Below are 288,358 nucleotides of genomic sequence, written 5' to 3'. Positions count from 1 at the left end.
TTCTCCCATTTCAAGACCTCAGCCTTAGCTTTATCAGCCTTTTCATCCTTCACGGACATGGCATCATATCCTTGCCTTCTTAACGCCTCCTCTTCCTTCTCATCAAGGTTGGAGGCACTAGGGACATCAGGATCTTCACCAGACTCGTTGCCTTCTGGCAAACCTTCCAGAGGTTCACTCAGGATATTGTTCCCCAATCGTTTAGGCTCTAGGAGAGCCATCTCACAGTAGTAGACACCATCTGCATGCTGGTCGTCTGTCTTCTGGTATTTCTTCTCCAGCAGACCGCTGGCTTTCTGTAAGGCACTGACAGCAGAGGGAACATCTTTTATGACCAGGTCCTAACTCCTGGATTGCTCCACTCAGTGCTCACATTTATCTGCACTTCTGCATCCTTCATATGTTTTCCACCCGGGGGCGCTATTCCCCTGACCACATCCTGCAACTGAAAATGCATGTCATCATCACATATTTTATCTGTCATCACCTTTTCATTATGTCTTTCCGCAAACTTGGCACAATCGCTTTGCACCTTATCAGCACCATTGTTTTTAATAGGCAATATTCTTTCCTCATGGCGGTCAATGTGCAGCTCCCTTAGACCTTAATTTAAACGGGCAAGTACAGGTTCTGCATGAGTTTCGTCACTATCTGCAGAAGTGTCTACCTTACCCCACAACAACGAAACAATATCACAGCCCAACATCACATCATATATGAACATATTTGTAACAACAGGTCCACAAGACCCAGTTCTCACTGGAGACTCCCCCATCAGTGAGAACCACCTGCACTTGCTCAGGCTCTCTTTCAGGTGCCTGGTTCATATTATAGGTCACACCACTTTTATCTATCTTGCACACAAGCTCACTAACCATAGAACCCTGTGGAGACTGCTTATCTGTACCTAGTATATGTGGTAATCCTTCTAGCAGTGTCTTATTTTCCTGTACGTTTATCACAGGGGGTTCCTTCAGCTATGTGCTCTCACCATCAATCAACATCCCTACCACATATACAATTAAGCCAGCAGGGGTAGCTTTTTTCCTGATCACAGCCTGCAAAGGAAAAGGGGGGTCATCCTTATCACCTAGGTTACATAACTTCACATTTTCATTAGGCAACGCAGATAACTTGTCACCATTGGTTCTAGTTGTCACCATAGCCTCACGTCCGGTGGGAACTATCTGACAGTCCTTTTTAATCACATGTCTGTCCAGCATATTTACCATTATACCGGACTTAGTTTTGAGCATTGTGCTATCCCTTACCCGGACTAGCATAGGGTCTCTAACTTTAACGACTCCAAGCCTAGCTTTGGTCACAGGCATTTTGGGCCACACAATAGCTTTCTCCTCTGCGGATTCCTGCGAGGGAGCAACCGCAACAGGCTTACCCGCCTGTTCAGACACTGCGGTTTCCACAGAGACACATCCTCTTGCGACAGTTCCTTGCCTCTGGGACTTACCACCTGCCGGCCCAGCAGGTAGCAACTGTCGTCGGTGTACTGTCCCGGGGTCTGCTAGCCCAATAAATATAGGAATGTTCTTACCGCATGATGTCGCGGATTCGGCACTCTCTGGAGATGAAGATATTCCAAGATCATCTCTCCTGAGATCTCTAGCCTTCTCTGGTTTCCACGACCACCGTCAGACTCCTTACTGCAACGTTGCTACCGGAAAACCACATGGCCTGGAGTCAGGACCTCTCCCGGACGGTCACTCCTGGTGCACCCTTTAGGACCTTGTACACCATCACAGGCAACACAGGCACTTCTGAGAGCCCCACCACTCTCCACCTCTTTATCTTGACGACGGTTGCCCTTGGCAACGGCATATATCCACTTTTCCTCCGGCACTCCACTCTCAGTCCAGTTCAGAGCAGCCTCTCCAAGTACCACACTCGGCTTCCTCAACAAGGAATTAGTTTCCTGCACCATCTGCGTTATTACTTCCTTTGTGGCCTTGGTTGTCCGCCAAACCGGGCCACCTTTCACCCCGGTTGCCATTTTGACCAAGAAAAATTCCACAGGTCAGTCTCTTTTACTCGGCTACTGGCCCTTTAAATCCTGCACCATTTGCACCACAGGAAAAAAGAAAAAAAAAAGTCCAGATTATCACCAGCAGGCTCCTGTGTGCAGTCGTTGCTCTTAGCAACCACTTTGCCTCTTTTCAGCTAGGACTCTTGCCCGCATCTGACACAAATTGTGGGGGTTCGCTCTTCTCCGGGGGTCATTCACACAAGTATCTTCACCAGACACCAAGTTTAAGGTCCAAACATCGCTTTTATTTGGCACCTCAGCAAAACAAACACAAATCATACAAAATAAACGCCTGTCCGGCTGGGCTCTAGCTAAGCAAGGTATCTTCCTACCTTACTTAAAGCACCGTTCGCACACGGTAATTACAAGCGGCTTTCCCAGCCCAGTGTCTCACAGACGCCTGGCTGTACAGAGCCCTGTTCACACACGGTCTCACATTATGGGGGGAGTGTGGCCCAGTAGTCCCTCTGACTCCGGCCTTGTGACCCTTGCGCTCAGGCGTCACGGCGTCTCCCAATGCTCCGGCTAGCACCTAGCCCCGTGGTCCCTCAGCCAGCCCGGCTGAGACCACTAATACAGAGCCTCCAGCAGGACCCTGTTGCACAATGAATCTCCTTCCCCTAGACTGACACCCTGAGAGGTGCATTATGCCAGCCCCAGCACCTCCAGCTGGTCTCACCTGTGGTGGAATAGGGGTGTGGACCGCAATATCCACCCCTTCCTTTCCTCTCACCTCTGTGAGATCTGTCACTATCTTACAATATATATATATATACACACACTTACAGCACAGTTTGTGACTACACTAACAGTCGCTTACAGAATTTATGGCTGTCTGCCCCATCTGTGCTGGCTGAGGGTGGGCTCCGGGAGTAGGACCTGTGCTTCTGATGGCTTCTTTCTGTGCTGTCTCCAGTTCAGTTTCCATGCTACAGATCAGGTCAGGAGGAGGTCAGAGCAGCGGAGCTCTGCTGGATGTGACCTGGGCCTTCTATTTCTCTCTTCACAGGGCTATGCTGCTTATTCTCTGTAATGATGACAGATACGGCAGGCAGGTAAAGCATTAGAGCCCAGAGCAAGATCAGGAGGCGGTGTTTAAAAATCATCTGACTAATAAGCAGCACAGGGAGCGAACCATCTTCCTGCTTATTGGCCAGCTGTGTATCCCACACACACACCATGGAGGAACCAATACAATTATAGATTAGACAGTTGGCGGGCAGCAGCAGAGGCAAGGTGGCAGGTACTCAAGTCAGAAAAGAGGCGGAGCTATTCCACCTCACCCGGCCCAACAGACTCTTGGGCCCCATAGCTCTGCCTCTATGGGCGGTGCAAGGCACAGAGGCAGGTCATCCAGCATTCTCAATCCCCAGGGACCCACTTTCTCAAAGTTACTCAGGGGACCCCCATAATCAGTATAGACCATATCCGTTTTGCAGTCAGCAAATGGCGGATCTACAAAATCCAGATGTGGTCCCATTTTTAATTTTTTTGGGCTGACCCATGGTCTTCAATGTGTCGCTGGTCCGCATTAGTAGTGAAACATCTATATTTTCGTCAAACTCAATTTGACAGGTGCCACACCTCTTTGACCCCACCACCACCACGCCCCCTCCCCTCTTACCCCTGTGTGACCTTAGCCGATGGAATAATTGATAGGGTTATTCAATCATTCCCCCACCAGTCCTAAGGTTTAAGGGGGCCCCCCATGTACCCCAGTGTTTTGGAGGGGTCACCATATGTAGCACAGTCTTTTTACAACATTTAATAAGTATGGTTTTGTGTGTGTGTGTTTGTGGAGAGAGGTCTGTTCCTGTGTGTTGCTGAAAGCAGAATGAGTTTTAGGCCGAATGCACACGCCGTGTTCCGCGGCCGAGAGCGGTCCGTGGTATGCCGGGCTGGATTCCTGTTCAGAGCAGGAGCGCACGGCGTCATTAGTTGCTATGATGCCGTGCGCTTCATGCCGCAGCTGCACTACAGTAATACACTCGTATAGTTCTGAACAGGAATCCAGCCCGACATACCACGGACCGCTCTCAGCCGCGGAACACGGCCGTGTGCATTCGGCCTTAGTCTAAGGACTGAAGCTGCCTACTCAAAAGTATCACGCCCATAGGCGTGACTTACTTCTGGCAGTAATTCAATTAAGTTTTAATATCTTTAAAATAAAATGATATTAAGGTTGTCTGAACCTCTTGTATGAGTTTATTAAAATATTATGAACTTCTTGTATGAATTTCTTGTATGAATATATATTAAAATCTTATGAACCTCTTAGAATAAAATCATTAACCCCTTCAGGACCCTGCCATTTTTCACCTTACAGACCAGGCTATTTTTTGCAAATCTGACATGTGTCAGTTTATGGAATTCATTTTTATTTGTAGAAACAAAAATACCAAATTTACCCAAAATTTGAAACAATTAGCAATTTTCAAAATTTCTATTTCTCTGCTTTCAAAACAGTGATACCTCATATTTACATTTCCCATATGTCTACTTCATGTTTGGATCATTTTGTAAATTACATTTTCTTTTTTGGGGATGTTAGAAGGCTTAGAAGTTTAGAAGAAAATCTAGAAATTTTTCAACAATTTCCAAAACCCACTTTTTAAGGACCAGTTCAGGTCTGGAGTCACTTTGTGAGGCTTAAATAATAGAAACCACCCATTAATGGCCCAATTTTAGAAACTACACCCCTCAAGGTATTCAAAACTGATTTTACAAACTTTCTTAACTCTTTAGGTGTTCCACAAGAATTAAAGGAAAATGTAGATGACATTTCAGAATTTCACTTTTTTGGCAGATTTTCCATTTTAATCAATTTTTTCCAGTAACATAGTTACATATTTCTTTTTATTTTTTGGGCGATTGTCTTGGGTAAGAGCTCATTTTTTGCGGGATGAGGTGACGGTTAGATTGGTACTATTTTGGGGGGGGGGGGCATACACCTTTTTTTTTTAGCAGTTTTTATTTTAGTTTTTTGACAGTGTTCACCTTACGCGTTAGGTCATGTGATATTTTTATAGAGCCGATCGTTACTGATGCGGGGTATTTTTTTTTTTTACTTGAAACTTTATTTATTTTTTTATTATTGAAAACACAGGTTTTTTTTACTTTTCTTTTTACGTTTTATTTTTGTCCCACTCTTGGACTTCAACTTCTCGGGTCTGATCCCCTCTGCAATGCATTACAATACATTGTGTATTGTAATGCATTGCATTTCAGCTTGTATGCTGACAGCCTGCCTGTGAGACCCAGCCTAAGGGCTGGATCTCACTGGCTTCCGAAGAAGGCAAGCCCCGATGCCTATGGAAGGCATCGGGCTGCCTTCTCTACCATCGGATCCCAGCTACTGCAGCGAGAGGACTCGATGGGGAAGCGGAGGGCACGTGTACCCTCCGCAAACCCCGTGCATGCTGCGGTTCGCTTTGACCGCGGCATACAAGGGGTTAATATGCCGGCATCAGTGACTGCCAGACCCCTGCCTCTGATCTGGCGGGCGCAGCAGATGTACAGTACAGGTACGGCACGGGTCCTTAAGGGGTTAAAGAGATTGTAGTGTGTGATATATACTTAATATAAACTGCTGATGATTAATAAAGCTTTTTAAACTTTTTAATTTTGTCATAGTCTGTTTTTTTAAATTATTTTATTATTAAAGATTCAAGAGGTTTATAAGATTTTAATAGATTCATACAAGAGATTAATTTAATACAAGAGGTTCATAATATTTTAATAACTTCATACAAGAGGTTCATACAACCTTAATATTTTATTTTAAAGATATTAAAACTTAAAGTGTAACTGGCATATTTTTTTATTTGCTAGTTTATTAGAGCTAGGCATTTATACCGGAGTGAGTCTGTCAATGATTGTCAAAAGATCTGTAATTACCTTATAACAACAGCTTTCATTAATGTCCCCTGTCCCTTTCCACTGCTCCCTTAAAAGACAGTTGCTATGGCTTGTCTGTCTCCGGCTAAGAAGACAGGAAGACGGAGGGGCGGTCGTTCACACTATATGCGGCTTTAGAGTGAGGAAGCGTCTCTCAGTAATCTGATTAGCTGGCAGGGATTTGCTGGCTACAGCAAGTGTGTATGGGAAGTGAGGGAAAGCAATTTTGGCCTCAGAGAACTGGCAGAGGAGCCATATTGAGGAGGTCCTCATATTGTAAATGTTTACACAGCTGTAACTAAAGGAAAACCTCAAGGAAAACAGTGGTAAGTGAAGAAACTAAAGATTACTTTAGGCATAATGCTGCTGCAGCAGTAACATATGCTAAAACTGATTTTTTTTTATGAAAAGATGACACTTTACACTTTAATTGAATTACTGTCAGAAGTAAGTCGCGCCTATGTGCAATGTCCCACTACGTGTGAAAATGGGACACTTCAGACTTTTATATACGTCATGCTGTTTAATGCCATTTTCCTATTTACACTGTAAAAGCTGCTGATTTCTCACAACAGGCTGGTAACCGCACTTCCACACTTTTAACACTAGGTGTAGCTGTTACATTATATATATATATAGCAGAAGTAAGGTAGAGACAGGGAGTTGGGAGGAGGTTAGAAGAGGAGAACATGTAACCTGTATGGTGTGCCCCTGGGTACTCCCCAGATAGGGCCTAAAGCAGATAGGACACCAAGTCTAAAGTACTACTGGATCTATTCTTGAGGTGCCACTAATCTGGAATCAGAGGCAAAGTGGACCTACTATTATGAAAGCAGCCTATTTAAATAATGGAGCAGAAGATTAATGCCTGCCGCTAGGTAGACCGCCGTATTGGTTGCCAAGTTCTAGTATTCATAAGATCCAAAAAACTCAAAGGCTGAGTTGTCAGAGTAAGCTGAGAAAGCTAAGCTAAAGTAAAGTATTCCTCTCTCAGATTGAGTTGAAACCTGCACTTCACTTTCCAATGGTGCCTGTTGTCTGGAAATGCAGCTCACTTCCATCTTTATGTACCAAGGCATTGTTAATATGGATGTTATCTACCTTCAAAGCAAATATCCTCAAGTAAAGTTCTTGTTGGTTCAACTATTGACTCTCTCCTTATTCTACACCACCTCTCAACGCACCAATTGCTGCTGGCGTCACGAACACCATGGACCCTGCCTCAAAGGCACCCTAAATATCCATACCACCAAGGGCACCTCAACTTCTATCTGGCTGGTGATCCCTGGACAAATAGAGTGTGCCCCGAAGGAACTAGTGCCGTCGTTCACTTCACTGCATGCCGGCCCAGGGAGCTACAGAACAGTGAGTAATACTACTACCCCTATCGGCCCACCATTACACTCACACATATTTGCCCCTGCGGTCTGGTCGCTTCATATGGGCGTGATCGGGGCCGGTGCAAGGAATTTTGTCAACACAAGCGAATCTACATTTTTGGCGCCCCCCCACCACCAATCATTTCACATTTCTGCCCCTCATGATTCATGTCCATTTCTTGCCCCCCCCCATCATTTCACATTTCTGCCCCTCATGATTCATGTCCTTTTCTTGCCCCCCCCATCATTTCACATTTCTGCCCCTCATAATTCATGTCCATTTCTGACCCCCCCATCATTTCACATTTCTGCCCCTCATGATTTATGTCTATTTCTTGCCCCCCCCCCATCATTTCACATTTCTGCCCCTCATGATTCATGTCCATTTCTTGCCCCCCCATCATCTCATATTTCTGCCCCTCATCATGATTCATGTCCATTTCTTGCCTCCCCCCATGTGCTAATATCATAGTGCCATCCTCTCTCTCCCCCCCCCCCCTCCATGTGCCAGTATCAGGGCGCCAATAGCCCCCCCCCCCCCTCCTCCCCAGTAAAGTAACAGTCCGGTATTTAAAGAAAAACAAATAAATACTTTTATACTTGCCTCCATGTCAGCGATGCGATGCAGGCCTCTTCCAGCCTCTAGTGTTGAAGATTTGGTGCTCGTGTTCTTATTTAGCCTGTCTTTCAGAAAAGTTTATGCTGGGATTCGAACCCATGACCTTCTGTATCAAAGGGGTGTGGGGTCTCTGTCAATCAAAGGGGTGTGGGGTCTCCGTCAATCAAAGGGGTGTGGGGTCTCCGTCAATCAAAGGGGTGTGGGGTCTCCGTCAATCAAAGGGGTGTGGCACCTGTCAAATTGAGTTTGATTAAAACATAGATGTTTCACTACTCGCAATATTCAGACATAGGGGGGAATTTATCAGTACCTTAAGTTACGTGAAAAAGTAACTTTCTTTAGCACAATTAAAAGTAATAATAAGTTGCAATTTTTTATCAGCTAAATTATGGGACGGGCAGCTTTTTATTAAAACATGCAACTTTTTACTGTAGAACCTCATTAGCCATGAAATGCGACTTTTTAAATCTAACTCCCAAAAGTTTGACTAAGGCCACTTTCACACTGGCGTTTTGGTTTCCGTTTGTGAGATCCGTTCAGGGATCTCACAAGCGGTGCAAAACGGATCCGTTTTGCCCTTAATGCAGTCTGAATGGATATGGATCAGCACAGAATGCATTAGCTCAGTTTGGCTCCGTTCCACCTCCATTCCGCTTTGGAGGAGGACACCAAAACGCTGCTTGCGGATGCATGCGGTTGTATTATCTTAACGGATGCGTTTGTGCAGATCCATGATGGATCCGCACCAAACACGAGTGTGACAGTAGCCTTACAAGAACCACATTCATCACAACATGATTAGAGCAATAATAAATCTGACTTTGCCCAGACATAAAAGTGAAGTAAGCTGGAAATGTAATGATAAATTCACCCCCATAGTCATCTTTTTGCGGTGCAGATAGAAAAACAACTATTCATGTGCCCTCCGCATCCGTATGTCCTTCTGCAATAAGATAAAACATGTCCTATGCGTAGCCGCAAAATGCAAACCACGGACACATTGAAGTTAATGGGTCTGCAAAAAAATGCGGACACAACATGGACGGTATCCGCAATTTTCAGCATGAGCATGAGTGAGGCCTAATCTTGCTGCTGTGTGAGCATGTGTTCCTGGCTCACATAGCTACGAGGGCCCTAGTCCATGGCAAGAGACAGTCAACAGGAGGCTGACGGGGGTTACAGGAAAGAACAGTCTGAAGCATGGCGGTGGGCTTCTAGTCAAAATAATGTGCTTGCTGCAGTTTTAGGAAATTGTGAAAGGGGACAGTTAATATTTGCATAAGACTGTACAGTGGACCCCCCTCCCTCCCTCCCCAGTTTTAAATTCATTGGTGGCCAGTGCAGCCCCCCTCCCTCCCCTGTATTCAATTCAATGGTGGCCAGTAAAGCCCCCCCCTCCCTCCCCTGTAATAAATTCATTGGTGGCCAGTGCGGCCCCCCTTTCCCCCCCCCTAATTAAAATCACCCCCCCATCATTGGTGGCAGCGGAGAGTTCCGATCGGAGTCCCAGTTTAAACGCTGGGGCTCCGATCGGTAACCATGGCAACCAGGATGCTACTGCAGTCCTGGCTGCCATGGTTACTTAGCAATTTTAGAAGCATTATACTTACCTGTGCTGTCTGTGACCGGCCGGGCGCTCCTCCTCAGGGCCGGCCTTAGGTGTTCAGGCGCCCTGTACGAGCTAACCTTGTGGCGCCCCCCCCCCCAAAAAAAAAAAAAAAACACTGCTTGTTGCTGGCATCATGGCATAGGCTGGCTGACTATCCAACCAAGTAGTTACCAGCCCGCACACCCCAAAGGCCGGTGTAATACCGGACATGACGTGAGGAGGTGTGCAGCGCCACGCAGGCGCACAACGACAGGTTAGGGAAATTTCACAGCAGAGTGCGCATGCGCCATGAGCCTCGCCGGCGGTTAGGGCAGGGAAAAACTATGGGCCAGTGCGCAGGCGCAGTGATCGGATGGATGTTCTCAGCTGGACACCGGCCGACACTGCGCATGCACCGGGAGCCTCACCAGCGGTTAGGGAAGGGAAAAATTACGTACGGGCCAGTGCTTTTTCCCTACCCTAACCGCTGGTGAGGCTCCCAGCGCATGCGCAGTGTCGGCTGGTGTCCAGCTGAGAACATCCATCCGATCACCGCACCTGTGCACTGGCCCATAATTTTTCCCTACCCTAACCGCCGGCGAGGCTCCCAGCGCATGCGCACTCTGCTGTGAAATTTCCCTAACCCGTCGTTGTGCGCAGTGCGCCCCTCCCCAATATAATAAACATTGGTGGCGCAGTGCGCCCCTCCCAACACCCCAGTATGATAAACATTGGTGGCGCAGTGCGCCCCCCCCAACACCCCAGTATAATAAACATTAGTGGCGCAGTGCGCCCCCCCAATATAATAAACATTGGCGCAGTGCGCCCCCCCAATATAACAAACATGAGCGCAGTGCGCCCCCCCAATATAACAAACATGAGCGCAGTGCGCCCCCCCAATATAACAAACATGAGCGCAGTGCGCCCCCCCAATATAATAAACATTGGTGGTTCAGTGTGCCCCCTTAACACCCCAGTATAATAAACATTGGTGGCACAGTGGGCAGTGCCAATGAGGGTTTAAAAATAAAAAAATAATTAACTCACCTTCCTCCAATTGATCGTCTCCTGTTCTTTCTTCAGAACCTGTCAAAGGACCTGTGGTGACATCACTGTGCTCATCACATGATCCATCACCATGGTAATGGGCCATGTGATGAGCTCAGTGACGTCACCACAGGTCCTGAAGAAACAGGAGACCGGCAGCTACGCGATCAACTGGAGGAGGTGAGTTAATTTTTTTATTATTTTTTAACCCTCATTGGCACTTCCCACTGAGCCACCAATGTTTCTTATACTGGGGTGTTGAGGGGGGGGGGGTGCACTGTGCCACCAACGTTTCTTATACAAATACAGGAGGCGGGTGCCGGAATCAAATAGCTGGCACCCGACCTCTGTGACAGGGAGCTGCGATCAGCGGCAGTTAACCCCTCAGGTACCGCACCTGAAGGGTTAACTCAACTGCAGCTGATCGCAGCTCCCTGTCACAGAGGTCGGGTGCCGGCTATTTGATTCCGGCACCCGCCTCCTGTATTTGTATTACAGGTCAGTTATCTTCATTGGTGGCGCAGTGGCCACAGCCCCTCCCATCTCTCTTCTTATTGGCAGCTGCGGGGGCAGCAGGCAGGTCAGACACAGGGGAGGAGGAACGAATCAGGTCAGACAGGGGAGGGCGAGATGGAGGGGGCGCCCCGAGGGGGAACACAAGTGCAGCCTCGCCTGCCGCATATTACATTGCGAGCTGTCGGCCGCCCAGCGCCCCTGTTGCTATGGCGCCCTGTGCGACCGCACACCCCAAAGGCCGGCCCTGCTCCTCCTACTGGTAAGTGAAAGGTTTGTGCTATAGGCAATGCGCAACAAGTCCAGTATGTGCGGAGTGTCAGTCATTATTAAACTGTCTATATTGGTCCAGAGCTGAATTCATAATTCTGCTAGTAGTTACTGTAAACAGTTAACAAGCAGAGGTATAACCTGTACCATAGGGTCGCATTGTAAAAAAAAATAAAACACATGTACCTTGCAGCATACCTTTTTTGTGGTCACTGAAGCTGAACCAGGCAAGGCAGACACAGAGTAACTACAAAAGACAAGACTCAGAAACAATGACTAGACTAGAATACACACAAGAACCAACTATGCACACAAAAAGGACTAGATACTGAATATACTGAATACCAGCAACCCCCTGAAGAATCCAAAAAATATTCAAAGAGAGGCTAACCAATCACAAACTCCTCTCCTTTTTTTTTTTGCTGGGCTCTGCAGGATGGAAAAGAATAGTATACTATGCTTGGGTCCTTTTTTTTTTTATCCCAATGTATATGTGAACAGCCCTTAAAGACATGAGAAGATGCAACAGCAGGAAAATTCCTAATGATTGTAACAGGCAGACTCTTCAAGTGAAGGGAGATGACACACTCCTCAGCATCAGTATCTGTTAGCACAAGGGAGAACAGAGATTCCTCACGGGCTATAGAAGCAGAAATCAGGACAGTAATGAAGCTGTTCTTGCATGTGAGCTAATGAAGGCAGCAGCATCCTGGACACACAGCATCCTGGACACTCACTTCCAGCATTTATAACTAGAAGGGACACATCCTAATGAGTAAAGCTACTTTCCTATAAGTACTTGAGTGTAACGACACATTGGCTCCCCTCTGGCAGAGCCTTTCTGCAGTTCGCTGCTGGGTCCCACACATGTGCCGGTTCCTGGACTCTTAGATAGCCAGTGCATGCTAAAATGTGCCCTAAACTTCTTAAGGGACCTTCTCACAGCACTGAGTCAGGTCAATAAGGTCTGTTTGGTTCCATTTCAGTGTGTGCTTGTTCCTCCTTACTTCAAGATATGCCATAAATGTCTGATAGGAGTGAGTCCCACCTCTGAGATCCCTTCCTATCTCAAGAAAGGAGCCCCATCTTGCGATAATGGGAATTCAGAAGTTACTTCTATGGGATCTCTGAAAATACCTAGGTGTGGTTACTTGGCTATTTTCGGAAGTCCCATAGAAGTGGATGAAGTGAGCCGCACATGCGCAGGCACCACCCCCTCCAATTCCAGTAGTGTGATATGGGGCCCCATTCACAAGATCAGATTTCAGAGGTGGAACTCGCTCCTAACATACATTTATGGTTCATCCTGTGGGTTTTTCATAAATGTCCAGATGGGACAACCCCTGAAGAATGCAAAATCCCTTAGATTCCACTTCATATTTTACCCCTAAGCCAAATCCATTAGTAACCCAGGGGGTCGATTTTTCCAAAAGTTGAGTGCTACACTGAGACTGGACTTGGCAAAAGGTGCGCTGTCACTGTCATGGAAGCTGTCTGGTGTAGAAATGAAGAGCCTGGCAGCAAACTCCACAGTGGGGCACTATAGTTGGGAGACGCTGGACAAAAGATGGGAAAAGTTAATGACTCCAATTAAAGAACACAAGAACACATCCCCTGGGAGTCATAATTGTCTGGCTGATCGGTCCTGTAGTTACCTGTCTGATATATGGTGGTAATATATGTTACAGCATGATGGCAGTATTACTTTTTTGATTTATATTTAGATGTATACTACGGTATATGTGCTTAAGATGAAGCAGTTTATTTTGGGATAGGCCTTGTCGGGTTATAAAAAGACCAAATGCTTTATATAAAATAAAAAATAATGGATCAAAAGAAAAATTATTCAAATGATATTGATCCGTGAGATGGACATAAACATCTCCAGTAAAAAACAGAGTACAATCGTCTATGCAAAATATAAATGATTTATTATAAAATAATTTAGAATACAATCAAAATTAATCAACATAAATTTTAATAATATACAATGATATGCAGTACCCAGAGTTTGTCACTATATAGTGCCAACAAAACACTACTCAACCAACACAAGAATATTATGCAATACAGCTTTAAAATTGTGAGAGATATAAAATCAATTGATCATGTACAGAAACTCAATCAAGAAAATGACAGATTCGAGCCCTTGCTTTGGCAAATCTTATGCCCAATCTTGGATAATGGTAGTATTGAAACAAAACTTATAAATTATTGGCTTGATATCAAACTAGGGAATATAAGGATTCCCAACAGAGAAGCTCTCTTGTTATCAATATCAGATCTTGTATTCAGTGATATGCATTTTCACTGAATGCCGTTGATACTGATATAGTACTAACACTATCTGTCCGCAATAAGTGGGGTTTGACTAAGTATCAAGACAATTAATTTATATCAATACTACATATAAATAAAAGTATACATTACCCAAGGATGTAGGTGATAGGTAGAGTCTAGGGGAAGTCAGCTCTCCAAAGGTTTTTCTCCTAATACTAAAATCTTTCTCCAGAGATCTCCCTCTCTTTCTTTGTTTTTTTCCTCTTTTTGTTTTCCCTCTTTTTTGGTATGTGGTTTCTTAACCAAAACTTATCAGATGACCACACCTTCCTAGTTTGGAACTTTCCAATAATTGTTGGATAGGCGTGTACATTGATAAGGGATGTGACGTCATAACACTACCCAGAATGCACTTTTGCTACTGGTGTAGTGTTACCTACTCATACGTAGGTGGCACTGTTGTGTAAGCTGTAAGCATCATACCACTGAGGGTTAACTCATACATACCTGACATCTTCAATACTACACACCTCTGACATCTGGAGGCCTTGTCTCAGAGCAGAAAGACAAACTTTGATACATGAATATATACTAAAAGGAACATCTAGACAATTTTCACACTGTGGAATTCATGCTCAGATAAGAAATACAATGAAGCATTTACTTCTGCAGGTGTTCTGTATCTTCTAACTGTCTAAATGTATACTAGATTGTTACAATAACATTAGTTCTTTGAACGACGCATTATTCTTCCAATGGACTTACTTCGGCCTACATTAAAATCCATACAAAATAGTAAATATAAACCAGCATTGCTCTTAAAGGGGTTGTCAGATCTGAACCCGGACATACCCTTATTTTCACCCCGGCAGCCCCCCTGAGCCTAGCATCGGAGCATCTCATGCGCCGATGCGCTCCCGTGCCCTGTGCTAAACCGCGCAGGGCAGGGCTCTTTTGTTTTCAATAAAACACTGCCGGGCGGTAACTTCCGCCCGGCAGTGTGTTCGGTGACGTCACCGGCTCTGAGGGGCGGGCTTTAGCTCTGCCCTAGCCGTTTTACTGGCTAGGGCAGAGCTAAATCCCGCCCATCAGTGCCGGTGACATCACCGGGGTTCCTGTCAGCCCCATGGAGAGCCCCAGGACGTTAACGGAACTCCTAAAAGTGCCTTTGCCCTGTGCAATTTAGCGCAAGGCAAAGGAGAGCATCGGAGCATGAACTGCTCTGATGCTCCTGTCAGGGGGGCTGCTGGGGTGAAAATGGAGGGATGTCCGGGTTAAGCTCTGAACCCGGACAACCCCTTTAAAGGCAATGAATATCCATTATAACTAGAATACTCATATATGAATGTTTACACTCATGAAAAGGCACAACAGCCTAATATGAAACAAATGTTTAGGGTGCGTTCACATGGCGGTTTATGTTGCCGGTGTTCCGGAATTTTCTGCTACCTGGAATTTTTTGCTACCCACGTCACTTCTGGTAGTGATGTGGGAGGTGTGTCTCTCACCTCGGCTCCTCATTGGCTCTGCCGGGGGTTTGTTGGTGCAGGCGCGGAGGATTCACCTGTAGCGTGAACGCGCCGAAGGTAGCAGAAAATTCCGTCCCACTGCGCATGCGCGAAGACGGCCGAAGGTAGCAGAAAATTCCGGCCCACTGCGCATGCGCGAACAAGACAACCGAAGGTAGCAGAAAATTCCGGCTTCGCGCATGCGCCAGAATTTTCTGCTACCTTCGGCTCCTACTGCTCCTGCGCCGAGCCGTCTTGTTTAGCGAGCAGAAGGTAGCAGAAGATTCCGGCCCACTGCGCATGCACGAAAAAGACGACTTGGTGCAGGCGCAGTAGCGCAGAGTCTGTTAACAATAAAGGTTAACAAAATGCAAATATCTAGACCTCTTCAGCACCTTTGTGACGTTTACTTGACAGTATTATGTCTATATTCTGGAAGATAGTTTTACATTAGGTCTAGCTTGAAGTGCTGACTAATATAACATTTTAAATCTTTATTTAATTTCCTTAAAACTATTATACAACAATATAGACATAATACTGTCAATTAAATGTCACAGAGGTGCTGAAGAGGTCTAGATATTTGCATTTTGTTAACCTTTATTGTAAACTCACTCGGCGCTACCGCGCCTGGTCGTCTTTTTTGCGCATGTGCAGTGGGCCGGAATCTTCTGCTACCTTCTGCTTGCTAAACAAGACGGCTCGGCGCAGGCGCAGTAGGAGCCAAAGGTAGCAGAAAATTCCGGCCCACTGCGCATGCGCGAAGCCGGAATTTTCTGCTACCTTCGGCGCGTTCACGCTACGGGTGAATCCTCCGCCTCTGCGCCGACAAACCCCCGGCAGAGCCAATGAGGAGCCGAGGTGAGAGACACACCTCCCACGTCACTACCGGAAGTGACGTGGGTAGCAAAAAATTCCGGGTAGCAGAAAATTCCAGAACACCGGAACTTTGGCACGGATTCTGATCCGAAATAAGGGTGGTGGCCCCGAGGTGTCTGTCTCCCATTGTTTTCCATCAGAGGCAACAATGCAGTTTATGCAGCCAATGGTTTTATGCCACAATTGGACCGAGAAGGAACATGTCTCTTCTTGGCATGGTGTCTGGATGGATGCTGTGGGTGTTCATTCGTGGTTTAACTCTGTCTGGTGAGAAAAAATATGGCAGAAACCTTGCGGCTGCAAAACTGCAACGTGAACCTAGTCTTTTAGAGTTACCAGACTGGCACTGGGGCATTTGAAGCATCTGAAGAACATAAGGAGGCATTAGATGGTGGCAAACACTATTTAAGGAGCCTCGGTTTTGTTTTTTTCTTACACTGGGGGTGCGGGTGTTGTACCTTTTACTCAATTTAACATTAAGAATGGATTACTATAAAAAAAGTTGGAATTGGAATTGTGTAGAACGAGAAAAATGCCTGGCAGAAGCCGGTGCCGGGATCAGAAATGTGTGATACAAGGCCAGGAATCTGCTTTCCATTCCCAACAGTGACAGAAAGCCAGATGGAGGACAGTAGGAAGTAAGACGACCAGATGGAGGCCTGGAAGCAATTTATCCTTTCACTTATCCTTCTCCTCACTTTGAGATCCGCTCCTGCAAATCTCAAGTGAAGCATGGGGTGAGTAGAAGAAGGGCAGTTTTTGTGAATTATAGCAAGATATTGCTGTAATGGTTCTGTCAGTGACATGGGGGTTGCCATCACACGCTGCCCGAGGATGCCATACTTGATAGTCAGAAGGCGGTGGTGGGGGTTTGCATGATCACCATAATGCCCCCCAGTAGTAATAATTCTCCCTCTAATGTGACAGTACAGAAATGCCCCATAATGTGTACCAGTACAAAAATGCTGCCTTAAAATGAGCGCCAGTACAAAAAAATGCCGCCTAATAATGTGAACTAGTACAAAAATGCCCCCTAATGTGTCCCAGTACAAAAAATACCCCCTCTTAGTGCCCCCAGTTGAGCTAATGTCCCCAGTGTGTGCCAGTAAAAAACAAATATCCCTATATAGTGTCCCCAATAAATGCCCCTATAGTGCCTCCCATAATGTGTGCCAGTACAAAATGCCCCTATATAGTACCCCAGTAGATGCCCTCATAGTGTCCCCCATAATGTGCCTGTCATGGCTGTGTCACGGTTTTGTTGCTGTACGCCGTAACACGTTTGCCGTGCATGCTGTTGCCTGGGGCAACGTGTTGTTTGTGCACTGCCCCTTATATCTTAGTTCTCTCCCTTTCTGGTGCTGGAGGGATTAACTTCCTGGCTTGGTGAGGCCACTTAGGTTTATTTAGCCTGGGGCCTTTTGGCTGGAGTCAGTTGTCCTCCAGCCTTAGTTGGTGCTGGAGCTTTGCTAATGTCCGGCTTATTCCATCTGCCCAGTGCTTGAGGGCCACCTTGTGGATCATCAAGGTCCTTAGTGATGTGTCTCCCATGTCATCCCAGTGTCTCCTTCCCTTCACTACCCTACTTTATGTGTGGTGTCGTTTTTATGGGTAGGTGCTATGTCTGGTTGTTGGTACATGTCTGGGGGTGTTTGTTGTCCAGCATGTTTGCTTGACATTCTGCTATCTGTGTGTCCTCCAGAAAGGGGTGTCAGGGTTCCCTGGAGGGGGAACTACAATTCTGTATGCAGCTCTGCCTGGGGCTGCCATGTGTCCTGTTTCCATGGGGGTTCAGGGAGTAACTGGTGTGCTGGATACCGCAGTAGCGTCCTGGTTGCCATGGTTACTGATCAGAGCCCCAGCGATTAAACTGGGACTCCGATTGGAACTCCGCTGCCACCAATGATCGGGAGGGGGAGAGAAGAGAGGGGAGGCCGCACACTGGCCACCAATGTTATAAATACAATAGAGGGAGGGAGGGGGGGGGGGCGGACACTGGCCACCAATGATATTCAAACTGGGGAGGGTGGGGGGTCTGCCCCCTGCTGCCTGGCAGCCCCGATCTCTTACAGAGGGATATGATACGCTCAATTAACTCCTTCAGGTGGGGCACCTGAGGGGTTAATTGTGCTGATCACAGCCCCCTGTAAGAGATCGGGTGCTGCCAGGCAGCAGAGGGCAGTCATGTACACAGTTCGTAGTATATTCTAACTAGAAGCGTCCCCATCACCATGGGAACGCCTCTGTGTTAGAATATTCTGTCGGATATGAGTTTTCACGATGTAACTCAAATCCGATGGTATATTCTAACATAGAGGCGTTCCCATGGTGATGGGGACGCTTCAAGTTAAAATATACCATCGGATTGGAGAAAACTCTGATCCGATGGTATAAAAGGGACTCCATTGAAAGTCAAGGGGGACGGATCCGTTTGCAATTGCACCATATTGTGTCAACGTCAAACGGATCCGTCCCCATTGACTTGCATTGTAATTCAGGACGGATCCGTTTGGCTCCGTGGATCCTCCAAAAATCAAGGAAGACCCACGGACGAAAAAACGGTCACAGATCAGGGACCAACGGAACCCCGTTTTGCGGACCGTGAAAAAATACTGTCGTGTGCATGAGGCCTTAGGATGAGAAGCAGCCCTACACAGGAATGGTCTCAGGATACTTTACTGTTGGCAAGACACAGGACTCATGGTAACGCTCACTTTTTCTTTTCTGGTCACCAGAGAAAATAACTTTACCCCAGTCCTCTGCAGTCCAATCCTTGTACTTCCTGCAGAACGACAGTCTGTCCTTGATGTTTTTCTTGGAGACAAGTGGCTTCTTTGCTGCCCTTCTTGACACTAGAAAAGTTGTTTTCAGGTATGTAATGTACTTTCTTTAACCGTTTGAAATTAAAAACTCAAAACTATTCAAACAGAAAAATTGTTTTCAAGACCACGTCAAGAACGCACAGGTCTATTCTCGGCACGGTTACGACTCGGACCGCTTGCAAAACTGCAGTGGGAGCCGGCTTGTGGCTTAAATGGAGGTAAACCTAGAGTGGGTCCACATGAAAAGTCACGGGAGAAACAACAGCACAGAGCAGCGGTTTACGCAGCGGATTATATTGCAGACAAATTCCTCCATCTGAACCTACGCAGAAGCCACCGGCATGGGGCTTATGTGGAAACCAGTGGCACGAACTTATAAGGGTGACATTGTCACTTTCGAGGCACTATTGTCTAGGGGACACATCAATGACTGGCATTTATGGCGGTATCTGTAGCTCACTGCTATGGGACATCTGTGACTGGCACTTATAGCAGTATCTGTAGCTCACCGCTATGGGACATCTGAGGCTGGCTCTTTTGGAGGTATCTGTAGCTGACCACTATGAGACATATGTGACTGGCAATTATGAGGGTATCTATGGCGGACCGCTATGGGAAATCTAGGACTGGCACTTATGGAGGTATCTATAGCTGACATTTAAGGGACATCTGTGACTGGTACTTCTGGAGGTATCTGTAGATGACCACTATTAGACATCTGTGACTGGCACTTATGGGGGTATCTATCCGCACGGTGGCTCAGTGGTTAGCACTGGTGCCTTGCAACGCTGGGGTCCTAGGTTTGAATCCGACCAAGGACAACATCTGCATAGGGTTTGTATGTTCTCCCCGTGTTTGCGTGGGTTTCCTCCGGGTTCTCCAGTTTCCTCCCACACTCCAAAGACAGACTAATAGGGACCTTAGATTGTGAGCCCCATTGGGGACAGCGTGATGCTAATGTCTGTAAAGTGCTGCGGAATATAGTAGAGCTATATAAGTGCATAAAATAAATATGGGGTATCTATGGCTGACCGCTATGAGACATCTGTGACTCGTGCTTATGGGGGTATCTGGCACTGACCGCTATGGGAAATCTATGACTGGCGCTTATGGAGGTATCTATATCTGACATTTAAGAACATCTGTGACTGGCACTTCTGGAGGTATCTATAGTTGAACACTGGGGCATTTGTGACTGGCACTTATGGCGGTATCTGTAGCTGACATTTAAGGAATATCTGAGACTGGAGTGTACGGATGTATCTGATCACTATGGGCCATCTGTGACTGGCACTTTTGGGGCAAGTGTGGTTGTCAGTCATGGGACATTAACATGTGAGATTTCTGACAGCCAGTATCATGGGGCATACATGGCTGGCACTGACGAGGGCACCTCTAGCTGAAAGTTATGGGATATCTGTAGTTGGCACTGAGACATTAATGGCTGGGGTTCAGGTAGTCGGAAGGCTGATCCTGACAATAGGTCATTAATTTAAACGTACTGGAAAATCCCTGTGTTTTTAAAGAATTTTTGCAGTTGGGGTATCTTTGGTTACCATATTGCAGGGCGCTGTACAGAGGGGTTTACATACATAATACAAAAACATGCACCTATGTAAGAACATAAGTATAACAGTCACTGATACAGATGGGGAGAGAACCGCCAGAGCTTACAATCTATAAGGGAACAGAGGGGATTATTGGGGCACCCGTGACAGTAAGGAAGTTACCCTGGGATCACCATTCACCTGATGTATGTGATGTCACCACTTCCACCAGGTTCATTCACATATAAGGGATCAAAACCGGTGTAAAGTAGAGCTGGTTTAGTTGCCCCTAGCAACCAATTAGATTCCACCTTTTACTTTTCAGAATTCCTTTAGAAAATGAAAGGAGCAACATGATTGGTCGATAGGGGCAACTAAGCCAGTTTTCCTTGACACCAGTTACCCCCCCCCCCCCCCCATAGGCTTTCTCCCATTACTTTGATGCCTCTCATGTCACCTACAGTACAGTCACGTGAACGCCATGAAGCACACGTTGCCGAGTGACACCCTGTGACATCCACGTGCTTTACCCCCTCTCACGACTACAGTTCCCAGCAGGCCTGGCGCAGAGCGGAAGTGACGCAGAGCCGTGACGTCACCACTCGCCGCTGTGCTGTTGTTGACGGGGGACATGCGGTGAGCAGGAAGGTGAGCGGTGTTTCTGCGCTCTGTGTGCACAGGGCTTGCGTTATCTATAGCGAGCGGTGTCTAAGCGCCGTGTACGTGTAATGTAACCGGACATCCCTGTTAACTCTTCATAGCCTGGAAATACTAGCATTACATGGACATTGGGGCGATTGCATCAGGGCATGGCCTGTCATAAGTCAGTGAAGTAGTAGTGGTGGCATGGTGGGAGTAGTAGTGTTTTGGCAGTCAGAGTACAGCGCCAGATCAGTGGCTGCAGAGTGTATGGAGTATCACGCATTACCAGTCCTCAGTATGAGATAGTGCGGTAATATTCCTAGGATCTGTGGGGGCCCAAGAGTGAAGGGGCCACAGCGTTGTGTCCATGCCAAAATAGTGGAGGGCCACAGTAATCAGCTGAGGACGAACCCCTCCGATCATAAAGAGAGACATGTCATCAGAAAGTGACCTGTTATTTAAAGGGGTTGTCCACTCCTTTTATATTGATGGACTGTCCTTCGGATTTGATTGGCGGGGGTCTGACAACCCTGTTCTGTAGTAGCTGAGATGCTGGAAATAGACAACTCCACCCATTATGTAGTGGACGGAGTTCTGCTCCTGCTGAAGTACTGCAGCAATCAGCTCCGTCCACTACACAATGGGTGGAGCTGTCTGGTTCGGGTGCTGCGGTCAAACAGCTGATTGGCGGGGGGCAGGTAGTCGGATGGCCTATCCTGACAACAGGTCATTCATTTAAACCTACTGGAAAATCCCTTTTAAATCATGTTTTTTTCAAAATAATTATTTTTAGTTGTTTTTAATATTCCATATCTCTATCAGTATTTTTTTTTTTTTAAGTCCTAAAATCCTGAAGTTTTCTCACTGGCTACTAAGCTTACACATCACATTTCAGCAGTCATCTCCTAATCACAGACATGATTACACCGACAGATAACACCTCTGTATCAATAACTCAGGATCACAAAAGATGAAGCCACAGCTTATCTACTCCCCTCCCTGTGCAAGGAACTCTGCACAGGTCACAGAGCATGCCCACTACACTCCCCCCATCTCCTGTCCATTGTGCCCTACGGTCCACGTGACCACTGTGAAGCCCGTCTTTGGATGTTGGTGGGAATCCCCTTTAACATAATACTGGTATTTGGGATAATTTTAGACAAAATTCTGCCGCGATATACAGAATAAGGCTACTTTCACACTAGCGTTCAGAGCGGATCCGTCTGCATTATATTGTCCAAAAATGTCTAAGTGTGAAATTAGCCTGAGCGGATCCGTCCAGACTTTACATTGAAAGTCAATGGGGGACGGATCCGTTTGAAGATTGAGCCATAGTGTGTCATCTTCAAACGGATCCGTCCCCATTGACTTACATTGTAAGTCTGGACGGATCCGCTTGCCTCCGCACGGCCAGACGGACACCCGAACGCTGCAAGCAGCGTTCAGCTGTCCGCCTGTCCGTGCGGAGGCGAGCGGAGCGGAGGCTGAACGCCGCCAGACTGATGCATTCTGAGCGGATCTGCGTCCACTCAGAATGCATTAGGGCTGGACGGAAGCGTTCGGGTCCGCTCGTGAGCCCCTTCAAACGGAGCTCACGAGCGGACACCCGAACGCTAGTGTGAAAGTAGCCTAATGCAAGGGAATTGGGGTTTAAAGGCTTTGCCCAGGATTTGATTTCTTCCTAAAACAGCCTGGTGTGGTATGGCAGCTCTGTCCCTTTCAATAGAACTGAGCTGCAATACCAGACACAACCTCCACCAGGTGTGGCGCTGTTTCTGGGGGAAAAAGCAGCCATGTTTCTCTACAGCTGGACATCCCCTTTAACGAGCACCATTCACACCTAGTGTGAAATATCTGCCATGGTATGTGTTGCAGTAGTTCAGGGATGCTCAACCTGCGGCCCTCCAGCTGCTGCAAAACTACAACTCCCAGCATGCCTGGACAGATTACAGCTATCAGCCTTCAGAAGGGCATGGTGGGAGTTGTAGGTTCTGCAGATCCATATCGAGTCCACGTACCACCACATACACCGTGTACATGAGGCCTGTTAAAGGGTCAGTCTCATTGCAGCCATAGACGGCGTATGACTGGCAGTCCCTCAGTCTTATGACTTTGGAGGGCACGCTCCTTTTATATGGTGGTAGAACTTTTTCCTGGCAATTTATTTTCTATTTGTGACCAATTTCTTCCTTTTTATTGCACTTCACAGGATGTCTGACGGGAAGAATGATCCCACCCCTGGCGTGCCCAGGACCCCGGTCGGAGGAGCAAGAAATCTGGTTGGGCGTAGACCTTCAGCACCTCTCACACCTGGTCGCCTTCCATCCATCCGCTCCCGGGACCTTACCCTTGGGGGCGTCAGAAAAGTGAGTTGTAGAGTAGGTTACATTTAGGCCGGTATGATCCGATTTCTGCAGTAAAAAATACCTCCCGTTCCCGTAAATGTTCAGAATGACTTCAGAAGTGGACAGGACTGTAACGATGGAGGATCCTCGGGGCCAGGAGGACTGTCCTGCGCACAGCTTCTCTGTGGGCGTCCATGTGACTGAAATTGCCTGCCCTCTCCAGGCAGTCGCATCAGGAGGGTCATGCTGGCTTTATTCGACATTGGTAAAGCGGCTGTGACGGTCATAGCAACCAATGACGCCGTGCGCATCCTGCTGCCGCCGCAATACAGTAATACACTGGTATAGATCATATGCGGCGGCAGCAGGGAGCGCACGGTGTCATAGCAACCAATGATGCCGTGCGCTCCTGCTCTCAGCAGGAATCCAGGGTGCGGTTCCCCGGACCGCTCACGGCTGTGAAAAACGGCCGTGTGCATTCGGCTTAACCCTCATTTCTAAACTATGTACTTTCACACTAGCGTTTTACCCTAATGCATTCTGAATGGAGAGTAATCCTTTCAGGATGCATCAGTTCAGTCCCTCTTACGTTTTTTGGATGGAGAAAATAGCGCCTGCCTGCCGGAATCCTCTGCTGAGAGTGTGAAAGTACCTAGCCACATTCTTATCAGGCCTCTTGCACACGACCGTATGGCGCTTTCAGTATTTTGCGGTCTGCAAAAAACGGATCCACAAAAAATGACGTCCGTGTGCATTCCGTTTTTTTTTAATGAACGTAACAGCTGGCCCCTGATAGAACAGTACAATCCTTGTCCATTATGCAGACAATAATAGGACATGTTCTATCTTTGAACGGAAAAACAGAAATGCGGAAGGCATACGGAGTACCTTCCGTTTTTATTTATTTTTTGTGAATCCATTGAAATGAATGGTTCCGTAAACGGAATTAAAAAAATGTAACGGAAACGGGAAAAAAACACGTTTGTGTGCAAGAGGCCTCAGTAAGATAAGAACTGAGCTATAATGAGTGTTTTGGAGGTCAGAGAGCAGAGATAAGGAGTCCGTCAGCTCCTGGTTTGCCGGAAAAGACAGAAAATCCACAGGGTACTTCGAGAGTATGTCAGCTCTGTACTGGAAAAAAAGGACGCCATGTTTTAAATAAAGACCAATTAAAAAATTATTTTAGCTCAAAATGAGTACAATGCAATCATAAAAAAAAATTTCCCCAAAGGTGTACATAGCCTTTAAAGGGAGTCTGTCACCAGCATTTCACTTTTTTAACCCTTCCCACAGCTCCCTAGCATGCTTACAGTTAATAAAAACGTTACCTCTGGCATCAATCCTGGGTTTATAGAACCATCAAATACGGTCTTTATAAGATATGCAAATGAGGGCTTGCAAGTGCCCAGGGGCAGCGTTACTCTCTTAGGTGCCTTGCTTGCTCCGCCTTTTCATTGCGTCCCCCTGCCCCTTCCTACCCTCCGCCCGCCCATCCTTTTCCTCTGACCGCCTTTCTACTAACTTGTTATTCTGCCGATATCCTGCGCACTCATTCCTTGGCCGGCGCATGCGCACTGCGATGCCCATTCCTTATACGGCATCACAGTAACTATTGCGCATGCGCCAATGGACCGCCTCCTTTGTTGAGTTTTCGCATCGTTAGCCGGCGCATGCGCAATAGTTACTGTGATGCCGTACAAGGAATGGGCATCGCAGTGCGCATGCGCCGGCCAATGGAATGAGTGCGCAGGCACGGGATATCGGCAGAATAACAAGTTAGTAGAAAGGCGGTCAGATGGAAAGGATGGGCGGGCGGAGGGTAGGAAGGGGCGGGGGGGCGCAATGAAAAGGCAGAGCAAGCAGGGCACCTAAGAGAGTAACGCCGCCCCTGGGCACTTGCAAGCCCTCATTTGCATATCTTGAAAAAGACCGTTTTTGAAGGTTCTATAAGTCCAAGATTAATGCCAGAGGTAACGTTTTTATTAACTGTAAGCATGCTAGGGAGCTGTGGGAAGGGTTAAAAAAGTGAAATGCTGGTGACAGACTCCCTTTAACTACTGTAGTGTCGGGAGACGGCTCTGTTGTCCCACCCACGTCAGCCCTGGAATAGTTATCATGGGAGCTGCACGGGGCCCAAGTATAGCTCCCAAGGCCATCCAGAAGTGATTCCTGTCAGGTTTGAGGGATACTCGCCTAGATTTAGTAAAGATCGTAGTCGGCTTAAGGTCTGAGCTAAACACAAACCGTTGAAGGGGTATTCCGGTTGTGATATGCTATCCCCCTATCCACAGGACAAGGGATAACTATTGACTCTGTGGGAGACCTATTGTCATATTGCTTCAAAACATGTGACGCGTTTTGGCTCTAGCACAAGCCTTTTTCAAACGTATAAAAAATGTGCCCATAGACAAGAAATGAAGCAACCAAAAAAAATAATAATAAGATACAGACATTTTGATTATTATTTTTTTTTTTTGTGTTTTACAGTGTTCAGGGGATAAATACTTTTATATTTTAACGGCTCTTGTATTATCGGACACGACAATACCTATGATGTTATTGTTTTCTTTATTTTTTGCTGTAAAATAGGAAAGGGGCAGATTTAAAGTTGAATTTCTTTCACTTTTAGAAACTTTTTTATTTAACTTTACTTAAGTCCCTTTAGGGGACATGAACATGCGATCATCACTTCCCTTTTACCATAGACTGTAATACTGATGTATTGAATCTGTGGCAAAAGCAGTGTCCCTACGAAGCTCTGCCTCTTCTGATTGGCTCCTGTGTATAAACACAAGCCCATCACAGGCTCCTCAGGATGTCAGTGCATAGAGAGGGCGGAATGATCGTAAAGTACAGATCGCTGAGCGACAGATGATTGTCTGTACAGAGTAAGGCCTCATGCACACAAGTGTGTACCGTCAGTGGCTGCACTAAGGACCGCAAATCGAGGTCTGCAATGCACAGGCACCGACTGCGTGCCCACCATCTGCGGACGCAAACCTGTTAACTTTAATGGGGTCCATGATCCCTATCCAACAGTCCCATGCACTACTCTTTTACGGTGCAGAAGCATGGACAGAAAACCCACGGGAGCACTCTGTAGTGCTTCTGTGGGCTTCCGATCTGTGCCTCCGTTCCGCATTGGATCTTTGATTGCGGACCCATTCAGTGATTGGGGCCGCATCCATAATATGGTACGGGCACTGACCTGCTACAGTCTTGTGCATGAGCCCTAAGGGGGAGCCAGCGGGTGGCTTTTATCATACCCCCAAGCAGTATGCATACATGTCACTATTATGTCATATTTTCTTGCCCATATTCATTGGGGGACACAGGAACCGTGGGTATAGCTATGTCCTCTAGGAGGCGTTGACACTAGTAAAAGCTGTTAGCTCCTCCCCTAGTAGCTATACCCCCTCCAGCCTGGAGAGAGAGCTTCAGTTTTTTTCTAGTGTAAATAGGAGGCAAGATTTATTTTATTATTTTTTTCCTTTCTTTTTCAGGTGGTGAACAGTGGTCGCCTTGCCTCCCTGTTCTCCCGGGGGAGCATGCCAGCGTTGGCCTGCCACGCTACCTCCTCCCCTACAAGAAGACAAGGTGAACCAGGGCAGCCTCGCTGCCCTGTATCCCGCCAGCGGAAGGGTCACCTATCGAAGTCCCTTATCCAGTGTCCTGCCACTACGGTGCTAGTAACTGAAGAGGTGACCCTGCTGGAGAAGAGGAAGGGTGAAGATGGCGGCAGGACAGAAAAGTGATGCCTGCTCCCGACCTTCTCCCCCTCCCCCCTAGAAGCGGCACTATTCGGTCTCCTGTGTGACTCGGCCGGCGGGGGGTGTTCTTTATTAGAGATCTCGGAGCCTTCCACCGCTCGGTGAACAGGCGGAGTGCATTCGGGTTGGGAGGGTGCGGGACCTGTCTCAGAGGCACTCCGGTCTCCTGCTTACAGGACGAGCGGCTCTCCAGGGCCAGCCAGCTAGCAGAGCGCCGTAGCATTCTATGAGACGGCGCTGCGGGGGTTACTGTATGGGCGGCACTGCGGGGGGGTTACTAAACCGCGCGCTGAGGCGGCAGAGGTGGAGCGGGATATCGCGGGACCTTCTCTTCCCGCCACAGCGCTCGGGAAGCTCTTCTGAGGGGACATCCTCCTACGGCGCTCGCTCCTGGCTCTGGTAAGATCTGTTGTCTGCTCTCTTCAGGTCACTGTACCCTCTCCAGCCTCGAGGTGTGTTTTTTCCTGGCCATCATGAGCCCATGGGTGCTCATACTAAGCTGCCCATAGCTGTCCATTGTGCCTGTTCCATGTGTCAGGCAAAATTCCCTTGCGGGCAACCATATTCGTTCGGTACTGCTTGTCAGGCACCCAGGCAGGGGCCTCCCCTTCAGCCCGTACTTCTGCCCTCCCCTCTGGCATCTGAGTTGCCGGATTGGGCCAGAACCCTTTCTCAGGCGGTAGAAAACCTCTCTAAAGTCTCCCAATCCACCCTATCTATCGTGGGTCGCTTGGTTGAGAATCCGCCACCAGCGCAGGCTGCACCTCCCTCGGATGCACCCTCCAGGGCTTCTTGCTCGGGTGACACCCCCCCCCCCAGGTCACTTCCCTCTGGTGAATCAGTCAGTGCACAGCAAACACAAAAGCGTCCCAGAGTAGAACACGTTTCCTCCTCAGACGCATCTCCCTCTTCACCCCGTGTAAGATCTCACTTGGGTTTTTCTTCTCCTGGGGACGCTCTTCAGCGCTTGCAGTCACCTTACACCGCAAGCTCTGGCTAAAGGTGTGGGCAGCGGACGCGACTTCCAAGCGTTCTCTAACCGGACTTCCCTTCGCCGAGGCCCGTCTCTTTGGTACCCGGCTGGACGAAATGATTTCCGAGGCCACGGGAGGTAAGAGCACCCATCTCCCACAACCTAGATTGAAGCGTGCCTCTCACGCTAGGTCAGGTTCCTCACGTGGTAGGCCCTTTCATCGATTCACTAGTTCCCGCCCCGTGGCAAGCTCTCCTGCAGGGGGGGACGGGTTTACTTCCCAGGAGCGGTGCAAAAAGCCGTCCTTTCGGGCGCAGCCATCCTGGCGTCCCAGGACTCTGGCCCCTCTTCTCGCCCTGCTCCGTTCCAGAGGCATCTTCCTTATGCCTTATCTGGGCGACATCCTATCTGGGCGACATCCTCATCAACGCTCCCTCTTTCGCTCAGGTGTCGAACAGCATAAAGATCACCCTGGAAGCTCTTGCACGTTTCGGGTGGCTGGTCAATCTTCAGAAATCATCTCTGACTCCCTCCAGACAACTGGTGTTTCTGGGGTATGCTTCTGGACACGGAAGCGGCACAAGTTTGCCTTCCTCCGGACAAGGCCTTACACCGCTTGGCTGAGAGTTCTTTTCGACTGCAGGCTCCCGTCCATTCACCTCTGCATGAAGATGTTAGGGAAGATGGTTGCCTGTTTCGAGTAGATTCCCTTTGCCCAGTTCCACTTTCGCATGTTCCAGAGAGTGATCCTGTCCTCCTGGGACAAATCGTCAGAGAGTCTGGACTATCCCATCTGCCTCTCTCCTCAGGTGAGGTCGTCCCTCTGTTGGTGGCTTTCGGTTCCAGTTCTGGGAAGGTCCTTCCTTCCAATATTCTGGACAGTTGTTACCATCGACACCAGTCTGCAAGGTTGGGGAGGAGTTTTACCTCCCAGGACAGTCCAGGGCACATGGTGTCGGTCAGAGTCCAAGCTTCCGATCAATATCCTTGAGCTCAGGGCGATTCTTCTATCCCTCCGGCACTGGACCTATATCCTGAGTGTTCGCCCGGTCAGAGTCCAGTCGGACAACGCCACGGCGGTGGCATACATCAACCACCAGGGGGGAACACGCAGCTTCACGGTGATGCAGGAATCTGCCAAGATCTTGCGGTGGGCGGAGGACCACGTACCGGCAATTTCAGCAATCTACATCCCGGGTGTAAAGAACTGGACTGTGGACTTCCTCAGCAAGAGGACAATAGATCCGGGCGAGTGGTCACTGCACCCGGAGGTGTTCGAGGCGATCTGTCTACGTTAGGGTCGCCCGGACGTCGACTTGATGGCCTCAAGACTCAATCGAAAGCTTCCCACCTCCCTCTCTCGAGCAAGAGATCCGGAAGCTTGCGATGTGGACGCCCTAATCTCCCCTTGGCAGGGATTCTCCCTCCTTTACGTGTTTCCCCCCTTCCCCCTCTTACCCAGGGTTCTATAGAAGATCAGGATGGAGGGCATTCCGACAATCCTCGTTGCCCCGGATTGTCCCAGTCGCGCGTGGTACACCGACCTTGTTCTCCTTCTAGGAGACGTCCCTTGGTCACTGCCACTCAGAGATGACCTTCTTTCACAGGGTCTGGTCTTCTATCAGCATTTAAGGTTTCTTCGTTTGACGGCGTGGCTATTGAAACCGCCATTTTGACCCGAAGAGGGTTTTCGGCGGATGTCATCTGCACTATGATTCAGGCCAGGAAGCCTGCATCGTCCAGGATCTATTACAGGACCTGGAGGTCCTTCCTGGGTTTCTGTGAAAGCCGGAACATTCCCACACTTTGTTTTTCTCTCCCCACGGTTCTGTCCTTTTTCAGGGTTGAACCTTGGTCTAGCCCTTAGTTCTTTGAAGGGTCAGGTATCGGCGCTTTCTATCCTTTTCCAGTGCCTTCTGGCCCCCCTGGGGCCTGTAAAAACCTTCCTTCAGGGAGTGGCACATACGGTTCCTCCGTACCATCCTCCTTTACTGCCTTGGGATCTGAATTTAGTCCCCTCAGCGCTCCAGGCTTCCCCCCTTTGAGCCTTTGCGGGAGATTTCACTCCGACTCCTGTCCTGGAAGGTGGTCTTTCTTGTAGCTATCACATCCATCAGACGGGTGTCCGAGTTGGCGGCGCTCTGTTGCAGAGAACCCTTCCTGGTTCTTCATAAGGATAAAGCGGTACTCCGACCCATTCCTTCTTCTCCCAAAGTGGTCACTAGACTTCCATATCAATGAGGAAATTGTCCTTCCCTCACTGTGTCCCTCTCCTGCACACCCTAAGGAAAAGGAGTTACACCATTTGGATGTTGTCAGAGCTCTGAAGATCTTTTTAGCAGCCTCCGGTCCCTTCCGGCATACGGATCCCCTTTTTGTCATTCCGGAGGGTCCTCACAAGGGATTGGCGTCCTCAAAGGTGGCAATCGCACGTTGGATACGGTCTGCAATTGCGGAGGCATACTGCGCCCGGGGCAGGGTTCCACCCTTAGGTGTCACAGCTCATTCCACCAGAGCGGTGGGCGCATCTTGGGCTCAGAGGAATCATGCTTTGGCCGTACAGTTGTGTAAGGCGGCTACTTGGTCCTCCTTACACACATTCACAAAATTTTACCAGGTGCATAGTTATGCATCGGCGGACGCTGCTTGGGCCGCATGGTCTTGCAGGCGGCAGTTTCTTAGATGCCTGCAGGGACACTTGCTTCCATGGGTCTGTGGTTTTTTCCCTCCCTGTGGACTGCTTTCGAACGTCCCTCGGTTCCTATGCCCCCCAATGAAGATGGGCGAGAAAATTAGATTTTTTATTAAAACTTACCAGTAAAATCTCTTTCTTGCTCCTCATTGGGGGACACAGCACCCACCCAGTATTGTAGTTCAACCACAGTTGTGGCAGTTGCTGGTTTGAACACCATTTGGTTTTTGGCGTGGTGGTGTTCAATGTTTTTTCTTTGGTTGGCTTGCTTCTCCTACTGCTTGTACACAAACTGAAGCTCTCTCTCCAGGCTGGAGGGAGTATAGCTGCCAGGGGAGGTGCTAACAGCTTTTACTAGTGTCAGCGCCTCCTAGAGGACATAGCTATACCCTACGGTTCCTGTGTCCCCCAATGAAGATCGTAGTAGGACAAGGGTTTGGTTTGCAGTAGATGTTACATTAAGATATATGGTTTCTAGGTCACTTCATTGACATATATAATATTCTTTCCTTTTTTTTTCTACAGAAAACCTTTGCTCCAAATATAATTGGGAGGAAGATAAAAGAAGAGTAAGGATCTGCATGTACCCTATATCCCCCTCATCCCCCCTTCTACTCATTTACTGGTCCTTTGCTTGCAGGGAATTTGTCAGCGGGGATTTCACTAATAAACTTTGTTTGAAATGCAAATGAGTCTCCAAAGTGCCCAGCGGGCCGAGTCTGCTTTCATGCAGAGCCCACAACTGCCTGTTCTGGACGCCCCCTCTGCCGCGACAGCACATTCCGGCCCTAACTTTGTCCGCCTGTTTGCTACCGCATCGCAGCATGCTGGCACAGACTGAACACGTCACTGGGCACTGTGCATGCCCAGTTGAGAAATAGAGTCTGATGCCCGCAGCGAAGGCAGTCTTTGGCACTGCACATGCCCGAGATTTGGATGCGATGCAGCAGCAAACAGGCGGGCCGAGTTAGGGATGGAATGTGACATCACGGCGTACATAATGGAGCAGGGGGCGTCTTTCATAGGTCTAGAAGACTTGGGCTCTGCATAAAGGCGGGCACTAGCAAGAAACAGGCCTGGGCTCCGTCAGCCGAGATTCACACCCCGCTGGGCACCTTGCAGGCTCATTTGCATTTCAAAGTTCTTTTTCCGAAGAACAAAGGTACAATGTGCTACAATGAAATTTCCTTAGGGCTCATGCACACGAGCATGTGCACCCTGTGCCCGTATTGCGGAGCGCAAACCCATTGACTTGACTTTCTAAACACTTACTATAGCTCAGTTCTTATCAAACTGATAAGAATATGGCTTAAATGCTGATCGGGTATGTGAGCGGATGTGCGGCGCAGAGCTCCTGGCTGAGTCTCCTGCAAATCTCCTGATTACCCGCTGCTGTGGCGGGCAACTTAATATATAATCAAGTGGAAGTGTCCCCCTGCAAATCGCCATCTTTTTGCGGCAATATGACGCGCCAGAGGACCACTAAGAAGGAGGGGAAAGAGTGTGGTCTTGCCACACCGGTGAAGCAAAATGGCGCCGTGCACGCTGCAAAACTCCCTGATGTAGCGGCACGCCTGGAGAAATATGCCTGCTCATCAGTGACCGCTCTGGATTCAGAGGTTGTCAAAGCGGTGGAACCTCTGGATGCTGCTGGAAGTGACGGCCCTGGTCTAGTGCCAGAAGCAGCACAAGAATATGGCTTAAATAAGTGTTTATGAGGTCAGGAGATCAGAAATAAGAGCTACACATGAGCCGTCAGATGATGGGATTCAAAAGAAAAGTGACAGCTTGAAAACAGACTGATTTTTAACCTCTGTATCTCAGAAACTGCTGAACATTTTTAAAAATAAAAATGTAAATAATTATTTTTGGCCCAAAATGAGTAAAATCTAATTATAAAAAAAGACAATGCCCCCGAAGTTGTACATAGCCTTTAATGATACCAATTGGGATATTACTCAGCTTTCCAGGGAACCTAAGAGGCAACCCCCACTAGGGTTGGGCGATATACCGGTATCACGATATACCGCGGTATTAAAAAAACGGCGATATGGCGATATCGCCGTTTCCTAAATACCGCGGTATTTTCTGACATCATCAAAGCGGTCAGCGCACATTGTGCGCTGACCTCTTCTAAACGTGCGTCCGCCCGCCCCTGCACCTTGCATAGCGCTGGGTAATTACTTCCTCTCGCTCCTGGCCTGCCTCCTTCTTGCTCCGCCTCCCTTAGTCAAGTCTCCACCCACCATCTGACGTCGTCATCCACCAGTGCCGGCTCTGTGTGTGGCGAACTGGCGATCCCCTGTGTGAGTACTGGTGTCTCTGGAGAGACTTTTTCTGCGGCTGTCTCACTAGTGTGTGCTCTGTCTGATGACGAAATTATAAACCTACTACTTCCTGCAGCGGCCGCCCTGACTCTCCCTCCTCCTCGCTCCCATAAGACCTTATTATAACGCTCCTTGTGGCCCCCCATACAGTGTAACGCCTCCTTGTGGCCCCCCATACAGTGTAACGCCTCCTTGTGGCCCCCCATACAGTGTAACGCCTCCTTGTGGCCCCCCATACAGTGTAACGCCTCCTTGTGGCCCCCCATACAGTGTAACGCCTCCTTGTGGCCCCCCATACAGTGTAACGCCTCCTTGTGGCCCCCCATACAGTGTAACGCCTCCTTGTGGCCCCCCATACAGTGTAACGCCTCCTTGTGGCCCCCCATACAGTGTAACGCCTCCTTGTGGCCCCCCATACAGTGTAACGCCTCCTTGTGGCCCCCCATACAGTGTAACGCCTCCTTGTGGCCCCCCATACAGTGTAACGCCTCCTTGTGGCCCCCCATACAGTGTAACGCCTCCTTGTGGCCCCCCATACAGTGTAACGCCTCCTTGTGGCCCCCCATACAGTGTAACGCCTCCTTGTGGCCCCCCATACAGTGTAACGCCTCCTTGTGGCCCCCCATACAGTGTAACGCCTCCTTGTGGCCCCCCATACAGTGTAACGCCTCCTTGTGGCCCCCCATACAGTGTAACGCCTCCTTGTGGCCCCCCATACAGTGTAACGCCTCCTTGTGGCCCCCCATACAGTGTAACGCCTCCTTGTGGCCCCCCATACAGTGTAACGCCTCCTTGTGGCCCCCCATACAGTGTAACGCCTCCTTGTGGCCCCCCATACAGTGTAACGCCTCCTTGTGGCCCCCCATACAGTGTAACGACATCTCCCTGTGGCTGCCCCCATACAGTGTAACGACGTCTCCCTGTGGCTGCCCCCATACAGTGTAACGACGTCTCCCTGTGGCTGCCCCCATACAGTGTAACAACGTCTCCCTGTGGCTGCCCCCATACAGTGTAACGTCTCCCTGTGGCTGCCCCCATACAGTATAACGTCTCCCTGTGGCTGCCCCATACAGTGTAACGTCTCCCTGTGGCTGCCCCCATACAGTGTAACGTCTCCCTGTGGCTGCCCCCATACAGTGTAACGTCTCCTTGTGGCTGCCCCCATACAGTGTAACGTCTCCTTGTGGCTGCCCCCATACAGTGTAACGTCTCCTTGTGGCTGCCCCCATACAGTGTAACGTCTCCCTGTGGCTGTCCCCATACAGTATAACGCCTTGTGTTTTTTTTTCTTTTAAATGGGCATTTATCGCGATATATATCGTTATCGCGATAACTTTTTTAATATCGTTATCGTCTGAATATTTTTGATATCGTCCAACCCTAACCCCCACTTTAGTAACACATGTGGTCAGATACGACATTCAGGACACTGGGACTTCTGTAGTATCCTGTAGTCATTTTTATGGTCACCCAGCACCAATCCGGAACACAAATACCACTGTAACTATTGGTTTATTTTCCTCTAAGACCGAAAGAGGAGGTATCTGTGAAAGTCGAGCGCGCAGAACGCAACAGAGACCGACGTGATGGATCGGGCAGAGGACGCGGGAGACCACAAGTCATCCAGAGTCACTCCATCTTTGAGCAGGGACCCGCAGAGCAACTCAAGAAGAAAAGTAATATGTCTTGAGACGTAGTTGCTTGCCTCAGTGGCCGTACTATGTGTGTGGCTTGAGCGCTCTTTGTCCTGTCAGTTTTCTGATGTTGCCCTTGCTTTGCCGGTAGCTGCATGGGACGGACCCTCAGATTCAGGGCGACCTTGGACCCTCTCACATCATTAACATAAAACGAGAGAAAAGGGAAACGGAAGAGGAGACCAAACAGATCATTAGAATGTTGGAGAATGACAAGGTATTAGGAGGGTCCTTCTGTTCATCAGTGGTGGCTTAGTGTTTCCTGGCGCATCTATCATCCATTCTCTGTAGTTTTTAGATGACCCCGGACTGAGGAATGATGCCCAGAATCGGCCCTGTACAGCTTCCTCTTGCACATTCAGGTTGGCTCTTTCGCGACGAAGAGGAGGAAGAGGACACAAAGCCCATAAAGGGTTTAACTAAAGAAGAAAAGATGGAAGTGGATCCTTTGTCTGTCAAAGGTATGTAAATTAGATGAAAATTGTCTATTGACATTTTGTTTTATTCAATTGTCCCTTGCCGCCATTGCTTCGGACCTAATTGCTTATGATAATGTCTGTATCTCTGGTGGTCTTGGTAAGTGAAATGGTTTATATAATATATATATATATATTTATATATATATATTTTTATACCTAATGGTTTAGGACAGTGAAGGGGTTAGTGTCTCTATTCTGTATGTTCGGGTCAGCATCAATGGTGATGTTGGACCGTGAAAGGATCAAGGTCAATGTTCCTGGTGGTCCAGGACGGGAAGTGGATGATTTCAGTATCACTGGTTGTCTAGGGCAGTAGAGAGGTTAATGTAAGAATTCCTGGTTGTTCAGGACAGGGAAGTCAGGTGCTTAATTGTAAGATACCTGGTGGAGGTTCAGTTTGATGGTGAATGCTGCTTACCTGGGATCCAGTGGTTACTCGCCTCTCCAGGCTGAAGTGTTGTCCTGGCTTTAAAGGGGTTCTCCTGGAAAAGATAATGAGGATCTATCTGATGCTAATAACCTACCTTGACCTCCCTGTATTCATCAAGTGAGCGCAGAGAGGTAGGTGGTCTATGCTCTATGATCATGCAGAGCGATTCAGGGTTCTTCCCAATCGTTATGGGGATAATTTAGGAAGTCTGTCCTGGAACAGAATTTTCTCAAGCAATGGTAGTTTCTGAGGGAACAGTGATCATAGGATGTGTTTTGCACTTTATAGTGAAGGAAGAACCTATGGAGGATGATGAGGGTATAACATTGAAGATGGGTGTTCCACCAAGCAAAGCTCCATTAGTGAGGAAGCCTCCAGAGAAACGGGACGTGTCTCTTCCAGAGTTACTGGAATCTCTGCATGTCTCTGGAGAAGATGCACTGTTTTTATGCAGCTCCCGGACACTCTTCCCGGACAGCCGCCCACCCAGGACTCTCGGCCTGTCAGGAGTGAAGTGCAGAGCGAGGACGGCCACGTGTTGCTAGTGAAGGACAAAACCCAGGTGCGTGGAGGGGCTCTTTACACATAGGACCAGTTTCACCTCCCGTAACTGTGCCCACGCAGAATAGACAATAAGGCACATTTCAGTAGGGGGGGGGTGGACAAAGATTGGATAAAACCCAACACATCTGACCCTTGAGACATTTGGAGGGGGGATAGTTGGGCTCATACCCATACACAATGGCTTGATGGATGGATGTCTGTGTATATACACCTACATTGTGTCCCCTTCATTCGCATGATCCTAAATCCATAAATTGATGGTTTATCCTACCATCACGTATAAGATAGGAACACCCCTTTAAGGTCTACAGCTCCTCCAGAGACTCACAACCCCTGTGAGTCGTTTCCATCACGTATGAAATATTGGATCCCTGTTGCTTTCTACTTGGCTTTCCTTTAATAACAGGAGGCAAGTGCGGCCGAGGAGAGCTGCTCCCTGAAGGACCTGTCTGAGGGTCAGATCGGGAAACTTGTCGTGCGGAAATCCGGCAAGGTGCAGCTCGTCCTGGGGAAGGTCAAGCTCGACGTCACCATGGGAACATCTTGCTCCTTCTTACAGGTAATGGCAGAGCGTTTTCTAGGCTTATGTGTATTATTAGAAAAAATTAAATAAAATCCTTCAAAGTCTCCAAAAGCTACAGAAATGACCGTGACCGGCGATTCACGTGTCGGCAGAGCCATCTCTGTGTGCACCACTGCGTCATGGTTTTTACATAAATAAAGGGTTCATCAGGGTAGAATGAAAAGTCCTACAAGTCTCTAATAGACTTTATCACTCGGTTCTTCAACTTTTTCTAGAAACGTGCTTGTTGTCAGTGAATGAGAACACTTTTGGTTACATTCAGAGGCAGTGCATCGCTAGTCCTGCTCTCAGCTGAGAAGGGGGATACCATTGTATCAGCGTGGACCACGCTCACACATCAGCAGTGGCTGCCCACATCTATCTGGTGGTTTGCTCCAATGTATCAGTCTGGAGTCCAGGCGGTTCAGCTCCCAGACCATTGTCTACATTGGACAAAGCAGGACTAGCTCTGTACAGATTTAGGATGCATTCACATGACCGTATGTATTTTGCAGATCCGCAAAAAATACAGATGTTATCCGTATAATGTCCTCGTTGCATCCGTTTTTTTCTTCTTCTATCCATTGTAACAATGCCTTTTCTTGTCTGCAAAACGGAATGGCCACACGGATGCGGACAGTACACGGGAGGTTGTCTGCATTTTGTGCAGGAGCCATCGGATTCGGATTAAAGATAAAAAATGCGGTCGTGTGAATGGGGCCTTACTACTTCTGACTGTAACCCAAAGGGAGCTTATTCACTGACAGCAAGCATATACAGTAAATAGAAAATAGCGACGAAAAGAAAAACTGCATATATTAGAAAGTTGTGGAACTTATTATACAGTAATTAAAGGGAACAGCCGATTTTACGTTACTAAGCCGCCTCCACCGGTGATATGTAATGATAGTAGCAGGGCTGATAAAACAGGAGTTTTAATCCCTCTATGTGCTATATGTAAACTGCCTTTCAGAAGTTAGAGGATAGTCAACAATTTATAAGTGATGGCCTAAAAAAAAAAAAAATAAAGATCATAGGTACCGCCGCGTCCCAAAATGCCCAAACTATTCAAATATAAACACATTTATCCTATACAGAGAATGCTGTAATGGAAAAAAATCTAATTCTATTTGCAGATTTTTTGTCGCTTTGTCGACCCCAATAAATGTAATGAAAAGTGATCAAAAAGTGACACACACTCCAAAATAGCAGTGCAAAACCCCCCCAGTTTTCTTGGAAGGGGTTATCTTACTTTAGCTAGTAGCATATAATATGTAGAGGAAGTTAATGCAAGCCACCTACTAATGTATTGTTGATTTATTTTTCCATCAAATTATACATGACTCGTTCCCATGGTTACGACCACCCGGCAATCCATCAGTGGTGGTCGTGATTGCACATTATAGGAAACAGCACCAGTCTATGTCCGCTCCCACGGTCCCTGCCACCAGAGAGGCCGGCGCTTTTTCCTATAGTGTGATGGATTGCAGGGTGGTCGTAAGTTACCATGGAAACAAGCTGTGTATAATGTGACGGAAAAATGAATCAACCCAGCAAAGGAAGCAATATGGGCAATCACAATACATTAGTAATTGCCTTGTCTTAACTTCCTCTACATGATAAATGCCACTTGCTGAAGTGAGACGACCCCTTTAAAACCCGAGGAAATCTATATAAATGTGGTATTGCGGTATTCGTACTGACCCAGAGATTGAAGGTCAGCTTTACCACATAGGGAACGTTGTAAAAACGAAACCCCTTAAAACTATGGGAGAATTTTATTTTTTCACCCTATTTGGAATTTTATTCCATCTTCCCCCAAAACATCGTATGCAATATAACATGATGCCTTTAGAAAGTACAACTTCTCCTGCCAAAGAGAAGCCCTCGTATGACTATGTGAATGGAAAAATAAAAAAGTTATGGCTCCAGAAAGGCGGGGAGTGAAAACGAAAATAAACCAAGAGTTGCTTGAGGCCGGGGATTTTCTCTGCTTGTCGATGTGACCGCAGCCTCCTGTGTTGACTCTCTTGCAGGAGCTGGTCGCAGTGAGTGTCGGGGAGGCTCGGAGAGGAGAGTTAATGGTGCTGGGACACGTGCAGCATAAGGTTGTCTGCTCACCAGACTTTGATTCCCTTCTGGAGGGACGACACCGCTGAGATTCCGGCCGTTTTCAGGACACACCACAAACTGTGCCGTGCCAAGACCCGCGAGACACCTTGGATTCAGGATCACTAGAGTTTGGTGGCACTAGTTTAGTCTTTGTCTTCTTCGTCTATCTCTGAGCACTAGAGGGGTCTGTAAATATCATGAAGAAGGGTGCAGAGCTCCCCATACAGTGGGAGAACCTCCTGGATGACTAATTTATTAAACTGGACACATTATAGTGAGACCTTTTCTTTTTGTATATTCTTCTTGGTACAAGAGGATAGCGCCAGTCCTCGCCGGGTTATGGCACCATGTGGTTGAGGTCTGCAGGGCTTCTTGGATATACAGGCTGCACAGAGAAGGGATAAGTCAGGGGAAATATAGTGTGACATGGGGGCCACAGGAGGGCTCGCGTCGGCCAGAATGTACAAAGCGGTTCCATGTTCCTGCTCACGGAGAGACCACCAGGTTTTCGGCATTGGACAACCCTTTTAACAAAACTCCAGTCACGTTACTACTGAGTGATCCTAGGGAGGCTGGTCACCATCGCGACCTGCCACTGGCTGACCTGTTACATGTGCGCTCATGTTGGTCCCATGTTCATAGGTGCCCGCATTGCTGAGAGAAATTATGTTTGATGATATGCAAATGAGCCTCTAGGAGCAACGGGGGCGTTACCATTACACCTAGAGGCTCTGCTCTCTCTGCAACTGCAGTGATTGACAGGACCAGGTGTAATAATGCTTTTACTGCTTGGCCCTGTCAATAAAACTGGAGAGGGCATGACAGTTGCAGAGAGAGCTGAGCCTCTAGGTGTAATGGTAACGCCCCCGTTGCTCTTAGAGGCTCATTTGCATATGGTAAAACATCATATTTCTCAGCAATGCGGGCACATATGGACATGGGGCCAACACAGATGTCTTCAGCTGCCAAGTGCACATGTAACAGGTCAGCCAGTGTCAGCCCTGCAAACCCTTCATTCTTAGGATAAGTGGGGGTCCCAGAGGTCAGACTCCCACCAATTAGAAACCAATGGCATTCCCTAGTAAGGGAGAAGGGAAGGCTGCTGTCTGCCTGTGAGAAAACTACTACTCCCAGCATGCCAACATCCAAAGGTCGGTGCACACTAGGACTTGTAGTTTCTCCAGACCACTAATGATCCCGCCGGCCATTGTACGTGTTGATCTAGCATCAAGCCAGCGGGAAGGCTCCAGAGCGGGTGAGTGCGCGCAGTGCTCCCAGCGCTTTCCCTGTCTCCTGCTTCTCAATTCCGCCCACTAGATCTTGGCATCGCTTCCGTGACATTTTCAGAATCGCTCCTAAGGTTAATCACGTCTCTTTTTACCACATTTTTGCGAAAGTTTCTATATTTATCAAGCCTATTTCTAGCGGTGGAGGACGTCTCCTGAAGTCACAAAGACGGAAGAGGGCTTCGAGTCTGAAGAAGGGGCTCTAGTCTTGCTTCTGCTTAAAGGGTTAATTCCTATTACTAGGATATGCCATCATTTTATCCTCAAGTGCCAATTCAGTGCTGTGACCTCGCTCGCTGTTCTTTTCTGTACCGGCCGATGTCTCTGCAGGGAATTGCCCCCGGCTGTCACGCCCTTCGCTTTGTGCTGGGGAACTGAGGGCACTTAAGCGAATGGGGTGAAACAGTGGAGCAGGGTCTCAGCCCTGAATCAGCGAGGTCACGCCTTAAAGGGTTGGCTCAGCCAGGACATTGATGGCATATCGCTAGGGGAATAGAGCCCTCAAAACGAGCAGAGAGCGCACTGCGCATGTGTGCCCACCCTCCATGGGCATTCCAGAAATAGCTGAGCGCTGGCTTGGCAACTCCTGGCAGTCCCATAGAGGTGAATAGAGAGGCGGCTACGCTTGCGCAGTGCTCTGGCTATTCACTACTATGGGCCATCCAAGAACGTATGCTCAGCAATTTTCCGAACTCCCATGGCCAAGAATTGAAGGCCTTATGAGGTAGCAGGCCATGGACAGGCGACCTGGTTCTTTACGCTGTCAGATTCTCTCCATATTGGGGCTCATTTACAATGTGTGGGGCACTTAACCGACCTCACCTTTTCACCAGTGGTGTAGTCTGTTCCAGATTATCATCCTATGCCGTCCATGCCCTGACTTCCTGCTGAGCTTGTGCTTTTACGCAGAAGCCAATCTGGACAGACAGAGCTGCAGTTTAAAGCATGGAGAAGACAACAGCGGCCTGAGCTAGCTATGATCTAACAGAACAGATTTTAAAAAAGCAGCCGGCGATGCAAAGTGCTCATAAAAGTTGTGCCGCATCGCGAGATGTCCTGCATGAAGGGAGAAAGAAGCCGGACATGTGATATGTCATAGCCTGAGTGCGGGTGCAACCGTCCTGAACTCACAGGGAGCAATATGATGGATAAGGCTGGTTTCACACGAGTGAGTGTCACGCTCCGGACTCGCAACGCAGCTCCCGTCCTGACCTCCCAGCACTGCCGGGATCGCATAGCGTTATATTGATTTTATGATGCTATGCAGCCCTTACAGTTCTGGAATGTATTGGATAACACTAAGCATTATGTCAGTGTAAGGCCTCATGCACACGACCGTTGTTTGGGTCCGCATCCAAGCCGCCGTTTTGACAGCTCGGATGCGGACCCATTCAATTCAATGGGGCCGCAAAAGATGCGGACAGCACTCCGTGTGCTGTCCGCATTCGTTGCTCCGTTCCGCGGCCCCCCTGAAAATTATAACATGTCCTATTCTTGTCCGCGATTTGCGGACAAGAATAGGCATTTATATTGACGGCCGCCCGTTCCGTTCCGCAACTTGCATAAGGCACACGGGCCGCTTCAGTTTTTTTGCGGACCGCAAAAAACGGCGCGGGTGTGTGCATGTAGCCTTATCCAATACATTCCAGACCTCTAAGGGTTAGGGTCTATTCATACGTCTGTAGTGTATTGCAGATCCGCAATAAACCCGGCCCGCACCCCAATAGAACTGCCTATTGTAGTCTGCAATTGAGGACAAGAATAGAACATGTTCTATTTTTTTCGGGAGCTGCAGACCGGAAGATCGGGGCTGCGCTCTGGAAATGCGGTCCCATAGAGAATGAACGGGTCCGGATTTGTTCTGCAATGTTGCGGAACGGTTCTGGACCCATTCTACGGATGTGTGAATGGACCCTTACATAGCATCATAAATCAATATAACGCTATGCAACCTGGTCAGGACGGGAGCTGCGTTGCGAGGCTGGAGCATGACGCTCACCCGTGTGAAACCAGCCTGAGAAGTGCAGAATATGCTCGTGTGAATAGCCCCTTAGGCTGGAGATTTTGTCTGGGGGAAAGCTCGTGTAAGTAAATGAGCACCAGGTGGCGCCCTACCATGTAAGTAAATGAGCACCAGGTGGCGCCCTACCATGTAAGTAAATGAGCACCAGGTGGAGCCCTACCATGTAAGTAAATGAGCACCAGGTGGCGCCCTACCATGTAAGTAAATGAGCACCAGGTGGCGCCCTACCATGTAAGTAAATGAGCACCAGGTGGCGCCCTACCATGTAAGTAAATGAGCACCAGGTGGAGCCCTACCATGTAAGTAAATGAGCACCAGGTGGCGCCCTACCATGTAAGTAAATGAGCACCAGGTGGCGCCCTACCATGTAAGTAAATGAGCACCAGGTGGCGCCCTACCATGTAAGTAAATGAGCACCAGGTGGAGCCCTACCATGTAAGTAAATGAGCACCAGGTGGCGCCCTACCATGTAAGTAAATGAGCACCAGGTGGAGCCCTACCATGTAAGTAAATGAGCACCAGGTGGAGCCCTACCATGTGAGTAAATGAACACAAGGTGGAGCCCTACCATGTAAGTAAATGAACACCAGGTGGAGCCTTGCCATGTAAGTAAATGAACACCAGGTGGCGCCATGCCATGTAAGTAAATAAGCGCCAGGTATTACCATACCATGTAGGTAAATAAGAACCAGGTGGCGCCCTACCATGTAAGTAAATGAGCACCAGGTGGAGCCCTACCATGTAAGTAAATGAACACCAGGTGGCGCCATGCCATGTAAGTAAATAAGCGCCAGGTAGCACCATACCATGTAGGTAAATGAGCACCAGGTGCCGCTATACTACGTGAGAAAATTAGTACCAGGTTGCACCATACCATGTAGGTAAATATACACCAGGTGGCACCATACCATGTAGGTAAATATACACCAGGTGGCACCATACCATGTAGGTAAATATACACCAGGTGGCACCATACCATGTAACAAAATTAACACTAGGTGGCACCATACTATAAGTATGGTGGTGCCATATTGTGTAAGTAAATGAGCACCAGGTGGCGCTGTACTACATAACAAAATAAGCATCAGGTGGCGCCATACTATGTAAGTAAATAAGTGTCAGGTAGCATCATACCATGTAAGTAAATGAGCACCAGGGGGCGCCATACCATGTAAGTAATTGAGCTCCAGGTGGTTCACACTAGCGTTATGGCATTCTGTTATAGGTTCTGTTTATAATGGAATTTGTCGACGGAATGCAGAACAGAAGCCTTTAAGAGGCTAATTCTAGACATACACCACCTACCAAGTGTGAGTTAATGAACCTTATGAATGCCCTACTTAGATTTGAGAGAGGCGTCTATATGAAGAGGGGATGCCCAGCCAAATTCTTATCCATATGGCAAGGATGGTTAACAGCACCAGGAGTATCGATGCAGGCGCTGCTAAGGGTGGGTTCACACTAGCGTTATGGCATTCTGTTATAGGTTCCCTTTATAACGGAAGCCTTTCATTTTGCTCCGTCCTAATAGAAGTCTATGGGCAAGCATAACAGATCCGTCTGTCAACAGGACTTTGTTTCCGTCCTGCATAAAGGAAACCAGACGGATCCGTTATGCTTGCCCATTGACTTCTATTAGGACGGAATGCCTCTCGAAGGCTTCCGTTCTGCCTTCCATCTGGGCATTCCGTGATAAACGGAACGCCATAATGCTAGTGTGAACCCACCCTAAGTAAATAGGCAGCAGGTGGCGCCATACCATGTAAGAAAATGAACACCAGGGGCGCCACACCCTGTAAGTAAATTAACACCAGTAAGGGTCCATTCACACGTCCGTTGTTTCTTTCCGGATCTGTTCCGTTTTCTGCGGAACAGATCTGGACCAGATCTGGACCCATTCATTTTCAATGGGTCCTGAAAAAAAACGGACAGCACAATGTCTGATTTTTTTTCAGGACCCATTGAAAATGAATGGGTCCAGATCTGTTCCGCAAAAAACGGAACAGATCAGGAAAGAAACAACGGACGTGTGAATGGACCCTAAAGGTCATATTCTTCACTGGATTAGTCTCTATACAGCGAATTGTGGGACAATGCCTCTAAATAATCACATGAAAAAATGCGCTAAGCGGCCATGTAATCAGTGCGAATAAAACGGAACAGCAGTTATACAAATTTCAAATTTTTATTACAAGTTCACATCTGGTCATCGGGCAACAAAAACTGAAACATCGCCTGTCTGAGGTCCCACGGCGGCTGTGTGCAGTGCGATCAGATGGCCTGGAAAACAATTACTGTAGACTAGCGTGTCCCCCACATACTACAACTCCAAGTATGTGGCCATCAGAGCATGCTGGAAGTTGTGGTTTCCCCACAGCTGGAGTGTCATTGGTTGAGAAAAAAAACCTGCTGTAGGTCGAGGTCACTGGAATAGGAGTTCATATATCCTTCAATATCTGCTCATCTTCACCAGCACCTGACAGCATAACGTCACCCTGCGCTGACGGCCCCGCCCCCGACAACACAGCTGCCGGAGCCCTTCACTGAACCACGTGTGATCATTCAGGTTTCCGGCAGTCACCACCAGGGGGAGCTCAGAGACACCCAATTAGTGGCCTTTATTATAATGGCAGCGGCCGTTGTGTACTTCGCAGACCCCTGCAGGTCTCACAGAACCGTAGCCGGCCTTCCTTAACTTTTTTCCGCCACTTCGACGCGATTTCAACGCCCCCGCGGAAAAATGAGGTGAACCTCCTCGCTGAGTGACAGCCTAGCTGGCCAATCGGGTGGACGGGGATGCGCATCACGTGACCGACGTCAACGTGCGCCGCTTAGATGTGACGCTGACGTCTCCGGCGGGGTTCTGTGAGGTAAGAGGTGCGGTGGTGTGAGGAGTATGGCGTCATTGACGGTGGTGTTACCGGCACCGGATGCTACAGGGGCTTAGTGTGTCCTGGTGGGAGCTGTATAGGCTGTCACTATAGGGCCACCCTCCGTGCTCCACCAGTCACCGACCTGAGGCCTTTCCTCAGGTTCAAAAATGGCGGCGTGTGACGTCATTTGTCACCCTGCTTGGTGACATTGCTTTCTATGGTCGCCCCTCCTTATGCAGAACACTGGGTGGGGAGGGGTGAGGCTGATCACACAGCCAGGGTGGTGTCCCCCCTTTTATCATGGCCTCTGCAGCAGGATGTATATTGAGGCAGGGTCACATTAACCCTTTTTTGGGACAAGGCCTGTTTTTTTTTGCTTTTTTTCCCCCGCCCTATGTTTTTTCCTTTCCATTTGTGGGATAAGTTATATTTTTTTAAAGGCATCCTTAAAGGGGTTCTGCACTTTGTTTAAAGTGATGATCTATCCTCTGGATTGATCGTCAGGGGTCCAGCAGTGCCGCGGCCTTCTCACTGTTTACCGCTGGCCCAATGACGTCGCGGCTAGTATCACTGGCCTGGGCGCGGCTAAGCTCTGTTCACTTGAATGGAGCTTAGCCCCGCCCAGGCCAGTGATACCAGTCGTGACGTCACTGGGCCAGCAGTAAACAGTGAGAAGGCCGCGGGGCTGAAAACATCCAGTTTGACACCACCTGCAGCCAATCACTGGTCACCACGGCGACTGGATCCCCTTATGTCATGACAAAAGGTCACATGACACAAGATGATCCTACATTGTGACGACAAGAAGACTGGGTCATCAGAACCTCTCCAAAATGGCGGTGCTTGTGGGGTGTTCCCAGTATGTGCTGGTTAATAACTTCCGTGATGAGTGTGGGGCCACTTGCTGACTACCATAGAAAGGTCACGCAGGACACGGCAACTAGTCGTGGAGCCGCAGAGCGGTCAGGGTGTCTGGACTGACTCATCTCTGAACGCGCCTCCCACTGCAATAGCTGAGAACATGGCGCTCTCCTTCTGCTCAAACAGCTGATCAGGGTGTCGGACACCCCTCCGCCGATCTGATATGGATGCCCTATCCTGAACATGGGTCTTCAAAAGTAAATAGTCCAGAGAGTCCCTTTAAAATCTGGCATAAAATTATCTGTCTCCATGTTACATGGATCTCCTACCCCCATGAGCTCACCGCACACACAGCAGAACAGCTAACACCCACCATCAGTGACCGGGAACAGAGATGACTTCAGTCCTGGTTATTTAACCCCTCCGGTGCAGCTGTAAGTAGCACCTACTGCCTCTGTGGGGTTAGAAGGAGGCTGCTCCCTCTGTCCTCCAATCGTTGGCTCCATGGGGTTCTGGTTGGTTGCTATGACAGCCTGATGCCTTGTGAAGGCTCCCAGCACAGTCATAGCTAGCTGCCTGAGAGGCAGCCTGTAAAATCCCATAGACTGCAGTAGTATACTCTTGTGGTCTATGGGATAAACTGTCAGAAGATCAGATGTACAATTCTCTTTAAGGAGACAGAAAAAATGTATTTCTCCCCTTTCCCGATTTTTACATATAAAAAATAAAAATCATTGGTTTTGCCACGTCTGAAAATGTCCAAACTATTAAAATATAACAATATTTATCATAACGGCGGTTGCTGTGTGCCGCTGTTCCCCCGTTTACCACCGTGGATTTGGGTGCCATGCTCAGCCCTGGGCTCTGTCGCTGTGGATTCCGCTCCACAGATTCCACTCAGCCCTGCTGCAGGTGTCTGGTTACACTGCCCTAGGGGCGGTGCGCATCACTTTCTGGGCTGCTTGGGTTGGGTCATGTGACTTTGCTGACCAACCCTGCAGTTACTAGAGTAGCTCAGCCCCCTTCCCAGATGCCTTAGTGTCAAGGTCCTTGAGTGTGCTGGTTCCTGATACTCTTGTGTGCTCCTGATATATACTTCCTCCCTGGACTCTGCTTATCGTCGGATGCCTGCCTGCCTGCTTGCTTTGTCTCTCATGTTGCTGACCCAGATTGCCTGACCTGTACCGCCTGCCCTGACCTTCTGCCTGTCTGACTACGCCTCTGCCTCATTCTTCGGTACTCACTGTTGCTCCTGGTAACGACCCCGCCTGCCTGACTACGCTTGTACTTCGGTACCTACTCAGGTATCTCCTGGTCCGCTTGGACCAGCTGCTACTGACTCGGGGATTGCTCTGGAGTAGCCCCTGGCAACTACCCTAATGGCTCAAGTCTATCCTCACCACCAGAGGCTCTAGTGAAGACACGCTCCTCCAGAGTATAGCCAGTCAGTGGCACAGTGGGTTCACCCCCGCTGATCCGTGACATTTTTCATGCACAGTGAAGGCTGTAATGGGGGGGGGGGGGAATTGCTGATTTGCTGTGTTTTTTTTTGTTTTGTTTTTTGTGCATCTTGTACAGTATGTACCAACAAAACTATAGCTCATTCAGCAAAAAATTAGCCCCACACAGATGTCGAGAGAAAAATAAAGAATTTATGGCTGCCCTAATATAGCAATGCAAAGAAAAATATTTTTTAAAAGTTTTTATTTTTTATATTATGTAGTAAAACATAATAGAAACCAGGGGGAGATTTATCAAAACTGGCATGAAGGAAAACTGGCTTAGTTGCCCCTAGCAACCAACTAAATCTCACCTTTCACTTTCCAAAGGAGCTCTGAAAAATGAAAGGATAAATCTGATTGGTTGCTAGGAGCAACTAAGCCAGTTTTCTTTCCCACCAGTTTGATGTCCGTGCTGCGGTATACAATGCGCAGGAATCGGCCGTGTGCACTCGTTGTTGTGGACCAATTGACTTGAATGGGTCCGCGACCCACAAGATACGGAAAAAGGCAGAATGTGTCCTATCTTTTGCAGTGCAAAGGCATGGACCCGGAAGCCCATGGAAACACTCCGAAGTGCTTCTGTGGGCTTTCAGGTCCATGTCTTTGCACCTCAAAAGATAGGACATGTTCTTTCTTTTTCTGTATCTTGTGGATCGCGAACCCATTCAAGTCAATGGGTCCACAGCATCGAATGCACACAGCCAGGACCCCAATTTGCGGTCCACAATGCACGGGCATCATCCATGCGACTGCCGCATATGGATGCAGATATGACCTACAACAACCCAAATTGCAATACCTAACTCCTCAACCTACTACAAACTATACAAAAAAAGAGCGAGGATGTATCGCGATAAAAAATCTCATTTTATTCAAATCAATTGACATAATCAGTACAGGTAAGAGCAAAAAGGGGGACAGGACATGAAGACTGAGCCTATATGGGGCTCTGTAATGTGGAGAATCACATTTGGGGATAAGCGTAACCATAAACAGCAGATCACACAACAAATTAGCAGGAGCTACAGACACAGGATAGTTGCGGGTGCAAATGCTGTTCCCTAATTCATAACAACTAACATCCTCAGTCTAAGCATCACACATATGGACGTTGTAGGGCATTCAAAGGATGGTGGGGTACTAGCATAAAGATGACCATATACAAAATAACTATAGCCACCCGTCCAACCCAGAACGGGGTACCATGTTACCTACCCATATTGCTGCTGTAAACTGGTGACACAGATGTACCTCCTGACAAAGCCTACGTGGCGAAACACCTGTCGAGGTTGATGCGTTTGGGGATCTGTGTCACCAGTTTACAGCAGCAATATGGGTAGGTAACATGGTACCCCGTTCTGGGTTGGACGGGTGGCTATAGTTATTTTGTTTATTGTCATCTTTATGCTAGTACCCCACCATCCTTTGAATGCCCTACAACGTCCATATGTGTGATGCTTAGACTGAGGATGTTAGTTGTTATGAATTAGGGAACAGCATTTGCACCCGCAACTATCCTGTTTCTGTAGCTCCTGCTAATTTGTTGTGTGATCTGCTGTTTATGGTTACGCTTATCCCCAAATGTGATTCTCCACATTACAGAGCCCCATATAGGCTCAGTCTTCATGTCCTGTCCCCCTTTTTGCTCTTACCTGTACTGATTATGTCAATTGATTTGAATAAAATGAGATTTTTTATCGTGATACATCCTCGCTCTTTTTTTGTATAGCATATGGATGCAGACCCATTTAACTTGAATGGGTCCGTGATCCATCTGTACCGCAAAAGTAAATGGGTCCGCATCCGGTGTGCACACGGCCGATGCCAATATATTGCGGATTCGCTGTTTGCTAAATAGGTGACCCTGGCTGCTGCATTCAGGATAGACTGGAGAGGGAGAGATTAGTAATGAGTTACAGTAATAGAGGCCAGAAAGGATCAGGGCGACAATGAGAAAAGGGACGATTCTAGAGATGTTTTCTCGCTCGTATCATTGGGGGACACAGAACCATGGGTTTAGCTGCTGCTGCCACTAGGAGGCGACACTAGGCTGAAAAGTTATAGCTTCTCTCCTGCCAGCCCGTAGAGAGTTTGTCAGTTTTTAGCTTAGTGTCCTCCCGACCTCCCCAAGAAGTAAAGGTGGACCAGGGCAGCCTAGCTCCCCTGCCTCGTGACAGCCAAAGGGTCACCTGGATCCGGCAAGACCCTTCTGCCATACCAGACTCCTGCCACTTTGGGTGCCAGCTACTTAAGAGGTGACCCTGCTGGTCCACTGAGGGAGGGTGAAGAGAAGATGGGGTGAGTATTCGGAATAGGTGAGTATTTTATGCCGCCCCCAGCTTCTCACTTCGGGTCCCGACCACCCTACTCAGGCCACAGGGAAGCCCTTATAGAGGCTCCCGCTTTTCCCCTTGCGCATCCGACCAGCCACCTCGCTTCCTTAGACCCCAGCTTTGTTTTGGGCCTCATCCTGGTTCGGGTTGCGGCCGTTCCCTTACAGGCCTAACTTTTTCCGGCTCGCGATTATTCGGGGCCTGGTTAGCTGAGATTATTTCTGAGGCTACGGGCGGTAAAAGTACTCACCTCCCATAAGGCAGATCCAAGCGCACATTTCGCGCTAAGCCTTCAAATGCCCGGGCTCATTCCTTTCGCCGCTTCTCGGGTACACGACTGACAGTAGGAGCCCCTCCCAAGTCCTCCACGTAAGACCAGCAGAAGAAGCCATTTTTTTTTGGCCTCAACCAGCCTGGCGCTCGCGAGCACAGTCTGCTCGTTCCGCGGCCAACAAGCAGTCTCCTTCTTTTTCAGGAAATTTGGCGGGGCACATCTCAGACGGGTGAACACTTGAAGTTGTAACCTCAGGTTACAAGATCGAGTTTGCTTCTTCTCCGGAACGTTTCTTTCTGTCCTAGCCACCCAGAGATTCAGATCGGGCAGTCTCCTTTTTCCAGGCAATTCGGTCCCTCCTCGCTCGAGGTGTTATCTCCCCTGTTCCCCTGAAGGAACAATTCACATGGTTTTATTCAAACCTATGTGTCGTTTCCAAGAAAAAAGGATCCATTCCCCGGTTCTGGACGTCAAGGTGCTGAACCGGTTCCTCCGGATTCAACACTTCAGAATGGAGTCCCTTCGCTCAGTTGTTGCTTCACTGCAGCAGGGCGAATTCCTCTCTTCAATAAACATTCAGGACACGTACTTGCATGTCCCCATTGCTCCAGCGCTTTCTCCACTTTGCAGTAGGGCCCTATCACTACTAGTTCGTCGCCCTTCCCTTTGGTTTGGCAACGGCACCGCGAGTATTTACGAAAGTGCTCTCTTCTCTCCTTGCCCTTCTTCGTACCAGGGGCATCACCCTGATTCCCTATCTGGGCATCCTGGTCAAAGCAGCGACCTTCGGTCAGAACGAGGACAGTCTACGTATCACTCTGGATACCCTGGCACACTTTGGCTGGCTGGTGAACTTCCAGAAGTCTTCCCTACGTCCCACCAGGTGGATCACTTTCCTGGGAATGATCCTCAACACGGCCGCGGCGTTAGTTCGCCTCCCTCCGGACAAGTGGCTAGCCTTCTGCGGTCGATTTGTCTTCTCCTCCAGCGCAGGTACCCGTCAATCCGATTTTGCATGCAGGTCTTGGGTGCAATGGTCGCTTCCTTTGAGGCGGTTCTGTTTGCACAATTTCAACGGGCAATTTTATCGTCTTGTGACAAGATGCCGGAGTCCTTGTACTGTCACATCGCCCTGTTCCCAAGGATGCGTTCGGCACTCAGGTGGTGGCTCTCGGCCCTAACTGTGCAATCGGGGAAATCCTTTCTCCCGGTCTCATGGACGTTCATTACCACGGATGCCAGTCTTCAGGGTTGGGGCAGAGTCTTCCCGCCCCGGACAGTCCAAGGTGTATGGTCTCAGTTGGAATCCAAACTGCCCATCAACATCCTAGAACTCCGGGCCATTCATATATCCCTTCTCCATTGGGCCTCTCTCCTGAGGGGCTGGCCGATTTGGGTCCAGTCAGACAACGCCACGGCGGTGGCTTACATCAACCGCCAAGGGGGAACCCGCAGCCAAGCGGTGATGGAGGAGTCGGACAAAATCCTGCAGTGGGCAGAGACACATGTACCAGCTCTATTGGCAGTCTACGTTCCGGGAGTGAAGAATTGGACGGCAGATTTCCTCAGCCGGATGACCGTGCACCCGGAGGTGTTCGACTCTGTCTCCATTGGGGCCGACCGGAGGTGGACTTCATGGCATCCAGACTCAACCACAAACTTCCCACCTTCTTCTCTCGAAAAAGAGATCCCCGGGCGTGCGCCGTAGACGCACTGGCAGCACCATCGGACGGGTTCTCTCTACTGTACGTATTACCTCCTCTTCCCCTCCTGCCCTGAGTTCTGCGCAGAATCAGGATGGATGGCATCCAGACGATTCTCATCGCTCCGGATTGGCCCCATAACGCGTGGTACACCGATATCATCCTCCTTCTAGAAGACATGCCATGGCCTCTTCTGCTCAGAGTCGATCTTCTCTCTCAGGGACCTGTCTTCCACCAGCACTTAGAGTTGTGGCTGTTGAAACCGCCATTCTGAAGCAGCGCGTTTTCCCTGACAAGGTCATTCACACCATGATTAAGGCCAGGGAACCAGTGCTGTTTTTTCTGCGCTTCTGTGAGGAATGTTGCCTCCCTCCACTAATACGAGCGAGAAAACAAGATTTTTGTGGACTCGCCTGTAAAATCTCTTTCTCGCTTAGTTCTTTGGGGGACACAGCTCCCACCCATTGATTTGTTATTGCCGCAGGTGATGACGGTTGGTTTGCCTGTATGGTTCTCAGTTCTGGTTCGGTCCTACTGGCATTAGTTGGGTGATGGTTTGTTTCCTGTATGGTTTTTCTCCTACTCCTACTGCTTGGGTACAAACTGATATACTCTCTCCCGGTTGGAGGGGGTATAGCCGGCAGGGGAGGAGTTATCACTTTTCAGCCTAGTGTCGCCTCCTAGTGGCAGCAGCAGCAGCTATATCCATGGTCCTGTGTCCCCCAATAGACTTAGCGAGAAAGAGATTTTACAGGTGAGTCCACAAAAATCTCGCTTTGGGGGTCCAGGCGAAATAAGTGAATTGCATATATATATATATATATATATATATATATATATATATATATATATATATATATATATATATATATATATATATATAATATATATAATATTTTATTTTTTTAAATTTCACCCCAGAGTTTTTTACCCATTTTTCCAATACACACTATGCACGTTAAAGGGGTTAAGCTTTTTTACTTGGCTACCTACTCGCAGGATAGGGGATATCTAACAGATCACACAAGAAGAAGGTCCTGTTCTCTTGTCCTGATGGGCTGGCAGGTCGGTCAATCACTGTGGGAGCGCTGTACTCGGCTTTCTCCTGCGTTCACATAGAGAATAAATGGCGCAGCATCAGAACAGGAGATCAGGACCTGTGGATAGAGGATAACTTAAAACTTGGCACACCCCTTTAACCGCCTCCGGACCGCCTAACGCAGATGTGCGGTCCGGAGGCGGCAGCCCTGCGCAGAGTCACGCATATATGCGTCATCTCGCAAAGGCCGAGATTTCCTGTGAACGCGCGCGCGCTCACAGGAACGGAAGGTAAGCGAGTGGATCTCCAGCCTGCCAGCCTGATTTTTTTTAACCCCTAACAGGTATATTAGACGCTGTTTTGATAACAGCGTCTAATATACCTGCTACCTGGTCCTCTGGTGGTCCCTTTTGTTTGGATCGACCACCAGAGGACACAGGTAGCTGTGTAAAGTACCACAAAACACTACACTACACTACACCCCCCCCCCCCGTCACTTATTAACCCTTTATGAACCCCTGATCACCCCATATAGACTCCCTGATCACCCCCCTGTCATTGATCACCCCCCTGTCAGGCTCCATTCAGACGTCCGTATGATTTTTACGGATCCACGGATATATGGATCGGATCCGCAAAACACATAGGGACGACTGAATGGAGCCTTACAGGGGGGTGATCAATGACAGGCGGTTGATCACCCATATAGATTGCCTGATCACCCCCTGTCATTGATCACCCCCCTGTAAGGCTCCATTCAGATGTCCGTATGATTTTTACGGATCCACTGATACATGGATCGGATCTGCAAAACACATACGGACGTCTGAATGGAGCCTTACAGGGGGGTGATCAATGACAGGCGGGTGATCACCCATATAGATTCCCTGATCACCCCATGTATCCGTGGATCCTTAAAAATCATACGGACATCTGAATGGAGCCTTACAGGGGGGTGATCAATGACAGGGGGTGATCAGGGAATCTATATGGGTGATCACCCCCCTGTCATTGATCACCCCCCTGTAAGGCTCCATTCAGACGTCCGTATGCGTTTTGCGGATCCGATCCATGTATCCGTGGATCCGTAAAAATCATACAGACGTTGGAATGGAGCCTTACAGGGGGGTGATCAATGACAGGGGGGTGATCACCCCATATAGACTCCCTGATCACCCCCCTGTCATTGATCACCCCCCCGTAAGGCTCCATTCAGACATTTTTTTTGGCCCAAGTTAGCAGAATTTTTTTTTTGTTAGTTTTTTCTTACAAAGTCTCATATTCCACTAACTTGTGTCAAAAAATAAAATCTCACATGAACTCACCATACCCCTCACGGAATCCAAATGCGTAAATTTTTTTAAACATTTATATTCCAGACTTCTTCTCACGCTTTAGGGCCCCTAAAATGCCAGGGCAGTATAAATACCCCACATGTGACCCCATTTCGGAAAGAAGACACCCCAAGGTATTCCGTGAGGGGCATATTGAGTCCATGAAAGATTGAAATTTTTGTCCCAAGTTAGCGGAAAGGGAGACTTTGTGAGAAAATACCAAAAAAAAAAAAAATTTCCGCTAACTTGTGCCCAAAAAAAAAAATTCTATGAACTCGCCATGCCCCTCATTGCATACCTTGGGGTGTCTTCTTTCCAAAATGGGGTCACATGTGGGGTATTTATACTGCTCTGGCTTTTTAGGGGCCCGAAAGCGTGAGAAGAAGTCTGGGATCCAAATGTCTAAAAATGCCCTCCTAAAAGGAATTTGGGCCGCTTTGCGCATCTAGGCTGCAAACAAGTGTCACACATCTGGTATCGCCGTACTCAGGAGAAGTTGGGCAATGTGTTTTGGGGTGTCATTTTACATATACCCATGCTCGGTGAGATAAATATCTTGGTCAAATGCCAACTTTGTATAAAAAAATGGGAAAAGTTGTCTTTTGCCAAGATATTTCTCTCACCCAGCATGGGTATATGTAAAATGACACCCCAAAACACATTCCCCAACTTCTCCTGAGTACGGTGATACCAGATGTGTGACACTGTTTTTCAGCCAAGGTGGGCAAAGGGACCCACATTCTAAAGTGCACCTTTCGGATTTCACCGGTCATTTTTTACACATTTTGATTGCAAAGTTCTTCTCACACATTTGGGCCCCTAAATTGCCAGGGAAGTATAACTACGCCACAAGTGACCCCATTTTGGAAAGAAGACACCCCAAGGTATTCCGTGAGGGGCATGGCGAGTTCCTAGAATTTTTTATTTTTTGTTGCAAGTTAGTGGAATATGAGACTTTGTAAGAAAAAAATAATAATAATAAAAAATCATCATTTTCCGCTAACTTGTGACAAAAAATAAAAAGTTCTATGAACTCACTATGCCCATCAGCGAATACCTTAGGGTGTCTACTTTCCGAAATGGGGTCATTTGTGGGGGTTTTCTACTGTCTGGGCATTGTAGAACCTCAGGAAACATGACAGGTGCTCAGAAAGTCAGAGCTGCTTTCAAAAAGCGGAAATTCACATTTTTGTACCATAGTTTGTAAACGCTATAACTTTTACCCAAACCATTTTTTTTTTTTTTTGCCCAAACATTTTTTTTTTATTAAAGACATGTAGAAGAATAAGTTTATCTAAAAATGTATATATGGATGTCGTTTTTTTTTGCAAAATTTTACAGCTGAAAGTGAAAAATGTAATTTTCTTTGCAAAAAAAATGTTACATTTCGATTTAATAACAAAAAAAGGAAAAATGTCAGCAGCAATGAAATACGACCAAATGAAAGCTCTATTAGTGAGAAGAAAAGGAGGTAAGTTGCATGACCGAGCAATAAACAGTGAAAGTAGTGTAGTGCAGAAGTGTAAAAAGTGGCCTGGTCATTAAGGGGGTTTCAGCTAGCGGGATTGAAGTGGTTAAATAAGCCCTATGTAAATGGAAAATTAAAACGGGCATGGCTCAATGTTCAGTGAGTGACATGTACGTCTGAAGTCACCACTTTAAAGATGGCGCTGGCTCGCAGGTGTATATACCAATACAAGCCAGCAGGTGGCAGCACTGTTTTGACATTTTAAATATGGAATGTTCTCTGATCGCTATATAGTGATCACAGAGCACAATGGGCAATCTAATGATTGCTAGTTATAGTCACTTTGGGTGACTTAAAAAAAAGTAAAAAGCTTTTTAAAATAAAAAAAAAATAGAAAAGTTCAAATTCCCCACCTTTCCCCAGAATCAAAATACAAAACCAATAATAAAAAAAACACATCATGGGCATCGCCGAGTGCGAATGGTATAATGGAAAAAAAAAATTAAAAAAAATGGCCAATTCACCATTTTGTCACTTTCCACCCCCCACAAAAAAGTAATAAAAAGTGTAATCAAACAGTCACACAAAAAATTAGCCCTAACACAGCTCCGTATACATAACTGCAAAAATGTTAAAGGGGTCAGAATATGGCGATGAGAAGAAAACTGTGGAAGAATAAAAAATTTTTGTTTTTCCAGTTCTACCCCATTAGATTTTTTTTTTTTTCCAGCTCCCCACTAAATCATATCCAATATTAAATAGTGCCATTAGAGAGTACAACTTGTCTAGCGAAAAAAAAAAAACCTCAATAAGGCTATGTGAACGGAAAAATAAAAAAGTTATGGCTCTGGGAAGGTGGGGAGTGAAAAATGAAATTGCAAAAATGGAAAATATCAAGATCCTCTAAAAGTTAAAGGGTTTCTGTAATCAGATATGTCACAATAAAACCGCCTCACTGGTGACGTGCACCGAACAGTTGATCCATCCCTGTACAGCGCATGCGCCCAGTGAGTTCCTGCAAGACTTCAGGACCAGAGTATGTCTTCACTGCCCCGCCCTGTCAGTCAGTGGTGGGAGTGCAGCATGAAGGGCATTGAGCGGAGCCCCTGGAAACTACAAAATGCGATGGCACCTCCCTCGATGCTCCAAGAGCTTCATTGGCATCAATTATCTCAAGAATGTGGACACCTAGGAAGATGGGACCAAGACTAGAGTGAAATAGAGCCTGCTACTAGAGAATCTCAGGACCGCACAGAGACAGGGCTTAAATTTTTTTAATAAAGGCCAATTGAAAAAATTTATTTTTAGCTCAACATGCGTACCGTTCAATATTAAAAAAAGTGTACAAAGTCTTTCAGTTGGGTCTTCTATAGTTCTGGAAAACCTCTTTGATATTGTGTTCAGTGGAAAATGTTACTACAGCATAATTTGTTTTGCAGAATGGATCCTACCAGACACCCATTTGGGGGCCCTCGCTTTCCATCGCCCTTTGGAGCTAGGTTACCATCGCCTGAATCCAAAGAGGGAGCAACTGTGAGAGCACCTTCTCTCTCAAGAGGTCATAGATTCGAGGGATCTGCCAGTTTGGAGCCAACAGTTAAGGTAAAATGAAACCGCAAAGTCAGGTTGTTTTTAAAGTAAATAAACTTTATTAATAGTAAACAGGCAAACGGGGGAAGAAAGGATATCTATTGTAATCACCTGTATTGTCATGTAGAAGGTATCTGAGGGCACTGGGAATGTCTGAAGTATCTTTTGAGTTCCTGCAAGAAGTGAACACCTGAATAGTGAGATGCCATGTGCCTGTATTACCTCTTACTACTGGACACCTTTTAACGCTATGTTGTTTTTTGGTCCATTATACTGCTTGGGTAATGGTTCGGCCTTTTAAGACGCACCCAGGTTTTAGACAACAAAAAATTGGAGAAAATATTTTGTACGCGTTCAACACAACTAACCTTTATATTTATTCTGTGAGTTAGTATGATTATGGTAATATTAAAGCGGTTGTCTCATCTGAGACAATGGGGGCATATCTAGGATATGACGGTGGGACCTGCACCTATTTTGAAAACTGAGTGGGCCAAAGTGGTGGCTGGAGGAATCTGGTCTGGCCACCACAAATCGCTCTCCCATAAAAATGCATGGGAGTGCACAGCGTATGACTGACCATCGCTCCCATTCACTTCTATGGGCCAGACGGAGATAGCCAAGCCAGCGCTCGGCTATTTTCAGCGGCCCCATAGAAATGAATGGAGGATGGCTGCACATGCGCAGTGCGCCCTTCACCACTTTCGTGGCTCCGTTTAGGAAATGGGTGCGGGTCCCAGCATCTGCGACCCGGACCTATCAGACAATGGAGGCATATCCTAGCGATATGCCCCCATTGTCTGTGATGGGAAAACCCCTTTAGGCCTAGTTCACACGACCGTTTGTTTTTTTGTGTTCTGTATACAGAACCATTCATTTCAATGGTTCCGCAAAAAAAACTGAATGTACTCCGTATGCATTCCGTTTTTCCGTTCCGTTGAAAGATAGAACATGTCCTATATTTGGCCGCAAATCACATTCCGTGGCTCCATTCAAGTCAATGGGTCCGCAAAAAAAACGGAACGGAAATGCATCCGTATGTCTTCCGTATCCGTTCCGTTTTTTCTGAACCATCTATTGAAAATGTTATGCCCAGCCCAATTTTTTTCTTCTATGTAATTACTGTATACTGTACATGGCATACGGAAAAATGGAAACGGAAACACAACGGAACTCAAAAAACGGAACAACGGATCTGTGAAAAACGGACCGCAAAAAACTATAAAAGCCATGCGTTCGTGTGAACTAGGCCTTAAGCATCTATAGGGTTTTTATTTTCTACCACTTTTGTGCAATAAAAATACTTAAAAAAAAAACAACTGTTTTTGCATCTCCTCGTTCGAGTCTTAAGTTTTTTATTTTTTCATAGACAGAACTGTATGAGGTCTTGTTTTTTTATGGGATGAGTTAACATTTTTCATTGGTACCATTTTTGGTAAATATAACTCACTTATCACTTTTTATTCCATTTTATGAACATCGAGCTAAATCAAAAAAGCAACACGGACATTTATATATATATATATATATATATATATATATATATATTTTTTTTTTTAAACAACATTCACTGTTGAGGTTAAAGGATAACTGTCACACTTAGACCCTAATTTCAATTTTCATATATGTAGTTACTAATAACATGATATTCCAGAATCAGTTACGATTAGACTGACTTACCCCATATTTAAAGAGGACCTTTCACTTGTATAAACTATGTGAACTGAGTATGCTGCCATATAGAGCGGCGCCCGGGGATCTCACTGCACTTACTATTATCCCCGGGCGCCGCTCCGTTCTCCCGTTATAGGCTCCGGTACCTTTGCTTCTTAAGTTATAGTAGGCGGGTCTTCCCTTGTCTTGTGGGCGTCTCCTTCTCCTAGGCTGCAGCGCTGGCCAATCGCAGCGCACAGCTCACAGCCTGGGAGAAAAAAAACTCCGCGCGGGTGTGATACGTGAGGTGAACGCATTGCACCCGCACTGAATCTGGACCCATTCATTTCTATGGGGCTGTGCACATGAGCTGTGATTTTCACGCATCACTTGTGCGTTGCGTGAAAATCGCAGCATGCTCCTCTTTGTGCGTTTTCCACGCGACGCAGGCCCCATAGAAGTGAATGGGGCTGCGTGAAAATTGCAAGCATCCGCAAGCAAGTGCGGCTGCGGTGCGATTTTTCAATTACTGTTGCTAGGAGACGATCGGGATGGGGACGTCATCAAAGGCCCTATTCCTCAAAGAAGAAGACAGAAGAGAAGCCGGGCTGCGCAAACAAGTGGATTAAGGTGAGTTAATTTTTTATTTTTTTTTACCCCTCCAGCCCTATTGTACTATGCATTCTGTATTAAGAATGCTATTATTTTCCTTTATAACCATGTTATAAGGGAAAATAATACAATCTACACAACACCTAACCCAAACACGAACTTCTGTGAACATTTTTCTCACGCGCATGCAAAACGCATTACAATGTTTTGCACTCGCGCAGAAAAATCACGCATTTTCCCGCGACGCACCCGCATCTTATCCGGGCCAAAAACATGACGCCCGTGTGAAAGAGGCCTTAGGGTCAGGTTATGTTTACACAGGAAGAGGAGAATCTGTCTCTCCTTTCCCTGCAGCCTCTTTGTCCATCGCCCGCTGCCTCCCCCACTCTGGCTGACCTGACTGCTGGCTGAAAGGGGTGGGAGGCTACTTCACCCTGCTCTGTCTCAGGCTCTATGGCCGCTAGAAATGTGAGCTACGGGGCTAAGCTTTAAAACAAGACTTGGAGATCTAATTTCTGATTAGGTTTCTAAGGCTACTTTCACACTAGCGTTGTTTTAATCCGGCGTTCAATTCCGACACTGGAACTGCCCGCCGGATCCGGAAAAACGTGTGAAAACGGATTACATTTGAATCCTGATCAGGCTTTCGATCACAATGGAAAAATGCATTGGAAAAAACGGATCCGCCATTTATGGACTTTAACTTTTTTTTCAAATTTTTCGGGTTTAACATGCAAAAGCCGGATCCGTTTTGACTGAACACACGGGGCCGGATCCGGCGTTAATGCAAGTCAATGGAAAAAAAGCCTGATCAGGCGTTCAGTCAAAGTGTTCAGGCTTTTTGGCCGGAGGTAAAAATACTGCATGCTACGTTTTTCTGAAAAGCCTGATCAGTCAAAAAGACTGAACAGAAGACATCCTGATGCATCCTGAAGGACTGACTCTCCATTCAGAATGCATTAGGATAAAACTGATCAGTTCTTTTCCGGATTTGAGCCCCTAGGACGGAACTCAGCGCCGGAAAAGAAAAACGCTAGTGTGAAAGTACCCTAAAGGCTCCTTCTCCCACTACCACAATGACTCAGTAACCTCACAGTAGCTATAAATGAGGAATGGAGAAACACAGTTATCAGAAAAGATACCCCACAATCATTATAGGGATAACATTATTTAGTGAAACAGACATGTCAGGAGTGGTGACGGGCCCCCTTGAAAGTGTAGATTCTTAGCTTTAAAGCAAGACCCATTTTGGCTCACATCTTTAGCTGCAATAGAGCAATTAGTAGCAAAGAGAAGTATCAAACCACTTTGACTATGAAAGGGAACTCTGGAATATAAAAACACAGGGGCTTTTTAGCAAGATATATATTATATAGACAATATCAACAACATATTGTCACGGACATTCCTGCAACAGGTGGCAGTAGATTAGTGAGACTGGCAACACAGGGTTTGATCTGATATGTGACATCAAATGACGTCTGTGTTGTTTCTGGTGCTTGACACACCTTCTTTCCCCAGGTGTCATTTGTATTCGGGCCTGAGGGAGACTCCCGTTCGTCCTTTCCTTTCGGAGGAACAGGTTGTCTCAGTCCTGACATTAGTACCAGGGTCCTATAGGGCGAGTTAGGACACTAGGTATTCCGGTGTATGAACTCGCCTACCTCTGGGGTCTGTTCATACCGGTAGTTAGTCAGGGCTTTGATTAGGGTTTTACTAGGAGGTGTCCATCTCCTTTCCTTAGTTTTAAGGTCTTATCCGCTCACCCCTTCCCTCTGATGTTCGGTGTGGTGTTTCCCTCCCACACCCGAACGTGACACATATGCTGCTGTATAGGGAGGAGCATTTACTGCCGTAAATGGCAAAAATATACCAAAAACATTCTGTGAAGATAGTGTAAGAGATCAATATAAAACAACCCTCAATTTATTTTAATTGCTTATATAGTGCTGACATATTCAGCAGCGCTTTACATACATTATCATCACTCTCTGTCCCCAATGGGGCTCACAATCGAAGTTCTCTATCGTAATGTCTTTGGTGTGTGGGTGGAAACCCACAAAAACCTCCATGCAGATGTTGTCCTTGGTTGGATTCGAACCCCAGGACCCCATCAATACAGGGCACCAGTGCTAACCACTGAGCCACCGTGGTGGGATTGGGTCCAACCGTTGGTGCCCTCGCTGATCACAAAACAGGGGCCTTGTGTTGCTGTTTGAATGGAGCAGTGGATATGCATGGATGCTGCCACCCCATTCAAATGGGTGAACATATGAGGGTCCCCAACTCTTGTGATTGGTGTTGGCCCTCCGGGCACTTAGCCACTATGCATAGGATATGGAATAAGTGTTAAAGGGTAACTGTCATATTTTCTATTTTTTTTATTTGCTAGTTTATTAGAGCTAGGCATGTATACCTGAGGTAGTCTGTCAATGATTTCCAAAAGATCTGTCATTACCTTATAACAACAGCTTTCATTAATGTCCTCTGTCCCTTTCCTCTGCTCCCTTACAGGGCTCCAGATGGCGACCAAAATGGTCGCCAGTGCGACTTAGAATTGCTAAATGGCGACAAGACTTTGTAGTCTTTTCGCCATTTGCGCCTAGACCCTCCGCTGCTCTGCTGCTTTCACATCAAACTGATATGGCACGCGCTGCTGTCAGCGCGTGCCATGTTCTTCTCAACAGCACAGGGGAGAAGGAGGCAGTCCCTCCCCCTGTGCCTCTGCCACCAATGGGCTGATAGCAGGGAGAATGAGGGGAGGGGCTGTCGCCACTGCACCACCAATAAATATAGTTTTATGTAGAGCTGCACAATAAATCGAAAAAATAATCGAGTCGCGATAATCGGCAAATGCGATACGGCGATTTGGCCTACCCGAAAATGCTGCGATTACCGTATATACTCGAGTATAAGCCGACCCGAATATAAGCCGAGGCCCCTAATTTTACCCCCAAAAAATGGGAAAAATTATTGACTCGAGTATAAGACTAGGGTGGGAAATGCAGCATATGTGGGGGATCTGTGGAGGACGCTGTTATGTGGGGGATCTGTGGAGGACAGTGTTATGGGGGATCTGTGGAGGACAGTGTTATGGGGGATCTGTGGAGGACAGTGTTATGGGGGATCTGTGGAGGACACTTATGGGGACCTGTGGATGGCACTGTTATGGGGTGGATCTGTGGAGGACGCTGTTATGGGGGATCTGTGGAGGACGCTGTTATGGGGGATCTGTGGAGGACGCTGTTATGGGGGATCTGTGGAGGACGCTGTTATGGGGGATCTGTGGAGGACGCTGTTATGGGGGATCTGTGGAGGACGCTGTTATGGGGGATCTGTGGAGGACGCTGTTATGGGGGATCTGTGGAGGACGCTGTTATGGGGGATCTGTGGAGGACGCTGTTATGGGGGATCTGTGGAGGACGCTGTTATGGGGGATCTGTGGAGGACGCTGTTATGGGGGATCTGTGGAGGACGCTGTTATGGGGGATCTGTGGAGGACGCTGTTATGGGGGATCTGTGGAGGACGCTGTTATGGGGGATCTGTGGAGGACGCTGTTATGGGGGATCTGTGGAAGACACTTATGGGGACCTGTGGATGGCACTGTTATGGGGTGGATCTGTGGATGGCACTGTTATGGGGTGGATCTGTGGAGGACGCTGTTATGGGGTGGATCTGTGCTATGACACATAGGGCCATGAGGGGGGGGGGGCAGCATAAGACATATAGCATCTTATGCTGGTCCCCCTCATGGCCCTATGTGTCCCCTCGTGTCCTAAACTGCGCACATAACTGCCTTTGCGTGTAAAGTGTTACTCCTGTGTAAAACAATCTCTCTCCTTTTTGATAACAGGTCCGGCCTCTGTACTCACTGTCACGATGAATGCACGCGGGAGCTGGCTGGCCGGCGCGTGACTGACATCACTTAGTAACGCTCCTCCCACTTCAGGAAGCAGGAGCGTTACTATGTGACGTCAGTCACGCGCCGGCCGGGCCGCTCGCTGCAGTGGCATTTTCAGGTCGGCCAAATCGAGACTCGAGTATAAGACGAGGGGGCTTTTTGAGCACAAAAATATGTGCCAAAAAACTCGTCTTATACTCGAGTATATACGGTATATATAAAGGGGCCCCGCCCACATAACTGCCTTTGCGTGTAAAGTATTTTACTACTGTGTGAAACAATCTCTCTCCTATTGATAACAGGTCCGGCCTCTGTACTCACTGTCACTATGAATGCAATGCACTGCAGCGAACGGCAGCGAGCTGGCCGGCCGGCGCGTGACTGACGTCACTTAGTAACGCTCCTGGTTCCTGAAGTGGGAGGAGCGTTACTAAGTGACGTCAGTCACGCGCCGGCCGGCCAGCTCGCTGCAGTGCATTGTAGTGACAGTGAGTACAGAGGCTGGACCTGTTATCAATAGGAGAGAGATTGTTTCACACAGGAGTAACATACTTTACACACAGACAGTTACCGTATGTGCGCAGTTTAGGACACATGAGGGGACACATAGGGCCATGAGGGGGACCAGCATAAGATGCTATATGTCTTATGCTGGCCCCCCTCATGGCCCTATGTGTCATAGCACACATCCCCTATAACAGCGTACTCCACAGATCCACCCCATAACGGTGCCATCCACAGGTCCCCCATAAGTGTCCTCCACAGATCTCCCATAACAGCGTCCTCCACAGATCTCCCATAACAGCGTCCTCCACAGATCTCCCATAACAGCGTCCTCCACAGATCTCCCATAACAGCACCCTCCACAGAAACCCCCCATAACAGCGCCCTCCACAGATCCCCCATAACAGCGCCCTCCACAGATCCCCCATAACAGCGCCCTCCACAGATCCCCCATAACAGCGCCCTCCACAGATCCCCCATTTAACAGCGTCCTCCACAGATCCCCCATTTAACAGCGTCCTCCACAGATCCCCCAAATAACGGCGTCCTCCACAGATCCCCCAAATAACGGCGTCCTCCACAGATCCCCCATATAACTGCGCCCTGCACAGATCCCCCACAACATGGCGCCCTCCACAGATCCCCCACAACACGGCGCCCTCCACAGATCCCCCACAACACGGCGCCCTCCACAGATCCCCCACAACACGGCGCCCTCCACAGATCCCCTATAACTATGTTATACCCAGCCGCGTCAGCGGCTCATATGGGAGAATCCAAACAAATAGACCTCTAGCACAATTCCCTTAAAATATCGCATCGCATATCGTTATCGCAATTTTTAGGGCCCTAATCACAATCGCACAAAATTCCCATATCGTGCAGCCCTAGTTTTATGCCTGAATACAAACGCAGGCTGCGCTGCGGGTGCCGGCCATATCCAATACCTGGCACCCAGCCTCTATGACTGCGTGCTGCGATCCGCCGCCATGCACCCCTCAGGTGCAGCACCTGATGGGTTAATAGCGGCGCATCGCAGCGCGCAGTAATAGAGGCTGGGTGCCGGGTATGGGATATGGCTGGCACCCGCAGCCTGCGTTTGTATTAAGCATAAACTATATTCATTGTTGGCACAGTGCACCGAAACCTCCCCCCCAAGTGTTATAATCATTGGCGGACGTGGCAGTTCCGATCGGAGCCCCAGCAGTGTAAGCCTTGGGCTCCGATCGGTTACCATTGCAGCCAGGACGCTACTGAAGACCTGGCCGTCATGGTCTGCTCCCTGCTGCTGTGTGCACAGAGCACAGGGCAGGAGGGAGAATGTGAGGTCCTATTCACCCTGATGGAGCTCTAAAAGGGATGAAAAGATTCCAGGTTCTAGCCCCTAAGGGGGTCAATAGTTATTAAATAAAAAGTAAAAAAAACACCAAAATATTAAGTTTAAATCACCCCCTTGCCCAATTTTACATATAAAATATATAAACAATACAAAAAATTACATATCGCCACGCCCAAAAAAGTGCGAACTATTAAAATATTTTTTAATATCTCCTATGCGGTGAATGCCGTAACGGTCACCTTGTCCCGACAAAAATTAGGTTCGGACTGTTCTATTATGGTCCAGACGTTCCATAAAATCTGGAATGCACGCAGCTTTTTTGGTGTTTTATTTTTTTAACGTGGTATCGAGTATCGCAATACTTTTTTATGGTATCGAAATCGAGTCAAAATTTGGGTATCGTGACCAGCCTAGGTAAGACGTGTGTGTGTGTGTGTTTTTTTTTTTTTCTATATTCTACCGTAATTATATGTATTTTAAATTTGGCGACAAAATTTTTTAATTTGGCTCCTAAATTTTTCAGGTTAGGAGCCAATGGCTCCTTGATATATTTTTTTACTCTGGAGCCTTAAAAGACCGTTGCTATGGCTCATCTGTCTCCGGCTAGGAAGACAGAAGGGCGGTCCTTCACACTGCATGCCTGCATTAAAGGGGTTCTGCACTTTGTTTAAACTGATGATCTATCCTCTGGATAGATCGTCAGCTTCTGATCGGCGGGGATCCAACATCCGGGACCCCCGCCGATCAGCTGTTTGAGAAGGCAGCCGGCGCTCCAGCGGCCTTCTCACTGTTTACCGCAGTCCCAGGGAAGTCACGACTTGTATCAACTAGCCTGGGCGGGGCTAAGCTCCATTCAAGTGAACAGAGCTTAGCCCCGCCCAGGCCAGTGATACTAGTCGTGACGTGACTGGGCCAGCGGTAAACAGTGAGAAGGGCGCGGCGCTGCTGGAGCGCCGCTGCCTTCTCAAACAGCTGATCGGTGGGTGTCCCGGGGGTCGGACCTCTGCCGATCAGAAGCTGATGATCTGTCCAGAGGATAGATTATCAGTTTAAACAACTGATAGTGAGGAGGCGTGTCTCAGTAATCCAATCTGATTGGCTGGCAGGGAGCTGCTGGCTACAGCAAGTGTGTATGAGAAGTGAGGGAAAGCAGTTTTGGCCTCAGAGAACTGGCAGAGGAGCCATCTTGAGAAGGTCCTCATATTGTAAATGTTTAAACAGCCGTAACTAAGGGGAAAACTCAAGGAAAACAGAGGTAAGTGAAGAAACTAAAGATTGCTATATGCATAATGCTGCTGCAGCAGTAACATATGCTAAACTTGATTTTTTATTTATTTAAACACGACATGGTAGAAACCTTTTACAGGAGTCTGTCAGCTCCTTTCTGCCTCTTAAACTAATTCCACTTACACAGTTTGTAGAAGCATACCTTTGTCGCAAAACAGAGGTCCAGTTGGCTAGAAAATAAAGTTTGATCCCATATGCAAATTAGCTTGCAAGTGTCCAGTGGGCGGTCCTAAGCCCAGTAAGTGCTCAGTCTCTCATCCGTAAACCCTGCCACCTTCTTGGGCTTTATTTCAGGAGAGTATGAGACACTGCTGTGGGGGTTATTTGGTGCTGCTTGGTTTCATCATAATGTGATTAACTTTGTGTATTTTATAAAAGCTGCAGGATCCAGGAAATGTGCTGCCTTCCCTGTTCCGTGGCTTGGGCTTCGAAACACAGTCGTCTACAGCCTCTGGTCGTGGGGGATCCGTGTTTGGTAAGTCCTTCATTAGAAGTGATGGGACTGGCTACAATACACAACAATGTATAGATCGAAGGGTGAAGTTAAGCAGTTACAATTCTTTGGGGTCCTAGACACTACTACACGGTCCTTCTCAGGCGCAGTGGCAGAGATCCAAAGAATAAATGTTTCTTTTTTCCTCCCTTGTTGGCACTGATTAGTATGTGCAATTGTGCCCACTGGTATAACTCTTTTAAGACCTCTTGGCATACGGAGTGGCTGCTTGGAGATGTTACTCCAGTCCATAGACTGTTATGTTTTCTATTTGATTTGACTTTGACTGTTTCTTTGTCTGTAGGCAGGGGGATTCTGGGGGCTGTTGGCCAGGGTGAAGGCCCTTCCCATCAACCTGGTTCATCTATCCGTGCAGCCTTTAAACCTCCTATGCATCCAGGTAGCGGGGATTCAGCTGTACCCCTCGGAAGAGCTAGGTGAGTGAGGAATATACCTTTTATGATTTAGAAAAACCCTCTTCAGTATTCCTGCTTTACACTTTTAGGGTCCATTCAAACGTCCGCAAAATGGGTCCGCATCCGTTCAGCAATTTTGTGGAACAGGTGCGGACCCATTTATTTTTAATGTGGCCGGAATGTGCTGTCCGCATCCACATTTGCGGATCCGCACTTCCGGATCTGCATTTCCGTTCCGCAAAAAAATAGAACATGTCCTATTCTTGTCCGCAATTGCAGATCCGCAAAACACATACGGACGTGTGAATGGACCCTTAGTACGCATTATTGCAGCGTAAAGCTGGCCATAAATGTTGGCCAAAAATGCAGATTTTGGCGGGACCAGCCAACCTTTTAATGTTTATGGGGTCCTATGTTCTCACGGTCCTAGCCACCAGTCAGCGCTTTTTCCTATAGTGTGCAAACACGACAACCATTGCAGGGTGGTCGTATCCATGGAAATGAGCAGTGTATAATGTGATGGAAAAATGAATCCAGCCAGCAAAGAAGGCAATATGGACAATCACAATACATTAGTAAGAGCCTTCTATTCACTTTCTCTACATGATAAATGCCATTTGTTGACGTGAGACATCCCCTTTAAGTGTACTTGGTGACAGGTAAGGTATTTAATAACACACCCTGCATCTGAAAGCAAAATCTCGTTACTGGTCTTTCTGCTGATATGTAATGGGAGGATACGACCTCCTTTGTGTTGCCGTATATATGATGAATTATCCAGCATTTATGCATTCAAGAATGTATTACTTTGTAGAAATGAAAGCAATATTAATTGTTACACAGTTGAAGCGGCTGCTCTTACACCATCTAAGTATTAATGCTGTTTATATCTGTCCTTTCCAAGATTTCCAATGAGCCCTGCAGTTGGAGAGCAGCCCATGTCCATCTTTCCAAGTAGGGGTCTAGGAAGGCAGATGGCTACAGTCCCAACCCCCACAGCTCCTAAAGTAGGAGGCTTTTATACTGATCCTTCAGTAAAACCTGAGGAACGGAGGTTAGAAATCAAGAGATCTAGTTCTGTTTTAACCTGCACATATTGTATTACCGTTTTGATGCTGTTTAGTCTGTCTGCGTCTTAGAGCAGATTTGATTCAGTATAACCTATCACATACTGATTGAAATCCCTGCTTAGCAGGTAAGTGGCCAAGGTGACCAAATAATTGACAGTTTGCTCTGTAAGAGCATGCATACAGAGATAGCTGTCATTCACTGACTAGCCTATGGACTCCATAGAGCAGAGGTTCCTGTTACTAAAACGGGCCTCATGCTCCGTTGTGCGCTTGTTAACATAGTGTGATGGTTTTCCTCCCATCCTTATATGTGCCCCCAATTAAAAAAAATTATGCTTTTTATTTTATGCTAATTAGTGCAAAGACTGTAGTGCTGTTGCATCCAAGGCTTCGCTCACTTGCCTTTGTGTCGGTGCCCTACCACAGACTGTATATCAGTCTGCTTAATTCACCCTCTGTAACATCATGCTGGCAGACGAGAGAGCATGGCAGATTCCTTTTAAGTAGGATAGGCCTTCAACATGTAATATGTCGGAACCCAACTCAGTCTGTATAGAGATCTTCCCACTCAACTGCCCGGCAATATGTGGCAATGAGAGGAGAGAGGCGATCATAGGGTTAATATGTAAAATCAAAAGAGCCCTCTTAGAGGGAAATATAGTCTGCTCACCTATTCGTGTTGCACCAAACTGGGCACAACACCAGTGAAGGTAAAGGAGAAAATATTGCTGGTTGGTGCAGCCGGACTTTTCTGAGATCCTTAGGTGGGAGCCAAACCGCCGGTTGGATAGACTGTAGCACTAGAAGGCAGCAGGACCATGGTAGTCGAACTTGTGGTGGATGACACAAGGCGCAGAACACAACCAGCCGTCAAATATAGTTATACTTTATTGTGAGACCTGAGAGTCTCAGAATAAAGTAAAACTATATTGATGCCTGGTTGTGTTCTGCGCCTTGTGTTATCCACCACGGTCCGGCTGCCTTCTAGTGCTACACTCAACTGCCCAGGGAGAGAAGTATCTGGCGCATTGATTTTTAAGATTCTTTTGATCTCTGGGAGATAAGAGATGTCTGGCAATGGATTTCTTCGTACTGCCCATTGGGCACTGAAAGAGATGCAGTTGGCTGAACGAGCGCTGTATAAGCCAATTTTAGTGATTGCCAAACAGAAAGGTGTGCGGTCTCTCTCCTGCCTCATTGTAGTACCTGAAACGGCTGCACTGATGTCCATGTGGACTCAGTGGTTTTGTCGTCATCCAGAACCTTTTATTGTACTCTTAGGCCTCATGCACACGACAGTGTTTTTTCACTGTCATTTGATTTGGACTTCAGTGGTCCGTGTCCGATTTTGCTTCAGTTGTGTTTACTTGTGTCTTCCTGTTTTTTTTTGTCTGACAGGAAAAAAAAGGAAGGTTAATGAAAAGTGTAATTTTATTGCACCAATGTCTTGTAGAAAAAAACGGATGCGGACACGGATGACATACCAGTTGTGCATCTGTTTTTTTTTATGGACCCATTGACTTGAATGGGTCCGTCCTCCGTTTTCCACTGACAATAATAGGACAGGTTATATTTTTTTGATGGACTGGAATCACGGATGCGGAGAAAAAACTGAGGACTATCAGTTTTTTTTTTCACAGCTCCATAGAAATGAATGGGATCTCCGCTAAACTGTGAAAAATGACGGAACGGACGTGGATGCACACGACGGTCATGTGCATGAGGCCTTAGGCTACTTTCACACTTGCAGCAGAGGAATCCGGCAGGCAGTTCTCTCACCGGAACTGCCTGCCGGATCCGGCAAAATGTATGCCGACTGATTTCATTTTAAGACTGATCAGGATATCGATCCGTCTTACAAATGCATACGGACAAACGGTTCAGTTTAGATTTTTTTTTACATATTTTTTTCGTTCTGTGCATGCGCAGACTGGAAGGACGGATCCGGTATTCCGGTATTTTGAATGCCGGATCCGGCACTAATACATTCCTATGTAAAAGAAATGCCGAATCCAGCATTCCGGCAAGTATTCAGTTTTTTGGGCTGGAGATAAAAACCGTAGCATGCTGCGGTTTTATCTCCGTCCTGATCAGTCAAAAAGACTGAACTGAAGACATCCTGATACATCCTGAACGGATTGCTCTCCATTCAGAATGCATTAGGATAAAACTGATCAGTTCTTTTCCTGTATAGAGCCCCTGGGACAGAACTCACTGACCGAAAAGAAAAACGCTAGTGTGAAAGTACCCTGAGACAAGTTCAGTTATATAGTTAGAGAAAGGGTTCACTACAGGCAATGCAGGGAGGCAGGAGGAAACTTACCGCTATTTCCTTGCTTCCTGCTTAGGCTACTTTCACACTTGCGGCAGTGTGATCCGGCGGCAGTTCCGTCGTCGGAACTGGCCGCCGGATCCGCCGATCTGCCGCTGACTGAAAACATTTGTGAGACGGATCCGGATGCGGATCCGTCTCACAAATGCATTGCAAGGACGGATCCGTCTCTCCGCTTGTCATGCGGACAGACGGATCCGTCTTGTACATTTTTTCATATTTTTGCCGATCTGCGCATGCCGGAACGACTGATCCGGCATTCCGGTATTCTGAATGCCGGATCCGGCGCTAATACATTCCTATGGGAAAAAATGCCGGATCCGGCGTTCAGGCATGTATTCAGTTTTTTTGGCCGGAGAGAAAACCGTAGCATGCTACGGTTTTCTCTTTTGCCTGATCAGTCAAAACGACTGAACTGAAGACATCCTGATGCAAACTGAACGGATTACTCTCCATTCAGAATGCATGGGGATAAAACTGATCAGTTTTTTTCCGGTATAGAGCCCCTGTGACGGAACTCTATGCCGGAAAAGAAAAACGCAAGTGTGAAAGTTCCCTTACTGACCAGCATGGCCAGCACTGTCAATGAGCTTTCCCCCTGTACTGTGTGACTAACCAGCCGCCAGGAGCGATGCCTGTGTAAGCGGTAAGTTTCCTCCTGCCTCCCTGCATTGCCTGTAGTGAGCGATTACCGCTCACAGAGGTATGGCTCCCGGCAGCTGGTTAATCGCATGGGAGGTTAAACTTTAAAAGAGATTTTTAAAACCTGTAAAAAAAAAAGAGCTTAGTTTGGGTCCATTGGCGCGTTTGTATAAATGGGTCCACATCTGTTTCGCAAATTTGCGGAAAGGGTGTGAACCCATTCTTTTCAATGGAGCCGCAAAAGATGTGGACAGCACACTGTGCTCCCCCCATCTGTAGTTCTGCGGCCCTGCAAAAAATATACAGCATGTCATATTCTTGTCCGCAGCTACAGACAATAATAGGCATTTCTATCACAAAATGCAGAACACACATGGCTGGTGTCCGTGTTTTGCGGAGACAACAATACACTTGCGGACGGGTGAAAGAATTATGGTGGGAGATCTTGAGCCCCTTCACATATCCCCTCTTTCTCCCCAGCACTCTTTGTGGGTGTCTTGTTACTCACACTGGTGAGGTTTACGCCTCTCACTGGTGTTTCCCCCTTGAAATCCTCTCGGGATTCCAGGGAGTGTTTCTTCCTCTTGCAGGGGAGCGTTATCTGCCTGCCTGCACCATGTCTACACTACACCCTACCTAAGCACCGGCCATCTGCATGGATACTGTTGCAATTTCACTCTGCCTGGCCATTCAGCTTGCAGGGCATACTTGTGGCTTGCCAGGTTGACTTTTATTTTTTTATGGCCATCCAACTGCCTGTACATCTGGCAGGCCTCCGATTACATCCCCTGGTCTCCTTCCTGGCCAGGCCCAACCTCCGGAGGCCTGCTTGCTCTGGTGTCTTCTGTCTCTACAGGGTGCTTCTGTCTGACTTTTCCCCTCTTGCATTGTCTTTCCTTTGTTCTTTTCCTCTCCTCATGCTTGGGAGTAGGCTCTTCACAAGCTAGACTTGACATAGGCGATCCTCATCAACCTCTCAGACTCTTTCATTCTAGACAGCCCAGTGAAAAGGACTGGCTGTGTGCAAGGTCGCCATCTCTCGTAGGATTTGTTTGGCCGTCACTGAGGCTAACTGAAGGCAAGGAACCTCCCTTCTGGGTCACTGCTACTCAGGCAGTCGGGGGCTTCTTGAGCAGTACGTCACTGGGCTTCGGCTCTGCAAGTTTATAGGGCAACTACCTGACCCTTTCTGTACATCTTCTCCAGGTTTTACAGGTGATGTGTCTCTTGGGCGCAGGGTACAGTAGGCATCGGTTCGCTGACTGCACCTTCTCTATTTCTCGTACTTTTTTCCATTGGGGGACACAGACCATGGGTATAGCTTAGCGGTATTAGTAGGAGGGACACTATGCAAATATAAAAGAGAGCTCCTCCTCCTGCTATACCCCCAGGCTCCACCAGGAGGAACTCAGTCTTTGCTTAGTGTCTGGTGAAGGAAGATGACACTTATTGATTAGTCTCCTTTTTGTTATTTTCTTCTAGATGGGGACACAGGTCGGCATAGCGCTTTCCTGGTCCCCCGTGGAGTGCCCGCCGCCGTCTTTTGGACGCTGCCTGGCTGCCTCCATTTTTCCCCAAGAAGACAAGTGGATCCGGGCTCGACCTGTTAGCTCCGGCATCTCACCAGCTTCTGGGTCACCTGATGCTGCCCTCCATCCAGAGCACTGTACTCGGGGAGTCAGATGTCTGAAGAGGTGAGCCCTGCTGGTACGGAACAGAGGGAGAAGACTTCAGGAGCAGATAAGTATACTACAATCCTCTCTAGCTGCAGCTGGTAGTTCCTTTTTTGTGTTGCCATCATACCTAAGTCTGCTAAGACCTCTTCTCAGACCCCAATGGGGTCCTGTATGGAGTGTCTGCTACCACTTTCTGTCACTGGTACCTGTGCCTCCTGCTCTGCCCCTGGACAGGATCACCTTTCTCCCCCTTCTCTTGCCCCGCCCCCCCCCCCCCCCCCCCCGTCCCTGCAGAGTCTGCGGTCCCCGTTTGGGCATCCGCCATGTCTAGTGCGGCCGCTGATTTGGCCTTAGTCGCCAAGGCAGCCATGTCCCTTATGGAACGTGTGGCAGTTTTCAATCCTGGGGCGCCAACCACTCCGTCTCCTCGCAGTGGTTCCCGCAGAGGACGCCTGACTACTAAGAGGCAGCGTGAGCGGCAGCATCCCTCCTCGGATGACTCCGCTTCCCCCCCCCTCGTCTAGAGGCGTGTTCGGACGACTCCCTCCCCCAGGGAGCGCAAGTCTGAAGGGGAATTGTCCGGCTCGACGAGGTCATGGAGCGGGACCCTCCGCCTAAGCTCTCCACAATGGTGGCTGACTTAGTAGCGGCTGTCTGTGTTTCCTGTCCATGAATTTTCCGCGGTCATATCTAGGGCCTGGGACCGTCCTAATCAAAAGTTTCATATCTAGGGCCTGGGACCGTCCTAATCAAAAGTTTTCTGCCACCAAACGCATGGATACGCTTTATCCTTTTCCGGCTGACAGTGTGGAGAAGTGTCTTCTCCCCCTAAGGTGGATCCCCCGGTGGCCAGGTTAGCCAAAAACACGGTCCTCCCTTTCCTAGACGGCTCTTCTCTGCAGGACGCTGTGGACAGGCGCCTAGATTATATTTCCAAATCCATTTTCTCACTGGCGGGGACGTCCCTGCGACCTGCCTTTGCCTCGGCATGGGTGGCCAGAGCCCTCTCGGTGTGGTTGCAGCGCCACCACTAAGACCTGGCGGAACAAGGTACGTCTGCTGACGCATTGGATTTGGTTCTCCAGATGTCTCAGGCCTCCAAGTTCCTCTGCGAGGCTTCCATGGACATTGGTTCCCTCTTTGCCCGCATTTCAGCCCTCTCGGTCATTCAGCGCAGAGAGGTCTGGTTGAAGGTGTGGGACGCCGACGCTTTTTCCAAGCGTTCCCTTGCTAACCTCCCCTTTGAGGGTTCCAGACTTTTTGGGGCTCAACTAGACAAGTTCATCTCTGCCGCTACTGGGGGCAAGAGCACTCATCTTCCGCAACCTAGGTCAAAACGCCCTTTCTCGCCCAGTTTCCTTGGGGGACACAGAAGACCTTGGGTATAGCTCATCTCCATAGGAGGCGTGACACTAAGTGAAAACTGTTAAGCCCCTCCTCCACAGCTATACCCTCAGCCTGGAGAGAGAGGCTGCCAGTTTTTGCTTAGTGTCCAAGGAGGCAAGACACTCCCTGCTACTGCAGGGCTGTTTTCTCCTTTGTTGTTTTTTAAAAATTTTTGATTTTTACTTTTTTATTTTCTTTTGTTCCAGAATACGGGACAACAGAGACGCACTAGACCTCTCTGTTTCTCCCGGGGTTGAGCTGCGCCAGTGCCGGTATCCGCACTGCTGCCTCCCCCACAGAAGGCAAGGTGGACCAGGGCAGCCCAGCTCCCCTGCATCCCGCCAGCGTAAGGGTCGCCCGCACGCCAAGTCCCTCTTCCAGCGTCCTGCCACTACGGTGCCAGTAGCTGAAGGGGCGACCCTGCTGGAACGGACCGAGGGTGAAGACGGCTGTGGTGAGAGAGTGGCTTCTCCAGCCCTACGACCCCCTCCCCCCCACCCCGGTCTCCTGCTTGACTGACCCCCATACTGGTCTGGCCACCCTAGTTTGTTTTATTAGTTCCCTCTCCTCCCCTCCACTATAGGTGCATCCACTGAGGGGTTATGCTGGCGTCCCTATCATGCCGCCCAGGGAGCTGCCTCTCTCCTTGCAGGGTCCCCCATCCCCCCCCTATCGCCTTACCGGTGCGCAGGCATCCCTCCTTGAGACGGCTCAGGGCCTGGGCCCTCTCCTGACTGCTGCGGCGTAGGGCCCTTGTTTCCGGTCCGCGGGGTGGGCTCCCGCGGCCGGCATGACTGCGGTGTTCAGCGGACCCCGGCCGACCGCAGGTGCTCGGAGAGGCTGTCTTCCGGTCGGTCGGGCGCCGCAGAAAGGTTCTATCCCGGGCTCCTTCTTCCGGGCCCCCTGATTCTCCGGCCCGCGGGGTGGGCTCCCGCGGCCGGTATTGTGCATGCGCCGCTTCGCTCCCTCCAGATCCCGGCCGGTACCTCCGGGCACCGCAAACTTTAGGCCCTGGCTTCGCGGCCTACTAGGCCGCAATATTCCGGCCTCGATTGGAGGGGGCGGGCATTCGCAGGCGCGAATTCTTCCCGCCGGAGGTCCCCCCGCCCCCAGGGGATCGCTGCACCGCCCTCAGGTCCGATCTGTATTAACCTCTTGGACGCTGACGGCTGCCATCTGGAGGAGACCCTGGGATGGCTAGCCTCTCAGTGAGGCTGTGCTCTTATATGGTGGCCCCTTCCTGCCTAAAAGAGGCTGTGTTTTACAATAATAAATAGAAAAAAAAAAAAAAAAAAAAAAAAAAAATTAAAATAAAATAAAAAATATAATAATATTAATAATGAAGTGTGAATATATATCATATATATGAAATATCTGTATTTTATGTTGGCTGCGCAGGATACTGCAGCCTGACCTTAGAGCGCTGGCCGTATGCCTGCCCCTATTCTATAGGTGGCATGTTGCGCTCCGTGGCACTGGCCAGGTATACATGTTTCCCTTTCTAGGCGGACCCTTGCCCTCTCCTGGGGTACGGCGCTGGCCAGGTGCAGGCCGCCTTTTTCTATAGGCAGAATTAGTCGCCCTCTCCAGTCGCGGTGCTGGCCATGTGCATGACCCCCCATTATAGGCGGTATACTGCACTCTCTGGCTGCGGGCTGGCCTTGTGCATGACCCCCTTTCTGTAGGTGGAATACTGCCCTTTTACCGCATACGATGCTGACCATGTGCACGACCCCCTTCCATAGGCGGAACGCTGCACTCTCGCTGGATTTGCTACGGCCATATGCGTGACCCCCTTCCATAGGCGGAACGCTGCACTCTCGCTGGATTCGCTACGGCCATATGCATGACCTCCTTCCATAGGCGGAACGCTGCACTCTCGCTGGATTCGCTACGGCCATATGCATGACCTCCTTCCATAGGCGGAACGCTGCACTCTCGCTGGGTTCGCTACGGCCATATGCATGACCTCCTTCCATAGGCGGAACGCTGCACTCTCGCTGGGTTCGCTACGGCCTTATGCATGACCTCCTTCCATAGGCGGAATGCTGCACTCTCGCTGGGTTCGCTACGGCCTTATGCATGACCTCCTTCCATAGGTGGAATGTTGCACTCTCTCTGGCTTCGCTGCTGGTCATACGCATGACCTCCGTCTAAAGGAGGACTGCTGCGCTCTCTCTCTCTGGATTCGCTGCCGGCCATATGCATGACCTCCGTCCATAGGCAGAACGCTGCACTCTCGCTGGATTCGCTGCCGGCCATATGCATGAACCGGCCATGGGCATGACCTCCTTCCATAGGCGGAATGCTGCACTTTCCGGATTCGTTGCCGGCCATACGCATGACCTCCGTCCATAGGCGGAATGCTGCACTCTCTCTGGATTTGCTGCCGGCCATGTGCATGAACTCCTTCCATAGGTGGATTGCTGCACTATCATTGGATTCGCTGCCGGCCATGTGCACGACCCCTTCCTTGGGTGGTGTGCTGCACTCACTGGAATCGCTGCCAGCAATGAGCATGTATCCTTTCCTCAGGCGGCATACGCACAACACCGCTGACTGTGGTTGTTTTCTCGCCAGTGCGTTGCTGGCCATGTGCATGTCCCGCATCCTTGGCGGGGTGCTTGCATTTTTGCTGGATGCGGTGACGGCCGTGTGCATTACCCCGCCCCTTTCTGGGTGGAATACTGCTCTTTCGCCGGATGTGTTGCGGGCCATACACGGCCCTCCTCATCCATGGGCGAAAAATTTGCACCCTCACGTGACCCATGGCTGTCCGTGATATGCTGTGCGGGATTCTTGCATGTTCTCCTTCATTGTGGAGTAGTTGCACTCTCACAGTATTCGGTGTTAGGTGGGTTATTGCGCACTCGCTTAATGGTTGGATAACCCCGTGCATGTCCCCCTTTCACTGGGCGGACCTCCCTCCTGCGTTCCCGCTGGGTACTGTGCGGCCATGTGATTGGTCACCTTCTGGGCAGACTATGGTATGTTCTACTTCTCTGAAGTTGTTACTGGCCTTGGGCATCCCCCCTTTGGGACGGGCCTTTGCATTCTTACCAGCTGCAGTGTTGCCAGATACGTTTCCCCCTTTTCTGGGGGGCCTGCCTGCATTTCCATCGCATGCCATACTGATGTCTTGTGCATAACTCCCTTTCAGGTTGCACTTTGCACTTCCGTTGATACTGTTGGACTCTGTGGCTGATCCCCTTCACTGGGTGTCTATTTTTTTGCGGTGAGCGGTATTTCTGGTGCACTCTGTCCGTTGTTTGGGCCGTGTATGCCTTCTCCTCCCATAGGTGGGTTGGCCTTCTCACTGCTTGCGGGGCTGCTCGTACGTATGCCTCACTTCCTCCTGCGACATTCCCTCTTTTTCTCTTGGGATGTGGTGCTTGTCACGGGCCTTGCGCTCTTCTCTAAAGAGATCATTCTGTCCACCTGTGTAACCCTTGGGTGCTGTCATACAAGCATTAAAAGAATGCCATTGTATTCAAAGGTGTATTCCTTAGATATAGTAGATGGGCTCTACTGCTCTCTACTTCGCCGAGCTGGGTGGTGCTCGTTTCTCTGGTTTGGCCTGTATATTGTGGTCCCGTTGGTCGGCATCCACCATGTCCGTTGGCCTTTCCACCTGGGGAGTGTTCGTGGTTCTTTGATAGGTGCCCTTTCGTTCTCCCGTGCACTCGCTTCCCGGCGCAAGTGGTCACTGGGTCGAGAGTGCCGTTTGCAGTGCCACTCGTTTTCGGCGTTGGCTCTGGCGGGGCTGCTGTTCCCTCGCCTGCTACTGTTTCCTCCTCTTCGGGTGTCGTGCAGTATGAGTCTTTTCTTTTGGCGCCCCCTCCGCGCTTCAGGCTGGTCCGCTACCGGGTTCGGGCCGCTTTTCTCGGGATGGTCACCCAGCTTCTCTTGGGTGCTCGCTTACCCAGGTCCGTAGGACCTCCACCTTGGGTTCTTCAGGGTACTCGCCTTCTGCGTGGCAGTGAACCGGGCGTCTCAGTGAGCGGGGTTCTGCCTTTGAGCTGTCCTATGGCTTCCCTGTTGCCCACTCCTCCTTTCGGTTGGAGGGTGTTATGCCGGCCTCTGTCTCGACTGCCTTTTCTCGCCGGCTCTGCTTGGCTCCCGCTCGGTTCGGTTCGGCTCCCTCCGGTGTGGCTTTTGCCCCGGCCGCGCTTCAGTGGAGGTTCCTTCACTGCCCTCCCATCTGGGGAGAGCTTGGTTGTTCATGTGGATGGTTCTGATGTTCCTCTTGGCCTCGTACTGTCTCCCTTGTTCACTCTGGCTGTAACTTGGGAGGAACCCCCATTCGGTCGAGATTGTCATTAGATCTCCCACACCGGGACTGTAGGACGTCTTCCTGTGGTGGCTACATCGACATGGACTTTAGCCTGTCTTGTCCTGGCGGTTACTGGGCGGACCCTTCGGTTCCTTTCCGTCTGTCCTTCTGCTCCCCCACTCCGGGTGGTTACAGGACAACGTTGCTCGGGGGCCGACGGGACCAGTTTTTGCCGACCGTACTGCCCGTGTTTCGGGTCTGCGCCTGTTCGCATTGGGTTTTCACCCGCTTGCCCAGGCGACTCTTGCGTGCTCGCTAGTGTTCGCTCCTAATGGTTCTGTCTTTCTCCAGTCCGACCTAGATCTGGGACTGGGACTCTGTTGCTTGAAGTGTCAAGTGTCGGCGCTGTCCTTCCCCTTTCAGCGTTCCCCGGCCCTCTGGGCCTGTCAGGACCCTCTTCCATGGAGCGGCTTTGGGGTTCCCTTGTACTGCCCCTGGGTACCGCCCTGGGCATTGCATACTGGGCTCTTGGCACTCCAGTCTTTCCCTTGGAGCCGTTACAGAAGCTCTCTCTACTCCTTCTGTCCTGTACGGTTATGTTTCCGTAGCCGTCGTGTCTCTGGCGGGTGCCTGGGTGGCGGCCCTTCTTGTTCCGGGCCTTCTCTTTCCTCAGGACAGGGCTGTTCTCCATCCCGTCTCTTCCTTCCTTCTGAAGGTGGTGTTTGTCTTTCATTTTGACGAGGCTTTCGTCCTCCCCTTTCCACCCCCGGGAACGGACTCTTCTTCAGATTTGGGAGTTGTTTGGGCCTTGCGGTTTTTACTTGGAGATCTCCGGCTCTTGTCGACGTTGGGTCACTTGGTTTTCTAGGAGGTCCGCGCAACGGGTTGGTGGCCTCCGGGGTGGCTTTCCTCCGCTTTCTCACTGTGGTTATTGCTGTGGTTACCGCACCAAGGGCAGGGTTCTGCTTTTGGTGTCTCCGTTCATTTCACCAGAGTTGTCGGTGCCTCCTGGGCCGGAGGCATTTGGCTTCGGCCATGCGTCTGTGCGAGGCGGTCACTGGTCTGCCTTACAGCGTTCTACAGGGTGCCTACTCTGGCTTCGGCAGGTGCTGCCTTGGGCCGCCTGGTCTGCGGGCGGCGGTTTCTTGATGCCTTCGGGTGCTTCGCCTTGGTGCTGTGGTCCCTCCCCCTTTTGGACTGCTTTTGAACGTCCCAAGGTCTTCTGTGTCCCCCAAGGAAACTGGGCGAGAAAACGAGATTTTTGTATAACTTACCAGTAAAATCTCTTTCTCGCTCTTTCCTTGGGGGACACAGCACCCACCCATTCTTTGTTTTTCTCTACACGGTTTCCGAGTTGTTTTACCCGTTGGGTAGTTGGCTTGTTGGTTCCACTTTTGGACTTTGCCTTTTTTCACTACTTGGACACGCAACTGGCAGCCTCTCTCTCCAGGCTGAGGGTATAGCTGTGGAGGAGGGGCTTAACAGTTTTCACTTAGTGTCACGCCTCCTATGGAGATGAGCTATACCCAAGGTCTTCTGTGTCCCCCAAGGAAAGAGCGAGAAAGAGATTTTACTGGTAAGTTATACAAAAATCTCGTTTTTCGGACCAGGTCTTCCGGTTCCCGGTACCAGTCCTTTCGCCGCTTCTCTTCTAGCAGGACGTCGTCTGCTTCCTCCGCAGGGGGGTCACAGGACTCCCGTAAGAAGCCCTCCTTCAAGCCCCAGCCTTCCTGGTGCCCGAGGGCACAGTCGGCCCGCCCTGCTGCTCCCAAGCAGTCTTCCGCATGAAGGGACGCCCCCACCTCTCGTGGTGGGGGCCGCCTGCTCTCTTATCAGCAGGTTTGGAGGGCTCATGTTCAGGATGCCTGGGCTCTAGAAGTTGTAACGTCGGGTTACAAGATAGAATTTGCGTCCAGACCGCCGGAACGTTTTTTCCCTTCTCGCGTTGCGGGGGATCCGGCCCGAGCCTCGGATCTCTTGATGGCAGTTTCTTCCCTTCTGGACCGGGGGGTTATTACCCCAGTTCCCCCAGAGGAACAGGGCAATGGTTTCTATTAGGGGTGCACCGAAATGAAAATTCTGGTCTGAAACTGAAACTGAAATTCAGGATGCCCTTGACCGAAAACCGAAACCAAAACTGCCTTTTTGCCCAAATACTTTTAAAATACTTTTTTTTAATGATATTTATAACAGTGCCATCCACAGACCCCCCCACCTCATAACAGTGCCATCCACAGACCCCCACCCACCCCATAACAGTGCCATCCACAGACCCACCACCCCATAACAGTGCCATCCACAGACCCACCACCCCATAACAGTGCCATCCACAGACCCCCCCACCTCATAACAGTGCCATCCACAGACCCCCACCCACCCCATAACAGTGCCATCCACAGACCCCCCACCCCATAACAGTGCCATCCACAGACCCCCCCACCCACCCCATAACAGTGCCATCCACAGACCCCCCCCCCCCATTGCCGCTCCAGTACAGACTAGTTATAAAATGTGTACAATTAATAAGGATTCTATTCATGAGGCCCCCTCTGCAGTAGAACATTCAATATAGCCACATCCTACTCACAGGGCTGTTATCTTAATGCTGGCCGGCCGGGCAGACGAGCGGCAGCGTCACGACTGACGTCATATGCCTGCGCCGCCTCCTTCATTCAGAAAGTAGGCCGGGCACATGACATCAGTCGTGACGCTGCCGCTCGTCTGCCCTTATCAGCATTAAGATAACAGCCCTGTGAGTAGGATGTGGCTATATTGAATGTTCTACTGCAGAGGGGGCCTCATGAATAGAATCCTTATTAATTGTACACATTTTATAACTACTGGAGCTAGGGGCCGGAGCACAGTGAACGCACCGGCCCCCAGCTCCTCCTCCCAGTCCCTCCCCGCTATTTTCTGCCGATATGTACCAATATCGGCCGAAATGGATTAGGCCCATTTCCGGAGGATATTTTCGGCCGCCGGAATTTCGGTGCAGCCCTAGTTTCTATTCAAACCTGTTCGTGGTTCCAAAGAAGGAGGGGTCGGTGCATCCGATCCTGGATCTGAAGCTGCTCAACAAGTTTCTGCGGGTGCGGAGGTTTAGAATGGAATCCCTCCGCTCCGTTATTGTTTCTCTTCTTCCAGGGGAGTTCCTCGCGTCTGTAGACATCCAGGACGCCTATCTGCATGTCCCTATCGCAGAATCTCACCAACGATTCCTGCGCTTCGCCATTGGTGGCCGGCACTATCAGTTTGTCGCCCTTCCTTTCGGGTTAGCGACCGCCCCTCGGGTCTTTACCAAGATCCTAGCGCCGCTCATGGTGCTTCTTCGCACTAGGGGCATTCCTTTGCTGCCCTACCTGGGCGACATCCTGATAAAGGCCCCCTCGCTTCCGCAGGCCGAAGACAGCGTCCGGATCACTGTTCAGACTGGAACAGTTCGGCTGGTTGATCAACTTCCCAAAATCCTCTCTCCTCCCGTCCCAGAAGCTCTCCTTCCTCGGGTTGGTTTTGGATACCTCGGTCGCCAAAGTGTTTCTTCCAGTCTCCAAGTTCTCCCAGATCCAGGGGACAGTGTCACGCCTGCTGCGCTCCCCGTGTGTCCGTTAAAGATGTGTGAATTTTAGTCTATATTTTGTATCTCTAGGACTGTAATGAGTTAACTTTTTCTTCTCCAAGTGCCCACCCACCCCCTCTTTGTTTCAAGATTGGAGCAGAGAGAGGGGTCAAAGGGCTGTGCTGTGAGAGGTGTCTGTTTTCTCATCCTTGTACAGGCGTCCCAACAAGGGAGCTATATAGAGAGTCATATAGACTGTGAAGGAGTGCATAAGCCAATTATATGGCTCGATGATATGTATATATTATTCACTGCCTATAGAGAAGCACCTCTTTGAAGTGTCACATATGACGTAGGCAGTATTCTTGTTAGGATAAACTCCATTACAAAATGGCGACGGTAACCAGATGTTTACATTAGTTCACATTCCAAAGTAGGACCCAGTGCGCAGATGCAGGTGTATTATCTCCTCTCTCTCATCTCTTCTTCCTTTTTGACCAATGAAACAATGTTTAAGCCTCAGTGAAAGACTGCCCTCTTCTGAAGTATATACGCTTACCCCATGTAATAAAAGTTAGAGATTGCTTTGGCCAACTTCTGTGTCAGCGTCTAGTCTCTCAGCCACGCGTGGATATTAACCCCTGGGGGGGGGGGGTACATTGATTTGGAACACCAGAGTGTATCTTAAATGCCCTAATTTATCATGTCTCCATCCGGGAGTGCATGCGGGTCGTAGGCCGTACCATATGCCCAGTTTCACACTCGTTCGCTACAACAGGAGATCCTTTCCCTCTGGGACAAGACCTCTCGGGGTCTGGACGCTCGCATCCGCCTGTCTCTGCGGGTTCGGGCAACTCTTCCTTGGTGGATGTCCCTTATGAACCTGACGTCGGGAAGATCTTTCCTCCCGTTCTCCTGGAGGAGGAGGAGCGCTGGTATCCCGCAGTGAAGCCCCTCCTCCCCTTCGTTTGAACATCCGCCCACATCGGCGTAACACTAAAGGGGAGGAATACTTCCTCCCTGACATCACCTCCCTGGATCAAATGGTGCGCGCATCATTGAGCCTCACGCATCATCGGGAGGCGCGGCGGTCATGTGATCCTTTGGGGGAGGTGGCGGTGCATCGCCGGGTTAGTCACATGACCCGGTCATGAGGCAGTCAGCTGACCGCTGTGGAGACGGGCCGGCGTTCTTTAAAAAGGTGCCATTTTGCATGTGGCACTGTTGCTGCTACAAGCCACAATACAGCCGTATCCGTGTGGACCGATACATGGGGGGGGGGGGGGGGCAAAGATAAGTAATATGCTAACTAATGCACTACTGTAAGGGGGTTTTATTTTCCCCATAGCATGTGATTGCTGCACTGTAAACCAGTGGGAAGAGGTGGGTTTGAATCTGGGGTTAGAAATATAGCCCAGTAAAAGTGACCACCACCTCCGAAACTGGGATCATAACCAATAGGTCCCCTGATGAGTTGGACCTATGTCCAACTTAACGTGTTGGGACGCTTAATAGGACTTAAGAGAGCTACTGTATCAATATCAACACACTGGTGACAGGGCCCTCCACCACAGGGTGATGAAGCTGGTCAGTCTCCATTGCTGCGCAGGGACAGGAAGGGTCTTATAGGGGTCCACTGGTAATTTGGGATTTGTGGATAGTACTTTGCCACCTCAAGGTACATCCAGTGTAGGGTGAGATTAGTCATTAGAGACCCAGTACTAGTCTCCCCTATCTCTAGTTCCGGGTCACCAATTGCACATCGTTTGGTGTATACCATGCATATTTAGGGATTTAATTGATCATAATAAATGTTACGTTTTAATGGTATTTCATTAAGAATATATAAATACAATTGTGGAACACGATACCAATCTTTTATCGGGCAGCGACCAATGCGCAATTTGGTTGTGTAACTAGTTAATCATGTAATCCGTAATGGGAGAAGGAGGAAAAGAGCAGTAATGTGGTAAAAATGATCTCCTCCAATGAGAATTCTTAACGGTACAGATGGCACACTCTATAAAGCCTCATCCCCAAACCCCCCCCCCCCTCCCTTCCCACACACACACATGCATGTAATAGTGTTACCACAGACAAGGAGCAAGCGATAATAAAGCATAAAATACTGACCAAACTGGGCTACTGACGTACGTTTCGCAGACGCGCTTCTTCGGGAGGCGTTTTATGATTATTATAAACTTTCAGAATAAATCTTGTTTGTTTGTGTGTTTATTTCAGCTATGAATACATTGCTATTCGGCTCAGGTAAATGCAAATAATATAATGTTTATATGACTGCTTTCACAGCTCTCTTGCTGCAGAACAGTCAGTGCCAAGCTTTCTTGCCAGGGGGATAGGAAGACCAGAAACGGCTCAAGTCCCAGTCACCGCACCTCCTGGCCGAGGGAGTCCCCCTGCTGAAACTGCTGTCAAAGAGGAAAAGAGGTAAAAATAAGAACCGGAATGACTATTGTATTTCGTTGCTAAAAGGGATTGCCCAGTTTTAGCAGCTTTAGTGCTGAATTACCTGAGCAAAGGTTTTGACTGTGATTTCAGCAGTAAAAAGCCTTGAGAAAGGCTTCATGTTGGAGCTGAAACGTCGCGTCACCACTGGGTGAATAAACAGCATTTTTTTTTAACCATACTGGAGTGCTGCTCTGTTTTGTGTGTTTTTTTTATAAATCAGATAATTTTTATTTGAATTTTTTTCGAAAATCACAAAAATACAAAGAAAGAAAATAGCCTGCACATTAAACATGCATCAGTTGATAACAATAGTATCATAGTATTACATGATCGGCCAAAGAATAACATCCATGAGTATGTAATATGTCAACAGGCATATCATAAGATGCACCTAAGATCAAGTAATCTAGTTACACAGTATACCATGTAAAAACCACCCTCCTATCCATTATAATTAATGAACATAGGACCAACCCTCCCTGCCCAACTATAACCCAATACTTACCCGAGCGATGGAACGGATCCGAACCTCAACATCATTTATATTATTAATATATCTTAAGCATAGCCATTGGTGTACTGCTCCTGTCTGTTGAACACTCTTCTTCACACCCATCCTGCGTAGTACTAAACACCTTCATACATCATACGTCTACAGCTGCTGCTCTGTTTTTTACTGATATTATCCTGGGACACTATTCCCACTGGAGCTTGCACCCTATTTCCCATATTGTAAGGTTGGTGCTGCCATTTATTATAATACAACAGTAGGTAGGAAAAAGGCAGCACTCCAAAAATAAAAAAAATACTTTATTCACCTCAGTGGCAATGGCGACGTTTGGGCTCTGTATCCGAGCTTTTCTCAAGCAAAGTAACAGGACACAGTGAACAATATATATACACCCACAACTGATTGCGTCATATCACGTGACAAATACATAATTAGTGCATTAACTCCTTAACATCTAAATACAAGGATTAAAAACATATCTTGATCTAAAAAATTACATGATAGTGTCAATAAACATATTCCAACTATTACAGACATGATCCGTAAAGTTACATATAACATAGGCCTCATGCATTTTCACGGTCCGCAAAACGGGGTTCCGTTGGTCCGTGATCCGTGACCGTTTTTCGTCCATGGGTCTTCCTTGATTTTTTTGAGGATCCACGGACATGAAAAAAAAAAGACGTTTTGGTGTCCGCCTGGTCGTGCGGAGCCAAACGGATCCGTCCTGAATTACAATGCAAGTCAATGGGGACGGATCCGTTTGACGTTGACACAATATGATGCAATTGCAAACGGATCCGTCCCCCATTGACTTTCAATGTAAAGTCTGGAGTCCCTTTTATACCATCAGATCTGAGTTTTCTTCAATCCGATGGTATATTTTAACTTGAAGCGTCCCCATTACCATGTGAACGCCTCTATGTTAGAATGCACCATCGGATTTGAGTTACATTGTGAAAACTCATATCCGACAGTATATTCTAACACAGAGGCGTTCCCATGGTGATGGGGACGCTTCTAGTTAGAATATACTACGAACTGTGTACATGACTGCCCTCTGCTGCCTGGCAGCACCCGATCTCTTACAGGGGGCTGTGATCCGTACAATTAACCCCCTGATCCGGGGCTGCCAGGCAGCAGGGGGCAGACCCCCCTCCCTCCCCAGTTTCAATTTCATTGGTGGCCAGTGCGGCCTCCCCCTCCCCCCCTGCCTCCCTTTATTGTATTATCATTGGTGGCCAGTGTGCACCCCCCCTCCCTCCCTCTATTGTATTTATATCATTGGTGGCACAGTGTGCGGCCTCCCCTACTGCAGTAGCGTCCTGGTTGCGATGGTTACCGATCTGAGCCCCAGCGATTAAACTGGGACTCTGATCGGAACTCTCCGCTGCCACCAATGATGGGGGGGGGGGGGAAGAGGGGAGGCCACACACTGTGCCACCAATGATATAGATACAATAGAAGGAGGGAGGGGGGGGCCGCACACTGTGCCACCAATGATATAAATACAATAGAGGGAGGGAGGGGGGGCCGCACACTGGCCACCAATGATATAAATACAATAGAGGGAGGGAGGGGGGGCCGCACTGGCCACCAATAAAATTAAAACTGGGGAGGGAGGGGGGTCTGCCCCCTGCTGCCTGGCAGCCCCGGATCTCTTACAGGGGGCTATGATACGCACAATTAACCCCTTCAGGTGCGACACCTGAGGGGTTAATTGTACGGATCACAGCCCCCTGTAAGAGACCGGGGGCTGCCAGGCAGCAGGGGGCAGTCATGTTCACAGTTCGTAGTATATTCTAACTAGAAGCGTCCCCATCACTATGGGAACGCCTCTGTGTTAGAATATACTGTCGGATCTGAGTTTTCACGAAGTGAAAACTCAGCTCTGAAAAAGCTTTTATGCAGACGGATCTTCGGATCCGTCTGTATGAAAGTAACCTACAGCCACGGATCACGGACACTGATGCCAATCTTGTGTGCATCCGTTTTTTTTCACGGACCCATTGACTTGAATAGGTCCGTGAACCATTGTCCGTCAAAAAAATAGGACAGGTCATATTTTTTTGACGGACAGGATACATGGATCACGGAGGCGGATGACAAACTGTGCATTTCCCGAGTTTTCAACGGACCCATTGAAAGTCAATGGATCCGCAGAAAATCACGGAAAACGGAACAACGGCCACGGGTGCACACAACGGTCGTGTGCATGAGGCCATACGTGTACATGTGTAAAATACATTCATTTAAATAGCTTCCAGAGCTTCTTAATCTTGCATAGATAAAGTGCTGAAATAGTAAAAAAGTGACGTGTGCATTAAATTAAATGATGTCGATGAAGAATAACATAAGCAGGGAAACACTGACCTGATGTACCGCGATCCCACACCTGTGACATGCGGTACATCGGGTCAGTATACATATTTTTTTCAGTTGGTCTTTATTAAAAACTTCCACTAGTTTTTGTTCTACAGACTTCCCTTTTAGGCTACATGCACACATTCACGATTCATGTGCTGAGAATCTGCACTGAAATCCGCAGGTGTTCGCAGGCAAATCTGTGCGGTCAATCCGCATTAATTGATGCGGATTTGCATGCGGGTTTGCGTGCGGATTTGGTGCGGATTCGGTGCGGATTTTCCGCATGCGGATTTCACTAAGTGAATGAAGAAAATCCGGTCAGAAAATATTTTTTTTTATTGACATGCTGCGGATTTTAAAATCCGCGCGGAAAAAATCTGCATCGTGTGCATTGAGAATGTCAAATTCTCATAGACTACAATGTACATGACCTACGGTGCGGATTTTCCGCACGCAAATCCGCACACAATCCTGATTGTGTGCAGGGGGCCTTAGTGTATCTGCAGATTGTTGCTTTCTTTTCTACAGTGACGGTCAGGGCGCTGCTCTGGCCACTCGATGTGTAGCCCCTATCTCTGAACTCCTGACAGCTCATAAACACTCATTATAGCTACAGTGCCTTGCAAAAGTATTCACCCCCTTGACTTTTTTTCGTGTTTTGGTGCCTCACAGCCTGGAATTAACATGTATTGTTTGAGGATTTGCATCATTTAATTTACAGAACATGTCCACAACTTTGAAGATGGTTGTTTTTTTTTTTTATTTATTGTGAAGCAAACAACAAATAGGACAAAATAACAGAAAAAGTCAATGTGCAGAACTATTCACCCCCTAAAGTCAGTACTTTGTAGAGCCACCTTTTGTGGCAATCACAGCTCCAAGTCGCTTTGGATAAGTCTCTATGAGCTTGCCACATCTTACCACTGGGGTTTTTGCCCATTCCTCTTTGCAAAACTGCTCCAGCTCCTTCAAGTTGTATGGGTTGAGCTTGTGAATAGTGTTGAGCGAACTTGTGTTTTAAGTTCGGCGTCTAAAGTTCGAGTTCAGGTTATTGAATTATCCCGTTATGGATTCTAAATTCCGTTATGGTCCGTGGTAGCGGAATCCATAACGGGATACTTCGATAACCCGAACCCGAACTTTAGACGCCGAACTTAAAACACAAGTTCGCTCAACACTACTTGTGAACAGCAATCTTTAAGTCTGACCACAGATTTTCTATTGGATTGGGATCTGGGCTTTGACTCGGCCATTCCAACACATGTACATGTTTCTCCTTAAACCAGTCAAGTGTTGCTTTAGGCTACTTTCACACCTGCGTTTAGGTGCGGATCTGTCTGGTATCTGCACAGACGGATCCGCTCCTATAATGCAAACGCTTAGATCCGTTCAGAACGGATCCGTTTGCAGAACGGATCCGTTTGTTCATGATAGTGCAAACGGATCCATTTTGACTTTTACATTGAAAGTCAATGGGGGACGGATCCGTTTGAAAATTGAGCCATACTGTGTCAACTTCAAACGGATCCGTCCCCATTGACTTACATTGTAAGTCTGGACGGATCCGTTTGCCTCCGCACGGCCAGGAGGACAAATGGTGCCAGACTGATGCATTCTGAGCGGATCCGCATCCATTCAGAATGCATTAGGGCCGGACGGATCCGTTCGGGGCCGCTTGTGAGAGCCTTCAAACTGAACTCACAAGCGGAGCCCCGAACGCAAGTGTGAAAGTAGCCTTAGCCGTGTGTTTGGGGTCATTGTCCTGCTGGAAGGTGAACCTCCGTCCTAGCCTCAGATCACGCACAGAGTGGGACAGGTTTTGGTCAAGAATATCCCTGTATTTGGCACCATGCATCTTTCTCCCCCAGTTTCCTTGGGGGACACAGAAGACCTTGGGTATAGCTCATCTCCCTAGGAGGAGTGACACTAAGTGAAAACTGTTAAGCCCCTCCTCCACAGCTATACCCTCAGCCTTGAGAGCCCCTCTGCAGGGCTGTTTTCTCCTTGTTTAAATTTTGATTTTTACTTTTTTCTTTTCTTTTTGTTCCAGACCATGAGGGACAACAGAGACACACTAGACCTCTCTGCTTCTCCCGGGGTTGAGCTGCGCCAGTTCCGGTCACCCGCACTGCTGCCTCCCCCACAGAAGGCAAGGTGGACCAGGGCAGCCCAGCTCCCCTGCATCCCGCCAGCGCAAGGGTCGCCCGCATGCAAAGTCCCTCTTCCAGCGTCCTGCCACTACGGTGCCAGTATCTGAAGGGGCGACCCTGCTGGAACGGACCGAGGGTGAAGACGGCTGTTGGTGAGAGAGTGGATTCTTCAGCCCTACGGTCGCAGGGCCCCTCCCCCCCCCCCATCACCTTACCGGGCGCTGCTCAGGGCCAGGGGCCGCTCCTGACGGCTGAGGCGCAGGGCCCTTGTTTCCGGTCCGCGGGGTGGACTCCCGCGGCCTGCATGGACTGGTGCGGTGTTCCAACAGACCCTAGCCGACCGTAGGTGCTTTCCGGTCGGCCGGGTGCCGCACAAAATCTGTCCCAGGCTTCGCGGCCTACTGGGCTGCCATTCCGGCGCGGTTTCCCGGGCCCCCTGACGCTTCCGGCCCGCGGGGTGGGCTCCCGCGGCCGGTATTATGCACGCTCCGCTCCCTCCAGGTCCCGGCCGGTACCTCCCGGGCACCGTGAAAATTTAGGCCCCAGGATTCCGGCCTCGATTGGAGGGGGCGGGAACTCTCCAGGCGCGAATTCTTCCCGCCAGAGGTCCCCCGCCCCACGGGGATCGCTGCACCGCCCTCAGGTCGGATCCCTATTAACCTCTTGGGTACCGAACCGGCTCCCATCTGGAGGAGACCCTAGGATGGCTAGCCTCTCAGTGAGGCTGTGCCCTTGTATGGTGACCCCCTTCCTGCCTCTAAGAAGTTGTGTTTAAAAAAAAAAAAAAAAAAAAAAGATATAAAATAAATATATATGTATATAAGAGAAATATCTGAATTTTTATTGGCTGCGCAGGATGCTGCAGCCTGACCTTTAGTAGCGCTGGCCGTATGTCTGCCCCCATTCCATAGGCGGCATGTTGCGCTCCCCGCCTACGACACTGGCCAGGTACATGTTCCCCTTCTAGGTGGACCCTTGCCCTCTCCTGGGATACGGCGCTGGCCAGGTGCAGGCCGCCTTTTCTATAGGCAGAATTAGTCGCCCTCTCCAGTCAGCGGACGCTCTTGTGCGTTGTTTGGGCCGTGTATGCCTTATCCTCCTGTAGGTGGGTTGGCCTTCTCACTGCTTACGGGGCTACTTGTATGTATGCCTTCCTTCCTCCTGTGACATGTTTTTTCTCTTGGGATACGGTGCTTGCAGCATGCCTTGCGCTATTCTCTAAAGAGATCATTCTGTCCACCTGTGTAAGCCTAAGGTGTTGTCCAACAAACAACAAATGAATGCCCAATGTATTCAGAGATATATACTATATATACTATATATATATATATATATATATATATATATATATATATATATATATATATATATATATATATATATATATATATATATATATATATGACGGGCTCTACTTGCTCGCTACTGCACCGAGCTGGGTGGTACTCATTCATTTTGTTGGTCCTTCCGCCCGGGGGGTGTTCGTAGTTCCTAGATACTTACCCGTTCGTCCTCCCGCGGCATTGTTTCCATTCGCTAGTGGTCACATAGTCGAGAGTGCTGTCTGCAGCGCCCCTCGAATTCTACGTTGGCTCTGGCGGGACTGCGGTCCCCTCGCCTACTACCATTTCCTCCTCTTCGGATGCAGTGTGATATGAGGCCTTCCGGTTGGCGCCATCTGCGCGTCAGTCTGATCTGCTACCAGGTTCGGGCCGCTCCTCTCGGGAAGGTCACCCAACTTCTCTTGGGTGCTCGCTTATCCAGGTCCGGGGGACCTCCACCTTGGGTTCTTCAGGGTATTCGCCTTCTGCGAGGCGGTGAGCCGGGCGTCTCACAGAGTAGCAGGTGTTCTGCTTTTGAGCTGTCCTACTATGACTACCCTGTTACCCACTCCTCCTGTCGGTTGGAGGGTGTTAGGCCGGCCTCTGTCTCGATCTGCTTTTTCTCGCCGTCACTGTTTTGGCTCCTGCTTGCGGCATATCACTCCGATGTGGCTTCTGCCCTGGCCAGGCTTCAGAGGCTGTTCCTTCACTGCCCTCCCCTCTGGGGAGAGCATGGTTGTTCACTTGGATGGTTCCGGTGTTCCTTGTGGCCTCCTACCGTCTCCCTCGTTCACACTGGCTGTACTAGCTGTGCACCCATTTACCGGGTCTACCGCGTTCTGTCTCCCGCTTGGGTGCAGATTGCGTTTTCCATTCTAGGCAATGGTCCTGCTGTAGACTTACCTTCGCGGTAACTTGGGAGGACCACCCTTCGGTCAGGATTGTCCTTAGATCTCCCACACCGGGAAGGTAGAACCCCTTCCTCTGGTGGCAACATCGACATGGACTTTAGCCTGTCTTGTCCTGGCATCTGTCGGATGTTGGGCAGACCCTTTCAGGTCCTTCCGTCTGCCCTTCTGCTCCCCCACTCCGGGTGGATACGAGACGACGTTGCTCGGGGGCCGACGGGACCAGTTTTGCCAGACTTTTCTGCCCGTGTTACTAGTCCACGCCTGATCACATTGGGTTTTTTCCCGCTTGCCCAGGCGATTCCAGCGGGCACGCTAGTGTTCGCTCCCAGCCGTGCTTCGTCTAGGATCTATTATCGGACTTGGAGTTCTTACCTGGGGTTCTGTGGGAAGCTGGGCGTTCCCCCACTCTGCCTTTCTCTCCCCATGGTTCTGTCCTTCTTCAGTCCGGCCTGGGCCTGGGACTCTGTTCCTTGAAGGGTCAAGTATCGGCGCTGTCCATTATCTTCCAGCGTTCCCTGGCCCCTCTTGGGCCTGTCAAGACCTTCTTCCACGGAGTGGCTCTTTGGTTCCTCTGTACCGTCCCCCGGTACCGCTCTGGGAACTACATGCTGAGCTCTCAGCGCACCAAGCTTTTCCTCAGAAGCTGTTACAGAAGTTCTCTCTACTCCTTCTGTCCTGTACGGTTGTGTTTCTGTAGCCATCGTGTCTCTCAAACGCGTGTCTGAATGGCGGCCCTTCTTGTTACGAGCCTTCTGTCCTTCCCCAGGACAGGACTCTTCTACGTCCCGTTCTTCCTTCTGTAGGTGGTATATGCCTTTCACTCAAGGAGGCCATCGTCCTCCCCTTCCCACCCCTGGGAACTGAGACCTCACCGATTGGGTGTTGTTCGGGCCTTGCAGTTTTACTTGGAGGTCACCGGCTCTTGTCGACGCTCGGTCTCTTGTGGTTCCAGGAGGTCTGCGCAAAGGTTTGACGGCCTCCAGGGTGGCTTTCCCCCGCTTCATCAGAATGGCTATAGCTGCGGTTACCGCACCAAGGGCAGGGTTTCGCTTTCGGGGTCACCATTCATTCCATCAGTGCAGTCGGTGCCTCCTGGGCTGGATACATTTTGCTTCGGCCGCGCAATTGTGCAAGGCGGCCACCGGTCTTCCTTGCACGCCTTATCAAGTTCTACAGGGTGCATACTCGGGCTTCGGCGGATGCTGCCTTAGGCCGCCTGGTTTTGCAGACGGTGGTTCCTTGATGCCTTCGGGTGCTTCGCCTTGGAGCTGTGGTCCCCCCCCTTTTGCACTGCTCTCGAACGTCCCAAGGTCTTCTGTGTCCCCCAAGTAAATTGTCAAGAAGACAAGATTTTTGTATAACTTGCCAGTAAAATTTCTTTCTCGCTCTTCCATGGGGGACACAGCACCCACCCATTCATTGTTTTTTTTCTACACTGTTTCCGGACTTGGTTTACCCCGTTGGGTAGTTGGCTTGTTGGTTCCACTTGTTGGACATTGCCTTTTCTAACTACTTGGACACGCAACTGGCAGTCTCTCTCTCCAGGCTGAGGGTATAGCTGTGGAGGAGGGGCTTAAGTTTTCACTTAGTGTCACTCCTCCTAGGGAGCTGAGCTATACCCAAGGTCTTCTGTGTCCCCCAAGGAAGAGCGAGAAAGAGATTTTACTGGTAAGTTTTACAAAAATCTAGTTTTTAGTCTCATCAGACCAGAGCACCTTCCTCCATACATTTTGGTAGTCTTCCACAGGCCTTTTCGCAAACTCACAACGTGCCTTTTTGTTTTTAGCTCAATGTAATGGCTTTCTTCTGACCACTCTGCCATAAAGCCCAACTCTATGGCGCGTACGGCTTATTGTCGTCCTATGTACAGATACTCCAGTCTCTGCTGTGGAACTCTGCAGCTCCTCCAGGGTTACCTTAGGTCTCTGTGCTGCCTCTCTGATTAATGCCCTCCTTGCCTGGTCCGTGAGTTTTGGTGGGCGGCCGTCTCTTGGCAGGTTTGCTGTTGTGCCATGTTCTTTTCCTTTGGTTATCATAGATTTGATGGTGATCCTGGGGATCTTCAAAGATTTGGATATTTTTTTTTTATAACCTAACCCTGACTTGTACTTCTCAACAACATTGTCCCTTACTTGTTTGGAGAGTTCCTTGGTCTTCATGGCAGTGTTTGGTTAGTAATGCCTCTTGCTTTGGTGTTGCAGCCTCTGAGGCCTTTAAAAAAAGGTGTGTATATGTAATGACAGATTATGTGACACTTAGATTGCACACAGGTGGACATCATTTCACTAATTATGTGACTTCTGAAGGTAATTGGTTGCACCTGAGCTTTTTATGGTCTTCCTAACAAAGGGGGTGAATACATACACACATGCCAATTTTCTGTTTTCTATTTCTAACCAATAGTTTTATTTATATATTTTTCTCATTTCACTTCACCAAATTAGACTATTGTCTTCTGAACCATCACATAAAATTCAGATTAACTAAACACTGAGCCTAAAGGGGTTATCCGAGTTAATAAAAAATAAATAAAAAAAACCTCTTAAAATCCATCAGGATATACATATAAGGGCTCTTTCACACTTACGTTCTTGTCTTCCGGCATAGGTTCCGTCGTCGGGGCTCTATGCCGGAAGAATCCTGATCAGTTTTATCCTAATGCATTCTGAATGGAGAGAAATCCGTTCAGGATGCATCAGGATGTCTTCAGTTCAGGACCGGAATGTTTTTTGGCCGGAGAAAATACCGCAGCATGCTGCGCTTTTTGCTCCGGCCAAAAATCCTGAACACGTGCCGCAAGCCCGGATCCGGAATGAATGCCCATTGAAAGGCATTAATCCGGATCCTGCCTTTAAGCTAAGCGTCGTTTCGGTGCATTGCCGGATCCGACGTTTAGCTTTTTCTGAATGGTTACCATGGCTGCCGGGACGCTAAAGTTCTGGCAGCCATGGTAAAGTGTGGTGGGGAGCAGTATACTTACCGTCCGTGCGGCTCCTGGGGAGCTTCAGAGTGACGTCAGGGCGCCCCACGCGCATGGATAACGTAATCGCATGGCACGTTATCCATGCGCATGGGGCGCTCTGACGTCATTCTGGAGCGCCCCGGGAGCCGCACGGACGGTAAGTATACTGCTCCCCACTACTACTATGGCAACCAGGACTTTAATAGCGTCTTGGCTGCCATAGTAACACTGAAAGCATTTTGAAGACGGATCTGTCTTCAAATGCTTTCAGTTCACTTGTGTTTTTCCTGATCCGGCGTTTAATTCCGGCAAATGGAGTACACGTCGGATCCGGACAACGCAAGCGTGAAAGAGCCCTAATTTGGTTAAGCTAGATTTCATCAAGTTAAAACCCAGATTTACACCTTTTCATGGTTCTGTTATTGCTGTGTTTACATGCTGAAGTACATGCTGAGGGGGCGTATCACAACAAAGCCTAAGCTCTGCCTCATGAATATTTCTGGGCGTGAACAACTTGACCTTTCCCTCACCCTGCTCTGCACTTTGCAAAAAAAAAAATGCATTGCAAGAATGGATCAGTCTATCTGCTTGTCATGCGGATGAACGGATTCCTCTGGCAGTCTTTTTCAGAGTTTTCCCGGTTTCTGCATGTGCAGACCAGAAGGACGGATCCGTCCTTCAGTTGTTTTGCAATGCCGGATCCGGCAGGTAGTTCCGTCGTCGGAGCTGCCTGCCGGATCCGCTGATCAGTGTGACAACTAACAGCATTTGTAGATGGATCCAGGTGCGGATCCATCTAGAAATGCATTGCAAGAACGGATCAGTTTATCCGCTTGTCATGCGGATGGACAGATCCCTCTCGCAGTCTTTTTCAGTTTTCCCGGTGTGTGCATGCACAGACCGGAAGGACGGATCCATCCTTCAGTTTTGCAATGCCAGATCCGCCAGGCAGTTCCGTTGTCGGAACTGCTCGCCGGATCCGCCGATCAGTGTGACAAGTGACAGCATTTGTAGACGGATCCAGGTGCGGATCCGTCTTGAAATGCATTGCGAGAACGGATCCGTCTATCTGCTTGTCATGCGGATGAATGGATCCGTGTGGCAGTCTTTTTCACAGTTTTCCCGGTCTGTGCATGCGCAGACTGGAAGGACGAATCCATCCTTCAGTTGTTTTGCAATGCCGGATCCGGCAGGCAGTTCCGTTGTCTGAACTGCTCGCCGGATCACTATGCTGCAAGTGTGAAAGTAGACTTAGTCCTGCGACCTCTCGCCGTGCTGCGCCGGAGCTCCGCCCCATCCCCATTATAGTCAATGGGGACGGAGTGGCAGTACAGCGGCACGGCCAAATAGCGGCAGGGCGGATCCGACAGGGTGAACAGCCGGTCGGATACGTCCTGCCGCTAGTGTGAAAATACACTTACGCAAGTGTGAAAGTACCATTAGCATTATCTGTATCTAAGCAATATCTATATTATTCAAATATATATTCAATATGGATATTGCTTAGATAAATACATATATTGGTGGCAGATATGGATTTTATATAGCTGAATCAAATAAAAAGATGGCCAATTATTTATTTATTTTTCCCAGGGGGTGGTAACTATATAATGTGTACTAGTGGGGGGGGGGGGGGGGCAGGGCTGTAATAACGATCCCCAGATGCAGAGGGGAACGTTTACAGACTGGCACCTCTAGCCCCAGTGTGTGCAGGAGGGAAAAACATACCCTGCTGCCGGAGAAGATATCGCCTCGGCTCTGGTATGTACTGAGCATGAGCGATCGCATACCAGAGCCGAGGCAGTGAGGAGAGCTGGAGAGGGGCGGGCACCAGAGGCTCTGACGTTTCGTTTACAGAGCCTGGCCACTTCCTCAAGCAGGGAGAAGCCTGTAAACGAGACGTCGGTGCCAGAGCCGGCTTGCTGACGTCGGGGCTGGCCAAACAGAGAAAGATAGGTTATGAAAGTGATTTGAAGAAACTTTCACTGGACTACAATAAGCACAATTAGAATACATTTATTTAAGTCGGATAACCCCTTTAAGGCTGTAAGGTAACAAAACCTGAAAAAAGTCAAGGGGGGTGGGGTGGGTTGAATACTTTTGCAAGACACTGTAAATTCTGAGCCTTTTTAATAAGATTACAGAGACATAAGGGCTACACATTGAGCCATGAAGCAGCTCCCTGATGAATCCCCCCCTGTACATCTATTTATTTCCCCCCTAACTACTGTGTGTGTTTTTTTTTTTTTATACAGAGAACCTCTGATTAAACAGGGCTGCAAGGGGAACACCATTCCACTTGCCGTTAACCTAATAAAGATTCGCTGCAAATACGAAGCTGTGTATCAGTACCACGTCACCTTTACGTAAGCATTTATAATCCACATTTCTTAAATAAAGTGCAAAATCTCTGGATGGTATAGGTAAATGCATGCACTCACATTTTAATTGGTACATAGACTTTATTAGAGGAATTAAAGAGTTTCTTACATTTTAACCTCTTTTAATGGCTTAAAGGGGATGGCCACGATTTTCTGTGCCGTTTGCTTTATTTTATAAGTTATGTTGGTCAAATATTCTGTGCTGTCCACACACGAGACATAAAATGGCCGCTGATGGAGGGTCATGTGACCAGGCAAAAATAACTCCAGACACATCACTCAGCCTTCTCCACACAAATACATTACATCTGCCATCTGCACTTGCAGTGTTGACAGTTTAGTGCAGGTGTAACGTATCAGCCATTTTATGGACAGGGCCTCTCTGGGGACAGCACAAAAGACTTGGCCAAAAAGGAGGAATACTTTATGAAATATAGGAAATGGTGCAAAATATCATCTAAGGCTATATTAGTAAGTGCCATAAAGTCCTCTTATAAACACATTGGTCAACAGTAGCCATAAAGTGGCCAACCCCTTTAAGTGTATATTAGTGGGCCTGTTTATGATTTAAGGTGAGAGAATCTCACCCGAAATTCGATGTGGAAGGAATCAGAAGTGCCCCGATTGCTCTGAAAGTTCATGTATGACACTAAGGTCTCCTAGAACTGTATCCAACACCTTTCTAGCTATTTAATGACCAAACCGCATTAGTTATGTCACTGTGACAGTGACTTATATAGCTATGGATGGTAGCCAGTGGTAACAAACAGCCCGTTTAGTAGTGCACTGCATTGTCAGATTTTTTAAATGCTTTTTTACAGGACTTCTGTCTTCAGGAACATCCTTATTACACTGTTTGACTTCATACATGTTCTAATGTCAGCTGAAGCTAACAGTCTTTATCCCTTCTCTTCTATGTGCCTCCGTTTTTGTGAAAAATTTGCTTTTATTTTATGCAAATGACATCATGTTGATTGAGAGGGCCAGGCAGTGTTCACGTCATCCTACCTGGCCCTGTCAATCCAGCGTCTGACTTACTGCCCTGCCACCAAGACCCCGCTGAGGAAGGTCGTACCAGACCGAAACGTCCGGGAATTATGTCTCATTTGCCTACATACTAATGATTTACCAATAATTTACTCTGGATGTATACAAATGATGAGCTGCAAAAAGAATAAAATGCCCTTTAAAGTAAAAATCAGTAGTCCAAAAATTATGCCTTTTTGGGGACAGATGTCTGCCAGTGTTAACAAACACGGTATCGGAAGAAGCGTGAGCATTTGTTCTAATAAAAGTATCAGCAGGATAACGTAGTTGATGCTGCTGTTGTGCGTGCTCATAAATCTGGTAGAACTAAGGAGTGCTCCCTGCTGTGGTGGACTTGAACATAATGTAATCATTGACCACTTTACTCTGCTCATACAGATGCTGGTAGGTGGAATTCCAGCAAGTTGGAATTTTGTAGATCAAGCGGTGCAAAGGCAGACCATTCCTGCCATTGTCACTAACTACATTGCCAATTTGTAGGACAACATGACAACACTTCAGTTTGCACATATGAAAGGAGGGAAGGGAGAGTGGAAGCAATGCTTTGCCTTGCCTCTGTTTGGGATGTCCATTGAGGAGGAAATGGATAAGCTCCTGGTGATGGACCCAGACCTGGGGGTGTCAGCAACTGGCCTTGTTGCGGCGGTGCTCAGTCACCACTGCAGTGCAAAACATCCACCCAATGGGCCATGAAAGATGTGACTGTCCCTGGCCGTAATTGCTCCTCCGGGTGTCGATGGTGGCGTGCACTTTGCCACACAGAGACAATTCCAAGGAGAGGTTGACTTTCTCTGCCATGTGAGAGTACAAAGCAGCGACAGCTTACTTGTAATGGCAACTAGCTGTCCTTCATCGAGGCTGAGCACACGTCATGAGCTCCCTAAAGGCAGTGGAGTCCACTAAGTGGTATGGCAGCGACTGCACTGCCGTCAACTTGGCCAGGAGGATGTTGACTGACAATGGAAAAGAGGAGAAATAGAGCAGGAGAGGCAGCTGCTGATGATGACCAACAATGACTCTGTACTACTTGTGGGCATGACCTGCCTACTAAAATGATGAAGAGGAAGAGAATGGTCATGCACATGTTGCTGGACTTGCATCTATTTAGCATATGAATAGTTATGCAGATTATTGTAATGCAACTGTATTGTCACTGTTTTTGCTCCCAAAATTCAAAATTTTTATGTTAGTATTTAGTAAATCCACCTTTGGCTTTCAACACTGTTGAATACTTCTGGGAATTCTCTCGATCAGATTTAAGCATGTCTCGACTGAAATCTGTTCCCAGGTCTCTTCTACGCGTTTCCAATGTTGGTGCATACTGATCGACTCACTTGGGTATGAATACAGATTTTTCTTCAACTCTACCCACAAACACTTTTTCAGTGTTTTGCAGTCCGTTTTTCACGGATCCGTTGTTCAGTTTTCTCTTGAATGCATTGGGGGACACAGCACCATGGGTATATGCCCAGCTACCACTAGGAGGCACTAGATATAAAAAAAAAAGGTTGGCTCCGCCCAGGTGGGCTATACCCTCTCCACAGCACTAGGCTATCCAGTTTTTTGTCTAGTGCAGTAGGAGGCAGACCTGACCTGCTTTTTTCCTGCAGGTCTTGCTGCTATTTTATTTTTCTCATTTTTTTCTCTCTTCTGCAGGTTTTCACCTGCTGCAGGCTGGTACTCCATCGTGGGCTGCCTCTTTAGCTGCACCCCCTGCGGGCGTGTACCCAGTTACCTCGCCGGTCACCCAGTCCCCATTGACTGCATCCGCAGTGGCATACCGGCATTCCCACAGTCCCCGTGTTGAGTCTGCCGATGGGGTGAGTATTCCACCTGCGTCCCTGTCCTAGAGTTAGGAGGTCCTGGGTGAGGTCCCCTGTTGTGGCCAGGGGGTGGGATCCATCCTTTCTCTCCCAGGCGGGGAGGAATTCTCTCTCTGGGAGAGGGAGGGGGTCCTTCCTCTCTTCCTTTTCCCCCTGGCCTCCTTTTCCCTCCCCCCGTGCCCCTGGTGCCCTCTCCTTGGCCATTCTTCCCTTGCGGCCTCCCCCGGGTCAACTCCCCGGCCTCCCATCTACTTTAGTCCCCGGCTTCTGCCGGGACTAGGCCGTGTTTTCTCTGGGCCGCCCCCCGGGCCCCTGGGGCTCCTTTTGCCCCAGTTTTTCACCTCCCTGAGCATCACTCCACCTCAGGAGCCCCCCTCACTGGTTTTCTTCATTATGGAGGGCTCCCACGATTCCGTCCCGCCAACGGCGCACCTTTTCCAGCCACCTCATTAATCGAGGCCCCGGCTTCCTCAACGCCTAGGCCGCATCCTCTCCCGCCCACTTCCCTTGTTTCCCGGGCTTTTGCTGGTTGTCGCAACCATGTCCCGCTCCTACTCTGCATCCTCGGGTCACTCCCAGGACAAGCCTGAGGCTGGTGACAACCCTTCCCTGCCATTCCATCTGCTGCCTCGGGGAACACCTCTGCTCCGATTTTCTCTCGGTAACAGAGCATCAGGCGGTCTTCTATCAGACAGATTCCCTCTGAGTGGTTAAAGACAAATGTCCGCTGAGGAACCTCTCATCTCCAGGGTTGGTATCCCCTCTAGTGGACTTTCGGATGGAGCTGCACAAGGTAAGCAACCCGCCACGTGGTTAGCATGCCGTCACACCTACGTGGTGTCCCGGCAGCTACGTTACTCCCTTCATAGGTAGAGTACCAGTACCATCTTCTGATGCTGTAGTCATTACACCTGTCTGGTTCTATGGTGCTCCATCTCCAGAGGCTGTACCATTATCTTATGCTGGTTAGTGTGCAGCAAGCTGCCACATTGCTCCCTTTAGAGGTAGAGTACCTGTACCATCTCCAGGTTTGCTGTAGCAGTTACTCCTCTATGGTTCTATTGAGCACCGTGCATCCTGGAGATTCCTTAGTACTAGGAAGTGCCTCCTAGTGGTAGCTGGTCACCCATGGCCGATGTCGGGCGAGGTATAGTGGCCATCCTCTTGCACTTCTCTGGTTGTCACGCAGGCATAGCTACCCTCTGACGTGGACTTCCTGTGCCTTCTCCAGATGCTGTGCCCTTTACACCTGTCTGGTTTTAGGTCTGCACTTCACAGCCGTATTTCTCCCTTATTAGGTAGAGTGTGCGGCCTCCATTTACTGTAGCATCTAATGTCGTAGCTATGTTCCATTCTCATTATGATGAGCACCATGCAACCACATTACTCCTAGGAGCTATGCCCTATTGGTACAATCTGCGGCCTATGCGGCGCCTACATTACTGGGCGTATTTCTCCCCTCCCTGGCTCTGATCTGTGATAGGCAATCATGTGGCCCCCCATTCACGTGGAGTGGTGTTTCCATCTCCTAATGCTGTATTCATCACTCTGTTCTGCTTCTAGCATACATGGCATAACTGGTATCCATATGTCTCCCCTCTTCCTGGGCGGAGTAGAGTTACTTTGTTAGTTTCAGTATATGGCAGGCCTGTTCAGATTTGACACCTGGTGCAGTTCCTCCTGAACCAGGCCCTCTAGTCTTCTATTGCCTCTGTACTAGGAATAATTTTTACTTTATTGCCTGACACACTATTTAACAAGACTTCCCTGTCCTGTTGTGCACCAGAAGTTTGCTCTCCCTCTGTGGGCAGGTTGTTGGCTGGCATGCTAGGATTGTTTTTGGTCAACCCTGTAAAATACTACGGCATGCTGCACCGCCGCGTTACCCCATTTCATGATGGAGTACTCGCATTGTTATTACAGGGATCTTCACTGGATGTTCTTTCCTGCAAGGGTACGCAGCGTTGTGAGCACGAGCCGCCACTGCAGTTTTGGGTCATCGCTGGATGTCCTCCACCATACAGAATCCTTCTGGGTGGTCATTGACATGTGTCTTCGCTGTTCGTCCTCTGTTATGGCTGTGACAGAACCAATGAGTGCCACATTCCTGCGGGTGGACTTCTCCACGGCTTGCTCTGGTATAGGACGTGGTCCCGGTGTTCTTGGTACTCCGTTATGTTTTCTGATTAGTTGTGCTACATGACAGAAGGGCCGTTCCCTGGACCTGGCCATTGTCTGCACCTGTCAGTTATTTCCCCCTTCTCTGGGGGGAATCACTGATTCAGGCCCTGACATGAATCCGAAGCAATCTCCTAAGATTGCATCTACGGTGGCCAGTAGCACTTGTCGTAGGCATTACCCCCTTCTTTGGCGGAGTAATTGCACTACTTTGGGATACAGTACTGACCTTATACATTGTCCCCTGTCATAGGTGGACTAAGTGCAATAACACTGATTTCAGTGCTGGACGTATACATTCCCCCTTCTGTAGGTGGCGGAATAGCATCTCCATTGGGTTCAGTACCTGCCGTATTTCATTAGCTCCTTCCACAGGGGGCAGGATGACATTCTCACTCGTTACAAGGTGAGCTGTATGCATTAACCCCTTATTTAGGTGCTAATTGCACTCCCACAGGGTACAGGACTTGCCATATGCACTAGTTCTTGCCGTGGGCATTAAACCCCTCTTCTTAGGTGGGGTATTTTCTAGGGATCGACCGATTATCGGATTTACCGATATTATCGGCCGATATTCAGGATTTTGAACGCTATCGGTATCAGCATTTATTTTGCCGATATTCCGATAGCGTATGGGGAACACAGATCGCGCTGCTGACAGCGCTCTCCGTGTTCCCTCAGCAGCAGCACAGGGGAGAAGGAGCAGTGTCTCCTCCCCCTGTGCTGCTGCTGCCGCCAATGAAAGGACAGGGGACAAGAGGAGGGGAGGAGCTATGGCCACTGCGCCACCAATGAAGCTTAATCTCTCATTTATTCATATACAGGAGGCGGGAGCTGGCTGCGCAGTATCACATAGCCGGCTCCCGGCCTCTATGAGCTGTAGCTGCGATCTGCGGTAGTTAACTCCTCAGGTGCCGCGGATCGCAGATACTTGTCATAGAGGTCGGAAGCCGGCTATGTGATCCTGCAGCCAGCTCTCGCCTCCTAATTTAGAGATTAAGCTACATTGGTGGCGCAGTGCGCCCCCCTCCCCCCCAGTATTAAGCATTGGTGGCGCAGTGCGCCTCCCCCCCAAGCCCCCCCAGTATTAAGCATTGGTGGCGCAGTGCGCCCCCCCCCCCCCCAGTATTAAGCAGTGGTGGCGCATAGGGCCCCCCCACCCCAGTCGCAGTGCGCCCCCCCACAGGATTGTAATGCTGGGGCTCCGATCGGTTACCATGGCAGCCAGGACGCTATTGAAGCCCTGGCTGCCATGGTAAGCTCCATGCTGCTGTGTGCACAAAGCACACAGCAGCAGGGACAGCGTGAGCTCCTATTCACCCTGATAGATTTCTATCAGGGTGAATAGGACAAGGGTTCTAGTCCCTAAGGGGGCTAAAAGTTAGTTAAAAAAAAAAAAGTTATAAAAATAAAAACACCAAAATATTAAATATAAATGAAAAAGAAAGATTTAAAAAAAAAAATACACATTAACAATAAACATAAATTTTCAGCAGATTTGTGGGAATTTTTTTTTTTTTTTCAAAAATGAAAATTCCCAGAATATCGGTATAAATTATCGGCTATTGGCCTGAAAGTTCACAAATTATCGGTATCGGCCCTAAAAAAATCAATATCGGTCGATCCCTAGTATTTTCCCTACCACTGGCTTCAGTACCCTGTACGCATTCCACCTTCCATAGGTAGAGTAATTGCACCACCATTGGATACGGTCCGACTGTCGCACTATCCTCCCATAGGCGGAGTGTTACACATCACTGTGCTTCCTGTCTGCCTTACCCCTTTTCGCAAGTGATCTATTAGCGGAGAATAACTGAATATCTTCAGATACAGCAATTCAACAGTCGGTACTCGTCGGTGCCCAGTACTCTTACTCTAGTGCTATATGAGTGCCGCCAGTGGATACGGTGGCTATTCTCATTGTGTTCTTTTGGTGCTGGTTTTGGCCATGATTATAATGCCTCTGTCTTCTCAGGGGGTTTACTAGCATCACTTCTAGCCTAGAGACTCCCATCTCCATGGGTCTTCATTGTTCCAGTCTGTCATGGTATTGTCCGCATCAGTAGTAGTGCGTACACCATTGCAACATATGGTGTGTACGTTCCAGCAGGTCAAGTGCTTCACTGACTGTATTCTCTATCCACCACTCCTCCTTCTCGCTCTACTTAAACTGGGGCAGTATGGTACTTGGCTTCTACGGATAGTCTCAGGCCTCCCTCTCTGTTTTTTTGCGCTGACGGGGCGAGAGCGCTCGCTACTACTGTGGCAGTGGTATTGCGTACCACTACATACTTGGGTTCTGTCTGTTCAGTTTTTCGTCAGTTGATGGAAAAAGTTGATCTGCACGGGGTATTCTTTTGGTGGCCTTCCATTCCAGACACGATCCAGTCCCGACTGGTGGACTGTTGTGCCCTCCACATCCCTCCTTCTATGGGGATTCCTTTCATTGGTCTGGGTGTAGAGTCCCGGAAACATAAGACATGGATGCCCTGACAGCTCCTTAGTGGGAGTTCTCCCTCCTTACGCGTTTTTTCTCTCCTACCCAGGGTTCTACGGAGGATCAGATGGAGGGCATTCCGACAAATCCTAGTCGCTCTGGGTGGCCCCGTCTCGCGTGGTACGCCGATCTTGTTCTCCTTCTAGGAGATGTCCCTTGTCGCTGCCACTCAGAACCGACCTTCTTTCAGGGTCCGGTCTTTCATCGGCATTTAGGGTCTTGGTTGACGGCGTGGCTATTAACCACCTCCGGACCGCCTAACGCACATGTGCGTTCCGGAGGTGGCAGCGCTGCGCACAGTCACGCATATACGCGTCATCTCGCGAGACGCGAGATGACGCGAATATGCGCGCGCGCAGGCATTTCGCACAGCAGTATTTCGTCAGCAACCTGCCAGCCAATGATCGTGGCTGGCAGGTTGCTGATTTTTAAAAAATCCAATCAAAGTGCCAGATAGCAGATCATATTTGTAAATATGATCTGTTATATGGCTGCCTGCTCCTCTGCTGGTTCTTTTCGTCGGTTGGATCCAGCAGAGGAGCAGGCTTCACAGTGAGTACACCAACACTACACTATAGCCCCTGATCACCCCCCTGAACCCCAATTAACCCTTTGATCACCCCTTTGATCACCCCTGTCAATCACAAGTGAAAAGAAAAAAGTGATCAGTGCAAACTGTCACTTTTTTTTTTCACTGTTATTGACCGTTAGGTTTTAGGTATAGTTTAGGTCCCTTGGTTAGGTAGTTAGCGATCAGTTAGCGCCCAGCCCACCGCACCGCAGTCCGTTATTCGCTGATTAGCGTATCGCTAATCAGCATTTGTACTTTTATAGTATCTGGAAGTGATCAAAACTGATCACGGTCAGATCTATAATTGTATTAGTGTCACTTTAGTTCGCCCTCCACCCAAAACGCAGTGTTTGCCCGATCAGGCCTGATCGGTCGCCCACACGTGCGTTCACCCACACCCGCCCCACCGCAGTGACAAAAAAAAATTTTTTTTTGATCACTGCACATTCACTTTACACGCACTGCGGCGATAAAAAAATCAGTTTTGATATTTTTTATCAACCGCAGCGGCCTCCGGTACTTCGCTAGCCTCCCCTTTGTAAGACACGCTTGATTTTTTTTTCTTTAGTAGTCTCAGGGAATACCCCTAAATTTAGTTGCCCACATGTCTAACAGGGGGTATTCCTCTGAAGAGGCCTACAGGCTTCTGACCCAGTCGGATGAGGAGTGGGAACCCTCATCTGATGAATCCAGCGGGTCAGAATACGAACCTGTAGAAAGCAGTGGCTCTCTGACCCAAAGTTCGGACGAGGAGGCTGAGGTCCCTGATACCACCAGGCGTACCCGGCCCTGTGTCGCTAGACCGCAGGTTGCGCAGGATCCACTTCAAGAGCAGCAGAGTGGGGCTGGTGCTGTCGTGCCCGAAGACGTGCCCGTAGAGCCCCTAGAATCCCAGAGGTGCTGACAAACCCTGATTGGTAGTCCCCAACTTCAGCCGCACCTGTAGTTTTCCCTTTCACTGCCCAGTCTGGAGTTCGGGTTGAGACGGCTCAGATCGGTTCGGCCCTGGGATTTTTTGAGCTGTTCTTGACTGCGGAGCTTTTAGACATAGTTGTGGCCGAAACAAACAGGTATGCCACACAATTTATCACCGCTAACCCGGGAAGCTTTTATGCCCAGCCTTTCCGGTGGAAACCAGTCCAAGTTTCCGAACTTAAAACTTTTCTGGGCCTCCTCCTCAACATGGGCCTGACAAAAAAGCATGAATTGCGGTCATATTGGTCCACGAACCCGATTCATCACATGCCCATGTTCTCTGCTGCCATGTCCAGGGCACGTTTTGAGGCCATCCTGCGGTTCCTGCACTTTAGTGACAACACCGCCTCCCGTCCCAGGGGCCACCCTGCTTTTAACCGGCTCCACAAAATTCGGCCCCTCATAGACCATTTCAACCAGAAATTTGCAGATATTTATACCCCAGAGCAAAACATCTGCATAGACGAGTCCCTGATACATTTTACCGGGCGCCTTGGCTTCAAACAATACATCCCAAGCAAGCGCGCCCGGTATGGGGTCAAATTGTATAAGCTCTGTGAAAGGGCCACAGGCTATACCCACAAATTTCGGGTCTATGAGGGAAAAGATGAGACCCTGGAGCCGGTCGGTTGCCCTGACTACCTGGGGAGCAGTGGGAAGACAGTTTGGGACTTGGTGTCACCCTTATTCGGCAAGGGGTACCATCTTTATGTGGACAATTTTTACACAAGTGTGGCCCTCTTTAGGCATTTGTTTCTAGAACGGATTGGCGCCTGTGGTACCGCGCGAACTAGTCGCGCGGGCTTCCCCCAACGGCTCGTTACCACCCGTCTTGCAAGGGGGCAGAGGGCCGCACTGTGTAACGAAGAACTGCTCGCGGTGAAATGGAGAGACAAGCGTGACGTTTACATGCTCTCCTCCATTCACGCAGACACGACAATACAAATTTAGCGAGCAACCCGTGTCATTGAAAAGCCCCTCTCAGTCCACGACTATAACCTCCACATGGGAGGGGTCGACTTCAATGACCAGATGTTGTCTCCGTATTTAGTTTCCCGACGCACCAGACGCTGGTATAAGAAGGTGTCTGTATATTTAATTCAATTGGCTCTGTACAATAGTTTTGTTCTCTACAGTAAGGCTGGGAGAACTGGATCCTTCCTCAAATTTCAGGAAGAGATCATCGAGAACCTCCTGTATCCAGGAGGTTCCGTGGCCCCAACTACCAGTGTAGTTAGCCGTCTACACGAGCGACATTTCCCCAATGTCGTTCCTGGTACCTCAACCCAACAGTCACCCCGAAAAAGATGTCGTGTCTGTAGCAGGAGTGGAATAAGGCGTGACACCCGCTATTTCTGTCCTGACTGTCCGGACCACCCTGCCCTATGCTTTGGAGAGTGTTTCCGGAAGTACCACTCACAGGTACACTATTAGCATAGGGATCATCTCACCAGGACAGGCACACAGGGCTATTAGGGCCCATTCACTCACTGCTGCTGCAAACGTCTCCTTTCACATGGGACAAAGTGCATAACGCACTTCGCCACATCTTTGGGCGATTTGCGCTTTGCACATTGACCCATGGGGAAGGAGAGGTTTGTTCTATAAAGGTAAAAAAAAAAAAAAAAAGGGGGGGGCAAACAGGTTAATGTTTAGTTCCAAAAGTTAAAGTTACATGTTCTGTTCCAAAGTTAATAAAATTATTGCGTTGTGGCCTGGTTTTTTCTTTTTTTACCTTCCAGGTGGACCAACCGATCGACTAGCTGCAGCACCGATGTGTATTCTGACAGAAGCATTGCGCTGCTGTCAGATTACACGCAAGTCGGTGTATGCGGCGCTGCAAGACGGGATTTTCTCCTCTGCAGTGACAGATACGTTTGCCGAGGCATACGAGCTGAGGAGGAGGCGGCGTTCCTATGCTTTGGCAAACACTTTGTGTGTGTATATATATATATATATATATATATATATAAAAAAAAAACCCGGCAATGATTTATTCATCCACATCGATTGATGCGAATGGAGAAATCTGGTTTGCCAGGGCATAAGTGGGTATGGATGTAGGGCGGAGCTCCTATGTCCTGGCAGACGCCTTTCCCCTCCATTTTTTTTTTTTGGCAGAGATTTTTTCATCCACATTGATCGATGCAAATGAAGAAATCTGTGCCGTTCATTTTTTTCTTTCAGCCCAGAGGCTGAACGGAAAAAAAAATCTCATTACCTGTATGCTCAATATAAGGAGAATAGCAGAAACTCCTAATGCTGGCCATACATGTAATGATTGCGGAGACCCTCAAATGCCAGGGCAGTACAAACACCCCACAACTGACCCCATTTTGGAAAGAAGACACCCCAAGGTATTTGCTGAGGGGCATATTGAGTCCATGAAAGATTTAAATTTTTGTCCTAAGTTAGCGGAAAGTGAGACTTTGTGAGAAAAAACAAAAAAAAAATCAATTTCCGCTAACTTATGCGAAAAAAAAAAAAATTTCTATGAACTTGCCAGGCCCCTCATTGGATACCTTGGGGTGTCTTCTTTCCAAAGTGGGGTCACATGTGGGGTATTTATACTGCCCTGGCTTTTTAGGGGCCCTAAAGCGTGAGAAGAAGTCTGGGATCCAAATGTCTAAAAATGCCCTCCTAAAAGGAATTTGGGCCCCTTTGCGCATCTAGGCTGCAAAAAAGTGTGACACATCTGGTATCGCCGTACTCAGAAGAAGTTGGGGAATGTGTTTTGGGGTGTCATTTTACATATACCCATGCTGGGTGAGATAAATATCTTGGTCAAATGCCAACTTTGTATAAAAAAATGGGAAAAGTTGTCTTTTGCCAACATATTTCTCTCACCCAGCATGGGTATATGTAAAATGGCACCCCAAAACACATTCCCCAACTTCTCCTGAGTACGGCGATACCAGATGTGTGACACTTTTTTGATGCCAAGGTGGGCAAAGGGGCACATATTCCAAAGAGCACCTTTCGGATTTTGCAGGCCATTTTTTACACATTTTGATTGCAAAGTACTTCTCACACATATGGGCCCCTAAATTGCCAGGGCAGTATAACTACCCCACAAGTGACCCCATTTTGGAAAGAAGACACCCCAAGGTATTCTGTGAGGGGCATGGTGAGTTCCTAGAATTTTCTATTTTTTGTCGCAAGTTAGTGGAATATGAGACTTTGTAAGAAAAAAAAAAAAAAAAAAAACATTATCATTTTCCGCTAACTTGTGACAAAAAAAAAAAAAATTCTAGGAACTCGTAGTGCCCCTCACGGAATACCTTAGGGTGTCTTCTTTCCAAAATGGGGTCACTTGTGGCGTAGTTATACTGCCCTGGCAATTTAGGGGCCCATATGTGTGCGAAGAACTTTGCAATCAAAATGTGTAAAAAATGGCCTGCAAAATCCGAAAGGTGCACTTTGGAATATGTGCCCCTTTGCCCACCTTGGCAGCAAAAAAGTGTGACACATCTGGTATCGCCGTACTCAGGAGAAGTTGGGGAATGTGTTTTGGGGTGTCATTTTACATATACCCATGCTGGGTGAGAAAAATATCTTGGTCAAATGCCAACTTTGTATAAAAAAATGGAAAAAGTTGTCGTTTGCCAAGATATTTCTCTCACCCAGCATGGGTATATGTAAAATGACACCCCAAAACACATTCCCCAACTTCTCCTGAGTACGGCGATACCAGATGTGTGACACTTTTTTGATGCCAAGGTGGGCAAAGGGGCGCATATTCCAAAGTGCACCTTTTGGATTTCACCGGTCATTTTTTTACAGATTTTGATTGCAAAGTGCTTCTCACACATATGGGCCCCTAAATTGCCAGGGCAGTATAACTACGCCACAAGTGACCCCATTTTGGAAAGAAGACACCCCAAGGTATTCCGTGAGGGGCATGGCGAGTTCCTAGAATTTTTTATTTTTTGTCGCAAGTTAGTGGAATATGAGACTTTGTAAGGAAAAAAGAGAAAAAAAAAAAATCATCATTTTCCGCTAACTTGTGACAAAAAATAAAAAATTCTAGGAACTCGCCATGCCCCTCACGGAATACCTTGGGGTGTCTTCTTTCCAAAATGGGGTCACTTGTGGCGTAGTTATACTGCCCTGGCAATTTAGGGGCCCAAATGTGTGAGAAGTACCTTGCAATCAAAATGTGTAAAAAATGACCGGCGAAACCCGAAAGGTGCACTTTGGAATATGTGCCCCTTTGCCCACCTAGGCTGCAATAAAGTGTCACACATGTGGTATCGCCGTACTCAGGAGAAGTTGGGGAATGTGTTTTGGGGTGTCATTTTACATATACCCATGCTAAGTGAGAAAAATATCTTGGTCAAATGCCAACTTTGTATAAAAAAATGGGAAAAGTTGTCTTTTGCCAAGATATTTCTCTCACCCAGCATGGGTATATGTAAAATGACACCCCAAAACACATTCCCCAACTTCTCCTGAGTACGGCGATACCACATGTGTGACACTTTTTTGCTGCCAAGGTGGGCAAAGGGGCACATATTCCAAAGTGCACCTTTCGGATTTCACCGGTCATTTCTTACACATTTTGATTGCAAAGTTCTTCTCACACATTTGGGCCCCTAAATTGCCAGGGCAGTATAACTACCCCACAAGTGACCCCATTTTGGAAAGAAGACACCCCAAGGTATTCCGTGAGGGGCATGGTGAGTTCCTAGAATTTTTTATTTTTTGTCGCAAGTTAGTGCAATATGAGACTTTGTAAGAAAAAAAATAAAAATAAAATCATCATTATCCGCTAACTTGTGACAAAAAAATAAAAGGTTCTATGAACTCACTATGCCCATCAGCGAATACCTTAGGGTGTCTACTTTCCGAAATGGGGTCATTTGTGGGGGTTTTCTACTGTCTGGGCATTGTAGAACCTCAGGAAACATGACAGGTGCTCAGAAAATCAGAGCCGTTTCAAAAAGCGGAAATTCACATTTTTGTACCATAGTTTCTAAATGCTATAACTTTTACCCAAACCATTTTTTTTTTTGCCCAAACATTTTTTTTTTTATCAAAGACATGTAGAACTATAAATTTAGCGAAAAATTTATATATGGATGTCGTTTTTTTTGCAAAATTTCACAGCTGAAAGTGAAAAATGTCATTTTTTTGCAAAAAAATCGTTACATTTTGATTAATAACAAAAAAAGTAAAAATGTCAGCAGCAATAAAATACCACCAAATGAAAGCTCTATTAGTGAGAAGAAAAGGAGGTAAAATTCATTTGGGTGGTAAGTTGCATGACCGAGCGATAAACGGTGAAAGGAGTGTAGTGCCGAAGTGTAAAAAGTGGCCTGGTCATGAAGGGGGTTTCACCTAGCGGGGCTGAAGTGGTTAAAACAGTCATCCTGAGGTGGAGGACGTTTTTTTTTTTTTTTTTTTTTTTTTTTTTGTGGACGTCATCATCCGCACTATGATTCGGGTCGGGAAGCCTGCACTGCCCAGGATCTATTATAGGACCTGGCGGTCCTCCTGGGCTTTCCCTCACTCCGTTTTTTCTCTCTCCACGGTCCTATCCTTTCTACAATCAGGGTTGGATCTTTGTTTAGCCCTTAGTTTTCTTGATGGGTCAGGTGTTGGCGCTTCTATCCTGGGGCAGCTTCTAACGTCCTCTGGATCCCCTGGTGCCCATGGAAACTTTCCTTCAGGGAGTGGCACATGCGGATCCTCCGTACCGTCCTTTACCGCCTTGGGATCTGTATATAGTTCTCTCAGCATTCCAGTCTTTTCCTTTGAGCCTTTGGGGAGATATCTCTCCGGCTCCTGTCCTAGAAGGTAGTGTTTTCTTGTGGCTCTCACGTCCATCAGACGGTTGTTTGAGTTGGGGGTTCTCTCTTGCAGAGAACCCTTCCTGGGTCTTCACAAGGATAAGGCGATTCTCCGGCCCATTCCTTTTTTCTCCCGAAAGTGGTTTCTGTCTTCCACATCCATGTAGAAATTGCCCTTCCTTTATTGTCCCTCTCCTTCTTTCCCTAGGGAAGGGAGTTTCGTCATTTACGTCAGGGCTCTGATCATTATCGGCAGCCTCCAGTCCCTTTTTTGTCATCGGAGGTTCCACGAAAAGGATTGGCGGCCTCCAAGGTGGCAATAGCATGATGGATTGCGGGGTTCCACCCTTAGGTGTCACGGGTCGCTCCACTGAGCGGTGGACGCTTTTTGGGCTCTTGCGCATCGTGCTTCGGCCTCGCGGCTATCGGTCCTCCTTACACACATTCACAAAATTTTACCAGGTGCATTCTTATGCATCAGCGGCCGCTGCTTAGCCCGCTTGGTCTTGCAGGCGGCAGTTTCTTAGATACCAGCAGGAACGCTTGCTCCCATGGGTCTGTGGTTTTTCCCTCCCCTCTTCATTGGGGGACACACCACCCACCCAGTATTGTTGTTCGGCCACAGTTGTGGCGGTTGCTGGTTAGAACCCTATTGGGTCTTTTGGCATGGTTGGCTTCCATGTTTTTTCTTGGTTGGCTTGCTTCTCCTACTGCGTGTTCACAAACTGAAGCTCTCTCTCCAGGCTGGAGGGGGTATAGCTGCCAGGGGAGGAGCTAACAGCTTTTACTAGAGGACATAGCTATACCCGCGGTTACTGTGTCCCCCAATGAAGAGCGAGAAAGAGATTTTACTGGTAAGTTATACAAAAATCTCCTTTTCTCCTGACCATTACATAAGACCCCCCCTCCTCTGGGGGTTGGCTGTTTTCTCTGGCAGGAAGAGATTTCCGCCTTCTCTTGGGTCTTTCTTTTGCCCCCTTCCTTGCTGTGGAAGGAGGCTCGTTCCCTTCCCTTGTGAGTTTCTGTTATGATTTCTCTCAAGCGTTTAGCCTCCAGTGCTTCTTTGTTGCCTCTCTGCCCTGGCTCTTACATGTGCTTGGCCACGGACAGGCTGTGTTTTGGCCTGAGACAACTTAAAGTTTTAGTCTTTGGTTGAGGACTGCTTCTGTCTTTTTTTCCAGGCATTTTATCTCCTGCCAGGCACCTTCATAGTCTATTTTGGCTTGTTGGGTATGTCCTCTTAGGGCTTCTCCTCCTGGAGATTCCTTATATATGCAGTGCGCTATGTTGTTTCCAACTTACATCCTTCCATATGCAGAGCGCTAGGTCGTTACCAACGGACGTTGCTCTGATACTCTCCTGTTTCCTCAGGGGGAGCCCTGGTTCTTCTAGATCCTTCCTCTGGCTCTCTAGTGCACTCTTGTCAACTCTTGATCCTCGCGCGGGACATCTGTCCCTGTCCCTTATCATCTAGCGCTTTATTTTTTTCCTTCCTTGAGTGGAGCTGGGTGTTCCCTTGGTCCTTCTTGCAGGCCTTGTTTCCCAGGCATCTATCCTTGGGATCTTACGGTCTCCTTTTTTCTTGGAACCTTTTCATGCTAGGCTCTCTCCTGGTCCCGTTGGGTCACATGGTTCTTCCGCACCTGTGCATCCTTCTTTTTGCATGAGGTTTCAATCCCACCCTCAAGGTCTGCTTTAGGACGTCCCATGGTGCTGTGTCCCCCAATGCATTCAAAAGAAAACTGGATTTTTGTATTCACTGTAAAATCCTTTTCTCGTAGGATGCATTGGGGGACACAGATCCCACCCTCAGTTTTTACTTACTCTCCCTGTCACCGGGCTGCTGTTTCCCGGTCCAGGATATGTTGGTTCTTCGCTTTTGTTTCTCTCTCCTACTGCTTTTGGTACAAACTGGATAGCCTAGGGCTGTGGAGAGGGTATAGCCCACCTGGGCAGAGCAAACCTTCTTTTCTTTTTTTTTTATATCTAGTGCCCCCCTAGTGGTAGCTGGGCATATACCCATGGTACTGTGTCCCCCAATGCATCCTACGAGAAAAGGATTTTACGGTGAGTACAAAAATAAATTTTTTTGTTTCCGATTCCATTCCGTTTTTCCGTACGATTTTACGGTGTACAGTAATTACATCGAAAAAATTGGGTTGGGCATAACGTTGTCGCATTTCCGTATGTGTTCTGTTTTTTTTTGCAGACCCATTGACTTGAATGGAGCCACTAAATGTGATTTGCGGGCAATAATAGGACATGTTCTATCTTTCAACGGAAACTGAATGCATACGGAGTACACTTTGTTTTTTTCCCCCCGGAACGATTGAAATGAATGGTTCCGTATGCAAAAAAAGGCCCGTACACGAAAAAAAAAAAAAAAAAAAGCTCATGTGAAAGAGGCCTAAGTGTCAAGGCGCTCACATGATGCAGTTTGTCAGTTTTCTTAGCCAAGATACCACTGTCGAAGAGCTGGATGATGCTGTTGCTCTTTTCTTGGGAAATCTTCTTCATGGCTGCTCTTGGATTCGAACCAGTGACCTTTCACTTGGGAATCAACCTAATAACACCTTGAGCTATTAGGGAATGTGAGAACAGGTTGTAATTTGTAGTCTACAAGAAGACCACCAGGAGCAAAACTGTAGCAATGCAAGAATCTGCAGAACTAATCATCTGCTAAACAGCTGCAAGTCCAATTTATGTATGAGATAGCCAAGTGTTCGAAGATATAGTTGGATGGTGAGATGAAAGTCAAAAGTTCAAAACATAGTGACGAGCAAAAGGGTAACAGTGTATCATACTAGAAGCCCACTGACAGCTGTAAAGGGAAAAAGCGGGTGACCCTATAGTGCATATGTTTGGCTTCTTCCATTACAGTCTATTAGTTTTACCAGAACAGCAAAAATCCCATAGCCTTTAATGAAGTAACGGAGAATACTGTGCACCCCCATTGGCTTATTTTCCTCCCACAACTTTTACGGTACAAAAAAAGAAATCGTGGAACCCGCCACTTTGTATCATCATATATATAGGATCACTGAGTTTTGGTAAAGCCGTTGATATGTCATAGAGACACCCTAACCAAGAGCGAAGCATGCATATCGCCCTCTCTTTCCTCTCTGCAGAGGGGCGCATCTCAATTCCGTCTCTTTCAGTGAGGGGAGAGAGCGCGATATTTGTGCACCATTGTTCCCTCGTTCTAGTAATCGTTCAGGGTCTCAATGCTCAAACCCCCACCAATGAAAGCCTATGAAAGTTTTTTCTTTCCGTGTCCATTCGTTTATTTTTTTTGTTTGTTTTTTTGTGACGGTATGCAGAACCGTTAATTTCAATGGGTCCGCAAAAAAACTGGTTACTCCGCGTGCATTCAGTTTCCATATGTCAGTTCCGCAAAAAAAATAGAACATGTCCTATTACTGTCCACATTACGGACAAGGATAGGACTGTTCTATTAGGTGCCAGCTGTTCCGTTCTGCAAAATACTGAATGCACACGTATTTTTTGCGGACTGCAAAATACATATGGTTGTGTGCATGAGCCCTAAGGAGGTGTATGCGGACAAGCAAGCACCCAATCAGCTCATGATTGCATCATGCGCCCTTGGGAATCATGGGGCGCCATCAGTAAACTGAGCTAGGGGAACAAGAATTTGATACACTATTTAACCTGATTTCTCTCTCTCTCTCTCTACTTTTGCATAGGCCCAATGTGGAATGTCGCAGTATGCGCTTTGGCATGCTAAAAGACCATCGTACTGTGACCGGGCAAGTTACAGCGTTTGATGGTGCCATCCTCTACCTTCCTGTCAAGCTTGCACAGGTACCAGCCACACATGATCATATTCATATTTACCCCGTGTGATATACTGTGTGCAGAACAAGCAATAAACAGTTATTACTAGAACTCCTCGTACCATGGTAAATGGAAACTCAAAGTAGATTCTTGTGTTTTGCAGTCAGTCGATCTAGAGAGTGAGCGCCGAACAGATGGGCAGAAGATAAAAATCACTATACAAATGACCAAGATTCTGGAGCCCAGTTCAGACCTTTGCATTCCATTTTATAATGTCTTGATGAGAAGGTAGGGGACTTGTTGGGTTTTATTTGTTGGAGCCTAGACTTTTCTTACTATCTTTTATGTAACAGCTGACAAACCACTAGCTAGCCAATATATCTAGATACGTATCTGCTGGCTACAGTCTGTTTGGATTGCTGTAAGACACACAAATATATATATATATATATATATATGGACTTGTCTTGCATTTTTAAGGGAATCTGAAAGCAGATTTGTACTATGACACTGGCTGACCTATTACATGTACGTGTGGCAGCTGAAGGGATCTGTGTTGGTCCCATGTTCATATGTGCCCGCATTGCTGAGCAAAATTATGTTTTCATATATGCAAATGAGCCTGTAAGAGCAACGGGGGCGTTTCAGTTACACCTAGAGTCTCCGCTCTCTCTGCAACTGCCAGGCCCTCTGCACTTTTTGCTGATTGACAGGACCAGTTGTGATGGTGTTTTCATTGCCTGGACTGCAACTGCCACGATAATTGTAATGAGGTTTAGGACTGTAAGGGTCCATTCACACATCCGTAGAATGGCTCCGGATCCATTTCGCATTGTTGTCCAACGAATCCGGACCCATTAATTCTCTATGGGGCCCGAAGAGATGCAGACAGTACTGCATCCACATTTCCGGAGCGTGGCCCCGATCTTCCGGTCCGCGTCTCCCGAAAAAAAAAAATAGAACGTGTCCTATTCTTGTCCGCAATTGCGGACAAGATCAGGTAGTTCTATGGGGGTGCCGGCCGCTGGGTGTATTGCGGATGCGCAATACACTACGGACGTGTGAATTGACCCTAACTGTTGTTGGCAACTTTTAAGAGTACCATGATGGGTGTTATTTGTGGTGGTCACCTGCATCTGTCACCCATATAGAAGCCATGATTGCTTAGAAATGGCCAAATGTGACATTTAAACTGTACTTGGCTTTTCCAAGATGCCGGCAGAATAAATTATGTGGCACATGTCCCTTTTATAAAGAGGAGAGGAGCTGTCACCTCTCCTGACATACAGTCAGGTCCATAAATATTTGGACATCAACACAGTTCTAACATTTTTGGCTCTATACACCACCACAATGGATTTGAAATGAAACTAACAAGATGTGCTTTAGACCTCATGCACACGGCCGTGTTCCGCGGCCGAGAGCGGTCCATGGTAACACGCCCTGGATTCCTGTTGAGAGCAGGAGCGCACGGCGTCATTGGTTGCTATGACGCCGTGCGCTTCATGCCGCCGCTGCACTACAGTAATACACTCGTATAGTGTATTACTGTAGTCCAGCTGCGGCATGAAGCGCACGGCGTCATAGCAACCAATGACGCCGTGCTCTCCACAGGAATCCAGGGCGTGTTACCACGGACCGCTCTCGGCCGCGGAACACAGCCGTGTGCATGAGGCCTTAACTGCAGACTGTCAGCTTTCATTTGAGGGTATTTACATCAGGTGAACGGTGTAGGAATTACAACAGTTTGCATATGTGCCTCCCACTTGTTAAGGAACCAAAGGTAATGGGACAATTGGCTTCTCAGCTGTTCCAGGGCCAGGTGTTTGTTATTCCCTCATTATCCCAATTACAATGAGCAGATAAAAGGTTCAGAGTTCATTTCAAGTGTGCTATTTGCATTTGGAATCTGTTGCTGTCAACTCTCAAGATGAGATCCAAAGAGCTGTCACTATCAGTGAAGCAAGCCATCCTTAGGCCTGAAAAAACACAACAAACCCATCAGAGAGATCGCAAAAACATTAGGCGTGGCCAGAACAACTGTTTGGAACATTCTTAAAAAGAAGGAACGCACTGGTGAGCTCAGCAACACCAAAAGACCCGGAAGACCAAGGAAAACAACTGTAGTGGATGACCAAATAATTCTTTCCCTGGTGAAGAAAACACCCTTCACAACAGTTGGCCACATCAAGAACACTCTCCAGGAGGTAGGTGTATGAGTGTCAAAGTCAACAATCAAGAGAAGACTTGACCAGAGTGAGTACAGAGGGTTCACCACAAGATGTAAACCATTGGTGAGCCTCAAAAACAGGAAGGCCAGATTAGAGTTTGCCAAACAACATCTAAAAAAGCCTTCACAGTTCTGGAACAACATCCTATGGACAGATGAGACCAAGATCAACTTGTACCAGAGTGATGGGAAGAGAAGAGTATGGAGAAGGAAAGGAACTGCTCATGATCCTAAGCATACCACCTCATCAGTAAAGCATGGTGGTGGTAGTGTCATGGCGTGGGCATGTATGGCTGCCAATGGAACTGGTTCTCTTGTATTTATTGATGATGTGACTGCTGACAAAAGCAGCAGGATGAATTCTGAAGTGTTTCAGGCAATATTATCTGCTCCTATTTAGCCAAATGCTTCAGAACTCATTGGACAGCACTTCACAGTGCAGATGGACAATGACCCAAAGCATACTGCAAAATAAACCAAAGAGTTTTTTAAGGGAAAGAAGTGGAATGTTATGCAATGGCCAAGTCAATCACCTGACCTGAATCCGATTGAGCATGCATTTCACTTGATGAAGACAAAACTGAAGGGAAAATGCCCCAAGAACAAGCAGGAACTGAAGACAGTTGCAGTAGAGCCCTGGCAGGGCATCACCAGGGATGAAACCCAGCGTCTGGTGATGTCTATGCGTTCCAGACCTCAGGCTGTAAAGATCTTGTCGCCGCTCATGTCGCTTCTTCGCACCAGGGGCATATCTCTGTTGCCCTACCTGGACGACATACTAATAAAGGCTCCCTCTCGGCCCCAGGCCAAAGACAGCGTCAGGATCACTGTTCAGACTCTGCAACAGTTCGGCTGGCTGATCAACTTCCCGAAGTCCTCTCTCCAACCTTCCCAGAGGGTGACCTTCCTGGGGATGATTCTGGACACCACTGCAGCCCGGGTATTTCTTCCGAATTGCAAGTTCTCACGGATACGGGAGTCGGTGTCTCGCCTTCTGCATTCCCCGTGTATCTCCATCAGGGAGTGCATGCAGGTTCTGGGCCTTATGGTGGCCTCCTTCGAGGCTGTTACCTTTGCCCAGTTTCACACTCGGCCTCTGCAACAGGCGATCCTGTCCTTCTGGGACAGGACATCGAGGGGTCTGTACTCTCAGATCCGCCTACCTCCTCGGGTTCGCATGGAACTCCCGTGGTGGCTGTCCCCTCAAAATCTGGCTTCAGGGAGATCCTTCCTCCCAATCTCCTGGACAGTCGTCACCACCGATGCCAGTCTCCTGGGTTGGGGTGGCGTTCTCCGGGCTCGGACGGTTCAGGGGGTGTGGTCAGAGGTGGAAGCCCGCCTTCCGAACAACATACTGGAGCTAAGAGCAATTTTCCTGTGTCTCATTGGACCCCCCTCCTAGCGGGTCTCCCGGTAAGGGTCCAGTCGGACAATGCCACAGCTGTGGCCTACATCAATCATCAGGGCGGAACCCGCAGCCGGACGGTGATGCAAGAGGTGAAAAGGATCCTCCAGTGGGCGGAAACGCATGTTCCAATATTGTCTGCAGTGTTCATCCCAGGGGTCGCAAACTGGACAGCAGACTTTCTCAGCCGCAACAGGGTGGATCCAGGAGAGTGGTCTCTGCATCTGGACGTATTCGAGGACGTCTGTCTCTGTCGCCGTTGGGGCAGCCCGGACGTGGACCTCATGGCGTCCAGGCCCAACAACAAGGTTCCCACGTTCCTGGCCCGAGCTCGGGATCCGGAGGCGTATGGGGTGGACGCTCTGGTGTCTCCGTGGCAAGACTTCGCGCTCCTCTATGTCTTCCCACCACTGCCTCTACTCCCAAAGGTTCTTCGCAGGGTCGCGGCGGAAGGGATCCTAACCATACTCATCGCCCCCGGTTGGCCTCGCGCTCCTGGTTCTCAGAGGTCACTCGGATGCTGGCAGACGTTCCGTGGCCTCTTCCTCTCAGGGAGGACCTGCTGTCTCAAGGACCGCTCTTCCACCAGAATTTACAGCCGCTTTGTTTAACGGCGTGGCTGTTGAGACCTCCATCTTGAAGAAGAGGGGCTTCTCAGACTCTGTCGTGAGGACTATGATAAGAGCCAGGAAACCAGCTTCCTCCCGGATATACTATCATACCTGGAAGGCCTTTCTTGACTTTTGCAAGAAGTTAGGTGTTTTTTCCTCTTCGCTTCTCCGTTCCGGTGCTCCTCTTCTTTCTCCAGTCGGGTCTCGAGATGGGAATGTCCCTGAGCTCTCTGAAGGGTCAGGTTTCTGCTCTGGCCATTTTCTTTCAGCGGTCTCTAGCTCTGCTCGGTCCGGCGAGGACCTTCTTACAGGGGGTGGCGCATTCGGTCCTCCGTATGTCCTTCCCTTGCCCCCCTGGGATCTGGACCTGGTTCTGTCTTCTCTCCAGACGGCTCCTTTTGAGCCCCTGAGGGACATTTCCCTGAGTCTTCTCACCTGGAAGGTGGTCTTTTTGGTGGCCATCACCTTTATCAGGAGGGTATCGGAGCTGGCCACCCTTTCCTCCAAGAAACCCTTTTTGGTCTTCCACAAGGATAAGGTGGTACTGCGCCCAGTCCCTTCTTTTTTCTCGCCTTCCACCTTAATGAGGACATAATTCTGCCCTCTTTTTGCCCCGCTCCGGCAAACCCCAAGGAACGCGCTCTCCTTTCTCTGGATTTTGTCTGTGCTTTGCGGGTGTAGCAGTCGGTTACTGCCCCATTTCGCCTCTCGGACTCCATTTTTGTGATTCCCGAGTGGCCTCGTAAGGGTCTGGTGGCCTCCATAGTCACTATGGCTCGGTGGATTCGGTCGACTATTGCCATGGCCTATCGGTCCTGGGGTAGGGTTCCCCCAGCGGGGGTTACCGCACACTCCACCAGAGCGGTGAGGGCCTCCTGGGCTAAGCGCAATCGAGCCTCTACATCACAACTTTGTAAGGCGGCCACCTGGTTGTCCTTGCATACCTTTACCAAGTTCTACCAGCTGCACTCTCTGGCGTCGGCTGATGCTGCCCTAGGGCGCAAGGTATTGCAGACTGTGGTTCCTGTTTAACCATTGAACGTTTTCTTCTGGAGGTGTTGGTCTCCCACCTTATGGACTGCTCTAGGACGTCCCATGTTCTGTGTCCCCCCAATGGAATGGGCGAGAAAAGGAGATTTTTTTGTGAAACTCACCTGTAAAATCTTTTTCTCATCTTTTCCATTGGGGGACACAGCTCCCACCCATTCTTGTCTGTTACAGGAGGGGTTTGTTCTATCTATTGGGACCTTTATGGTTAACAGCTTGATGGCGGTGTTCCTCGGTTCTGTTTTATTTATTACTATTTGTTTTTTGTCTCCTTCTCCTACTGCTTTTGCACGCACTGAGGTCATCCTGTTGGAGCATGGGGGTATAGCCAGTGGAGGAGGAGCTGTTTTTTCTTCTTTGCATAGTGTCTCCTCCTAATGGTAGCCAAAGCTATACCCATGGTCTGTGTTCACCAATGGAAAAGACGAGAAAAATATTTTCTCGCCCATATTCATTGGGGGACACAGAGACCGTGGGTATAGCTATGTCCTCTAGGAGGCGTTGACACTAGTAAAAGCTGTTAGCTTCTCCCCCGGCAGCTATACCCCCTCCAGCCTGGAGAGAGAGCTTCAGTTTTTTCTAGTGTCAATAGGAGGCAAGACCTCCCTGCTCTGCAGGGATCTCCAGAGTGCGGTACTTGCCGTAAGCTTTTCCTCCTTTCATTGGTGGGATAATTGCAACATTGCCCCTTCCACGAATGTTCCACTACCGTGGGTAATAAGTACACATCTTGGATGTTGCACTTCATCTACGCCACGACTATAGATGCTTAGTTTCTTCTGCAAGTGGAGCGTAGCGAGTATCAATACTCGCTGGTGCCCTGTCTTCTTATTCTAATGGTATTTCAGTGCCGCCAGTGGATACTGTGGCTGTTCCACGTTGTGTCCTTTTCCTTCAGTGCCGGTTTGGAACATGGAGATGACATCCTCTCTCCTCAGGGGGTTGACCAGCGTCAGTCATGTGTCCTAGCGTCCCCTATCTCCATGGCCCTCCACTGTTCAATGTGTCTCAACAAGTGCGTACTCCATGGCACGTAATATTGTGCTTACGTTCCAGCATGTCAAGTGTTTCGCTGACTCTACGTTCCAGCATGTCCAGTGTTTCACTGACTCTAGATTTTATGCTGGTACTAGCTCTCGCAGACGCTGCAGCGGGGCGATCCCTCAGTTAGTGGGCTCGGCGGTGTCGCGGGCTTGGCGGTGGTTCCTGTTCAACGCCCTTCCCAGGTGGAGTGTTTAAGGTTAGCTCTCCTTCCCTGGGACAGTATGAGACCATGGATTCTACAGACTCTAGTCTGCCTCTCTGTTTGTGCTGGCGGGACACGCTGCGACTCCTACGGTACGGGGGTCCTGGAGTAGCCATTACGTACTCTGGTTCCCCCCACACGGCTCCTTCATCATGTGACTATTCTTCTAACGCCAAATTCGGTGGCGGACGCTGCATGGCCTCCTCCTTAGGCGGAGTATGGCACTGCCACTATTATCCGGTGGCTTATTCTGTGTAGTGCCTGTCTCAGATGGGGAATGGACTTCGCCCTGCCACTTTTTTCCTTCTGTTTTTTCCTTCTCTGGCTCAGGGTTCACGGCCACTCCGCAAACCTTGGTAGCTCCTACGTTACTACTTCCCTTTTTCTTCCAGTCTTGCTCCGGAACTGTTGGGCTGTGATGTTTTCCATATTCCCCTTCTACAGGTGATTCCTACCAGTTGGTTCTGGGTGTACTACCCGTATCCACAACTACCTCTTTGAGGACTTGACTAGTGACTGCCATGTCAGTCCGATGTAGTCATGCATTTTCCGTGGCTAGACTAAGAGACTCGCCACGCCAGACTGAGCGGGGGTGCTGTCACGACTGTTGATGGATCTCCTTGAGGTAGGAGTTTTGCTCTCATCTTGGTCTGATCGACTGTCAGTACACGGTCGCTGACGGAACTCCTTATCGTCTCTACTTCTCCTATCCAACGTATTGCTTCCTTGGCTTGCGGTTGGTCATGCCTCATTCAGGCGTCTTTTTCTCACTTATTTATCAGCCGGCTTCTCGGTCTCCCCACAAGCCTCTTGGCTCGGGGGACGTTGGTGGACCACTTACCGTTTACGTGGAGAGCTTCCCTTTAGCAGGGGTGGATCCTTCGGTTCCGGATTTTTGGTCTAGCCTTCGGTTCCTTAATGGGCCAGGTTCGGCGCTGGTATCCTTTCCAGCGTCCTCTGACCCTCCCGGGGCCCATAATACCTCCCTTCTGGGAATGGCACATATGGTTACTCCATACCGTCCTCCTTTACCGCCTTGGGATCTGTACTTGGTCTTTTCAGCGCTCCGGAATTCTCCCTTTGAACTCTTGCGGACGATGTCATTCCAACTCCTGTCCTGGATGGTAGTTTTTTCTGGTGACTATCACACCCATCAGACGGGTGTCCGGTTTGGGGCGCTCTCTTGCGGAAAGCCTCCTGGTTCTAACAGGGATAAGCGGTTACCCAGCCTGTTAATTCCTTTCTCCGACGGTGGTTTCTGATTTCCATTTCAATGAAGAAACTGTCCTCCATCACTGTGTCCCTTCCCTTCAACCCCTAGGGAACGGGAGTTAGATCATTTGAACGTTGTCAGGGCTCTGACGATTTATTGCCAGCCTCCAGTTCCTTCCGGTGTATGGACTCTCCTTTTTGTCATCACGGAGGATCCTCGCAAGGCATTGGCGGCCTCCAGGGTGTCAATTGCACATCTGCTTTTGCTTCAGCGTACTGCACCCGGAGCAGGGTTCCGCTCTTCGGTGTCACGGCTCACTCCATCTGAGCGGTGGCGCTCTTGGGCTCGGATGATTCAAAGTTTAGTCACGCAGTTGTGCAGGGCGGCTACTGTCCTCCTTGCGTGCATTCACAAACTTTTGCCAGATGCATTCTTATGCTTCGGCGGGCGCCGTCTTTGGACCACTTGGTCTTGCAGGCGGCAGTTCTTATTTATATACAGGGGCGCTTGTTCCATGGGTCTGTGTTTTTTTCCCCTCCCTGTGGACTGCTCTAGGACGTCCCACGGTCTCTGTGTCCCCCAATGAATATGGGCGAGAAAACGAGATTTTTGTAAAACTTACCTGTAAAATCTCTTTCTCGCTCTTCATTGGGGGACACAGCACCCACCCAGTATTGTTGTTCGGCCACAGTTGTGGTTGTTGCTGGTTTGAACCTGGTTTGGTTCTTGGCATTGTTGCTGTTCCACGTTTTTTCGTTGGTTTACTTGCTTCTCCTACTGCTTCTCACAAACTGAAGCTCTCTCTCCAGGCTGGAGGGGGTATAGCTGCCGGGGGAGGAGCTAACAACAGCTTTTACTAGTGTCAACGCCTCCTAGAGGACATAGCTATACCCACGGTCTCTGTGTCCCCCAATGATGAGCGAGAAAGAGATTTTACAGGTAAGTTCTACAAAAATCTCGTTTTACAGGTGAGTTTCACAAAAAATCTCCTTTATTATGCCTGCTAGAAGTTCAGAATCAATTTCTAGTAGTTTGCAATCAAGGTTTACCAGTTTGGTGGGGGGCTTATTCCTGCACAGTCTGACACCATCCAAACAGTTCCGCCAGTGTCAAACTATGCAGGGGCACCCTCTCAACTGGTAACACCCAGCTGGACCTTCATTGCAGACTGCTGGCAATTCATAACTTTTAGTAGGAAAGATCAGAGGAACGGGTCAATATAGAGTCATAAGAATATATGCTCCTTATTTATTATTACATAGGGAATGCAGGTAGTTACTGAAACAGGCATGTCAGGAGAGGAGGGTACGCTCCTCTTTAACATGGCTGCTGCACTTTATTTCTTTAGGGCGAAGGATTTTTATTGTTCCTGTACACACACACACACGTTATAAAGCCCCACTTTTGGCTTGTGTGTTGATGCCGTCGTGGAAGGCTTCATCCCTGTGCGGCTGCTGTTGAGGTCCTTTTTTAGCATTCAGAATACCACACTATTTGGGGCTGTACTCAGGGGGCGTAGCTAAAGGCTCATGCAAGAGTTCAGCTTGGGCCCTCCTTCCATCAGTGCTTTGGGGCAGGGAGCACATAGCTTTCCTGCTGCCTGAGGCAAAAATTGAAACGCGCCAATCCAAATTCTTGACCTAACCCCTTCCCTCTTGAAGATTCTGGCCCCAGTGCAAAAAGTAGAACAGAGCCCTCCCAGCATGCACTTTCTTTTCAATAATACCGGTGTCTTCCTTTGTGGCTCAAGGGTCTTGGCCCCCTCAAGCTCCTGGGCCCGGTTGCGACTGCTACCTTTGCACCCCCTATAGCAACACCCCTGGCTGTAGTGTATTAGGGTTTATAAATAAGACATACATGGGGAGAATATTGTTCTATTCTCTTTGTTTTACTGTTTTTATTTGGATAATAAGTATGCATTATTTTCTAGAGTAATGAAAATTCTGGATATGAAGCTGGTTGCTAGAGATTTCTATGACCCCACAAGTGCCACAGTACTGCCGCAGTACAGGTAAGCTGTTGCTCTAGATTAAAAGGGGTTGTCCTATCTTGGACATTTGGGGCATATCGCTAGGATATTCCCCAAATGTCTGATAGGTGCGGGTCCCACCTCTTGAACCTGTGGCTATGCTTAGAACGGAGCCCGCAAATTGACGGAGGGCGCACCACGCTCAGCTACTTTTGGAATTCTAATAGAAATGAATAGGAAGCGCAGCGAGCAAGTGTGGCCACCACTTTTTCTTCTGTGGGGCTTATGGAAATAACTGAGCAAGCGCCAGCTATTTTTAGCATTCCTGTCACTTTGTGGGCTCTGTTCTATCCTAGTGATATGCCTCCAATATGAAAGATTATTATTTATTATTAAAGCACCATTCATTCCATAGCGCTGTATATGAAAAGGGGTATACATACATAATACAGACAAGATGGGACAAACCCTTTATCGGCTATTCGTTGACAGAGTTTCTCCCCAACACATAATGCGATCCATTGGCAGTTTATTCTGTTCTCGTCCTTGACCTGTGGTGTATCCTGCCAGGGTTGCATTTACAAGTTGAAAAACTATTTCCTAGAGCTCAAGTTGATCCCAGCAGTAAAGCCGAGCATTTGCCATGCAGAGTAATGGAAGCTGCAGTAATTTTTCATAGTGGCTTAGTAGTGAGAGACTGGTAAAGGATATCACATGTATGCCATCCATAGTGCCTAACCATGCCCTAAGGCTGAACTGCTGTAACGTGCTGTGTGTCTTAGATTGCAGGTGTGGCCAGGATATGCCGTCAGTATACGCAGAACAGACGGAGGCCTGTTTCTTCTAGCTGATGTCACCCACAAGGTTATTAGGAATGATTCTGTGCTGGACATCATGTAAGTTCTCTTCATACAGTTATGTATCACTTATTATAGGACTAAATGTCCTGGTATGTATTTATAGGCTGATAAGGCCTCCGCTCCTAAAGTCTCTGAAGCAATACTGTATTTTAATTATCTGCAAGTCACCCGTACATACTAAATGGTAAAACACTGGGTAACACTGACATGGAAAAGAACTTAGGTATTTAAGTTGACAGTAAATTTAACTGTAAAAACCAGTGTCAGGGAGCTGCTGCCGAGGACAATGACAATAAAATTATGGGTTGCATCAATAGATACCCGTGATGAGAACATAGTCCTGCCACTTCACAAATCACTAGTCAGACCACACATGGAGTACTGTGTACAGTTCTGGGCTCCTGTGAACAAGGCCGTCATACCAGAGCTGGAGAGGGTTCAGAGGAGGGCAACTAAAGTAATAATTGGAATGGGTGGACTACAGTACCCTGAAAGATTATTAAAATTAGGGTTATTCACTTTAGAAACACAATCACAGTGTCATATATTATAGTGGTAGGCTATCATCAATAATATCACAGAAAAATATAGCTACCTGTTTTAAAATTTAACTTTTACTAACTTATATTTTAAAAGAGCATCATTCCAAATATTCCATGATATTATATTTGTAGGCCAGACTAAAGATGAAGCGAAACCCACCTTTAGCATCAGGGTAACAGAAAACGAGATTTTTGTATAACTTACCAGTAAAATCTCTTTCTCGCTCTTTCCTTGGGGGACACAGAAGACCTTGGGTATAGCTCATCTCCATAGGAGGCGTGACACTAAGTGAAAACTGTTAAGCCCCTCCTCCACAGCTATACCCTCAGCCTGGAGAGAGAGACTGCCAGTTGCGTGTCCAAGCAGTGAGAAAAGGCAAAGTCCAACAAGGAACCAACAAGCCAACTACCCAACGGGTAACAAAAACTCGGAAAACATACAGAGAAAAAACAATGAATGGGTGGGTGCTGTGTCCCCCAAGGAAAGAGCGAGAAAGAGATTTTACTGGTAAGTTATACAAAAATCTCGTTTTCTCGCCCAGTTTCCTTGGGGGACACAGAAGACCTTGGGACGTTCAAAAGCAGTCCAAAAGGGGGAGGGACCACAGCACCAAGGTGAAGCACCCGAAAGGCATCAATGAACCGCCGCCTGCAAACCCAGGCGGGGCAAGGCAGCCGCTGCCAAAGTCAGAGTATGCACCCTGTAGAACTCAGCAAGGCGTGCAAGGCAGACCTGTGGCCGCCGTGCCCAAATGCACGGCCGAAGCCCAATGCCTCCGGCCCAGGAGGCACCGACCGCTCTGGTGAAAGGAACGGTGACACCAAAGACAGAATCCTGCCCTTGGTGCGGTAACCTCAGCAATAGCCAATCTGATCAAGCGGAGGAAAACCACCCTGGAGTCTATCAACCCCATGCACAGACCTCCTGGAAACCCAAGAGGCCGAACGTCTGCAAGAGTCGGAGATCTCCAAGCAAAAAAACGGCAAGGCCCAAACAATGTCCAAATAGGTAAGGCGGTGAAACGAAAGGCAAACACCACCTTAAGGAAGAAACAGGATGCAGAACAGCCCTGTCCTGGAAAAGACAGAAAGCTCGTAACAAAAAAAGGGGCCATACCGGCACCGTCAGAGACACGACTGATACGGAACACAACCGTACAGGACAGAAGGGGTAGAGAGAACTCCTGTAACGGCTCCAAGGACAAGATTGGAGCGCCGAGAGCTCAGGATATAGTCCCCAGGGCGGTACCGAAGGACAGTACAGAGGAACCAAAGAGCCACTCCGAGGAAGAAGGCCTTGGCAGGCCCAGAGGCCGGGAACGCTGGAAGAGGAAGAACAGCGCCGACACTTGACACCTCAAGTAAAAGACAGAACCATGGGGAAAGAACTTCAGAGTGGGGAATGCACAGCTTCCCACAGAACCCCAGACAAAAAAACCCTAAGTCTTACGACAGATCCTGGACGAGACACAGCCAGGAGTGGACAGCAGCGAACCCGCTGGAGTCGCCTGGCAAGCAGGCGAAAACCCAATGTGAACAGGCGCAGACCAGTAACACGGGCAGAAGGGTCGACAAAACTAGCCCCGTCGGCCCTCGAACAACGTTGTCCCGTATCCACCCGAATGGGGGAGCAGAAGGACAGATGGAAAGAACCCAAAGGATCCGCCAGATGCCAGGAGAAGGCAGGCTAAAGTCCATGCTGATGTAACCACGTTGTACAGCCCCGGTGTGGGATCAAAGGACAATCTGGACCGAAAAGGTAGTCCCCCCAAGTTATCGAGAAGGTAAGTCTACATCAGGACCATCGTCTTAGAATGGGCCACGCAATCTGCACTCAGCGGGAGGACAGAACGCGGTAGACTCGGTAAATAGGCACACAGCTAATACAGCCAGCGTGAACAAGGGAGACAGTACGAGGCCAAAAGGAACACCGGAACCATCCACATGAACAACCATGCTCACCCCAGAGGGGAGGACAGTGAAAATACAGCCTCCGAAGTCTGGCGGGAAGCCACATCGGAGTGAGCTGTATAGAGCGGGAGCCAAACAAAGCCGGCGAAATAAGGCAGTCGAGACAGAGGCCGACATAACACCCTCCAACCGAAAGGAGGAGGAGTGGGCAACAGGGAAGCCACAGGACAGCTCAAAAGCAGAACCCGCTACACTGTGAGACGCCCGGTCCACCGCCTCGCAGAAGGCGAATACCTTGAAGAACCCAAGGCGGAGGTCCTCCGGACCTGGGTAATCCAGCACCCAAGAGAAGTTGGGTGACCGTCCCGAGAAGAGCAGCCCGAACCCGGTAGCAGATCAGACAGAAGCGTAGAGGCGCCAAGAGGAAGGACTCATACCACACTGCATCCGAAGAGGAGGAAATTACGGCAGGCAAGGGAACCCCAGTCCTGCCAGAGCCAATGAAGAATTCGAAAGGCGCTGCAGACAACAGCACTCTCGACCATGTGACCACTAGCGCAGGGAAGCAATGCCGCAGAAGGACGCAAAGGGCATGCATCTAGGACCCACGAACACTCCCTGGAATGAAAGGCCAACTAAATGAATGAGCACCACCCAGCTCGGTGCAGCAGAGAGAAATAGAGCCTGTCCGGTCAGGAGGACAGAATGAACTCCCTAGGGACGAGTGCAAGGCTGGCGGCAAGCATAGTCTCCCAAGAAACAAAGGTATGCCGCAGGAAGCAGGTGAGGCATACGTACGAGCAGCTCCGTAAGCAGCGAGAAGGCCAACCCACCTAGAAAAAAGGGGGGCTCGTCCCAGAGCGCCACAGCATGTACGGAATTGCAAAGTGCAACCTGAAAGGGAGTTATGCACAAACCTAGTATAGCATGCGATGGAACCCAATCAGTCCACCCCGAAAGGGGGGAAATTGTACCTGGCCAACTGCAGTCGGCAAGAGTGCAAAGACCCGTCCCAAAAGGGAGTGATGCCTAAGGCCGTACCTACTTCAGAGAAGCAGGACATACCCTATAAACCAGCAGGAACGCAGGAGGTCCACCTAGTGAAAGGGGAACATGCACAGGGGTATCCTAGCATTAAATGAGTGTGCAATAATACACCCAACACTGAACTCAGCGAGAGAGTAACTACTCTGCCAATGAAGGGGGACATGTACAAGTCCAGCAAAGCCATATAAGGACAGCCGTGAATCCCATGAGCGTGCCAAATTCTGCCCTTGAAGTGAGAGGTGGTCACGCACAAGGCCAGCACCGTATCCAATGGAAGTGCAAGCGTTCCACCCATGTTAGAGGGCCATTCTCATGGCCAGCAATGTATCCGGTGAGAGTGTAGCACACCGCCCAGAAAAAAGGGGGTAAAGCACATGGCCAGCATCTCCTCCAGGGAGAGTGCGAGCACACCGCCATGCATGGGAGTCATACACATGGCCAGCAACGAACTGGCGAGAGACAAACACAGGCACTAAGAATGCGTGCATGTCGCCTGAGGAAGGAAGGCATGCCCCTGGCTGGCAGCGAATCCAGCAAGAGTGCGTACACCGCCTACGGAAGAGGGGTCATGCATATGGCCGACAGCGGATCCAGCGAGAGTGCAAGCACCCTTCCATGTATGGGGTACATGCACGTGGCCAGCAACGTACCTGCGAGGAAACACCCAAAGACAGAGGGATGTATGTATGCTGCCTGAGGGAAGGAGGCATACCTAAGGCCGGCAGGGAATCCAATGAGAGTGCAGCATACCGCCTAAGAAATGGCCGGCAGCGAAACCAGTGAGTGCAGCATAATAACATAGTACATAAGTACATCATAGCACATCAGCGAGAGTGCAGCATTCCGCCTATGGAAAGAGGTCGTGCACATAGCCAGTACCGTATCCGGTGAAAGTGCAGTATTCCGCCTAAAAAAGGGGGTCATGCACATGATCGGCAACAGATCCAGTGAGAGTGCTGCGTTCCGCCCAGGAAGGGGGTCACGCACATGGCCGGCAGCGAATCCAGTGAGTGCAGCGTTCCGCCCACGGAAGGGGGTCACGCACATGGCCGGCAGCAAATCCAGAGAGTGCAGCGTTCCGCTTATGGAAGGGGGTCGTGCACAAGGCCAGCACCGTATCCGGTGAAGGTGCAGCATTCCGCCTAAGAAGGGGGTCATGCACATGGCCAGCCAGGGAGAGTGCAGTAGCCCGCCTAGGAGGGGGGGGGATGCACATGGCAGGCACCAAAACTGGAGAGATGATGAATGCTGCCTACAGAAGGGCCGAATGCACTTGGCCAGCGCCGTATCCTGGAAGAGGCAAGAAAACCGCCTAAAAGGGGAAATGCCCTAGCAGCGACGCAGGCTGGGAGCGCAACACCATGCCGCCTGTGGAAAGAGGTCATGCAGACATGCAGCATTACTGATGAGGCTGCAGCGTCCTGCGCAGCCCAATAGAAATCATAATTATTATAATTTTTTCTTTTATTTTTTTTCTTTTTCTTTTTTTCTTTTTTTTTTTCATTATTTAAACTCAGCCTCTGAGGCTAAAGGGGAGCCACCATATAGGGGCCCTGAGAGACAGGAGAAAAAAAGGGGGGCCAACTAAACAGACCCATTTTTGGGAGCCGGCCTGCACCCAAAGGGTTAACAGGGATCCGGCCAGGAGGGCGGCGTGCGATCCCCTGGGGGCGGAGGAACCTCCAGGCGGGAAAAATTCGCGCCTGGAGAAGTTCCCGCCCCCTCCACCAGAGGCCAGAATATTGCGGCCTAGTAGGCCGCGAAACCGGGGGCTAAATTGCGGCGCCCGGCCCGTCATACCGCCGGGACCTGAGGCGGAACGGCGCTTCAAACCGGCCGCGGGAGCCCACCCCGCGGGCCGGTCGGGATTGCGGCCCAGCAGGCCGAAGCCTGGGACCAAATTAGCGGAGCCCCGCCGACCGGCACCTGCTGGGGCATAGCCCAATGCCAGCCGCGGGAGCCCACCCCGCCGGCCAGAAGAGACAGGGGCCCGGAATGGCGGTTTGCCGGCCGCGGGAGCCCACCCGGCCGGCCGGAAGAGACAGGGACCCGGAATGGAGACAGGGGCCGGAATGCGGGTTTGCCGGCCGCGGGAGCCCACCCCGCCGCCAGAAGAGACAGGAGGGCCGGAATGGCGGCTCGCTGGCCGCGGGAGCCCACCCCGCCGGCCGGAAGAGTAAGGGGGCCTGGAATGGCGGCCCGCCGCGGGAGCCGTGGAGCCTAAAATCTTTTGCGGCGCACCGGAATATTAGTGCTGACCGGACCGGTGCCCGTGATGGGTCAGGGGCAGCAAGGCGCGGGCCCTCTGGCCCTGAAGCAGTGGCCGGTAAGAGGGAGGGGGACCCTGAGACCGGGTCTGTGAGGGTGGAAGCCTGCATAACCCCTCCGTCAGGGGCAGCTAGGTGCGAACCTCTGCAGCTCCCCAGGCATTCTTCTTGCAGGGAGAAGGGTGCCAATGTCCCATGGGAGGAGAGGGAGCAGAATGTCACCCTGTGGCAGCCAGGGGCCAGCCTAGGGCTAGCAGGGACAAAAGGGTCCAGAGGCCCTGTCAGTATGGGGGTCAGGCACGCAGGAGACCGGGGTGGGGGGGGGGGGGGGAACGTAGGGCTGGAGAAGCCAATCTCTCACCATAGCCGTCTTCACCCTCGGTCCGTTCCAGCAGGGTCGCCCCTTCAGCTACTGGCACCGTAGTGGCAGGACGCTGGAAGAGGGACTTGGCGTGCGGGCGACCCTTGCGCTGGCGGGATGTAGGGGAGCTGGGCTGCCCTGATCCACCTTGCCTTCTGTGGGGGAGGCAGCAGTGCGGAAGACCGGCACTGGCGCAGCTCGACCCCGGGAGAAACAGAGAGGTCTAGTGCGTCTCTGTTGTCCCTGATGTTCTGGAACAAAAAGAAAAGAAAAAAGTAAAAATCAAAAATTAAAACAAGGAGAAAACAGCCCTGCAGAGCAGGGAGTGTCTTGCCTCCTTGGACACTAAGCTAAAAACTGGCAGTCTCTCTCTCCAGGCTGAGGGTATAGCTGTGGAGGAGGGGCTTAACAGTTTTCACTTAGTGTCACGCCTCCTATGGAGATGAGCTATACCCAAGGTCTTCTGTGTCCCCCAAGGAAACTGGGCGAGAAATACTTGTTGGTAAGAAGGTAGAGAAGTAAATGGCACTTACGATTTGAAGATGTTCTTGTAAGATAAAACAAATTCCCCCAAAAAATTTCAAAAAGAAAGTAGTTTTCTGATGACAAATTCGGAATGGCGCTGGTATTGGGTACCACGAGTGCTCAGATAATGTCTTGTTGCAGTAATCCCCCAGGAATGGGGAATGCTGGTATATAATGCCTCTACATCAATAGAGGCCAGATAGATGGTATCTGCAACTTCAATATTCTCAATTTTGAGTAGTAAGTCTGTGGTATCTCTAATATGGGACGGCAGAGAGAGCACAAAGGGTCTCAGAATTCTGTCAATATAGGAGCTAACACCATACGTAATGGAGTCTATACCAGAGACGATTGGTCGTCCCTATAGTGGTGGGTAGCTCTTGGGGAGCGCATAAAAAGTTTGAATTTGGGGATGGATGGATAACATATAGCCCATTTCTTCCGTTTATATTAATTTATCATCAAGTGCCTGAATCAGTATGGTCTCTAATTCCATGTTAAATTTAGCCGTAGGGTTGCCGGTAAGATGGCATAACATGTGATTTAATTTAATAGACACAGGCACATATCCCGATATGTATTATGATCCATTACAACCACATTTCCACCTTTGTCAGATGGTTTAAGTATAATATTAGGGTCTTTTTCCATCTTTATAAGGGCCTGCATCTCATCCTTACTAAAATTACTGATTCTAGTACTCTGTGATCTCTCTAATTTAGTCAGTTGGTCTGTCACCAGTTTACAAAATAAATCTATAACTAGAGTATCCTGGGGTGGTGGTGTTTTTTTTTACTCTTTCGTTTTAAGTCGGTAAAAGGACCTAGGCCGCGAGTTTGTTCATTGTCATCTAATAGGGAGTTCAGGATCGGCAACGGCATCTGTTTGCGTTCCACAGACAGGAAGTAGCGATCACATGATGTCCAAAACTTCTGATCACATGACCGGATGTGACTTAGGGTATCGGAGTAATAGAAAACAGCGGGGCCGGCTAACAGGTACGTCACCTTCGTGGTACCTAGTTCTAACACCAATGAGAACACCGGCATAGTAACACACCCACTGAAGCATCACTCATCCATGAGTCAGAGGGGGCATTACTAAACATGTGGCGCCAAAAGCTCGCTATTTAAACTCTGCCCCAATATACAAGAGGTTGCATATCATCAGCCTCTGTTACCGCCAGAACTTTTAGCCACTATCCTTCGGCTCTGAAAATCTAGTATAAAGTCCCCTGACGAACCAAGTCTTTACTTGGGGAAACGAGTCGGGACATTTTCACTATCATTTATAGGACAATCTACCTTGTCCTCAAAACAAGCAGCCCACTGTGAGAAAGCATCTTAGGGTCATGTAGGAGTAAGTAAAGGGTTTAGTTACCAGGTACCTATAAGGATATCTAACCTTCAGATCGCACCTGTATTACATCTATCTTACAAGAACATCTTCAAATCGTAAGTGCCATTTCCTTCTCTACCTTCTTACCAACAAGTATTTCTGTTACCCTGATGCTAAAGGTGGGTTTCGCTTCATCTTTAGTCTGGCCTACAAATATAATATCATGGAATATTTGGAATGATGCTCTTTTAAAATATCATTTAGTAAAAGTTAAATTTTAAAACAGGTAGCTATATTTTTCTGTGATATTATTCACTTTAGAAAAAAAAAGACTGAGGGAGATATAATAACCATGTATGGTATATATATCAGGGAAGGGGCGTTGCTAGGGTCTCAAAAGATCCGGGGCTCAAGCCCCAATGCATATGGCCCCTGTCAATGACCTACCTGCCCACACTAGCACTAAAGACATTTCTCGTACTTTTTTCCATTGGGGGACATAGACCATGGGTATAGCTTAGAAGTATTAGTAGGAGGGACACTATGCAAATATAAAAGAGCTCCTCCTCCTCGGGCTATACCCCCAGACTCCACCAGGAGAAACTCAGTCTTTGCTTAGTGTCTTTGAAGGAGGATGTCACTTATTTCTACTCCCTTTTGTTATTTTCTTCTAGATGGGGACACAGGTCGGCATGGCGCCTTCCTGGTCCCCCGTGGAGTGACCGCCGCCGTCTTTCGGACGTTGCCTGGCTGCCTCCTTTTTTTCCCGGAAGTCAAGTGGATCCAGGCTCGACCTGTTAGCTCCGGCATCCCACCAGCCCCTGGGTCACCTGCTTCTGCCCTCCATCCAGAGCACTGAACTCGGGTGAGTCAGATGTCTGAAGAGGTGAGCCCTGCTGGTACAGGACAGAGGGAGAAGACTGCAGGAGCAGATAAGTATGGCTGCAATCCTCTATGCCCCCCTCCCTCCCTGCCTCTGCATTAAGACCTATGGGCCGCCTGGGTTAATGGGGAGTGGGGTGTATTCCTTCTTCCTGGGGCGCTGGGGTTTATGGAGGCACTTTATCAGGGCAGGCGCACCACAAGATCGAGGCGCAACAATACTGTCTCTCTTTTTTTCCGGCCGCATGTCTGTTACCAGAGCGGCGCCGGTGCCGCTACTTACAATCGCAGCGCACTCACCAGCGGCGGATCTCCACCTTATCTAGGGGTCTTATCCCCCTAAGGTGGATCCCCCGGTAGCTAGGTAAGCCAAAAACACGGCGCTCCCTGTCCTGGACGGCTCCTCTCTGCAGGACACTGTGGACAGGCGCCTAGATTCTCTGTCCAAATCCATTTTCTCACTGGCGGGCTTGTCTCTGCGACCTGCCTTTGCCTCGGCATGGGTGGCCAGAGCTCTCTGTGTGGTTGCAGCACCATCACCAAGACCTGGCGGAACAAGATGCATCTGCTGACACACTATTTGGTTCTCCAGATGTCTCAGGCTTCCAAGTTCCTCTGCGAGGCTTCCATGGACATTGGTTCCCTCTTTGCCCGCATTTCAGCCCTCTCGGTCACTCAGCGCAGGGAGGTCTGGTTGAAGGTATGGGACGCTGACGCTTCCTCCAAGCGTTCCCTTGTTAACCTCCCCTTTGAGGGTTCCAGACTTTTCAGGGCTCAACTGGATGAGTTAATCTCGGCCGCTACAGGGGGCAAGAGCACTCCTCTTCCCCAGCCTAGGTCTAAGCGCCCCTTTCGGACTAGGTCTTCCGGTTCTCGGTACCAGTCCTTTTGCCACTTCTCTTCTAACAGGACTGCTTCCTCCGCAGGGGGGTCACAGGACTCCCGAAAGAAGCCCTCCTTCAAGCCCCAGCCTTCCTGGCGTCCGAGGGCACAGTCGGCCCTCCCTGCGGCTCCCAGCAGTCTTCCGCATGAAGGGGCACCCCCACCCCTCGTGGTGGGGGGCCGCCTGCTCTCTTATCAGCAGGTTTGGAGGGCTCATGTTCAGGACGCATGGGCTCTAGAGATTGTAACTTCTGGTTACAAGATAGAGATCGCGTCCAGACCGCCGGAACGTTTTTTTCCCTTCTCGCGTTCCGGGGTATCCGGCCCGTGCCTCGGATTTCGGCCACTGGTACCTGTGCCTCCTGCCCTTCCCCTGGACAGAATCACCTTTCTCCCCCTTCTCTTGTCCTCTGTCTCCCCTGCTGGGGGCGACATGCTGTTTATTAACCCCCCTACACTAGGTGGGCGGCCGGGCCTACCGGATGTGGACTTGATGGCGTCCAGGCTCAACAACAAGCTCCCGGTGTTCCTGGCTCGCGCCCGGGATCCGAAGGCGTACGGGGTGGACGCGCTAGGTGTCTCCATGGCAGGACTTCAGCCTCCTCTATATCTTCCCTCCGCTTCCTCTACTGCAGAAGGTTCTACGCAAGATCGAGGCGGAAGGGATTCCGACCGTTCTCATCACCCCAGAGTGGCCTCGACGCGCGTGGTTCTCAGACGTGGCTCGGATGCTGGCGGACGCCCCATGGCCTCTTCCCGACAGAAAGGACCTCCTGTCTCAGGGCCCGCTCTTCGACCGGAATTTACGGTCTCTTCGTTTAACGGCGTGGCTGTTGAAACCGCCATCCTGAAGAAGAGGGTGTTCTTGGATTCAGTGATTAGTACCATGATCAGTGCGAGGAAGCCGGCTTCCTCCCGGATTTACTATGGTACCTGGAAGGCCTTCCTGACTTTTTGTGAGAACTCGGGGTTCCCTCCCCTTCGCTTTTCCATCCCGATGGTGCTGTCGTTTCTTCAGTCCGGGTTTGAGATGGGACTGTCGCGGAGTTCCCTGAAAGGTCAGGTTTTGGCGCTGGCCATCTTTTTTCAGAAGTCCCTTGCTCTTATGGGTTTTGTGAAGACTTTTCTTCAGGGGGTGGCACATTCGGTTCCCCCGTATGTTCCCCCTATGCCTCCTTGGGATCTTATTTTGGTCCTGCACGCTCTGCAGACGGCCCCCTTCGAGCCTCTGAGAGAGGTCTCCGACTGTTCTCACCTGGAAAGTAGTCTTTCTTGTGGCCATTACTTCCATCAGACGGGTGTCGGAGCTGGCCGCTCTTTCCTGCCAGGAGCCTTTTCTGGTTTTTCACCAGGATAAGGTTGTGCTCCACCCGGTTCCCTCCTTTTTGCCCAAGCTGGTCTCTCCCTTCCACCTTAACGAGGATCTTGTCCTGCCCTCCTTTTGACCTTCTCCGGCAAACCCCAAGGAACGCGCTCTCCATTCCCTGGATGTCGTCCGGGCCTTGAAACTGTATCTCACGGCTACCGCTTCCGTCCGCCGTTCAGATTCCCTCTTTGTGATTCCCGAGGGACCTCGTAGGGGTCTGGCGGCCTCCAAAGTCACTGTGGCGCGATGGATCCGTTCGGCTATTTCCGCGGCTTATTGCGCTCGTGGTAGGGTTCCCCCGGGCTCGGATTACCGCTCACTCCACTAGGGCGGTGGGGGCTTCCTGGGCAAGGCGCAATCGTGCCTCTGCGTCTCAGCTGTGTAAGGCAGCCACCTGGTCGTCCTTACATACTTTTACGAGGTTTTATCAGTTACATTCACTGGCTTCGTCTGATGCTGTCTTTGGCCGCAGGGTTTTGCAGGCTGTGGTTCCTGTTTGACCGTTAGACATTCCTCCTGGCAGTGCCGATATTTTTTTCCCACCCCATGGACTGCTTTAGGATGTCCCATGGTCTGTGTCCCTCAATGGAAAAAAGTATGAGAAAAGGAGATTTTTTGTGAAACTCACCTGTAAAATCTTTTTCTAGTCTTTTCCATTGGGGGACACAGCTCCCACCCATTCTGCCTGTTGCAGGAGAGCGATTTTTTTTTTTTTTTTTTTTCAGTTTAGTTCTGTTTGTGGTTGGACCTCATGGGCTTTGATCCGATGGCTTCCATTATTTTTTCTTGTCTCCTTCTTCTACTGCTTTTGCAACGCCTGAGTTCCTCCTGGTGGAGCCTGGGGGGTATAGCCCAAGGAGGAGGAGCTCTCTTTTATTTTTGCATAGTGTCCCTCCTACTAATACCTCTAAGCTATACCCATGGTCTGTGTCCCCCAATGGAAAAGACAAGAAAAAGATTTTACAGGTGAGTTTCACAAAAAAATCTCCTTTTTCCTTAAGCCATAACTTTTTTATATATCCGTTCACATAGCTATATGAGGGCTTATTTTTTGCTGGACAAGTTGTACTTTCTAATGCCACTATTAATTATGGCATAAAATGTAGCGGTAAAACAATTCCAAATGGGGTGGAATTGGAAAAAAAACAAAAACGCAATTCCTCCACCGTTTTACGGGTTTTGTTCCCACGGCATTTCGTTTGCGGCATATTTGACCAATGTTCTTCATTCCCTGGGTCAGTACGATTACAATTATAGCCCATATGTATAGGTTTTTTATGTCTAACTAGTGTAAAAATTCATTTCACTTTGATTTAAAAAATATATATATATATTTTTTTTTACATCACCATATTCTGACCCCCATAACTTCTTTATACTTATGTCTACTGAGCTGTTTAGGGGCTCATTTTTTGCGGGACAATTTGTAGTTTTTATTGATACCATTTTTGAGTGTGCATGACTTTTTGATCACATTTTATTAAAAAAAAATTTAGGTAAGAGAAGCAATGAAAAAATGGCAAATTTTTAAAACATTTTTATAGTATGGGCATTTTCTGTTGCAGTGATACCCATGATGTTTATATTTATTGTTATTTGGGTATTTATTTTTGCATTATACTGTGATTTCAAACTTTAATTTATTTATAAATATTTTATAATATATATCATTTTTTTTATTTATGATGCTTTTGAAGCTCAAATATGAGCCTGTAAATTGTTTTTTCATTTTTCATTTTGTTGTCATGGATTTTTAAAATTGGATTTACACTGAAAATTGCTTATTTCTTATCCTGGCCTGCAATCTGGTGGCCAAAATAAGAATTACAGCATGAACACTGTCAGCCTCGTCAGCGAGGCTCGTAGTGTTCAGCGCAACTACAGATTCCTCCCTTGGCCGCACGAGGATATCACTTGATCACGGTATCTAAAGCCTTTAATTACCGCAATCGGCATTATTGCCGGTCACTGCAATTAGCCGCAAGTCTCTGCTGTTTGAAAGAGACCCTACCGGCCATGGCGCCCGCTGCACATGTAGCGCTGGTAGCGAAAGGGTTAAGCGTCATGTCTAGAGGAAACCAGGCACTGATCATTACCTGCCCAATACAGTGAAGCATGGTGGAGGCAGCATTATATGTTGGGTGTTTTTCAGCGGCTGGGGTAGGGAGACCGGTCAGGGTTGAGGTATAGTTGAAAGGAGCAAAGTAAAAGAAAACCTGATCCAGAGAGCTTTGGACCTCAGACTGGACTGAAGATTCACCTTCCAACAAGACAATGAACCTAAGCACACCACCAAGACAACACAGGAGTGGTTTAGGGACAACTTTGTGAATGTCCTTGAGTGGCCCAGCCAGAGCCCTGACCTGAACCCAACATCTCTGGAGAGACCTGGAAATGGCTGTCCCCCGACGGTCCCCATCCAACTGGACAGCACAAGGCTGTAACACAACAAAATGTGAAAAAAGTGGAAGGGCCTGAAGTCTTTCCGAATACATTACATACAAAAAATCCTCTTCTTTATTGAAAACCCACTTAAAGCATAGCAGAAGCAAACCAGATGCATGAAAAACACTCTTCCTGTCAGACCGCGTGAGTGAAAGACTCAGTGCCGCTGTCTGAGGGTATACCCTCTGCACAGACACTAAACTAACTAGTTTTAGTCTAGTGTCCGTCGGAGGCAGATATGACCTACTCTGTTTTTATTGCAGGTCTTGGTGCTTTTTTATGTTCTCTTTTTATTTATTTTGTTGTTTTTCTGCCGAAGGCCTCTGCCTGCTGCAGGTTGGGGCTTCATTGTGGACTCCCCTTTAGTAGCACCCTCTGCGGGCACGTACTATTGTATCTCACTGGTCACCCAGTCCCCCATTACTGCATCCGCAGGGGCGTGCCGGAAATCGTAAGTGCAAGTGTGCCTAAGGGGTGACCCTGTGGCGCCTGAAGACGTCGGACAGTAAGTACTCTCCCCTGTGTCCCCATGGGGTCTCTTGGGTCACAGGGGACTATGCAGCATCTTCTCTGGCCTGTCCTCTGGTCCCAGGTGCACCTTTTGCCCCGTTTTTCCTCTCCCTGGGCATTACTTCCTCCTCAGGAACCCACCACCTCTTTTTTTTCTTTTCCAGAGGGCCCCCAGTTTCCCGCAGTTCCTACCCGCTGATGGTGCACTTTTTCCTCGCCTAGGCTGCATCCTCTCCCGCCCCCACCCTTGCTTCCTGGGCTTTTTTCTTGGCCCCTCTCCGCTCGGCTCTTGGGAGGGGTCTTCTGTCCTTCTATCCCAGTCAAGCAGCCTTCCTGCACTCTTCTGCAGCTGCTGCAGCACATCTTCGGGACACAGCACCTGGGGTCCGGTAGGACAGCCTCTGGCTGGCTGCTTTTTATGTTTTTTTCAGGCTCCCACTCAGCCCTCATGTCCACTTCCAGATAAGACTCCCATTCCCAGCCCCCCCTCGGGCTCGCCACGTATTTTACATGCGCCCGTTCTAATAAAAAGTTGCCATGCGGTCAGCCTGACCCTGTTTGTGCGCAGTGCCTTGTCCCCAGGCCCTCTCAGGACGCCCTTACCACCCCTTTTGTGTCGCTCCCTCCTGAGATGGCCTCTTCCCTGTCGCAAGCCATAGGGAACCTTGCCCGACTCTCCCAATCCATGGTGGAGTTGCTGGACCGCTTGCCTGCCCAACTTGCTGCCGCCTCTGCCCCTCCACAGACGTGCGCTCTCATGTTCAGACACCAGGTCCCGCAAACGACCTCGGGGTGTCACAACTATGTCCTGCTCCTCCTCCTCGTCCTCAGGTCACTCCCAGGACTGTCGAGGTATATCTTTTATATAAAATATAAATATTTTATATAAAAAATAAAATATGGAAATCAGTCAGGAAATCCACTAGGTGGACATAAAACGCCTTTCCTTTTATCTTGAGACTCTAAATTTCATTTATGCAATTAATGAAAACAAAGGGGCAATCAATTATGCAAAATATATGTAATAATTTATTTATAAATGAGTAAAAATCCAATATAAAACAGACATAAGATCAATGGATAGACAAATCGACGCAGTATCAACAAATCACCACTAGATGGTGGTGTAAACCACCATCACTTTTTCACCACTACAGAATTATTTAAGGTTACATATGATAAGATGTAAATGCTATATCTTTATCAAACAGACCAATAATTAATACATCAAGAGAAACTAAGGATTTTCTGTTTACCAACAGGTTATAACATGACAAAAACACTGATTAATACAGGAACAATAAATGTTGTCCCTTGACTCTGTCTCAGCCTATGACAATCAAAAATATAAATTATTTTAATATGATATTATACCCCACTTGGCAATCAGACTATGGAAATATAATTTCCAAGAGTTTTTCCTCTACTCAGATAATGTCTAATCTCCCATTAGCAATATGCATCTTTGCTAAGAGGACAACAAGCATTTAGGGAGGTGTTTAACACCATACGTTCCCACAGTATGGGAACTCTTGACTATATGCTGAGAGGAATATCTTATTAATATCACAAGCAAAGAGTATAACATACGTTACCAAGTCAAGGATAGGCAGAGTTTCGGATGGGACCAGTTCTCAGGAATTCTCTAGTGGTCAAAATATAATTCAAGTTTCTTTTGATATCCTTTCTTATGATCTGATCTGATCTGATGGTTTGATCTCCATCCCCCTATGTTCCTATCCAGCAGTGCTTATCCTCCCTGATATCTTACGTTACCACCTCCTAGATTATGATCTCCCAATCAACTGAGGAGGGTGTAACGTATGTTAATACTACTATGATGTAATCTTAACCTTTGATATGCTGGAGAAAACTATTTATAAAATAATATAATATTGTCAATCTACCTCTAGATGGCACTGTTGTACCACATAACAATTTCAACATTAATTCTAAATACCTAATAATACATTCACATGACCTTTTTAACCTCCCCAATATGCATCCGTATTAAGGGTTTCTTACTGACACTTTTAATTACCCATATTCTAGACATGTTGGAATCACCATCTTCTACTGTTTCATCAGGGACAATGGACACAATGGCAGTTTTACTTGACATCCGTGTTCATTAACTTGCCCACATGGCTGGCTAATAATATTCAGCTCTCCTCATGAAACACAATTAGTAGGAAGATAACTTTAATACTTTCTAAATATTCCTAAGGTTATATCCAATCAGTGAAATATACATGGCATAAAATATATATTCTAAATTATTTTTATATATATATATATATATATATATATATATATGACACACTGTTGCACATAAATGATACATTATATAAACCATTGTTTAACTACTTCAACCCCGCTAGCTGAAACCCCCTTAATGACCAGGCCACTTTTTACACTTCTGCACTACACTACTTTCACCGTTTATCGCTCGGTCATGCAACTTACCACCCAAATGAATTTTACCTCCTTTTCTTCTCACTAATAGAGCTTTCATTTGGTGGTATTTCATTGCTGCTGACATTTTTACTTTTTTTGTTATTAATCGAAATTTAACGATTTTTTTTGCAAAAAAATGACATTTTTCACTTTCAGCTGTAAAATTTTGCAAAAAAAACGACATCCATATATACATTTTTCGCTAAATTTATTGTTCTACATGTCTTTGATTAAAAAAAATGTTTGGGCAAAAAAAAAAATGGTTTGGGTAAAAGTTATAGCATTTACAAACTATGGTACAAAAATGTGAATTTCCGCTTTTTGAAGCAGCTCTGACTTTCTGAGCACCTGTCATGTTTCCTGAGGTTCTACAATGCCCAGACAGTAGAAAACCCCCACAAATGACCCCATTTCGGAAAGTAGACACCCTAAGGTATTCACTGATGGGCATAGTGAGTTCATAGAACTTTTTATTTTTTGTCACAAGTTAGCGGAAAATGATGATTTTTATTTTTTTTATTTTTCTTACAAAGTCTCATATTCCACTAACTTGCGACAAAAAATAAAAAAATTCTAGGAACTCACCATGCCCCTCACGGAATACCTTGGGGTGTCTTCTTTCCAAAATGGGGTCATTTGTGGCGTAGTTATACTGCCCTGGCAATTTAGGGGCCCAGATGTGTGAGAAGTAGTTTGCAATCAAAATCTGTAAAAAATGACCGGTGAAATCCGAAAGGTGCACTTTGGAATGTGGGTCCCTTTGCCCACCTAGGCTGCAAAAAAGTGTCACACATCTGGTATCGCCGTACTCAGGAGAAGTTGGTGAATGTGTTTTGGGGTGTCATTTTACATATACCCATGGTGGGTGAGAGAAATATCTTGGCAAAAGACAACTTTTCCAATTTTTTTTATACAAAGTTGGCATTTGACCAAGATATTTATCTCACCCAGCATGGGTATATGTAAAATGACACCCCAAAACATATTGCCCAACTTCTCCTGAGTACGGCGATTCCAGATGTGACCCTTTTTTGCAGCCTAGGTGCGCAAAGCGGCCTAAATTCCTTTTAGGAGGGCATTTTTAGACATTTGGATCCCAGACTTCTTCCCACGCTTTCGGGCCCCTAAAAAGCCAGGGCAGTATAAATACCCCACATGTGACCCCATTTTGGAAAGAAAACACCCCAAGGTATTCAATGAGGGGCATGGCGAGTTCATAGAATTTATTTTTTTTTTGGCACAAGTTAGCGGAAATTTTTATTTTTTTTTTTTTTTGTATTTTCTCACAAAGTCTCCCTTTCCGCTAACGTGGAACAAAAATTTCAATCTTTCATGGACTCAATATGCCCCTCACGGAATACCTTGGGGTGTCTTCTTTCCGAAATGGGGTCACATGTGCGGTATTTATACTGCCCTGGCATTTTAGGGGCCCTAAAGCGTGAGAAGAAGTCTGGAATATAAATGTCTAAAAAAATGTTACGCATTTGGATTCCGTGAGGGGTATGGTGAGTTCATGTGAGATTTTATTTTTTGACACAAGTTAGTGGAATATGAGACTTAGTAAGAAAAAACTAAAAAAAACAATTTCCGCTAACTTGGGCCCAAAAAAAATGTCTAAATGGAGCCTTACAGGGGGTGATCAATGACAGGGGGGTGATCAATGACATGGGGGTGATCAGGGTGTCTATATGGGGTGATCACCATCCTGTCATTGATCACCCCCCTGGGAGGCAGACGTCTGTATGATTTTTACGGATCTACGGATACATGGATCGGATCCGCAAAACGCATACGGACGTCTGAATGGAGCCTTACAGGGGGGTGATCAATGACAGGGGGTGATCAGGGAATCTATATGGGTGATCACCCGCCTGTCATTGATCACCCCCCTGTAAGGCTCCATTCAGACGTCCGTATGTGTTTTGCGGATCCGATCCATGTATCCGTGGATCCGTAAAAATCATACGGACGTCTGAACGGAGCCTGACAGGGGGGTGATCAGGGAGTCTATATGGGGTGATCAGGGGTTCATAAGGGGTTAATAAGTGGCAGGGGGGGGGGGCGGTGTAGTGTAGTGTTTTGTGGTACTTTACACAGCTACCTGTGTCCTCTGGTGGTCGATCCAAACAAAAGGGACCACCAGAGGACCAGGTAGCAGGTATATTAGACGCTGTTATCAAAACAGCGTCTAATATACCTGTTAGGGGTTAAAAAAATCACATCTCCAGCCTGCCAGCGATCGCCGCTGGCAGGCTGGAGATCCACTCGCTTACCTTAAGTTCCTGTGAACGCGCGCGCCTGTGGTGCGCGCGTTCACAGGAAATCTCGGCTCTCGCGAGATGACGCGTATATGCGTCACTCTGCGCAGGGCTGCCGCCTCCGGACCGCACATCTGCGTTAGGCGGTCCGGAGGCGGTTAAGATATGTTACAAATCTAAATATACCACACAGGAATATATAGAATATAATTATGACGACATGAATGGGACATTCACACACCCAATGCTTCCTATAAAGCAGACCTTCTTGATGACTTTGTAATGAAGTAAAATAATACATTGCTATTTAAATGGTTCTCTCTCTCAGACACGTCTGTAGGACCCATCCAGATATACCACATCTGCTCATAATAATTTTAAGAGACAATACACTTTGTCACTACAAACATGTTACCCAAATTGAACTCGGCATTAACTTATCTCGGCCTATTTCAATCCTACAGGCAGATTTTAGACTCTGGTTCATTCTGTCTCTATACTTAAAGGCAATGCACATTGATATTTAGACTATAATATCTTTAGATAAAACTGTACACTTATGAAAATGCATGACAGGACAGGTCTGAGGCTGGCGACAAATCCTCCCCTGCCGCACCTTCCGGCACCTCGGGGGAGACCTGACACAGAATCTGGATCGGAGCAGAGCACAGCCCTGTTTGCGACCATGCAGGATCTTATCAGGGCAGTTAGGGACACTCTCCACGTGCAGGAAGACTCCTCCTCCTCCGCTCAGGAATCTGTATCATTCCGCCGTTCTAGGCGCCCCCGCTTTGGTTTTCCCTAACCATGCAGATCTCAACCCACTCCTGGCCAAGGAGTGGCATCACTCGGATAGGCGTTTTCAGCCTGCGAAGGGTTCAGATGATCTCTCTCCTTTTTCCGAGAAGTCCATTACTATGTGGTTTGTCCCTCCTATGTGGCCCATCTTGCTAAGGCCACCACCCTTCCTTTGGCTGACGCGGCTTCCTTGTCTGATCCGTCAGACAAAAAGATAGACTCCTTGCCAAGTCTGCATTTGTGGCAGCAGGTTCCGCTATCAGTCCCGCCTTTGCTGCGTCATGGGTGGCAAATGCCTGTGTGGTCTGGGCCAAACAGCTTGTTTGGTCCTTGCCCCCGGATTCTACTCACGGGGAGCTCCATCTCCTTGCCTCTCATCTTCTCCAGGCATCCCGGTATCTTTGTGATGTTTCCCTGGCATCGGCCCGCCGTACGGCCGCTTACTCTGTGGCCACACATTCTGCTTCATGCCTGGGCGACGGATAACGCTTCCAAAAAGGCGCTCATATCTCTCCCCTTCCTAGGTGGTAAGCTTTTTGGGAAGCGCTTGGAGGAGCATATATCTGAGGCCATGAGGCCACGGGTGGGAAAAGTTCTCTCCTGCCCCAGAACAGTCCCCGCCGCCATTCTATGTCTGCATCGCGATCACAGCGTTTTTGCTCCTTTCGGGATTCCTCCTCCCGTCGGGACTCTTCTTCCTTCCTTCAAAGGTCAAGCCATCCTGGCATGCCCACCCTAAGCCTTTCAAATCATCTGCATGACGGTTTTCCCCCGCTTGAGTCACCCCCTCGAGTGGGAGGTTGTTTGCTCTCTTTTCAGGATTACTGGAGCGTAAGCGTGGACGGCGCCTGGGTAGTTTTCTCCAGATACAAAATAGAATTTTCCGCCCTTCCCACAAGCCGGTTCTTTCAATCGTCGCCATTTAGGTCCCCCTCCCAGGCGGCCGCTTTTTTTCAAGCCATTCATTCCCTTCATGCGCATGGAGTTTCTGTCCCGATCTCGGAACGTTTTCAGGGGTTTTACTTGAACCTCTTCACTGTTCCCAAGAAGCCCCATTTTGGATCTGAAGGCGCTCAATTATTTCATCTGTGTCCGTCATTTTCGCATGGAGTCCCTCAGGTCAGTGATTGCTTCCCTCGAGGTGGGTGAGTTTTTGTCGTCCATCGACATCCGAGATGCTTATCTGCATGTCACCATAGCTCTGTCTTATCAGAGGTGCCTTTGCTTCGTGGCAGGTTCTCTGCATTTTCAATTTGTGGCATTGTCCTTCGGACTGGTGTCTTCCCTGAGGCTCTTTACAAAGGTGTTGGCTCCCCTCGTCGCACTTCACTGTCCCAGGGGAGTTTCAGTCATACCCTACCTGGAATATCTTCTGGTGAAGGCTTCGTACCGGGAGGACAACCTGTCCAGCCTCCATATCACCTTGTCTGTGCTATCCCTGTTCGGATGGCTGGTAAACCACTCCCAAGTCCTCTCTTTTTCCCAGCCAGAAGATGGATTTCCTGGGCATGGTCTTTGACACTCACCAGGGGTGGCTCGCTTTCGTGAGCTGTCTCCTCTGTCCATCAAGTCATGCATGCGCTTTCTGGGCCTGATGTTTGCTGCCTTCGAGGAAATTCCTTATGCCCAATTCCACAGCTGGTCCCTTCAGCTCTCAATTCTTGCCCGGTGGAACAAGTCTCCGTCAGGCCTCGATCACCCGATCCGCCTTTGCCCTCAGGTCCGCCGGGACTTGGTTCGGGGGTTCAGCAAGCCACCAAAGCATCTCCTTCGGCAGATCCTTCCTTCTTCCCCGTTGGCAGGTGATTTCCACCAATGCTAGCCTGGCAGGTTGGGGGGCAGTCTTCGGGTCTCTCACAGCCCAGGGTCAGAGGTTGATACAGGAGAGCTCCCTGCTGCATATCAATATCCTGGAGCTCAGGGCCATTTACCTAGCTCTCTCCTGTTGGACTCCCCTCCTCCGCGGTCATCCTGTCCACCACCCCGGAGTTGACAATTGGGCAGCCGACTTCCTCAGTCTCCAACGTCTTGACCAAGGCGAGTGGTCTCTCCATCCAGCTTTCAGCGTTGGGGAATCCCAGACGTGGATCTTTTCGCCTCCCGTCTGAATCACAAACTTCCGCTTTATGTTGCCAGATCTCGGGATGCTCAGGCTCTGGCAGTAGACGCCTTGGTGCTCCCGTGGTCCAAATTCAGTCTCCTGTATCTCTTCCCTCCCTATCCGCTTCTTCCTCGAGAACTCAAACACCTCAAAATGGATCGGGTCCCGGCGATCTTGGTGGCTCCAGACTAGCCCTGCAGGGCGTGGTACGCATATCTCGTCTTCCTGCTCGCCGACGCTCCTTGGCGGCTACCACTGCATCCTGACCTCCTTTTGCAAGGTCCTCTATTCCACCTGAGTTTACCTCGGCTTCATTTAACGGTGTGGCTGTTGAAGCCGCGGTCCTGAGGTTCCGCGGCCTCTCCGAGTCAGTCACCCAAACCATGCTTCATGCACGTAATCCCCAGTCGGCCAGGATTTACCATCGTACCTGGAAGGCTTATTTTGCCTGGTGTAAATCTGGCAAGGTTCACCCTCTCCTTTTTTCCGTCCCTAGGATTCTGGCCTTTCTTCAGGCCAGCCTTGAGAAAGGTCTCCGCCTGGCCTCCCTCAATGGTCAGGTTTCGTCCATGTCTGTTCTTTTCCAAAGGCCCTTGGCTTTTCATTCCCAAGTGAAAACCTTCCTTCAGGAGGTGGCTCATCGCGTCCCTCCCTTCCGTTCTCAAGTGGATCCATGGGATTTGAATCTGGTCTTAGATGCCCTTCAGTCCTCTCTCTTCGAGCCCTTGAAGGAGGACTCACTTTCTTACGTCTCTTTTAAGGTTGCCTTTCTGGTCGCGATTAGCTCTATTCGCAGAGTCTCTGAGCTGGTGGTGCACTCCTGCCGGTCTCCCTTTTTGTTTTTTCACCAGGACAAGGTTGTCCTGCGCCCAGTTCCCTCCTTTCTTCCCAAGGTGGTTTCCTCCTTCCACATTAATGAGGAGATTGTACTGCCTTCATTCTGTCCCAACCCCTCTCCTCCCAGAGAGTGGTCTCTCCTCCGTCTGGATGTGGTTCGGGCGCTTCGGCTGTATCTCCAGTTAACGGAGTCCTTCTGTCGTTCGGACTCTCTTTTTCGTCCCTGAGGGCTCATGTAAGGGTTTCCAAGCCTCCAAAGCTACCATCTCCCGTTGGATTTGGTCGGCTGTCAAGAAAGCCGATGTGGCGAAGGGTCATGATCCCCCTTTCCGGTTGACCGCTTACTCCACTAGGGCGGTCGGGGCATCCTGGGTGGTCCGGCATCTGGCCTCTGCCTCCCTGGTCTGCAAGGCCGCTACTGGGGCCTCAGTTCACACCTTCTCCAGGTTTTACCACATCCATTCCTTGGCCTCTCCTGATGCCAGTTTGTGCATTAGGTTTTTTGCATGGCTGTTTCTTCCCACCCTTGGGAACTGCTTTGGGACATCCCATGGTGCTGTGTCCCCCAATGCCATTCACGAGAAAATTGATTTTTGTACTTACCGTAAAATCCTTTTCTCGTTGGATGCATTGGGCACACAGATCCCACCCTTCTTGTTGTTGTTTTTTTTCTTCGTTTGGTTTACCGGGTTTCCAGGGACTCTTCGGTATTGGTCCTCTTTTTGGTTTAGGACATGTTGGCTTCACTTTTCGCTCTGGATTTTGGTGCTCCTACTGCTTTAGTACCAACTGGTTAGTTCAGTGTCTGTTCAGAGGGTATAGCCCATCTGGGTGGAGACAACACTTTTCCTTTCTAGTGGCAGCCTCCTAGTGGCAGCTGGGCATATACCCATGGTGCTGTGTCCCCCAATGCATCCAACGAGAAAAGGATTTTACGGTAAGTATAAAAATCTATTTTTCCAGTGTAGAACCTTCTTTTTTTAGGACTTTGGCAATTTGCCCTGAAACTGTATTGATATTTTTGCTTGAAGTGTGAGTGTTTGGGGCGTATTATTTGATGCAGTTATCCGGACACTGGTATGTGCCTCGGTTATTACACCAATAAACAGATCAGTTATGCACAGAGGGGTGATTAGATTGCTGAGCAGTATCCTCATGCCTTTCCTGGCCCCCTATATATGTCAATCAGAGAGCAAATCTGCGCTCTGTTTGGTGGTGGTGAACAGGATAGATAAAATGCACAAAAGTCTAAATTTTATTGATCGCACTGGATCCCTCTTTTCTTCATTTTCAGGGCTGCTTTAATCCTTAATATTTTGGGTTGTGTAGCAGCTGTGAGTCTGATCTTGTTTACAAGTTGTATAACAGATTTGTATGAGTGTGCCAGCTTTGCATACATCAGTGCAGCTGTGAGCCTGGTCTTGTTTGAAAGTTGACAATGTAAGTTTTAAAATAAGACCAGGATTGTGGTGTTATCTGCCAGAAAACTGGACATATAGCCTTTAGAAATAGGGTCAGGAGTAAAAGGGATTATCCTGTACTGATGTCTTAGGCCAGTGATGGCGAACTATTTAGAGTGCCCAAACTGCAACCCAAAACCCACTTATTTATCAGAAAGTGCCAACACGGCAATGTAACTTTAATACTACAGTCCAATAGTATATCTTCCATGTACTTTATCATTTAGCTATAATAGCCTGCCTGCATTCAGTGCGCTGCCTGTACCATGCATAGTGTGCCCAGTGCTGATGAATGGCAGGAAAAGTCTAAGTGTCACGATAGGTAGGGAAGGGAACAGCAAACTGAAAGACAAACTAAACAACGGACTAGGCCCCACAAGCTAGAGAAAAACAAGGTCACCTCCTAGCAATCCCTGACACACTTTTTTCCCTAGGCTGCTAAGCCTATGTGCATACCTTAATGGTAGATATACACATGTCCCCGTGCCTAAGACTATGACACACTAAATAGACCCTCAGCAATAGGGAAAAAATTGTAAGAGACACCCAGCGCCTTCTACCAACGAAAGCACTAGCGTCCCCACTAGAGGCCTAGACCAAACAGAAACCAAAAGGGAAAAAGAAGGGAAAAGACTTATCTGATACGAGAAGGAGCAGACGATCCACCAAGCATCCAAAGCTCACACAAGGTAGAACTATAACCCGCAAAGGCTATAGGGAGAGGGAGGAATAAATAGCCTCCCCAATGACCAAACGAACCACACCTAATAGGAGGTGGGATTCTGTTCAAACCCAAAACAAAACAAACTGTCAGATCGTCTCAGAACACCCACAGGGCAGGGCGTGACACTAAGGCATATTGATACACCATAGACTTTTTCCAGGGCTCTAAGTGCTGCCTCTGGCACCCGTGCCATAGGTTCGCCACCACTGCCTTAGGCTCTAGCCATCAACAGGAGTTCCATGACTACTGAATATGAGACTGTCCCAGCTTAGTTGTTGTCGTGAAAAATTACTGAACTGGATTCCACTGTTTTTATAACTGCAATACATAGAATGTGTCAGCAGATAAGAACCATTTGACCCATTTAGTCTGCCCAATATACTGAATACTATGAATAGCCCCAGGCCCTATCTTATATGAAGGGTGGCCTTATGCCTATCCAATGCATGCTTAAACTCCCTCACTGTATTTGTCAGCTACCACTTCTGCAGGAAGGCTATTCCATGCATCCACTACTCTCTCAGTAGAGTAATACTTCCTGATATTACTTTTAAACCTTTGCCCCTCTAATTTGTAGCAGTTTTTCTTCTTTTAAATATTCTCTCCTCTTTTACCTTGTTGATTCCCTTTATATATTTAAAAGTTTCTATCATATCCCCTCTATCTCATCTTTCTTCCAAGCTATACATGTTAAGTTCCTTTAATCTTTCCTGGTAAGTTTTATCCTGCAATCCATGTACTAGTTTAGTAGCTCTTCTTTGAACTCTCTCTAAAGTATCAATGTCCTTCTGGAGATATGGTCTCCAGTACTGCGCACAATACTCCAAATGAGGTCTAGTACTCTGTAGAGCGGCATGAGCACCTCCCTCTTTCTACTGGTAATGCCTCTCCCCATACACCCCAGCATTCTGCTAGCATTTCCTGCTGCTCGATTTGTCTGCCTACCTTTAAGTATTCTGAAATAATGACCCCTAAATCTCTTTCCTAAGATACTGAGGTTAGGACTGTATCGCTGATTTTATATTCTGCTCTTGGGTTTTTACGTCCCAGGTGCATTATCTTGCACTTATCAACATTAAATTTAAGTTGCCAGATTTTTGACCATTCCTCTAGTTTTGCTAAATCCTTTTCCATTGGGTGTATCCCTCCAGGAACATCAACCCTGTTACAAATCTTTGTGTCATCAGCAAAAAGACACACCTTACCATCGAGGCCTTCTGCAATTTCGCTGATGAAGATATTAAACAATATGGGTCCCAGAACAGATCCCTGAAGTATACTCCATTGACTACAACCCTCTGTTGTCTGTCCCTCAGCCACTGCCTAATCCATTCAACAATATGGAAGTCCGAGCCCAAAGATTGCAATTTATTGATAAGCCTTCTATGTGGGACAGTATCAAAAGCCTTACTAAAGTCTAGATAAGTGATGTCTACTGCACCTCCGCCATCTATTATTTTAGTCACCCAATCAAAAAGTTTGACATGATCTCCCTGAAGTAAACCCATGCTGTTTTTCATCTTTCAATCCATGAGATTTTAGAGTTTCCACAATCCTCTCCTGAAGTATGGTTTCCATTAATTTCCCCACTATTGATGTCAGGCTTACTGGCCTATAGTTGCCCAATTCCTCCCTACTACCTTTCTTGTGAATGGGCACAACATTTGCTAATTTCCAATCTTTTGGAACGACTCCTGTTACCAGTGATTGGTTAAATAAATCTGTTAATAGTTTTGCTAGTTCACCACTGAGCTCTTTTAATAGCTTTGGGTGTATCCCATCAGGCCCCCGTGACTTATTTGTATTAGTTTTAGACAGATGTAAAGACACATGCATCAAAAGATTGATTAGTCTTCTTTCCTAACTGAGGTCCTTTTCCTTCATTTTCCTTTGTAAAAACTGAACAGAAGTATTCATTGAGGCAGTCAGCTAGTTCTTTATCTTCTTCCATATACCTTCCTTCTTTTGTTTTTAATTTGGTAATTCCTTGTTTTAGTTTCCTTTTTTCATTTATGTATCTAAAGAATGTCTTATCGCCTTTTTCACTGACTGAGCTCATTTCTCTTCTGCCTGTGCTTAAGAAGCTCTTATAACTTGTTTGGCCTCTCTCTGCCTAATCTTATAAATTTGCCTGTCAGCCTCCTTTTTTTTATTTTTTATTTATATATAATTACTAAATGCTATCTTTTTGTTTTTAATGATTTTAGCCACTTCTGCTGAGTACCACAGTGGTGTCTTCTTTTTTTTTTTGCTTTTACTGACAAGCCTAATGCAATTTTCTGTTGCCTTCAATAGTGCCACTTTTAAAGGGAACCTGTCACCGGGATTATGTGTATAGAGCTGAGGACATGGGTTGCTAGATGGCCGCTAGCACATTCGCAATATCCAGTCCCCATAGCTCTGTGTGCTTTTATTGTGGAAAAAAACGATTTGATACATATGCAAATTAACCTGAGATGAGTCCTGTCCCTGACTCAACTCACATACAGGACTCATCTCGGGTTAATTTGCATATGTATCAAATCGTTTTTTTTCCACAATAAAAGCACACAGAGCTATGGGGACTGGATATTGCGGATGTGCTAGCGGCCATCTAGCAACCCATGTCCTCAGCTCTATACACAAAATCCCGGTGACAGGTTCCCTTTACCGCCTAACGCAGATGTGCGGTCCGGAGGCGGCAGCCCTGCGCACGACGACGCATATACGCGTCATCTCGCGAGGGCCGGGATTTCCTGTGAACGCGCGCACACAGGCGCGCACGCTCACAGGAACGGAAGGTAAGCGAGTGGATCTCCAGCCTGCCAGCGGCGATCGCTCGCTGGCAGGCTGGAGATCAGATTTTTTTAACCCCTAACAGGTATATTAGACGCTGTTTTGATAACAGCGTCTAATATACCTGCTACCTGGTCCTCTGGTGGTCCCTTTTGTTAGGATCGACCACCAGAGGACACAGGTAGGTCAGTAAAGTCGCACCAAACACTACACTACACCCCCCCCCCCCCCCCCCCGTCACTTATTAACCCTTTATGAACCCCTGATCACCCATTATCACCCCATATAAACTCCCTGATCACCCCCCTGTCATTGATCACCCCCCTGTCAGGCTCCGTTCAGACGTCCGTATGATTTTTACGGATCCACGGATACATGGATCGGATCCGCAAAACACATGCAGACGTCTGAATGGAGCCTTACAGGGGGGTGATCAATGACAGGCGGGTGATCACCCATATACACTCCCTGATCACCCCCTGTCATTGATCACCCCCCTGTAAGGCTCCATTCAGACGTCCGCATGTGTTTTGCGGATCCGATCCATGTATCCGTAAAAATCATACGGACGTCTGAATGGAGCCTTACAGGGGGGGTGATCAGTGACAGGGGGGTGATCACCCTGATCACCCCCTGTCATTGATAACCCCCCTGTAAGGCTCCATTCAGACGTCCGCATGTGTTTTGCGGATCCGATCCATGTATCCATGGATCCGTAAAAATCATACGGACGTCTGAATGGAGCCTTACCAGGGGGGTGATCCGGGAGTCTATATGGGTGATCACCCCCCCCTGTAAGGCTCCATTCAGACATTTTTTTTTGGCCCAAGTTAGCGGAAATTTTTTGTTTGTTTTTGTTTTTGTTTTTTCTTACTAAGTCTCATATTCCACTAACTTGTGTCAAAAAATAAAATCTCACATGAACTCACCATACCCCTCACGGAATCCAAATGCGTAAACATTTTTAGACATTTATATTCCAGACTTCTTCTCACGCTTTAGGGCCCCTAAAAAGCCAGGGCAGTATAAATACCCCACATGTGACCCCATTTCGGAAAGAAGACACCCCAAGGTATTCCGTGAGGGGCATATTGAGTCCATGAAAGATTGAAATTTTTGTCCTAAGTTAGCGGAAAGTGAGACTTTGTGAGAAAAAAACAAAAAAAAAACAATTTCCGCTAACTTATGCAAAAAAAAAAAAAATTTCTATGAACTCGCCAGGCCCCTCATTGAATACCTTGGGGTGTCTTCTTTCCAAAGTGGGGTCACATGTGGGGTATTTATACTGCCCTGGCTTTTTAGGGGCCCGAAAGTGTGAGAAGAAGTCTGGGATCCAAATGTCTAAAAATGCCCTCCTAAAAGGAATTTGGGCACCTTTGCGCATCTAGGCTGCAAAAAAGTGTCACACATCTGGTATCGCCGTACTCAGGAGAAGTTGGGCAATGTGTTTTGGGGTGTCATTTTACATATACCCATGCTGGGTGAGAAAAATATCTTGGTCAAATGCCAACTTTGTATAAAAAAATTTGAAAAGTTGTCTTTTGCCAAGATATTTCTCTCACCCAGCATGGTTATATGTAAAATGACACCCCAAAACACATTCCCCAACTTCTCCTGAGTACGGCGATACCAGATGTGTGACACTTTTTTGATGCCAAGGTGGGCAAAGGGGCACATATTCCAAAGTGCACCTTTTGGATTTCACCGGTCATTTTTTACACATTTTGATTGCAAAGTTCTTCTCACACATTTGGGCCCCTAAATTGCCAGGGCAGTATAACTACCCCACATGTGACCCCATTTTGGAAAGAAGACACCCCAAGGTATTCCGTGAGGGGCATGGCGAGTTCCTAGAATTTTTTATTTTTTTTGTCGCAAGTTAGTGGAATATGAGACTTTGTAAGAAAAAAAATAATAAAAAAAAAAATCATCATTTTCCGCTAACTTGTGACAAAAAATAAAAAGTTCTATGAACTCACTATGCCCATCAGCGAATACCTTAGGGTGTCTACTTTCCGAAATGGGGTCATTTGTGGGGGTTTTCTACTGTTTGGGCATTGTAGAACCTCAGGAAACATGACAGGTGCTCAGAAAGTCAGAGCTGCTTCAAAAAGCGGAAATTCACATTTTTGTACCATAGTTTGTAAACGCTATAACTTTTACCCAAACCATTTTTTTTTTTTTGCCCAAGCATTTTTTTTTAATCAAAGACATGTAGAACTATAAATTTAGCAAAAAATGTATATATGGATGTCGTTTTTTTTGCTAAATTTTACAGCTGAAAGTGAAAAATGTCATTTCTCGCCCAGTTTACTTGGGGGACACAGAAGACCTTGGGTATAGCTCATCTCCCTCGGAGGCGTGACACTAAGTTTAAACTGTTAAGCCCCTCCTCCACAGCTATACCCTCAGCCTGGAGAGAGAGACTGCCAGTTTTTGCTTAGTGTCCAAGGAGGCAAGACACTCCCTGCTCTGCAGGGCTGTTTTTCTCCTTGTTTAAAATTTAGTTTTTGCTTTTTCTTTTCTTTTTGTTCCAGATCATCAGGGACAACAGAGTCGCACTAGACTTCTCTGTTGCTCCCGGGGTCGAGCTGCGCCAGTGCCGGTCATCCGCACTGCTGCCTCCCCCACAGAAGGCAAGGTGGACCAGGGCAGCCCAGCTCCCCTGCATCCCGCCAGCGCAAGGGTCACCCGCACGCCAAGTCCCTCTTCCAGCGTCCTGCCACTACGGTGCCAGTAGCTGAAGGGGCGACCCTGCTGGAACGGACCGAGGGTGAAGACGACTGTGGTGAGAGAGTGGCTTCTCCAGCCCTACGTCCCCTCCCTCCCCGGTCTCCTGCGTGACTGACCCCCTCACTGGTAGCCTATCCGAGCAAGTGGCTATTGGGTGACCTAGGTGGTCCCTGGGGTGCCGCAAGGCGGCAATCTGCTCCCTCTCCTCCCCTCTATAGCTGATTGCAGGAAAGAGGGGGCGCTTACCGGTGCGGACGGCATGGGTCCTGGGCGCTGCAAAATTTAGTCCAGGCTTCGCGGCCTGCTGGGCCGCACCATCTGGTGCTCCTTCCCGGGCCCTGACTCTTCCGGGCCGCGGGGTGGGCTCCCGCGGCCTGCATTGCATGTGCGAGCTATGCTCCACCTGGGCGCCCGGCCGACCATCGGTCCGGTTGGCCGGACGCCGCAAATTTGGGCCCAGGCATCGCGGCCTGCTGGGCCGCACCTCCGCGGGGTGGGCTCCCGCAGCCGGCATCGGCGAGAGCTGTGCTCCAACAGGCCCCGGCCGGCCGTCGGTGCATTCCGGCCGGCCGGGCGCTGCATAGTCTGTTCAGGCTTGCGGCCTGCTGGCACAATTCCGGCGCTCGGGGTGACACCCGCGACCGGTACGAGGGCTCCCGCGGCCGGCTTAGGCCCGGCCGGTACTTTTAATACTTGCGGCCCGGTCAGCCGGGCGACGCTAAAATTTAGGCCCCGGCTTCACGGCCTACTAAAATTCAGGCCTCTGGGAAAGGGGGGGGGGGGGGGGGCGGGGCGGAACTCTCCAAGCGCGAATTCTTCCCGCCCGGAGGTTCCCCCACCCCCAGGGGTTCGCAGCTCCGCCCCCCCTCCGATGCCTGTTAACCTTTTGGGTACTGGCCGGCTCTTGAGGGCCTGTACGGCCTGTGCCCCTGTATGATGGCCGCCCTTTCTGCCTCAGGGGGAGTCTGTGATATTAATAACTAAAAAATTTATAATTTTGTTTAAATAACTGGTCCTGTGGGCTGCACAGGACGCGGTAGCCTCATCATTCAGTGCTGCTGTTGTTTGCATGCTGTCTGTCTTTAGGCGGTATGTCGTGCTCCCCGGCTGCGGCGCTGGCCAGGGCATGTTCCCCCTCCCAGGCGTTTTCTTGCTCTCCTGGGATACGGCGCTGGCCAAGTGCATGCAGATTTTTTTCTGGCCAGAATTCGTCGCCCACCTTAGTTCTGGTGGCTGCAGGTGCATGACCCTCCTTCCTAGGCGGAATACTGCACTCTCCCTGGCTGCGGCCTGGCCTCGTGCATGACCCCCCTTTTCTAGGCGGACTGCTGCACTCTCACCGGATGCGGTATTGGCCATACGCACGACCCCCTTCAACAGGCGGGACGTTGCATTCACTGGGTTCGCTGCTGGCTATGTGCATGAACCCTTCCATAGGCGGAATACTGCACTCACCGGATACGGTGCTGGCCATGTGCATAAACCCCCTTTTATTAGGAGGTATACTGCGCTTTCCCCGATTACGGTGCCGGCCATGTGCGCGTTCCCCTTCCATAGGTGGAACACTGGATTCGCTGCCGGCCATGTGCATGAAGCCTTCCATAGGCGGAATACTGCTCTCTCACCGGATACGGTGCCGGCCTTGTGCGTGTACCCCTTTCTTAGGAGGTACACTGCACTCTCACTGGATCCGTTGCAGGCCATGTGCATAAACACCCCCCCCCCCCCCCCCTTCCGTGGGCAGTGTGCCGCACTCTCGCTGGATTCGCTGCCGGCCATGGACATGTCTCCTTTCCTCAGGCGATACGTACACTCTCACTGACGGTGCTTGTTCTCTTGACAGTACGTTGCTGGCCCTGTACATGGCCCCATCCCCGCGGCGCTCTCACTGGATGCGATGCTGGCCATGTGCATGACCCCCATTTCTGGGCGGAATACTGCACTCACTGGATGCGTTGCCGGTTCTGAGCATGCCCTCTAACTTGGGTGGAATGCTTGCACTCCCATTGGATACGGTGCTGGTCTTGTGCATGGTCACCCCTTATTCCATGGGCGGCATTTTGCACGCTCACGCGATCCACGACTGTCCTTGTTTGTGTTGTGCTGGACTGGTACACGTTCCCTTTCATTGGCGGAGTGGTGCACTCACGAAATTCGGTGTTGGGTGGATTTTTGCACAATCGCGTGATGATGGTAACCCTGTGCATGCCCCCTTTCACTAAGTGGACCTTCCTGCGTTCTGCTGGATATGTGCGGCCATGGCCATGGCCCCCTTCTGGGCGGAATATAGTATGTCCTACTTTTCCGAAGTGGGTACCGGCCTTGGCATCCTCCCCTTTTTTTGGGCAGGTCTCTGCATTCTTGTCGACTGCAGTGTTGCCAGGTACATTTCCCCCCTTTTCTGGGCGGACTGTTTGCGTTCCATCGCATGCCGTACTAGTCTTGTGCATGACTACCTTTCAGGTTGCACTTGCTCTTCCGTTGTTACGGTTGGACTCTGGCTGATCCTTCTCTGAGTGACTATTTTTTGCAGTGAGCGGACTTTCTTGTGCGCTCTGTCCATTGTTTGGGCTGTGTATGCTTTCTCCTCCCATAGGTGAGTTGGCCTTCTCACTGCTTACGGGGCTACTCGTACGTATGCCTCCCTTTCTCCTGAGATATGTTTTTTCTCTTGAGATACGATGCTTGCAGCAAGCCTTGCACTATTCTCTAAAGGGCTCATTCGGTCCTCCTGTGTGAGCCTAAGGTGGTGTTCAACAAACAGCAGATGAATGCCCAATGTATTAAAGGTATATACCTTTATATATAAGTAGACGGGCTCTACTTGTTCGCTACTGCACCGAGCTGGGTGGTGCTCATTCCTTTCGTTGGCCTTCCGCCCGGGGTGTGTTCGTGGTCCTTAGCTGCGTACTCTTTCGTCCTCCCACGGCGTTGTTTCCCTGCGCTAGTGGTCACATGGTCGAGAGCGCTGTCTGCAGCGCCCCTCAAATTCTACGTTGGCTCTGGCGGGACTATGGTTCCCTCGCCTACTACCATTTCCTCCCCTTCGGATGCGGTGTGGTATGAGTCCTTCCGGTTGGCACCCTCTGCGCTTCAGTCTGATCTATTATCGGGTTCGGGACGCTCTTCTCGGGAAGGTCACCCATCTTCTCTTGGGTAATCGCTTGCCTAGGTCCGGTGGACCTCCACCTTGGTGCGAGACGGTGTACAGGGCGTCTCGGTGTAGCAGGGTTTTGCTCTTGAGCTGTCCTGTGGCTTCCCTGTTGGCCATCCCTCCTTCGATTGGAGGGTGTTCTGCCGGCCTCTGGCTCGATTGCCTTTTCTCGCCGGCTCTGTTTGGCTCCCGCTCAGTACAGATCACTCTGATGTGGCTTTTGTGTATCGGCCACGCTTCAGAGGCTGTTCTTTCACTGCCCTCCCCTCTGGGGAGAGCATGGTTGTTCATGTAGATGGTTCCAGTGTTCCTTTTGGCCTCGTACTGTCTCCCTTGCTCACGCTGGCTGTGCTAGCTGTGTGCCTATTTACCGGGTCTACCGCATTCTGTCCTCCCGTTGGGTGCTGATTGCGTTTTTTTCCATTCTGGGCAATGGTTCTACTAGGGACTTACCTCCTCGGTAGCTTGGGAGGACTACCATTCGGGCAAGATTGTCCTTAGATCTCCCACACCGGGGCTGTGGAACGTCTTCCTGTGGTGACTACGTCGGCATGGACTTAGCCTGTTTTGTCCTGGCGGTTGCTGGACGGATCCTTCGGTTCCTTCCGTCTGTCCTTCTGCTCCCCCACTCCGGGTGGATGCAGGGCAACGTTGCTCGGGGGCCGACGGGACCAGTTTTGCCGTGTTACTGGTCTGCGCCTGATCTCATTGGGTTTTCACCCGCTTGCCTGGGCGACCCTAGCGGGCTCGCTGGTGTTCGCTCCTGGCCGTGTTTTCGTTCAGGATCTGTTGTGGGACTTAGGGTTTTTACCGGGGGTTCTGTGGGAAGCTGGGCGTTTCCCCCACTCTGCCTTTCTCTCTCCATGGTTCTGTCTTCTCCAGTCCGATCTGGACCTGGGACTGGGACCGGGACCGGGACCCTGTTGCTTGGAGTGTCAAGTGTCGGCGCTGTCCTTCCTCTTTCGGTGTTCCCCAGCCCTCTGGGCCTTCTTCCATGGAGCGACTCTTGGGTTCCTTTTGTACTGCCCTCCGGTACCGCCCTGGGATCTACTTGCTGGGTTCCTGGCGCTCCTGTCTTTCCTTTGGAGCCGTTACAGTAGTTCTCTCTACTCCTTCTGTCCTGTGCGGTTGTGTTTCCGTAGCCATCGTGTCTGATGGGTGCCTGAGTGGCGGCTCTTCTTGTTCCGAGCCTTATTTCTTTCCCCAGGACAGGGCTGTTCTCCATCCCGTCTCTTCCTTCCTTTCGGAGGTGGTGTTTGTCTTTCAGTTCAGCGAGGCATTCGTCCTCCCCTTCCCTCCCCTGGGAACGGACGCTTCAACGTTTGGACGTTGTTTGGGCCTTGCATTTTTCCTTGGAGATCTCCGAATCTTGTCAATGTTCGGTCTCTTGTGTTTCCGGAAGGTCCGCGCAAAGGGTTGCGGCCTCCAGGGTGGCTTCCTCCGCTTTCTCAGAGTGACTGTTGGTGTGTTTGCCGCACCAAGGGCAGGGTTCTGCTTTTGGTGTCACTGTTTGTTCACCAGAGCGGTCGGTGCCCCCTGAGCCGGAGGCATTGGGCTTCGGCCATGCATTTGTGCTAGGCGGTCACTGATCTTCCTTTCACGTCTTGCCGAGCTACAGGGTGCATACTCGGGCTTCAGCGGATGCTGTCTTGGGCCGCCTGGTCTGCAGGTGGCGGTTTTCTTGATGCCTTCGGGTGCCTCGCCTTGGTGCTATGGTCCCTCCCCTCTTGGACTGCTATTGAACGTCCCAAGGTCTTCTGTGTCCCCCAAGGAAACTGGGCGAGAAAACGAGATTTTTGTATAACTTACCAGTAAAATCTCTTTCTCGCTCTTTCCTTGGGGGACACAGCACCCACCCATTCTTTGTTTTTCTCTACACGGTTTCCAAGTTTGTTTTACCCGTTGGGTAGTTGGCTTGTTGGTTCCACTTGTTGGGCTTTGCCTTTTCTCACTACTTGGACACGCAACTGGCAGTCTCTCTCTCCAGGCTGAGGGTATAGCTGTGGAGGAGGGGCTTAACAGTTTAAACTTAGTGTCACGCCTCCTAGGGAGATGAGCTATACCCAAGGTCTTCTGTGTCCCCCAAGGAAAGAGCGAGAAAGAGATTTTACTGGTAAGTTATACAAAAATCTTGTTTTTTTGCAAAAAAATCGTTACATTTCGATTAATAACAAAAAAAGTAAAAATGTCAGCAGCAATAAAATACCACCAAATGAAAGCTCCATTAGTGAGAAGAAAAGGAGGTAAAATTCATTTGGGTGGTAAGTTGCATGACCGAGCGATAAACGGTGAAAGTAGTGTAGTGCAGAAGTGTAAAAAGTGCTCTGGTCATGAAGGGGGTTTCAGCTAGCGGGGCTGAAGTGGTTAAGTAGTAGTTTCATTTCTCCTGGACTCCATTGAAACTATTCCAATCTGATAGGGACTCGTGTACCACTAATCTAATTTTAGAAAAGTCTAGAAAACTTTTGTTTTTGTGTGGTCTGACTCAGTCACTGTACTTATAGTAAACCATACTGACTGGTGATCACTAGATCCCAAGCTTTCTCCTACAGTAATATCAGATACCCAATTCCTATTTGTAAATGCTAAATCTAAAATGGCCTCCTTCTGGGTTGGCTCCTCCACTACTTGCTGTAGAGATAATCCCAGTAGGGAATTTAGAATATCTGTACTCCTGGCAGAACTAGCCATTTTGGTTTTCCAGTTTACATCAGGAAGATTAAAGTCTCCCATAATGATAACTTCCCCTTTCAATGTCATTTTAGCCATTTCCTCAACTAGTAGATCATCTAATTCTTTGACTTGGCATACATTTAAATTAATCAAATTTTTACAATCTTAAAGGCTTAGACACCTTTGAGACGGAAAAATTATGTTTACATAAGTTAGTCTTACCATGAATAAATATAAGTTTCTATTTGCAATCTTCATTTCTACCTTCATTTCAAAAGCCCCTGCTATTTTCAGACTTTTTGTCATGTTGACATGTCCCTTCCATAGGGCATTGCACAATACTCAATGTAGTACTTGTGCCCCTTCGTTTTAGCACAATTTAGTTATCCTTTAAGAATGAAGAATAGATGCGACGGGAGGAAATGAAGAATGCCGTGTCACAATAGTCTATGTAATATCTTGTTCTAGGCACGTCTTGTACCAACAAAGTCGTGAACACTTCCAAGATGATGTCATGAAGCAGCTGGTGGGAAGCATTGTGATCACCAGATACAATAACCGGACTTACCGCATCGATGATATTGATTGGAACAAAACCCCGAAAGATGTCTTCACCATGACAGATGGCACAAACATTAGCTTCATCGACTACTACAGGTGAATAACTGTAATCGTAATGCTGCAGCTACAGAGTTTGTGGTTCTAAAACCAGGGGGCAGTAAATAAAACCTTACTTACATCCTCCATATCCTCCGCTTTCCCTCGGAGGCATAAAATGACACAATTACGTTTCTTACTGCCTGCCGTCACATTTATTTATGGAGTTCAATAGGAGCTTAGTTCATCCGTCGTTGGCTCCCTCTAGTGGTGCCTTCAGGCAGGGGTTGTCCCAGAGATCACATCCATTTACTCTGCACCAGGAGAACGTCTTTCAAGTGCTAAGAGCAGCAGGTTCTCCACAACATTGGCCGGGGAGTACAAGAAGTTCATTCTGGTCTAGAAGCACATGAAGTGATGTCAGGCAAACAGTCCTGAGTGCGACTTATGGCTACTGAAAGAGTGGTGGATTGTGGCTATGACTACTGGGAGAGAGATGAGAGGTCAGAGAAAATGTGACTGACTACCAGTGAGGGCATCAGCTGGGGAGATGCCTTTTTAAATCTTTGCCACTAGATGGCACCATCCTCCAGTCAGTGGAATTTTGTACCTTCTAAATACAGCTACATCATAGATTTAGGTTTATTAGGACTTCCTTTACTGAATTGTAACATTGTGCACTGTTTAGATGTAGAGGAGCAATGGATAGATAACTGATATGCTTTTTTTTGACACATGAGCTTCTAGCTGTGACACATCACTTTGTTTCTTATTTCCGGCAGATACTTCAAGCTCAAGTTTAATGGAAATTTTCCTTCACATACAATAGAGATGCACAACCACCAAATTTATTAATTATTGAAACAAGCCTCTACCTAATTAGGTGGAGCAGATACTTATACAGGTTCTTAAAGGTGTTTTCCTGAGATTTTTTAGAATAGGTCATCAGTGTCCAATCGGTGTGGGACCCCCAACAATCAGCTGTTCGAGAAGGCTTTGGCATTCGCAGTAGCGCCACGATTTTCTCTCAGCTTACCGAGCACAGCGTTGTAGATTGTATATCGGCTGTGCTTGGTATCACAGCCCCATTAGATTCGGCTAGGTCAATGAATCTGACGTGAAATGGTGTAGGCAAAACTGCGAAGTGGTGTGGCGCTACTGCGAGCGCCGTGGCCTTCTCAATCAGCTGATCAGCAGGGGTCCTCCGTATATCAGAAAACCCCTTTAATACCAAAGCCCCCCTATGGTGGTATTCTGATTATTACTGGTTGGCCTGTTAGATACCAATGGCTATTATTGATTATTTCCCAATGCAGTCCCATGGTAAGAAATTATTCCATAAAGATCTATTTACATGGTGCAGTTCTTGCGCATGGCAAAAACTGCTTATGGTTTTACCGCGCATTGCTTCGCAGCTTGAATGAGCTTAAACTATGCCACTTGCAGCACTCTGCAGTAAAGCTCCATGCGCAGTAACTGCACCTCCGCAGCATTGTGTGCATAGACCCTAATAGCCCAGCACATGTGCAAAGTGGAAACTAAGGTTAATGTCACAGTTGCGGTAGCCTTTTCCGGCCGGCTGTTCTAGCGGGGGAACAGCCTGCCGGATCTGTGCTACTGCTAGTCCACCATGCCGCTGGAAGTCCACTCCAGCCCCATTCACTATAATAGGGGCGGGCCGCAGCATGGAAAATAAGCCAATAGGCGGCCGGACAAAGAACGTAACATGTTGTAGTTTTTGTCCGGCCACCCCTCAGCATGCTGCAGCCAGGCTAGCTTTAGCACGGATCTGGCAGGCTGTTCCCCCGCTGGAACAGCCTGCCAGACCCTGATGCCGCAAGTGTGAAAGTAGCCTAAATTGTGCCTCAGTTAGGGTACTTTCACACTTGCGGCAGGACGGATCCGACAGGCTGTTCACCATGTCAGATCCGTCCTTCCGCTATTTCGCCGTGCCGCCGGACCGCCACTCCGTCCCCACTGACTATAATTGGGATGGGGGCGGAGCTCTGGCGCAGCACGGCGAAAGACCGCCGGACTAAAAGTCCTGCATGTCCAACTTTTTAGTCCGGCGGCCTCTCACCGCGAACTGCCGTACTGCGCCGGAGCTCCGCCCCCCATTATAGTCAATGGGGTCGGAGCAGCGGCACGGCGAAATAGCGGAAGGACAGATCCGACAGGGTGAACAGCCTGTCGGATCCGTCCTGCCGCAAGTGTGAAAGTACCTTAAAAGCACTTTCTGCCTGACCTCTCTTCATGTGCTTCTGGACCAGAAAGAATGCCTGCACTTCTTGGACTCCCCGGCCAGTGTCGTACCGGACCGGCTGCTGTTGGTCCCTATGCAGGTAGCACCTCTGTCTGCAGGATTGCATAGGGTGTGCTGTCATTTCTGGTGTATTGTATGATCAGAAGAATAAACGAAGCTGCTTACACTTATCTGAATATTTTTCAGTGATTTACATACACTTATCTCGTCTCTTTTGTCCCATAGTAAGAATTATGGCATCACAGTGAAAGAAGTGGACCAGCCGCTCCTAATTCACCGGCCCAAAGAGAGGAAAGATGCTCGTACCAAGGTGGTGTCATGTCTGTGCTGTTTGCAGAGGTTATGCTGGGAATAAACATAGTGGGGGTCACTTATTAAGACCAGCGTTTTAGACTGGCCATGGATCTGCTGAAGTTATGTAGAGGAGCCGGCCTCCACATAATTTCGGTGGATCCACCACTGCTTCTATATCTACTCCAGCTCCCTTGCTGGTGTAGATTTAGACCATTTTCTACGCCTAAAACAAGCATAGACAATGATGAATGAGATGGGCCTATTGGCTCGTCCACTCCATGCCCACAGTTTTAGACCTGGCGTGAGCGGGGAAAGTCACAGATTGTGCCGCAAAGAACCTTTGCGCTGCAGTCTGTGCCAGAAATACACCTAATATAGACATATTTCTGTAAGTAAATAACCCCCAGTGACTTCAGTCTTTCTTTACATTCAGATGCCGGGCATGATCCTGCTCCTTCCAGAACTTTCTTACATGACTGGCATTCCGGAAAAAATGAAAAAAGACTTCAGAGCCATGAAGGTAACAGAGTGCAGTAGTGCCCGTCTGCTAACCACTTTAAGACTAATGTTGTAAATGATACAATATAGAAATTCTTGGAAAAATTTACCCCTTGGATCAACTACTCCCATTCTGACCAGCAGAACAGGTCACTGCTCTCCGATTGAGTGTAATGTAACCAACCATCCTACGAGCGAATCCCCCTTCCTTCTCACCCTCTCCGCCTTGTGTATCTCTACTATATGCATCTTATATGTTTTTTGTGTCTTTTAATAATGATCGCAGTTCATCTATGATTCCTTTCTTCTTATTATTATCTGAACACCCATTTATCTTGGTGGCCTTATCAGCACATCTTAGGCTGCATTCACACTTGATATTTTAATCAGTTATTGTGAGCCAAGACCAGTAGTGAAGCCTCCACAGAGATCAGGTATATTGTTTGATCGGCACATGTCTTGTGTTTTTGATCTCTTCCACCGGTTATCGCTCACAATCACTGATGGAAATAACTGATCACATAACTGAAGTGTGAACTCAGCCTTAGAGGATTTTGCTGCCGTTGAACAATATTAGGCGAGCACTCTTTTTGCAAATCACGTATTGTTTATTCATTGCTCTGATTGTTTTATCTTTTTCCTTTTACACAATATGATTGACCAAAACTGGGAACAGAAAACTGTAATAAGGTTTACTGTAAAAAAGAAAAATTATGGAATATAGAAATATGTATGTAGCCTTCTAGTATACTTTCGGGGGATTTATCATGAGGGGAATATTTGAAGTCAATTTTGCTTGAGTCTGTGTTATCGTACTTTATGCCACGTTTATGACATGTCACAGGCTGTTTGATAAATCTGTCTCATCCTTAAACCTAACACTTTTGTCTAGAGAAGCTTCTCCAGTTTTCCTACTCCACCCTCCTGGAGTGAGGAGGTCTCAATGATAAATCAGGAGTGAAGCTCATTAACTTAGCTAACCAAACCTACTTTCCTACCCACATTACAAAACGGGAGTGAGTGGTATAAAAATGCAAAAAGTCTAAAGAAGTTTTTGTGCAAGTGAGTGCAAAAAGTCGCTAAAGCCGCATTTTGCGACTTTTTGAAGGCAGAATTCTGGAGTGAAGGAATGTAAAATCGGGGCCCATGTTTACAATTTCTGCACAGTTTTCAGTCTTGTCTAAGCCACGTCCCCTGGATCCGCAGGCTGTCTGCACGCTTCAGCCATACGTTTGGCCGGCGGTGGAGGGACATGTGACGAGACGTGTCATTTAGCCTCCACTATTTAAGGCCATCTGTCAGCAGATTTGCACCCATGACACTGACTGACCTGCTATATGTGCAATTGGCAGCTAAAGGCATCTGTGTTGGCCCCGTGTTCGTATGTTCCTATATGTCTTGCTGAGAAAAAGTTTTAATATATGCAAATGAGCCTCTAGGAGCAACGGGGGTGTTACCATTACACCTAGACGCTGAGCTCTCTTTGCAACTGCCGTGTCTTCTGCATTTTTACAGGGCCAGATGGTAAAAACGTCATCGCTCCTGGTCCTGTCAAAGTGTGGAGGGCACAGCAGAGTCTCTAGGAGTAACGGTAACGCCCCCGTTGCTCCTAGAGACTCATTTTAAAACATAATTTTCTCAGCAATGTGGACACATATGAAGATGGGACCAACACAGATGTCTTCAGCTGCCAAGTGCACATGTAACAGGTCAGCCAGTGTCATAGGTACAAATCTGCTGACGGATGTGCTTTACGGGACACTCACACTGTACCTGTGTTAGATTCCTGAGGTCAAGGATCTGGGCGGGCACAGCGTGTAGTTGTGATTTTTCGCAGGGCCTAATAGGAGTACTAACATGGCAGGTGCTAACAATTGTTCATCGCTGTGTAGGGTGCCAGAAGAAGCGCCCCTCTGTCTAGCCATTGAGATGCCATGATCTCTATATACTGCAGCATCTAAGAGGTTAAGCACTTGGCATAGGAGTTATTTCTGCTCCCGGACATTAACATCCGCCACCTATGGAGTAGGTTTATCTCCTGAGCCCACTCTATACTCTCACAGTGCCCTAAGGTGTTAATTTGGTGCAGCCAGTTTCTAGGCAAGCTTGCTGCCTGGCTTTTAAGATAAGTGCAGGCAAGTGCAAGATATGGATAATAATTGCCTGATCTGGGTGTGATGATGTAGGGTTACAGGTCTTCAGGTGACGGCATAGGACAGGTAGATCTTCACAAAATTTGCAAATTCTTCATTTTTATTTTTTTCTATTTTCAGGACTTGACCCAACAGATACATCTGAGTCCCAGACAGCACCACACATCCCTGGGAAAGCTGATTCACAGGATCCAGAACAGCGAAGAAGCACAAGCTGAGCTACAGAGGTGGGGCCTGCAGATAGACTCCGATATACACCAGGTAAGTATCGGCACAGCAGTATTTCCTATTACTATTGTAATAGTTCAGACATTTTGGACGTGGCGATACACATTTTTTAAATTGTGTATGTATTTTTATATGTAAAAGTTAGAAATCAGGGAAATGGGGGTGATTTAAACTTTTAATATATTGGTGTTTTTATAGTTTATATATATATATATATATATATATATATATATAATATATATATATATATATATATATATATATATATATATATATATAATCAGAACCCTTAGGGGCCTAGTACATGGAATCTTTTGATCCTCTCTCCTATTCACCCTAATAGATCTCTATTAGGGTGACTAGGATTTCTCCATTCTGAGCTATGCCTCATGCATAGCTCAGAATGGAGAAAACCATGGTAGGCCTGGAGCGCTTCAGCAACCAGTCGGAGCCTCGCAATTTCACTGCAGAGGTTCCGATCAGAAGGCAGAGGGAGCCGCATAATATCTTTCTTCTCTGTACGATTACAGAGATACCAAATACATAGTTTTTTTTTTTACGTTTTACTACTTTTGTGCACTTTTTGTGCAAAAAAAAAAGAAAATCTTTTTGCATTGCCGCATCCCAAGACCCATAACTTTTTTTATTTTTCCCTCTATGGAGTTGTGCGAGGGCTTGGTTTTTGCAGGACAAACTTGTAGTTTTCATTGGTATCATTTTGGAAGTTTTTTCAGTGGCAACTAAGGGTCCATTCACACGTCCGTAGAATGGGTCCGCATCCGTTCAGCAATTCCGCGGAACAGGTGCGTACCCGTTCATTCTCAATGGGGACGGAAATGATGCGGACAGCACACATTTCCGGTCCGCGGCAATAGCGGACAAGAATAGGCATTTCTATAGGGGTGCCAGATGGGTGTATTGCGGATTCGTGTGAATAAATGATCAATTCTGGCTATTTATTTATTTATTTTTTTTATTTTTTTACGGCCTTCACCGTAGGGGATAATTTACATATTTTTGTAGTGCGGGATGTTACAGGCGATACATGTGGGGGAAATTTTATTGTTGCCATTTAAAAAAAAAAAAAAAAAATGCTTTATTTGTTTTTTTAAGAATTTTTCACATTTTATTTTTCTATTTTTACCACTTAACAGTCCCACAAGGAGACTATAACAGGCAATCTTTTGATTGTTCTAAAATATAATGCTCGGTTCCTATAGTGCATTGCATTTTAATTTCAGTGCTATACGGACATTGACCAGCAGGCTGTGCCAGAGAGATGGAAACTGCTGGGGAGCACTCAAGGCAGGCTTGGGGCCTACACTAGGTCCCAGCTAGCTCTTACACATATTGGCACCCCGCAATCTCACTTGCAGGGTACCGATGGGAGACAGAGGGAGTCCGCTCCCTCTGTCACCACTTACATGCGGCAGGTGCCATTGCATTTGGCATGTAAGGGGTTAAACAGCCCAGATAGGCACTCCTGCTGGTCCCAGCTGTTAGAGCAGGAGAGCGACTTTCATGCGAGAGCTGAGCCCCGCTGTCCGCTGCACAGCACTTAGACCAGGTTGCCGTGAAAAGACGACGACCCAGCCTAAGGCCCATTAGTGACTGCCATAAAAAGGCGTATGGGTGGTCACTAAGGGGTTAAAAGATAAATGTATTTTCTCATGAACACCGCATGTTGATGAGACGGGTATCATCTTAATCAGAACTATCAACCCTACCAGGTATCTATGCCTGACTCAATAGGGTTGATCCTGTTGACAGTTCTGGTTACTTGTTTTACTATGTTTTCCAGACATCGGGAAGGATTCTACCAGTGGAGAAAATTAACCTGAGGAAAAACTCATTTCCACCTGGAGAGGACCTCAACTGGACAAGAGAAGTGACCCGTGAGCCTTCAATCTCAAGTGTAAGGATGCTTCTTCTTCTTTTCTTTTTTTTTGTGTATTGAGATCTCTATGAACACATCGTTAGCGACGTGGCACTGTAGGAACCTCTTTCTGCACCTTGACTGAATCATATGTTAATAGGGATTAGGGATTAGCGAATCGACTTCGGATGAAACATCCGTAGTCGATTCGCATAATACTTCGTTGAGCGATCCGTACAGTATTAGGGTTCATTCACACGTCCGTAGTGTATTGTGGATCCACAATACACCCGGCCGGCACCCCCATAGAACTACCTATTCTTGCCTGCAATTGCAGACAAGAATAGGACATGTTCTTTTTTTTTTTCCTGAACCACGGACCGGAAGTTCGGGGCTGCGCTCCAGAAATGCGGATGCGGTCAGCACACTGTGTGTTGTCCGCATCCATTCCTGCCCCATAGAGAATGAATAGGTCTGCACCCGTTCAGGATAATTGCGGAATGGGTGCTGACACATTCTACAGATGTGTGAATGGACCCTTAGAATGTATTGGCTCCTATGAGCCGAAGTTATTGCTTCACGAAGTCTCGCGGGACTTCGAGTAATAACTTCAGAAGTTAATTTCTACTGTAAAAAACCTTTTGCTGAACTCTGGTTCGGTTCCAAGTTTGGAATCTAAACAGATTGGAGGCTACAGAGGTATGAGATATAAGGGAAAGATCTGCTCCTGTTCTGTGTTTAGAGCTGCACCTGGTTTTGGCTCAGAATCACTGATAGAAATCACTGACTGTGTGAAAGCCGCCATATACTGCACCCATTGAACTGTAGAATGAATTAATATGCATTAGACTCCCCCTAGTGGTGACATGAAGAATTATTTTGTTTCATTTGGCTTGTGAGGAAAGCCTCACATGTCTGTAGTGTTTCAAATACGATTATCCTCGCAGCTGCTTTGTGTCTTGACAGGTCAGCTGTAGTAGAGTTTATATGGACATGTATCTGAGACGTTCTTTTTCCCAATGTCAAGGTTTGGTCAGTGGGAGACATGACGTGTAATGTGTTCCCGGAGAGTTTACTGGAGGTTTGTTGTGCTGCATTACACAACACTCCCCCTGTGCTCTCCTTATTGTGTCTCTTCAGTTACCTTTGATCCATTGCACACGGTGAATACATCTTGCGTGTTTATAGCCGGCAGTGATAGCCATGAGACAGCGTGTTTTCAGCCATGTATAGGACCACTGCAATGCTATACGCACATGAACTACATACTGATGGAAAGAGAATAAAGGGTGCCACTTGTATTTTATTCATTGTGCTTTTATTCTACTTTTATTTTTTATATTTTTTTGTATTATTAACCTGTTTGAGACCTTCCCCATAAATCTACAAGGCATAGTCTTTGGCAGTGCTCCCACACCAGTGTGAGTGTGCGGGATTGCGCCTGCAATGTAGTAGGTCCTTCAGAGAGAAGATAGAAGTGGTTTATAACTGTTTGTCTTCTCGGTTCCTCCGTACATAGCAGTGACCATACTCCTGCCTCTTACTTGACCTGCTGAGCCCCCAGCATAGCAGAATTCTTTTACATTGCTTCTAGATAGATAGAAAGCTGTCAAATGTTATATACTTTTTTAAGATAGTGTTTGTAGTATTGTATGACCTCCCAAAATATATAAAACTAAAAAAAAATTATGAATACAAATAATGAAAAAGCACAGCACCAACACAAACTGTCACTAGAGCCGCCCCGCTCACCCAAGAAACGACATATTACTTTGTGTGTCAAGACAACCAATTCACCATACACATGACTGTGCTCAGTCCAGAAAACACAGCCTGTGTGTCAGCCGCATCTCTTGGCCAACTACAACTCCCCTGGCCCAAACCGGTATCATACTGGTTTATGATACAGTCAGTTCCTATCCGATGGCCAGTGTAATTTACTGTGCTCACATCTAGGGCTGCAACGATTAATCAAAGTTATCGATAATATTCGATAACGGGATTCGTTGTCAACGAATCTTGTTATCGAATAATCGGCCGATTCGTTGCTATGCGGGCGGTCAGGGTCCTTAACCAGCAGTAACTTTTACTTCAACTTTAAATCAGCACATCTTTACTAACTTACAATGAAGCTCCGGTAACAGGCAGAGCGGGCAGTGGCGTTACGTCACTTACTCATGTGACGCGCCTGCTTCATTCATAAAGTGGGCGGAGCAGTCGCGCGTGAGTGAGTGAGTGAGTGACGTTACGCCGCCTGCTCTGCCTGTTACTGGAGCTTCATTGTATTTGTAAGGTAATAAAGATCATAGAGCTGATTTAAAGTTCAAGTAAAAGTTACTGCCAGTTAAAGAATAGTCTGAATACTGATGTGGCCGGTGTATTGGGAGATCTATGGATGGCACTGTTATGGGGAGGGGGATCTGTGCCCTGCTATGGGGAGGGGGATCTGTGCCCTGCTATGGGGAGGGGGTTCTGTGCCCTGCTATGGGGAGGGGGATCTGTGGATGGCACTGCTATGGGGAGGGGGATCTGTGCCCTGCTATGGGGAGGGGGATCTGTGCCCTGCTATGGGGAGGGGGATCTGTGGATGGCACTGCTATGGGGAGGGGGATCTATGCCCTGCTATGGGGAGGGGGATCTGTGCCCTGCTATGGGGAGGGGGATCTGTGGATGGCACTGCTATGGGGAGGGGGATCTGTGGATGGCACTGCTATGGGGAGGGGGATCTGTGGATGGCACTGCTATGAGGAGGGGGATCTGTGGATGGTACTGTTATGGGGAGGGGGATTTGTGGATGGCACATATAGCATACGATGCTATATAGTGTCATCCACTGATCCCCCTCCCATAACAGTACCATCCACAGATCACCCTCCCTATAACAGTACCACTGCCATCCACAGATCCCCCTCCCCATAACAGTGCCATCCACAGATCCCCCTCCCCATAACAGTGCCATCCACAGATCCCCCTCCCCATAACAGTGCCATCCACAGATCCCCCTCCCAATAACAGTGCCATCCACAGATCCCCCTCCCTATAACAGTGCCATCCACAGATCCCCCTCCCTATAACAGTGCCATCCACAGATCCCCCTCCCCATAACAGTGCCATCCACAGATCCCCCCTCCCCATAACAGTGCCATCCACAGATCCCCCCTCCCCATAACAGTGCCATCCACAGATCCCCCCTCCCCATAACAGTGCCATCCACAGATCCCCCTCCCCATAACAGTGCCATCCACAGATCCCCCTCCCCATAACAGTGCCATCCACAGATCCCCCTCCCCATAACAGTGCCATCCACAGATCCCCCTCCCCTTAACAGTGCCATCCACAGATCCCCCATAACTTGTAATGCAAAATTTTTCTAATAATGTAACTCCTAAATTTGTTTTAATATGGCCTTTGAACATAATTTTACAAGTAAAATCATATAAACCTCTTTTTTTTTCTTTTTTTTTCATTTTTTTTTTTTTTCATTTTGGCTTTTGGCTTTTTTTCCCGCTTAATCGATGACATTATCGACAACTAATCAATCGTTAGCTGCAGCCCTACTCACATCATCTTTTGAGTACAGTACAATAGTCCCACGATCAGATAGGAACTGACTGTATCATAAATCACTATGAGGCAGTCAGTTTGAGTCAGGGGAGCCATGGTCGGTCCAAGAGATGCGGCTGACACACAGGCCGGGATTCCTGGACGGAGCATAGTCGTGTGAATCAGACCTAACAAGCTATTCAAAATGGATTTTACAAACTTTGTTAACCCGTTAGGTGCCCCACAAGAATTGAATAAAAATGGGAATGAAATTTCAAAATTTCACTTTTTTGGGGGGGGGGGGGGGGAGATTTTCACTTGTAATAAAAAAAAAATCTTCAACACATCAAGGGTTAACAGCCAAAAAGCTAAATCTATTACCCTGAATCTGGAGTTTACAGAAACACCCTGTGTGTGATCAAAAACTGATGTATGGGCGCACAGCAGGCTTCAGAGTGGAAGGAGCACCATATGGCTTTTGGAGATAGGATTTAGCTGGAATGGCAATTGGGAGCTATGTCACATGAAGACACCCTGAGGTGGCCCTACAGTGGAAACCCCCCAAAACCCCCAAAAAGTGACCCTATTCTGGAAACAACACCCCTCAAGGAATATTTCAAAGTGTGTAGTGAGCAGTTTGACCCATCGGGTGTTTCACAGAATTAGGAAACGCTTGGCTATGAAAAATTTAAATTTTTCCCCCCAAAAGTTGTTTTACACCCACATTTTTTGCTTTCACAAAGGGTAACAGGACAAAATGCACCCCAAATGTTGTTCCCCATTTCCCCCCGAATACGCCAACACTCAATATGTGCTCAAAAAATGATGTATGGCCGCACGGCAGGGTTCAAAAGGGAAGTAGCGCGCCATAGGGCTTTTGGATGACAGATTTTGCAGGATTGGCTTTTGGGAGCTATGTCGCATATAAAGACACCCTGAGGTACCCCTACAGTGGAAACCCCCAAAAAGTGACCGCATTCTGGAAACTACACCCCTCAAGGAATATTTCAAGATGTGTAGTGAGAACTTTGTCCTCAACAGTGATTTATGGAATTGGCTGTGAAAATGAAAAATTAAATTTCTCGCCCAGTTTCCTTGGGGGACACAGAAGACCTTGGGTATAGCTCATCTCCCTAGGAGGCGTGACACTAAGTAAGAACTAGTTAGCCCCTCCTCCACAGCTATACCCTCAGCCTGGAGAGAGAGACTGCCAGTTTTTGCTTAGTGTCCAAGGAGGCAAGACACTCCCTGCTACTGCAGGGCTGTTTTCTCCTTTGTTTAATTTTTTGATTTTTACTTTTTTATTTCTTTTTGTAGATCTCCGACTCCGGTCGGCGTTCGGTCTCTTGTGTTTCCAGGAGGTCAGTGCAAAGGTTGATGGCCTCCGGGGTGGCCTCCTCCGCTTTCTCAGAGTGGCTTTTGCTGTGGTCATCGCACCAATGGCAGGGTTCTGCTTTCGGTGTCACCGTTCATTTCATCAGAGCAGTCGGTGCCTCCTGGGGCGGGGGTGTTAGGTTTCGGCCATTCATTTGTGCAGGGCGGTCACTTCTTCCTTGCACACCTTACCGAGTTCTACTGGGGGCATACTCGGGCTTCGGCGTATGCTGCCTTGGGCCGCCTGGTCTGCAGGCGCTGTTTTCTTGATGCCTTCGGGTGCTTCGCCTTGGTGCTGTGGTCCCTCCCCTCTTGGACTGCTATTGAACGTCCCAAGGTCTTCTGTGTCCCCCAAGGAAACTGGGCGAGAAAACTAGATTTTTGTATTACTTACCAGTAAAATCTCTTTCTCGCTCTTTCCTTGGGGGACACAGCACCCACCCATTCTTGTTTTTTCTTTGCACGGTTTCCGAGTTTGTTTTACCCGTTGGGTAGTTGGCTTGTTGGTTCCACTTTTGGACTTTGCCTTTTCTCACTGCTTGGACACGCAACTGGCAGTCTCTCTCTCCAGGCTGAGGGTATAGCTGTGGAGGAGGGGCTTAACAGTTTTCACTTAGTGTCACGCCTCCTATGGAGATGAGCTATACCCAAGGTCTTCTGTGTCCCCCAAGGAAAGAGCGAGAAAGAGATTTTACTGGTAAGTAATACAAAAATCTCGTTTTTTTTTCCAGAAAAATAAACTTTAGGCCCAAGTTTTTCACTTTCACAAGGGGGAACTAGAGAAATTGTACCCCCTAATTTATTGCCTATTTTCTCCTGATTGCATCAATTCCCCATATGTGCTTGTATACTGCTATATGGGCGTACAACAGGGGTCAGAAGGAAAGGAGCACCAAATGGCTTCTGGAAGGCAGATTTCACCGGAATAATTGACATGCGCCATCTTGTAATTGAACACACCCTGAGGTACCCCTAGAGTGGAAACCCCAAAAAAGTGACCCCATTCTGGAAACTACACCCCTCAATGAATATTTCAAGGTGTGTAGTGAGCAGTTCACTAAGTAAATAAATGTTGCTAAAATGTAACTTTTATTAGGTTTATATTAATATAATGGTGAAAAAAATATTATAATAAAATGTAAAAATTGTCCAAACCCCCTTATAATTCACCAGGGGGGTAGCCAGCCAACATGCAAGCACCGCTATCTCCCTGGGGACGGAGTTGATGTGGGGGAGGAGGAATATATGAACAATAGGGAAGGCAAAACACAGGGTGACCAATGATTCATCACGACATTATGTGCATCATTGTATTATTGCCTACTGTGTGCACCTGGATCTCAGTATGTCACTGATCCTATTCACATTCAGTCAGTGAACAATGGCCTCTTACACACACTTCCTTTCCAAATCTTCACCTCCAAGGATTTGCCCCCACCAACCATTGAATCTTGCTGAAAATAATAGAAAACCGGGGCGGCACAATTACATGGGCATTTCACCTGAAATGGCGTGGCACAGCTTGACACTCGTAATAGGCTGATGCGGGTCTACACACTAGCGGTGGTGCACAGCTACATGCAGTGAGGAGGTAATCAAGTTTGCAATGAAGAGAAGAGAATAAGTAGCCGCACTCACCAGTGTGTTATTGCAAGCAGGTTACTTTATTCCAATTAAGATGCGGCAGTGGGCAGACAATTCTTAGACACGCATATTGAGAAGAGCGACGGCCGTTTCGCGCTGGTAAGCGTTTCCTCAGGCTCTGCGTCGGCTCACATGTTGCGCGTCACCCCTTTAAATAGTGGCGCCATTGGTTGTCAAGACAATCAACCACACAGCTGTGCCTTCATTAAAGGTTAACAAAAATAAAAAGTGTACGTATCTATACATGCAACACAAGAACCAATAAAGCAAATCAGTAACAGTACAGTACAATATTGCGATCCATATCACGAATAGCTAAAAAAAGGAGCTTAAGTTGTTTCTATCATTTAACCCTAGCTCACCTAGGGCCTGGGTCTGCAGAATCCATCTTGCTTCCCTTTTCAGGATGAGACGGTGTCTGTCTCCCCCCTGCGCAGGAATAGGCACAGTTTCCAGACTCGCAAAGGAAACACAATCAATGTTACCTCCATGGGCATTTCTGATATGTTCTATAAACCTTGGGCAGCCTTTACCTGTTTTTACAGAGTTAAAGTGTTCCCTTACTCTCTCAAACATACATCTGATTGTTTTCCCAACATAGAATCGCCCGCAACTGCATAGCAGCACATATACAACGTATGTGCTTCTGCAGTTAATAAAGCTGGCGACTCTATGTTGGGTGCCACCGAACTCGATGTATTTCTTCTGGGAATTGAGAGCAGGTGCCACAACGAAAATTGCCCTTTGGAATATTATTCCTAAGCCAATTACTAACTTTGACATTCTGGAACCTACTTCTCACCAATCTATCTTTGATAGTGTGGCTTCTTCTGAAGGATATAAGTGGTTTCTGCTCTGTAAGTTCACTCAATGTTGCATCTCTCCTCAAAATGTCCCAATTTTTATATATCCCTGAGCGAATACGCTCCGCCATAGGGCTATATTTGAAAGAGAGCGCAAACCTTGAATCCTCTCTGATGTCACAAACCTCTTTTTTTCTTTGTTTGCTTTTTTTACTGACACTACCTTTTAGTAAGTCCTCTTGGGGAAAAAACTCCTCCACCCTCTTCATATCTTCATTAAGCAGGTGCTCTGGGTACCCTCTATCTAATAATCGCTGTTTCAATTCTGATGCTTGTTTGCGATATCCAATATCCTTACTATTTATGCGCCTTAGTCTAATGAACTGGCCATATGGTACGGCCTTTTTCACATTCCATGGATGGAAGCTGCCGTAGTGGAGCAAGCAGTTGGTCGCCGTGGGCTTACGAAAGCCCTCCGTGACCAACTCGTCGTCCTCGACCACGACAGCCACGTCCAGGAATTCTAATCTCATGCCAACAAAGTTGAGGGTAAAAGTCATCCCCATGTCATTTGTATTGAGATATTTAACAAACTCCTTGCATAAGGTTTCAGTGCCCTCCCAAAAATGGATTCATAGTGGAGTAGACATACCTATCCTCCAACCTAGCAAGATATAAGTTTGCGAACGTACAGGATACGGGGGTCCCCATAGCCGTGCCCAGTCTCTGCCTGTACCAATCACGAAAGCAAGAATCTTGCTGTTATTAATTCTGTTTCTTGCTATCATTTACTCATGCACTCGACGCATTTCTGAGGCTTCACATGAACCTTCGCATCTTCATCAGGAGAGCTAGTATTTGCAACAGACAGACAAACATACAAGGATACTGCACGCCATTAATATCGCTCGTGCAGTACATAGACATAGCCTGCTGCACTGGGACGGCCATAGCGGCCACTTCATGTGCATGTTTATGAAGACCTATTCCCGCCTCTCTGGGCTGTGGCGGCATTGCGGGATCCTATCAGCATGGGGGAGTGTCATGTCCGGCACTCCCCCGTCTCACCTCTTCATCGCTGGAACTCCAGAGGGTAAGTGAGTTATTGAAGTGACTAAAGGCAGCTCATACGTAATTCAGTGGCGATATTGCCCCCCCAAAACAGCTGGAGAATTCCCAGGGGGCTCCGTGCATATATCACCTACTACCACAGTAGCAGCCAACATGCTGTTAATCCACATAGCATCCGAAAAATGCCGCAAATATGTGCTATGTTCACACTCATGGATATCGGGTACAAGTACCACAGATACATGCAGGGACGAGGTTGGCATTGGAAACAATGTCAACCATTGAGAAAATCGTGGTATGCGTGTCAGCACCTTATCAAGGGGAATACATAACTACAAATCTATGCTTACTATGTATCACAGATGGCGAGATTAAAACCCATATATTAGGGCGGTCCCATACTGCACCGGATCCCTGAGAACAGAACAGCATCCTTAAATTAAACAGGCATAGGAGGGGGGCGCATGCGCGCAGCTCACGAGGAAGTCATGCTTCAGTGAGCTCCGCTCTGCACTTCGAGATTACCCTACTTTTAGCGCCTATTATTGGGCTCCATTACGCCTGAAATTTGATGCAGGGGTCCCCGAAGATGACCCGCACAAAGGGGAAAGCAAGAATTCCGGGCACCCCAGTCCCGTCGCAGACCTTGCCGGAGATCTTCCGACAGACCAGGCAGACTGTCATGGCGGACGTGCCAGCGACTCCCGCCAGCCTGGCTTCATCGAATGGCGGTGATCCGCCCCAAGAAACAACAGATACTCGGGTGGGTTTCGGGCGACCTGTACACGAACATTGCAGCACTTTTTAAAACCGAGTTGTCCCAAGCTGTCTCGGACTTTACATGCCAGATACAGGCCCTCGGTAACAGAGTCTCGGACTTAGAGACGAGAACAGACGATCTGTCTGACGCTTTGGGCCACGACCGGGAGGACATTGACTCCCATGACAATCAACTAGTAGAGTTGGAACTCAAAATTGAAGATCTCGAGAACAGGTCCCGGAGGGGTAACCTAAGAGTTAGAGGTCTACCAGAATCGTTCACCGATCTGCCATCCACTCTGTCTGCTTTATTCACTGCCCTGCCCCCTCAAGCAGAACCACATTTTCTGAAGATGGACCGTGTCCACAGGTCTTTGGGGAAACCTCGGACCCCGGATCTCCCCAGAGATGTAATTCTGAAGTTCCACCATCCCGACTCTAGGGACAAGGTTCTTGCTGCAGCAAGGGACAATCCGGATCTACCTGGACTCCCGCAGTCAGTCCATCTCTACGCTGACCTAGTGCCTTCCACGCTCCGTAGGCGCAGAGAAATGAGGCCGGTCACACAGGCCTTGCAGAAGGCTAACGTGAGATACAGGTGGGGATTTCCCTTCAACTTATCATTTCAGCTGAACCCACGCCCTCATACTATCCGTTCTGTGGCAGAGGGCCTGGAAGCACTGAAGCGGGCTGGGATCCAGTACGATCATCAGGACTTACCGTCAGCATCACCGAAGCCACAGAGGCCGGCAAGGGTCTGGACAACTGTTCCATCAGCCTCTGGGGGCCCGACCAGGCTGAGAAATGCTTGACTTTCCACCTATCCTCGACTAGAGAGCGGTAACAGTACTGTTTGTCTACACAGGTCTACTCCGGGGCCTCTGGTTTCATCCCCGTAACCTATACATCGGGCCAGTTTTATTATTATAGGGCCTCAATCATGCGGACTTTCATGTTGTCCCCGATATGGGATGTTGTGAGAGAGGGCTGCTAGCCGTTCTTAGGCTATACCCTCTTTCCTATTTCCCGCCACTTTTTCTTCATAGGTTGGGGCTTTGTAGTCCCACTTTCTGTTGCCTGTTCATTCAGGCTGTTATAATGTTCCATTGTATTGATGTTGTGCTCTTGGGGAATACTACTACAATGGTCAATGTATGTCTGGAGGTGAGGGGGAGGGCCGGGGTGGGGGTGCTTTGGGGTGCAGACGACGGATGGCGGCACTACCATAGGGAGACTGTCATCATATTGCTATGATGTGTAAGCTACTAACTCATAATGTTAGGGGCTTCAACTCCCCTAGGAAAAGAAAAACCGCCTTTGCAATTTATCTCAAACACACACCTGACGTCATCGGTCTCCAAGAGACACATTTTACACCGTCGTCGCACCCGAAGTACTTTCACCCACAATACTCTAGCTTCCATTCCTCCACTTTTGCATCTAAGTGTAGGGGGGTTGTAACGTTGTTAAGAAACTCATTCTCTTATACTATAACTCAGACATGTATTGACCCTAACGGGAGGTATGTGATTTTGGTTGGGACTCACCAAGAGGAAACTCTTTGCATTGTCAACTCATATGCGCCCACAGATAACCCCATCAGGTTTTTTGAATCTGTCAGTAAAGTAATTGAGAAACTCACGTTTCAGAAATTAATATGGTGCGGGGACTTTAATTTTACGGTCCATCCAGTTCTAGATCGTTCTGTCCCTCCTACAGCACCACGTCCGGCAACTCAGGCAAAACTGATCACTCAGGTCATGCAATCATTGGCGATAGCTGACACGTGGAGGGAACACAATGGCCCACAAAGAGGGTATACGTATTTCTCACCGGCTCACCAGACCTACACACATATTGACATGATTCTGGCTTCCACCTCTCTTCTACCATATATGTCCTATTCCAGACATGTTGTGTCGTCATGGTCAGACCATGATTTAGTTATTGCAGAATTTATGACTCCCCATCACATTGCTACACCTTATCATTGGAGGTTAAATAAGTCTCTCCTGACTAACCCGGCCATTTTTTCCCAGTTGCAGGAAGACCTTTCAGATTTCTTCTCTGATAACAATACTTCTGATGTTAACCCTATGATGCTTTGGCTGACCCACAAAGCCTTTATGAGGGGTAGGTTGATAAGAGTTGCCTCAAGGAGGAAAAGGGAGAGGACTCAGGCTCAGACGGGGTTAGAGGCCAAACTGAACAGGCTAGTCTGGGCACACCAAAGAACCCCTTCTTTATACTTACTCAGAGCAATAAAAGAAGTTAAGCAACAATTGAATATAGTCCTCTCGAATAATACAGAAAAGGCGCTTCGGTGAACTAACTCCTTTTATTATAGGTATGCGAACAAACCAGACAAGTTGCTTGACAACCAACTTAAGGCTAAACAAAGGACCAATCAGGTATTCCAAATACGTACCAGGACAGGCCAGAACACCTCTAATCCGGACACCATCTATGCAACCTTCCAAAGATTCTATAGATCCCTTTACTCTGCCCCTGTAGGTGACCCCAACACCCAGATTGATAATTTCCTAGCTTCTATACGACTTCCCTCATTGACCCCTGAGGCTCAATTGGAGCTTAGTACTCCTATTACCACTGAGGAAGTGACATTTGCCATTAACTCCCTGAAATTAGGTAAAGCCCCAGGTCCAGATGGGTACTCTGCGTTGTACTACAAAAAATTTAGCCATACCATTATTCCTCACATATCAAACTACTGTATCTAATGCAGGGGGCTGCTCCCCCAGAGGAGTTCCTAAAAGCGTCCATCACGGTTATTCCTAAACCCAATAGAGACCCGTTACTCCCGTCCAATTACCGGCCAATCTCTCTTCTAAACCAAACAAAACAAAATTTTTACCTCTATATTAGCAAATAGGCTCAAAAACTTTCTCCCGTCACTTGTCCACAAAGATCAAGTCGGGTTTATACCGAATAGGGAAGCCCCAGATAATATTAGAAAGATTTTAAATATTATACAATCCTCTAACAAATTGAAAACCCCACTAGCACTCCTAGCCCTGGACATTGAAAAAGCCTTTGATACTGTCACCTGGTCCTATCTCTATAAGGTACTTTCAAACATGGGTATTAATGGTCCTTTCCTAGCAGCTATTTGGGCCCTCTACTCTGAGCCAGAGGCCTTCCTTAAACTCCCCACCACGAAACCCCTCCCCATTTCCATTGAAAGAGGTACTAGGCAAGGCTGCCCCGCTTTCCCCAGCTTTATTTGCCCTAGCCATGGAGCCACTGGCTACTCATATTAGGGCCCACCCTGATATAACGGGATACGCAATTGGGGGATCAGAGTGCAAGCTAAGCCTGTTTGCGGACGATCTGTTATTAACTATTACTAACCCCATTGTTTCTTTTCCCTCCCTTCTAAAGCTCCTAGACACTTTCACCAAAGCCTCAGGCCTAGCGATCAACCATACCAAATCTGAACTACTTTTCTGCAACACACCTACCTCCACTAAATCAGCATTGCTGAACAGTTTCCCCTTCCAGCACAGACCTCAGCACATCTCTTATTTAGGGGTCCAGATGCCGAACAGCCTAGACTCAGTTTACAAGTTAAATTACTTACCTATTTACCGCAAGATTCGTCAGGATTTGACGTCATGGCAGACTTTACAGACATCTTGGATAGGCAGAATAAACATTATTAAAATGCTGGTTCTCCCTAGGCTCCTATATTTATTTAGGACCCTACCAATACCAGTCCCTATAGGGGATTTGAGATCCCTGCAGAGAGATGTGCTGAGATTTATTTGGGCAAACAAGCATCACCGCATATCTAGAGTAACGATATGTAGACACAGATCCCAAGGGGGCTTATCTGTACCTGACTTTGTTAAATATTATAGAGCAGCGAGACTGGCCCAGATGTTTCTGACACTTCTTGATCCAAACATGCATCCTCTTTGGATTGGGCTGGAACTTGACAGTTTTAAACCCTTCACATGGAAGGCACTGATATGGTCAACCTCTCCCGTCCCTCAGGCTTTACGCGACACCTCCATATTGTCATATTACTCAATACTGCTGTGGAGGTCGGTCAGATTTAAGTTCGCATTGCAGAATAAGCCCTCACCATTAGAATACCTAGTGGGTAACCCAGCTTTCCTACCGGGTACTCAATCTCACAATATGGATTGGTGGGCGAGCAATAATTTTTGTTCACTGCTTAAGTTCCTGTCTAAAGGCAAACTGATTTCCATTACAGATTTTAAAGAAAGATTCTCTCCTCCCATTAGAGAATACCTCACCATGAACCAGATTTTTTCCTTTTTTAGAGCGATTCTTCCATCTGATCGACCTTTTGAGCTTACGCCATTTGAACGTACAATAAACTTCTCGCTGTGCAGACAAGGGTTGCTGTCCAGAATATATGGGGCACTCATCGCAGTTCCTCCTGATCACAAAATGCCTTACATGAGAGCTTGGGAAGCAGATATAAGTCGGGAACTTACACCCTCCAAATGGTCAGATTGCTCCATAACTCTCACGAAGGGTTCATGGCAAATCACACTAGCCGAGACCTCCATAAAAGTTCTTCATAGGACTTACATGGTTCCTGCTCGCCTACACGGTATATATCCAGAAGTCTCCCCATTATGTTTTAGAGGCTGTGGCGAGGTGGGTTCTATGATTCACACGTGGTGGTCATGCCATATAGTGAAAAGATTCTGGGATAAGGTGACTCATTTGATTTCCTCAGTCTTAGACTGTAGCTGTCCCAAGACAGTGCCCTTCTGTCTATTAGGTGACAAACCTCACAAACTTCCTTACGCCAAATTCAAGCTTGCCCAATTCATCCTTCTGGCAGCGAGGATTCACATTGCCTTTAAATGGCGCTCGGACTCATTATCCTTCCAAGCTGTCGTGGATAGGGTCAATAAAATATTAATATTTGAAAAGCTGTCGGCTATTCGCACTGATACATATGCTGTTTTTGAGAAGGTTTGGGAACCCTGGCTGGCCTCTCCTCACTCTCCAGACGTTAGATATAGTATTTCCCTTTGATCTGATCTTATGTCTGTCAGATTGATATATTCTTATTTAGTCTGCCATAACATGCATTGCTTATTGTGCTATGTTCCATGTGTAAACCCAAGAGACATATTTGTGTTCTGTCACCCGTTACGTGAATTTTTCATGTAATTGCCTTTCTTTTTTATGTGCAAAAAACCCAAATAAATGCTTTTTTTAAACTAAACAGGCATAGGATATAAATTCATTGAGCCCCTGTGGTTTCACCATTTGAAGGGTAAATGTCTACTATAAATATCCCCCCTCTGGGAGACGCTCTGATGTGTTCTATGCCCTGGAAGCTGATGAAATTGGCATATCCTGATGACATGAGGCTACATGCTGAGCTATAGGAGTGTCAGCTTTATTTTCGATGTCACGTGAATGCTCGCCTATCCGTAGTCTGGACTCTCGCTTTGTTTTTCCCACATGTTGTAGGCTGCATGTGCATGTTGTAACATACACAACTCTAATAGTTTTACAGTTTATAAAGGATCTGATCTTGTAGTTCATCTTATTCATACTGCTAATGATGATGTTTCCCTTTTTGATCTTCTTACACGCCACACACCGCTGCACTTGAATGTCCCAGACGGTTAATTAGACAGCCATGTAGAAGATGCTGGAGTAGAGAACGCACTATGCACTAACGTATCCCTGAGGTTACCCCCACAGCGATAAGTATTTTTTTTAAACTTGTTTTATTGAAGTTTAACAACAGACATGGTACATCACAGTCTGAAACAGTGACAGCCCACGCAGGGGAGCCACTTGCTTCGCAGCATATCGTCAAAATACACAGTGCATTGGGCAGGTATCCATAGTATTTCACATTTGACCACAAAGACACCCAAGATCTACAGTACAGTGTTCAGACACCCAGCGCAGTGGGATCCTCCGACACGGAGTGTAAATGCACAGACTGCAAAGAATGAGTAGCGGAGCACCACTCCCCCCATACCTTCTGGAACTTCTGAGGACATTTTCTATGAATATACACCACTTTTTCAAGGTCTTCCATTGACCCACCGTGGGGGACCTTTCCGCCATCCACCTCAGAGCTATTGCCTTTCTAGCCATAAAGAGCGCTTCCCCCAGAAATACTCTCTGATAATGTGTCCACTGTTCTTCCTCCAGCACTCCCAGGATACATATTTTGGGGCAGACCCCTATTGGTGCCGGTACCATCGTGGAAAGGATTTCAACTACTTTGCCCCAAAATACCTGTAGATGCCTACATTCCCACATCAAGTGCCAGAAATCAGCTCCCTCCTCCTGACATCTATGACACCTACTGCTAGTCGACCTCCCCATCCTAAGCAGCCTAATAGGGGACAAGTAACTCCTATGCAGAATGAACAATTGTGTCAGTCTATTATTTACCGATGGGGAAACCTTAGTGGGTACCAGCATAGCCTCCTCCCAGTCTTCAGCGTCAAGAGTCGGGATATTAGCTTTCCATTTCGCCTCTACCTCCAGTGGATGAAGAACCATGCGTTCACCCAGCAGATATGCGTACAATATAGAGATAATGCCCTTAGGTCCCTGTGATCGCAGCACCCCTATCAATGGATACTTGGAAATACTGCGACTCGTCCCTCTAAACTGAGCGCTCAGGGCGTGCCTTAATTGAAGGTACCTATATGTCATGGAACCATGAACCAGACGTACAACAAGAGATGGGTGGAAATAAGAAGGCTTTATTGAAAATCAAGCCGTAGCTAAAGTCCAAACGGATGGCTAAACCGAAGCAGGGTCTTGCGTAGACGGAGGTCAGGAACCAGGAGGGTAGTCAGACGAAGCCAGGATCAGGAACCAACGGGGTAGTCAGACAAAGCCAGGATCAGGAACCAACGGGGTAGTCAGACGAGGCCAGGATCAGGAACCAACGGGGTAGTCAGACGAGGCCAGGATCAGGAACCAGAAGCAGCAGCAGTCTTTGAAGCATGTGCACACAGGAGGACCAAGCAAGGAACTGAAGCCACAGACCTTCTATATATATGAGCTGGGCATCCAGCTCCTCCCAGTGGGAAGGAGGAGCCGCAGGGTGGGAGGCTACAAGAAACCCAGAAACCAAGATGGCCGCCAGCACATGTCAAACGAAGGAGAACAGTGAGAAGGTAAGACCATGACAGTACCTCCCCCTCAAGGGCCCCTCCTCCGCGGAGTAAGGAACGGTTTCAGAGGGAAGCGTGCGTGGAAGGCTCGGAGCAACGCAGGAGCATGGACATCTGCGGAGGGAACCCAGGAACGCTCCTCTGGACCATAACCACGCCAATGAACCAAAAACTGCAACCGACCGCGGACCAGGCGTGAGTCCAGGATATTGCTCACCTCATATTCCTCACGATTGCCCACTTGGACCGGACGGGGCCGAGGAACCGAGGAAGTGAAACGATTACACACCAGTGGCTTCAACAGGGAGACATGAAACACGTTGGAGATCCGCATGCCAGGAGGAAGCGCAAGGGCATAGGCTACCGGGTTTACCCTGTGAAGCACTCGGAAGGGACCAACAAAGCGAGGCGCCAGCTTGGGAGTGGGCACTCGAAGGTTGAGGTTGCGGGTGGACAACCATACACGGTCTCCGACCTGGTAGGAAGGAGCGGGCGCTCGTCTGCGATTAGCCTGGAGTCTCTGGCGTTGCGCAGAGACCTCAAGGGACCTCTGGATCTGTACCCAAGAAGTACGTAGGACGGAAAGGTGATCCTCCACAGCCGGAGTATCCTGGGGAGAGAATACCTCCGGTAACACGGCAGGTTGGAACCCATAATTGGCCATGAAGGGAGACGTCCCAGAGGAAGAGTTCACCGCCGTGTTCCTGGCAAACTCAGCCCAAGGCAGGAGGTCAACCCAATTGTCTTGGTGATCGGAGACATAGCAACGAAGGAATTGCTCCAAGGCCTGATTGGATCGTTCTGCGGCCCCATTGGACTGAGGGTGGTAGGCCGAGGAGAAAGAGAGATGAATCCCCAACTGGGAGCAAAAGGCGCGCCAGAACCTGGACACAAACTGACTCCCCCGATCCGACACAATCTCCTTGGGCAAACCGTGCAACCGGAAGACCTCCCTGGCAAAAATCGAGGCCAACTCTTGTGCAGAGGGTAACTTCTTGAGAGGAACACAGTGGCACATTTTGGAAAACCGATCCACAATCATGAGAATGACCGTATGGCCTCGGGATGCAGGGAGGTCCACAATGAAATCCATCCCCAGGTGTGACCATGGACGCTCCCCGGTGGCTATGGGTTGCAAAAGGCCCAACGGAAGGTGCCGAGGGGACTTACTCTGGGCACAAACGGAGCATGCCGCTACATATGCGGCGATGTCGGAACGTAGAGAAGGCCACCAGAACAGACGTGAAACCGCCCAGGACAGCTGATTCTTTCCAGGGTGCCCCGCGGCCTTGGAGTTATGGTAGGTTCGCAACAACCGAGTGCGCAACTCCTCAGGCACAAAACATCTGCCGTTGGGTCTCCCAGAGGGAGCACCAGATTGAGCCGCCAAAATCTGCTCACCCAGAGGAGAGGTCAGGCTGGTGCGAATAGCGGCCAGGATCTGATTCGGGGGTATGACCGTAGTCGGAATCGACTCCTCCCCGGACAGCTCGGAGTACTGCCGTGATAAGGCATCCGCTCTGATGTTCTTGGAGCCGGGTAGGTAGGAGACCACGTAATTAAAACGTGACAAGAACAGAGCCCATCTGGCCTGACGTGGTGTCAATCTCTTGGCCTCAGAGAGGTAGGTCAGATTCTTGTGGTCCGTCAGGATGAGAACCGGAACCACCGAGCCCTCGAGCAAGTGCCTCCATTCTTTAAGGGCCTGCACGATGGCCAATAACTCCCTGTCACCAATCTGATAGTTGCACTCCGCGGAAGACAGTTTCCGGGAGTAAAACCCACAAGGAAGCAGAGGACCCTCTGGTGTTCTACGCTGAGACAGGAGTGCGCCTACTCCCGTCTCAGACGCGTCCACCTCGAGGACAAAAGGCAACCCAGGGTTGGGATGCGACAGAATCGGAGCCGACACAAAGGCGGACTTTAGAGCCTCAAAAGCTCGGATGGCCTCGAGCGGCCAGACCTGAGGATTACTGCCCTTCCTGGTTAGATCCGTGAGAGGCTTGGCTAGCATGGAAAAGTCCCTGATGAACTTCCGATAATAATTGGCGAAGCCCAAAAAGCGCTGCAGGGCACGAAGACCACTGGGCTGGGGCCACTGTAAGACAGCCGAAACCTTCTCAGGATCCATGGAGAACCCCTCAGTGGAAATGATGTAACCTAAGAAGGTTACCTGGGATCGGTGAAATTCGCATTTCTCAAGCTTACCGAACAGCTTGTTCTCTCGTAAGCGTTGCAACACTCGTCTGACATCCAGAATGTGGGCCTCCATGGATGCAGAATATACCAAGATGTCATCCAAATAGACCACCACACACTGCTGCAACAGGTCACGGAAAACATCGTTGATGAATTCCTGGAAGACTGCGGGCGCATTGCACAACCCAAAGGGCATAACCAAGGATTCATAATGACCGGTCCTGGTGTTAAACGCGGTCTTCCACTCATCGCCCGCCTTGATCCTTACCAGGTTATATGCCGCCCTCAGGTCGAGTTTGGTAAAGACCGTGGCCCCTTTGAGGTGATCGAACAGCTCGGAAATCAAGGGTATCGGGTAAGCGTTCTTGATCGTGATGCGATTGAGACCCCTGTAGTCGATGCAAGGCCTCAACTCACCGCCCTTCTTTTTCACAAAGAAAAATCCAGCCCCTGCCGGGGACGAGGATTTGCGAATGTGTCCGCGTGAAAGCGCCTCCCTCACGTACTCCTCCATGGCCTCATTCTCCGCTACCGACAGTGGATAGACCTTGCCACGAGGAGGAACGGCACCAGATTGTAACTCTATGGCACAATCGTATGGGCGGTGCGGAGGTAGGGCAACCGCACGCACCTTATCGAATACATCCCGGTACTCCTCGTATTCAGGAGGCAACAGAGAGTCCGAGGAAGTACACAGCAACTTGACAGGCCCATGGATGCAACTAGCCCCACACTGCGGTGACCACGAGAGGATCTCGGCCGATCTCCAATCGAAAGTCGGATTATGCTTCTGGAGCCAGGGGTACCCCAAGACCACCGAGTAGTGTGGAGACGAAATAACCTGGAGACAGACCGACTCTCTGTGAACGGCACCAATGGCCATCCCCACTGGAAGGGTCTCCTGAGTCACGTGTGGCGGCAGAAGGGGTCTGCCGTCTATCGCCTCAAGAGCCAGTGGGGAACCTCGAGGCTGCAGAGGAATGGAATTGGCGGCAGCGAACACACTATCAATGAACAAACCACCAGCACCAGAGTCCACCAACGCCTGGGTCGTCACCGAGCCCCCGACCCAGGAGAGGACAACAGTAATCAGTGGTTTGTCAACACGGGAAACCGGGGACGAGGAGACTCCACCCAAGATCTGCCCCCGACAGGATCTCAGGTGCGAGCGTTTCCCGGACGGTTCGGGCATGCCAACCGAAAATGCCCACCGAGACCACAGTACATGCATCGGCCCTCGCGTCTCCGGAGTACCCTCTCCCCCTCGGACAGGCGAGCAAACCCCAGCTGCATGGGTTCACCCCCAGACCAGTCATCCCCAGGAGGCGTGGGAGGAGAGGGAGGCACGGGTGGGACAGCAAACGTAGGCGCCAATCTGTTAGAAGGCCTCCGCAGGCTCTCCTTAAAGGAAGGTCTCTCCCTGAGTCTGGTGTCAATCAAAATCAGGAAAGAAATAAGGGACTCGAGCTCCACTGGTAGGTCCTTGGCTGCAACCTCATCCTTCAAGGCATCCGAGAGACCATGAGAGAAAGCAGCGACCAGAGCCTCATTATTCCAGCCCACCTCTGCTGCCAGGGTACGAAACTCAATGGCGTATTCAGCTACGGATCGTGAACCCTGTCTGATGGACATAAGGAGCTTCGCAGCAGAGGCAGCACGAGCCGGCACATCGAATACCTTCCGAAGAGAAGCAACAAAACCGGAAAACTCGGCAACCACCGGATTGTTGTTCTCCCATAAAGGGCTGGCCCAGGCCAAGGCCTTGTCCGAGAGCAGCGAGATCAAGAAGCCCACCTTTGATCTCTCAGTAGGAAAGGCATGTGGCAGCAACTCGAAATAAATGGCCACCTGGTTAAGGAAACCTCGGCACTGAGTTGGCTCTCCCCCAAAGTGCTGTGGAAGGGGGGCAGAACCGGTCATACCCCGAAACACCGCAGTCGCAGCAACAGGTGTCGGGGTAGACTCTGGCGCAACAACCGGAGCGGCAGTAGGAGCGGGCCCAGGAGCGACAACCGACCCATCGGCAACGGAAGCTAAATGAGCCGTGCGTTCAAGCAGGGTTTGTAACGCCACAGCGAACCGACCCAACAGGTGATCCTGCTGATCAAGTCTGGCAACCAGCGTAGGTAGCGAGGATGGCCCTGTACCGTCAGAATTCATGGCTTGGTCCTAATGTCATGGAACCATGAACCAGACGTACAACAAGAGATGGGTGGAAATAAGAAGGCTTTATTGAAAATCAAGCCGTAGCTAAAGTCCAAACGGATGGCTAAACCGAAGCAGGGTCTTGCGTAGACGGAGGTCAGGAACCAGGAGGGTAGTCAGACGAAGCCAGGATCAGGAACCAACGGGGTAGTCAGACAAAGCCAGGATCAGGAACCAACGGGGTAGTCAGACGAGGCCAGGATCAGGAACCAACGGGGTAGTCAGACGAGGCCAGGATCAGGAACCAGAAGCAGCAGCAGTCTTTGAAGCATGTGCACACAGGAGGACCAAGCAAGGAACTGAAGCCACAGACCTTCTATATATATGAGCTGGGCATCCAGCTCCTCCCAGTGGGAAGGAGGAGCCGCAGGGTGGGAGGCTACAAGAAACCCAGAAACCAAGATGGCCGCCAGCACATGTCAAACGAAGGAGAACAGTGAGAAGGTAAGACCATGACACTATAGAATAAGGAGTGGGGAATCTCAAACTTCTCCTGTAGTTGCTGTAAAGTCCGCAATACACCCCCATCGTACAACTCAGCCAGTGTCAGCACCCCACACCCTTTCCATGTCACCGATCCCTCCAGGTTCACCAAGTGTGGGAACATGGGGTTGTCCCAGAGTGGTACCGCATCTGGCAAGTCCACATATGAGTTGAGTTTAGTTGCCTTCCATACCTGGTGAGCCAGCCTGTGGGCAGGTAGTAGCCTTCCAGAGACCGAACCTGGGGACTCCAGCACAGGCCAGAGAGTAGACAGACTAAGATGTTCCTTCAGCCAATACTCCGGCCCTGGTAACTCCCCCTGTTTCACCTATGCCGCCACATACTTCAGCTGGCCGGCCAGGTAGTAAAGAAAAAAATCGGGTAGAGCAGCCCCCCCCCCTTGTCCTAGTTCTCTGTAGCACTTTCAGAGAAAGCTTCCTTCTAGCCTTGCCCCAAACAAAAGCTGCCACCAATGAATGTAGTCTGTCAAAAAAGGCCTTAGATACCGGGGCACATGCGTGCGACAGGAGATACAGACCCTTGGGGAGCAGAATCATTTTAACTAAATTTAATCTCCCCATTACCGAAATCGGCAATGCCTTCCACGTTTTAAATTTGTCAATGAATAGGGACTCTATTGGGTCTATATTTCCTGCCACGGACGCGCAAGGGTCCCTTGTGGTCATGATGCCAAGATACTTAAACTGGTCCACCACTGGTAAATTGTGTATGCACTCCGGCCAGTTGTGGTCCCAAAGAGGCATAATAGCCGATTTCGTCCAGTTTATGTGCAAGCCCGAGTATATGCCAAACCTCTCTATTACCTCAATAGCTCTGGGAAGGGTCTGCTCAGGCTCGGCCATAAACAGTAGGAGATCGTCCGCGTACAGGCCTATCTTCTCTACCCTATCCCCTTTTGTGACTCCTATAAAAGACTCATCCTGCCTGATACGCAAGGCTAAGTGCTCGATCACCACCGCAAACAGGAGGGGGGAGAGGGGGCAGCCCTGTCTAGTACCTCCTTCGCAAGGTAAATGAGTCCGACTGGGTTCCATTCACTAGTATGTTCGCCTTAGGTCTCTGGTACAAAATCTCAACCCACCGCAAGAACCCCGGTCCAAACCCAAATTCCCTAAGGATCCGCAAGAGGAAAGGCCACTCCACGGAATCAAAGGCCTTTGCTGTGTCAAGAGACGCCAGGGCCCATTCACAACCCTCCGCTACTCCTACCTGAGCAATGATCTGGGCTCTTCTGATATTGTCAGAGGTGGTCCTCCCCGGCATGAATCCTGCTTGGTCCTGGTGGACTATAGACGTGATCACCCCGTTCAAACGGGAGGCTAGTATCCTAGTCAGAATTTTGTAATCTAAATTTAGTAGTGAAATCGGCCTGTAAGAGCCGCACACAGTTGGATCTTTATCCGGCTTTAATATGACAACAATAGTCGCATCATACAAGGTCTCGGGTAGCTGATGGCGCTGGAATGATGCCGAGTACAATTTAAGAAGTTGAGGGCTGAGGATCTCACTATACCGTGAGTAAACTTCTATCGGGATCCCATCAGGTCCTGGCGCCTTCCCAACAGGGAGATCACGGATAGCCATCTGAATTTCTTCCAGGGCTATATCCCTGTCTAACAGGGCTATATCCGCCGCACTAAGCCTAGGGTGATCCACCTCTGCAATATAGTCACTCGATTTCCCCTCCGTATAGTGAGCTGCTGAACTATACAGTGATTGATAAAACTGCTTGAATCCATCAAGTATTCCCTCAACGGACTCTACCAGTTGTCCCTCCGAGTTCAGAATCCGTAATACCGGGGGAGACGACTGGTCCTAGCAATTTGAGCCAGAAGCCTACCCGCTCTATCTCCCGCTTCAAATGACTGCTGCTTCATAAAGAACATTTTGCGTTCACTTTTCTCCTTAAGGTACAGCATATACGACTTACTCCTAGTCATCCACTCCAACCTATTACTCTCCGTGGGGTCAGCACAAAAAAAGGCTTCAACCTCTCTACATTTAGTATGTAAATCCAATTCCTGGCGAGCCGTGTGCCTCTTAACAAATGATATTGAGGACTTTAAACAGCCCCTCAGGTAGGCCTTCAGGGTGTCCCATAGCAATAAGCCTTCCGTCTCATCCCCCTGTGCACCTAAAAAGACTCTCAGCTGGTCAGGAATCCTATCATTTTGAGTCAATAGGGAAATCCAAAAGGGATGAATTCTCATCTTTCCCCCACCAGAGGTAGCCCCAGGGATGTTAAAATGTGCCACAACCGCAGCATGATCTGAGGGGCCCCGCGGTTCATAGGTAATATCTATCAAGTCCGTATATTCAGCAGCGTTACCCAAAACGTAGTCAATTCTCGAAAGCGCCCCCCTAGCGGGAGTGAAACAGGAGTATTCCCTCAGTCGCGGGTTCCTATGTCTCCACAAGTCCACCCATCCTAGTTCTGCCGTAATTCTAAACAGTGTCGTCACCAAATGAACCCCAGTTCCCCCTCCATCAGGCGGTCTATATCTATCTAGCTCTTCCTGCATGACCATGTTGAAGTCTCCCATACAGATCAGTCGGGCAGTGGGATATTGCGCCGCAAACCCCAAAATCACTTGAAGAAGTGAAAGACTAGCCGGAGGAGGGTTATATAGGTTGATTATAACGTACGGGATGTGATCAATAAAGCCATACACTAATAAGTATTGACCCTCCGGATCAACAACACATTGCTGCGGCTCCCAAAGGAGTCCTTTGCGCACTAGTAAGGCCGTACCTCTAGAATTCGATGTGCCATATGACTGAAGTGACCACTGCACCCATTGTTTAGCAATTCTGTGCCCAGTGTCAGCCGTCAGATGAGTCTCCTGGAGTCCTAGAACGTGAGGGCAATAACGTCTCGCATGCGAAAATACCGCTATCCTCTTGTGCGGAGCGCCCAAGCCTCTCACGTTCCAGGACATCACCACCAAAGATCCCATAATTCAAGCATGGAGCTATCTCCCCAGTAGTGCAGGATGCTAACCAGTGAATGAGAAGGAACCTTGCTCAGTCTAACAGCTCGCCTCCTACCCACACTCTCGGTGAAAAAGTGATGTGTCCATGTCTTCAGTAACTTAATAAACATATAACCTAACAGGTGAACAACTAGCACCGCTAAACATACATCCAGTGCATATATCATAGTGTCAGTAACGTGGCAATGAATTCGGGGACCAGTACGGGAGGAAAGATGTTATGCCCGTACAGGTAGCCGACCATTCCCCATTCAATGCAGATGATGAAGCTGCAGGTGCAACTAAGCCTCAATAAATGCATACATGCTTATCCAACCCCCTCAGGACTCAATTTCCACCACATAGCTGGATCAAAGGCCCCAGCGGTCTGACAGCCAGTAAAGCAACACATCACATATGGGTGAGGCATAAGTATTGCACCGTAAAACAAGAAAATATAAACTTAATGGCAAGGCGCCCATATCGTGCATTCCAAGGGCCCATCAATACTTGCAGCTCAGAAACGAAGTCCCTGATCAGTGCGGCCTTGGACGCCTAGCGACCCAGTCCTCAGCTTTCTTCGGATCGGTGAAAAATATAGGCCGGTCTCCATCCACCACACGAAGACGCGCCGGGTAAGCCATCGAGTACTGCAAGTTCAGCTGTCTGAGGCGCCTCTTGACCGAGACGAAGGTGGCCCTCTTCTTCTGTAGATCCGCAGAAAAGTCTGGGAAAAGCGACACATTAGCATTATTATGCGAAATTGCACCCTTGCTCCTTGCTTGACTGAGGATTAGATCTCGATCCTTCCAATTTAGCAATCAGGCAAGCAGAGGCCTCGGTGGTGCGCCCGGAGGCGGTGGTCTGGCCGGGACCCTGTGCGCCCTTTCTACAGCATAGGCCACAGAGAACGCAGCATCGGGAAACTGGGCCTTGAACCACGTCTCCAGGAAGCCAGCTGGGTCTCTCCCCTCCGCCCTTTCTGGCAGCCCCAGGATCCGCACGTTGTTGCGTCGGGCCCGGTTCTCCAGATCGTCGCACTTCTGCCTCCATAATCCGACAGCTCTCTCCACCTCCGTCAGTCTCGAGTCCAGCGGCCTGGTGTAGTCCTCCAGCTCCGACACCCGATCCTCTGTTTGCTTGACTCTCTCCCTCAGCTGATGCACGTCCTGTCTCAACAGCCCCAGGTCAACGCGCACCTCCTCTATCTTACAGGTAAGGGAGGATTGGCAGGATGATATCGCTGTAAGTAGTTGTTCAGATACCGCTTTCAGCGTGATCTCAGGTTCCCCAGCATCATCAGGCTCCATCTGCTGTGCGGCCTGCCCACGCGTCACCGCTGCACGTGGAGTAGCGGGAGCTGCGGCGCCATGTTGGTTCTCCTGGCGGGCATATTCTTTGAGCTTATCTGCCGCGGACTGTGCCTTGCTGGGCCCGATATCTTGGTGCCTGGGCTTCCTCCTTCTCCTCTGCACTTGCCACTCTGAATTTGACGAATGCAGCTTGACAGGATTAGTCAGGATAGGATTCAGGGAACGGAGCCGCTCTCAAGTGCGTGCGCTCATGTCGGCAGTTAGCCACACCCCCACCCACAGCGATAAGTATTAATGGGGTATTCCCAACAAGATGGCCAATGTCTGGGTCTGATCTCAATATACCCCAGTGATCCTTCAGAACTGCAGGTATTTCTTCTTCATGTGCCTGATCAAAGGTACCAATGATCCTAACCTTAGAATCATCGTTTGTGTGACTCTTTGGATGCAATAGGCTCTCTATTACAGGCCGGCGCATGATGGTATGCCTGCCTCAAGTGTTCGTTTGGATAACCCCTCTGTCTAAACCTGGCCTGTAGTTCCGTTGCAGCGGTTTTAAATTCCGTCCACTCTGAGCAGTTTCGTCTAGCTCGTAGATACTGCCCTTTTGGAATACCACGTTTTAGCAGCAGCGAGTGGCTACTTTACCACCTGAGAAGCGTGTTGGTGGCCGTGGGTTTCCTGAACATTTTAGTCTTGATCTTCCTGTCTGGACCCACACTGATAGACAGATCTAAGAATGTTAATTTGACCTAGTCTATCTTGCTGGTAAAAAAAACAAGCCTAAATTCTTTACATTAAGAGAGGACACAAACTGCTCAAAGGCAGATTTCGTGTCATTCCAGAGAATGAACACGTAGTCGATGAACCTCAGCCATATCAAAATTGATGAGGCCCATCGACTCATGCTCTCACCAAAGACTACCTCCTTCTCCCACCAGCCCAGGTAGAGATTAGCCAAAGTTGGGGCACAAGGACTTCCCATCGCAACTCCCCTGAGCTGGTGGAAGATCTGCTGATCGAACAAGAAGATATTGTTCTGCAGGATGAATTGTATGAGTTTGATGATAAACGCATTTTGAGGTCTTACCCTCTCTCCGCCAGGAAGGCCCCCACAGCTCCACACCCCCTATCATGTGGGATGGGGCTGTAGAGTGCGTCCACATCAAGACTGTCCAGTAGCACACCCTCCTCACAATAGATATCACTGAGGCGTCTTAAAACGTCCATAGAGTCCCTCACATATGAGGGCAGACTCGCAACAAATGGGCGTAAGGATAAAGGTTGAGGATATACTAGCTAGTTTTTAGAAATTGCCAGGGTTTATAAAGAGAACATATGCTCCTGGTGGGAAATCCAGACTCTAGAAACCTACTTGAAGAACATGATCGTACAAAGAGGTTTCAGGAGTCCGATGTTGCCCGATACCAGACTGAGGTCTGAGGATCTCATGAGGAAATGGCAGAAAGAGTCTATTGAGTCCTCTCTTTGCCTCATGAGATTACTTTAGGAAGAAAAAAGCATTTTTAGCAAAAAGTACCACAGAGTTGCAGGACAATATTGAGGCAGCAAAAAAGGTCACACAGGCACCTGACTTTGAAAAGAGAGAGGCCGCCCTACAACAAGCGGTGGAGAAATTCACCAGTTACATTAGAGAAAAGAAACACTCCTTATATGTACTTGACACCAGGGATTTTAAGGAGGGAAAAATATTTGAGTTTACTGGGAAATATAATAAAAGCAACCTGTAAACTATATTTCGCGCCCATTCCATTGGGGGACACAGACCATGGGTATAGCTTAAGCCACCAATGCAAATAAGAAAAAAACGCTCCTCCTCCACTGGCTATACCCCCATGCTCCAACAGGAGGACCTCCCTTTTAGCTTAGTGTCGGATAAGGAGGTGACGCTCCTGCAGGGTTGTCCCTTTAGTTTTTTCTTCTCCTGTTTGTTTTTTTTCTAAACAGAGGACGCAGGGTCGCATGGTGCGTCCCTGGTCTCTCAGCTGAGCGAGCGCCGGAGTCGAATGACCGTCCCCAGCTACCTCCCTTTTTCCCCAGAAGATAAGTGGAACCGGGCTCGACCTGCAGCTCCGGTGGCCTACCAGATCCGGGGTCACCTAGTTCTGCCCTCTATCCAGTGCACTGCCACTCCTTGTGCCAGATAACTGAAGAGATGACCCCATGCTGGTCTGGAACAGAGGGTGAAGACTGCAGGACTCAGATAACGGCTCTCCTGCAGCTCCCCCTCCCCCCACCCGTGCTCACACTGTGACACGGTTCTTCAGGGCTTACTTGTGGATCTGAGAGGGCCTGCTGGCTGAGAGGGAGGAGGGATTTCTTCTTGGGGCAGTGGCTATTCGCAGCGCCATGCTGCCTCGCCTTTTCCTGTTTTATTAAGAGGGCTCAATATCCCCCTGCATCCATTTTCGGAGCCAGGGTCTGCCTTTTTTCATGTTTCCCGCGCGCGCAATTTTTTTCACTCGATCTGTGACGCAACTGGGGCGCTTCCACTTTCCCTCAGCGCTTCTCTACGCTTGGCTGCTACTCCAGCTCCTCACAGGTCACGGTAGGACAGATAGTGTTTCGCAAAACTATAGGAGACCCGGACTCCGGTATTGCCACCGTCATGCCAAGTTCGGGGGCCGCCCAAAAATCTAAAGCGACACCTCGGGTCCCACTGGGATCCTGTAAGGTCTGCTGCTTGCCACTATCGTTTACAGGCTCCTGTGACTCTTGCCCTGCCTCGGGACAGGATCATCCACCTCCTCCTCCCCCTCCACCAAACCAGCCCAGTCCCTCCTCCACCCCTTCGGAGCCCTCCTGGGCGAATCTCTGCCATAGCTAGGGCGGTCGCGGACTTGGCTCAAGTCTCGTGCGCGGCCATGGCCTTTATGGAACGCAGGGCGGCCATGGATCCTTCGCCTGCGGTGCCTGTGGTTAGCACCGCTCCACCTCCCAGTGCTCCCCACAGAGGATGCTCGACCGTTAAAAGGCAGTGTACGCAGCAGCATCCCTCCTCGGCTGACTCTGCTCCCCTCGCCTGGAGGCGTGTTCAGCCTCTCCCCCTCGCAGGGGCTACAGGTCTGAACCGGAACCCTTGCCTAAGCTCTCCACCATGGTGACACCTTTGACATACAGGAGGAACCTCCTTCTACTAGTAGCCAGGAATTCCCCCTTTTCCACTGCAGAAAGGGTGACGCACCAGAGGCAGTCACATTCCCCATTCATGGCGAGTCACCAAGGTCCTTTCAAAGGCTTGGGAGCGCCCTAATCACCGTTTTTCTGCCACAAGGCGCATGGATACTCTGTATCCTTTCCCGGCAGATAATTTGCAGCAGTGGTCTTCTCCTCCTATGGTCGGCCCGCCAATGGCCAGATTGGCTAAGAATTCGGCAATACCAGTCCTGGACGGGTTCCCCCTACAGGACTCCGTTGATAGGCGTTTGGATTCTCTTTCAAAAGCCATCTTCACCCTGGCAGGCACAGGTCTGCGGCCCGCGTTCGCCTCGGCCTGGGTAGCCAGGGCGCTTTCGGTGTGGTTGCAGCGCCATCATCAGGACCTGGCAGAGCAGGATACCTCTGCGGACACCCTTCACCCTCCAGATGTCCCAAGTGACAACATTCCTCTGTGAGACCTCATTGGACTTCAGCACTCTTTGCGCGGATTTCGGCCCTCTTGGTCACGCAGCGCAGGGAGGTCTGGGACGCCGACGCTTCCTCCAAGCGCTCCCTCACTAACCTCTCCTTTGCGGGCTCCAGGCTCCTCGGTGCTACGCTGGACGAGATTATCTGTGACGCTACGGGGGGCAAGAGCACACACCTGCCCCAATCTAGATCCAAGCGCGCCTTCAGAGCTCGCCCCTTTGGCTCTAGAAACCAGTCCTTTCGAGACAGCCCCTCCTCCGGCGGCTCTCAGGACTCCCGCAAGAAACTATCCTTTAAGCCTCAGCCTTCCTTGCGTCCGCGGGCACAATTCCAGGGGAGTTCTGCCCGCCCCGCGGCTCCCAAGTAGTTCTCTGCTTGAAGGGGCGCCCCCACCGCCTGCGGTGGGGAGCCGTCTGCTCTCCTTTCAGCAGGTCTGGAGAGCTCACGTTCGAGATGCCTGGACCCTGAAAATTGTAACTTCTGGTTACAAGATAGAATTCGCTTCCAGACCTCCGAGACATTTCATCCCTTCTCCGGTTTCGGGGGATCCGGCCCGAGCCCCGGCCCTTTTACAAGCGGTCTCTTCCCTTTCGGTCCGGGGAGTAGTTGCCCCAGTTCCTCTGGAGGAACAGGGTGCAGGGTTCTACTCAAATCTCTTTGTGGTGCCAAAGAAGGAGGGATCTGTACGTCCGGTCCTAGACCTGAAGCTCTTAAACAAGTCCTGTCGGGTGCGGAGGTTCCGGATGGAATCCCTCCGCTCCGTTATTGCTTCTCGACATCCGGGACCGCTATCTGCATGTCCCTATCACAGAATCTCACCACAGATTCCTGCGCTTCGCCATTGGCGGCCGTCATTATTTCTGTTGCCCGACCTGGTCGACATACTTATAAAGGCTCCCTCTCGTCCCCAGGCCGAAGACAGCGTCAGGTTCACTGTTCAGACTCTGCAGCAGTTCGGCTGGCTGATCAACTTCCCGAAGTCCTCTCTCCAACCTTCCCAGAGGGCGACCTTCCTGGGGATGATTCTGGACACCACTGCAGCCCGGGTATTCCTTCCGGATTACAAGTTCTCACGGATACGGGAGTCTGTGTCTAGCCTTCTGCATTCTCCGTGTATCTCCATCAGGGAGTGCATGAAGGTTCTGGGGCTTATGGTGGCCTCCTTCGAGGCTGTTCTCTTTGCCTAGTTTCACACTCTGCCTCTGCAACAGGCGATCCTGTACTTCTGGGACAGGACATCGAGGGGTCTGGACTCTCAGATCCGCCTACCTCCTCGGGTTCACATGGAACTCCCGTGGTGGCTGTCCCCTCAGAATCTGGCTTCAAGGAGATCCTTCCTCCCAATTTCCTGGACAGTCGTCACCACCGATGCCAGTCTCCTGGGTTGGGGTGGCGTTCTCCGGGCTCCGACGGTTCAGGGGGTGTGATCAGAGGTGGAAGCCCGCCTTCCGATCAACATACTGGAGCTCAGAGCAATTTTCTCATTGGACCCCCCTCATAGCGGGTCTCCCGCTATCACCGTCCGGCTGCGGGTTCCGCCCTGAAGATTGATGTAGGCCACAGCTGTGGCACTGTCCGAGGATCCAGTCGCACAATGCCACAGCTGTGGCCTACATCAATCTTCAGGGCGGAACCCGCAGCCGGACTGTGATGCAAGAGGAGAAAAGGATCCTCCAGTGGGCGGAAGCTCATGTTCCAATATTGTCTGCAGTGTACATCCCAGGGGTCGAAAACTGGACGGCAGACTTTCTCAGCCGCAACAGGGTGGATCCAGGAGAGTGGTCTCTGCATCTGGACGTATTCGAGGACACCGTTGGGGTCGCCCGGACGTGGACCTGATGGCGTCCAGGCTCAACAACAAGGTTCCCACGTTCCTGGCCCGAGCTCGGGATCCGGAGGCGTACGGGGTGGACGCTCTGGTGTCTCCGTGGCGAGACTTTGCGCTCCTCTGTCTTCTCACCCCTGCCTCACTCCCACAGGTTCTTCGCAGGGTCGCGGCAGAAGGGATCCAGACCATACTCATCGCCCCAGATTGGCCTCGCCGCGCCTGGTTCTCGGAAGTCACTCGGATGCTGGCAGACATTCCTTGGCCTCTTCCTCTCAGGGAGGACCTGCTGTCTCAAGGACCGCTCTTCCACCGGATTTTACAGCCGCTTCGTTTAACGGCGTAGCTGTTGAGACCTCCATCTTGAAGAAGAGGGGCTTCTCAAACTCTGTCAGGAAGAGCATGATAAGAGCTAGGAAGCCTGCTTCCTCCCGGATATACTATCGTACCCGGAAGGCCTTTCTTGCCTTTTTGCGAGAAGTTAGGTGTTTTTTCCCCTCCGTTTCTCCGTCCCGGTGATCCTCTCTTTTCTCCAGTCAGGTCTTGAGATGGGAATGTCCCTGAGCTCTCTGAAGGGTCAGGTCTCTGCTCTGGCCATTTTCTTTCAGCGGTCTCTGGCTCTGCTCGGTCGAGTGAGGACCTTCCTACAGGGGGTGGCGCATTCGGTCCCCCCGTATGTCCCCCCTCTGCCTCCCTGGGATCTGAACCTGGTTCTGTCTTCTCTGCAGACGGCTTCTTTGAGCCCCTGAGGGACATTTCCCTGAGTCTTCTCATCTGTAAGGTGGTCTTATGGTGGCCATCACCTCTTTCTGGAGGGTATGGGAGCTGGGCACCCTTTCCTCCAAGGAGTCCTTTTTGGTCTTCCACAAGGATAAGGTGGTACTGCGCCTAGTCCCTTCTCTTTTTGCCCCACTCCGGCAACCCCCAAGGAGCGCGCTCTCCATTCTCTGGATGTTGTCTGTGCTTTGCGGGTGTACCTGTCGGTTACTGCCCCATTTCGCCGCTCGGACTCCCTTTTTGTGGTTCCCGAGGGGCCTCATGAGGGTCTGGCGGCCTCCAATGTCACTGTGGCTCGGTGGATTCGGTCGACTATTACCATGGCCTATCGGTCCCGGGGTAGGGTTTCCCCTAGCGGGGGTTACCGCGCACTCCACTAGGGCGGTGGGGGCCTCCTGGGCTAAGCGCAATCGAGCCTCTACATCACAACTTTGTAAGGCGGCCACCTGGTCGTCCTTGCATACCTTTACCAGGTTCTACCAGCTGCACTCTCTGGCGTCGGCTGATGCTGCCCTAGGGCGCAAGGTATTGAAGTCTGTGGTTCCTGTTTAACTGTTGGACGTTTCCCTCTGGAGGTGTTGGTCTTCCCACCCCATGGACTGCTCTAGGACGTCCCATGTTCTGTGTCCCCCAATGGAATGGGCGAGAAAAGGAGATTTTTGGTGAAACTCACCTGTAAAATCTTTTTCTCGTCTTTTCCATTGGGGGACACAGCTCCCACACATTCTTGTCTGTTACAGGAGGGGTTGGTTCTATTCTATTGGGACCTTATGGTTTACGGCCTGATGGCGGTATTCCTCGGTTCTGTTTTCTTTATTAATATTTGGTTTTTGTCTCCTCCTCCTACTGCTTTTGCACGCACTGAGGTCCTCCTGTTGGAGCATGGGGGTATAGCCAGTTGAGGAGGAGCTGTTTTTTCTTATTTGCATAGTGTCTCCTCCTAGTGGTGGCTTAAGCTATACCCATGGTCTGTGTCCCCCAATGGAAAAGACGAGAAAAAGATTTTACAGGTGAGTTTCACAAAAAATCTCCTTTTCTCGCCCATATTCATTGGGGGACACAGGAACCGTGGGTATAGCCATGTCCTCTAGGAGGCGTTGACACTAGTAAAAGCTGTTGGCTCCTCCCCTGGCAGCTATACCCACTCCAGCCTGGAGCGAGAGCTTCAGTTTTTTCTAGTGTCAATAGGAGGCAAGATCTCCCTGCTCTGCAGGTTAGCTCCTGAAGATTTTTTATTTTAGTTTATTTTTTTCACTTCTTTTAGGTAGGAAACAGTGGTCGTCTCGCTTCCCTGTTCTCCCGGGGGGAGCACGCCAGCGTTGGTTCGCCATGCTGCCTCCTTCCCCCACAAGAAGACAAGGTGGACTTGGGCAGCCTAGCTTCCCTGCATCCCGCCAGCAGAAGGATCACCCGTCCAAGCCCCCCCTTCCAGTGTCCTGCCACTACGGTGCCAGTAGCTGAAGGGGTGACTCTGCTGAAGAAGAGGAAGGGTGAAGATGGCGGCAGGATGAGGTGAGTACACGGGAATAGGTAAGTATTAACCCTCTTCCCCCTTCCTCCCTCCCTCTCTCATTCATTATCACTTAGGGACTCGCTCTACGATGAGGGCCAATGGGAAAAGGAGAAACTGTTGCACTCCCCTTGACAAGGATGGAAGAGGCTGCTCCATGATTAAGGCATGGGTGGGGGACCCTCTACCCAACCTGCGCTATCAACTGCCCAGCCAGCGGGGTGAACGCCCCCAGTCAGTCTGGCCGGTCTGTGACAAGGCCGGTGCAGCATTCGGCGGAGGGGGGGGCACTCTCTGAAAAGCCGTGCAGCGGCCTGCTGGGCCGCAGCCTTCGTCCCTGGGTAGGAGGGGGGGCCACTCTGCCGCAAATTCTTCCCACCCTTCTCCCCCAGACACCTGCTGAGCCACCGGTCCTCGAGACTGCCTTAACGCTTTATGGCCACCCACTATTCTTAGGTCGGCACCTGTTTATCTGGGGCTCTACCCCTAAGTAAACTGTGCATGAGTGGAGGATTTAAAGGACTTCTGTCACCCCACTAAACCGTTTTTTTTTGTTTACTTATAATCCCTATACTGCGATTTATGCATACATAATCTAATTAATCATTTTGGTCCAGTAGATTGTGTTAAAAACGTGCTTTTAAAATATGCAAATTACCTTGCTACCAGCAAGTAGGGCGGCTACTTGCTGGTAGCAGCCACATCCTCCGATCCTAAAGACGCCCCTCCGCATGTTGATTGACAGGGCCAGGGAACGGGATCGTTCTCTGCTGGCCCTGTTTGCATTCAAAATCTCGCGCCTGCGCCGTACCGGTCTTCAGTCGGCGCAGGCGCACTGAGAGGTGGATGCTCGCTCGGCCGCTCCATCCTCAATGCGCCTGCGCCGGGTGTAGATGTGACGTCATCGGCGCAGGCGCATTAAGGATGGAGCGAGCGGCCGCCTCTCAGTGCGCCTGCGCCGACTGAAGACCGGTACGGCGCAGGCGCGAGATTTTGAATGCAAACAGGGCCAGCAGAGAACGATCCGCCCTCCGGGGCCATTTGGTTGATAATTCTCCACCTTCGCAAATCCCGTGGAGGACAGCTGAAGTATTCCTAATCCACCCTCCAGGTCGTTTGGTTGATGATTCTCCACCTGCGCAAGTGTTGCACATCACCGTGCTTTCTGTCGCATTTCCCCCTTCCGCTAGTGATCCACTAGCAGGGAATAAACAAACATCTTCAGATGCTGCAATTCTGCGGCACCACGGCTCTAGGTGCCTTTGCTTATTTTCAAGAGGGCGTGGCAACAGTCGGTACTCACAGGTGCCCGGCACTCTTCTTCTAGTGCTATATGGGTGCCACCAGTGGACACGGTGGCTATTCCTCATGGTTTCCTTCTTTTCCTTGGTGCTGGTTTTGCGCATGATTATAACATCCTCTGTCTTCTCAGGGGGTTCATAGCATCACTTATGTGTCCCAGAGACTCCCATCTCCATTGGCCTCCGTTGTTTCAGTCGGTCCTGATATTGTCCGCATCAATACGTAATGCATACTCCGTTGCACATATCTAGTGTTTCACTGACTCCGTATTCTCTATTCACCACTACCTCTTCTCTGGGGAAGTGGTTATGCTGGCAACTCTGGTTTAGCTCCTACAGCTTGTGCAGCTTTTCGCTAATGTTTGAATTCATGGTCGCGGCAGTAGGACACCCCCTCAGGTAGGGGTCCTACCCTGGAGCTAGCTTGGCAGTTGCGCCTGTTCAGCACCCTTTCCAGGTAGAGTTTTTAAGGTTAGCTCTACTTAACTGGGGCAGTGTGACACGTGGCTTTTACGGATAGTCTCGAGTCTCCCCCTCAGTTTTGCGCTGACGGGGCAAGCGCTGGCTACCACTGTGGGAGTGGTATTGCATTTCCACTACATGCTTGGGTTCTTACTGCACAGTCCTTCGCCAGGCGGTGGACTCTTTTAGCATCGAATTTGCATGGCCACTTAATCCTTGGCTACTTCTGTATAGCGCCGGTCTTAGACAGGGTATGGGCTTAGACCTAGTCTATTCTTCTCCTGTCTTTTCCTCCTCTGGCTCATAGTTCATAGCCACCCCTATGCCTTGGTAGTTCCTACGTTGCTACCTTCCCTCATCTGCATTACACGGGGTATTCATTTAGTGGCTTTTAATTCCAGGCATGATCCGGTCCGGCCTCCTAGAGGACATAGCTATACCCACGGTTTCTGTGTCCCCCAATGAAGAGCGAGAAAGAGATTTTACTGGTAAGTTATACAAAAATCTTCTTTTCTCGCCCATATTCATTGGGGGACACAGGAACTGTGGGACGTCCAAAAGCAGTCCACAGGGAGGGAAAAAGCAACAGACACATGGAAGCAAGCGTCCCTGCAGGCATCTAGGAACTGTCGCCTGCAAGACCACGCAGCGACCGTCGATGCATAAGTATCCACCTGGTAATTTCTTGTGAACATGTGTAAGGAGGACCGCGAGCCACCTTACACAACTGTGCAGGCAAAGCGCGATTCCTCCTAGCCCAAGAAGCGCCCACCGCTTTGGAAGAGTGAGCAGTGACACCTAAGGGCCGGAACCCTGCTCTGGGCGCGGTATGCTGCAGCACTTGCAGACCAAATGCAAGGTGCAATAGCCCCTTGGAGTCTGCCAATCCTCAGCGAGGACCCTCCGGAGAGAAAAGGGGTCCGTACGCCAAGATGGACGTCACTGCCACTCAGATGTCCATCTTTCAAGGGGTCCAGTCTTACATCACCATTTCAACGACTGCGTGGCTATTGAGAGGGTTTTCGTCGGATGTCTTCTGCACTATGATTCAGGCCAAGAAGCCTGCATCACCCAGGATCTATTATGGGACCTGGAGGTCCTTCCTGGGCTTCTGTGAAGCTGGGACATCCCCTCACTTTGTGGTTTTCTCTCCCCACGGTCCTATCCTTTCTACTTTCAGGGTTGGACCTTGGTTTAGCCCTTGGTTCCTTGATGGGTCAGGTGTTGGCGCTTCTGTCCTGGGGCAGCTTTCCAGCGTCCTCTGGTTCCCCTGGTGCCCATGGGAATCTTCCTTCATGGAGCAGCACATACGGTTCCCTCTGTACCGTTCTTACAGCCTTGGGATCTGAATATAGTTCTCTCAGCATTTCAGTCCTCTCCCCTGGAGCCCTTACGGGAGTTCTCACTCCGACTCCTGTCCTAGAAGGTAGTTTTTTTTCTTGTGGCTGTCATATCCCTCAGGCGGGTGTCTACATTGGGAGTGCTCTTTTGCTCCCCTTCCTGGTTCTTCACAAGGATAAGGCGGTTCTCCTGGCCATTCCTCCTTCTCCCGAAGGTGGTCTCTGACTTCCATATCAATGAAGTAATTGTCCTTCCTTCACTTTCCCTTCCTTCGCACCCTACGGAAGGAAGTTACATTATGGACGTTGTCAGACCTCTAATCATTATTAGCAGCCTTCAGTCCCTCTCGGCGTACGGACCCCCTTTTCTCTCCGGAGGGTCCTCGCTGAGGATTGGCGGACTCCAAGGGGCGATTGCACCTTGGATTTGGTCTGCAAGTGCTGCAGCATACCGCGCCCAAAGCAAGGTTCCGCCCTTAGGTGTCACTGCTCACTCTCCCAAAGCGGTGGGCTCTTCTTGGGCTAGGAGGAATCGCGCTTTGCCTGCACAGTTGTGTAAGGTGGCTCCCGGTCCTCCTTACACATGTTCACAAGAAATTATCAGGTGCATACTTATGCATCGGCGTACGCTGCCTTGGGCCGCATGGTCTTGCAGGCGACAGTTCCTAGATGCCTGCAGGAACGCTTGCTTCCATGGGTCTGTGGCTTTTTCCCTCCCTGTGGACTGCTTTTGGACGTCCCACGGTTCCTGTGTCCCCCAATGAATATGGGCGAGAAAAGGAGATTTTTGTATAACTTACCAGTAAAATCTCTTTCTCGCTCTTCATTGGGGGACATAGCACCCACCCAGTATTGTTGTTCAACCACAGTTGTGGTTGTTGCTGGTCTGAACTCCGTTGGGTCCTTGGCATGGTTGGTGTTCCATGTTTTTTCTTGGTTGGCTTGCTTCTCCTACTGCTTGTACACAAACTGAAGCTCTTTCTCCAGGCTGGAGGGGGGTATAGCTGCCAGGGGAGGTGCTAACAGCTTTTACTAGTGTCAACGCCTCCTAGAGGACATAGCTATACCCACGGTTTCTGTGTCCCCCAATGAAGAGCGAGAAAGAGATTTTACTGGTAAGTTATACAAAAATTTCCTTTTTCCTCCTCTGATGGTGACACTTACGGAGAAAGAGGTCATCTTTGGTGAGAGCACGAGTTGATGGGCCTTATCAATTTTGATATGGCTGAGGTTCATCGACGATTCTAAGGTTAGGATCATTGGTACCTTTGATCAGGCACATGAAGAAATACCTGCAGTTCTGAAGGATCACTGGGGTATAATGAGATCAGACCCCGACATTGGCCATCTTGTTGGGGAATACCCCCTTATTACTTATAGCCGTGGGGGTAACCTCAGGGATACGTTAGTTATAGTGCGTTCTCTACTCCAGTATCTTCCACATGGCTGTCTAATAAACAGTCTGGGACATTCAAGTGCAGCGGATGTGTGGCGTGTAAGGCAATCAAAAAGGGAAGCCTAATCATTAGTAGTGTGAATAAGAGGCACTACAAGATCAGATCCTTTATAAACTGTAAAACTATTAGAGTTGTGTATGTTACAACATGCACATGCAGCCTACAACACGTGGGAAAAACAAAGCGAGAGTCCAGACTACGGATAGGCGAGCATTCACGTGACATCGAAAATAAAGCTGACACTCCTATAGCTCAGCATGTACCCTCATGTCATCAGGATATGCCAAATTACATCAGCTTCCAGGGCATAGAACACATCAGAGCGTCTCCCAGAGGGGGGGTATTAATAATCTCCTCCTGCGTAAGGAGGCCCAGTAGTCATTTACCCTTAAAACAGTGAAACCACTGGGGCTCAATGAATTTATATCCTATGCCTGTTTCATTTAAAGGGAACCTGGTATGTGGATATTTGATTATAATCTAACTAATTATTTAGAATCATTAACTACTAAAAAGTACCTTAGATGTATTCACTTACTGGTGTGACAGATGGTTATGATAATGTCGCCCTAAAATTAGGGCATTTAAGATACACCCTGGTGTTCCAAATCAATGTACCCTCAGGGGGTTAATATCCACGCGTGGTTGAGAGACTGGACACTGACACAGAAGTTGGTCAAAGCAATCTCTAACTTTATTATATGGGTGTAAGCCGTATATACATCTTCAGAAGAGGGCAGTCCTCTCTGAGGCTAAAACATTGTTTCATTGGTCAAAAAGGAAAAAGTGATAAGAGAAACAGAGATAACACTTCAACATCTGCGCAGTGGGTACCACTTTGGAATGTGAACTAATGTAAACATCTAGGTGGTCGCCATTTTGTAATGGCCGACAATCTAACAATAATACTGCATACGTCATATGTGACACTTCAAAGAGGTGCTTCTCTATAGGCAGTGAATAATATATATCATCAAGCCATATAATTGGCTTACGCCTTCCACCACACTCTGTAGGATACCTGTAGAAGGATGAGAAATCAGACACTTCCCACAGCACAGCTCTTTGCCCCCCTCTCCCTTCTCCAGCTTGAGACAAAGAGAGAGGTGTGGGAGGAAGGCACTTGGAAAAAGAAAAAGTTAACTCATTACAGTCCTAGATATACAAAAAATATAGAATAAAATTCACACATCTTTAACAGTCCCCCCTTGAATTTCATTCTCTCCCTAAACCTAACCATCTGTCCCAATGCTCGGCCTCCTCTTCACCAGCTTCCACGACAAGTCATTTCTAGCGAACAACCTCCCGTGACACTGGATTTGAGCACGGGGAAGTCAGATGATCTTTCCCTAACCGGTGTTGACATTATATGGGGGGACTGGAGGTCATCAGTGCTCCTGATTTTCTGGATCGAAGTCTTCATACACTTCTCCCATCATCATCTCTGGTGCAGCCTCATCAACTGCCTTGTTGAACAATTTCTTTACACAGGGAATAATACAGCAGATAATTAGAACAAGCAAAATCAAAACAACGATGATGATGATACCAATTTGCAACAACATCTGCTTCCAATTTTTGAACCAATTCTCTAGCCCTTCTGCCCATGAATTGTCTATTCCTGAATTCCTTTTTAATTCTTCTGATAGTGAGGTCAATCCCTTTAAAGCCCTCATGACCTGCCCATTGGGCCCTAGATTATCGGGTATGACAGTACAGCAGGTTTCTCCTATCATTTTGCAAACTCCTCCTTTCTCTGCCAGCAACATGTCCAAAGCCATTCTGTTCTGGAATGCCATAGTACTGGTGGGACCCAATTGTTCTATTATACCTTTCAGGGCATCCCGAGTGTAATTCACAAAGCGTTGCTGGTTATAGTAGATATAATTTATCCAATCCACATTTTTGTTTACCACAATTATTGGGAATATAGATTCAAATCCTGCTGCAACTTGATTCTGTGCCTTAAATTCATCAGGGACCCCCCTTGGGACTCCAATAGCATCTATATATACATGAGCGTCCAGACTACCACCTGGAATAGTCTCCCGTTTTTCCCTTGTCCCTATGTGCCCCTGGGATCTCGGAGACTGCTGTATCTGACTTACAACCTTCCTCCAATCAGGGATATTGAAAATATGGAAGGGCATCAATACCATGGCTAATGCACACTGACCATGCCATTGTACTTCGATTTTTGTTCTCAATTTCATGTCTGCACATATCCATATTATATCTCCTAGAGCCTGGGTTTGATTCACCAAATGGATTTTATACTCCTGTCCAGTGGTATTTACTATCTCACCACAATAGCCTTCTGGGAATTTTCCCATCTCCTTTCCTTCCTTGCCCTCTATCTCAAAACAAGTGTAGTTGCCCTTGTATATAGTAATACCAACTATCTTGGGCCCTTCATTCAGAAGAGGGTACTGGTTTTTCCATCGTTCACAGGCTATCTCATTAGATGTGGAGTTGGTGTATAGGCCAAGGAAACAGGTGAAATGATCTCGAGGGAGATGCAGAGGAACAGTACCTAGGTGGGGCCGGGCTGCAGCACAAGTTATACACGCACTCCTATTGGCCTGGGCTGTAGTATATCTCACCCAATCAAGCCACACATTACGATCTGCAAAGCCAGTTTCTGTGACTAAGGTTTCTTTCACTGTATAGGGTTTCCTTCCCTCCTGACTGCGAGCAAGGGACAGTAAGGGGTTTCCAGGGGTTGGAGTGGGGCCAATGAACCTACTTGCCAAATCCTTTAGGTAGAACTGCCCCCAAGGTGCATAGTTTCTATAATTTGACGGGTATCTTCTGAGTACGTACATGCCCAGATCTGTCCTTTGTGGGTTCTGCAATGTTAGGGTCAGGGGGTAACATTTTTGGGGACCCTTGCAAGTTATGGTATTTGGATATAGCTGACAACCACTGGGCCGAGTTTTCCCCACATTTCTGTCAAATAAACGCATTCTATGTATCAGGTTCTTTCCCTGTTTATCCTTACTTTTTAAAGCCTTTTGGGGCCTATATCCCCAATCTTCCCCTGTGTTAGTGATGACATTAGACCAGGAGGAACAGTAAGAGTTACCTGCTTCAGTAACACAGATATAGTATTGGAACAGTTTATACTCCTGTATGGTCATCAAATCATAACATCTGCAATCAGCAATATCACAGTAATCAAAGTCATATACTTGAAGTTCTTTGGTTAAGTTGACCCAGAAGACTAAAGGACTTCTGTCTGAATGTGGTTCCCAAAAATGACATTTCAGTGGAGGTTTTGGGCACACATCTTTGTAGAAACATTTGTCTGAGCTTACATAACCCCCCCATATGATGAATAGAATGAAAAAGGATATCATCATTGTTCAGGAGGTGGGTCGGGATTTGTGGTTCTTTTACAATGGGATGCGTGTATCCAAGTCTTTTTTCCCTCAAGTTTCACTGAGGTAGCTGTGGTGAGCAGTACTTGGTAAGGCCCCTCAAATCTGGGTTCCAGTGTCTTTCTGACGTGTTTCTTTACCAGGACCCAGTCTCCGGGCTGCAACTTGTGACTTCCAGGAATCTGTTCAGGATCTGGAATTGAAGAAAAAACTCGAAAATGTAGATCAGTCAAATGTTTACATAGAGCAATCACATAATCAGCTAGACAGTCATACTGTAATGCAAGCTGTTCTGGAAAATACTGTCCTAGCTTAGGGACACTACCAAATAGGATCTCAAAGGGGGATAGTTTCTCTTTTCCCCTGGGAGTATGGCGAACACTGGCCAGGGCAATTGGAAGGGTTTCTGGCCATGGTTTGCCAGTCTCTTGGGCCATCTTCAGCATCTTTAGTTTCAGAGTACCGTTCATTCTCTCTACTTTTCCGCTGCTTTGTGGTCAGTATGGTGTATGAAAGGCCAAGTGCGTTCCCAGAGCTGTCCATATTTCCTCTGCAATGTCCGCAGTGAAAGCAGTCCCTTGATCACTCTCGATCACTTCAGGTACCCCGAACCGGCAAACCACCTCGTTCAACAACTTCTTCACAGTAGTTTTCGCTGTCTGGTTCTTCACGGGGTAGGCTTCTGGCCATCCAGAGAACATGTCTACAACCACCAAAGCATAATGGAACCCCTGTGCAGGGGGCATTTGGATGTGGTCGATTTGGATCCTTTGGAAAGGGTACAAGGGTTTTGCTAGACACTTTGTGGGAACCTTCTCCAGCTTCCCTGGATTGCACTTGGCACAGACCATGCAGCTGTTCACATATCGAGAGGTGTAAGTGGAGATGGCGGGTGCAAACCATATGGAGGATATGAGATTGTTCATGGCTGTCTTCCCTAGATGTGTGGGTCCATGGGCCCAACAGACTACATTTGGATATAAACTTCTCGGTAGGCACAGGAGGTGGCCCAGTCTCCATATTCGATCTTCATCTGGGCCAGCATCTTTCCGAGCCCACACCTCATACTCATCATCTATAGCCTCACGTTGTCTGTCTTCCAAGATCTCCTTAGTGAGGAAGAATCCCTTTGGAATTCCACCGTCTTTCCTGGCCACTTTACCCGGAGCGAAATCCATTATGGTGCTGAGATCCTTCATTTCCCTCACTGCCGCTTCTTTAGCTGCCTTGTCTGCTAGAGCATTCCCCTGGGCCTCTGGAGTTTCTGCTTTTGAATGGGCTTTGATCTTCAAAATCGCAGCTTGTATGGGGAGGCTTAGAGCTTCCATCAGTGCCTGCACAGCTTCCGCATTCTTCACAGGTGTGCCTCCTGCTGTCAGAAACTTCCTGCTTTTCCATATTGGTCCAAAATCATGGGCTACTCCAAAAGCATAACGTGAATCAGTATAGATGTTTGCAGTTTTCCCTTCTGCCATCTTGCAAGCCTCAGTCAGAGCTATTAATTCAGCCTCCTGTGCTGATTTATCCGGTGGAAGGGGTTGTTGCTGTAATACTGTTTCTATTGAGGTAACTGCATATCCTGTGTGGAATTTTCCTGTTGCATCTGCGTATCTAGATCCATCCACAAACAGTGTCAAGTCCGGGTCCAGAATAGGAGTTTCTTTGATGTTCCATAGGGGCTCAGTTTCTTGTTCAATTAATTGTAGGCAGTCATGGGCTTCCCCGTGATAAAACTCATCATCTGAGTATGTGGCATCAATGTTGTCATCCTTCCCTTCTTGAGTCCCCCCTTGAGGGAAAGGAAGGAGTGAAGCTGGATTGAGGACATGGCATCTGCCGATAGTGACCGTATCTGGAAGTAAGAGAGAACACTGCATTCTGAGATGTCTGGCTGCAGACAAGTGTTTTGGCTGAGTCTGCTGAAGGATGGCCGATATGTCATGAGGGGCCAGGATTTGAAGTGAATGACCCAGGACAACATCAGCTGTTTTGTCCAATAGCAAGTGACATGCATGAATGGCTCGGATACATGATGGACTTCCTCTGGCCACTGGGTCAAGTCTGGCTGAGTAGTAGCCCAGAGGGCGACTGCGGCCTCCATGTAGTTGGGTTAGCACACCTGTGGCATATCCTTGACGTTCCATGACATAGAGTCTGAATGGTAAGTTGTAGTTCGGGAGGCCCAAGGCTGGAGAGGATATGACTGCTTGTTTTAATAGTTCAAAGCATTGTTTTGCCTCAGAGGTGAGGTAGAAAGGCTGAGTAGGAACACAATCATACAAGGGCTGCATGAGGATTGAAGCATCCAGAATCCATGGTCGACAGTATGAGATGAGTCCTAGAAAGGCTTGAAGTTGTTTTGGTGTTGTAGGCTCAGTCATCTTCATAACCGCTGTTTTCCTATCTTCAGTCAGGTGTTTAGCCCCAGGGCTGAGACAATGGCCCAGGAAGACCACCTTGTCCTGACACCACTGTACTTTTGCAAGACTGACCTTGCATCCTTGTTGAGCCAAGAAGAGTAGTAGTGCAACAGAAGCTTCTCTGCATGTTTGTGCAGTGTCAGCACACAAGAGCAAATCATCCACATATTGCAGGAGTGTCACTGTATCATGCTCTATTCTCCATTCATCCAGTATGGAAGACATGGCTTTACTGAACTGAGAAGGACTGTTCTGTGCTCCTTGGGGCATGACCGTCCAGGTATATTGGCATCCAGCATGTGTGAAAGCAAAAAGATATTGACTGTCTGGATGAAGTGGCACTGAGAAGAAGGCATTCGCCAAATCAATTACAGTGAAACGGGTGGCTTTTGGAGGCACACATGACAAAAGGGTATATGGGTTTGATACCACTGGTGTTTCCAGGACTGTAACTTCATTGACAGCCCGTAGATCTTGTACCATACGATAAGTGTCTGGCTGTCCTTTTTCCCCTTCTTTTTAACTGGGAAAAGGGGCGTGTTACACGGAGAGGTTGTTTTAATTACTGCTCCCTTTTCTTGGAATGCCAAGATTTGCTTAGTCACCGCATCTATTTGTGCCACTGACAATGGATATTGGGGTTTACGTGGTAGGATGGCACCTGACTTGAGCGTGACTACTACCGGCTGGACCTTTAGTCTTCCAATATCTTGTGGTCCTGAGGACCATAGATGGGGAGGTATCAGCTTCATCACATCTGATGGGATGGCTGATCCAGATATCTCATCCTGTATTATTTGTAGGGCAGCAAGCATAACTGTCTCTTCTGGTTGTAGGAGGGAAGAAAGTGTAATTGTTCCGTCTTCATGGAACTGGATGTTTGCTTGCATTTTTTGCAGTAGGTCTGCCCCCAAGAGATTGAGGGGGCAGGTAGTAGACACTACAAATTGTGACAGGACCGTGGGAGAAAGGACTAAACCTGAGGACACAGGCAATGGTTTAGTCAGCACAGATGTTCTTGCCTCTCCATCAATGCCAATACATTGTACAGTAATATTGTCCAGAAAGGACGGGTCATAGATCTCTTCAAGTCGGAGCACACTTCTGGCTGCACCAGTATCCACAAGAAAGGTGTGTGGGTTCCCCCCCACCTGCAGCTGCACAGTTGGTGTAGGGCCACACTGGGGAGGACACAAAGCCATAGTATTAATGGCCTCTCCGACTTGTGGATCTGGCTTGCCCCCGTCCTATGGTTGATTTGGGGCTGCCCCCATTTGTTGAACTGCCTGGGCAGTTTGGGCCGGTGCCCAAGGAAATTGGGAAGGTCTCCTCTGCCCCTCCCTTGGCCGATGTGGGCATTCCCGTTTGAAATGTCCCTGTTGTCCACATCCATAGCAGGTGATACGGGCCCTCCAGGCCGGATCCTGAAATCTGTCTTCTGCTCCCCTGGGCCCTTCCCTGCTAACCATAACAGGATTAGTTCGAGGGGCCACCTCAATGCTTTTTGCTATTAATACAATTGTTTCCAGGTCAACCGTCCGATACTCAGGGCGGGCAATTTTTAAGGCTTTTTGGATTGGTATTTTTAGCCCATCCACGAAGGCACTGGATAACATCCTTTCATTACGATTGAATCCTAGATCCCGGAACATCTGTTCCATCCTGTTAGCAAATTTTTCTACGGATTCAGTTTTGTCCTGCTTCATGTCTTGTATCTGAGTAGCTTGATCAGCCAATCTCCCCCTTGCCCATTCCTCCAACTTCTGACTAAACTCCTCCCCTGACCCATATGTCTTTAAGTGTTCTTCTGATGCATACGGTGGGAGATTCAATTCACGCTGCATGGTGGGCCAGAAGGAGTCCCCTGCTTTGATTTGTACCAGCCCAGACAAGTCCCTCCATGCAGCTGAATGCGTCTTCCTTATCTGCTCTATTGCTCTGTAGAAAGGCATAGGGTGCAGTTCTGGATCCGGGAGTGAGTTCACTAAATTTGTGGCTTGGGTGGGGCTAAACGTAACATATCTTCCTCCTGTTTTATACTCCTCACTGGACCTGGCTGTTGAGGTCTGGGCTTGTCGTGTTAGGATGTCTATTTGTCCAGACAGTTTGGATACCATCAGATCCAGTTCCTTCTCTTTCTCCACTCTGGACATATCATCCAACTCAGGTGGTTCCTCATCTCCTGCACCTGTACTCTCCCTGTCCTCATCGTCTGTTCTCTCATTAGATTTTGCAGCTCCTGTCTTCCTCACTCCTCCTGCCCCCATCATGATTGGCACCACTGGTTTCACTCTTTGTGACACTCCCTTTCCTGGTACGTAGTAGGTGCCGTCAGAATTTATGACTGGACATATGGGCGCTGGCAGGGGGTGCATGGGCTGAGTTGGCTCCTTTGTTTCCCCAAAGGAGATGAGAGGCGGTACATTATTATCTGCAGCCACAAGGGGGGGAGCTGAGGGGTTTGCAGCTACTGCTATCAGAGAGGAGGTGCTCCAAGGCCTGGGGGCTCCACATGCCAGGCAAGCGTTATGTGTATTTGGATTTTTCTGCCTGCATACATCACAAACCCACCCCTCTGGTCTCTGTTGGGGGTGGGCACTTTTCAACAGGGGCTGCAAGTTCTTTTGTCTGTGAGCACCATGATAGGGTGGTGGCTCATCTGGTCCCACAGTATACATATACATCTTTATTTATTCATCCCATCTTTCTGTCCCTCCAGTTGCCATAAATCGACTTGCCGATCGGTGCCATGCCTGTGCTGCACCTAATAATCCTTCATCACTCAGCTTTCCCCGACATCGCTGTACCAGTCTTTTCAATAGTTCAACATTCAATTCTCCATTAATATCACATCCTGCAATCTTCATTAACTTCTTATAATTTTTCACATGTTGACTTCCTTCTTCTCTCGCTACAAGCTGAGGAGCAGTATATTCTCCTCCGTGTGAGTGGGCCTGACCCATCTTAACAACAGTATTTCAGACTGACACAAACACAAAACAGAGGAGTGATCAGCACCTTTAACCCTTTCCTCCACAGACAAAAGATTCACCCTCCCCTCTGGTTGGCTCAAATCTGACTATCACGTCTGACTAGTCAGCCGGGACTCCCCGCACATCTTCCCCAAAACCAGAGGTCAGGCGGGCTCCGTCGCGTCTTCCTGGGGTTCAGGTCAGGTAGTCTCCGCAGTCTTCCCCTGATCAATGAGTCATGTGGAACTACCGTTTTCCTGGGGTTCAGGTCAGGTAGTCTCCGCAGTCTTCCCCTGATCAATGAGTCATGTGGAACTACGCATCTTCCTGGTCAGGTCAGCCGGAGTTCCTTGTCCCACACCTCGGCGCTACAGCGCCCCCTTCCCAACCAGGAGGTTACTGTCCCCTCCCTTTGTCTGTGGTTTTACCGTCTGTGCTCAACTCACTCCTCACATAAATCACAGACACACACAAAACATATACACACCAGAGGGATCTATGATTTCAGACTATTGGTTCAATAGACTCTAAGCTTTCAGCATTACAGCTCACTACTATACTCACATCGGTACCACCTCACAGCAGACTGAGCTATCTGAGCATGACAAAGTAAATAGCAGAAAGGCAGATAAGATAAAAAGTTTTCTCACCTTTCTTTGAGGCTGCAGTCCTCTCCCCTCTGCCGTTCGTCAAGCTCAGGGCCCGTCTTGTCAGCTGTTTGATGCTACGTTCGCTCAGAGTCCCATCTGGGGTGCCATTTGATAATGTCGCCCTAAAATTAGGGCATTTAAGATACACCCTGGTGTTCCAAATCAATGTACCCTCAGGGGGTTAATATCCACGCGTGGTTGAGAGACTGGACACTGACACAGAAGTTGGTCAAAGCAATCTCTAACTTTATTATATGGGTGTAAGCCGTATATACATCTTCAGAAGAGGGCAGTCCTCTCTGAGGCTAAAACATTGTTTCATTGGTCAAAAAGGAAAAAGTGATAAGAGAAACAGAGATAACACTTCAACATCTGCGCAGTGGGTACCACTTTGGAATGTGAACTAATGTAAACATCTAGGTGGTCGCCATTTTGTAATGGCCGACAATCTAACAATAATACTGCATACGTCATATGTGACACTTCAAAGAGGTGCTTCTCTATAGGCAGTGAATAATATATATCATCAAGCCATATAATTGGCTTACGCCTTCCACCACACTCTGTAGGATACCTGTAGAAGGATGAGAAATCAGACACTTCCCACAGCACAGCTCTTTGCCCCCCTCTCCCTTCTCCAGCTTGAGACAAAGAGAGAGGTGTGGGAGGAAGGCACTTGGAAAAAGAAAAAGTTAACTCATTACAGTCCTAGATATACAAAAAATATAGAATAAAATTCACACATCTTTAACAGTTACTTCATAATATACACACACAGATGCCACATGCCGCATGCTAATTAGCTGATTTGAGTCCAGCGTGATGTCAGTGAGTCCAGCGTTTTTTTGTAATTCAGAGCTATAGCCACTCCCCTGCCCACCTGCTGCTGATTCATATTGAAATAAACTGTCAATCAACAGCAGGTAGGCGGGAAGAGTCAGGAGCTCATGAATATTCAGAACTCATTATTATGAGCTGGAGCTTTTTAATACAAGATGTTGGCAGATTGACTGGGTCAATTAAAGAAAGTGACCCAGCATTTTGCTAAGAGAATCAGTCACTTACTTATGTTGCCGTTAGTTAGGACACCATAAAACTGGTGACAGGTTCCCTTTAAGGATGCGGGCTCTGTTCTCAGGGGTCTGGTGCAGAATGGGACCGCTCTAATATATGGGTTTTAATCTCGCCATCCTTGATACATAGTAAGCATAGATTTGTAGTCCCGTATTCCCCTTGATAAGGTGCTGACACTCATACCACGATTTTGTCAATGGTTGACATTGTTTCCAATTCCAACCTTGTCCCTGCATGTATCTGTGGTACTTGTACCCAATATCCATATGAGTGTGAACATAGCACATATTTGCAGCATTTTCGGATGCTATGTGGATTAACAGCATGTTGGTTGCTACCGTGGTAGTAGGTGATATATGCACGGAGCCCCCTGGGAATTCTCTGGCTGTTTTGGGGGGGGGGCAGTATCGCCACTGAATTACGTATGAGCCGCCTTTAGTCACTTCAATTACTCACTTACCCATTGGAGCTCCAGCGATGAAGAGGCGAGACGGGGGAGTGCCGGACATGACACTCCCCCATGCTGATAGGATCCCGCAATGCCGGCACAGCCCAGAGGGGCGGGAATAGGTCTTCATAAACATGCACATGAAGCGGCCGCTAAGGCCGTCCCAGTGCCGCTATGGCCGTCATCTTAGAGCCAGGCCCGAGGCACACGCTAAATGAGTTTCTCCTATGGGCTACCTACAATAAGTAAAATCCTAGAAACCGTCATTGATTGCTGAACTGGTCTCTCCTGGTACTTCTAGAGTGTTAACTTGTGACAAGAAGTGGAGAACAGCGGGGGACAATAGTGCCACTATTGTCCCACGCTGTTCTCCACTTCTTGTCACGAGTTAACACTCTAGAAATACCAGGAGAGACCAGTTCAGCAATCAATGACGGTAGAATGTCAGTAGTAGGGGAGAACACTAAACAATCTTTTTTTTTTTATCAGATCTTTTTTTATTGAGCCTTTACAATGTAAATACACTGTTGTACAGATCATAAATAAAAATGATGTATAGACATAACTTTTATAATGCTGACATCAGTCAGGCTACCAAACAATCAGCAACACTCTAATTTTCACCCTTTCCCCCCACCCTTCCCCTCCCGCCCCACTGTAGTACAGAAGTACAAAAATACAATATTAGACATTGTTATTCAGACGTCGAAACGACAACCAGGGTTCCCATAACTTCTCAAATTCTGATGGGCATCCACGCTTCTGGAATACCAGCCGTTCGTAACTTAACATCGTGTCTACTGTACCTAAGAATTCACCTAAGGTGGGCGGCGCTGTCTGTGTCCAATGCAAGGCAATTAACTTTCTAGCTACATATAGCACTCTGCCTATTGCTACTTTATGTACCTGACTAGTGGCCAGTTCAGAGACATAACCCAGCACACACACTCTGGGATCAAGCGGTATCCGTACCTCATATACATCATGTATAGTCTGAGTTACCATTTTCCAGTACCTCCCTAGCCTCTCGCACTTAACACTAAACAATCTTAGTTATTTTTAATCCTATAGGCTAGAGTGAGTGAAGTGAATGAGTCTCTCTGGCCTAGCCTGATAGTGATAAGTCCTTCATGTGGGCAGCAGGAGCTGTGTCTGTGCTTCCTAAGAAAGCAATGAAAACAGCATGTACTGTATGGGAGGTTTTATCACAGCAGACTAGCCAATGCAAAACAAGGGAATGCTGGTTGGCGCCGCCATCTTTGAGAGGCTAGAGTCTCTCTGGAACAGCATTGCATTCCCTTCAGGTTTTGCATTGGCAATGTTGCTTGTCTCAGCCAAGGAAAATGGGGGAAAAAGTAACATATATAACTATATACAACAGGAGAGGCCTGGGTTATACCAGCATGTTCCATATCACTGTATACAAGAAGATGTATTACTTATGCCAGCTGTATATATATAATTATATACAGGAGATACCAGAGTTATACCAACATGGTCCATATCACTATATACAAGAAGATGTATAAGTTAGACGTCCTAGCCAGTGTCAGGTTAGCACTTAGCAAGGTCTTTCTTCACTCCGCAGGAGACATTTTGTGTGCGGTTCTGTCACACTGTCCGTCCACTCCAGTAACTGTTTTTTATCTTGTCTTAGTAGGCTAGATTTATTGTTTTGCCAATATGTCGGCGATGATCTCTTGTTTGATCGCCCAAGTTTGACTAAGCATTGCCCATCTCTAAGCCAACCCCGCTCAGCAACTGCCAAAGCTTAGAGGGAACACTGTTGGTCACCCTGTGTTTTGCCTTCCCTGTTGTTCATATATTCCTCCTCCCCCACATCAACTCTGTCCCCAGGGAGATAGCTGTGCTTGCAGGTTGGCTGGCTACCCCCCTTGTGAATTATAAGGGGGTTTGGACAATTTTTACATTTTATTATAGTATTTTTTTTTCACCATTATTTTAATATATACCTAATAAAAGTTACATTATAGCGACATTTATTTACTTAGTGAACCGTTCTAGCATATCTAGTCGCCAAACCAATTGCATGATTCTTGAGTAAACCCCCTATGTGTAGTGAGTACTTTGACCCATCGGGTGTTTCACAGAATTAGGAAACGCTTGGCTGTGAAAATGAAAAATGAAAAAAAAAATCCAGAAAAGTTGCTTTACACCCAAATTTTTCACTTTCACAAGAGGTAGCAGGACAAAACGCACCCTACATTTTGTTCCCCATTCCCCCCCGAATACGCCATCACCCCATACGTGCTTCCAAATTGATGTTTGGGCGCAAAGCAGGCTTCAGAGTGGAAGGAGCACCATATGGCGTTAGGAGAGCGGATTTAGCTGGAATGGTAATTGGGAGCTATGTCGTATGTGAAGACAAGCTGAGGTGGCCCTACAGTGGAAACTAGGGCTGCGACGATTAATCGACGTTATCGATAATATTCATTAACTGGATTTGTTGTCGCCGAATCCGGTTATCGAATAATCAGCCGATTCGTTGCTATGCGGAAGCGGGGGAGTCAGGCGCTATGCCTGTGGGTCCCGTAAATCCTGCACCACTGTAAATCTCCTCCTTGCCCACAAAGTTACAGTGCCGTAATCTCGCGATGTGCTGGGCTCCTTAACAGGGGGCGTGGCTTGGCTCCTTAACCGTAAGTAACCACGCCTAGGGCAGCTTAGGCCTCTTTCACACTTGCGTTGTCCGGATCCGGCGTGTACTCCACTTGCCGGAATTACTCGCCGGATCCGGAAAAACGCAAGTGTACTGAAAGCATTTCAAGACGGATCCGTCTTCAAAATGCGTTCAGCGTTACTATGGCAGCCAGGACGCTATTAAAGTCCTGGTTGCCATAGTAGGAGCGGGGAGCGGTATACTTACAGTCCGTGCGGCTCCCGGGGCGTTCCAGAATGATGTCAGAGCGCCCCCATGCGCATGGATGACGTGACATGCGATCACGTCATCCATGCGCGTGGGGCGCCCTGACGTCACTCTGGAGCGCCCCGGGAGCCGCACGGATGGTAAGTATGCTGCTCCCCGCTACACTTTACCATGGCTGCCAGGACTTTAGCGTCCCGGCAGCCATTGTAACCATTCAGAAAAAGCTAAACGTCGGATCCGGCAATGCGCCGAAACGACGTTTAGCTTAAGGCCGGATCCGGATCAATGCCTTTCAATGGGCATTAATTCCGGATCCGGCCTTGCAGCAAGTCTTTAGCATTTTTGGCCGAAGCAAAAAGCGCAGCATGCTGCGGTATTTTCTCCGGCCAAAAAACGTTCCGGTCCGGAACTGAAGACATCCTGATGCATCCTGAACAGATTTCACTCCATTCAGAATGCATTAGGATAAAACTGATCAGGATTCTTCCGGCATAGAGCCCCGACGACGGAACTCTATGCCGGAAGAAAATCACGCAAGTGTGAAAGAGCCCTTACTTGGCTTATTTACATATCTATAAAATCCTTTTTTAAACAAAATAAAACCACACAGAGCTATGGGACAGGTATATTGCGGACATATAGCAGTAGTAGCGGAGATCTATCCGTGCATGTCCGCAGCTCTATAGGGTAAAACTAGGTGACAGATTCCCTTTAAGTCCCTGACCCCTGACTTTCAGTCCCACCCTCCTCTGACCCTTCGCTCACCAATCAAGTGTTCTAACAAAAATCCTTACTTCGTGAAAATACCTTACCCCTCGTGACTTATGGGGGTGTGCGCCTCAGCGCAAGCGTACTACGACGGCACAGGTAAGGAAAAATTACAGGAAGCACTGACTCACGGACACTGCGCGTGCGCCCTCAGGGGTAAGGAGATCTGACGGTATTTTCTCCTTCTCCTTACACTGCGCACGTGCGGATTGTGAAATCTCCTTTTGCTCCCAGCATATCAGCCATCCGGGGGGTGAGGGGTGGGTGCAGCATATTGGGGGGCATAACCCTAACCCTTGTGAGGGTAAGGAGATTTCACAATCCGTGCATGCGAAATGTGTAAATCTTTATTTAGTGTGGGGTGTGTACGTAGTGTTTTCACACGTGAAGGGCCTTGTAATAAATTTGAAATGAAATTTAGAAGAAAAGTTAAGAAGAAAAAAAAAAATAAAGTATTTTCTGCACAAACAAAAAAAACTTGCAGTGCAAACTGAGCAGACACAATCAGTAATGGACACTACTGATTGGTGCTCAGTGGTTGCAAAATGCACGTACGCAGATGGTGCGTTCGTGCAAAAACCTAAACTCAAACTAACTGAAACTTATTTATATATCTAACTAACTGCAGGTCTTTTTTCACACCAAAAAAAAAAATAATAACCTAAAAAAATGTGCAGATGCTACTGAGCACACTACTGATCGGGCGTGCATGTAAAAACTGTAGTATAAAAATACACTACAAAATGCAGGCACGCAGATGGTGTCTTCCTGCAAAAACCTAAACTCACACTAAGGCTACATTCACACGTCAGTATTTTTCTATATTCCGAATTTCGGTCCGTTTTTTGCGGATCCGTTGTTCCTGAAAATGTTTCCGTATGTCATTCGTTTTTTGCGGATCCGCAAAAAACGGAAACATGTATAAATTTCAAAAAGCAAATAAAGTTATTTGGATTTCTTTGAAAAAAAATTGAAGAAAAAAAAAGTTTCTGTTTGCAGGATTTAATTTCCAGGAACGGAATCTGCATAAAACGGATGACATACGTAATGACATACGAATGTCTTCCGTTTTTTGCGGATCCATTGACTTTGAATTGTACCAGGATCCGATTTTTGCGGAAAAGAATAGGACATGTTTTATATTTTTTCGGACATGCGGAACGGATTTTTTTCAGGACCCATTGAAAATAAATTGGTCCAGATCTGTTCCGCAAAAAACGGAACAGATCAGGAAAGAAAAAACGGACGTGTGAATGGACCCTAACTGAAATAGTTACGGGGCACACTACTGATCGGTGCTCTGCAACATGCACGCACACAGATCGTGCGTGCGTGCAAAAACTAGTATTAAAATTCACTACAGTGAACACTGGCTAAACATTTAAAAAAAAATAAGTGCACGGACCAAATGGCGTCCGTAAAAAAAAGGAGGTGGGGGGCAGGAAGGGACAGGTACGGAGGCTGGTTTAGGGATCTGGAACAGCTGCAAATGAAAAAGAAAATCTGTGCAGCTATTCCAGATGTTCTTCTTCTTTCTTCTTTTCAGCAGGAAAGGGGTTAAATCGCTGTGGTGTGCACCGCAAGCCAACAAGCAGCACAGAGAAGCACAAAACCTCTGCACGCAGTCACCAACTGGAATGGTTGCATGCAGTTCTGCCTCTTCCTGTGCAGCTATAGCACTGCCATTGGCTGGAGTGTTGTTCCAGCTAATAGCAGCGCTGTCCGGGGAACCAAAACAGTGGTGTCCCCTGCCTCACCTCGGAGGTGACCAGTGCTGACTTGTTCAGCACCTGCCACCTCCTCCCGACCCTCCCCGATGCCTCTGACAGCTTCCTGCACTGCGATGTGCCGGTCTTATTGATCGGCCAATCGCAGCGCTTGGACCTGCAGGGGGAGGGCGGTGCAGCACCATGCTGCCCTTACCCGGGATGGCTGCCTGCCGATAAGAGCATGCATGGTGCCGCGACTCCCCCCTGATCGTTCCCCAGAGCCCCACGGACCTGGGCGTTAAGTCACATCCAGTTGCGCCAGTTTTTTTTTGGTTTTTTTTTTCTTCTGGATTTATTCAGTATTGAGTATGAGCGCAGAAAGACACTCACTTATATGCCTTGGCATGTTATCAGTGAGGTTATTAATGGTTGTCTGAGGAATGTTCACCCTCGCTGAGTGCACTTGGGCACAAAAATCATCACGATCTGCTGCTGACAGCTCCCTTTGCAGTTGTCGATAAGTGGTGTCCTTGATGTGCTCTATGGGTGATAAGGCCAGTTAGACCACTGAGGCTGCTCACAGTAGCATGATCAGCATGCGGTCTGGTGTTGTCCTTTTGGAAAACAGCTCCTGGGACACTTCAGAGAAAAGGCCTGGTTCCACCACCGAATCAATGTAGCGCTGAGCTTTTAATGTACCTGAAATGAAGGACCGAAGTGATGTTCCTTTGTGAAGGCCTCTTCACTGTGTTGCTCACGTGGTCTCGAGACCAATCTTTGGCTATCACTGCGTCCGACACAACAGCAGGACTTCTCCCTAAAGAGGATAGACCGGTATTCCAGCCTCCATTGCAGTTTTGCTCTTCACCATGATAGCCTTTGAGAGCGGTGGTGTGAAGACAATGGATCAGCTGTAGCTTGACGTCTGACCCGTAGCCCAATGTCATGCAGACTCCTTCTGATAGTCTGTGTAGACACTGTTTGACGCCCTAGGCTTGGGATCTCACTTTTAGTACAGAATAGATCACTGTGCGTAATTCTTGTAATCAGACGACCCGTCAGTGCAGAGGTTCGCCTCTGTGCACCTTTTGCTCTTATTTTAGGTCGTCATCGTTCTCCTAACCATTGGGACACGCAACGTTAAACAGGGCTGACATCTTGGCATAGGCATGTAGTGATCTGCTAGAGTGATAAATCAAGGCCTCTCAGGGCATCTCACAATCATCCCGCAAAACTTGATCTGACTTTTGAGGTTTCATGTGAGTAAAAACTTTCCCCTCAGTCTGGCTTTTATGTCTCTCCCACATGCCACAGATTGTAGCTAGGTGCTTTAACATGTGATCATTTGCAGATCTTACAGATTTCTTTATTTATTTTTTGTACACTAAGAAAACTAAAAAAGAAATAATTATTTTCTATTTGTTCAATTAAAAAAAAAAGACTAAAATTATTTCGGTAATCCAGCAAATAAAAGCAAAAGCTCTTGGCGTTAAACCACCACGTGCACAAAATCACTAACAGTGTCTGGTCATTTAGTGTTGAAACTCATTGTTAAAAGGGTTTTCCAAGAGTTTTATACTGATGATCTATCCTCTGGATCCTAGATGGAATGTCAGCTTTCAAACAAGACCAGGCCATGCTTCTAGCTGCTACCATTCAGAAGATAGCGGCAGCTAAAGTAGCACATTTACTTATCGACTCAAATTTGCCACTGTCATTAAGTACAACGTGTCACGAGAAAACTATCTCAGAATAACTTGGATAAGTAAAAGCATTTTAAAGTTATTACCACATAAAGTGACACATGTCAAATTTGCAAAAATCGCCCTGGGATTTAAGGTGAAAAGTGGCCATGTACTGAAAGGGTTAAAGGGGTTATCTACCATTATAAAAATGTCCCCCAGTTCTGGCGTAGCACACGCTAAACAATGGGAAGCCTGGTATCTGTTCCGTGCTTCGGCGGGCTTCTCGGGTTGGTTAACCTCAGGTTCTATTACTTAACTTACTTTGTTTAGTCTGGTTGCAATAGAATCTTGTCTGGACTACTGGTACACTACCTTCCCCCCCACTTCCTCTCCTCCCCCCTGACCCTTTGTCTTGTCCTCCTCCCCTCCTTCCTTTCATCTTGTATTGATGATTGTTGACTTTATATCTCTACACTGATGTGATATGCAATTCAGAAACTTTCATATGTTACATATGTCTAAGCTTACATGGTTTTCAATAAAAACAAATTGAACCATAAAAATGTCCCCCATATGCCGGGCCCCTTACAATGAATATACTTGCCTCTCTCCCCGCTCCTGCGCCGCTCCTGGTCCGTGTTGCTTCACCCCGTGCGGAGATGAAAACATCCACTGTCGGGGGAGGAGCAGCCAATGGCAGACGGGGACGAGCCTCCCTAGTGTCACCCGTGATGCTACGGAGGTTCGTCCCCGTCTGGCACCTGGCCTTGTCAATCAAAGTGGAGACACTGCTCTCTGCAACTGCTGCACCGTCTCCACTTGGATTGCCAGGGCCAAATGTGATGACATTTACACTGCCTAGCCCTGTCAAAGTGCAGAGTGCACGGCAGTTGCAGAGAGAGCAGAGCCTCTAGGTGTAATGGTAACTCCCCCGTTGCTCCTAGAGGCTCATTTGCATATATTAAAACATCATTTTTCTCAGCAATGTGGACACATATGAACATGGGACTAACACCGATGTCTTCAGCTGCCAAGTGCACATGTAACATGTCAGCCAGTGTCATAGGTACAAAACTGCTGACAGTTGTGCTTAAAGAAAAAAAACTGTAGTTTTGAGAAACAGCCACCAGATTCATTGTATGTTTTTTAAAGATGTATTCTTCTTCATTCGCCATATTGTGTAGATGGAAGTAAGAACCAGACAGATGATTTTTTTTTCTCCAGTCAGGAGAGGTTGCAGCCACCTGTAATAACAGGACAACCCATCATTGTGTGACCATGGCAGACATTTTTAGGAGTTTCCATTTTACCAGTGTACAGTGTGCTGCCATCTCATTCACTGGTGTATAGTGCAGTTAAATTGCGACAATACCAAGTTTAGTTTCTTATAAGAATTTTGTTTCTTTCCCAGGTTCCCTTGCTGTATTGGGTAGTAGTCTATCCTAAACGTGCCTACGCTCAGGTGAAGGATCTGACGAGCTCCCTTGAGAGGGTTGCAGGTCCAATCGGCATGCGTGTGAGTCAGCCTAACCCCGTTGAACTTCAAGACGACCGGGTAGAGACATATATACGAAGCCTCAGGTCACTGCTGGAGAGGGAGGTAAGCGGACGATGTCCAGAAAATAAGCCTCATTAGATAGTGAAATCCACTGGTGGTTGTCAGAAGGACAGTAAGAAAACGACTACAAGCGAGGGTTTACTGGAAATGAATCCTGTAGTGGTCTCACTGGACCAGTGACCCACGTATCCTGTTTGTGAGACCTGGCTTTTCCTGTAGATGGCTTGGAACAGATGTTTTCTTTTCTTTTTTTTCTTTTTTTTTTTTTTTAGAAGAGGAGGGGCTTACCTTTAGCAGACTGTCTCAGTCTTAATGAGTACGATTTTTCAGAATGTTTTTCACATATTTCTATGTTTGCTCCTACAGATTATCAAACTTTCTTGCAGTTGCAGATTATAAAGAGGTTGCATCATAAAGACAGCCCCTTTTTATTTGCTCAGTCTGTTAGCCATTGCGCTAACAAAAGGTGGCCTCACTATGGAGGACCTGGCCCATCCCTTTTGTACATGGTCAGCATTTCCCCTGCGTCAGCGGCTGCATGAGCAGTTTATGGCTAGCTGCAGCTCATCACCAGCTTTTCAGAAACCGGGTATGCAACATTGACCAGTCTTAGGCTACGTTCACACAACCTTTTTTTTTTTTTTGATCCGCATCTGATGCTCATTTTTTTTTGCGGATTACATGCAGACCGATACATTTCTATGGGGCCACAAAAATGCGGACTGCTGCCATGCCACAAATAATAGAACATGTCCCATTCTTGTCCGTTTTGCAGACAAGAATGAGCATTTTTACAATGGGGCAAGTGAAAAGTGCGGAATGTACACGGACCGCATCCATATTTTGCAGAGCCACAATTTGCAGACCTCCCTCCCTTTTAATGGGTTTATCCGGTTCTTAAAAATGTATGCATAGACGGCCAATATTAGATCTTTGGAGTGTGAAGACCCCCCACCAATCAAATAGTGATGGCCCGTCCTGAGGATATGGCATCCGTTTTAAAGAGGCAGATAATTTAAATTTGTTGTGTGGTTAGCTGTAGTGAGAGCTGAACGTTCATTCCCAATAGTTGCCCACTCATTATCTGCATTTACATGCAGCAGTCATCCGCTTTATATGCCGGTTAATGATTGCTACTATGATCGATCATCCACACACAGATTCAGTGTTTATTGGCAGTACATTCCTGTTTACACAGGACTATCTGCTGCCAACAAGCAATGACATTTTTGTGTCGCATAAATGATTGTATCCGCTGGCAGGCGAGCATTTGCTTGTTTGTTTGGTGAACGGCGACAAAGTTAAAGGGTCAATTATCAAGAATAAGCATTTGTCCAAACTTTCATTCCCAGTAATTGACGCAGTTTGGTAGTGATGCTCCCCATACCAAGTTTACTTGATTGTTAATTACTTTGTTTTACATCAGTGCTGTCTGACTTGTACGGGTAACATTTTGAGCAAGGCATCTCTATGTATGTATGTATGTATGTATGACCTCCTGACCCTCATAGATCCATCGCCTGCAGACTTCAAAGCTCTGGAAGCCTGGCTGTATGAACAATACATAGTCCAGCCTCTGATGTTGGTGGTAGTAGTAGTGCCCCATAGCACAGACAGTCACAGTGCTCCCATAACAGTGACATCCAAGTCCCCCATGAAACTAACACCTTGGTAACAATAGGAGCCTAAATGCCAGATATTTACAGGATCAGTCAGGAAGAAGGACCACAAGTATTTTGGAGACTGTGGATAGATGTAAAGAGAACTTTGCATCCAAATTGAAAGTCTAATAAATTACTGCTGGAACATTACAAGGATATAACAGGGTCGGAAAAACAATAGGATCAGAAATATGGAGAGATCCTTTTTCAGTTAATTCCTGTTATGACTTTAATTGGAAAGTTATGCGGCGGGATATAAGGGGGATTGTCCAAAATGCAGTTTGGTCAAGGCAGCCATGAATTCTGGCTGTGCCCCTATATGATATTGTTTTTGGCCGAATCAGTAAGCCGGTGTATAGAGGTAAAGATCTGAGAGGATCCCTGGTTATTCTAGTTCCAAAATTAAACATTAGTGGGTTATGAAGAAGACCCCCGACAGAGATTACCCACATTATGTTATTGGTGGTGTAAAAAAGACCAACGCTTAACTCTGTTTCCTGAAATAAAACATAAAGACATTTATGAAGCTGGAGAAATTGGACTTCTTGGGAGGACAAGGGGTAGACCAAGGTAAATTTGAGGCCCGATGGGGTACATTTTATAGTCAGGGTACTTTCACACTTGCGGCAGAGGAATCCGGCAGGCAGTTCCATCGACAGAACTGCCTGCCTGATCCGTCAAAACGTATGCCAACTGATGGCATTTTAACATTGATCAGGATCCTTATCCGTCTTACAAATGCATTGAAATGCTGGATCCGTCTTTCCGGTGTCATCCGGAAAAACAAATCCAGCATTTTTATTTTTCAGATTTTTTTCGGTCTGCGCATGCGCAGACTGGAAGGACGGATCCGGCATTCCGGTATTTTTAATGTGGGATCCAACACTAATACATTCCTATGTAAAATAAAAATGCAAGTGTTCTGGATTTTTGGCCGGAGATAAAACCGTAGCATGCTACGGTATTATCTCAGTCTTGATCAGTCAAAAAGACTGAACTGAAGACATCCTGAATGGATTACTCTACATTCAGAATGCATTAAGATAAAACTGATCAGTTCTTTTCCGGTATTGAGCCCCCTAGGACGGAACTCTAAGACAGGTTTCATACTGGAATGATAGTTATATACGATCCATAGAAAACAGCACCCGGAATTATGGGGCGGGGTGGGTGTGATGTGTGGGCATTGCACAAAAGTTTTGAATTTGCGATAATTAAATAAAAAGAAAAGCCGCTATGCTCATGCTAAGGGGTTCAGCATTGCGTCTCTCTGACTTGACACACCTACCGGACGGGCGAAACCTCTGAAGGAGGTGTTGTGGTGTGTTAATGTGTTTGTCCCAGAAGCTACAAGTACGCAGGGTCAATGTGATTATAACGGAAATAGTCTCCTCTGAGCAGAGTACAGAGTTCATTACTGCCCTTTATAGAAAATGATTGGAGCCTTGTGATTCATCCACAGTAAGACAATAGGTTGGAGGCAGATCACAGCTCCTGGGGCGAGAGGTGACAGCGGCGCTGTGCACTTTTTATGACACTAGTTTACTTTTACAAGTTTCGGAGCTTTCTTCAAAAATATATACAGTGTACACAATTTATGGGACAGCTACACGTCACACCTGCAGGAAGTTTTATGACATCCCATATAATATACAGAATCTCACTAAGGGTACTTTCACACTTGCGTTATTCTTTTCTGGTATTGAGTTCCGTCCTAGGGGCTCTATACCTGAAAAAAACTCTTCAGTTTTATCCTAATGCATTCTGAATGGAGAGCAATCCGTTCAGTATGCATTAGGATGTCTTCAGTCCAGTCATTCTTACGGTATTTGGCCAGAGGAAATACCGCAGCATGCTGCAGTATTTTCTCCAGGCAAAATTCCGGAACACATGCCGGATACGGCATTATTTTCCATTGAAATGCATTAATGCCGGATCTGGCACCAAGTGTTTTGGCAAAACGGATCCGTTATCCCGTTCTGCGCATGCGCAGACCTTTAAAAATGTGAAGAAAAATAAATACCGAATCCGTTTTTCCAGATGACACCAGAGAGACTGATCCGGTATTGCAATGCATTTGTGAGACTGATCCGGATCCGTCTACAAATGCTATCCTTTTGCGCATGGATTTCTGGATCCGGTAGGCAGTTCCGGCAACGGAACTGTCTGCCAGATCCTTACAACGCAAGTGTGAAAGTACCCTTAGGCCTTGTTTACACATCAGTTACTTGATCAGTTATTTCTAAAATCAGGATTGGAGGCTACACAGAGATAAGGGAAAGATTTGCACCTGTTCTCTGTTGTTGACCCAAACCTGGTTTTTGCTCACAATAACTGAGGGGAAGAACTGATAAAAAAAACTGACGTGTGAACAAGGCCTACGCTTTTCCACTTAAGAATTGAGGCCTCATTTAGTTGGTGGTGAAGCCTCTGGCCTAATGCCACACTTGGACCACTGTGGTACTCAGCAGAAGGGGCCAAAATCAAAAACAAAAAGCATTCGATGTTATGCCTTCGAATTGTCTGACATATGTAATTTGCTTGTCATTGTATGGAATCTCTAAAACTTAATAAAAAGATATTTGAAAAAAAAAAAAGCATTTAGTAATTATAAAGAATAAATAAAAAATGAGGGTGACGGGCAAATTTATAATGATTAGGCACAAAGAGGCCAAACAAGTTATAAGAGCTTCTAAATCACAGGCAGAAGAGAAATTAGCTCAGTCAGTGAAAAAAGGCGATAAGGCATTCTTCAGATACATAAATGAAAAAAGGAAACTAAAACAAGGAATTACCAAATTAAAAACAAAAGAAGGAAGGTATATGGAAGAAGATAAAGAACTAGGTGACTGCCTCAATGAATACTTCTGTTCAGTTTTTACAAAGGAAAATGAAGGAAGACTAATGAATCTTTTGATGCATGTGTCTTTACAGAGGAAGACTGTCTAAAATTAATACAAATAAGTCACGGGGGCCTGATGGGATACACTCAAAGCTATTAAAAGAGCTCACCGATGAACTAGCAAAACCATTAACAGATTTATTTAACCAATCACTGGTAACAGGAGTCGTCCCAAAAGATTGGAAATTAGCAAATGTTGTGCCCATTCACAATAAAGGTAGTAGGGAGGAATCGGGCAACTATAGGCCAGTAAGCCTGACATCAATAGTGGGGAAATTAATGGAAACCATACTTAAGGAGAGGATTGTGGACCATCTAAAATCCCATGGATTGAAAGATGAAAAACAGCATGCGTTTACTTCAGTGAGATCATGTCAAACTAATCTTATTTTTTTTTTTTTGATTGGGTGACTAAAATAATAGAGCCAAGGAAGATACAGGCGGCACTCCGCTGTCAGTGATGCGGTGCGCGTGTCCAGGGAAGGTCCGCAGATACTTGTATAGAAAGGACTCGCTCTGGTTGTAATTTTAAGTAATTTTAATGGTCACATACATGTGATAAGTGACGCGTTTCGGCTACTAAGAGCCTTTGTCAAACATGTTTGACAAAGGCTCTTAGTAGCCGAAACGCGTCACTTACCACATATATGTGACCATTAAAATTACAACTAGAGCGAGTGCTTGTCCTTTCTATACTAAAATAATAGATGGAGGAGGTGCAGTAGACATCACTTATCTGGACCTTAGTAAGGCTTTTGAAACTGTCCCACATAGAAGGCTTATCAATAAATTGCAGTCTTTGTGCGTAGACTCCAATATTGTTGAATGGGTTAGGCAGTGGCTGAGGGTCAAAGAACAGAGGGTTGTAGTCAATGGAGTTTATTCAGACCATGGTCTTGTTACCAGTGGGGTACCTCAGGGATCTGTTCTGGGACCCATATTGTTTAATATCTTTATCAGCGAAATTGCAGAAGGCCTCGATGGTAAGGTGTGTCTTTTTGTTAATGACATAAAGATTTGTAACAGGGTTGATGTTCCTGGAGGGATGCACCCAATGGAAAAGGATTTAGGAAAACTAGAGGAATGGTCAAAAATCTGGCAACTAGATTTATGTTGATAAGTGCAAGATAATGCACCTGAGGCGTAAAAACCCAAGAGCAGAATATAAAATCAGTGATACAGTCCTAACCTCAGTATCTGAGGAAAGGGATTTAGGGGTCATTATTTTAGAAGACTTAAAGGTAGGCAGACAATGTCACAGAGCAGCAGGAAATGCTAGCAGAATGCTTGGGTGTATAGGGAGAGGAATTACCAGTAGAAAGAGGGAGGTGCTCATGCCGCTCTACAGAGCACTAGTGAGGCCTCATTTGGAGTATTGTGCTCAGTACTGGAGACCATATCTCCAGAAGGATATTGATACTTTGGAGAGAGTTCAGAGAAGAGCTAATAAACTGGTACATGGATTGCAGGATAAAACTTACCAGGAAAGGTTAAGGAGCTTAACATGTATAGCTTGGAAGAAAGACGAGACAGAGGGAATATGATAGAAACTGCTAAATACATAAAGGGAATCAACAAGGTAAAAGAGGAGAGAATATTCAATAGAATAAAAACTACTACAAGAGGACATAGTTTTAAATTAGAGGGGCAAAGGTTTAAAAGTAATATCAGTAAGTATTACATTACTGAGAGAGTAGAGCAGGGCTGGCCAACCTGCGGCTCTCCAGCTGTTGTAAAACTGCAATTCCCACCATGCCCTGCTGGTGGCTGATAGTTGTAGGCTGTCTGGGCATGCTGGGAGTTGTAGTTTTGCAACAGCTAGAGAGCCGCAGGTTGGCCAGTCCTGGAGTAGGGGATGCATGGAATAGCCTTCCTGCAGAAGTGGGAGCTACAAATACAGTAAAGGAGTTTAAGCATGCATGGGATAGGCATAAGGTCATCCTTCATATAAGATAGGGTCGGGGGCTATTCATAGTATTCAGTATATTGGGCAGACTAGATGGGCCAAATGGTTCTTATCTGCCAACACATTCTATGTTTCTATGTTTGCCAGGTAGCGTCATATTTTACCATAGTTATAACATTGAACACCTAGAAAGCGGCCTTGCATCTTCAAGGTGATGCTTCTAGAAGTCGAGCTGGTACTAGTTTGTTTTGTCCTAATTTGACCCAGCTCTGCTTCAGTTGCCAAACCAGACTTTCTGCCTCGTAAGATTTGTGCTTGAATTTGCATGAGCTACAGCCCATACACGCACCTGGTGACACACTAGCAGATCTCCATCATCCTGATTGATGTGCCATTGTCATGAAGAGATCCTCTAGCACTCCTCCCATCACCTGTAGATGAGATACAGCTATAACTATTCAGTCATTAGTCTCCCTCCCTGCACAAGAGACTTATCCCCTCCCCTTCCTGCTGTAGCAACCTTCTCTGGCATTGGATCATGTAAATTGGCCTTTAGAAGTTGGGGGAGGGGGAAGTACTAAAGAACAATCATTAAAATATATATATGGGAGAATGCACAAAATTATATTCGCACTTGGAAAGGATGGTATTTAATTCACAGTTGTATAGAGGGGGGTAGAAAATTCAATGGGAAGCAAGGAGAAAATCCCTGCGTCACCGCCGCTCAGGTGCTGCTCAGCAGACAAAGTACACACAGGGTAAAAAATACACAGTGACACTGAAGTGAAAGCACATGTTTGTCTCTACAGCAGCAGATCTGAGCCAGAAGTGTAACGCTAAGTACACTGTACTCCGGGTCAGTGACAGATCTGCCCAGCACCATCCACAGCTTCTCCAGTAAAGGGAAGGTCCCATTAATTAGGTAACCAGTGCAAAAACATATACTTTCAGAACTATCTCCTTACGAACCTTAAAGCATACCTAATATTTCAACAAAATGTGTATTTATCAGTAATATAGTGTGTCTACATGAGAAATAATACTATTTCTCGCCCATATTCATTGGGGGACACAGGAACCGTGGGTATATCTATGTCCTCAAGGAGGCGTTGACACTAGTAAAAGCTGTTAGCTCCTCCCCTGGCAGCTATACCCCCTCCAGCCTGGAGAGAGAGCTTCCGTTTTTTCTAGTGTCAATAGGAGGCAAGACCTCCCTGCTCTGCAGGGTAGCTCCTGAAGATTTTTTGTTTTAGTTGATTTTTTTTCCTTCTTTTTCAGATGGGAGAACAGTGGACGCCTCGCCTCCCTGTTCTCCAGGGGTCAAGTTGCGCCAGTGACGGTCACCCGCACTGCTGCCTACTCCACAGCCTCGCTCCCCTGCATCCCTCCAGCCAAGGGGTGACCCATCCAAGCCCCCCTTTTCAAGCGTCCCTGCTGGACCAGAGGAGGGGTGAAGATGGCGGCAAGACAGAAGATGAGGTGAGTACACGGGACTAGGTAAGTATGTCCATTCTGACATGGATTAACCCTCCTGGGTCGTCTGGTCTTCTCCCTTCCACCCTCCCTCTTGGTGGCAATAGATTCTACAGGCACAGGGTTTTTAGCAAGCCCAGCACCTCACTCCCCCTCTGGTATAACCCCTGGCACAGGTGCTCATTGTTGTACTCAAGGTGGGACAACTGCACATAAGGGGTTAATACGGGCATCGCGCTTCAGCTCTCCAAGTTGCAGGAACATGCTGAAAAGGGAGCTCAGAAGGCTCCCGATCTCTTCCTGGGGCCGTCATCTTCCGCCATTATGCACCCCTTTCGGAGCGGACACCGGGCGTGCCGCTCTGGAGGGGGTTAACCGCCATGCGATTCAGCCCGCACCGCATCTGTGCCGGCCACAATGTTATTTGCCCGCCAGCCCGCGGGATGGAGCCGCCGCTTCCACCTCCACAGGAATCTTCCTGAGCGGCACCTAACACATTGCCACCCCTGTCGGGAGCGGACGCCGTGCGCGCTGCTCCAGAGGGGGTTAACCGCCATGTGATTCGGCCGACACTGCATCGGTGCCGGCCACGATGTTATTGCCCACCTACGCTGTGTCCGCCAGCCCGCGGGATGGAGCCGCTGCTTCCACCTCCACAGGAATCTTCCTGAGCGGCATATTACCACCCCTTTCGGGAGCGGATGTTGTTTTGTCCAGGCCGCACCTGGCCACCCGGCCCACGGGGTGCAATCCCCGTCGCATTTCACGCGCTGTTCTGGTCTCTGTGGCCGGCCGATGCAGGGGCGCTAGCAATGCCCTAATCGGCTCTGCGCAGGGGCTTGGTTCGCCGCAAACTTCGTCCCCGGGTGGGGGGGTTAGGGTACTCTGGCGCAAATTCCTCCCGCCCTGCTCTCCCTCCCCAGAAGCATGCTGAGCCCGCCCCGGTCCTCAAAATGGCCTTAAACCTTTCATGCCCAGCCACCTCTTTAGGCCGGCATATCTGGGGATCCACCCCTGGTGCACGCTGGTAATGCAAAGAATTTTGACCCTTTCCTGCCTCTTGTGCGCTTGAGGCCGGCATCGTAGTTTAAAAAATAAATAAATGTGCGCCATACGGGTCCCCCTCCTTAGCCCTAACTACCGCGAGACCAACCTGTCTGTGTGGTACCACACTGGGCCATGTCCTATCTCTGATAGGGAGGACCTCTCATATTCCCAATCCGCCCTCCAGGGCCGTTTGGTTGATAATTCTCCACCTTCGCAAATCCCGTGGAGGACAGTTGAAGTATTCCCAATCCACCCTCCGGGTCGTTTGGTTGATATTTCTCCACCTGCGCAATCCCGTGAAGGACCACTGCAGGATTCCAATCCACCCTCCGGGGTCGTTTGGTTGATAATTCTCCACCTTCGTAAATCACGTGGAGGACAGCTGAAGTATTCCCAATCCACCCTCTGAGTCGTTTGGTTGATAATTCTCCACCTGCGCAATTCAGTTGAAGGATCTCTGCAGGTTCCCAATCCGTCCTCCGGGGTTGTTTGTTGATAATTCTCCACCTGCTCCATTCAGTGGAGACCTTCTGGAATTCCCAATTCACCCTCCGGGGTCGTTTGGTTGATAATTCTCCACCAGCGTATTCAATAAGGGACCTCTGATATTCCATCCACCCTCCCGGGTCGTTTGGTTGATAATTCTCAGCCGGCGCAATTTTATACAGGACCTCTGTTTCCATTCCACCCCCTGGGTAGTTTGGTTGATAAGCCCCCACCAGCGCAGTCCGCAACTGCCAGGGGCGAGTTTCTGAGGGGGTAGACCTGCGCGCTAGCGGACCACAGCAGGTCATCTTCTCCTCGGATATCTCCACACCCCCTCCTTCCCCGGGTCACGCTCAGGCGCACCCTCTCTCACAGGAGTGGGTCCGTCCGAGGGATGGGGGGAGGAGAATCATTGATTCAGACCCTGACATGAATCCGAAGCAATTTCCTAAAATTGCGTCTACGGTGGTCAGCAGCACTTGTCGTAGGATTTACCCCCTTCCTTGGGCGGAGTAATTGCACTACTTCAGGATACAGTAATGACCTTTATAGATTGTCCCCTGCCATAGGTGGACTAAGTACAATAACACTGTTTTCAGTGCTGGACGTATACATTCCCCCTTCTGTAGGTGGCTGAATTGCATCTCCAATGGGTTCAGTACCTGCCGTGTTCATTAGCTCCTTCCATAGGTGGCGCGATGACATTCTCACTGGTTACAAGGCGTGCTGTCTGCATTACCCCCTTACTTAGCTGCTCACTGCACTCCCACAGGGTACACAACTCGCCATATGCACTAGTTCTCGCCGTGGGCATTTACCCCCCTTCTTGGGTGGGGTATTTTCCCTACCACTGGTTTAAGTACTCCGTACGCATTCCAGCTTGCATAGGTAGGGTAATTGCACCACCATTGGATACAGTCAGACTGTCGCATTATCCTTCCATAGGCGGAGTGTTGCACATCACTGTGCTTCCTGCCTGCCTTACCCCCTTCGCAAGTAATCCACTAGCGGGGGAATAACTGAACATCTTCAGATACGGCAATTCAACTGCGCCACGGCTCTAGGTGAATTTGCTTATTTCACAAGGGGGCATGGCAACAGTCGGTACTCGACAGTGCCCGGTACTCTTACTCTAGTGCTATATGAGTGCCACCAGTGGATACGGTGGCTATTCCTCATTGTGTTCTTTTGGTGCTGGTTTTGGGCATGATTATAACTCCCCTGTCTTCTCAGGGGGTTTACTAGCATCACTTGTGTCCTAGAGACTCCTATCTCCATGGGCCTACATTGTTCCAGTCGGTCATGATATTGTCCGCATCAGTAGTAGTGCGTACACCATTGCACATATATGGTGAGTACGTCCCAGCGAGTCAAGTGCTTCACTGACTGTATTCTCTATCCATCACTCCTCCTTCTCTGGGAAAGTGGTTATGCTGGCACTCTGGAAGCAGCTGCAGCGTGTTCTCCTCCACAGGTGCAGCCTTTCGTTAATGCTCGAGTTCGTGGTCGCTGCAGTGGTACATCCCCTCAGGTAGGGGCCCTACCCTGGCGCTAGCTTGGCAGTTGCTCCTGTTCAGCGCCATTCCAGGTAGAGTTTTTAAGGTTTTTCTACTTAAACTGGGGCAGTATGGTACGTGGCTTCTACGGATAGTCTCAGGCCCCCCTCTCAGTTTTGCGCTGACGGGGCGAGCACTGGCTATTACTGTGGGAGCGGTATTGCGTTACCACTACATACTTGGGTTCTGTTTGTTCAGCTCTTTCGTCAGGTGATGGACTCTTCTAGCACTGTGTTCGGTGGCCTTTGCGTGTGGCCCCCTTCTTTGTTGGGGATGGGGCTAGCAATATAGTGTGACTCCCCTTGCCTGGCTTCCTCCTCAGGCAGAAGTTTTAACCCTTGGCTACTTCTGTATAGCGCCAGTCTCAGACGGGAAATGGGCTTGGACCTAGCCTACTCTTCCCGTCCTTTTTTCCTCCTCTGGATCATGGTTCATAGACACCCCGCATGCCTTGGTAGTTCCTATGTTGCTACCTTCCCTCATCTGCATTTGCACGGGGTATTCTTTTGGTGGCCTTCCGGTCCCGACTGGTGGGCTGTGGCGCCCTCCACATCCCTCCTCCTATGGGGACTCCTTCCATTGGTCTAGGTGTGCTAACGCTATCTACACGAAAGCTCCCCACATTCTCGCCCGAGCAGGAGTTCCGGACACATACAGCATGGACGCCCTAACATCTCCTTGGCGGGAGTTCTCCCTCCCTTGGTCACTGCCACTCAGAGACTACCTTTTTTCATGGTCCGGTCTTGCATCGGCATTTAGGGTCTTGGTTGACGGCGTGGCTATTGAAATGGTCATCCTGATGTGGAGAAGTTTTTTCGGCGGACGTCATCCGCACTATGATTCAGGCCGGGAAGCCTGCACCGCCCAGGATCTATTATAGGACCTGGCGGTCCTCCTGGGATTCTGCAAAAGCCGGGACATTCCCTTACTCAGTTTTTTCTCTCTCCACGAGGGGTGCTCTCTTGCAGAGAACCTTTCCTGGGTCTTCACAAGCATAAGTCGGTTCTCCGGCCCATTTCTTTTTCTCCCGAAGGTGGTCTGTGTCTTCCACATCAATGTAGAAATTGTCCGTCCTTCGCTGTCCCTTTTCTTCACTGCCTACGGAGTTACGTGATGACGTCAGGGCTCTGATCATTATTGGGGGCCTCCAGTCCCTTCTGGCGTACGGAACCCCTTTTTTTCATCTGGAGGTTCCACGCAGGGGATTGGCGGCCTCCAAGGTGGCAATTGCACGATTGATTCGGTCTGCAAGTGCTGTGCCATTCCGCATCCGGTGCGGGGTTCCGCCCTTAAGTGTCATGGCTCGCTTCACTGAGCGGTGGGCGCTTCTTGAGCTCTGAGGCATCGTGCTTCGGCTGCGCAGTTGTGTAACGCGGCTACCGGTCCTCCTTACACACATTGACGAAATTTTACCAGGTGCATATTTATGTATAGGCGGACGCTGCTTAGGCCGCATGGTCTTGCAGGCGGCAGTTTCTTAGATACCAGCGGGGACGTTTGCTTCCATGGGTCTGTGGTTTTTCCCTCCATGTGGGCTGCTTTTGGACGTCCCACGGTTCCTGTGTCCCCCAATGAATATGGGCAAGAAAAGGAGATTTTTGTATAACTTACCATTAAAATCTCTTTCTCGCTCTTCATTGGGGGACACAGCACCCACCCAGTATTGTTGTTCGGCCACAGTTGTGGCAGTTGCTGGTTAGAACCCTGTTGGGTCTTTTGGCATGGTTGGTGTTCCATGTTTTTTCTTGGTTGGCTTGCTTCTCCTACTTCGTGTACACAAACTAAAGCTCTCTCTCCAGGCTGGAGGGGGTATAACTGCCAGGGGAGGAGCTAACAGCTTTTACTAGTGTCAACGCCTCCTAGAGGATATAGCCATACCCACGGTTCCTGTGTCCCCCAATGAAGAGCGAGAAAGAGTTTTTACTGGTAAGTTATACAAAAATCTCCTTTTCTGTGCATTGTATTAAGGCTGGTTACAGCCTGTATTTGTGGGCGGGGCTGCTGGCCATATCTTTCCACGCGACCTCCCCCTGAGGACGGTCGCTTCATGCAGGCTTTCTCCGTTCCGCCCGTCACTTCCGGTGCGCGGTCGCGTCACTTCCGGGTGAGTCTCGGCTCGGGGCAGCGTTCGTCCTCTTCCCTCCAGTTCCGAGGGAGCCTCCTCTTCTCAGGTCGGTTTTGTTCCTCAGCAGGGTTCGGCGGGTCCGGCGCCTGCAGCGCTTCAGGTGGGGGCGCACTGTTCCGCTCGGCTCCCCCTGCGCCTCAGGTCTTCAGCGGTGTAGCAGAGCTGGAGTGTGTTAAAAAAAAAAAAAAAAAAAAAAAAAAAAAGCACACACTGCTCTGCTGCCCGTGTTCCATTTTCTTATGCTTTTGTTTTATCCAGCAGGTTCCTCAAATGTTATGTGGTTCCCCATATGCCATCCGGGCCCCCATGTTCCGGGCTTCTTGTGGTCGGATCGGCGTGCGTTCCAGCGTGGAACGCACGCCGATACCTGCTCCTACATCTGGGTCTCCTGCTCTCCCTGCGACTTGGGACGGGGGGCCCTGTTCCCCAGTCCACCCGTCCACATGGTCACCCCCCACCACAACCACAATCATGGGTACAACAGGTTGGCCTCTGTAATTGATGGATATGAATGGCCGGATGTAACTGACATGGAAGAGTGTGAACGCCCTTCTCTGTCCATTAGTCACAAGAAGGCTAAATCGGCCTATAAAGCAAGCCATCTTGGGATAAAACATTTCTTGTACTGATAATAACGTTGCATTTTTATTTTTTCATCCCGTCAGTACAGTAAAGTAATTGAGTATTGAATAATACATTCATATTCTGGAAAAGGGTTTCTGATTCGGAGCCAAGAGTTTATTTCCTTAAAGATTTCCTTCTAAATGTTTTCTTTTAAATTCAAACTGCTCTTGCGAATTCTACCTTTGTTCCGTGCTTGTGCATCACTCCATATGTTTTCCGCCCCGGGGCATTGGTTTATGGCGCGGCAGCGTGGTGCCGCCCTCCTGTGCACACAGGACTGGCGGCTGTGTCTGCCGCCCTCCTGGGCGCATGCGTCTGGCACCATTGCAGTGCCGTCCTCGCATGCTCAGGTTTGGCACAAGCTGCCCCGCCGCCCTCCTGTGCACATGCGTGTGGCACCACCGTGTTACACCTGGGTGCTGATTATTGTTTGTTGTCTATACTTGGGTCTGTTTTCCATGCTTCTTATCTCGCTTGCCTAGGCTCATTCTGCCTCCGTCATCCTGGATCACCCAGGCTCGTTCTGCCTCTGTCATCCTGGATCACCCAGGCTCGTCCTGCCTCTGTCATCCTGGTTCGCCCAGGCCCATTCTGCCTCTGTCATCCTGGATCACCCAGGCTCTCCTAAAGCAATGTTTAAAAATAATGACAATATTAAAGCTAATTGGTACAAGTTCTTCTTTAGTCCACCGGACCTGGGGGTATCCACAACTGTAATCAGGTATAATTGCATGTATTGTTTCTATTTTTCATTTATTTTGCAGTACATTCCAGCCGAGAAGCCATGGTTAGCAGGCACGGGGCTGGCCGGCCTGTTTCTCCATTCCACCCTCCTGAGCACTTGGTTATAGCGCAGTGGTGTGATGCCACGCTCCTGTGCACACGTGTGCGGCACCCCTATCTTATGCCACCCTCCTGGGCGCATTACACGGCTTGCGGTGTTGTGCCACCCTCCATGCTCGGGTACCTGGCACAGCTGTCTCGTGCCGCCCTCCTGTGCACATGCGTGTGGCTCTGCCATGTTTTTCCGCCCTGCCACATGTATGGGGGAGGGCGCGATAACCCTTAAACGGGCCCTTCCTTTCTCAGGTGCAGCGGCTGTTCCGGTTGTCTTATGTGCCATTTCGGGCTCGGGGCTGTCTTCATGAGCTTGTTGTCTTCATCTAGGTGCTGATAAATTTTTCCAAAATGAATAGGGCTGCAGTACCGTCTGATATCCAGTCTTCCGGTTCGGCCAAGTTGCTGCTCAGCTTCCCGAATTTCTTCAGGTATCACGCACACGTCACTTTGTCCGTTTTCCATGCTTCTTGTCTCGCTCTCACACTTCATCTATAGTCTCCCTGGATCACCCAGGCTCGTTCCGTCTGTCATCCTGGATCTCCCAGGTACACGCTGTCTCTGGTTCACGCTGCCTCTGTCATCCTGGATCGCCCAGGCCCACGCTGCCTCTGTCATCCTGGATCGCCCAGGCCCACGCTGCCTCTGTCATCCTGGATCGCCCAGGCCCACGCTGCCTCTGTCATCCTGGATCGCCCAGGCCCACGCTGCCTCTGTCATCCTGGATCGCCCAGGCCCACGCTGCCTCTGTCATCCTTCCTTGCTCCCTGTCCACGGCCCTCCGTTCCCCCATCTTCCTTCTCTTCCTGTCTCTCCTAAAGCGGTGTCCATTAAAATAATAAGAATAAAATCTAATTGGTTCAAGTACTTCCTCAGTACACCGGACCTGGGGGCATCTCCAACTGTAATCAGGTACAATTGCATGTATTGTTTTCTATTTTTCATTTATTTCACAGTGCATTTCAGCCGAGGAGCCATGGTTGGCATCAGTTGGCAGGCACGGGGCTTGCCGGCCTGTTTTTCCATTCTGGTGGGAGTGGGCTGGTCCTGCTTCTGCTGGGGGGAGAGTTCAAGTATGAAGACAGAGAGGGGAGGGAGCGTATGCCAGAGCTTCTATTCCTGGGAACAGAAAAAAAAAAAAAAAAAAGTGTCTAAGGTTGTCTTAGTAGTGGGGTTCAGTTGCCGTGCTATTTTTCGGTTTCCTAATGTACCATTTTGGGCACTATTTTCTTAAATCAAACACGGCTGCGGTACTGTCTGATATTCAGTCCTCCCGATCAGCCAAGTAGCCGCTCATCAGCTTCCCGAACTCTTCAGGTATCAGGCATACCTCTTCTGTCTGTCTTCCCTGCTTCTTGACACACTCTCACGTCATCCTAAGTCCCCTGGCGGGTCCGCCCAGGCTCACTCTACCCCTGTCATCCAGGATCGCCCTGGCCCGTTCTGTCGTCCTGGGTCGCCCAGGCTCGCTCTGTCTCTGCCATCCTGGATCGCCCAGGCTCGCTCTGCTTCTGTCATCGCGGTTCGCCCAGGCTCGCTCAGCTCTTGTCATCCTGGATCGCCCAGGCTCGCTCAGCTCTTGTCATCCTGGATCGCCCAGGCTCGCTCCGCCCCTGTTATTCTGGATCGCCCAGGCTCGCTCTGTCTCTGCCATCCTGGACCGCCCAGGCTCGCTCTGCTCCTGTCATTCTGGTTCGCCCAGACTCGCTCTGCCCCTGTCATCCTGGATCGTCCAGGCTCGCTCCACCCCTGTCATCCTGGATCGCCCAGGCTCGCTCCGCCCCTGTCATCCTGGATCGCCCAGGCTTGCTCCGCCCCTGTCATCCTGGATCGCCCAGGCTCGCCCTGCTCTCGTCATCTTGGTTCGCCCAGACTCGCCCTGCTCCTGTCACCCTGGATCGCCTAGGCTCGCTCTGCCCCTGTCATCCGGGATCGCCCAGGCTCGCTTTGCCCTTGTCATCCTGGATCGCCCAGGCTCGCTCTGCTCCTGTCATCCTGGATCGCCCAGGCTCGCGCTGCTCCTGTCATCCTGGATCGCCCAGGCTCGCTCTGCTCCTGTCATCCTGGATCGCCCAGACTCGCTCTGCCCCTGTCATCCTGGATCGTCCAGGCTCGCTCCGCCCCTGTCATCCTGGATCGCCCAGGCTCGCTCCGCCCCTGTCATCCTGGATCGCCCAGGCTCGCTCCGCCCCTGTCATCCTGGTTCGCCCAGGCTCGCCCTGCTCTCGTCATCTTGGTTCGCCCAGACTCGCCCTGCTCCTGTCACCCTGGATCGCCTAGGCTCGCTCTGCCCCTGTCATCCGGGATCGCCCAGGCTCGCTTTGCCCTTGTCATCCTGGATCGCCCAGGCTCGCTCTGCTCCTGTCTTCCTGGATCGCCCAGGCTCGCTCTGCTCCTGTCATCCTGGATCGCCCAGGCTCGCTCTGCTCCTGTCATCCTGGATCGCCCAGGCTCGCTCTGCTCCTGTCATCCTGGATCGCCCAGGCTCTCTCTGCTCCTGTCATCCTGGATCGCCCAGCCTCGCTCTGCTCCTGTCATCCTGGATCGCCCAGGCTCGCTCTGCTCCTGTCATCCTGGATCGCCCAGGCTCGCTCTGCTCCTGTCAGCCTGGATCGCCCAGGCTCGCCCTGTCTGTCATTCGGCATCGCCCAAGCTCACTCTGCCTCTCTCATCCTGGATCGCCCAGGCCCACGTTGCCTCTCTCATCCTGGATCGCCCAGGCCCACGTTGCCTCTCTCATCCTGGATCGCCCAGGCCCACGTTGCCTCTCTCATCCTGGATCGCCCAAGCTTGCCCTTCCGCTGTCATCCTGGACCGTCACTTACCAACTACCCAGTGCCTTCCCGGCTCGCTCAGGTCATTTAACAGCCCAGCTCCTGCCTGAATCACTCTGGCCCTTGTTACTTCCCGTGTCGGTCGGTCCAATTATCTATTTCCCTCCTACAGCGTGGGTAGTCTTTTTGCCCACTTATTCAGGCCTACCCCGCACTGGCTCCGGGCACAGTTCAGCCAGATGGATTATGGAGGGTGATAGGCATCCCTCCCGACTCCACGCCAATGTACACCTCAGCCCCTGCCACAAGTATTAAGGCTGGTTACAGCCTGTATTTGTGGGCGGGGCTGCTGGCCATATCTTTCCACGCGACCTCCCCCTGAGGACGGTCGCTTCATGCCCCACCCTCCCGACCCTTCTTCTTTCATTTCACTCTCTTGGGTGGCCCACTTATTCAGGCCTACCCCGCACTGGCTCCGGGCACAGTTCAGCCAGATGGATTATGGAGGGTGATAGGCATCCCTCCCGACTCCACGCCAATGTACACCTCAGCCCCTGCCACAAATATGATTTGGCATTTTTAGCACTTTTCTGTGCATGCTGAGTGGCTGGTTTGCAGTTCTCCCTGAGCTCATGAATGGAGACTAGCTTCCATCCACTGCACACAGAAAGTAGAGGAGAATCTGCTTCCTAACCTTCTGTTACTTGGGAAGCAGGATCATGGAGGACATTACAGAGAAGATGTGAATTTAGCACTTGGGTTAAGACATAAACTGCCTATGTTGTCTCTCTTGCTGTGCCTTTCCCTATCCATAGACTTTTATTGACACGTGTCATATCGTCCTTCAGTGAGCAGCTCTGGCCTGGATGCCTTAAAGGGAACCTGTCAAGTGGAGCATGGTGTTTGAACTGCAGGCAACATATTGTAGAGCAGAAGGAGCTGAGCCGATTGATATATATATATATATCAATCAATCAATATATAGTTTTATGGGATTTGATTCAGTAAAAATTGTATTTTATCCATTTATATTCCTGCTCATTCTGGGCTGTGAAGTCCAAGAGGCGGTCCTATTAGTGATTGACAGCTCTCTGTATACACGGTCATAGAGGGAAGGTTGTCAGTCACTGTTAGGACCGCCTCCTGGACTTCACAGCCCAGAATGAGCAGGAATATAAATGGATAAATTACACATTATACTTTCATGTTTGACCTGACAGGTTCTCTTTTGATTCAATAATTTTTTATTAAGTTTATCAAGGTATAAAGGAACATAAAAGCCTCGGGCATTCCCGATTGGCAAACAATATAATGCATCACATTAATACAATAAATGCCTGTTATCAGCGAAGTTAGCATTGATTAGGAGTAAGTGGCTACCTAAGTCTACTATTTCCGAAGCCAATGGCCAACCTTCCCAGCTTCCAACAATCCTTTCCCAGCCCAAGACCATTGCAGGCTCGCCTGCTTGCACAAGGGGGCCTCCCTATATCTCGTCCGCAATGTTAAAATTGGACACTGTAACTAGAATCTGCCCACGGTTTCCAATTTAGGAGGAATTTACTATACCTCGCTCCTCCCATAGCTATAATTCTCTCATACGTATAAGAAGTGTTAATTGCAGCTGTCAATTCAGCGATATCTGGTATATCTTGGGACTTCCACTTACGTAACAATAGTAGCTTCGCTGTTACACAAAAGATACAGTGAATGGCCCTTAAGCGGACCGGTAAAGCGTCAAGCCCTATCAATAGTAAGACCATTTGCGGCGACCAAACCACTCCTCGCGGTACAAGTTCAGCCAATAACCTTTTACATTGCAACCAGTATGCTTGTATCGCAGGACATTGCCACAAAATGTGGTACAAAGTCCCTCTACCTCCGCAGCCCCTCCAACATCTATCTGAGACCGAGTCATACATTATTGCTAGTTTATCCGGGGTATAATACCATCGTAAAACTGTCTTAATAGCAGATTCCACATGGGATACGCACTTTAAATGTTTGTGTATCATTCCGAGGGCCTGCAGCCATTCAGTTTCAGAAATAGACAGATTCATGTCCTTCTCCCACGCCACCATCAAATGCGAACGTTTAAAGGACTCTGAATGAAGAATGGTGTTGTAAAGGGATTTCAGGCCTTTCAGACCACTGGTAAGATACAACCTAGCCAATCTGTCCATTTTTACTCCGGATGGCCGCAGGCCCTGCAGAAAATGACGAAGCTGGAGATACTTGAAGAACTCCTGGTTAGGAATAGAGTACTTGTCCCTGATCCACTGGAATGGTTGCAACACCTCTTGCACCAATAAATCTCCTACAGTTAGTATACCCGCTGACGCCCAAAGCGACAGATCTGTTTGGGGAAGCAATGCGCATATAGTTGAAAAGGGGAGAGAAGCGATTGTAGGGGGACTATCTGCGTCTGCTAGGAAGTGATATCTGGACCACGCCTTCAAGGATGCTGACACCACCGGGCCTAACTGTGTGGGAGTGGGTATTGTCCAAAATGGCAGGTTTAACAGACCCTCCAAGGAATACGGAGCAGCCTGGGAAGCCTCGAGCTGGACCCACGGTAGATCTTGAGAGGGTTTAGTCCACCCCTTTAACATGGAGACTAGCGAGGTAATGTAATACATTTTCAAATCAGGTAGTGCTAGGCCCCCCCTATTGCGCTCTCTTATCATTATTTCTCGAGCTATCCTAGGATGCTTCCCGTTCCATATATATTTAGATAACAATGAATGTGCTTTAGAGAAAAACTTATCAGGGATGGAAATTGGTAGGGTGCGGTACAAGTATAAGAACTTGGGCAGGACAAACATTTTGAACGCGGCAATCTTCCCCAACCACGAGGTGTCATATTTGGCAAAATCTGAGAGTTCCCCTTCCGTGGATTGCAATAAAGCCTCATAATTCTGGGTATACAGCAGGCTTTGGGATGAGGACACATTCACTCCCAGATACTTAATGCTATCCAGTCTCCAGTCAAACTTCCATAAGTTGTGCAAAGTTCCTACCTGGTGACCCGGCATATTAAAAGGCAAGGCCTGCGTTTTGGAGGCATTCAAGTGGTAATATGAAAGGACCCCATATTGGGAAATTTGAGCCATTGCTTCCTTTAGAGACACTAGAGGGTTGGTTAGGGTCAAGCAGACGTCATCTGCATACAGGGATATGACATGAGAACACCCACCTATAGTAACCCCTGTTATGTCGTGGTCCCTTCTTATCGCCTGAGCCAATGGCTCCATGGCTATTATAAATATAAGGGGCGAAAGGGGGCACCCCTGACGCGTCCCATTTGTGAGCTCAAATATATCAGATAAGGCACCATTCACATATGTCCTAGCCGTAGGATTGCTATAAAGTGCCTTAATGGCCGTGAGTATGTGTCCCGTTATCCCCATAGTTTCCAGTACTGAGAAGGCAAAGGCCCAGCGTAGCCTATCAAAGGCCTTCTCCGCATCGAGAGCAAGAGCCAATGTAGGGATCTTATATCTCTGGACGTGATGTAAAATACCTAGAAGGCGTCTTGTGTTGTAATAAGTCTGCCTGGTCGGGACGAATCCCGCTTGGTCCACATGAATGAGTGCTGGGAGAATTTTAGCTAAACGATTGGCCAGTAATTTCGCGTAGATCTTTACATCCTGGTTCAGCAGGGAAATTGGCCTAAAATTTTGGGGCCTGTCCGGTTCTTTGCCAGGCTTGGGGAGAGTTATGATTAGAGCTTGCAGATTCTCCGCTGGCAGGGAACCACGATTCATAGCTGACTGACAGAACTCTTTTAGAAAGGGGCTAATGATCTGTTTTAGTTCCTTATAGTAGTGACTGGCAAAGCCATCTGGGCCAGGCGCCTTGTCTCTTGGAAGGGACGTGATCACTGCTTCCACCTCCCCGGCCTCAATCGGAGAATTAAGACCTAGAAGCTGGGAGCTATCCAATGTGGGCAACTCCAGGGACCTAAGATAGTGGTTAACTTGATCATTGATCTGATCTGGCGTAGGTTGGGTATTACGCAAGTTGTACAAATCAGCATAATACGCCTTAAAGCCATTGGCAATATCTATTGGGGAATAGATCTTCTCCTGCGTATGTGGGTGAATAATATGAGGTATTCTACTTTTAGTATACCGGGCCTTAAAACGCGAAGCTAACAACTTCCCCGCCTTATTATCTTGTGAATAATAGGACGCCTTCGATTTTCTGTGCATTTTTTCAAAGGTGGAAAGCATATATCCTCTCAACTCCTGTCTGAGGCCTTTTATTTCCTCAGCCAGAAGTGGAGAAGGTCTCGCTTTGTTGTCAGTTTCCACCAGTCTCAATCTGGCCAATATGTCTGTCATTTTGGCTTCCATACGTTTTTTCCTAATCGCCCCCTGCTGTATAAAGGAGCCCCTAACGAATGCCTTATGGGCGTTCCACAGAGTTACGGGGTCTGTTTGCGAGGGATCATTTAGTTGGAAAAACTCCTTCACATCTGCCTCTATTTTGGACCTATATTGGGGATCCGCTAATAGGAATGGACTACTTCTCCACATATATGTTTGAGGGGAACTAACCTTTTCCGAGATTTCCAGAGTTATAGCCGCGTGGTCCGACCATTTGATAGTTTCTAGGGAGGAGGCTTGCGCGTGTGGAAGAAGTGCTCTGTCCACCAGAAACATGTCCAGTCTGGAGTACATATTGTGAACTCCCGAGTGGAATGAGTAGTCCCTGGCGGACGGATGGTGTATACGCCAAACGTCATAAAGTTCTTCTCTCCAGAAAGTATCTGCTAGGGAGGGGGTGGCCCTAGTTGTGGGCGAAGAGGTGTCAACCATAGGGTCTGAGGTTACATTGAAGTCCCCACAAACCACCAATTTCCCCTGTTGCCTTTTTCTAACCATCTTTAAAACCTTGCGGAGGAAATGTAATTGACCCCTATTGGGTGCATATAATGCTACTATTGTGAACAACACGTTGTTCAGTGTACATATCAGTATAACATATCTCCCCATAGTATCCGCATGGTCCGCTATATGCTTAAACGCTACTGTATTCTTAACTGCTATCATGACCCCCCTAGATTTCGTATGAAAGTGTGACTGAAATATGTGGGGGAACAGAGGGTGCTTTAACCTAAACGCATCACTTTGAATCAAGTGTGTTTCCTGAATTCCCAAAATGTCACATTTCAACAGTTTAGCTTCCCTCCACAGATGGGACCTACGCATAGGACTGTTTAAGCCATTGGCATTCAGACTAGCAAAGGTTATTACCATTATATATCAGAATAAACAGCAATTGCATAGTAGTAGGTAATAAAGTAGAAATCAAACACGGAACGACTCCCAGCGAGGACGTCCGCGTCTTCCTGACAAAGGTAGCACTCGTAGATACAGGCAAATCGTTGATACTAAACATCTGCGGCCCCCCAAAACAGAGGAGGTACGACAGCAATAACATCTCAACATAAAACATATAGAGCCTAATAAGACTCCTTACCAAGTGTAGGGCAAATGTCCTGTCTGCAACCTAGGACAAAAAGGCATGTAAGGATGACAAAACCTGTACTGACGTACAGCACCTGATTGGCAAGGTACACTCGCCCTGAGTGAAGCTGTATTCAGCGAACTCTCGACCAGTCTTTCCTGACTTTAGCAGGGGCCTGGTGTGAAGTTTCCTCAGCTGCGTGGACAGGGATGTTCCATCTTTGCAGTAGCTTCAGCCCCTCTTCCACAGCCTTAACAGCATGGATCTCTCCCCCATGATGAATCAACAGGCGTACCGGGAAACCCCACCTATAAGGTATGTCCGCGCTTCTAAGGGACGCCGTGACTGGTAAAAAGGCTCTTCTCAGTCGCAGGGTAGCCGCAGACAAATCCGCATATATGAGCACCTTGTGAAAAGGCGCAGGAAGGCCTCCATTTTTCCTCGCAGACGCCAGCAGCTGTTCTTTAATTTTGAAGAAATGCACCCTAGCTAGTACATCTCGGGGTACCGACTCATCCAGGTGGCGTGGGCGCGGTACACGGTGCGCCCTGTCTATTTCCAGATCTCTCTCGTGACAGTCCGGTAACACCGCTTTCAGGAGAGACCGCACGTAATCAGGGATATCCTTGGGGGACACCGACTCTGGGATCCCTCTCAGCTTGATATTATTTCGCCTGCTTCTATCTTCCAGGTCGGCCATTTTGGCTTTAATGCTCTCCACCTCTGCTTCCAAATCAGCGTGCGCGTCAATCAACGCATTATGCGAGGCCGCAAAGTCCCCAAATTTATTTTCCAGGTGGTCCGTCCGGGCCCCCAGATCAGCAATGTCTGAGCGTATCGGAGCTATTATGGACTTTATGTCCAACAACATTGAGCGCCTCTGTAGGATCAGCATGTCCCTCATGGCAGTGTCTGTGAGGGCAGTATTAGACACTGGTAACGCTTGCAGCGCCGCTTCCCCCTCATCATTTGGGGTTGTCTGAGCAGGCTTAGTGGCCCCCCCCGGAGGTGTAGAAACAGTCCCCCAACTGGTCTGTGACCATGTAGTGTCCTGATGGCCCGAGGCGAGGTCCCGCAAAGTCCCGCCAGGTGAGTGGACTCTGCCACCCTGGCCATATGCTTCGGTCCGGTTTGCGGCTTCGTCAGGACCCCCGCCTACGTCCGTTTCTCCGTCCCCCAGACCCAGCTGGGTATGAAGCGCCGAGTCTGAAAGTGATCTCCGCAGGCTCGGTGCAGGGGAAGTCAGCGGCGCGTCTGTAGTCACTGCGCGCTTACCGGGAGGGCCTGTGTCATTTCCGGCGCCATCTTGGATTTCTCCGGCGTCTCTAGAAAAGTAAAACTTCGTGAGTTTAGGCTGCTTAGCCACCTTCTTTCTTCGCCCCGTCATGTCTGGGGGTGTTTCTCCCTGCTAGAGAGTGCAGTTGGGTCTCAGTGTTAGATGAGAAGTCCGCTTTTTTGTCGCTTTAGACGGTGCTGGAACAGGAGCTCAGGCTCTACACACCCATCCGCCTAGGCAGCCAGACCACGCCCCCCGACAGGTTCTCTTTTAACACCTTAATGGCTCGTCCTCAAACGCCGGCTCTTAGCGCTCGAGGACGAGCGCTCTCGTCCTGGAGTGGTTCCTCCCCCCGCGTGTGGTCCCCCCGGTCAGCAGCAGAGATCCGGCGGTTACTGACCGCCGGATCCCTGCTGCATCCACCAGCATTGGCGATAACGCAGATGGTGGTGGATTAACCCCTCATATGCCGCGGTCAGCGCTGACCGCGGCATATGGGAGGTTTGCGCTCCCTCACCTGATGGATCGGGTCCCCGCTGTGCTGTTGGGGGGACTCTATCGTTGCCATGGCAGCCCCAAGCCATTCCAAGGCTTGGGGCCTGTTAACTACGGAGGCCTAAGAGGCCCAGCCCCCAGGCTGGGTCTCCTAGGCAACTGTTAGCGTCTTACAGTGTAAGACACTAACAGTTCAATACAGCACAATACAGATGTATTGTGCTGTATTGAAACAAGGATTAGACCCTGTAATGTTGAAGTCCCATAGTGGGACAAAAAATAAAGAGAAAAAAAAAAGTTAATAAAATTTAAGTTTTACAAAAAATTAAGTTTAAAAAAAATTAAAAGCGTCATTTTCCAAAAATAAAGTTAAAAAAAAAATTGAGAAAAGAGATATAGACATATTAGGTATTGTTGCGTCTGGATTGACCAGCTCTATAAACATATCACATGACCTAACCCCTCAGATGAACACCATAAAAAATTAAAACTGTGCTAAATAAACAATTTTTTTGTCACCTTACATCACAAAAAGTACAACAGCAAGCGATCAAAAAGTCGTACGCCCATCAAAATAGTGCCAATCAAACCGTCATCTCATCCCACAAAAATTATACCCTACCCAAGATAATCGCCCAAAAACTATGGAAACACTAAAACATTATTTTTTTCGCTTAAAAAATATTATTGTGTAAAACTTACATAAATAAAAGTATACATATTGGGTATCGCCGCGTCCTGGGTATCGAACGGCTCGATAAAAATATCACATGACATAACCCCTCAGATGAACACCGTAAAAAATAAAAACGATGTTAAAAAAAAGCCATTTTTTGTCATCCTACATCACAAAAAGTGTAATAGCAAGCGATCAAAAAGTCATATGCACCCCAAAATAGTCCCAATCAAACAGTCATCTCATCCCGCAAAAAATTAGACCCTACCTTAGATAATCGCCTAAATACTGAAAAAACTATGGCTCTCAGACTATGGAGACACTAAAACATGATTTTTTTTGTTTCAAAAATGAAATCATTGTGTAAAACTTATATAAATAAAAAACATGTATGCATGTTAGGTATCGCGTCCGTGACAACCTTCTCTATAAAAATACCACATGATCTAACCTGTCAGATAAATGTTGTAAATAACACACACAAAAACTGTGCCAAAAAAGCTATTTCTTGTTACCTTGCCTCACAAAAAGTGTAATATAGAGCAACGAAAAATCATATGTACCCTAAACTAGTACCTACAAAACTTCCACCCTATCCCATAGTTTCTAAAATGGGGTCACTTTTTTGGAGTTTCTGTTCTAGGGGTGCATCAGGGGGGCTTCAAATGGGACATGGTGTCAAAAAAAAGTCTAGCAAAATCTGCCTTCCAAAAACCGTATGGCATTCCTTTCCTTCTGCGCCCTGCCGTGTGCCCGTACAGCGGTTAACGACCACATATGGGGGGTTTCTGTAAACTACAGAATCAGGGCCATAAATAATGAGTTTTGTTTGGCTGTTAACCCTTGCTTTTTAACTGGAAAAAAAATATTAAAATGGAAAATCTGCCAAAAAAGTGAAATTTTGAAATTATCTCTCTATTTTCCATTAATTCTTGTGGAACACCTAAAGGGTTAACAACGTTTGTAAAAATCAGTTTTGAATACCCTGAGGTGTGTAGTTTCTAGAATGGGGTCATTTTGGGGTGGTTTCTATCATGTAAGCTTCACAAAGTGACTTCAGACCTGAACTGGTCCTTAACAAGTTGGTTTTTAAAAATTTCTGAGAAATTTCAAGATTTACTTCTAAACTTCTAAGTCTTGTAACATCCGCAAAAAATAAAATATCATTCCCAAAATTATTTACAAACATGAAGTAGACATATGGGTAATGTAAAGTAATAACTATTTTTGGAGGTATTACTATGTATTATAGAAGTAGAGAAATAGAAACTTAAAAATTTGCAAATTATTTTTTTACTCCGTTTTACCAGTGTCATGAAGTACGATATGTGACGAAAAAACAATCTCAGAATGGCCTGGATAAGTCAAAGCGTTTTAAAGTTATCACCACATAAAGTGACACTGGTCAGATTTGCAAAAAATGGCTTGGTCCTTAAGGTGAAAATGAGCCTGGTCCTTAAGGGGTTAAAGAAAATTTTTAAAGACAAAAAGCGTTTGGGAAGGGGTGAGGAGGTAGACAGCTGATTACGGGAGAACTAGACAGTTCTCACTGGTAAGACAGATTACACAGCCTCTGATGGTTGCTTGTACTATTAATTTATTCAAAGTTGTTTGAAAAGTAGGTGAGGATTTAAGTTGCTCCTACACCATATATCGCTGTCAGAAAATGGTTGCCTGGCTGACATCTATTCCTACCTGTCTACCCCATACACACGCCCAGCCTAACATTCATGTGCTCTCAATGGAAGAGGAGAATAAGCTTCTGGCGTGCTTTATTTCCCCAGAGAATAAGAGGATTTGGCATGTTGAAATCCCTGATCCTTGACCCTTTCCTGATATCTGCCTGGTGTTTGCGGTGCGCGGACCTGCAGAATACGGGAACCTGCTGTGTGCATTCTGTAATTTTCTCATGCCCATTAGTAGAAATGGCTATTCTTGTCCACAAAACGAACAAGAATAGGACATGTTCTGTAATTCGCGGAACGGCCACACGGATGATGACAGCACACAGATGACACGTGTGCTGTACAAAATATTTGGTGGACCTAAGGAAATGAATAAGTCCACGTGTGATCTGCAAAAAATAGACGCGGGCCAAACCTACGGTCGCGTGCATGAGGCTGTAGCGTATTGTCAACCCAACCTGCTGAGTCTAATGTGTTCGGACTGCCCCTGTCGGATGATGTCGCCCTGTCTTTTTGTTCTCCCAGGAGATAAACCGCCCCCTGAAAATGTCTGAAGGCGACTTTCTCCCATCTCCTGTATGGGAGGTAGCTGTCGCCCCAATAATTGCTGGGATGGCAGCTATGGAATGGGTACGGCCGGCCTTAGTGCATGTGTAGATTAGGCCACACACATTAGACATGTTGGCCAATTCTTCCAGTAATGAAGGGTATTGGGGCAACAGCTTCCAGGAGACGAGGATGAAGAGTACCAGATTACAACAGACAAGGTTTATCGTAAAGGCTTGTCCGCCTCGGGAATAAACATGTACTCTGACCTCTTGTGGAAGCCAAGGAGTCGCCTCCCGTGTGTATAACCAGCGATTACCCGTCTGCGTCTGTCACATTAGTTCATGTTTGTATCTTCTCCGTTCATAAAGATGTAGTCAGGCATCTAAATTAGGGGATAGGTAAGATCAGCAATAGCCATTCTACCTCCTAGACAAGTCCATTTTAAAAATTGGCATTGTCTATTGGCTTGTGCCAATATACTAGCATGCTGTTAGTGAATGAGAACCCTCTATTTTCATTCAGAGGCAGTAAACCTGTATAAAGCTAGTTCTTTGCACAACTGAGAAATGGATTCAGCTGGATCCAGTCTGTGAGACCAGCACATCAGCAGCAGCCGCCGCACATATCTCTCTGTTGGTTTGCTTCAGTGTATCATACTAGAGTCCAGGCTGGTTAATCCATTTTACAGCCCAGGTAACCTGATAGAGCAGGTCTGGGTGGAGCAGTAAATACAGCTTATCTAAACTACACTTTATGGCATTTTTCCACACTGAATTAATCTCTAACCGGGCTATTTAACCCCCTTGATGCATTTTTAGATTTAATATTTTTCTTTTTTAAGTATACGTCTCTTGTAACTCCTGTAACTGGGGCTGACAGATTAGCTCCAGTTATAGGGGAATACAGCCTCGAGATAGGTTGGACAGGGCTGTTCAGCCTCACTGCAGAGCTGATCTGGGTCTGCTAAGATCCAGCAGCTCATACAGTCACCCGACCCCCGGCGATCTCATGATTGCTAAGACCAGAGCAGGATTCGCCTTTGCGGCTTCCCGATTTCTATACACAGTACTCATCTCTACCTTCTCAATCATATGCCTCGCCTTACAAGAGGCCGCACAATATTAGAGATAAACATGTCTAAGACGATGTGGGAAGCTTTACCAGACTACCTGAGCAATTGTTCCTACGGAGCCAGAGACAGGGAACATTCCCCTGTCTGAGCTGTGCCCAAGGCTCAAGCGTTATCAAAGGTGAATACGTAACCCATCCACCAACGGGACAATCTTTTCCCATTAAAGGATTTTTTTTTACTTGTGACTCAAGTTTTGTGGTTTATCTACTGAAATGCCCATGCGGCCTCGAGACCACACAACATATCGAAGACTGTGTTAGTAAGTTCCCTCTCCCCCTCTTAATAACCAGATGTTATTATTAAGATGTTATCATAAAAGCATCATTTTTGTCCCGTTTATAAATTTTAGCTCTGTTTAAAAAAAAATTCACTGTGTCCATTTATACTGTACTAATATTCAGGAGCTAATTTTTTTGTACCATATCTCTGCTTATTATGATATTTGTGTATATTGCCGATTTAACCATATTTCCCTTAATCCCTTCCACAAATACCTCCATATTCTTGTTTTAAAATTGCTTTGCTCCTCTCATCTTGTGATTCTCTCGCCACATTCTTCTGTCCCCATACAATTCATTATGTAGATTTCCATAACACTACTATCACTCATTAATAACCCATCATCTACACAACATTTGTATTTCCCTCTCAGAAACAGCCACATCGCCCCTGGAACGCATCTTGCGATTCCCGGAATCACGTGATCAGTGCTCTGAACAGCACATACAAACTAAAAAGCGGCACACACAGGCTAGCGTCCTGTGATCCAGCCCAGACCTCCTCTACCAAAAATTGCAGGTGATTTTTTTTTCTCTCTAACGGGTACAATCATTAGTTTTTTTACTTCTGATCCACTTATCTTCATATCTTTCTGCTCTAATAGTGATCCCTATTACTTTCAAGTCCCGCAATCTCCCTCCTATCATTACTCTACATATAGTCCATGTATTCTGGCCTGGCCTCTACTCATGAGGCATTACATACTCCCCACACATCTTCACCTTATTGGAACATGGCTTCCAACATTATTTTATTAACATGCTGTATATATTTCTAGAACCTTCTTTTTGTCAACTTATCAATTGCACTTATCTGTTTACACTACTAATGGGGCCGATGTTATTATCATAGATCATAAGACCGCTGAAGAAGGTCCGCCTGGACTGAAACGTTCCGTCGCCATCATTATCAAGAGTGGTCATCTAAATTAACTCATAATGTAACTGGATCACGATTCTTTGTATGGTATCGCACCAATAAAACACTGAAATTGCATCCAAATAATCTGTGTGCAGCAAATTGCATATTAATAATATCTGTCCTAAGACAAGCCCTCTAGGAGGAAATTTTTGGGTATAATTGTAGTGTTCTAGGTCTCATTGACTGAAATTGTTAACTGGCTCAGAGCCTATGACCTTATGTCTGCAGTAAGCATACAATACCTTCTGTCATCTCTGCTAATCCTGCAGGCCATAGGAATGTGTCACTTGACCTAAATAATTGGGCTTATTTCTACCTAAGGAGTTTCACTAAGGCTCTGTTCACATCTGCGCCGTGGTTTCTACAAACCGGATTCCCAAAAAGTTGGGACACTATACAAATCGTGAATAAAAACTGAATGCAATGATGTGGAGGTGCCAACTTCTAATATTTTATTCAGAATAGAACATAAATCACGGAACAAAAGTTTAAACTGAGAAAATGTACCATTTTAAGGGAAAAATATGTTGAATCAGAATTTCATGGTGTCAACAAATCCCCAAAAAGTTGGGACAAGGCCATATTCACCACTGTGTGGTATCTCCCCTTCTTCTTACAACACTCAACAGACGTCTGGGGACCGAGGAGACCAGTTTCTCAAGTTTAGAAATCAGGGCTGTGGAGTCGGAGTCGAGGAGTCAGAGTCAATTTTGGGTACCTGGAGTCGGAGTCGGCAAAAAATGAACCGACTCAGACTCCTACTAAATTTAAATTGGAATAAAAAAAAAAAAAGCAAGTTTAAATGTCCGAATTCATAAACAGTTATAATTAATGACTTCTCTACTGTAAGAATAAAGGCCAATGCATGCAGTGCCTCACGTAACTGCAAAACAGACGCGTTCAGTGATGTGAAGAAGCATCCTTTTCATATGTTTCACTATATGGCACGCAATGCACAATTAGGAGTGGCAATACATATACTTTCCATTGTGTTGTGTTCTGATGTTACAGGGAACACAATGCCCATGGTTTACCTAGCCTCTCACTGATAAGGGATTAAGTAAATATGTGTTTTGCAAGACTAGACACTTGTATAAGTGAAGGGAATGGAGGGTCAATAGTTCAAGCTGCTGTCATTCAGCTAAAGGCTATAAAACGTGTAAACTCAGAATGTTATCTTAAACTTTAAACATGACTATGGGATTCTTCTAGGGAAATCATGTTTTAAAATAAATGTCCCTTCCTGGATCCTCCCACTGCCCTATCTTCAGCAGAAGATCAGCACACAAAGGAGAAGGCAGCAGCTTCTGCCCAACTACCTCTCTGTGCTAGAAGAGCTTAGAAGAACTTTTCTTTCCTTCAAGGAATGTATAAAATACATTTGCATATTAAATACAGAGGAGTCGGGGAGTCGGAGTCGGAGCATTTATCTACCGACTCCACAGCCCTGTTAGAAATAGGAATGCTCTCCCATTCTTGTCTAATACAGGCCTCTAACTGTTCAATCGTCTTGGGCCTTCTTTCTTGCACCTTCCTCTTTATGATGCGCCAAATGTTCTCTATAGGTGAAAGATCTGGACTGCAGACTGGCCATTTCAGTACCCGGATCCTTCTCCTACGCAGCCATGATGTTGTGATTGATGCAGAATGTGGTGTGGCATTATCTTGTTGAAAAATGCAGGGTCTTCCCTGAAAGAGATGACGTCTGGATGGGAGCATATGTTGTTCTAGAACCTGAATATATTTTTCTGCATTGATGGTGCCTTTCCAGACATGCAAGCTGCCCATGCCACACGCACTCATGCAACCCCATACCATCAGAGATGCAGGCTTCTGAACTGAGCGTTGATAACAACTTGGGTTGTCCTTGTCCTCTTTGGTCCGGATGACATGGCGTCCCAGATTTCCAAAAAGAACTTCGAATCGTGACTCGTCTGACCACAGAACAGTCTTCCATTTTGCCACACTCCATTTTAAATGATCCCTGGCCCAGTGAAAACGCCTGAGCTTGTGGATCTTGCTTAGAAATGGCTTCTTCTTTGCACTGTAGAGTTTCAGCTGGCAACGGCGGATGGCACGGTGGATTGTGTTCACTGACAATGGTTTCTGGAAGTATTCCTGAGCCCATTCTGTGATTTCCTTTACAGTAGCATTCCTGTTTGTGGTGCAGTGTCGTTTAAGGGCCCGGAGATCACGGGCATCCAGTATGGTTTTACGGCCTTGACCCTTACGCACAGAGATTGTTCCAGATTCTCTGAATCTTCGGATGATGTTATGCACAGTTGATGATGATAGATGCAAAGTCTTTGCAATTTTTTGCTGGGTAACACCTTTCTGATATTGCTCCACTATCTTTCTGCGCAACATTGTGGGAATTGGTGATCCTCTACCCATCTTGGCTTCTGAGAGACACTGCCACTCTGAGAAGCTCTTTTTATACCCAATCATGTTGCCAATTGACCTAATTAGTGTTAATTGGTCTTCCAGCTCTTCGTTATGCTCAAATTTACTTTTTCCAGCCTCTTATTGCTACTTGTCTCAACTTTTTTGGGATTTGTTGACACCGTGAAAATTTGAATCAACGTATTTTTCCTTTAAAATGATACATTTACTCGGATTAAACGTTTGATCTGTCATCTACGTTCTATTACAAATAAAATATTGACATTTGCCATCTCCACATCATTGCATTCAGTTTTTATTCACAATTTGTTTAGTGTCCCAACTTTTTGGGAATCCGGTTTGTATTTCTAACAGACGGTGCACTGCCAAATCTATTACACGACCGACGCCAGTGACCGTCAACAGGGTCCGTCCAGTCCCACCGGGGTGTTTTTTGTTTTGCTTGATTTAAAAAAAAATGTGCTTTGTGCATCAATTTTTTTTCTGTCAAATGTGATGAAATCTAGTGACAAATGGAAATTTATGTGGAATAGAACCGGCACTCAGAACTATAGGAATTCACGTGGGATACCCTGTGAACACTGGGTTGGAGATACTGACAATGTCACAATAAAACAACAATAAAAACATCAATAAAAAACATCTAATTGGACATACTGCCCATGTATTTTTCTATGCCAGGGAAAGCTGCATCCGTATCTTCCCCAATGGGTCCGACTTGTTGGATCGCAGCTATCTGTGGCAAGGCAAATCAGGGCTGTTTGTATTCCAATGCGGTATATAGGTACCAATTGGTCCGTGCATGCAAGTCAGATGTGAACTGTAAAAAATATATATAGATGCACTGTATGAAGGATGTCGCAATGCTAGCGCAAATCCTGGCTTATTTTGGTATTTTTCTTATAGTATCGAGATTGTCCATCCACTATGTTTGTCCCGAATTATCGGATGTGCTGGATGTTGTTACAATTGTCCAGCAGGTCTGTGTAGCACACTTATTTGTAGCGTTTTTACTGTGCAACAATATGGCGCGATTCCACTTGTCTCAGAATTGTTTGTACTCACTGTGGTCTCAATGAAGCCATTCCGTGGGAGGGTTACTACCGTGACGTCCCACGCTTCCACCTTTCTCTGCTATAGCTGAGATGTTTCCGGTTCTGTCCAAGTCTCGTCTCTGATCTCGCGACGGACCTGTCTCAACAGCTTGATTTTCGTGAGTCCTGCACCAATTCTTGTGATGTATGTGGCAAAGGCACGTCTTTGTAATAGATGAATTGTTCGTCTTTTAGTACATGGCCATGCACCGCCGGGATGTATATCTCACAGGTATTATCGTGATAAACCAGAGTGAGCCACCTGCTTAGTATTTACTATTCAAATGGAAATTTATGGTCGGCACCCTGGTCCCAAGGAGATGGTGCTCTTCTAAGGAAAACCAGTCAGCAATGAATCCAGATACATTTCTCTTATTCAACCAGTATCGAGTCACGTGGCTACATTTATACGCTGTTCACAGGTGGAGCAGAAGTGGGACACGTGGGATTGATCCATGTGGAAAAAGGAACAGCGGGGGTTTGTTTTTTGAGTTCATGGTTGTATTGTAGCTTCATTCTGGAGGTCTTTACAATTACAGCAATACCAAATGTATAACTGGGGTCTGGGGTTTTGCATATTAAAACCTCTTTCAGTTTTTTTGCTAAATAATTTTTTGTGTCAACACTCTATATTCCAATACCCAGAACTTTTTTCCATCAGTGGAGTTGTGTGTAGGTTGTTTTTTTTCGCAGCATGACTTCCTTGGTACCATTTGGTGTAGTAATGAAACCATTGACTTTTTGATCTTTATTTCACAACTTTTTTTTTCCCAGCATTTCTGGTATTTTTTATGCCTTTCACCATTCCAGATGAATAATGCATCTATTTTATAGTGTGGGTTGTTACACTGTGTGACCTTAATATTCTTTTTATATTTACTTTTTTTTTTACTTTTGTTAGGCTGTTTTCTGCCATAGCACCCTGCGATCACCCTGAGGATGGGCTTGCAGAGGCTTCCTCTGTTAAAACACTTAAATGTCGCTGTCATAATTGAGTGTGACATCTTAGGGTTAAACAGCTTGGATCAGAGTTAGGTTACATGAACACCACTGTACGCATTTTGCTGTCTGCAAAATGACGGGTCCACAAAATACAGGCATCATGGTGGCTCAGTGGTTAGCACTGGTGCCTTGCAACGCTGAGGTCTTGGATTTGAATCCGACCAAGGACAACATCTGCATGGAGTTTGTGTGGGTTTCCTTTGGGTTCTCCGGTTTCCCCCCACACTCCAAAGACATACCGATAGAGATCTTAGATTGTGAGCCCCGCTGGGAACAGCGTGATGCTAATGTCTGTAAAGCGATGTGGAATATGTCAGCGCTATATAAGTGTGTAAAGTAAATATCTAAAAGCAGTGTGAAATCTGAATGTGCCTTCTTCTCTGTCCCATTAATAGAAATGTCTATTTGTGTCTGCAAAATGGACCAGAATAGGACATGTTCTATCATTTGTGGGAAGGACACATGGATGCGGACAGCTCACAGATGACATCTGTGAGCTGTATTTTTTTTCTTTGTGGACCCATAGAAAGTAATGGGTTCGTGTGCGATCTACACAAAATGCAGCTCAGATATGGATCCAGAATACAGGATAAAAAGGGAAATATCATATTCTTTTTTTTTTATAAAGAGTTGGCCCTTTATAACAATTTATCCCCTATAGAGATGCAGAATAGGGGGATAAGTGTCTGATTGGTGGGGTCCAACTAGTGAGGCTCCTGCTGATCATTAGAACAGGTTCCCCCATTTTAATGGAGCAGCGAACATCTCTATAGGGTTGCCAGAAATATCTGACTGCTTGTGCTCCGCTATCTCAGGCAGTCCCATGGACCTGAACATGGGAGAGCACAGTCCCCGTTCTTGTGACCGGTGGGGGCTACAGTGGTAGGATCTCATCAATCAGACACACTGAGTCTGTAAGTTTGATTTCCCCCTCCTTATCTGTTCTGTGAGCTCCAGAGCTGAAAACAAACTTAGTGGAAAATAAGGAAAAGGACATCACAGCTGTACAGTGCTGGCAGATTCCACAGAAGGGAGACACCCCCAGCTTCTGAGTGAAATATATCTAGCTGTGCAGCTGAAACGGGTAATAATTTACCTGGAAAAAACACCTGTTCCTTCACAATTGTGTACAAAGATGCACAGCAATTATGCAAAAGTTTTTTGAAAACTCAAGTACACTTTAAAGCGGCTCTGTCACCACGATCAACCCTATTAAACCAGACATACTGGCTGGTAGGGCTCACCATGCTGATTAAAACCTTACCTTTATTTTGACTGTATGTTAAATGGCTGCAGAGATATCTAGTTTTGTATTCATATGCAAATAAGGAATTCAAGCACCAGGAGGCTGGGATGACTATTCTAAGCACTGCTATGTAACACCCCCTGTGCTCTGCACACTCCGCCCTTCCCTTGACTGACGGGGCTAAACATGACGCTGAGGGCAGAGTTGTGTCCTGGCTTATACATATCTACTGTATATATATGTATTATACACACTCTGTACTATAGCCTTACCACACCGAGATCTGCTCATCTACATATCACTGCTTTATTCATAGGCACAATGTATGATTATACAGACATCAGTAATGTGTGTCAGGTTATAAGCATAGAAAAACCATGCATCTCTATGTTGTAATGCTATAGCTTAGTGGTATAGTGATCTGCCTGGAATATGGACATCCCTGGTTCAAGTCCCAGGAAAGATTATATATTTTTTCTTTAAAACCATATTAAAAGGTTATACTATAATAAATAATATAATCATATAATAATAAGGCCTTACTATATTTTTCTAAAACCTGTTACTGCTTTATTCATAGACACAATACATGATTATGAAGAAACCATTAAATATATTAGCAGGACATAGACTTTTCTTATGGGATAAATGTGGAAGAAAAAAAAACTTCAAAGTCTTCAGTAAGATTCAAACCTGGGATCTCTACATACAAAACCAATAGCGGAACCTCTGAGCTATAGCATTACCACATAAAGAGGCATGGTTTTCCTGTGCTTATAAGCGATCACATATTACCAGTGTCTGTATGATCCTACATTGTACCTGTGAATACAGTAGTAATATGTATATCCGCTTTCTGAGCAGATCGCAGTGTGGTGAAGCTATAGTACAGAGTGTGTATAATACATATATAAAGTACCGTAGATATGTATAAGCCAGGACACAGAACTGCCCTCAGCACGCTGATGTCTAGCCCTGACAATCAAGTGGAGGAGGCGTGTGCAGAGCACAGGGGGCGTTACAGAGCAGTGCTCAGACCATTCAGCCCCGCCTCCTGGTGCTCCAATCACTCATTTGCATATGAATAGAAATGCAGATATCTCTGCAGCCGTTTAACATACAGACAAAAGAAAGGTATTTAATTAATGTCTGATTTAATAGGGTTGATCCTGGTGACAGAGCCGCTTTAAGATTAGGGACATTTTAAGAGAATGTAGGCACAGGTGTTTGAGGTGTCTGTGGTCACTCTCACCAGGGCAATTGCCTTCCATTACACCATCTTCTAGGGCAGCGGTTCTCAACCTAGGGGTCGATCGGCCCTTTCCGGGGGGTCGCCTGAGGCTTCCTATTGTGGGTCGCCCGCACAACGGCAGCGGCCCCTTATCCTCGCGCACAGGAAGTGATGTCCTATCACTGCCTGTGCTTGAAGGAGCCTGACGTCTGGACGGGTATGTCGGGCCGCCTGTCTGCTGAGGTCCGAGTTTTTTCGTTAATGACACCGCCGCTGAGCACCACTGCCACCAATGATTTACTTGAGCCTGGCTAATTTTATTTTAATTATTTGGCTGAGCAAGGCTTAATTTATTTGGGGGGACATGAAGCACCGCTGATTTATTTATTTGGGGGACCCTGAGCACCATTGATTTATTTATTTGGGGGGGGGACCTGAAGCACCGCTGATTTATTTATTTGGGGGGGGGGACCTGAAGCACCGCTGATTTATTTATTTGGGGGACCCTGAGCACCATTGATTTATTTATTTGGGGGAAACCTGATGCACCACTGATTTATTTATTTGGGGGTACCCTGAGCACCGCTGATTTATTTATTTGGGGGTACCCTGAGCACCATTGATTTATTTATTTGGGGGACCCTGAGCACCATTGATTTATTTATTTGGGGGAAACCTGATGCACCACTGATTTATTTATTTGGGGGTACCCTGAGCACCGCTGATTTATTTATTTGGGGAGACCTGAAGCCCCGCTGATTTATTTATTTGGGGAGACCTGAAGCCCCGCTGATTTATTTATTTGGAGGACCCTGAGCACTTCTGATTTATTTATTTGGGGGGGACTTGAAGCACCACTGATTTATTTATTTGAGGGATACCCTGAGCACCACTGATTTATTTTAATTTTTTTGGGGCGGGGGGTACTGTGAGCACCACTGAGCTATTTATTTGAGGGGTACTGTGGGCACCACTGATTTATTTTTTAGGGGGTATTATTATTTATTTTAAAGTTATTTATTTGGTTTACAAATATTTTGTATTTATGCTAAAGTTCTGTTACTTGTGTATTTGAATTAACATTTGGTGTATTTGTGTCTGTGTGCGTGTTTTTGGTGGGTCAAAAAGATATTTACATTACAATTCATAACAGTAGCAAAATTAGTTATGACGTAGCAAGGAAAAAAATTTAATGGTTGGGGGTCACCACAACATGAGGAACTGTATTAAGGGGTCACGGCTTTAGAAAGGTTGAGAACCACTGCTCTAGGGGCAAGTACAAACAGTTTTTTGTACATAGGGAAATGTTGTAATAGGCACCAATATGGTCCATCCTAGTTGACTCCATTTTCCCGCATCTTGGAACAGATGGACATTATTACCGGTACTAATCTTCTGACTTAACGCCGCACTATTAATGGCTCATGTATCTTAAATATCTCTATTTTGTGGTTATAACTATCACATTCAAAGTGACATTTTAATATTTCTCCTTCTACCCTGAAGTGTTCATGTGGAGAATATTACTGAAGGGCCTCAGCTGAATTCGACACCACTACTGTGCAGTCACTACTTCTCAACAGCTCTGTCAGAAAAGGGTTAAAAATTGCAGCATTCTTTTGGATATGGGGTCATTATAGCGATATATCAGCAAGAAAATGGAACAGTCCATGTATAGTTATCACACAGTGTTCCCCGCTGTAACCCGCAACAATCACCTGCCATCTGTGGGGAGAGCTGGCGGTAAGGCTTCCATCTCTCTACAGCGCCACCACATGAGAAATTAAGCATTCCACAGTGCCCATTGAAATCAATGGATTATTTGCGTAATACAGGATAAGTATGCCACAGGTTATATTGTAAGCAGTGGTGTACTTTTAATGGAGGAAGGCGATGCGACAACTACAGGGCCCAGCACCGAACTCCTTCTTTCTCATGTGAAAACATAGCATTTTCATGTGCCAACAAATTATTTCAGTGAATGGAAACTGCATACATTCCAGGGCACTGAGCTCCCCCTAGTGGTGGCTACAGGCAGACAGCTTTGTAATAGATGGTAAGCAGGAGATTTATCATTGCCAGTTATGAATACATTGAGAAACACGCTGATCAGAATGAGCATCGTAATTTTGATGCACCTGATACACTTTACTGACAGAGAAGACAGAGCAGAGCTGATACATAACCTGGGCACAGACAATCGTGCTTCATTTCGTGGACTTCTCCCATGCTGCCCCATTCTGTAGGTATTATTGCAGGATCTTTAATCACAGTTTTAAGCATGCTTCAGACGCCTGATTTCTTCAAGGGGGCCCATGTCACGATAACCATGGTCTATGGGCCATATTTAACCTGACCTGGTCACAGATCTCTCTGCCCTGTCCTCGGCTGGCTCCCCTGGTTGCATCTCTTCGCACTCTCTGGTACATTCTTCAGCGTTGTTACGTGTCCTTCCAGCACGTAGTTGACATTATTTAGTCTTTCTCATTGTTTACTGACCTCCAGCAATATTACATAAAGTGGATTATGTACAGACGTTCACAGTGGAATGTGACTGCTGAAGCTGCCGCACACACAAACTGAATATTTTTGGGAACGAACCTGATAGTAGTTATACCAGAGGGCCCTTATCCCCTCGGTATTGTGAGTGTATCTAAGTCACCGGGCTGGGGCAATTTTATATCAGTGGTCCGCAAAAAATACGGATGGTGTCCGCGTGCATTGCATATTTTGCGGAATGGAACAGCCGGCCCCTAATAGAACAGTCCTATCCTTGTCCATAATGTGGAAAATAATAGGACATGTTAAAAATTTTTGGGGTGGAATGGACATACGGAAACGGAATGCACACGGACCCATTGAAATGAATGGTTCTGCATATGGTCCACAAAAAAAACTGAATGTACACAGAAAAAACTAAGTTCCTGTGCATGAGCCCTAAAGGTGGATTTAGACGGCCAGACAATCTGGCCTTCTAAAGGTGCAGCAGATCACCCGATGAACAAGTGAAACGATCATTCATTGGGTGAGACTGTCTTTCATGCAGGCACCTTAATCATCCTTTCTGGGCAGCAGATTGTGCGGTCTAAAAAGCTATATACTGCTGTATAGGGACGAGCCATCTCAATAGCATACTGTGGAGGTGATCGGTGCATGTGAATACAGAGCTTCACCTCCTCCTAACAAGCAGCCGGCTGTTGGGAAGGAACGCTTCCTTCTCGACATTCGGCTGTGGCTCAGCAGAAGAGATGAGTCTGTATGGTGGTGCAGAGCCGATGACGTCTGCTACTGTAAAGACGCTGCCCTTACTCTTCAAAAGAGTTTCTGCACCAGCTGCGTCATTGGAAATATAATTTTTAGCAGGAGGTCTATTAAAGAATATTAGGAGTCTGTTTAGATGAGCTCAAACTGCAGCCCTATTCTGTTATGTGGTCATAGACCTCCGTTTAATAATCTTATCATTGATCGCAGGAGGTACGTTACACCCACTGGAAGCTCCATTGAAACGAGTGGCATATGTATTATAAATAATTTAGTTGGGCACTTCAGAGCATAATATAGGCTGATATGTCGCTCACTAAGGTTATTTCCCTTTGTCATTGATCACGTGCCCTTCTACGTGTAAGTTTCATTCCGCGCAAGTGCCTCTCTCTCGTGACGAGGACAAGAAGGTTGGCACCGATGGCAGCTGCTAAAAGGAATTGATGATATACCAGAACATGGCACACCCCTTTATAAAAACGCTCTGAACTTTAGTGAAACGTAGAGGCACAGTGAAGCTGGCCAAACACACTTTTTACCTGCTGACTCAGCTGACCGTTACATCTCTAGACCTCTCCATAAAGTTGCGAGATCAGGTAGCGGATTAGTGGGAACAAAGGATTGGGCATGTTGAAGTTCAGTATGTCTGATCCTTCTTTCTGCCAGAATATGTATTCGGGGGAGCGTAAGATCGTCGACCAAAGTCTGTATGAGAGCTAAGCCATTAGGTCACCTGTCTGCGGAGTGCGGACAAACTGCTTACACATTAGAGGTTTTACTTTGGGGATAAATGGATGAGAAAACCGCACAAGTCTTTCCTGAATTGGCTTAATTTGTTGTCCTGTCGTCTCATGATTTCTGGTGGTAAGGACCTAAAATAAGACCAATGTAGATCAGTTACAATATTCTCTGACTACACATGTGCTCAAATGGGGGTCACATAGATGGATAGAGAAGTGATTGCCACTTTTCGAAAATTGGCTTTTTTTAATTCGGTTTCCTGTAGTGTTAAATAATATATAATGCCTATGTTTTGTCTTTTTTCTCTTGGTCGACAGGGAAGGCTGCAGCTTATTCTTTGCGTTATATCTGGGTCTAGAGATGACCTTTATGGTGCCATAAAGAAGTTCTGCTGTATACAGACCCCTGTCCCATCTCAGGTGAGGATCCTTCTTCAGTGTCCTAGAACACACTGCACATGTGCATTACTTTACTGTTACATGATCTGTAGTAAGGGTTGGTTTCAGTTGCCGAATGCATTAGGCTAAATGCACACCATCAGGATCGTGTGCGGATTTGCACCGTAGGTCATGTACATTGTATTCTATGAGAATTTGAAATACTCATGTACACGGTGCAGATTTTTACTGTGCGGATCTTGACCTACGGTGTGGACTTTAAAATCCACAGCATGTCAAGTTATCTTATTTTTCCTGACCGGACTTTCTCCATTCACTTCAATGGGGAGAGTAAAATCCACATGGAAATCCGCACGAATTGATGCGGATTCTCCACACATAAATCCTGACCTTGTACATTTATCTTTAGGGAATTGCCTGAGAATAAATTGGCAAACAGTCTATGAATGGAATCGGCTGGAGCCAGGCGATGGCCATTTTGGGTTATTACACGCTTCTCTGCGGCCCTATTGTGTAGTGACGTTGCACCCTGTATAAATATCCACTAATCTATATGTCACATTTCCATATATATTATGTACGTGTATAAATAACCATAATAACATAATTAAACACAAGTACATAGAACGGTATAATCAATTAGTGAACAGGGTCAGGTCATTACCCATTCAGACCAAGCGGTCCCGATGCAGTGCTTCCTAATATCCATTTTGGCTTCATGTTTTAGTAAAATATTGTGCCTATCGCCCCCATGTTCCAGGGGTCCTAATGGGAAGATATGGGAGCAGAAACCAAGGTAGTTGTCAGTGATTTATTATTTTCGAACCTACACATAAAAAAAAAAAAGGACATATCAACATTGCAAGCGATTGACGTACATGTAGAGGATAACTGAGTGGGGCAGGAGGACCCTATGATATCTCTGTACGTCCCTGAAAAAGCTGAATAACAATTCCCTTTATACAATCCCTGTACATTGCTCAGGGCCAGGTCGGTATTAACCACCAGAGGGATGGGCAGTCTGGAACCATGGAGCAGCCAAGGCATCAGCTTGGTGCATATAGCTCTGCATCGTAGCTGTATACACAAAATGGGAGGATATTCTTAATCAGAACGACTGGTAATGATGCTATATTTTAATTTAGTTTCATTTGAGCAGCGTGCAATATTAGGTCATATCAAGGCGATAAGAAGGGGTTACACAGTGTGTCCTCCACGCCTCTGCATTGAAATAGACCGCAGTTGTTGGGGTGTACTCCTATACAGACATGGACATACAGTACCCGCATAGGATGTAACCCTGGCACACTTCACCACTTATTACGGGAATATGGCTAGAAACTGGGGTAGTGCAAGGGCAGGGCATGATCCAGTTGATTTCATGAGTGTGATGCCATCACTACAGCATAAGGCTGTTGCACCACGACCTATGACACCCCCAGTCCAGTCACACCTCATACCGTACTTTCTTTGTGTTAGGGTACTTTCACACTTGCGGCAGAGGATTCCGGCAGGCAGTTCAGTCGGACACAAACTGATGGCATTTGTCAGACAGATCCGGATCCGTCTGACAAATGCATTGAAATACCGGATCCGTCTCTCCGGTGTCATCCAGAAAAACAGATCCGGGATTATTTATTTGGGGCATTTTTAAAGGTCTGTGCATACGCAGACCGGAAAGCCGGATCCGTTTTGCCGGAACACTTAATGCTGAATCGGGCTCTAATACACTTCAATGTAACTTAATGCCGGATCCGGCATTCCGGCACTTGTTCAGTATTTTTGGCCGGAGAGAAAACTGCAGCGTGCTGCGGTATTTTCTCTGTCCAAAAAACGTAAGCGGGACTGAACTGATGCATCCTGAACGGATTGCTCTCCATTCAGAATGCATTAGGATAAAACTTTTTTCCGGTATAGAGCTCCTGTGAAGGAACTCAATACCGGAAAACAAAAACGCTAGTGTGAAAGTCCCCTAGTGTTGCAAGATGATGTTTAGAGAGAAATAGAACATACATTCAAGGGCGTACACAAGAATGACTTTGCTCCGCACTGACATGACATTTGCACGCCCAACATAAGAATGTAAACCAGTTCAGCATTTTTCATGGGTCTTTTTTAAAACCAACAGTGAGAACGCCCACATTCAGTTTCATGGGGTATTGTAATCCGGTATTGGTATTTAAACACTTGTCACATCCTGGTATCATGCGAAAGCCCAGAAACGAAGCTTTTAAATTATTTTAGTAATGCTCTTTGTGTCTGCAATGCAGGGGGAAGCTGCAATTGAGATCAGGAAGAAAGAGCTCAACATGTTCCTGTCATTTCTGTACAGCCACCAGTGATCCACGGGGATACGTGGACCTTTCTTCATGTTATCACCCCTCTTACAAATTACAGCGTTGTACAGTTATTTAGCTCCATCTTCAGTGACCACAGAGTGTACAGGAACTTTTCTTCTTATGTCCTCTCTTACCACGTGTTCTCTTCCCCTATACAGTCTTCAGTGACCCTAAGGGGATTCAGGAACCTTTCTTCTTATGTCATCTTTCTTCATCTCTTCCCCTATACAGCCTTCAATGACCCCAGAGGGATACAAGAACTTTTCTTCATGTTATGGCCCCTCATACCAGATCATCTCTTCCCCTATACAGCCTTCAGTGAATCCAAGGGTTCATCTGTCATCTCTGTATAACCGCCAGTGACTTGGATAAACAAGAACTTTTCTTCATGTTATTTCCTATGTTGTCGGGTTATTTCTCCCCCTATACAGGCTTCTGTGACCCCAGGGGGATACAGGACTTTTCTTCATCTCATAACCCCTTTTACCAATCGCAGCCTATTACTGAAATCTCTTACCCTGTAAAACCCCCAGTCACCCGAGGGAACGATACCATACTTCATGTTATCACCCCTACTTATATGTATTCTCTGTCATATTTGGAGGGGGCATTTGTCTATACTCCATGGCTTAGAAATTTGCTGCCATCTATATCACAGAGACTTTGTGTGAACTCTGCACATGCTGAACTTTTATTTTTAGGAGGTGCGATGCAACTCAGGCTTTTGGTGACCGGTGACGTTCCGGTTAAATGTACAATGTTGCCCATGACTGTAAAGTTCCGGGTGGTATTTTTTTTAATGAAATCTCTCCTTGTATTTTTGTAGCACCTACAACATGGTTAAATCCGTTTTAAAAATGTTATAATATGCTTCTTTGTTTCCTTGCGCATAAGGTGCCAACCATGTTGCAGGTTTCCCCCAGACATACCCACTTATCTTCCAGTGTATCACACCATACCCCCTATTCCCATATTTTTTTTTAAATATAGCTTTTTTTCTTAACAGGTGGTGAACACAAAAACGATCTCGAATCCACAGAAAATTAGAAGCATAGCCCAAAAAATCCTACTACAGATAAACTGCAAGCTGGGGGGTGAGCTGTGGGGCGTAGACATCCCATTGGTGAGTAACACTGTGGCCTATTTACGCCTTTGGGTGAAGAGAGGCAGACACTTGGCATGAGCTTGGTTTCTTGGCATTGGCACATTATAAACTAGTGAAATACTGCACAGTACACAGGGGTTTTGACACTATTTGACATTTTTTATCGCATATCCACATGGAAGGGATGGACAGCTGCGCATGTATTGGCTCTATTCACTAGTATGAGACTTCTAAAAAAACTTGCTCTGCCCTAGAAGAAATCCATCCACTAGGACTCCCATCGTTCTTGAAATTGAGGGGTCACTGAGTCACCTGTCTGAATGAAGTGAGAAGGGGCATGTCTCTCCACTGCTCCATTAACGTCTATGGGGCTGAGGTAGACAGCTCTCTCTGTCAGTCCCAGATAAGTAAATGGAGTGGTGAACGCCACAATATGAGATCAGTCCGACACCTGCCACCGCCAAACAATCAACTGTTTGCAGGAGCTTCCGAAATCATAACAGGTGACAGAGTTGGAAGCAGAAAGCTCCTTTGACTGTGTAACGGCCATGCTGGCATACTGCCGCTCAACTGACTTTCACTTGAGTGCAGCAACCACTACCCAGTAAACGTGGTCTTCTGGCTCTGTCCACTGTTCTGCTGCTGGTGACTGCCACAAACAGCTGACCATGGAGGTGCCGGGTCTTGGACCCCCACTGAATTGATACCGATGACGTATCCTCAGGATAGGTCCTCAATATCAAAAAGGTGGACAGCCTCTTTAATAGCTCTCCTCCACTGTAGATGAGATTAATAACAACATAAATATATTTAAAAGAGGAATATCGGTCGCAGTAATTCCTACTCAGGGCTCATTTACCTTTTCTCCACCTAGAAATGCATGATGGTCATCGGGATTGATGTTTACCATGACCCCAGTCGAGGTTTACGGTCAGTTACTGGATTTGTGGCCAGCATGAACCAGTAAGTATCTCCACACCTAATGCCTGCTATGGCTCTAAATGGTCTCACTTTAACTTTAAATATATGCACTTTGGATTTGTTTGCCACGGGTACAGTTGTCTATAGTAAATATACAGTGAATATAAAAAGTTTACACACCCCTGTTAAAATGTCAGGTTTCTGTGCTGTAAAAAAAAAATGAGACAAAGATTAATCATTTCAGAACTTTTTCCACCATTAATGTGACCTATAAACTGTACCACTCAATTGAAAAACAAACTGAAATCTTTTAGGTGGAGGGAAGAAAACAAAAAATAAACTAAAATAATGTGGTTGCATAAGTGTGCACCCCCTCTTATAACTGGGGATGTAGCTGTGTTCAGAATTAAGCAATCACATTCACAATCATGTTAAATAGGAGTCAGCATACACCGGCCATCATTTAAAGTGCCTCTGATTAACCCCAAATAAAATTCAGCTACTCTAGTTGGTCTTTCCTGAAATTTTCTTAGTCGCATCCCACAGCAAAAGCCATGGTCCACAGAGAGCTTCCAAAGCATCAGAGGGATCTCATTGTTATAAGGTATCAGTCAGGAGAAGAGTACAAGGCATTAGATATTCCATGGAGCACAGTGGAGACAGTCATCATCAAGTGGAGAAAATACGGCACAACAGTGACATTACAAGAACTGGACGTCCCTCCAAAATTGATGAAAAGACGAGAAGAAAACTGGTCTGAGAGGCTACCAAGAGGCCTACAGCTACATTAATTAAACGAACTGCAGGAATATCTGGCAAGTACTGGCTGTGTGGTACATGTGACAACAATCTCCCGTATTCTTCATATGTCTGGGCTATGGGGTAGAGTGGCAAGACGAAAGCCTTTTCTTACGAAGAGAAACATCCAAGCCAGGCTACATTTTGCAAAAACACATCCGAAGTCTCCCAAAAGCATGTGGGAAAAGGTGATATGGTCTGATGAAACCAAGGTTGAACTTTTTGGCCATAATTCCAAAAGATATGTTTGGAGCAAAAACAACACTGCCCATCACCAAAAGAACACCATACCCACAGTGAAGCATGGTGGTGGCAGAATCATGCCAAGGGGCTTCTTTTCTTCAGCTGGAACTGGGGCCTTAGTTAAGCTAGAGGGAATTATGAACAGTTCCAAATACCAGTCAATATTGGCACAAAACCTTCAGGCTTCTGCTAGAAAGCTGAACATGAAGAGGAACTTCATCTTTCAGCATGACAACAACCCAAAGCATACATCCAAATCAAAAAAGGAATGGCTTCACCAGAAGAAGATTAAAGTTGTGGAATGGCCCAGCCAGAGCCCAGACCTGAATCCGATTGAAAATCTGTGGGGGGATCTGAAGAGGGCTGTGCACAGGAGATGCCCTCGCAATCTGACAGATTTCAAGTGTTTTTGCAAAGAAGTCAAAATATGCCATGCTGATAGACTCATACCCACAAAGACCGAGTGCTGTAATAAAATCAAAAGGTGCTTCAACAAAGTTTTAGTTTAAGGGTATGCATACTTATGCAACCATATTATTTTATGTTTCAAATGCTTTATTGATAAGTGAAATTCCATCACGTAAAAGCATCCTGACATAATAATAGGATATGCATTTTAGTCATACATAAATCACAGTAAAAATAAAACAATAGTAACAATATCAATTGTCAAAGGGAGATCCAATAGCAAATACAGCTAGGAGATAAAGAGCAAGTCAATAACATCTTATAGACGAACACCACATACTCAACATGCCTGGAGTAGCCACATACAATATAGCCATCATTACAATGACAGACTACATTGCACGTTGGCGGAGTAGGAGGAGGAAACCTAGGGATCCCAAAGCTTCTCAAACGCTTCAAAAGTATCCATAAGAATGGCTGAGAGCTTCTCATACAGCAGAATCCTATTGATTCTATCCAAAACTGCTTGGTAGCTTAACGTACTAGTCTTCCATTTGAATGCAATATGGATTCTGACAGCCATTAAGATATATTGAGACAGTCTGAACTTGGCAAACGTCAACCAAGGGGGCTTATCCCCTAGGAGACAATAAGTGGGGGCTGGTTGGTAGTAACAACCTAGAATTGTGGAAAGCAATCGGCATACTTTAGACCATAATAGCTGGACACGAGGGCACGTCCACCAGATATGGTAAACTGTTCCGTTCTCGGCACATCCCCTAAAGCAGAGTGGTGATACCTCTGGGTAAATGTGGTGTATCCTAAAAGGCATTAAATGGGTTCTATGAAGGACTTTCACGGAGGTCTCTGCCTGTGTGGTCTGCCAAGAACTTTTGGTTATAGTTTGGGAACGGAAGAACCAATCTGATAGGGGATATTCTACCTGTGTATCCTTCTCCCACTCCACCATATACGGGAGAGGAACCCCATCAGGCGAGGGATCCAGCATTCCGTACAGTCTAGACAATAACCCTTGCCTACACAAAGAAAAGTTAACATAACGTTCAAAGGGAGTGAAGTCTAGATTCGCATTATCGATCCTCAAAGAGTGGAGAAATGAGAATACTTGATTAGCCCTGAATGATTCACTCCTAGGGAGGACAAATTTATCTTTAAAATCGTTCAGGGCAATCAACCTCCCCCTAATCAAGAATCTATGTAGAGTCACACACTTGTCAATCCACCAGCTAAAATCGGAGGCTTTCAGTCCCGGTGGGAAGGCGAGATTACCTATAAGGTGGAGAAGAGGAGAGAGTTTTGATTGCAAGGCCAGCTTAAACCTAACAGATCTCCACAGTAGCAGGGCCTGGTAGGACAGCAGTGAATTGGAACGGGACAGTGAAGTCCAGAGTAGGGCTCTCCACGACCAGGGCGAGAGGAGGGACTGTTCTATTGAGACCCATAAGGGGTGTGTCTCCGGCTTAGTATGTGTCAAAAAAAGCTGGGCCAATCTAGCAGCTTTATAATACTTTATGAAATCAGGAACTGAGAGACCCCCTTGATTTTTATGTCGACACATGGTAGTCCGAGCTATACGGGCACGTTTATTGCCCCAGATAAACTTCAGTACATCCCTCTGCAGGTCGCGGAGGTCCCCACCCGGGATTGGTAATGGTATAGTACGAAATAGGTATAAGAGCCTGGGCAGAACTACCATCCTAATAACATGTATCCGACCTATCCATGATATAGGTAATGCACTCCAGGTCTTAAGGTCCTCTCTGATAGCCCGATATAAAGGAGCATAGTTCAGCTTATACATCATATGAAGGTGAGTAGGGACTACCGTACCCAAGTATGGAATATGATTAGGCAAATAATGGAACTGAAAATCTTGCAATAAAAGTGACTTCAAAGTGGGGGAAGTGTTACACAACATAAGCTCGGATTTTTGGTGGTTAACACAGAGTCCAGAAATTTCTGTAAAGGATTTTAGCAGTTTAAGGAGGTTTGGCAGGGAAATTAGAGGGTTAGTGAGTGAACGGAGGAGGTCATCCGCGAACAAGCTTAGCTTATGCTCGGTGTCACCTATTTTGACTCCTGAGATATTTTCGTCGTTTCTGATAGCAATGGCCAGAGGTTCCATTGCCAGGGCAAAAAGCGCCGGGGATAGAGGACATCCCTGACGAGTACTCCTAAGGATTTGGATAAGGACAGGGTTCATGGACGGAAGCTTAGGGTATGCAACTGGAGAGGAGTAAAGAGCCTTGATGGCTTGTAAAAATGGACCCCTAATACCCATAGACTGAAGAACCTGGTGCAAATATTCCCATGTGACAGAGTCAAAAGCTTTTTCTATGTCAAGGGCTAGGACAGCTAATGGTGTGTTTCTATTATTTGCGACCTGGATCCGATTGAGAATTTGACGTATGTTGTCTGGAGCTTCCCTACCCGGAATAAACCCTACCTGATCTTTGCCAATAAGGGTGGGAAGTAGGAAGTAGCCAATTCGTCTGTCCTGGACTCCAGGTCATATACTCTATTCCCCAGCTCGCTAATCTGGCGGGAGAATTCTGCGACCGCCTGCGAGAGCTCGGTTCTGAACAGGGCTGCTATATTGGTATATAATTCTGCCTGACCTGCTTGCGATGGTACCGCTTCCACGCGGAGTTCACTTTCAATAGATGAGGCCGGGCTCGCCGAGGAAGCTGCCTTGTCAGACATGATGGAGTGCCTCGTGGTCCAGAAGGTCTCCGGTATTGTCTGTGAAGCGGCAGGCGTTCTCGGGATTTTCGGTCCCCTTTTGCCTCGGGCAGTCTTCTGTGACCCCTGCATGGGCATTCAGTGCTTGTGGAGCCGAATGAACGGCGCTAATGAAGGGAAATTGCCAGCGGTCGGAGCGGAGCTCACAGAGACATGTCTTCCCTGCAAGCCGCGCGCATGTGCCCCCCAACCATATTATTTTAGTTTTATCTTTTTTCTTCCCTCTACCTAAAGAATTTCAGTTTGTTTTTCAATTGAGGTTGTACAGTTTATAGGTCACATTAAAGGTGGAGAAAGTTCTGAAATGATTTATCTTTGTCTCATTTTTTTTTACATCACAAAAACGACATTTTAACAGGGGTGTGTAGGCTTTTTATATCCACTGTATGTACAGAAAAGACATTAAATTCTGAATACCTACATTCAATTTCTACTATCCTGAGTGATGCCTATATCCCATAGATAGGGGATAACTGGTGGCGGTCCGACCACTGGGACACCCACCGATCATGAGAACATCCCTCATACATTTATTCCCTGGGTGTAATATTTCCTTGCAGGTGCTTGACCCGGTGGTACTCACAAGTGGTTTTCCAGCTTCCTCATCAGGAAATTGTGGATGGATTAAAGCTGTGTCTAGTGGGTGCTTTGCAGAAATTCTATGAGGTAAGATATAGATGTCCAAACTGCTCTCTGGAACAGGGATCAGCAACCTTCGGCACTCCAGCTGTTGTGAAACTGCAATGCCCAGCATGCACACTTGCTTGGCTGTTTAGATAACAGCCCTCCCATAGAAGTAAATTGTGCATGCCAGAAGTTGTAGTTTCACAACAGCTGGAGTGCTGAAGAATAATCACAATGAGAAACCCAAGAGGTTTTTTTTTGTTGTTGTTTTGGGAGTTTTTTTTTTAAGAAGTAGCCTTGGATGGGAAATGTATCTAGACTGGTGTTTCATTGAGTTGTCCCTAATAAATGACACGCATCTCTGACCCTCAGATTTATATTTTGCAAAAGTGTAATTTTTGCATAAAAGGGGTGCACCAAAATTTGGGACTGCCACAAAAGTGCTGAAACATGTTTTATAAATTCCCCCTATTGTGTTAAGAGGGTATTCAAATCAGCTTTTAGCAAGCTCTGCTTCAGATGTAAGGCAGCTATCCTATAAGTCAGTGTTTGACCATTTATTTAAAGGGGTTATCCCATGACTAATGTGAGAAAATATCAGATATCGTAGGACATGACAATCTCTTTCTAGCAAAGCTAGAACCAGCCCTGTACCTCACATGGATCCAGAGATCTCCACATTCATTGCTCTGCTAGATTTACAGGTCCTTCTAAAAAAATTAGCATATTGTGATAAAGTTCATTATTTTCTGTAATGTACTGATAAACATTAGACTTTCATATATTTTAGATTCATTACACACCAACTGAAGTAGTTCAAGCCTTTTATTGTTTTAATATTGATGATTTTGGCATACAGCTCATGAAAACCCAAAATTCCTATCTAAAAAAATTTGCATATCATGAAAAAAAAAACTAATCATCTGAATCAACTAATTAACTCTAAACACCTGCAAAAGATTCCTGAGGCTTTTAAAAACTCCCAGCCTGGTTCATTACTCAAAACCGCAATCATGGGTAAGACTGCCGACCTGACTGCTGTCCAGAAGGCCATCATTGACACCCTCAAGCAAGAGGGTAAGACACAGAAAGAAATTTCTGAACGAATAGGCTGTTCCCAGAGTGCTGTATCAAGGCACCTCAGTGGGAAGTCTGTGGGAAGGAAAAAGTGTGGCAGAAAACGCTGCACAACGAGAAGAGGTGACCGGACCCTGAGGAAGATTGTGGAGAAGGACCGATTCCAGACCTTGGGGGACCTGCGGAAGCAGTGGACTGAGTCTGGAGTAGAAAAATCCAGAGCCACCGTGTACAGGCGTGTGCAGGAAATGGGCTACAGGTGCCGCATTCCCCAGGTCAAGCCACTTTTGAACCAGAAACAGCGGCAGAAGCGCCTGACCTGGGCTACAGAGAAGCAGCACTGGACTGTTGCATGTCATTCGGAAATCAAGGTGCCAGAGTCTGGAGGAAGACTGGGGAGAGGGAAATGCCAAAATGCCTGAAGTCCAGTGTCAAGTACCCACAGTCAGTGATGGTCTGGGGTGCCATGTCAGCTGCTGGTGTTGGTCTACTGTGTTTTATCAAGGGCAGGGTCAATGCAGCTAGCTATCAGGAGATTTTGGAGCACTTCATGCTTCCATCTGCTGAAAAGCTTTATGGAGATGAAGATGTCATTTTTCAGCACGACCTGGCACCTGCTCACAGTGCCAAAACCACTGGTAAATGGTTTACTGACCATGGTATTACTGGGCTCAATTGGCCTGCCAACTCTCCTGACCTGAACCCCATAGAGAATCTGTGGGATATTGGGAAGAGAAAGTTGAGACGCAAGACCCAACACTCTGGATGAGCTTAAGGCCGCTATCGAAGCATCCTGGGCCTCCATAACACCTCAGCAGTGCCACAGGCTGATTGCCTCCATGCCACGCCGCATTGAAGCAGTCATTTCTGCAAAAGGATTCCCGACCAAGTATTGAGTGCAGAACTGAACATAATTATTTGAAGGTTGACTTTTTTTGTATTAAAAACACTTTTCTTTTATTGGTCGGATGAAATATGCTAATTTTTTGATAGGAATTTTGGGTTTTCATGAGCTGTATGCCAAAATCATCAATATTAAAACAATAAAAGGCTTGAACTACTTCAGTTGTGTGTAATGAATCTAAAATATATGAAAGTCTAATGTTTATCAGTACATTACAGAAAATAATGAACTTTATCACAATATGCTAATTTTTTTAGAAGGACATGTATATCAAGCTAGCAGCTCAAGGGGAGTGTCCTTTCTGCTGCAGCTCAGGGGGCGTGTCCATGCTCTCCCTATCACAGCTCAGGAGGCAGTTGACAGATGAAACAGCATGTGCGGCCTTCTCAGTGAGCAGGTCAAAGAAATATTGAATAACTCAGTGGGTATGCTATATTTTTATTACATGCCATTACAAAAATTTTGACAAATGTAGAATATTTTTCGTGGGACAACCCCTTTAATTAGGCAATGATGCAGGACTTGGATGACAACTAAGCCAGCATCTCATCTGCAGACAGCTGTTTTGGGGTGATTGCCCCTCATCAGAGCAGAGAGTACTGGCTTAACTGGGTGAGAGGTCTAGGTCAGGATTCGGGGGATACTAGATCTCCATCCATAAGGAGATATGGTATCCCCTGAACCCCATTGTTTTATGCATAGTTCAGGGCTTAATGGTGTGGTGCCAACGTTTGCACAATTAAAATCTAGCCTACAATAAGGCTACATTTGGAGATCAAGGCCAAAGAGTGATGAGAAAACCCACAAAACTGAACTGCTTTATAAATGTGGGCCAATGTGTTTTCCGGTTAGTGGTATATGATTCAATTTGGAAAATATTTGAAAGACCTAAAAGATGGCAGGTTGGAGACAGATACAGTATACAGAACATTTACCTTCCTGGATAGGTTTTTATATCTGATATTCCGAGTCAGAGCTGTGGTGCAGGCACAAAATTGACAAGGCGTGGCGATATATCAGTCTCTGTCAATCATGCAGCAGGGGGCAGCCTCTTGAGCGGTGGGGGACCCTCTCCGCTCAAGATGTACGAATCGATTTGCTATATTGTGATAACTACTGCTTAACCAGACATAATTAAGAATTTGTTTTCTAGGTGAACCACGTGCTGCCGGAGAAGATTGTAGTGTACCGAGATGGAGTCTCGGATGGTCAGATGCCAGTAGTGCAGAATTATGAGGTCCCACAGCTACAGACTTGCTTGGGTACATTTCAGGGCTATTCACCACGCATAGTGGTGATTGTGGTGCAGAAGAGAATTAGCACCAATATGTACTGTTGCCATAATGGAGAATATGTTACTCCTGCACCAGGGACAGTGTTGGACCATACTGTCACCTCCCGTGACTGGTGAGCCGCTCTTTTATGTGCATTCATTTTCTAATTGCATCTTGGAACGATAAGTGTGCTCATATATTGTTTCTTATGCTGTAGGGTGGATTTCTACTTACTCTCTCATCATGTGAGACAGGGCTGTGGTATTCCTACTCACTATGTGTGTGTGATGAACACCCCCAACCTTAGCCCCGATCATCTACAGAGGTGAGACATAAGAGAGGTTACTTGTTCACCGTCTCTCTTTCCAAATAAGAGAAGACTGCTGAGCCTCTGATACCACCAAGTGTAAGGTTCAGCCTTCTTTTCTTCTTGGAAAGAGATCTAATTTGCATACCCTTTTCCCAGAGGAGCATTGCATGGCCTTTAAGACTCCTTTAAGCTGTTCTGTGATAATGACCGTATTAAAGCTAAGTAATGCAATTCAGTGTCAAGCCCTGACCTTAAAGGGGTTGTCCAACACTTTGTAAATCTGCAAGGAAGCTGCCTGGCTTCTAAAACAAGGAAAAAATCTGGGATCATCTGCTAAAAGTCTCTCTGCTTCAGTGCTGCAGGTCTGGTCCTTGTGGCTTCAGGTGTTCACTGGAGTGGAAGTGATCACTGCAAAAAAACTAAGTACGACCAGCACCTACCAACAATGTAAAAATGTAAATTGTATCACTGCTCTCCATCAGACCAGAAGCCAATGACTGGCCTCAGCAGTGACTAGATCGTGGACGTGACCTCTGAGGCCAGTGTTTAGTTGAGAGGTCAGTTGTCACTTCCAGGGACTACAAGTAGCAGCACACTTCTCAATGCCAAAAGACACATGCAAACACTGGAAACATGAATAAATGTATATTGCATCACTGCTGATCAAAATTACATTGGGTAATTACATTACCTTGGGTCCATCTACCAATGACAAGGTGGCTTCCAACAGATGGGACCTACACCATCAGACTTGCCTCTCCTAAGCCTGTAAAATTCAGGACAATGAGGTGCTGGTCTCCCTTTGTTTTTTGTATTGTACTTTTGAGAGAGTGGCTTCCCCTGTTTGGACCGTGCAGTTCCTACTCATGTGTCTAATGCTTCTAATCAAAAGCCCAGGAGAGGCATGACTGAGTAGTCCCATCTGTTGGAAGCCACCTTGTCGCTGGTAGACGGGCCAACACAATTTTGATCAAAAATGTGCGCAAAGAGCTTTTAATTTTCATATAGTAAGTATAGCAGTGATGCAATTTACATTTATTCATGTTTCTAATGTTTGCATGTGTCTTTGTGCATGGACCAGTGCACTGCCACATGTAGTCCCTGGAAGTGATCACTGACCCCTCAGCCAATCACTGGCCTCATTGGTCACGTACCGTCCATGAACTAATGACTGCAGAGGCCAGTCTTTGGCTGAGCCTTGGACGCGAACAATGGATGTGCTGTCATCACCTCTTGTCTGAAGGGGAGCAAATCCACAGCAACAGTACTGGAGGGAACTTTCGAAGGTGAGCTGTGCTTCTGACTTTGTTTTCTAGGTCTGGCTGCTATCCTCCAGATTTTACAAGGTGTTGGACAACTCCTTTAAGCTAGCCATACATACTAGATAAATGTCAGCCAAACCCATCTAGTTTGACAAGACTGACCAGCTATGTGTGTGGGGGAGTTGACTGATGACTACCAGCGCCTTGTCTTTTTATATTGCATATTATAATTTTACTACTCGCTGCTGGCCCTCTTGGGGTAGATAAGTTTGCCTTCTTTCTTCTGCTCTGAGAGGAGATAGAAGTTTCTTGCAGCTCCTCTGCCTTCTAGATATTAACATGCTGCTTGCGTTTGGTGCGGATCCGTCATGGATCTGCACAAACGGATCCGTTCAGATAATACAACCGTCTGCATCCGTTCAGAACGGATCCGTTTGTATTATCTTTAACATAGCCAAAACGGTCTTTCAATGGTCTTGAACACCATTAAAAGTCAATGGGGGACTGATCCGTTTTCTATTGTGTCAGTGAAAACGGATCCATCCCTATTGACTTACATTGTGTGTCAGGACGGATCCGTTTGGCTAAGTTTTGTCAGACGGACACCAAAACGCTGCAAGCCGCATTTTGGTGTCCGCCTCCAAAGCGGAATGGGAACGGAGCCAAACTGATGCATTCTGAGCGGATCCTTATCCATTCAGAATGCATTAGGGCAAAACTGATCCGTTTTGGACCGTTTGTGAGAGCCATGAACGGATCTCACAAACAGAAACCAAAACGCCAGTGTGAAAGTAGCCTTACATGGGTGATCACAGTGATTACTTTTTTGGTAGACCTCCCCAGCATTCGTCTTATGACTCTGAGCAGCTTTGGTCGAGAATTTGCGTTCATTATAGAATTTCTGATTTAATTCTTTTTTTTTCTTCTAATATTTCTGAAATGACTACTGTTCTCTATAATGTTTGTTATTTCTCTTTCCTGTCCAGGTTGACTTTTAAGCTGTGCCACATGTACTGGAACTGGTCTGGTACAATCAGAGTGCCAGCCCCCTGCAAATATGCCCACAAATTGGCCTTCCTGTCTGGCCAGTTTCTCCACCGCGAACCCTCCATTCAGTTGTGCGATAAGCTGTTTTTTCTTTAAATGAAGAAGTCACCGGACTCCCAACATGTTTATTGATTTAGTATGACCCCCTTTAGGTTTTTATTGCCCTGCCCACAGGATCATGCTGAGTCCGCAGATTTAGCATTAGCCTCTTCTATTCTAACAATGGTTACAAATTAGTTTTTTTTGTTGTTGTTGTTTTGCTGTTAGAGGACTAGATGTCTATGACCGTTACTCTGGACATATTAAAACTTCCAAACCCTGAGAGATTCAACGCCTGTGATGGTGAATGCAGCCCTACTGTAGGTCCATACGAGGAGCACAGCGTCTTCCGTGTCCTAGAAGCTAGCGGCTGTGATGGTGAGAGCAGCCCTACTGTAGGTTCATACGAGGAGCACAGCGTCCTCCGTGTCCTAGAAGCTAGCGGCTGTGATGGTGAGTGCAGCCCTACTGTAGGTTCATATGAGGAGCACAGCGTCCTCTAGGGAGATTCAACACCTGTGATGGTGAATGCAGCCCTACTGTAGGTCCATACGAGGAGCACAGCGTCTTCCGTGTCCTAGAAGCTAGCGGCTGTGATGGTGAGTGCAACCCTACTGTAGGTCCATACGAGGAACACAGCGTCCTCCGTGTCCTAGAAGCTCAAAAGTAAAGCATTACGTAAGCAGCGGCCTCCAAAAACAACTACGAATCCTAGCATGGTCTGACAACCTTCACCTTCAGAGCGTGCTTGGAGTTGTCATTTTGCAACAGGTTGGAAACTAATTCTGTAGATAAAACCTGTCAAGTCACATGAAACTGCAGATCACTAGGAAACTAGAAACTTTACTGGAAATCAGGTGTGCACCAGGTGGGGTCAGTTATATACTTATTATTTTTTCCAGTAGCTCATGTAGTGGCGACATATTCCACAGCGCTGTACACAGATTGTAAGCCCTCACCCATGGCTATGGTCGACTTCTGTCAAACTGTAAAAAAATTCATCTTGCTATTTTTTTTTCTAGCTGGGAAGCGCAGTGACAACTAATATGGGCACCGCTGCAGCCTTGAATGATGACTCGTGCAGCCTTGGTCGGGGTATACATAACTGATTATACAGGCAGATTTGCCATTTAAGATGAGAATGTTTGGCGATAATCCCAGTAGCAGCCTGACCAGTGGCCATTTTGTCAGTCTTGCTTTTTTAGGTACACATGTAACTAAGAGAAGGTTTTTATATGGCTTGACAGACGAGAGCACCTCAAATAATTATGTTAAAGTAGTATTTTCATCACAGACATAATTGCACATCGCCATTAATGTCAGTTGCGGGTCCCACGTCTGGGACACGTCTTAACTCCGTATCACAACAGAATGGGACCCTCAAATCGAACATAAAGCAGCTTCACATGAGCAGCCACCCTCTATTCACTGCTATGGGAATTCTGACAGTAGCCGAGCGCTGGCTCGTCTATTTCACCAGCCCCATAGCAGTTAATTGGCAGGTAGCCATGCTTGCAGTGCGCTCCCCTTTTCTGGAGATGGCAGCGGGGCCCACACCTATCTGATATTTGTGGTGATATGACCTTGATCTCTGAGATGGGAATACCCCTTGAAAAGAACTCACTAGACACTGTATGCCAAGTGCAAGGTCTGAGTGGGCAGAGCATCACACACAAAGTGAAAGATGGAATTGGTGTGTTATGCACGGCCCCCCTTAAGCCTTACATAAGCTTATCTTAGTGATTTGTTGGTAGGTGGAGATTTTGTTGATTTAAAGGACATCTGTCAGCAGATTTGTACCTATGACATTGGCTGACCTGTTACATGTGCGCTTGGCAGCTGAAGGCATCTGTGTTGGTCCCATCTTCATATGTGCTCGCATTGCTGAGAAAAATTATGTTTTAATATATGCAAATGAGCCTCTAGGAGCAATGGGGGCGTTGCCATTACACCTAGAGGCTCTGCAACTGCTGCGCCCTCTGCACTTTGATTGACAGGACCAGACGGTGAAACCATCTTAACGCCTGGCCCTGTTGATCAGTGCAGAGGGCGTGGCAGTAGGAAGGTAGGAGAGCTGACCCTCTAAGACAGGCATGTCCAAAGTGCGGCCCTCCAGCCTTTGCAAAACTACAACTCCCAGCATGCCTGGATAGCTTACAGCTATTAGGGCATGCTGGGAGTTGTAGTTTTTCAACAGCTGGAGGGCCGCAGTTTGGACATGCCTGCTCTAAGAGTAACGCCCCCGTTGCTCCTAGAGGCTCATTTGCATATATTAAAACATCATTTTTCTCAGCAATGTGGGCAAATATAAACATGGGACCAACACAGATTCCTTCATCTGCTAAGCGCACATGTAACAGGTCGGGCAGTGTCATAGGTACAAATCTGCTGACAGATGCCCTCTAAAGTGACAATTGTAAAAGATAAATTTCACCTAAAAGCAGAAAAATATGCTTATAATTATTATTATTTTTTTATGAACCCCGCCTCTGAAGTATCTGCTTTCCCTACTCAATAACTACCAACCTATTCAGAGTCTGGGGGCGTCCTGCAGATTTTACACCCTTCCATATTGATCTGATAAAAGTGCCTTCTTGTCTGGGGGTGAATGAGAAAAGGAGGACAAGCACATCTCATTTCTCTATGGTGGGGTCCCCCATGTAAATTATCATTTTGGTGGAGGGCTTCCTGTTCTGCATGTAGTTTTCTTTGAAATAGGTTTTTGCCATTTAAATAAAAGGTCATTGGGGGTCCTAGCTGCCGGACCCTCACTAATCTCAGAAAGCTATGAGGCCCATTCAGACACCTAACAGCTTTGGCCGTACTGAAGGGTCTATAGACTATAACAGGCCATCATGGTGTTTCCCGAATAAAGAGGCACACACTGCAGAGTTCTGATGTCCTCCATGTTTAAGGTGGTGAATTTTGGTGATTCTTTAGCATTTTGGTAAATATGAGCCATAATATTTGCACTTACATTTGACTGGAAGAGGTGACATTCCTTAAAGCTGTGCTCATCAAGCCTTTGATCACTCAGGCTATGTCTTTGACTTGTCACGTGTCAATTAGAGCACAGTAGGCAATTCAAAAAGACCACCCAGCTGTGACCGCCCCATAGAGAAGCATCCCGAATACACGCTTTGTTTTATACAGCAAGAAAATTAGACTATGACTGAGTTACATGTTCCATCCCAATGCACCTTCTGGCAGATGTGACGATGACGTCATCCAAGCCTTATGTACAGACGACCTCCGCAGTGGAACAGAAAAACACCACCATCCGTATTGCACAGAAGGAAACATAATGGTCAGACTTCAGCTACTGCTCTGCTGCTCTTTTTTTTACGTTTTGGGTGAAAATCCTCTTTCATACTCTTAATACTTTCAAACTCCGTCTTAATCTGGTGTCACCCAGTGTTTTTGAGTGTTTAAATGGAAAAGTAAAAAATCCAGTAGAATCAGATGGGTCTAAACCTGTGATTGGACCGTTTCAGACGAACAAGTCGATGTGGGAGCGTGACTTCCCACTCTGAACTCTGCTCCTGCAATGATTTATAATGCTGTGTGTCCCTGTAAAGAATTGTATGTGGACCAAAACAACGGTGGTGTGCATGAGGCCTAAGGCTTAACTGCCACAGCTCCTACAAGAAGATCCTGCTGGTGTTGAAGGCTGGAACGCAACTTGTGTGACCCGCTCATTCAGCCAAGTGGCAGAACACATACATTCCTGTTCAGATGGACCAGCAGGGGGAGACAATATAATGGAACACCTCCCAACTTGCTAGTTTTTGTTGAAGAAAGTGAATAACAAAAGTAATGCGTTTTTATATACTGAATTAAAATAAAATTTAAAAGGGTTTTCTGAAACGTTAGA

General features: G+C 47.8%; 2 protein-coding genes across 2 annotated transcripts; both read left to right on the top strand.

The window, feature by feature from the left end:
* Positions 1-20,950: 20,950 nt before the first annotated feature.
* Positions 20,951-39,260, top strand: POLR3D (RNA polymerase III subunit D). Its single transcript, XM_044279024.1, is given in 12 exon segments — positions 20,951-21,038; positions 23,242-23,398; positions 31,338-31,381; positions 34,667-34,815; positions 34,925-34,950; positions 34,952-35,050; positions 35,125-35,166; positions 35,168-35,294; positions 36,031-36,174; positions 36,177-36,304; positions 36,713-36,865; positions 38,905-39,260. Coding segments are annotated over 11 exon segments (1,191 nt in total). The 5' UTR covers positions 20,951-21,038; position 23,242; the 3' UTR covers positions 39,028-39,260.
* Positions 39,261-66,863: 27,603 nt separating this feature from the next.
* On the top strand, positions 66,864-284,758 carry PIWIL2 (piwi like RNA-mediated gene silencing 2). Its single transcript, XM_044276975.1, has 23 exons — positions 66,864-66,890; positions 66,942-67,038; positions 67,361-67,493; positions 68,377-68,526; positions 84,718-84,855; positions 97,355-97,465; positions 116,068-116,185; positions 116,322-116,446; positions 125,841-125,921; positions 126,662-126,775; positions 163,254-163,442; positions 165,871-165,955; positions 166,373-166,459; positions 168,711-168,851; positions 170,620-170,733; positions 227,969-228,157; positions 269,290-269,391; positions 272,716-272,832; positions 273,689-273,777; positions 278,508-278,613; positions 281,706-281,959; positions 282,044-282,151; positions 284,385-284,758. Exons 1-23 carry the CDS (start codon positions 66,864-66,866, stop codon positions 284,539-284,541), a joined length of 2,832 nt encoding a protein of 943 aa, XP_044132910.1. The 3' UTR covers positions 284,542-284,758.
* The last annotated feature ends 3,600 nt before the right edge of the window (positions 284,759-288,358 follow it).

This window comes from Bufo gargarizans, chromosome 2 (assembly GCF_014858855.1).
Source record: "Bufo gargarizans isolate SCDJY-AF-19 chromosome 2, ASM1485885v1, whole genome shotgun sequence".
Taxonomy (NCBI): domain Eukaryota; kingdom Metazoa; phylum Chordata; class Amphibia; order Anura; family Bufonidae; genus Bufo; species Bufo gargarizans.
The sequence above is the reverse complement of the archived record's forward strand: the minus strand, read 5'-3'. Positions and strand labels throughout refer to the sequence as shown.

Coding starts and splice junctions, on each gene's coding strand:
- PIWIL2 (XM_044276975.1), top strand. CDS start 66,864: ATGAGACACTGCTGTGGGGGTTATTTG. Junction 163,443..165,870: donor AGCTTCATCGACTACTACAG/GTGAATAACTGT, acceptor TTTGTCCCATAG/TAAGAATTATGGCATCACAG. Junction 272,833..273,688: donor GGGGCGTAGACATCCCATTG/GTGAGTAACACT, acceptor TTCTCCACCTAG/AAATGCATGATGGTCATCGG.